Consider the following 247493-nt stretch of genomic DNA (forward strand, 5'->3'; position numbering starts at 1 on the left):
CTGGAAGAGTCCTGGAAGATGGAAAAAGCTGGAGTTTGATCACTTGGTTGAAACTAGAGCTGGAGAGAATGTTCCAACATATTAGATGTTCCAATCTTGACAAGGAATTCTTGAATGGGACATTTCAAAACAAAATCCAGAGTTGCATTTGGAAAATGGTTGTTTAAAACATCTCCAGACAAATATTTTATAATGCTAATCCTTTATGTTGCTTCTCTTGTTTGCCCAGATGTCCAAATGTAAAATCTTATAAATCTTTGCATGACGATTTCAAACATCATTGCTTGTGATGTTGCTAAAGCTACATCCAGCACTAGACACAGTAAGTCAGTAAGTCAGTTGTTGGCAACTAATATTAATTATATATATGTATATGTATGTATTTGTATAAATTTACACAAATATGAGCTGTCACTGTTGTGACTACAGCCTGTTGATGGCCTTGGGTTAGGCTGAAACAGGAAATAAGATTTGCCCCGTGTTTGGGGCCTAGCAAGGATATATATATGCGTGCTAATCGTTTCCAACTCTAGGGGCCGGTTCTCATCTCCGTTTCAAAGCTGAAGAGCCAGCACTTGTCCGAGGACATCTCAGTGATCATGTGGCTGGCATGACTAGACGCCAAAGGCGCACAGAACGCTGTTACCTTCCCACCGTGGTGGTCCCTATTTTTCTACTTGCATTTTTACGTGCTTTCGAACTGCTAGGTGGGCAGAAGCTGGGACGAGTAAGAGGCGCTCACTCTGTTACGCGGCACTCGGGATTTGACCCGCCATATATATACACAAAGTATTTGTTAAGTATTTTAGAATACCTTGCCAGCCCAAATACAGGCTAAACCTTATTGCCTGTATCAGCCTAACCTAAGGCCATCCACAGGCTGTAGTCACAACTGTGACAACTCATTATTTGTGTAAATTTTTTGGATTGCTAACAAAGAATTAAAGGGAGACTGATATGGCCATTTCAAACTCATTTGTTCTCATCAGTCAGCCATACCCTTCTGAGATCCAAAAGATTTACACAAATAATGAGTTGTCACAGTTGTGACTACAGCCTGTGGATGGCCTTAAGTTAGGCTGGTACAGGCAATAAGGTTTAGCACGTATTTGGGCTGGCAAGGTATTCTAAAATACTTAACAAATACTTAACACATATCTCCCTTGCCTCTCATTTAATTTTCATATATATATGAAAATTAAATGAACTGCAAGCACTGGTAATAAAAGTTAAGGATCAAAGTGCAACAAACAGCATGAAGATTAAATACAAAGAACTCAACTAATGACAAAAAAATGGAACAACCAGCCTCATAATTGACAATGAAGATGGTGAATAGGTTTCTCTAGGATCACATATGAACAGTAAGGTAACCAGCAATCACAAAATATGCCACAGGGTAGTATTTAGTACAGTAGCAATGAAAGTCTTACAAAAGATATTCAGATGCCAGATATAGCTGTACCTACAAAAATCAGAATGATAATAATCATTGGTTCAGGTTAAGTCCTTGCTTAGCAATGGCAATTGAGACCAGCAACTTTTTAACTAAGCAATGCAGCTGTGAAGTGTGATGTTGTGTGTCTGTGCTGACTTACAATAACAGTTGCAGCAGTTTCAGTCGCTGTCGTTAGGTGACTCCTATGTGGCTGCAGCATCCCACTGTCCTGTGACTGCCTTTTGTAACTTCATGTTGCCTTCCTCATTGTTGACTTTGCTTCTTGGATGCCTGCCTGCAGCAAAGATTGCACTGGTGATCACATGGCCACAGGATGCTGGGACCCTCGTAATTATGAGCCAGCTGCTAAGCACCCAAATTGACACTGTGACAGCTGTATCTATGATGAACAATGTCCCTTTGTTCAACTCCATTGTGACTTCGGATGGTTCCTAATTAAAGATTCCCTGTATTTCCTGTGACACTCTATAGAAGTAAAAAATGGAGTTGAAAGTTTTGAACTTTGATATTGAAGAGGTTCAAATTATTATACTTTGGACACATTAAGTGAAAACCTAGTTTCTGGAGAGGTCTACATTTGTGAGGAAAGTGAAGGGGAAAAGGATGACCAGAAGCAAGATGAATGGACTCAGTTACTATAGTGAAATACACTGTTGGAAGACCCTTACTTTACTTCATTATTCTAGGGTCTTGTGAATATGAATTACAGAGATTCAATCTGAATGGACACAGGTGATTTGACTCTTCAGATTGGAAGTTCAAATCAAATTGTCCAACCGTTTAAAATGCTTGAGCCAGACACCTCAAAATTAATTGGAAAAAATTCAGCAATCTAATATTTTGCGAGTGTGAAACACACTTAAAAGTCAGTTTGAAGGTCTAGTTCAGATTGGACCAAATTGTTGAATGGATTCAAATGTCTAAACTGTATTGGTTTTTTTTTAAATATTTGTATTTATTTATTAGACATATCCAATTTTTTTCTCTAGGAATTCAATAAATGTTATATTTTACCCTTTAACTTTCCCCCACAACAATATCCAGGTAGGTTGGGTTGAGTGTAGCGGAAGGAGGGAGATAACAGAGTGACTGGCTCAATGTCACCCAGGATGTAGCTAAAGAAAGACATAAGCCTGGATGACTCAGTTACAATTTAAAGCTTTCACCACTTGACCACATTGGTTCTCTGATGCAACTTTTCCAGAAAATTTTAAAATTCAGATTAGATCAAGATTTATTAATGTCCTGCTTCTGGTTTCCAATGTTCACTCTAACACACAGTTGCTATATGTCGACATCCAGCTCGAGAATCCATATAAAACTCCAGGTTTATTCCATTTCTGAAAATCTTACTGTTTATTGAATACACTGCATGGTAATGTCGAAACAAAACTAACTCTGAGGTTCCAACACCAAATCAAAGACTTAAACAATAATTTTCCCAACCAAACCCCCGAACATCTTACATAGTCCACATAAACAAATTCACTTTGTTATGGGAACCGTCTTCTTCAAACCCATACCCATTATGGTGTCCTTGAAAAGGTTTCAGGCTCTCATGGTCTTCAGTAGAATTGTAGAAGTTTCATTTCTCCATTTAACCCACTCAATAGTAACACCTCCCCCCTTACTCCAAAGGCAAGTTGAAATGCAAAGGCACGTAGCTGCCAAAGTTTCATCTCTGATGTTATGGAAATTAGCAATTTACTCAAAGTCAAGGAGATAACAACAGACAAGGAATGAAAACCAAAACAAAGTCAAAAATGACCATGTCGTACTGGATTTTAATATAATGCAAACACTAGCAACAAAAAACAATCCAACCAGGGTCTTGAACTTCAAAAGAGCTGACTTTAACAAACTTAGAGAGAACCTAGGAAAGATCCCATGGATGAAAATCCTAAAGGGGAAAACAACCCAAGAAGTGTGTGAAATTCTGAAAAATGTGGTCATAAAAGCCCAGAACAGCACAATACCACTGAAAAAGAAAAAGTAGAAATTCAAGAAGAAACCAGCATGGCTGCACAAAAATCTGTCTGACAAACTGAAAGACAAAAAGGACAAATACAAAAAATGGAAAGAGGGGCATGTAACTAAACCCGATTATCAGCAGACAGCCAGAACATGCAAAGATGAAGTCAGGAAAGCAAAGGCTCAGAACGAACAAAGACTTGCAACAGAAATCAAGGATAATAAAAAAAAGTTTCTTCCAATATATTAACAACAAGAAAAAAGTCAAGGAAACTGTAGGTCCACTAAAGAGAGAAAATGGCAAGAATATAACAGGCAACAGGGAGAAAGCAGAGTTGCTTAACTCATACTTTGCATCAGTCTTAACACAAAAAGAAACTATAGCACAACATACCAAAAAAATGCAAAAAATAAACTAGAAACAAACATTAAAATAAGCAAGAAAATGGTAAGAGAACACCTATCTGACTTTGACGAATATAAATCACCAGGACCCGAGAGATTACATGCCAGAATTCTGAAGGAGCTGGCAGGTGTTATCTCAGAACCATTGCACCATATCTTTCAAAAATCCTGGACCACCGGGGAAATACCTGAGGATTGGAAAAGGGCTGATGTGGTTCCCACCTTCAAAAAAAAAAAGGGGGGGGGGAACAGGCCCAGGAAACTACAGACCAATCAGTCTAACATCAATATCTGGGAGGATCCTGGAAAAGATAATAAAAAAAAATCTGTGAACAATTAGAAGCAAACAAAGTTATAACTAGTAGTCAGCATGGGTTTGTCAAAAACAGATCTTGCCAAACCAATCTTATTTCATTCTTCAATAAAGTGACTAAACTAGTTCTATGGACATATTATACTTAAACTTCAGTAAGGCATTTGATAAGGTAGACCACAACCTACTCCTTGGTAAGCTAGAAAAAGGTGGAATAGACAACATCACCATCAGATGGATTTGTAACTGGCTGTGCACTACATCAATGCACTACATCCACATGGAGAGAAGTAAGCAGTGGGGTACCACAAGGTTTTGTCTTAGGCCCAGTAGTCTTCAATATCTTCATAAATGACTTAGATGAGGGAATTGAAGAGGAACTAATCAAATTTGCAGATGACTCCAAGCTGGCAGGAGTAGCCAACACCCCAGAAGACAAACTCAAGATCCAAAAAGATCTTGACAAACTTGAACAATGGGCCCTATCCAACAAAATGAGCTTCAATGTGGAGATAAGCAAAGTGTTACATTTAGGCAGGAAAAATCAAAGGTACAAGTACAGATTGGACAACACCTAGCTTAAAAACAGTAATGGTGAGAGGGAACCTGGGAGTCTATTCTATTCTATTCTATTCTATTCTATTCTATTCTATTCTATTCTATTCTATTCTATTCTATTCTATTCTATTCTATTCTATTCTATTCTATTCTATTCTATTCTATTCTATTCTATTCTAAGCACTCAGAAGAATAGTCAAAATCCAGTCTGAACTTCCAAGATCCTGGTCAAAATTGTCAGTTAGTCCAGAGGTCAGAATTTTACAAGCAGCATTTACACAAACATCACATGAGCCAAAGGTCAGATAGCTGCTTCCAATGATGGACCAGGTACCTCTTAAATCAGACTGCAGCCAGCTGTCTCTAAAATTTACTCACTTGCTTGGCAAGGAGCCTCATAGAATATCTCTGTTCTGCACTTTTCTCTACTCCCTGAGTATGGGGGGATGGGAGGCATTACATCTTCATCTCCATTGGGTCAAGTGGTGCCTCTATTTGATTACCCTCAGGTGATTCATGGCTTTATGTCTCCTGTGGCTGACATTCCACAGGTCTTCCTGGAACAGTTTCTTCTCATACAGAGTCATTGTCTGATTCCTGGTCCATGACAGATTAATATACGTCTACTGATTTCTTCTTGTCACCTTTGTCCACCTGACCATACCTTCCCAGTTTAAGGTGTATTTACTCCCAGGCTGCATGAACTGTATTTTTTGAGCTGTCTAGACAGCAGCTTAGTTTGAAACTTCAGAGCTGTTACATGTCATAGCAGCACTGTAGGAGGATGCAGCTCCAGTGTTATAAACCAATTTCCATCCAGCTATAACTCACTGGCTGGTTTTGCAATCACAGAACTCACCCTTGAAAATGCCAATAAGTGGACCATACTAAAACACTTAAGTTTTTGATTTTACATTAGGACTGGAGGGATGGCCCAGGTGTTACTATGTACAGATGCCAAATACAGGGGAGACACTTGCTTCCTCTTGGCATGTAATACCCCAGAGCAATCTTTGAAGATACAGGAATTAATGTTGATGATAGTCTCAGCAAATGCTGGACGTGGTACAGCATCCAAATAACCTTAGCAGTGTTTGGAGTCCCCAGCTTTTCTCCTACAAACAATGCCAAGAATAATTGAAAATGACTTCAGCTCATTAGTGGTGAACCTTGTAGCCACCATGCCTGCCTTTCACATTATCCCTAAGTGTAGCTGGGCTTGCCAAAATCCCTACACTTCACACTCGGAGGAGAAAGGGCCTCTGATAAAACACTGCAGAGGCAGAAGAAATTTTCATTGACGCTTGTTTCCAGTTTTCTGAGCTGGAAATAGCTATCCATTCTCAAGTGCTCTTGGGCTTTTATGCAAACGGTTCTCCTTTCTGCCCTTCCAGCAATAAACAGATAATATGTGGTGGTGGTGGGGAATGAAACACACATTACGGGGACACGTATGTCTCCCATCATAGGTGCTGGTACTTACCTTTAAAGATTTAAGGTACTTACCTTTAAAGATTTAAGGGGCTGGTACTTACCTTTAAAGCCCTACATGGCTTAGGCCTGGGATATTTGCAGGACCGTCTGCTACCGGGGACGACTTCCCATCGCCCAGTGCGCTCACACAGAGAGGGCCTCCTCAGGGTGCCGTCGGCCAGACAATGTCGGCTGGCGACCCCCAGGGGGAGGGCCTTCTCTGTGGGAGCACCAGCCCTTTGGAATCAACTCCCCCTTGAGCTTCGGATGGCCCCAGACCTCCGGTCCTTTCGCCGCGACCTCAAAACTTTCTTCTTCCATCAGGCTGACCTGGATTGATGATGGGTTTTTAAATATGTTTTAATTTTTAACTGTGTAGTTAATTTATTTTGGGGCTGTTATTTAATTCTTTTTTTTTTTAATTTTTGTATTGTTGTTTTTTATTGTTGTAAGCCGCCCTGAGTCCTTCGGGAGATAGGGCGGCATATAAGTCCCAAAAATAAATAAATAAATAAATAAATAAATAGGAGCTGTGCTAGAAATAAAAAAGAGGCTATTATTTCTGTGAAAAAAAGAAAAGGAGAATATATATATATATATATATATATATATATATATATATATATATATATATATATATATATATATATATATATATATATATATATATATATCTCCAGAGATGACTTAAAATGAGCAATGGAAGTGAGCAACATGAACTCCAAGATAGTTAATAAACTTAGGGAGAGCTTTTATTACTCTAAAGTCAAGTTGGCCCCTGTATTGCTGGTCATTTCTAACAAGCTGAACCATTTTCAGATTTGATTCAGAAGACCCGTTCTGATTCCAACTCCTCTTTAGATTTGAGGATAGGGTCACCATAATTGAAAGATACTATATGACCATACGTCCACCAGTCTGGCCTTACCCCATTTCTTTTCTTAAACTAGGGCATGTTTGCAATTGGTTTACATATTTACAATTGAAAGAAAGATTTAAATTAGGTAAAAAGAGCTATGGATTTGATTTTGTGAAAAATGAATTGGAAATCCTACTGTCTGGTAGTGTTGAATATATTGTTACTAAGGTTTATTGAAATTGAACGTGGAGAATGGACATGTAAAGCATTGAATGATTCAGCGGGCAAAGAACTTTGGATATACTATAATGCTTGAACAATGGGAGAACATGCAGATGAAAGTCTAAAATTCACATTCAATTATAAGTTCAAAGAATTTTTTTATAAGATGATCTACTGTTGGTAACTAACACTGGACAAATTGTCAGGTATGTATAAAAGGTATCTCTGATGAATGTTGGAAAAGTAAATGTAAAGAAGGAACTTTTTACCATTTATGGTGGACATGTGACAAAGCAAAGAAATATTGGCGTAGGATTCATATCTTAATATAGAACAGAGGTGTCAAACTCAATTTCATTGAGGGCCGCATCAGCATTGCGGTTGCCCTCAGGGGGGCGGGTGGGTGTGGCCAGGGTGGGCGTGGCCTACTGGGTGGGCGTGGCTAGAGTGCGTATGGCCTACTGGGTGGGCGTGGCCAGCTCTACATCGTTCGCATCAAGGGTGCCTATGGGGGCCTGGGCAGGAGTGGGATAGATCTGAGGGTCTCTGGCAGAAGGAGGGTCTCTGGGCCAGGGCCAAGGCAGTGGGGGCCGTTCCCTCACTGTTTCCAGGATGGCTTCGCGGGCCGCATGAAACCACTTCGCAGGCCGGATCTGGCTCCCGGGCCTTGTGTTTGACATGTCTGATATAGAAGATTCTTAAAATGAATATAAAATAAAACCAGAGACTTTTCTTTTAGGTTTGAAGGATAAAGAAATAGAAATAAAATGGGACTTTGGTGTTATATATGTTTATGCGCAAAAATGGAAGGATACTTTAATTCTCATAATGGACAAATGGCTACAAAGGTTGATGGAGTTAGCAAAGATGGCAAAATTGTCTGCTTTGATTACAGAAAAGAACACAGTTTTGTTTCCGATTGGAAATCACTTTTGGACTTTGCGCTTGAGGCGGGGGAAAAAATGAAACGTCTGGTTTTGCTGATTAAATAGATTTGTTGTTATAGAAATGGCTAATATATATTATATAAAAGTAAAAAAGTTACGGTTTTGTATTGCTACCTTATTTTACTGCACCGAAAGCAGTCATAAGTCAGTGCTTTTCTTTTTCTTTCCCCCCCCCGACCTACACTTTTTTTCTCTTCCCTTTCCTCTCTTATTTTCTGCTTATTTTCATTTTCATTTGTACTTTTGTACCTTATGTTTTGATACACTAATACAATTTTTGAAATCGAAAGAAAAAGATTTGATTCAGAAGAGCTTATTTACTGCCACCAAAGATCTATCTGTAAAATAACCAGTACACAACAATTTTTCCAAAACCAGCCCCTAAAGCAGGGGTGTCAAACTCAATTTCATTGAGGGCCGCATCAGCATTGCGGTTGCCCTCAGGGGGCCGGGTGGGTATGGCCAGGGTGGGCGTGGCCTACTGGGTGGGCGTGGCCAGCTCTACATTGTTCGCATCAAGGGTGCCTATGGGGGCCTGGGCAGGAGTGGGACAGATCTGAGGGTCTCTGGCAGAAGGAGGGTCTCTGGGCCAAGGCAGTGGGGGCCGTTCCCTCACTGTTTCCAGGATGGCTTCGCGGGCCACATGAAACCACTTCGCGGGCCAGATCCAGCCCCCGGGCCTTGTGTTTGACATGTCTGCCCTAAAGTGTTAAGCAATTATTCTGGGTTATAGGAATGACCAACAACGAGGCATGAAAAATCCTTTTTTTAAAAAAAAAAATTAAATAGTACAAGATCTACAGGCCAATGCCCTCGTCTGGAAGGTTGTAAACATTTTTTGTGACCCATTTTTGCTGTAGTGACCATGTTCCTTTGTGGAAAAATAGAGGCTCTATAGCAGGGGTCTTCAGACATGCCCCTTTTATGACTTGTGGACTTCAAATCCCAGAATTCCTCAGTTGAAGTCCACAAGTCATAAAAGGGCCAGTTTGAAGACCCCTGCTTTAGTCAATCAGCACTTGGAGATGGACAATTTGAAACATCTGCAACAGTTTTTCATTATTAGATTCACCAGATATCAACTTATATTTAAAAGCATATAATTCAAACTAACACAATACAAAAAATGAGAAGAATCATAAAAACTATGCGCAATGGTCTTGAAAGCATACAGCAGTGGTGGCGAACCTATGGCACGCATGGCAGAGGTGGCACTCAGAGCCCTCTCTGTTGGCACGAACGCCAACACCACCAGCGTCCAGGTCCATCAGGCCACCACCACTGCCCAGAGCAGGAGCCCCACCCAGCACAAAGGAGGCGAAGCAGCCAACTAGCAAGCTCTAGCAGAGGTGGTAGAGCAGAGGTCACCAACCATTGTCGATTGATCGACTGGAAGAAAAGGGAGGGGGAAGCATTTTACATGCATGCATGCACGATGGCCCATTTTTGCGCCTCTGGGTTTTGCGTGCCAGAGGTGGCACTCAGAGGCGCCTCCCTGCTCCCCCTCCCCCCGAGGGCACCACAATGCTGATGCAGCCCTGGCACTTTGCAATAAATTAGTGGGTTTTAGGTTGCAGTTTGGGCACTCGGTCTCTAAAAGGTTCATCATCACTGGCATACAGAGAATCGCTATTACACTCATAACTTGTCAACTCAAGAAAAATTTCTGAGTGAAATAGTGATTCTCCACATTAGAAGACATATTGAATGAACACCATAAGTATCTGAAGGAACATTATGTATATCAATATTTAACATTTTTAATGTGTTAGATGAGCTTGCTTCTTTTTTGTTAATTTATCTAATCTAGATTGGACAGACAACGTTACTCATCATGCTCGCTTTCTCTGCATGGAAATAATGCCTTTATTTGCAAGACTTTATGGTCTTTATAAGGAAAGAATGATAACCCTTCCAAAGACATCTAGAGAAAACAGCCGTGACTAAGCAACCATAGGCTTAGTATGTATGCATTTATATTTCACATTTCTAAACAACCCGTCTCCCTCAAAGAGGGACTCTAAGTTATGTACAATAAAGCACTCATATATAAAAAAGTATATAAAAATTAAAATGTCAGAGTTAAAATTTATTTTTGTTTGTTTATTTTTGTGTTGCCTGCAATGTGCATAAAAAAGGAGAGGCCTTGATTGCTTCATCATGGCTTCCATCTTGATTTCTTCCTTCAGATGCCTTTGGAAGGGTTGTCATTCAATTGCACGGTCATCATCCTTTCTTTAATCCCACGCCCTTCACTGCAGATGTTCCCAAATCCTTCCTTTAGCAGACGAGCATTTAGTCTGGTTATCCCAGGCCTTGGAATCCAAGTCTCCTTCTGGGTTCAAATGCTCATCATGCATTACTCTTTCTTAATTTTGCAAGAATGTGAAACAGGACACAAAATCAGGATAACCTACTATAAAACCAGTTCTTTCAGTACAATCATGTTATCCCACCATCACATTCTTTCAAGTAATAAGACAAACTGGGGACTAGGAAGAAATGATTGATTTCTTTGCCTCCTCCTATATTTTTCTCCAATAGGACATCATTTTTAAAGAATAAGACTTGCCGAAGTCCTGCTGTTGTGACAAGTGTGCAGCAAATGGTGCAACCATCTCCATGCATCGTAAGGTTGTAATATAAAGCAAGCCAAAGGATTTGGGTACCCAAGGAAGATTTTCTTCTCTCTCTCTCTCTCTCTCTCTCTCTCTCTCTCTCTCTCTCTCTCTCTCTCTCTCTCTCTCTCTCTCTCTCTCTCTCTCTCTCTCTCTCTCTCTCTCTCTCTCTCTCTCTCTTTCTCAACAATGAAACATGTGCTGACCTTTCACATCACCCAAGGTCAGTTACCTGAAGGCATTTCCAAGTAGGCACTTTGAAACACTCCAGAATCAGCTCAGTTCCTTGAAGTTCCCATCTCTGCTTCATAGCTAAGTTAATTTATTTCTGGGTCTGCTGAAACATATCCAAAATTGAAGGGGGTGGGGGATGGGTGGAAATAAACCTTTCTGTTTGCAATACTGGAGTTCTGCAAACCAGAGAGGGGAATTTATTTTACTAGTAAAAGTATATGTACATGTACTATATGTAGATGCTTACGCATCTGTAGATTGTGGTGTTTAAAAGTTTGCATTTTTGATACTTCTGCATAAATTTGACATAAACATGATCTGTTCTCTGCCCAGGCCCTAAAATCAGATAAAGAGACTAATCAAACCAATGAGAACAACATTGTTTATTTATTTATTGAGGAAAATGAGCATTCATTTTCATCAGTCATTCGTATAGATATCCTAAAAGTTGCCACATTTAAAAACACACAAAGTGCTATTGTTATTCTTTAATTATATAAGCGATGGTCCACATGGTTTTTACTGTCTTTTGTGCAAGAGGGGATCTAGCATTATTCATATGAAATGAATTGATGCAAAAACACACACTTGAGCTTCCAATGTCCATGAAAAGTACTGGTGTTTAGGAGAGTGCTTTGGTATATTTTCTGAAGAGATTGACGGATATTTTGATGGGTTGTTGTTTTTTTCCTTTCTATTCTCACTGGTGAAATATTTTATTCATTTTGGCTAGCTGCCTTTAAATGACTTGCCACCTAATGTGAACAGGAAGTGAGATCTTTGTCACTCCAGCTGGATAATATGGGCTGTATCTGTATGGCCTCTGATGAAATCGGACGCTGCTGGAAGATTACTGTCTAATCTAACATTTTCCTGCTGTTTATCCAAACACCATCTGTATGGAGGAGGAGGAGGAGGAGGAGGAGGAGGAGGAGAATGATCATTTGTTCAAAGCAATAATTTCACTGTCATTCATCATTCATCCCAAATTTTACTGATTTAGCCAGGCAATGTCTTGCTTGTCAGATATTTAAAAGTGTTAGGAATAGGAAACAGAAATCTGGTAAACTCCAGATTCCATCCACTTTGCACTTGACCAAGCAAGTGTTAATCTACACCTCTTGCCAATCTGATTTTATTCTGTTTCTGTCTTATGCAGGTCATTATTTGTAAAGTTAACAATAAGTTCAATTTTGATTCCTGAAACAATTGAGGGGGCATTCATCAGAGTGACAGGGAAACCATTTGATTGCTACCCATGGGAGTTTTGATTATTTCCCCATCTTCCAAAAATAATCAAAATATCTTGTTTTTACTTTTTGTTATTCAAAAGGCCTTGTGAAGTAAAAGCAAGGTAAATCTGTAGTGTTAAGCCAACTTTATTATAAGCAAAGTTTGCACTGTAATACTAGCTCATTCAAACTGGAAATGTCACCATTAGTTCTTCTTTGTACACACAAAAACCAATAGGGTTGTGCTTGCCCTATAGATCAGCATTTTTTCAGAGAGGTTGAAAGAGGCTAATGTACTATTAATACATAAAGAGGGACAACTTTTAACAGAAATAACAGAATAATGGAGTTGGAGGGGACCTCGGAGGTCTTCTGATCCAATCCCTGCTTAGTCAGAAAACCATATACCATTTCAGACAAATAGTTGTCCAATCTCTTCTTCAAAACCTCCAGTGTTGGAGCATCCCCAACTTCTGGAGGCAAGTTGTTCCATTGACTAAACTGCCAGGATATTTTTCCTTAGTTCTAGGTTGCTTCTCTCCTTGATTAGTTTCCATCCATGGCTTCTTGTCCTGCCTTCAGGTACTTTGGAAAATAGCTTGACTCCCTCTTCTTTATGGTAGCCCCTTAGTTATTGGAACACTGTTATATCACTGCTAATCCTTCTTTTCATTAGATTAGATGTACCCATTGACTTTAGCAAAAAGAATTATAGGTCAAGAAAAGTGCTGAACATTAAAGAATACTTGGAGCAACATAATGAAAAATAAACTTTGTTGATTTTCTTATATGTGGAGAAGGCCTTGTCAATTTGAATTGGGCTTACCTATTCAAAGTTTTGGAAGATATGAAATTTAGAGATAACTTTATTAAATAGGTAATATCAATTTATATTTCACAGAAAGCACAAATAATTAATTTAAAAACTTTGTGAGATACAGAAAGGAACAAGACAGGGATGCTTTCTTATTCATTCTGGTTCTTGACATACTGAATAAAACAAGATGAGAGAATGATGGGATTAAATATTTAATAAAGAAATGTTTAAGTTAGGAATTGTGTACATAAGATGAACATATGAGTGCTAAAATGTATAAACATTTACTGAAATTTGAAACAGAAGGACAAGTGAAAGAACATATGATAAAGTAAGCTAAATGTTTTGGTTATAATATAGAGATAAAACAATGGGGAAATATGTGGCTAAAAGGACGAAAATTTTCACAATGTTATAATCTTAAAAACAACTTTTTAAAAATGATGTGATAAACGATGTAAGAAAAATTATCTGGATAGAAGGTATAAAGTTATTTGAAATTTATGTTGGAAATGAGAACAACAAGAAGGTCATTTACCATCCTTGGAGAACATGCAAAAAAGCTAGAAGACTTTGGGTTCAAATGCATACATGTGATTCACTGGATTTCAAAAATTAATATACAACTGAAACCAGATTTTTTTTCTCTTTGAATGGATAAACAGCTGGAAAAAGAAATCTGGTTTGTTTGTTTTTTTGCTTTTTAGAGTTCTCTTTTCTTTCTTCCTTTTGTCTTTTGTTCTTCTAATTCTATTATAGTATATTTTAAATTTTACTGTTGTTTTTTTAAAAACTTTCAATAAAATTATTATTTTTTAAAAAAAAAGCATTCTCCCAAAGTCTATATCACAGTCCTGTTAGGCTTTACTGTAACATAACAGTAAAGACCTAATCTGGCTCAAGATTAGTCCTGGGTATGATACATTATTCTCTGATCTCTTTCTTTGTTAGATCTCTGTCTTATGACTGTGATTAAAATTCGTTTTCTTTTTTCTCCTTAAGTGCCATTGGGGATGATTGTTCATAGTTCATATGGTGGCTGTTGATCCTCCTCCTCCTCCTCTGAATCTGGTGATGACCTATAAAGCCCTCATGACCTCTGGTGATGACCTATAAAGCCGTAAATGGCTTGGGTCCGGGTTATCTGAGGGAACACCTGCTGCCGGCATCAAGCTCCCTTCGTCCCGAGCGCTCCCACAGGGAGGGCCTTCTCAGGATACCGCCAGTTAAGGAATGCCGGCGGGTTATTCCCAGGGGAAGAGCGTTCTCTGTGGGCGCGCCGGCCCTATGGAACCAACTCCCCATGGAACTTAGGACTGCCCCTGACCTTCGCTCATTCCACAGGGACCTGAAAACTTGGCTCTTTGAGCTGTCTGGCCCAGGCTGAGGGGTTTTAATTTTTATTGGGTTTTAGTTTTAAATTTCAGGGACTCATTTAATTAATTGTCTTAATCTGATTTTAATTTTTGTATGTTTGTTTTAATCCTCCCTGTACACCGCCCTGAGTCCTCCGGGAATAGGGCGGTATATAAATTAAATAAAATAAATAAATGAATCAATGCAGCACAATCCCATTTCAGACGCTCATATGGGTATTTCTGCTCGAGTTTGATGGAGAACAAAATGGATCTATATAAACATGAAAGAGCTAGAAGGTGAGTCCAAATGTCTGGTAGGGAGGAGTTGTCTCTGGAAGGCCTTTATAAAACAAAGCAGGTCCTTTAAGTCAAAGTTATACCAGTTGGATGTGGTTGATAGCTAAATTAGTCTGTTTATTTTGGCACACGATTATAAGACTCCTGAATGTTTTGTGGATAAAGGCATTATCTCCACCCCCACTCTCAGAGCTTCAGTAGCCAAAACTTCCCATTTGACTTAAACTATACTGACATGTTCTTTCTGGGCCTGCAGAAATTGGATAATAGAGCCAGAAAATGAAATGATAGAGGAGGAGAGAATAGAGGTGGCTGGCATATAGGAAAAGACAAATTTATAAAATCATTCACCCAGCTCAGGAGTCTGGGCCAGTGTCAGAAATCAAAGGTAGAAGGAAAAAAAAGATTCTGCAACTGACTTTAAATCCACAGGAAACAAATATTAATGAACTAGACAACCCATGCCCCATTGGGTCATTGTTTCAGAGAGATTATTTTACCTAAGGTAAAGGTTCCCCCGCACATGCATGCTAGTCATTTCCGACTCTAGGGGCCGGTGCTCATCTTCATTTCAAAGCCAAAGAGCCAGCGCTTGTCTGAGGACGTCTCCGTGGTCATGTGGCCAGCATGACTAGATGCCAAAGGCGCACGGAACGCTGTTACCTTCCCATCGTAGTGGTCCCTATTTTCCACTTGCATTTTTACGTGCTTTCGAACTGCTAGGTTGGCAGAAGCTGGGACAAGTAACAGGCGCTCACTCTGTTATGCAGCACTCGGGATTTGACCCGCCAAACTGCCGACCATCTGATTGACAAGCTCAGCGTCCTAACCCACTGAGCCACCACGGCCCATTTTACCTAAACAGAGAAACAAAATGACCAAGGGTGGGCAAAAAAAGTAGAGGGAGCAGGAGTGACTTCTGACTTCCTGCAGGCCTCCCTATTGAGTTTTTTTTCTGGGATTCTGGGAGGGAGCACCAGAAATCCCTCTTCCCTTCCCTTCCCTTTCAGCAGGCAGGTAAATGGCTTCTACTGGGTGGAGCTGGGAAACTTACAGAACAGAAAAGTGAGGTTTTACACTTAGCAAGAAAAACCAAATCACAGGTATAGAACAGGTGGTACCTGGCTCAACAGCAGTGATTGTGAGAGGGATCTATGGACAATCATTTAAATATGAGCCAGCCGTGTGCTACAGCTGCCAAAAAAAAGCCAATACAGTCCTAGACTGCATGAACAGAGGGACAGTATCAAGCTCATGTGAAATGTTACTACCACTTTATACTGCTTTGGTAAGACCACATTTGGAATACTACATCCAGTTTTGGTCACCATGATACAAAAAAGATGCTGAGACTCTACAAAGAGTGCAGAGAAGAGCAACAAGGATGATTAGCAGGCTGGAGACTAAAACATATGATGAATGGTTGCAGGAACTGGGTATGTCTAGTCTAACAAAGAGAAGGACTCATGACATGATAGCAGTCTTCCGATATTTGAACAGCTGCCACAAAGAAGAGAGGGCCAACCTATTCTCCAAAGCACCAGAAGGCTGGACAAGAAGTAATGAATGGAAACTTATCAAGGAGATATCCTACCTAAAGCTAAGGAGAAATTTCCTGATAGTGAGAACAATTAACCAGTGGAATGGCTTGCCTCCAGAAGTTGTGGGTGCTCCATCACTGGAGGTTTTTAAGAAGAGATTGGGAAGCCATTTGTCAGGAATGGTATAGGGTCTCCTGCCTAAGCAGGGGATTGGACTAGAAGACCTCCAAGGTCCCTTCCAGCTCCATTATTCTGTATTTTGTAAGATCACATGACCACACAGCAGCACAGTGGCAGTCGGTAGCAATGAAGCAACCACAACTTTCCCAAATTAAAGGTTTTCTATAATAAATGAGTAGCGACGCGGTGGCTCAGTGGGTTAGGATGCTGAGCTTGTCGATCAGAAGGTCGGCAGTTTGGCAGGTCGAATCCTGAGTGCCGTGTAGCAGAGTGAGCGCCTGTTACTCGTCCCAGCTTCTGCCAACCTAGCAGTTCAAAAGCACGTAAAAATGCAAGTAGAAAAATAGGGACCACTCCGGTGGGAAGGTAACAGAGTTCCGTGCGCCTTTGGCGTCTAGTCATGCCGGCCACATGACCACGGAGACGTCCTTGGACAAGCGCTGGCTCTTTGGCTTTGAAACAGAGATGAGCACCGGCCCCTAGAGTTGGAAATGACTAGCACACATGTGCAGGGGAACCTTTACCTTTACCTATAATAAATGAAGGAAAGATTGACTTCTTTTTTGGTATTCTTTCTCAATTATCTAGTATGTATCAGCAATACTGTCTCTTGTTCCTTGTTCTTTTTTCTTTAAACATCTTAATCTCCCTTTCCATGTATGGCTCTAATCTGAATTGGATATTCTTATAGCATTATTTTGCTAGCATCTGAAATCATATCATTTGTACCATATCTGCACACTCTATGAAGTCTATTTTCTTTGCTACTGTTATGCAGACTGATCTCTTGCAATCTGTAGGGCACTGATTTTCAAAATTTGTTGGTATAGTTTGGTTAGAACCTTTACAGATTCTTTTTTCTGGCGCTTGCCATATTTCTGTAGTTATTCTATACATTTCTGTAACTTTCTGACTTAATAATGGCTAGAGTTTGGTTCTAACGTCCTTCTTTCTAGTAGATCTCAGTGTAAGTAGGAAATAATTTTTTAAGATAGTATGGATTTTGACATCTTTACTATATAAAATTTCAATAAACCGCTTCCATCTTCTTTGAATTAACGGTCTGTCCATTGTCATCCTTTAGCATACCATAGAATCTCCTTCTCAGTTCTGAAAAAAAATTGGAGGGCTTTTCTTGTTTTTCCATGTCTGTTTCCATCTTCAGTCTCTTTACTGATGTCAAATTGTAAAATACTGCTTCTTGTCCTTCTAACAGCTCGCCGAAATCCTTTGTCAAGTTTTTTCCTTGAGATCTTTGTCTTTCTTGGCTTTGGCAATTCCCCTCTTCTGGGCAGTTTCCACCTTTTTCTTCTGTTTCTTGGTCTTGACAGTCTCTTTTTAATTCATCCTTAAGAACTTCTTTGATTTCCTTCCATAGTTCATCTGGTTCCCTATCACGGAGATTCAGAACTTCAAAGTGGTTCCTGATGTTCTCTTTGAAGATGGTGGGTATATGGTCAAGATCACATCATGGAAACTGGTTGGGTTTGTTCTTCTGCTTTAACTTTGCCTCAAAACTTGCCTATGAGTAAGCTATGATCTATTCCATTGTTCCATAGTCTCACATCTTGCTATTATAACTGAGGTCTTGCACCTCCTTGTAACAATAATACAATTAGATTTCTGTACAGTCCATTTGGTGATACCCACATATATAAGTATCATTATGGTTTTTTGAAGACTGCATTAGCCATGAAGAAATCATTGGATTGACAGATACAGATAAGTCATTTCTGTTTCTTAGGCCATATAGTTGAATTGTCTTTTCCTCTTTATAACTTTTGCATTCACAAGCTTGCATGTTTCTCTGCTGAGTTTAGATGAACTTGACCTAAAGCAACTGGATACATCAATGGATGAAGTATCAGTTTGGATAATCAACATATTAAGTGTTGAAATCTAATTGATATTATTTGGCATTGACTATATTTTATTCAAGTATTATCTTTTTCTGCACATGCTGGATATGAAAGCAACACCATTTATGTTTTTTTGTTTTACATGCCGCGAGTAGTAAACAGTAGGATCTTCTGACTGAAAGTGCCCAATTTCAGTCTATTTCAATTTGCTGATGCTTATGATATCAATTCATTTCATCATTCATTGTGCTGAGCTTTCCCATGTTCATGTTTTATATGTTCCACATTCCCATTGTAATTCTGTCTTTGAAGATGTGGATTTTCCTTCTACATGGCAACATCAGTCAAAAGATTCCCAAAGGCTTTCACTTAGCCACACCATAAACATAATTACTCTAAAAACATCATTAACACTTTGAAAGGTTCTTACTGAGGATTACATTACTGTTAGTGGTGAAAAAACAAAATATAAATGAAGCAAAAAAATGAATTGATTGTAAATTTGATAGTGGCAGCTAGATTAGCGATGGTTAAATATTGGAGATGGAATTGGATTATTCAAGCTAATGAGCGGTATAATGAAATATGGAATATGGCAATAAATGATAAATTAACAACAGAAATTAAATTTTAAAAAGGGATGATTAAAGTAAATAATTATAATATGGGATTATTTTATAAAAACAGTCTTGGTGCAAGGCAAAGGGAATAGACCTGCTCAAGAATATATGCTGTTTTGGAGGGGATAAGGGCACAATAGAAATATATTGTATATTGTTAGTTGTTACATGAGAAGAAATATAGGTAATAAAAATGGTCTCCAGGGGGGTGGGTGCACTGTAGAATTTGTATTTTTTTATACTGTTTTTCATTTAGATTTATGTGTGTTATGTTTGTATTATTTGTATTTGAATAAAATAAAATAATTTTTTTAAAAAAACACTTCAAAAGATTCTTGGCTTTTCCTCAGTAGGATTTGAGTTCCATCCAACATGAAGGAGCCATCTTAATGGCATTATACCATCCATCTTTTAAAATATTTTCTATCCCGGTGATTTTCTTGGAAAAATACAGGAGTTGCTCACCATTGCCTTCTCCTTTACAATACAGGCAGTCCTCAACTTACGAACCCAATTGACCTCCCAATTTCTGCTGCTAAGTAAGACATTTGTTACGTGAATTTTGCCCCTTTTTATGGCCTTTCTTGCCATGGTTGTTAAGCGAGTCACTGCAGTTGTTAAGGGAGTAACATGGTTGTTCCATGAACCTGGCTTCCCCATTGGCCTTGCTTGTCAGAAGGTTGTCAAAAGGGATCACATGACCCTAAATATGAACCAGTTGCCAGGCATCCGAATTTTGATCATGTGACCCTGGGGATGCTGCAAGGATTGTGAGAAAAATGGTCATAAGTAACTTTTTTCAGTGCCATTGTAACTTCAAGCCATCACTAAACAAACAGTTGTAAGCTGAGGACTAACTGTGTAGATCAGGGGTAGGCAACCTTGGCTCTTTTATAACTTGTGGACTTCAACTCCCAGAATTCCTGAGCCAGCATGGCTCAGCATGGAAACCTCTCCATTTCTCCTCATCATGGCTGGCTCAGGAATTCTGGGAGTTGAAGTCCACAAGTCATAAAAGAGCCAAGGTTGCCTACCCCTGGTATAGATGATGCTTTTGCCATTGTCACTAAAGTGATCTTCATCTTCCTCCAGCATCTTCCTATATAGCTACTGCCTAACTAAGGTGCTCCTTTGCCTTACATGGGCAGCTGGCATGATCTTTATGGCTTGGTTGACCCCGCTGGCAGAGGATACCCTTGGCATACAGTATTGCCCACAGGCACACCGACGACAAGCCATTGATTGCATGTAGCTAAGTATTGTTCTTGCCATACCCTTCTTAATTACAAAAGCAACACCATTCCCTTTTTTGTTTTTCATATCCTGAGTAATAAACAGCATGCTCTTCTGTCTGAAAGTGATCAATTTCAGCCGATCTAAATTTGCTGATGACTAAGATATCAATGTGTATACTGTAATTGATTCATTTCACCTTTCACTGTGCTCAGCTGTTGCCTGTTCTTGCTTCTTATCTTCCTATATTAATTCTGTCTTTGCATCTTTCTATTGCCAGTAACGGCAACTAGATGTCCCAGAGGCTTTAATGTAGCCTCATCATAAATACCATTAATATTCTGAAATATCCCTAGCTCATGTTAGCATGTTGAGAGCCATCCAACCTGAGAGGCCCGTCATTTGATACTATATTGTCAATCATTTTTAAAATATTTTCTATCCTTGTGGTTTTCTTGGTAAAATATGGATGTGGTTTTTCCATTGCTTTCCCTTGTGCAGTATGAGATGGTCCCTGCTGTGGTCCAATATAAATGCCTGCTTACTTTAACTGGGCAACTAGGATGACCTTCATGGTTTGGGTGACCCTGCTGGGATTATTTATTCTTGGTATTTATTCCCAGTGCTTTTCACTTATCGGGCCCAGAGAGAACCCCCTGCCTCCCAGCATACACAAAGGACAGCACAGCAGGAGGCTGATGGTGCAGATCAGCAGAGGGGCTGGACAGCTCCGGGCGATGACTGCTCACTCAGGATAAGCCTAATGACTTAAGCTGTTGACAGCCCCAGGCATGGTCAGCCTGGTGGGAAGCCAGGATCTACACCCATTGTCACCTGCACTGGCAGGAAGCCCAGGTTTGAACTGATTGGATGCCATCCACCTGGGCAGGTACAAATAGACGCCAGGCTTCCCTGTTTCCCCAGTTCGTTCTGTTCAGAATAAACTCATCTTTACCCCAGCTCTGTGTCCGTCTCTATGTGAAGCACGCGACTTTACACTATCTATCTATCTATCTATCTATCTATCTATCTATCTATCTATCTATCTATCTATCTATCTATCTATCTATCATGTAGCCATTGGATACATGATCAATCATTAAAGGCTTGTGAGTAAAACCTTCAGTTATAAGAAGAAAAAAGAGGGCATAATACCTGAATAAACAATAGGAGTTGAGTGGGAATAAACAGCTCTCATAATTAATGAAAATAAGTAGTGAGGTTCCTTTTGGACGTGTATTGGGAATCAGGCTATTTATCATATTTACAAATGATCCTAAGCAGGAATTGTTATGTATGGGAATAAATAAAATACAAGCAGTGGCTCACTGTCACCATCAGGTGGCGCTGTACCGTGACAGGATTGGCGGATAAGCGCCCAGCGGGAAAATCATACAAAGGGATTGGCTACCTGTGTACCTAGCCAGGTATATAAGGGGGTACAGGTAGCCCCTATTGTTCAGTTCAGAGCTTTCCAATAAAGAGTGGCCATGCTGAAAATTGTCTGTTGCTTTGTCATGCGGTCGAGAACCCACAACACAATAGGAATATACAAACTTTCAGGCTAAGGAAGGATCTCATTTGGGCTATGGATACATTGGGGTGAGGACGAACAGGACAAACATTTAACATGAGATATTTCTCTTTGGGTATATAATTAATTCAAATTAAACTAAGCTGTTCATACAATCATAAATAATTATAATAGGGCAGCAACTTTTAGGGGCATTCTATGGATTGCTTTGGGCATCATTTTTTTTCATACCAGAATTGGGAATAAGTGTTTTCTAAATGCTAGCAAATTATTCAGGGTGGTAAAGCCTGAGCAGAAGATAAAAGGATCCCAAAAGAGTTCTCCAGAATGGAAATATGGGGAATAAAATAACAGATAAGATTCCAAACTGATGCAAACTCCCATCCACTTATCCATCCATCCATCCATCCATCCATTTAAAACATATGACTTTGGGTGGCTAACCAAGATAAACAAGACAAAAACATAAAAATCAAGAAATAACAAACATAGGAACCAAAGATAACTAAGGTGCAGGCTCAACCAAGCACACCAGGTCCTGGCTTGGCAGCAGAACTAATAGGGATGGTGCACATCTGTTCTTTGACAATAGGTGGGCTATCTGGGTGCCTGCCGTATGAGACATGATAAGACAAGCGCCTTGAATTTGCAAGCATCCTTTATCCTCCCTAAATTTGTCCATGTGGAGAAACCTTGAATGTGGTGGTTGCCCTGCAAGCTCTGAAAGAAGCAGTGATCTATCCCCAGAGAATGTTGTGGAGATGGAGATGCTGGTGGGTTTGCAATTCCAAACCATCCTGGAGGAAGTGGGCTATCTGGATTCTATTATGTTGGAATTCAGGTTGGGATTCATACAGATTTGGTTGCACTTGTGAATGATTTCAGGAGGGTTCGGGCCAGGGGAATGCATACATCCCAGCCCTCCTTGATCAGTCAGCAGTCTTCAATATCATCAATCATGGTGTCCTTCTGGACTGGCTTAGTGCACTGGTAGTAGGAAGTATTATGCTGCAGTGGTTCTCTTTCTTGCTCCAGGGCCAGTTCTATCTAACATGGGGGGGGGGGGCGGGAGTGGAAAGAAGTCTATCCCTGGATCCCTGCCTTGTGGGGATCTTCAGAGCCCTGCCCTCTCTCTACTTTTTTTCTAACATTTACATTATGTTGTAGGAGGATGCCGTCTGTCAGCATGGGGTGCAGCAGCACCAGCATGCTGCTGCTCTTTTGCATATCTCAGTCAGGAAGCTAAGGAAAAATCTACTAAATGTTCTCCAGAAATGAATGAACATTTCCTCATCACCTCACAATATATGAGGGTAGATCATGCATAGTCATGAAAAGCTGTTGAGAGAGGGTATCTGTTAATAGGAGAATGTTTGCTAAGCGTACCAAAAGTACAACATTCATCTGAGCTGCTAAATGACAAGGAACCCATTAGAAGAAATTAAGAAAGGATTTCCTGTCAAGCAGACACTAAAATCTCGTTTACGAAAACAAGTGGCTTGCAAAAAGGATATGTCTGCTCACAGGGGGGAAAAAACAACAACACTCCTTGCTTTGGGTTCTTCAAAGGTTGATTTGACTGAAGGGAAACAGATCTTTCTCTGGCTCTTCAACAAAATCCCCAAAGGTCCATTCCTTCAAAACACTCTTGAAAGTGAGCCCCATCCAGAGACGGATACAAGTCTCCTTGCCAGCAATTTCCAGCACAGACCGCATGCAAAAACGTTCATTTAAACTCGGTAAATGACAGGCCAGGAGTCAGAAGGGAACTCCCTCTGAGAGGCCAATTTTCAGCGTGTGTTTGAGTAAGCACACCTCACAGGAGCCTCAGGCTCCTTTCTATCAGCAGGTCTATATGAATCCAACAGGCCCCAATGGACACGGTGTCGGCCAGAAAATTCAGAAAGAAGCAATAGAGATTTCAGGTCAATGGAGCTATTGTGCTTAAGAAGAGGGGTTCGTCGCCTCAAGCAATTAATTCCAATATTTTAGTGCGAGGAGCCTTTTCCACACAATCTTCAAATAAACCTCTGTATCTCAGCACAGCAGTTGGAACCTGTTCTAACTCTAGTGTTGAAAGCGGGGCAGCGTCATTGTAAAGTCAGGTATTATTATTACTACCATATGAGGACGTTGCTCCAATCTATTGCTGTTTTGAGGGTGCCCTTTGCCACATCAGTGCCCTCTTTGATTGTGGAATAATAATAATAATAATAATAATAATAATAATAATAATAATAATAATAATAATAATAATAATAATAATAATAATAATAAAAAAAAATAATGATGATGATGATGATGATGATGATGATGATGATGATGATGATGATGATGATGATGATGGAAGGGATCTTGGAGGTCATCTAGTCCAACCCCCTGCTCAGGCAGGAAACCCTATACCATTTCAGACAAATGGCTGTCCAGTCTCTTCTTTAAAACTTCCAGTGCTGGAGCATTCACAACTTCTGGAGCAGGTTGTTCCACTGATTAAGTATTTTAACTGTCAGAAAATTTCTCCTTAGTTCTAGGTCCCTTCTCTCTTTGGTTAGTTTCCACCCGTTGCTTCATGTCCTGCCTTCAGGTGCTTTGGAGAATAGCTTGACTCCCTCTCCTTTGTGGCAGCCCCTGAGACATTGGAACACTGTTATCATGTCACCCCTCACCCTTCTCTTCATTAGACTAGACATACCCAATCCCAGCAACCGTTCCTTATATGGAGGCCAGTCCCCAGATCATCTTTGTTGTTCTTCTCTGTACTCTTTCTAGAGTCTCAACATCTTTTTTACATCATGGTGATCAAAACTGGATGCAGTATTCCAAGTGTGGCATTGTAAAGTGGTATTAACACGTGCTCTTGATTCTATCCCTCTGTTAAAGCAGCCTAGCACTGTGTTGGCTTTTTTGGCAGCTGCAGCATATTTAAGTGATTGTCCAAAATCCCTCTCACAGTTGCTACTATTAAGCAAGGTACCACCTATACCAGGGGCAGGCAACCTCGGCTCTTTTATGACTCATGGAATTCAACTCCCAGAATTCCTGAGTCAGCATAGCTATGCTGACTCAGGAATTCTGGGAGTTGAAGTCCATGAGTCATAAAAGAGCCGAGGTTGCCTACCCTTGACCTATACTATACCTGTGCATTTGGTTTTTCTTGCCAAAATGTAGAACCTTACTTTTTCACCACTGAATTTTATTTTGTTAGATAGCGTCCAATGTTCAAGTCTTAAGGCACACCTTTGTGTTGCTAAATACTGAAAGGACTCTCATCTAGATTTAAGAAACTTAAAGATTTGGGAACTTTAATTTAATTTAATTTAATTTAATAATTTGATTTCTATACCGCCCTTCTCCCGAAGGACTCAGGGCGGTGAACAGGGCAATACACAATAAAGATCAAATATAAAAATTAAAAAACCATTAAACATCATGCCCATAAAATCAATACATATTAAGTTAAAAACTAGTTTTAAAAACCCAACCCCATCCCGTCAGACCAGGCCAGCTTCGAAAAAGAATGTTTTAAGATCGCGCCGGAAGAAGCGAAGGTCGGGGGCCGTCCGGAGCTCAACCGGTAAGCGGTTCCAGAGGTCTGGCGCGCCCACAGAGAACGCTCTCCCCCTGGGGGTCACCAATCGGCATTCTTTGATCGGCGGCACCCTGAGGAGGCCCTCTCTGTGGGAGCGCACTGGACGGAGGGAAGTTGACGCCGGTCAACTTCATTTATTTCAGTCAGGTGAGTTAGAAACTGGCCTGACTCTAGCTGATGACCCTCTAATAGGCAAACTTTTAATATGCTTTTTTTTCTGTTTATCTTATGAGGGCCCCTATGCCCTCTGAGTTAAGTCCCACAGCGTTTTTCCTTTTTGGTGAGTTTGGCTCACCAAAGTCTCCTTATGTATACCATGAGTGTTATGTATATAGCAGATGTTTCCACAGGATTGAGCCACCGACACCACCAGGTGGCAGGGTACCCTGTCCGGATTGGCAGGGTGGTCCTTGGTGGGAAATCCAGATAAGGGGATTGGTCCCAGGTATACCTGGCTAGGTATATAAGAGGGGCTAATAGCCCTTTGTCTCCAGTCATGACAGGGACGCGGTGGCTGAGTGGGTTAGGACGCTGAGCTTGTCGATCAGAAGGTCGGCAGTTTGGCGGGTCGAATCCCGAGTGCCGTGTAACAGAGTGAGCGCCTGTTACTCGTCCCAGCTTCTGCCAACCTAGCAGTTCGAAAGCACGTAAAAATGCAAGTAGAAAAATAGGGACCACTACGGTGGGAAGGTAACAGTGTTCCGTGCGCCTTGGCCTCTAGTCATGCCGGCCACATGACCACGGAGAGGTCCTCGGACAAGCGCTGGCTCTTCGGCTTTGAAACAGAGATGAGCACCGGCCCCTAGAGTCGGAAACGACTAGCACGCATGTGCGGGGGAACCTTTACCTTTACCTTTATTCTCCTGTGAGCACGAAGTCCTATCAGAATTTAAACTATCTTCTATTTCTGGCACTATATCAGCAAGGTGTAGTGTGGAGCATTACTAGAGGATGTTTTCTGAGTTTTTGCATGGACGCAATGATTGCAGATTGAGAGATACGCCCACTGGACTTTTTCTTTCTCCATCTATGTACCATCAACGAGCGATCCTCTGGATATATTTGTAACATCGGCCCTGAGAGACTATTCGAGCGCAATATGATCTACCGTTATTCCGAAGCGGATTTGTATGCCCTTAGGGCGGTTCCTGCCTCATGGGCGCGACCTGTCGCCTGTTTCCATACTCCCCTTAATGACGGGTCCAAGCTTTGGGACTCCGAGAGGTGGTTGGGCTTGGACAGGGGCCTCGAGTTAAGACGCGCTAAGAGGCCCCTGATAAGATTCTTAGCCGGTTATTTTAAGAGGTTAGGGAGGGGGAGGAAGGGGAGGGTGGGGAAGGAATCTGTAACCGGCACTCAGTCTGGACCTGTTAGAGGTCCCGACGGGACGGGGTCGGGGGAGGTGGCTGCTGGCGCTGGGAATGTGGGGGTGGGGCATCGAATCCCCACGGCGATAGGGTATGGCAGCAGGTGTTTGCGCGGAGGGCCATATCAACATCTGGGATCGCGCCCCCGCTATCTCCGAGCGGTGGCGCGCTCCGACCCTCCGGTTAGCACCCTCTTACCCGGGGATGAGGGTGATCAGGCCCCTGAGCTCAGGTTGGTCTATTTTAACGCTAGATCCGTAGTTAACAAAGCTCCCCTCATCCGTGATCTGATCGAGGAGGAATGTGCGGATCTAGCGTGCATCACGGAGACTTGGTTGGGTTCGGAGGGAGGGGTGCCTCTCACCGAGTTATGCCCGCCAGGTTTCCGGGTGCTGCACCAGCCACGGGCTCAGGGCAGGGGTGGTGGGGTGGCAGTGGTTATTCGGGAGACTTTGTGTCCCCGGGAGGCCACCATTGTCCAGATGGCCGGGAGTGAATCCCTCCTCTTGAGATGTGGTCCTCGGGTTCAGTTGGGCTTGTTGCTCACATACCTGGCGCCCAGCTGTGTGGCAACAGCCCTGCCTGAGCTGCTCGACACCCTCTCAGGGTTGGCGGTGGAGTTCCCCAGGCTTATAGTCCTGGGTGACTTCAACCTGCCATCACTGGGGGGGTCGTCGGAGTTAGCTCGGGAGTTCATGGCTTCCATGACAGCCATGGGCCTGACCCAGGTTATTGAGGGCCCTACTCACGAGGGGGATCATACTCTCGACCTGGTGTTCCTGTCTGGACAGTGGTTGGATGATCTGGGAGGGGGTTCTCCGTCCATCACCCCTCTGTCATGGTCAGATCATCACCTCCTGAGGCTGGTTTTCCGTCATGCCATCCCCCGCCGCTGGGCGGCGGAACCGACCAGGTGGTTCCGCCCCAGGCGCCTAATGGACCCGGATCGGTTCCAGAGGGCGCTTGGGCCGATACCTATCACCCTTACCCACAGCCCAGTCGATGCTCTGGTGGAGGCCTGGGAAACGGCTGCCACCAGGGCACTCGACTGTGTTGTACCCATGCGACCTCTGACTCGGCGCAGATCCCGTTGGGCTCCATGGTTCTCTGTGGAGCTCCGGGAGATGAAGCGTCGGAGACGAGGTCTAGAGAGCGGTTGGAGATCCAGCCGATCCGAATCCGACCGATTGCAGTTAAGAACCTTCATAAGGTCTTATCTTGCGGCGATAAGGACGGCGAAGTCTAACTACTTTGCCGCCCTTATCGCGTCCGCAGATAATCGCCCGGCCGCCCTGTTTAGGGTGACTCGCTCCCTCCTTAACCAGGAGGTGAGGGAGGATCCCTTGCAGGGACGAGCCGAGGAGTTTAGTCATCATCTGACGGACAAAATCGCTCGGATCCGGACCGGCTTGGACTCTGACTGGGCAGAGTCTGATGTGGAGGAATCAGGCGGTCTTGAGCACGTTATCTGGACTGAGTTCGACCCTGTTTCCCCTGATGATGTGGACAGGATCATGGGGAGACTGAGCTCCACCACCTGTTTGTTGGATCCGTGCCCCTCCTGGCTAGCTTATGCGGCTCGGGAGGGAACAAGAGGCTGGTTCCATGCAGTGATAACTGCTTCTTTGAAGGAGGGTGTCTTCCCTGCCGCCTTGAAGGAGGCGGTGGTGAGACCCCTCCTCAAGAAGCCTGCTTTGGACCCGGCTGTTTTAAACAACTATCGTCCAGTCTCCAACCTTCGCTTCCTGGCGAAGGTTGTTGAGAGTGTGGTGGCGCATCAGCTCCCTCTGTTCCTGGAGGAAACTGATTATCTGGACCCGTACCAATCGGGCTTCAGGCCCGGACACAGCACGGAGACGGCATTGGTCGCGCTGGTGAATGATCTCTGGAGGGCTAGGGACAGGGGTTGCTCCTCTGTCCTGGTCCTATTAGATCTCTCAGCGGCTTTCGATACCATCGACCATGGTATCCTGCTGCGGCGTCTCAGGGGGTTGGGAGTGGGAGGCACCGTTCTACGGTGGTTCTCCTCCTACCTCCAGGGCCGCTCGCAGTCGGTGTTGACAGGAGGGCAGAGATCCGCCCCGAGGTCTCTCATTTGTGGAGTCCCTCAGGGGTCGGTTCTCTCGCCCCTCCTGTTCAACATCTACATGAAGCCGCTGGGGGAGATCATTCGTGGTTTTGGGGTGGGGTATCACCAGTACGCTGATGATACCCAACTTTTTCTTTCCACCCTGAACCAACCCAGTGATGCCCTCTCCGTGATGTCCCGGTGCCTGGAGGCGGTCCAGGTCTGGATGGGGAGAAACAGGCTTCGTCTCAATCCCGCCAAGACTGAGTGGCTGTGCATATCGGCGTCTCGGGTTAACCAAGTTATTCCACCTCTTATGATGGGGGGTGAGGTGTTACCCCCCGTTGATAGGGCTCGCAACTTGGGCGTCCTCCTGGATTCACGGCTCAATTTTGAAGATCACATAGGAGCCGTGACCAGGGGGGCTTTTGCACAGGTTCGCCTGGTGCGCCAGTTGCGTCCCTATCTGGACCGAGACGCCCTACGCACAGTCACTCATGCGCTTGTGACCTCCCGTTTGGACTACTGTAACGCTCTCTACATGGGGCTGCCCTTGAAGACCACTCGGAGGCTTCAACTGGTGCAGAATGCGGCCGCGCGAGTTGTAATGGGGGTTTCCCGATACTCCCATGTAACACCTCTACTCCGCGAGCTGCATTGGCTTCCGGTTGCCCTCCGGGTGAAATTCAAGGTGCTGGTTATCACCTATAAAGCCCTACATGGCCTGGGTCCGGGTTATTTGAGGGAACACCTGCTGCCGGCATCAAACGCCCTTCGCCCAGTGCGCTCCCACAGGGAGGGTCTGCTCAGGGTTCCGCCGGTGAGAGATTGCCGGCGGGTGACACCCAGGGATAGGGCCTTCTCAGTGGGAGCGCCTGCCCTCTGGAACCAGCTGCCAGTAGAGCTGAGGACTGCTCCCGACCTCCGATCATTCCGCCGGGGCCTGAAGACCTGGCTCTTTGAGCTCTCGGGCCCAGGCTGAGGGGAAAATTTTAACTGGGGTTTTAATGTACAGGGTGAATTTAATGCTTTTTAAATTGGTTTTAACTTTTGTATGTTTTGATTTTAATTCCCTGTAAACCGCCCTGAGTCCTCAGGGAAAGGGCGGTATACAAATGCAAATATTAAATTAAATTATTACATTAAATTATATGTATATAATCTATCATCTATCTACTGTATCTCTTCATGAATTAGTACTCCTGATCCTTTGTGCCCAGGGGCATTTTGTGGGAGAGGGGAAGTGTAAAAATGTCAAGATAGGACCACATGTTGACATGTGTGCAAAAGGGAAAGGCTTCAATCATGTAACTGTAAGCATCATTTTGACTAGGGGTTTTGTGTTTTTTTGACAATTTCTTCCACAGAAGATATTGTGGGACTCTTATACCTAGGCCATGTTCCTATTGATATTCCAATAGGGATTGGTATAGATTTTTGTTTTACCCTAACACAGGGATGTCAAACTCAATTTCACTGAGGGCCGCATCAGCATTGCGGTTGCCCTCAAGGGGCCGGGTGGGTATGGCCAGGGTGGGCGTGGCCTACTGGGTGGGCGTGGCTAGAGTGCATATGGCCTACTGGGTGGGCGTGGCCAGCTCTACATCGTTCGCATCAAGGGTGCCTATGGGGGCCTGGGCAGGAGTGGGATAGATCTGAGGGTCTCTGGCAGAAGGAGGTTCTCTGGGCCAGGGCCAAGGCAGTGGGGGCCGTTCCCTCACTGTTTCCAGGATGGCTTCGGGGGCCACATGAAACCACTTCGTGGGCCGGATCCGGCCCCCAGGCCTTGTGTTTGACATGTCTGCTCTAGTGGAATAGTGCTGAAAGGAATAATGGAAGTACATTACCCACTGGAGGTGCAGAAAACAAAACCCCCGACCTTCGCTCATTTTGCCGGGACTTGAAAACCTGGTTCTTAGAGCTGTTTGGCCCAGACTGAGGGGTTTTAATTTAATTTAATTTAATTGGGTTTTTAGTTTAACTTCAGGGACTATAATTTAATTAATAGTTTTAACTGATTTTAATTTTGTATGCTATGTATTTTAATTTTCCCTGTAAACGGCCCTGAGTCCTACGGGAATAGGGCGGTATATAAATTTAAATAATAAATAAATAAATAAATAATAAATACTAATCAGGGCAAGGAAAATAAAGAAAAGAGATGGATAGAGGGAACAGGCTGTTTATGAAAATCAGTATGTTAGCTGAGAAAAAAAGTGACAGAAGAGGCGAGGGAGAAGAGAAGAGAAGAGAAGAGAAGAGAAGAGAAGAGAAGAGAAGAGAAGAGAAGAGAAGAGAAGAGAAGGGAAGGGAAGGGAAGGGAAGGGAAGGGAGGGGAGGGGAGGGGAGGGGAGGGGAGGGGAGGGGAGGGGAGAGGAGAGGAGAGAGGGGAGGGGAGGGGAGGGGAGGGGAGGGGAGGGGAGGGGAGGGGAGGGGAGGGGAGGGGAGAGGAGAGGAGAGGAGAGGAGAGGGGAGAGGAGAGGAGAGGAGAGGGGAGGGGAGGGGAGAGGAGAGGAGAGAGGGGAGAGGAGAGGAGAGGAGAGGAGAGAAGAGAAGAGAAGAGAAGAGAAGAGAAGAGAAGAGAAGAGAAGAGAAGAGAAGAGAAGAGAAGAGAAGAGAAGAGAAGAGAAGAGAAGAGGAGGGGAGGGGAGAGGAGAGGAGAGGAGAGGGGAGAGGAGAGGGGAAGGGAGGGGAGAGGAGAGGAGAGGAGAGGAGAGAAGAGAAGAGAAGAGATTCTGAGTCACAGCATAGGAATGCAAAGGCTCTGGAAAGGAAATGTAAGACACAAGACAGCTTCCAAACTTCCTCCTTGTGTCAGCTGTATGCTTCTTCTATGCCACTTTCCATCCATATCTCCATGTTTGAGGGACATTTCTCACTAATTTTTAGGAGACCACCAACGTTATAAAAACAGAAGGAAAAAAACCCCAACAGAGGTAACAGAGGTTCTCCTTCACTTAACTCAGTGATGATTTACTTCCCTTGCTTTGTCCTGCATTTGCTTTCATTTTCATTTCATTCGTCAAAAGAAAGGAAAGCAATGCTACAGAAATTATTTCAAAAGAGGAAGTTTTCTCAAAGGTCCCGATGAATGGAACGTGCTGTTCTTGCATGTGTTTCATTGTGAGGGGGCCAAGCGCTGAACACGAACATTCTGTCTTTCATTTTACAAACATCTCCCCAGCAGTCTGGAGCCTCTCTGGCTTCCTAGACTGTTGTTAAGCCCAAGTGAAACCCTCAGGAATAAATTCCCCCCTCCTCCTTTGAGGTTTTTTTTGGGGGGGGGAGGCTAATGGTGCTTTTGCGACTGCTGAAGTGCAGAACTGTCTAAGAAGTTTGGAGAAATCATTCACCGAGTTTCAGTGTCCCCCAGTTGTGGTGGAGAATTTTTGAAAGCCATTTGTGTCTAGTTTCAACTTAGTCTAAGTACTAAAAAGGTAAAGGTTCCCCCGCACATGCGTGCTAGTCGTTTCCGACTCTAGGGGCCGGTGCTCATCTCCGTTTCAAAGCCGAAGAGCCAGCGCTTGTCCGAGGACGTCTCCGTGGTCATGTGGCCGGCATGACTAGACGCCAAAGGCGCACGGAACACTGTTACCTTCCCACCGTAGTGGTCCCTATTTTTCTACTTGCATTTTTACATGCTTTCGAACTGCTAGGTTGGCAGAAGCTGGGACGAGTAACAGGCGCTCACTCTGTTATGCGGCACTCGGGATTTGACCCGCCAAACTGCCGACCTTCTGATCGACAAGCTCAGCGTCCTAACCCACTGAGCCACCGCGTCTAAGTACTACCAGGACCCAATTAAATTTAAAGGTGCCAAGGTTGCATCACATTCCACAATCTGTCGCCTTTCATGCATAAATTGCATTTAAAACCTGTTAACGGATGGGATAGCTTGTTTTATTCATTATATTCATTTTCCTTCTAAGACGGTGGATACATTTCTGTAAAATTAGTCAGCAGACTGGCAGTTACCAACATTAGTAGGATCAGTGAAAGTTTGGAACAGGATTGTGGATCCTCTGCTTCTCTGTGAACCCTGAATATGTTTTGCCATGACATGATTAGCATAATGGAGAATCCGTTCTTTAATCTTACCCAGAATTTACTTGAAAACTATATTTATGCCAAGTTCAGCAGAAAGTCCCATAAATCCAGATCCTACATCTCTGTGTTGCTCATTACAGGCTGGAGTTTGGATTAATAACTTCCTTCATGGGTGTGTAATGCCAACTTGCCAAAAGAATGCAGACGCCGGGAGCCTGCATACAAAAGACCGACGACTTCATGGTAAATCAGACGGAAAATGCAGATCCACTGGCCAAAGTTTATTACTTCTCAGTTGGTGTCAGTCAATAAAATCTCAGAGCTGTCTGGAACAGTGAGCCAGGAAGATGCTAATGTCTTTTATGACAGAGGTCCCCAATCTTTTGGGCACCAGGGACTAGTTCCGTGGAGAGAGGTTTTTCTGCGGACTGGAGGGTGCATGGTTTTGTGTGCTGCCTGCATCCCGCTTGTTTGTTTGTGTGGACCAGTTGCTGGCATGCCCTGGCCCGGTACTGGTCCACGGACTGGGGGTTGGGGACCACTGTTCTATGATGATAAGGAACATTCAGACAAGGCCACATGATTTTACCTAACCTGGTATCAAGCCGGTGGTTGTGAAGAAGGGGATCTGCAGCCTAAATCTTGCCCCTTATCCTTACCATAGCTTATTTGCAGCTATAAATGACTGCAGTAAGTCCTTTAGGGACTGGTGGGCTTCACAGTAGGCGGGAGCCGAGAATCCAATCCCACCCAGTGGTTTTGCATAAATAAATAAATCATTGCAGAGAGAACAGGAGAACTTGCTTTGGGAAACAGCGTGCAGCCAACTCATCTGAGACAGTGTGTGTGTGTGTGTGTGAGAGAGAGAGAGAGAGAGAAAGAGAGAGAGAGGGTGTCATGTTACAGAGAAATCAGGAACAGTCACACTGCAATGTGCAATCAGTTGAGAATTACCTCTCTCTAATGGGGACCTATATGCACAGACTGTTGCCTATTCCACACAGGATCTGACCATCTGACCAAGAGGGTGGGAGGAGGAAGATCAGCAACAATAAAGGAAGCTTAAAAGGAAAAATATATATATGCAACAACAGCAACTTTGATCCAATTGTCTTCTCAAAAGAACTTTTGATTTTTACTCCCCCTCTTTGAGAAAACACACACACACACACACACATACATCCATTCCTTCCCCCACCAACTTGGTTCTACATCCATTTTTGTTTCGGCTTGCTACCTCTCCTTCTTCTCTTCAGTGGCTCTGGGGAGTCTTCTGAATGGTGGTGCCCTTTCCTGCATCTCGGATCACGGGCTTCTGGGAGGAAGATCCCTGTTTTATTTATTCAGTATTTATTTTTATTTATTGCCTCTCAGGCCAGGGAAGGAATGGTGGTAGAAGAGAAGAGCTGCAAAGGGGCCGCTCCTGGTAGCTTGGAGACCGGTTGCCTCACACATCCCAGGACGGGAGGAGATGGAGAAAGATGCTGTATGGTACCTCTGCTGCTGAGCTCGGGGCTGCCTGGAATCTCTTTACTTTCTTTGGTGCTGAGCCTCTTGCTGTACTTCAGGACATCAGATCTGCAGTCCAGGGTTTCGCATTTGGAGGTGGACAGATCCACTCCGCTCCCGGCTGCCTGCCTCTCCGCAGACCAAATGGAGACAGCTATTTTGGGAAGAATTGACCAACTGCTTGCTGAGGTCTGTGCTCTTTCATTTTCACATATGTATACTAAACTGCCTGTTGCCTCCGTACAAAGTCAGGCTTTCCCCCCCCCCCCCCCAGTGGGATGCTTTTAAACAAATGATGCATTGGATAAAAAGTGCTCAAAGTGGGAGAAATCTTCTGGTTCTCTCCTCTGGTGCTTGGGATTTCACGTCTGTTTTGACAGCCTGCCTGAGCTTCCCTAGACAGCTTGAAATTAGATTATCCCCTTTTATGTTGCTCCCCCTCTGAAATAGATCGGTACTTTGAGCAATACATTAGGAGGATAAAATAGAGTTACATTAACCCATTTCTATATATCCAACTGGAGCCTGGGCTTGTCTTCATGGAAGTCAGTTGCATATAGAATTTTCCTAAATTGCGGCTTAGTTCTTCGTAGGCTGAACCAGGGCTGGGAATATCTGCCAAATTGAAGTTGCCACTTAGCCTGGTGATCCTAAGTAACCTTAGATTAATTTCAACCTATCCTAATTCACAAGGGTGGTTCTGAGGCTAAACCTGAGTGGAGGCAAACAATAGACACCACTTTTAGGTGGAATAGAAATGTAATAAATGCATGATAAATAATACCTTGCAAGCTTAGGAACGTATCAGATTCTGGGCACCACTTTTATTTAAAAATGAAGATTCAGCACAAGTGACTTCATGTTGCAATTGATGCAACTTCACACCCGGTGACTGGAAGCTTTCAGAACCGATAGTAGCCAAATTGGAAATAGCCAGCAGCAGCACATGAAGTGTATAATTTGAAGACAATGTGATTCAATAAAATATCCAGCAAGACAATTGCTAGCAACAGAAGCCAAATGCAGCCTTGAGAGTGGATCAGATAAATGGGAAAACAAATGGGATTAGGCAGTTAGTAAGAGGCACCTCAGTTCCTTCTTGCTTGCTAGCCAGCTGTGAGAAGAGATTGCTCTGCTTTGCCATCCAGATTCCTTGTTTGCAGATGTTATTTTGGAAACTAATATGGGACACAAAGAAACAATGCCTTGGCAAGGCTTTCCTAAGAGGAAGAAGAACTCTTATTGCTAAGAACTTCATGGGGGGTGGTTGGTGGAGATTAACAATGAAATAAGAGATGATCTGTTTACAAAATCTCTGAGGAGGTGGGACAATGCATAAATAAGTGCCCTGCCAGAAATTGGCAGGACCACCTACAGAGCCCCAAAGATTGGCTACTCCAAGCCAATCACAGGAAAATTCCCACCACTCCACTCTGCCTTGGTAATGTCTGTTAGGTTTACTGATGGTTATGTACCATCATTTTCACCTCATCAATCACATGAGCAGATGAAGCCAGTTTACACATAGTTGGACCCTGAGTTCATTCATGGTCATAGAGCAGCGCCTCCTTTGGGTTTCAGGCAGAGTTCATTCTGAAGAACCTTTTTAGCTGGGCATGAATGAGTCCAAATATTTGGAGGGTCACTGTTTGGGTTGGAGATCAATATCATGATACCTGCAGGCAGCATGACTCCTCCAGATGGCATTCTTGGGGACTAAAATAAACAAAACAGCCTAAAGTGCACAAGATTGGCAAAGATTATAATATGGTGGTGTTCCCTCCTAAACCTTGGAATCAACTTTTTCTAAACCTCAAAGATTAGTTGGTATGGTAAGATAATGTATTTGTGCAAACCAGTCTTACAATGGCATACTCAACAGTTGCTTCTACAAAGGGGAGTTAGTTAGGAGTAAGGTTTCCCGCTCTGTTGAAAACAATTGTATAATTTGACCTAAATAGCTAGAACCTATAGGTTAGGATTGTTCAGTAATATTCTCCCCTGCTCTCCTGCTTTCTGACAAGCGTGTTATACTGGAATGCTGCCATGAAGTATTATGTGTAAAAATGTGGATGTAAATATTTCAGATCTATAAACACCAGAAAAAAAGAATCAGCTCTGTGGATTTTTTTTTCCTGTTCATCGTGGGTGGTGAGTGAGAACCCCTTAGATCACTTGACAATTGAAAGATGCTCTGTTATTACAGTATATTCTGATTTGTTGAATTCTTTCTTGGAGATATCTGATATCTGACAAATGCATTCATCCTGCATGCTAATTTTGAGTGGAAACTCTACAACTTGTAGCTCCTGAGAAAAGGATTCTTGCCATAAAATTTTGAGGCCATTCTTTTTTTTTTCTTGCTTAATGCCTGGTGATACGTTCCTGTGAAATGTTCCATGGATCATAAGTTTAGAATCCAGATGGTGTTGGTGCAGACTATATGGATGGATCTGTGCAAGACAATTGAGCTGATTACATTGTAATCTGGCCCAATGAACTACCACAGCAGTCTATGATATCATGACACACAAGGCAAAGGGTTTAGCACAACTATTATTTGGAGCAACTATCGGTCCATAGTCTAATTTTAGTCTGCTGGAACCTGTTTAGTCCAAATTCCTTAACTCCATATTTGGTACTCCAGAGCACATCTCAAATGCAGCTCTTAGGTAGAAACAGGGCTGACTAGAGCTAAAACCAGAATTAAGCTAATAATATCTCATTATTGGCTTAAATGTGTCACTTGTCACCTGGAGTGCTCTTCTCAAGAAATCCCTTAAGCTGAAGCTCCTTTTTTTATGGGCTTTCTCAGGCCATTTTGTGCAACCTTTATCAGGCTAAACTGAGTTGCAATATAATTTCACTCACTCACTCACTCAGTCAATCAACCAATCAACCAATCAGCCTTTATTATTTATTTATTTATTTATTTATTTATTTATTTATTTATTTATTTATTTATTTATTTATTTGGATTTATATACCGCCCCTCTCCGAAGGGACTCGGGGCGGTGTACAGGGCAATTAAAACACTATAAATAACACATAATGTATAAAAGTTAAAATAGAATTAAATCAAATAGCCCTAAACAATAAACACATTCTAAAATTTAAAATTTTTAAAATTTAAAAATCTAAAATCCCAATCTCTCAGTCCAGGCCGGCAAGTTCAAATAGCCAAGTCTTCAGGTCGCGGCGAAACGAGCGAAGGTCGGGAGCCATCCGGAGCTCAACCGGAAGCTGATTCCAGAGGGCAGGCGCGCCCACAGAGAATGCTCTCCCCCTGGGGGCCACCAGTCGACATTCCCTGACCGACGGCACCCTGAGGAGGCCCTCTCTGTGGGAGCACACAGGGCGATGGGAAGTTAACGCCGGCAAAAGGTGCTCCCGTAAATAACCCGGACCCATGCCATTTAGGGCTTTATAGGTCATCACCAGCACCTTGAATCTCACCCGGAAGACAACTGGAAGCCAATGCAGCTCGCGGAGCAGAGGTGTTACATGGGAGTATCGGGAGACCCCCATCACAACTCGCGCGGCCGCATTCTGCACCAGATGAGCAAATAAAACAAAGATCACACCTAAGCAAACTAAAAAAGAGAAACACATTCTAAAGTAGCTAAGAAAAATTGGAGGAGATGCTATGGCATATTGTACTGTACAAACAGCTGTTGGGAGGCATTAAACCTGGCCAAAGATAAATCCCTTCTGAATTTTGGAATTTAATGCCTCAAATTGGAACTGATTACTGGTTACCAAACACAAATCTTTTGATGCAAGTTTTTTTGGAAGCTGTTTACCCATGCTTTCTTCCTAGGGCTGATAGAGAGTGACTGACCCAAAGTCACCCAGCTGGCTTTCATACCTAAGGCAGGACTAGAACTCCTGGTCTCCCAGTTTTTAACCTGATGCCTTAACCCCTATAGATAATCCTTGATTTACAACCAGTTGCTTAATGACTACGTGAAATAACAATGGACCACCCTCCCAAAAGTTACTTATGACCTGCTTTCGAAGCCACACCCACACCCACAATCTCGTGATCACGTTTTGGGCACTTGGCAACTTGCTCACCTTTAGGGACATTTGCATCATCCTGCAGACTTGTGATCACAATTTTCAACATTTTCTGCTAGTTTCCAGCCAAAAAGGCTCATCGAGTAAAATGGATTAGCTTAATGACCACCGCATTCCCTTAATGACCTCTGCTTGTTTGCCTTATGACTGCTGCAAGTTACAATGGTAATTCCGGGTCCAATTATGGACATAAATTGAGGACTACCTGTACACCTGTCTGGTTCTTATAGCACTCTCTTTTGCCCTTGCTACAGTTACAAGGTAGATATTACAAACTTTCAAGGGCTCTTGACCTCTGTCCTTGCAGCACATAAGAGAGAGAATCAATAAGGCATCGTCTTTTATATTAAAGATTTTATATGAAATTGTTTTATTTTTCCATGTAGAGGCAGTTCCTGAACAAGCAGTTTCTATGCCAACTTTCTGCTTGCTGATAAATATTTTAATAATCTACATTGCTGCAAAGGTTCATTATTTAACATCAAGGCTGTGGCAGGGGATTGCTAGATCAAAGACAGAGAAGTGCATATTCGTGCTCATCTAATTTTGAACCTTTCCTTTCCTTTTTATGTAATTTGCTGACTAAGCGGTGTGGTGAATAACATTGGATTGAATTGTGCTTATGGTAGAAAAGTATTTCTCTTCTTATTTTGGGGAGTTGGAGAGGGAGTAGGGGAGGGTGTTCCTCCATGTCCTTACCATCTGCTCTTCGGTATCCACAAAGCATATGATGTAATAAAATATTGCCATTCAACTGATTATCATTATTTCTCATCCTCTAAGAACATGGATTCCCTGCCCCCCTTAATTAATCATGTATTTTTAGGAGGAACAAACAGATGGCAGGATTTGAAAGCAGAGCACATCTTCCCAAGCTGGTGCCTTCCAGATGTGTACAATGAAACTTCGAGTCATTACAGGCAGGGTGGCCACCCATCATCCTAGATAAGCCGTTGGAAGTCGCAATTCCACATAGCTGAAGGGTGCTGGGTGTGTCCCTGTGCGTGGGCAGACTAGTGAAAGAAGAGTGGCAATATTTAGATGCAAAATCACAGAAATGGAGACCAGGAGATTGGGCCCATCAACTGTGGTACAGTGTAAGATGTAGGTTAGGGTGAAAAATTCTGAGGTTATAAAATAGATTCTTATTTTAAATGAGAGAAGTTTGAGGATGCTCTTCTTCTTCTTCTTCTTCTTCTTCTTCTTCTTCTTCTTCTTCTTCTTCTTCTTCTTCTTCTTCTTCTCCTCCTCCTCCTCCTCCTCCTCCTCCTCCTCCTCCTCCTTCTCCTTCTCCTTCTTCTCTTTCTCCTTCTCCTTCTTCTTCTTCTTCTTCTTCTGCCATATCTGTCATCGGATGTTGGCAATCATGTTGGCGATCCTGTTTTTATCAGCAGCCGCACAAAAAAGTGCTGCCAAGTTTTGTCCAAACCAGTTAGGGTGAAAAATTCTGAGGTTATAAAATAGATTCTTATTTTAAATGAGAGAAGTTTGAGGATGCTCTTCTTCTTTCTTCTTCTTCTTCTTCTTCTTCTTCTTCTTCTTCTTCTTCTTCTTCTTCTTCTTCTTCTTCTTCTTCTTCTTCTTCTTCTTCTTCTTCTTCTTCTTCTTCTTCTTCTCCTCCTCCTCCTTTTCCTCCTCCTCCTCCTCCTCCTCCTCCTTCTCCTTCTTCTCTTTCTCCTTCTCCTTCTTCTTCTTCTTCTTCTGCCATATCTGTCATCGGATGTTGGCAATCATGTTGGCGATCCTGTTTTTATCAGCAGCCGCACAAAAAAAGTGCTGCCAAGTTTTGTCCAAACCAGTCCCTTAGATTTTGAAGCCATGATGTTCTTCTTCTGCCTGGACCTCATTTGCCTTCAATCTTTCCCTGGGGGATTAAATGGAGTATGCCGTATTTTTCTGGGTGTCACATCATGTGCCCAAAATATTCTAACTTTCATTTTTTAATTGTTTTGATGATTTCCTTTGGCTTTCCCAGGTGGCTTATCACCTCCTCATTTCTGATCTTGTCAACGAAGCTTATACGTAACAGCCGCCTGTAAATCCACATTTCAAATACTTCTAGTCTCTTCAGGTGGCCTTCTTGTATTTTTATAATACATCATCATCATCATCATCATCATCGTCATTATTATTATTATTATTATTATTATTATTATTATTATTATTATTATTATTATTATTAGCCATACAGTCAGCCAGAGTTTAAAGTACACTTGGCATTTTTGTCCATCTATCAAGTCCTTCTCAAGGACCTGGGATGTTGCTTAATAATATTAAAAGCATCATCACAGGATGTAAGCTCTTCCAATTTGAAGGTGCCTTTTGCAAGTGACCACTAATGATTGTGCAATGTCATACAGTCTATCACCATTGACCAGCTACCGTGTCTTCCATTGTGCCATTGATTTTTGCACAAAGCTTCTCCTGTTTCTACTGACTCCTATTATAGCTAGGCACTTGATTATCCAATCATAGGACAGGGAGTCAAATGCCTTCTTGAAATCAATCCAAGATATATTCAGGTTGCTCTCCCTTCTCTTGATGTTTTCCAAAATCATCTTGTCAAATCTTGTCTTCCTGACAGTTAGAACAACTAACCAGTGGAACAACCTGCCTCCAGAAGTGGTGAATGCTCCAACACTGGAAGTTTTTAAGAAGAGACTGGACAGCCATTTGTCTGAAATGGTATAGGGTTTCCTGCCTTAGCAGGGGGTTGGACTAGATGACCTCCAAGGTCCCTTCCAAATTATTATTATTATTATTATTATTATTATTATTATTATTATTATTATTATTATTATTATTATTATTATTATTATTATTATTATTATTATTATTATTATATAGGTGCTGATCTTTTGTTCCTCTGTTGCTTGGGCAGTTTATTATTATAATTTTCTAACATAAGTCTCTCCAGGTACAAGCTTAGTATATGAAGGATCAAACTGACCCAAAATCATATCCCTGGCTATCTATCTTTGTTTTAAGATACATTATCCTCTCAGACTCTGAGCCAACCTTCTTCTGAAGAAAAAGGGATATTAGCCTTGGATCTTTAGAGGTCCTGGCCACCAGTAGCTACCGAAACAAGCCCAAGAAGATATGGGATGGAGCCCCAAAGTTACAGGGACAAGGCCAAATGAAAAGTTGGCAAGAACAACAAGGGTGAAAAGATGTGTGAGAAATGCTAACCCAAAATAGAATAGCAAGAGCAAAATCTCGTGAAGTAGACAGAGATGTATATATTTATTAGATTTCTAATAAGGCATTGTGTAAAGCACTCCTCATATTTGGCCTTAGGAGGTAATGTGGGCTGAAAGAAAGTCACTCAGTGAGCTTTCAGGATGGAGCAGAACATGGGTCTCCACCTTCAAAATTGCACCTTCAAAATTATTCCATATTGGCATCTATTGGTCAGTAGTGATATTCCTGAGCCAAGGGTATTTAGCAACAGCTACCTATATATTAACTTGCACTTTTACAATGGGGTTACCATTGACAAGAATCCAGAAGCAGAAAGGATGCAAAATGTTAGATTGTTAACAGGTGTCCAATATGAAGAACATATTATGATTGTGTAGAAAGACCTGCTTTGGTCAAGAATCTGAGAAGTTACCTTGAGCTCTAACAGTTTCAGGGACAAATATCTGAGGAAATGACTCTCCTGTAATGGGTCTTGCCTAGATATTATGATGCAGAAGAGCTCTTTTATTGAGGTTATTGCAGAGTCTTCTTCTGGGCCACCCCCAGGCTATGGAACTCAACCCCTTAGCAGCTGCATTTGACCCACACTCTTCCCACCTTTAGAAAGATAGCCATACTCCCTCTTTCCACCAAGCTTTGAATTGTTAATTAACTTTAGGAGTGATTTTCATCTATATTTTAAAAATAATTACTTTATATTTTGTATTTTGATTGTTATGTTTGAAACAGAGTAACCAACTGAGCAAGCTGGTTATCTGACTTAGAAGCAATTTTTTAATGTTATCCATATTGATCAAAGGGGCAGAATTTTTCCCCCTATGCAAGCCTATGCCTTTCAATAAAATGTATTCGTCTGAAAAGCAGACCGCTTCTGATTTTCAGCTACCATAGACTAATATGCTTCTCTTCCTACAACGCACCAGCATTGCAGAATCTTGATAGGTTTTCAGAAATTGTGAGCTAAAGATTACCTTCAGTATGTATGGGAGCCTTATGTGTGTTCTTCACTCTCCAGGCAACTTTTCAACATCTTGCAGAAAATGCCCACCATTTCCTTTTTTTTGTGATGCATTGCAGGGGGTAATTAGCAATAGCAAATAAGCATTGTTTGATCACTATTATTTGCCTATCCAGTCAAAGATCTGCAGGAAGATCACAAAACATATAAGGCCAAAAGACATTGCCCCACATTAATGGAAAACATGGATTATTAAATTAGATCCTGATGTCATTGTGGTCGTTTCACTACAGTTACTGCAGTAGGTCAGAGCAGAATAATACAGAGAGTAGTGAATCCTTTCTGGAGGGACTGAGACTCTGGAAAAAATGAAGAAAAGAGCAACAAAGATGATTTAGGGGGCTGCAGGCTAAAACATATGAAGAATGATTGCAGGAATTGGGTATGTCTAGTCTAGTGAAAAGAAGGACTAGGGGAGACATTTATAGCAGTGTTCCAATATTTTTTTAATTAAATTTATTATTTAAAAACATTGGACACGGTGCAAACGGACTGACATACCTTCTTGTCTACAATATTCATATATATATATATATGTACACATAAAATACACTTAAATACACTTAAGATACAAATCAATTAAATATAATACAATACTTAGAACAATCAACCAATCTATAAGTTCTAATAGTTGAGGGACTGCCACATAATGGAGAGGATCAACTTATTTTCCAAAGCACCATAAAGCAAGACAATGGATGGAAACTAATCTAGGAGAGAAGCAACCTGGAACTAAGAAGAAATTTCCTAACATTGAGAACATTTATTTATTTATTTATTTATTTATTATCTATCTATCTATCTATCTATCTATCTATCTATCTATCTATCTATCTATCTATTTATTTATTTATTTATTTATGGGATTGGTATGCCGCCCTATCTCCCAAAGGACTCAGGGCGGCTAACAACGATAAAAACACAAAATACAAACATTAAAAGGTATTAAATCAAATTATCCCATAAATAGTCCGATTAAAAACACAATAAAACAAAATTAAGAAAACCTCCCTTCCATCAGTCCAGGTCGGCCTGTTGAAAAAGCCATGTTTTAAGGTCGCGACGAAAGGAACGGAGATCCGGGGCCATCCGGAGCTCCGAGGGGAGTTGATTCCAAAGGGCAGGTGCCCCCACAGAGAAGGCCCTCCCCCTGGGGGTCGCCAGTCGACATTGTCTGTCCGACGGCACCCTGAGGAGGCCCTCCCTGTGTGAGCACACAGGGTGATGGGCAGTCGTTCCTGGCAGCAGACGGTCCTGCAAATTAACCAGTGGAATAGCTTTGCCTTCAGAAGCTGTGGGCGCTCCATCACTGGAGATTTTTAAAAAGAGACTGGACAGCCACTTGTCTGGAATGGCATAGCGCCTCCTGCTTGAGCAGGGGTTTGGACTCGAAGACATCCAAGGTCCCTTCCACCTCTGATATCCTGTTATTCCCACAACAATCAGATGAAAGGCTGACACAGAGGAAGGAGACAAGTATGAAATGCAAAGGTAAAAGACACAGGGCAAGAAATGCAAAGTAATCAGAAAGAGAATGGAAACAACAGGATAGGAAATTACCAATGGGGATGGGTGGGTGAGAATGATGGATATCAGACTGGGACCGAGAAAAACACATGGATGGAGTCACTTGCCCCCAGCAGACTCTTAAACACTTTCTTTCTTCCAGGTTCTCAGTTCTTACACCATCACATTCTCATGAACAGCAGACGTGCCTCCTGATATTCTCTTAATTACTTTTACAGCTGCAAAGTTCACATTGTTCAACAAAACACAGTATTAAAAATGAGGTATTTAAGGGAGAGATAGCAACAAATAGCATAGTCCTTCCTTCCTTCCTTCCTTCCTTCCTTCCTTCCTTCCTTCCTTCCTTCCTTCCTTCCTTCCTTCCTTCCTTCCTTCCTTCTGACATCCTCAACATATGGCAGGCAAATATACTGTAAGTACATTTGAATCCCATTAATCTCCCTGATTATATTTTGGACTGAGCAATTCTCCGGCCATAGAAAGGACGATGACATTCTCAAGCTACATGAGTACATTTCTGTACTGTACGTTCATTCATATGTTTAGGGGTGGCTTGGAATATGGTAAAAAGGCAAGATGGTGGCCACAATAGTATGATTGAAATCTTCCCTTGGTTTTACATGAATCACATGTTCAACACATGTAAAGATCTGGTGCAGCTTTGATCACATTGTTGTAGTCACCCTTGTGTACTCTGCAAATGATGTATCCTACCCATTTTCTCAATGAAATGAACAATATAAAATATTTCTATTGTGTTTTCTTATAGCTGTGAAAATAGATGTGTGGGGTTTTTTTAATTCCCTTTCTTGTTAACTTTAGAATGCAGATATACTGACTATCAGATGCTTAGCATAGGGGAAAGGAAGTACATCATTAAGGCAAACCTCATTCATATATGACAATTGTTGCTCCAAATCATGGCAATGGCCATTGGTATAGATCCGTGATTCTTAGCTTCAGCAACTTTAAGACGTGTAGACTTTAACTCCCAGAATTACCCAGCCCATGCAAGTTGCTGAAGTTGAAAAACACTGATTTAGGTAGCTTTAAGTGCAATTAAAAGAATTCTTGGAGAATGTAGCTTCCACTGCTTCTAGCCATAATAACTAAAGAGTTTCAGACTTTGGATACTATGATTATTGGTCATCCACATACGGTAAATATATTATTAGAATGCCGACTGCCAGGATGGTGATAGAGGATTGCCAAGGCAGAATTATTACTTTTTGCTATGGAGAGATTTTGCTTGTCCTGTGCAATGTAGAAAGGACTTGATGTCACAGGGATTGAAGACTGGACATTGTCATCTCCATGGCTCCCTAGCACTTTGAAGTTGTTGGTCCCCCTTTTCTTAACTTTTAGGAAAGTGGTGAAAACAGTGCATTTTGCCATGGGTGCAGGACTTAAGATGGCAGTGCTGACCATATTTAGCTTGATGTTAGTCTTGTCTTTTTATCGTTTGATTTAACTAATTTCAAATGTTAATGTACGGTACTGTTTATTTCTTGTTCTGAATTTATGTGAATTGCCCCAGTTCTATGGAATGGGGCAGGTGCAAATCCCCTCATAAACAAATATATTTCTGATGTCACTTTCTGATTTTTCTATGAAATGTTAGGAAGTAAACCTGCTGTTCAGTTTGGGGCAGATAGTTTTTTTATTTATTTATTTACTTTCGAAAATACTTGACTACTTGGAACTTTCAACTGTGTCTTTTCTCCATAGCAAAACATACTGGCTACATCAGAGGTCTTCAAACTTGGCCCTTTTATGACTTGTGGACTTCAACTCCCAGAATTCCTCAGCCAGGCACGCTGGCTGAGGAATTCTGGGAGTTGAAGTCCACAAGTCATAAAAGGGCCACGTTTGAAGACCCCTGGCCTAGATATACAAATTCCTCCCTCTCTGCCTCATACAGAAACTTTCCTATTCCTATGCAGCACTCCTTGGAATGACCAGGTACGGCTATACAATTACGCATGGCTACGTGGTCATTTCAGGCAATGCTATGAAGGAGATACAGCCTCTGAGGAGAATGCTGTGATGCGGTAAGCAGAAAGGTGATTTTGAAATTAGAAAAAGGTAAAAAAAGTCAAGAACTAGGTTGAGGCAGGTATCAACACTTTGCTCCTGATGAAATTCCTTATACCATAGAACAGGGGTGTCAAACTCAATTTCATTGAGGGCCGCATCAGCATTGCGGTTGCCCTCAGGGGGGCGGGTGGGTGTGGCCAGGGTGGCCGTGGCCTACTGGGTGGGTGTGGCTAGAATGCGTATGGCCTATTGGGTGGGCGTGGCCAGCTCTACATCATTCGCATCAAGGGTGCCTATGGGGGCCTGGGCAGGAGTGGGACAGATCTGAGGGTCTCTGGCAGAAGGAGGGTCTCTGGGCCAGGGCCAAGGCAGTGGGGGCCGTTCCCTCACTGTTTCCAGGATGGCTTCACGGGCCACATGAAACGGCTTCGTGGGCCGGATCCGGCCCCCGGGCCTTGTGTTTGACATGTCTGCCATAGAAGAAGAAAAATCCAAGCTCACTCTCATCAAGATCCATAATGAAATTCTTTTACTTCCTTCAGAGAGATTACCTCCTTCATAGAAGGAAGCTTAGGGAGGATCTAGTTTCCCAAAGGATCTTGTTTCTCAACCAGACGAAGCAACCGGCCAGTTTTTCTGCCAACCCGGAATGTGTACTCAATGTTTTCCTGACAAATGTGTTTGCAGAGTAAGAACGCTATAGAAGGAGGTATTGAAAGGAGCCTGGCTTCCCATAAAGCAAAATTCCTTGGCCTTTATGGAAGGTTTGAGAAAAAGACAAACCAAGCCATTAACATTTAAGGCATTGGCCAAGTTTTCAAAGAGAAAGGGCAACTTTCTCTCAGAGTAGAGTGCAATTGGCTGGGATTTCCTACTGTGACACAAGAAAGAAAACATCTAAAATTTTGATGTTATTATCATTTAACATCTGTGCATGTTTGGACAAAAACCTGGGAATGGTTCAAACACTGCAAAAACTTTTGCAACTTTTAGCATTTTTGGCATGGTTTAGGGGCAGCGTAGTGAAAAGAGACAGAGAACGGTGCCTTTAGCAATGAATGCAGGCCTAAACACAGGTAGAGTCAGTGCTTTTATTGTAAAAGAAAAAGGTGCCGGAACTCACACATCTCATACAACCCGCCTTGCCTACCCTACAAGGTTCCATCCAAAAAAGGTGCCGGAACTCCGTTCTGAGCGTTCTATGACAAAAAAAAGCCCTGGGTAGAGTCATACTTTAATGCCTGGCCAATCACCAGTAAGGGCCACCTAACACTTTCAGAGTGCAGAAAGAGATGATGTCAATGTCACGGTTGTGATAGATGAGACCAGTAGAAATAACTCGTGACGTCACGTGAAGTTGCGCAACATATCGTGACTTTTTCCCCATTGCCGGCAATGGGCTGGGTGTGGTTTTGGCATGACGCATCCGGCCCACAGGCCAGGAGTGTAACATGCCTGCCTTAGTGTGTTACAAATCATAATCCCCAATTAACACCTTTGGCGGGCTCTCTAACGGTAGCTCCAGCCCGCCAAAAACTTAGCTACTTGACCTTGGTTCCCACAAGAAAGTTATTGTTTTGACTAAACGAGAAGAACGCATCTCCCCCCTCTCATTGCTATGGCAACTGAGAAACAAAGAAACATGGCTGTACTCAGAGCGTTTTGAAGGTTTGACAGTCATCTTCACCTCATTCCCAGTCTATCACAAATGTATTTTCCACCTTGCATCCAAAGGTATTAGATATTTTCTGTTTTTGAACCTGAGCCACTCTAAGTTCATCTTAAGGATGGTCTTGAATAATTCATTTCAATTTAGTTACAGCTGCAGTGGTGACTGGATGCAGGGTCTGGCGCGCGCGCGCACACACACACACACACACACACACTGACTGCTGTCCCGCTGCCTTTTTTAAAAAAAATATTCCAGTCAAGTCAATAATAACCTGCTAAATCAATGGACTTTACATAAGCAGGGATTTCTCCCTCTCTCTCTAAAGGCTCCTTGCTCCACTTGGTCCCCATCATTTGCAGCGGACACCCCTTCAGTTCCTGCCCAGATTAAAGGCTGCCAAGTTCTCCGTGGGACAGGCAGTGGCTACTTTCCTTCTTAAATATTCTTTCTATTCATCATTCATGAACAAGTGAACAACCAGTGGAACAACCTGCCTCTAGAAGTGGGGAATTCTCCAACACTGGAAGTTTTTAAGAAGAGACTGGACAGCCATTTGTCTGAAATGGTATAGGGTTTCCTGCCTGAGCAGGGGGTTGGACTAGATGATCTCCAAGGTCCCTTCCAACTACTACTTCTTCTTCTTCTTCTTCTTCTTCTTCTTCTTCTTCTTCTTCTTCTTCTTCTTCTTCTTCTTCTTCTTCTTCTTCTTCTTCTTCTTCTTCTTCATCATCATCATCATCATCATCATTATTATTATTATTATTATTATAAAACTTTTATTCATAAAACACTCAAATTGACTGGCACTAATGGTTGACACGGGCTGCTGCCAGCATCCTAGGTATCAACCAGGTATCTCCTTAAAATGTAAGATGTTCCGAGTAGCGCAGTTTTTTGTAGCTTTGCTGGAATTATTGCAGGAAGCTGCAATTTCTTGATGTGTTTTGCAAAGTTTTTGGACATAGTTCCCAGTGCCCCGATGACAATGGGTATCACTGTTATGCATTTCATCCATAATCACGCAGTTTCGATGGCTATTATTATTATTATTATTATTATTATTATTATTATTATTATTATTATTATTATTATTATTATTATTATTATTATTATTATTATTATTATTATTATTATTATTATTATGTCTCAACCTGAGAAGCTTGTGCTCCATTCAATCTCCCAGCAGGTACTTTTTCAGTTTCTGCCCAGTCCAGTTAAGACATGCTCCCCTTCTTGTCCCACTCCCTGCCCACAGTACTGCAAAGCTTCTCTCCTCTCCTCTTCTCTTCTCTCCTCTCCTCTCCTCTCCTCTCCTCTCCCCTATTTTTATTCATTTATTTTACATTTTTAAATTGCAATATTTACTATTTTTTATGTAACTGACTACCAATTCTTCCTTGCTGCAATGTTTTCTTGGACCTAATGATGAATATGGGAATGATAGAGCCTTGGTGGATCAGTGGGCTAATGCCTCCTTAAGTAACACCAGCTGCCTGCAATTAGTGCAGGTTCGAGTCCCACCAGGCTCAAGGTTGACTCAGCCTTCCATCCTTCCGAGGTAGGTAAATGAGGACCCAGATTGTTGGGGGCAATTAAGCTGACTTTGTAACAATGCCGCTGGGGGGCGAAAGCCCTAATAAGCAGGCATATACATAGAATGAAGGCTATTGCTAAGCACACTGGTTTGTGCTTTAAATTGTAAGCCGCCCTGAGTCTTCGGAGAAGGGCGGGATATAAATGGGATTAAAATAAAAATAAAAATAAATAAATGATAGAACAGCCTCTTCCCTCTTGCTTCGATTATGGTAACATCAAAACAAGGATGCTACAACACAAGGGAAAATGAACAAGAAAAGTTTGTGTCAGTGGAGATATTTGGGAAGGCAACCATCTGCGTACGCATACAGGAAAGCAATGAGATCTAATGTGGATAGGATAATTCTTAAAAAGAAATGATAGGTACTGGTAGAGCAGTCCATTTAGAAACTAACCAGCCAGGGTTTTCTTCCCTATAGGGGTATGAAAAGGCAAGAAGCAGGGAAACAACCAATCAGGTCATGCAATTATCATAGGCTGGATTGTGACACTAGTCCAGTCATATTTTTTTAATGTGATGTAAGAAAGACCTTGAGATATGGGAAATGCTGCCTAGAGAACAGTCAGATAAGAGAGGGCATAGCCCACAACTGCCGAATGGGTGTAGAAAGAATATCAGAATGGACAGTACAGCAGGAGGTGACTCTATGATTCAATGCTCCCATCTTTACAAGGAAAAAACTTTGCAAGGGATTTTGTGGTATTTACCCTCCAACAAAGCTAACGGGTAAAATGTATAGTTTGTAAGTTAGGTCAGATTTAATGCTGGTTCAAAATGAAATTTGCTGGGCTCTAACTGAGCGCTAAGTGACATCTTGGCATTCTCTTTGATTCTGTGCCACAACTTCTTTGCTTAGGGACTATTGGCCTCAGTAGAGAATATGGACTTTTGAAAAATTAAAGACTTTGCGTGTCTCACCATCATTATACAGTATCTAATACGATAGCAATAAATAGCGATATACCCCTTGCACCTTAATTTTCTTTATGTGGCAAAATTGCTGTAGACTTTTATCTTCAATCACTTCCATCTAACTTGCTCATTTTGTTTTGCACAAACATTTCCTGATCCCTCTAAAGCAGGGGTGTCAAACTCAATTTCATTGAGGGCCGCATCAGCATTGCGGTTGCCTTCAGGGGGCCGGGTGGGTATGGCCAGGGTGGGCGTGGCCTACTGGGTGGGCGTGGCTAGAGTGTGTACGGCTCTACATCGTTCACATCAAGGGTGCCTATGGGGGCCTGGGCAGGAGTGGGACAGATCTGAGGGTCTCTGGCGGGAGGAGGGTCTCTGGGCCAGGGCCAAGGCAGTGGGGGCCGTTCCCTCACTGTTTCCAGGATGGCTTCGCGGGCCACATGAAACTACTTCGCGGGCCGGATCCGGCCCCTGGGCCTTGTGTTTGACATGTCTGCTCTAAAGACTGCACAGTTTTTTTCCTTGCTGCCCTGTCTGCTTGAAAATATATTCCAGAATGTCTAAATGATATCAAATATTTTATTTGCTTCTTAAAGCCCACTTTTGTGAGAACTCTTTCTAGTGTTTACCCTTTTAGCATTTTTGTAGACAATTAGCCAAACATAGAAATTGGAATTTTTTTTTACCTCTTTCCCTCCACTTTACTGAACTATTCTCTTTGTGCCTGCCATGTTCTGGTACCATAATAAGTATATCATTGGGCTGAACTCTAAACATTAAATTCCACTTGTTAGAGCAGGGGTCTTCAAACTTGGCCCATTTGTGACTTGTGGACTTCAACTCCCAGAATTCCTCAGTATGCTGACTGAGGAATTCTGGGAGTTGAAGTCTCCAAGTCATAAAAGGGCCAAGTTTGAAGACCCCTGTGTTAGAGGATGACTTGTCCCATGCAAATCATGCCACGTATCCTCATCCCTGCACTCACCAGAACGAATAACATATTTTATTGAGATGGCAGATTCCTATGGCAAGATCTTAAATTAACACTAGAGAGGATAAAATGAACCAACTATATCTTTAAAATCCAGGTTGCAGATAGGACTGAGTGACATGCATGTCCTATTTATGGCCCACAGTGCTTAAGAAGATCCAAAGTCGAGAATTAGAATCTTTCATTGCCAATAGTCTTGAGGTAAACATGCAGGCTGGAAAAATCCTGGAACAGACCTGTATTTGCATCAACCTTTTGGTTAAAGGATGCCATATTATTGTATTGGGTTGACTATCTGGAACTTCATAGCATAGAGATGAAATCTAATCTAACGGGCTAGCTTACATAGTTTATACTTACTCTGTAGAACTTTAAGATTTCATGGACAAGAACAGTGGTGAGATTCAGCAGATTCGCACTGGTTCAGGAGAACCGGTAGCTAAATTTACCTGAATTCAGAGAACTGGCTGGCTTCTGAAAGTCCAGTCTAGACTTCGGAGGCCTCTCAGGCCTAGAACAGCTCACTGGAAGTGCATGGATACCACTTCTGGAAGTCCGTTCTAGGCTTCGGAGGCCCAGGCCTGCATCACATAATAGAACTGGTTGTTCAGGTATTTGAATCCCATCACTGGACAAGAACATGCAACATCAATCTCTATAACTGGGAAGTATGAAAGCTCCAGATTGTGATACCCAAGAAAAATGCTAAAAACTCTGTTGTTCTTACTTGTCTTTTAACAGAGCAGAGCCAGCCTGCTCTTTGGACCTCTATCCAGCAATTGATTTCAGAGACTTGGTGAGATAGTCACTTATCATCATGGTCCAATCCAAACCTAATAGGCCTAACTGTCAGAAAATTCATGTACTGTATGAAAATTAGGAGTAGATACAGTGGTGGGATTCAGCCAGTTTGCATCACTTTGGCAGAACCAGTAGCTAATTTTTTGTTGCCCAGGCCCAGAATGGACTTCTGGAAGCGGCATAGATATTTAGGAATCTTAAAGAATATCATTAAATCCATCAATTTTAAGGCTATATGTGTATTCAGAGGAGATGAATTGCTGGACTTCTGAGGGTTAATGAAATCCAGGTCACATATATTAGATCTTAAAAATAGATTAAGAAGGTTAAAGATAGCTCTTATTTCTAACTACCTTGGCTCTTCTCAGCAAGTTTGTGGATACAGGAAAGTGAATACCATGCCCAATGGATTGAAAATACGGGTGTTTTTTCTGAACCAAATCTGTGCTACATGGCAAAGGGGTTTAATTATCTTTAAAAGAATATCAGCAATAAAGTTTTATTTTTTGTTTTTCTCCTCAGCAAAAATGTGCTTCACTTTGCACTCTTACTCTTCAAATTTGTACAAACATTATGCCTAGGAATATATTTATTATAATTTGACTATCAGATATTCAAAATACTGACTAATGACCTGTATCACAATTGTAGACAATTAAATTCCTAATTTACAGGCAGCAAACTGGGGGAGTTTTCACATAAATGATTTCTTCCCTTAGTTTCTTGTACTCAACATTTATTGGCCTTAGTGGTAAAGGTGAGATGGACACAGTTTGAATAGAGCAATAACAGAGAGTCATAAATCAAAATTGCATAAAAATATTATTCCTATTTATTAGTGAAAGCTGGGGCATATGTATTTGGTGAAATAGTAATTCCCTCCCTCTTCCTTCTCTTTATCCTTGGAAGGAGGAAGGAACTAGGAAAGAGCTTGTCTAAGATGTTTACTTGTAGTCTTGATCTATGTACCTTGGTTATATAGGGCAGGAGTCCTCAACCCCCAGTCTGTGCACCAGTACCGGGCCACGGCATGCCAACAATCAGGCCACACAAACAAGCAAAGCCACATCTGCGAGATGCAGGCAGCACACAAAACCACACCCCCTCTGGTCCACGGAAAAACCTCTCTCCATGGAACCGATCCCTGGTTCCCCAAAGGTTGGGGACCTCTTTGAGAGGGTATCAAAGAGATGCATAACTAGTTGGGACCAGGAAAGTGTTAATGATGCTTTTGGTTGAAAGGGCTGCCCCAGTTGCATTTAAGAAGGTATTGGCATGCTCCATATGAAGATGCTTTGACTAGATCTGCAATATTCTATAGCCCTCACCTTCCCTTTCTACAGAAGGCTGTTGAAAAAATAGCATGGGTTCAGCTGAAAAATGGCCTAAAGGAAATGAATTAATTGAATCCTTTCCAATCAGGTTCCAGTCTTAGGCCTAGAACAAATCTAGCATTGGTGACTCTAGTAGTTCTAATGATGATCTCCTTACTCATGGCATACTAGAAAGGCAAATAGAGGCAAGAGGAGCCTTTAACCCAGCTTTGAGTAACGAGTCATTTGCAACCCTACAAAACCGTGGATTGCATCATTGTATATATGCATGCATTTATATACATGCATGCATAATGTATGTGTGTAATTTTTATTAAGAGTTTTGATTATTATAATAAAGTCTACAAACTAGAGAGACAGAGCGAATAGAAAGAAATAAAAAGTGCAATAAAAAAGAAAGGAGAGAGAAAGAAAAGTAAGAATATGATAAAGAAAAAGAAAAGAAATATAAAAAGAATGACTTCCAACCTTCATCACAGCAAATAGAAACAAATTTAGTGCCTTTTCACCCTTGGGTTACAAACATTTATCTCTTCATTCCATATGCCATACCCTATCTATAACAAATTCATGAAACTTTGTTATTTTCAGTTGTGGTGCCAGCAAAAAGATCATAAAGGTTTACCAGAAATAATACATCATGTTTTAACCTTGATAAAAGAAGCCAACTTTATGTTATTTCCTTTTACTTCTAACCTTCTTAAGTTCATTTATTTAGTCTTCGGTTCATTCAAATTTTGTTATAGGATTTGATTTATCTCATTTCTTCTTTACAGATACAGAGTTCTTTAAAGTTTTAATGAAACTCTTTTGTAAATGCAATAGGAAAAATTATCCAGATTATCTCTTAGTTTGTCATCTATATTTTTATTTTATATTTTAAAACTTCAGTCAGGTTTTGGTTTTGGTTTTTGGTAGATAGGTACAATGAAACATCCTCTTCTAAGTTATTTTCTTGGCCTGTCGAGTTACAAATCCACTTTCATTACCATTTGTATCTTTCAGATAAAATTTATTCTACATCTCTCATTTCTTCAATAATATATTTTGTATATCTTTAAAAGCATTGTACATCTTTATTGATACTGTTACTACTAATTTCTGATTTTATTCTTTAAAAGTCTTAAGTATTTTTATTTTTATAATGCTTTGCAACATTTTACAGGTTTGTAAATCTTTACCTAAAAATTTTAGCCTTTTCCAGTTTTTTAAATCATGAAATTGCTTATCTTTTATATATCTTTTAAAAATCAAAATAGACTCTATTTCCCATGAGAAACTGTTTGTTCTTTGTAATTAATCCAAAAACCTATTGTAGAAGTTTCAATATTCCATTTTTATCTGGATCCTTAGTCTGTTTACAACTTTCTAAAATTAAAATCATATTTAACCTTTTGCTGTGTATTTCAGAATCCTTAAATTTTTAAGCTTATTATTAACATGTTCTTTTATTAGAGATTGAAGGCAGACTTGCCTAGCCTTTTCAAGCTTGCAGTTCCAAAGGTTTTTAATAGTTCAGAAACAGTTAATGAGCAATTTTTTGAAAGTGATTAGAAAGTGAGGTTTGTGAACTGAGAGTCTTCTCAAAGTCTTCTCCATGGTTGCAAGTAAATAGCCAATCCTGTTTAATCCTGGTACTTAAGTCACTGTCCTGCAGTCTCCTTGAAAGGAGCAGCCATCCAGTGCACATATGGGTGATCTCCCTTCCTCTTCTTATCTGGACAGATTCTGTGGAACCAATCTATTTACTGGTTCCTTGCTTTTTGTCAGCTCTAATTTCACAGAGCCACCTTCAGTTTGCCATACCTTCATTATCTGTAATATAAAAGGTAAAGGTAAAGGTTCTCCCGCACATGTGTGCTAGTCGTTTCCAACTCTAGGGGCCGGTGCTCATCTCCGTTTCAAAGCCGAAGAGCCAGCGCTTGTCCGAGGACATCTCCGTGGTCATGTGGCCGGCATGACTAGACGCCAAAGGCGCATGGAACGCTGTTACCTTCCCACCGGAGTGGTCCCTATTTTTCTACTTGCATTTTTACATGCTTTCGAACTGCTAGGTTGGCAGAAGCTGGGACGAGTAACAGGCACTCACTCTGTTACGCAGAACTCGGGATTCGACCCGCCAAACTGCCAACCTTCTGATCGACAATAGTATAGACTATTGCTATTCTACATTGAGCTACCTTTCAAAATTAAATGAATGCTTCAGTTGGTTTCAAACATCAAATATTGTTTTTGACATTTACGTTTCTAAATGATTGATCTCTACGTACTTGTAATACTCCAGAACCAATATATCTAGCTTACTTGTCCAAAATGAATATTTTTGAACGGTAAAGATACCCAGCCCTCGAGAGATGAGATTGGAAGCAGCAGTGATATTTTCCTATGGTGGCCCCAACTTCACGAAATGGCATCACTCTAGAAGTTAGGCTAGGGCCATGTGTGGCATTTTTCTGACAATCCCATGACGATAGAGATATGCTGCAGAGCCCTTGGAAGCTGAAGCTGCCCAGTGTGTGGTTGACAATATCAGATGTGTATTATGATTGTGACTTTAATTATTGCTTGCATGTTATTATTATTATTCCTGCTTCTTGAATAGGCTGAATTTTTAAATTGTTTTTGTTTTCATGCTTTTTTAAAAATAAATAAATCTCCATGAATCATAACATGATTCTGGAAGTATGCAAGTCAAACCAATTAACAATAAATTATTATTTTAAAAAATCATCTGGACCACAACATTGGAAAATAGGACCAAAATCCATGTCTATGGAGATTCTCAATTGTCCAGGTCATGGTTGTCCCAAAGGTGCTTTTCAAAAGACAACTGGTTTTCTTGGATTTTTCATAACTGAAGAAGCTTCTTGGATAAGAAGCAAAATGTTTTCAAGGAACAATCCAAGAAAGTCCAGTTGCCTCTTGAAAAGCACCTTTGGGGCAACCTAAATCAGTATATGCAGTGCTTCATATAATTGCTCATGAAAATAAATCAGTTAAGTTCCCATTATAATGTGAAGTGGAACACATTTTTTTCATATCCCCAACAGAGTGGGGCTGAATTTTCCCAATTCCATGTTTTATTCGTGTTGGCCAAGTAGTGAAAAGAGGCTCTCAAATCTCATAAAATGATTGGGGGAAGGAAATTATGTGGTAAATTCTTGCAACCATTAGAGCCCACATGGATTATGCTGACTCGCTGCAGGAGGCCACCTTTTAGGTTATGATCTCATGGTGATCATAAATAAAGCAAGGTAAGATGTGCTTCAAAGCTTCCATAATTTCTCTCCAACTCTTCTAAGTGGGTAATAGTCCTTTTAGACAACACTGGCACACAATTGCTGTTCAGACCATACAGTAAAGATGCTGTGTAGCAATGCCATTAACTGAGTTTTATCTGCTTTCAGTCAAACAGATGTTGAGATTAGAATTGAAGGCTGTTGTCTGTTTTTGACCCAGGAACAGATGTCTCTTCCTCCTTGTAGTTCAGAGCTGATTACACACACACACACACACACTGTTTTCTAGCAAGCAGAAACCTTTGGCTTTGTGATTGTTAATGTTACCTTCCTCCTCATTCATTTTACAGAGGATAAACTTCAATTTGCCAAGACATCGGGAGACTAGAGATATCTACCAGAGATGCAACTGCCCAGCAGGTAGGAATCCTACATGGCGGTGGGGTGATGATGATAATGTTGATGATCATTGGATACAACCCAGGAGCAAACATGTATTTAATAATGTTGAGAAAATTATTTCTTCATTTGTTTGCATGAAATGTGTTACAACGTTTAGGACAGTGTCTCCTTGGCAACTTCCAATAACAGATAAAAATAGAACAATACAACATATATCAACTGGAAAAATTAGTAGTATATATCAATAGTCACTGACAATCTCAAACAGCAAAATAGAAATCAGCCAAGATTTTAGGCCTGTTGAATCTCTCACAAATGGGAGTACTCTTGAAACTCCCCAGAAAAGGCATTTCGTGATGTGTCCTTAGTTATAGCTATACTGATATCTCCCTCAGTCTTAAGAGTAGGGAAGTCTGCAGGGAGGGTCACAATAGTAGCTGTGACTGCACAATTGAAGCCCCATCTCTCTTTTTCACACATTGATAACTCATAAAGATTTGGGCTTACGTTCCAACTTGTCTTCCTAAAAAAATGTGGGAATAGTCTCAGTATATAGTTACTACTAACATAAAAAATCAAGTGCTGGATGAATAGTCTATTATAGGTCTTCCTTAACTCAGGCTAAATATTGTGATTCAGCTTGGAGACAATGCAATCATGGTTGAAGGAGTAGTAGGTTTAGGAGCCTAAAGGAATAATCTGGAGAGTACCTAGACAAGTTTAGAATCCAAATGGCATCTGTCCTACAAGTGAACAGCTGACTCCATTCTTTATAGAAACTTGGGGTTAAGAGAAAGGCATGCTTGTGATAGAAGTGACTTGTGGTATTTGTCTAACTTCTGTACAGTTGACTACCTAGAAGGCTAAAGAGAAGCTTGTCCATGTGTCTGTGACTGGACTCTGACAGCTGTTAGTTAAAAAAGCAGTGAAATGAAAGAAACCAAGGAGAATTTAAAAAGAACTAGAAGAAAGCTATACTATGATCCCCATTTCCCCAATTTTCCCATTCAGGAACTAAAGATCAAGCCACCAAACAGATCAAGTACTTTGAACTTCCTTAGTCTCTCCTGGATCTTTAGCTGTTCTTTAATACTACGTATATTTATACTGTAAGCTGCCTTGGAAATATAGCAAAAGGCTATAAATAAATAAATGAGTGAAATGAGTAAGTTTTGTGATTTTGTGATGCATGTGGAACATTTGGTATTGTACAAAGAATTTGGAACCCTAAAAATCTTAGAGTGATGAATCCTTTCTCCTCTTCCTCCTCCCAATAAGGATGTTATCAATCATGGGAAGATAAGGAGCATCCATTTAGACCAGTGTCTGGCTTCTAGAATTATCACCAGATACCAATAGGAAGCCTTGTAAGCAGGTCATAAGATTAAAAAATTCCTCCAGATCTACTAATTGGTACCTAGATCAGTGTTCCTCAACCTTGGCACTTTTAAAGATGTGTGGACCAACTCCCAGAATTCCCCAGCCAGTCTGCTGGCTGGGGAATTTTGAGAGTTGAAGTCCACACATCTTAAAGCTCTCAAGGTTGAGAAACAATGATCTCGAGGCACACCACCTTTAAATATCTCTCAACAAATAGTAAATGTAATTTTAAAAAAACCACCTCTAACAGAGCAAAGAGCTAGGAGTCAAGATTAACTACAAATGGGAAATTAAGCCTTATATCTGGAAAGAGAAGAAAAATGTATACCTAAGTAAATATTATGTTGGCTATCCAACCATGAAACGTAAATTGCTTAATGTCAATATTTCTCTTACATTTCTTGAAGTCCCAATATAGATTGAGTCTTGTTTCTATCTTAGCCAGGATTGTTGTTCTATAAAAATCACATTGACATTCTTTTGTTCTCATGTGTATAGTTTACTTTCATTCTGCATTCAGTACCTGCAGAAGTACTATATCCCATTACCAGTAGCTTTGATGTGCAAACTAGGTAATTGCCAGAAACAGCAAACATCAAGGGGTTCTAGACAAGAACTTTGCACAAAAAAGTTCTGGAATAAGCTCTGGTTCAAGAAGAGAGCCAACCAGTTTTGGGGAAGCACATAATAATTCAGAGCTCTTAACTGCTTCCAACCACTTGATTACTTCCAAACGTTTGACTACATACCAAGCCAGAAAAGTGGAAATACAAGGAACATTGGGGGAAAGTGCTGAAATAGTTGATTTTAAGGGCAATTAAATCTGAGTGCCTCTTGGACTAAAAATGGATTCTAATTAACCATTGCAAATTAGACTATAATAAATATAGCCATAGAAACAAAGCAGAGATAGGCAGGGAAACAATGATAAAGGAAAATGGAGCTTAAAGACAGGTGACATTTCTAAAATGGAAGTTATTAAAAGCACAATTGCAAACAATTCTAATTAAAAAATGGAGGACATTAGAAAAAAATCATCATTCATATTTGTGAAAATTAGAAGACAAATAATTATACACATGGGTTATTACTAAAGACAAGTATCTACAGGTATCCCTACTGTACTATAAGTTAAAGAAAATTTAGCTGGGGATGAGTTCAAAGCAACATCAGAATTGGGTAGAAAAATGAATAGCAAAGTGTGTTCATGTTGCAATTAAGAGGGGCATGAGAAAGGGTGATCATCAGCAAATTCTTGTCAAACTGGAGTGAGGTATCTCAAGGGATGCCCCAAGGTCAGTCAATCCGTCCTATGTTCATAATTTATTTTTATTAATGATTTTGATGAAGAAGTGATGGGAATACTTGCCAAGTTTGAAAATGAAGCAAAGTCTAGTGGAGTTTCTAATATCCAAGAAAATAGGAATGATCTTGGTAAGAATGCACTAAAGACAACAGAATGATTTTTAATAGAAGTAAATGTAAAAAACAAACTCAAATAAGAAGTATAATGTGGGCTAACAATATTTGTGAAAAAGGCTCAGAAATAGTAGATTGAGTATGTCAGGGTAGAGTGACTGCAAAACATGTTGATGTGATTTTAGGCTAAAATGCAATGTTAACATAATTAAAGCTTCCAAATCACAGACATTTTTATGGAGCCTTGATCTGACTGAATAGATTAATGATTCCTTAACTAAGGAATGTGGTGCTGTTTGTACATAAATGGTATATTACGCTTTCACACACACACACACACACACACACACACACACACACACACACACACACAACTACTACTGCATTTTTTTCAAAGAGAGGTCCCTGTTTGCAAAATTCCCAGCTTAATTATCATGGTATGTGGGAATGACTTTGGGAAACAGAAGGAAGAGCTGCAGACTAGACAACTGTTTGCAAAAGGTATCTCAGCCCACAAAAGGAGAAGGAGTATGGGGGAAAAATTCCCTAGTTTTCTGGAAGGTAAAAGTAAAGAAGTGGAGAAGGGCTACAATACTGCCCTACAATAAAGGTAGTTCTTGGATGAAATTCCTTTTGTGTGGACTATCCTGAAGGGCTGACACAGTTCAGTGGAATGATTATAGCTATGCTTTAGAGCTGGATATAATGGAAGTTTGAATAATTTAAATCTTATTCATGGTGATTATTAAAGGAGGGAAAGTCCATGGAAACATTTTACTCTTGATTTCCCCCCGCACCTGATCCCTCCAATGCCTGAGACACTTAAATGCTAGGTCCTCAATCAAATATATATAGTCTGCTGCCACCTTTATAAGTTTGAACTACAACTTCCAGGATGCCCAGCCTTTGGTCATGCAAGTTAGGAATTCAAAGAGTTGCACTCCCAACATATATGGAGGGCATCAAGAGAGCCTGTTTGGTGTAATGATTAAGGCTAGGAACAGAGAGGCCATGAGTTCTAGTCCCGTCATGGGCACAAAGTCAGCTGAGTGACCTTGGGCCTGTCACTTTCTCTCAACCCCTAGGAAGGAGGCAACAGCAAACCACTTTTGAAAAACCTTGCCAAGTAAACTGCAGGGATTTGTCCAGACAGTCTCTGAGAACTGGACATGATTGAATGGAAATAAAAATAAATTGTGGAAAGGCTACCCGAGATGAACTCTTGAATGTAGAAAGTATGGCCCTCGCAGGCTACCCTGAAGGTTTCTTATCCTATTAGAAGAGTCAACATTTTGTTTGGGAGACAAACAAGTTGAAAATAAATATTTATCATCCATTATGTTGCGCCATATGTTCCACAGTTTTTCAAGAGTTTTAGATTCTGGCGATTATACAGAAAAGCGGAAAGTACGCCAGTTCAACTCTGTAGACTTTTTGAAAGCAGGATGTAAACGCCTTGGGAGAAGCAGGAAAAGATCGCTTCTACCTAGGAATTGTATTGTGGTCTAAGAAAGGGCCAGATATATTGCTTGTACATTTAGACCCGGCTGAGAAAAGTGGGATGTGTAAGAATGTGAATATGGTGGGTGGTAGCTGTCACTTATCTCATCACTATAGATAAGAATATGCAGGCCAGGAATAAAAATGGGTTGTTTTTTCTGTGTTATTTATAGACATGATCAGGAAATCTATGTTTCCTTAAACCAGGGAAGTTCACGCTACTAATCTGTCTTGCCGATGGATAGTTACAGCCTGGGGAATTTTCTGTAGGGTCACTGAATGTTTAAAGGTCATTGTAAGTCTGAACAGGAAGTCTCTGTGCTGAGACCATGATAATCAGCCATGGTGGTCTTGGCTGTTGCTGCTGCCAAGCATCTTTGGCTACATTTGATGTTATTGTGAACCATTTCAGAGTCTGTAGTTCACTCAGCTCCAGGAGATCCAGGTCTCTCACATGTTGTGTGACATGCTGACCTCATTTCCAAAATGATATTTATCAGGTTATGTTTCCTCACAGATTTGGAAAAGTGGAAGATGTTGAATGCATGAATGAAATGCTTGAATGAAAGCATCATATTTAATGCAAAGTCCTCAGGCTTCTTAAAGACTAGCGCATTTATTGAGTAGTAACTCTTTGGGGCTAGAGTCCACTTTATCAGCTGAAGATGGGACGAATTTATTTTTGGACGCCATGTAGCTTATGCAACTAAAAGTTCATGACTATACTGTGTTTGTTTTTCTTTTTTAAAAAAACACCCTCCAGTGCTAAATATATCAAAGGAAAAGCAGGAATGGAATACAAACATGTCTTAATTTTGCATTGGGAAAGCATTCTAAGATTAACAAATCCTTGTTCTTCATGTGTCATTTATGAAAAAAAGACATCTGACAAATTCTGGAGAATGTAGTGGAAGAAATAATGATATACTCAGCATAAAACTGATTTATAGTCAAGGTCTTCTATTTGTGTCTTTACGTGGAAGGGATTTGTTTATTTTGAAAACTTAACATAAGTTTTGCTGGGTGAAATTCTACTCAGCCTGAGAATGAGGTTGCAATTGCAGGTAGTCCTCCACTTACAACAGTTCATTTAGTGACCATTTGAAGTTACAATGGCACTGAAAAAAGTGACTTATAACCTGTTTCACATTTATGACCATTGCAGCATCCCCCATGGTCATCTGATCAAAATTCAGATGCTTGGCAACTGACTCATATTTATGACGGTTGCACTGTCCCCGGCTCAGGCGATCCAATTTGTGACCTACTGACCAGCAAAGTCAATGGGGAAGCCAGGTTCACTTAACAACTGTGTTAGTAACTTGAAAACTGCAGTGAATCACTTAATAGCTGTGGCAAGGAAGGTCAGAAAATGGGGCAAAATTCATTTAACAAAATGTCTCACTTAGAAACAGAAATGTCGGGCTCCGTTGTAGTGGTAAGCTGAGGACTACCAGTATTCATCCAGTTATGTAATGCTAAAAATCAATTGTCCCTGCTATTTACATTAAGAATGAAAATGCCATTAATGCAATTATAGTTATCTTCTGTGATAAGTTGCTCATTTTTGTAGAACTAATATCTGGGAGGAAAAAAAGATTAACCAAATTCCTGTGTAGCAATTTTAATAGTTCAACCTCCAACCTTATCTCATTCTTGCTATGGAAAATTATTCCAAAGTTGTAAACAGCCAGGATTCATGGTGCTATAGAAATGCAAACAAATAAACTCCCCCCACAGTGCCAAGTCCCACTAAAACCTCAAGATCTCTCCTTCCCCAATTCACTGACCCTTGGTGGATCAGTGGGCTAATGCCTCCTTAAGTAACACCAGCTGCCTGCAATTAGTGCAGGTTCGCGTCCCACCAGGCTCAAGGTTGACTCAGCCTTCCATCCTTCCGAGGTAGGTAAAATGAGGACCCAGATTGTTGGGGGCAATTAAGCTGACTTTGTAATAATGCCGCTTGGGGTGTGTGTGAAAGCCCTAATAAGCAGGCATATACATAGAATGAAGGCTACTGCTAAGCTTGTAAGCCGCCCTGAGTCTTCGGAGAAGGGCGGGATATAAATGGAATTAAAATTAAAAAAAATATGTGCCTTTGACATCCTTATAAGTGTTCGTACATCCTGTGCCGAGTTTCAGGTTCAAAGGAAAAACTGTTCTGTGGAATCTATGGACTTGCATCTACCATCAATTTTTAAACCACATGCGTTTTTTTAAACCACAATGTTTAAACCACATGCATGTTTTTCACGTAATATAGAATCCATAAAATCCTCTGTGTGTGCGTGCGCGCGTGTGTTTGTGTGTACACATTCTCTCCCACACAAACACTTCTGCTGAATGCTACATTCCAGAAAGGGTCAAAGGCAAAAGGCTGATTAAAATTAATCGCTTGTAAAACAAGTTACCCCGATTTAAAGATGAAAATACCAACCGTTCTTCTTCATACAGACATGTAGACATATTGCCTTCTTGGCAGTAGTCACAGGAAAAGGGAAACAAATGAAAATTACAGAATGGAGATAGAAGAAGCTGCAGGGATAGTTGCGCTGAGAGAGAAAGAGGAAATAAATTGAACGGAGACGAGGGAAGGAGAAGAATTAACTGAATAAGTTTTTTTTTAATCCCATTTATATCCCGCCCTTCTCCGAAGACTCAGGGTGGCTTACAATTTAAAGCACAAATCAATGTGCTTAGCAATAGCCTTCATTCTATGTATATGCCTGCTTATTAGGGCTTTCGCCCCCCCCAGCGGCATTATTACAAAGTCAGCTTATTGGTGGAGCAGTGGGCTAATGCCTCCTTAAGTAACACCAGCTGCCTGCAATTAGTGCAGGTTCGAGTCCCACCAGGCTCAAGGTTGACTCAGCCTTCCATCCTTCCAAGGTAGCTAAAATGAGGACCCAGATTGTTGGGGGCAATAAGCTGACTTTGTAAGAATGCCGCTTGGGGTGTGTGTGAAAGCCCTAATAAGCAGGCATATACATAGAATGAAGGCTACTGCTAAGCTTGTAAGCCGCCCTGAGTCTTCGGAGAAGGGCGGGATATAAATGGAATTAAAATAAATAAAATAAAATAAAAAATATTGCCCCCAACAATCTGGGTCCTCATTTTACGTACCTCGGAAGGATGGAAGGCTGAGTCAACCTTGAGCCTGGTGGGATGTGAACCTGCACTAATTGCAGGCAGCTAGTGTTACTTAAGGAGGCATTAGCCCACTGCTCCACCAAGGCTCCACCAAGTGAAGGAAAAACAGGGAGACTATGCCAAGTTAATCCCAGTCCTGAGAACCAGTTTGTTGGAGTAGTTAAGGTGGTCAGGCTAGAAACTGGGACACCATTCTGAATTCTATTCACACTTTAGGTACAAAGTCATCTGGGTGACACTGAGCCAGACACTCTATCTCAGCCCTTGGAAGGAGGCAATGGTAAACCACTGCTGAAAAACCTTGACAATAAAACTGGAGGGACCTGTCCAGGCAATCTCCGAAAATTGGCCAGAACTGAACAGAAGAAATAATAAATAAACCTTATTCTTTTTTTTTCATGCGTTGCCCATCAGCAGTCACTGTCTTAACATTTAACCACACATAAAGAGTTACAACTCGAAGAACAACAGAACCTTCCAAGAAAACTCTAGAAAGGAATCTCTGCTTTTCGAACACCATTTAGACCTTTTGCCAGTTGTTTTTCAATATGGCGTATTCTACTTAGCAAATGCTCCCCATAATTCAGTCGAAAGCCTATGCCTATCAGCTAAAGAGGGACGCGGTGGCTCAGTGGGAGGGACGCGGTGGCTCAGTGGGTTAGGACGCTGAGCTTGTCGATCAGAAGGTCGGCAGTTTGGCGGGTCAAATCCCGAGTGCCGCGTAACAGAGTGAGCGCCTGTTACTCGTCCCAGCTTCTGCCAACCTAGCAGTTCGAAAGCACGTAAAAATGCAAGTAGAAAAATAGGAACCACTCTGGTGGGAAGGTAACAGCGTTCCGTGCGCCTTTGGCGTCTAGTCATGCCGGCCACATGACCACGGAGAAGTCCTCGGACAAGCGCTGGCTCTTCGGCTTTGAAACGGAGATGAGCACCGGCCCCTAGAGTTGGAAACGACTAGCACCCATGTGCGGGGGAACCTTTACCTTTACCTTTATCAGCTAAAAGTCATAAAGTGTTTGAGAAACTCCTGGAGTTTCAAAGTATGCACTTCATACATCATGTCTTTTCATCTCGTGGTTTGAATAAAACCTGATGTCAAATATTCTTAGAATAAAAGCCCTAAATCAAAAGCAGTTTGAATTATTCCAAAACATCACTTTCAGAAAAAAGTGGGGTGGATAGATGGAAAGAAACAGAATGAGAGCATATTGTATTTCACCCTTTCAATTATGTTTAAAAAACTTTTTAAGGACTTTTAATTCATTCACACTTTCCTGGCAAAGTAGATTCCAAAGGGGAAAAAAGGAAAACCGTGACATAATACAGGTGGTACTCTTAACTCTGCCAAGCATTTTTTTTTGAGAAATAAGAATATTATGGGAATTTTGAAAAGCTAAAGTTGAGGGAAACTTCAACTAGCCTACAATATACTAACTAATACAGACTAATACTAATACTAATACTAATACTAATACTAATACTAATACTAATACTAATACTAATACTAATACTAATACTAATACTAATACTAATACTAATACTAATACTAATACTAATACTAATACTAATACTAATACTAATACTAATACTAATACTAATAGGTTTTGTTTTAATTATTATTTTAATGTAATTTATCTTCTGCATTTGGGCACTAGGGTTTAATTTGTTTTCAATTTCTGTATTTGGGCATTTTGATATTTATGTCCCTGTTCACCGCCCTGAGTCCTTCGGGAGAAGGGCGGTATACAAATCAAATAAAATAAATAAAATAAATAAATAAAATACATATCTCTATATTAATTTAACAGAATTCTAGAATCTCCTTATCAAAGAGAGGTAGAAAAGTATCAGTTTAAATTCTACCAATTTAGAATTTCACCAACATATCTGTGTATTTGATTTGTTGAAATGAGTACTCTATTTTGGGAGCTGAAGAATCAGTCTCATTGACTGACTGACGTCACTGAAACGATGGAGACCATCACCTATTTAGCTTTCACACACAGTTGCATAGCTTTTCAAGAGAGTTTTTTCTCAGGAACATTCCCCTAGTGACCACACCAGGTTTAATGACAATCAGACAAAGCTTACGCTATCGGTATTTTGTGTATTCTCTAACTACAGTGCATGATTGACACTTACAGTATGTGCTATTCAGTATATCATCCTGGATAAAAATGTATCTGTGGGATAGCTAAGATTGCCACAGCAGTTTTAGTGATTTTAGCAATCATATAAATAGATTTTCTCCTGGTTGAGCTATTCTCCACCTGATCCTTCAGGTCTTGCAATGTTGCACCTGCCACCTTTATAATCGAGCCTGCCTTTAACATTTTCCAGCATTACAGACTTCTTCAGAGAACAAAGTCTTTGTGGAATGTGTCCAAAATATGATCAATTAAACCGGGTCATTTCTGACCTGAGTGAGAACTTTTGTTGATCCGTTTCTTTCTTGGCTGTCCATGGTATTCTCCAACACCAAACTTAAAAAGCATTAACATTCTTTCCATTTTCCTTCTTCAAAGTCCAAGTTTGACTTCCACAGCATGTCAAAAGGGAAAATAATTGGCTGGCATGATTCTGATCTGATTCTGGTTTTTGTACACATAGCTACATCATGGCGTTCCCAATGCTTTCATTGCTTCAAGTGCTAGTTGTATTTCGCGGGGGGCGGGCGGGGAGGCAGGGGGGCATTTAAAATTGATAACCTTAAAAAGCAGGAGCTATCCACTACTTCAACATCTGCAGTACCAGTTCTAAGATTGGCTACTGTACCTATTATTATTAATTTGTACTTAATCTTTTTTTTCCCATTTTCATTACTGAGCTTCCAGACCAGTTGCATTTTTTTTTGGGGGGGGGGGTTGTGGTGGTTATAGAACATTGTCCTTAGCCTCGTGCAAAGTGTTGGCATTTCTTCAATTTTAAAAACATGTTCATCTTCTCCCAGTCCAGCTTCCCTCAGTAATTATTTTGCATGCATGTTGAATAAATAGAGAGTATACAACTTTGTCTCATTTCTTTGCTGACCAGCAATCAATCTGTTTTTTCCCCCCAATATTTTATTAGTATTTTTTAACATAACATAAGTCATTCAGTAATTTGTAAACAGTATGTTGTCTGGGTAACATTTATAAAACAGTCCTTAACAATTAGTTTCTATAATCTATATTCCATATGTTAATTTCATTTGATTTCCCCTTTCCCCAAAGTATCTTTCTTTGCAAAACATTAGATTAAAACGATTCTCATTATTTTAATTAACAACAGTTAAGTATATAGTTTCAATAAGTCATTTTAGTTGCCTTATCATAAATCCTGTTACCGTGTTTATTTCAGTTTATTTCTCCCCCCAAATTCTAAATATTCTTATAAGTGGCAATCTTTTCAACATTTAGCTATATTTACATTGGTGGATTTAATCAATCTGTTTTACTGCGTTTCCTGCATACCATGGTTTCTTAACCCTTATATAGGTTTCACATAAGGAAAGGGAGATTTTATTATTTATTTATTTAAAACATTTGTATACCCGCCCATTTTATAATCTACTCTGGGCAACTCCCAATCCAAAGTTATTGTAAAACAGCATAAGAGTCATATTAGAACTATAAAACTTCTTCTCCTTTGCTTAAGTACATTCTATAGCTTGATGTGGCTGACACAATGAAAGGCCTTTCTATAATCAATGACGTGCACATTGACTTTTTTTAAAAAAATATTCTTTGGCTTCCTCAATTATCTAGCATCCATCAGCAGTAATATCTTTTGTTGTTTGCTCTTTTCAAAAATCCAGCTTGAACATCTGGTATCTTTCTTTCCATGCGAGGTTTTAATTTTCTAAGCATTATTTTATTTATAAGCATGTAAAATTAAGGCTATTGTACAATAGTTTGCACACTCTGTTAAGTTTCCTTTCTTTGGCATTGATATGTAAACCCGATTATTTCCAGTCCTTGACCACTGAGCTTTTCTCCAGATCTGTTGGCATAGTTAGTCTTTCATCTTGGAAATGAGTGCTGATCTAATTCCATCTTCTAGGACTAGAGGTTTATTTAATTTCTTTACTTATCAAATTTATGATCTTTCTTGAATCAATTAATCTGTGTCCATAGCCTCCTTTAACACACCAGTTCAAGGTCAGAAACTTCTTCTCATTTCAGAAATCTTTAGGAAGACTATCCTTGTTTTTCTACGATTGTTTCCATCTTCAATTGTAGTACTGCTCATTGTCTCTTCTCACAGCTTTCTGAAATTCTTTGTTCACTTTCTTCCTAAGACCTTTACTGTATCTCTCGTGGCTTCTTGACCCTCCTCAGCAATTATATTAGATTGGGTAATACAATACAGTTATGTGATGTCACCCTATAGGATGTAGCCAATAAGGTATGTTCATGTGACAATGTTGCAGAGGACAAGGAAATCCCAAAAAAATTGCAGACAAGGGCTCTGGAAGCAGGAGATGGTCAAAAAAGTGAACTTGATGGCCTCACTTTTTTATAGGTGTCATATGAGTCTTTAATCTTGTAGCCACGGACACTATCCTGAATGTTTTTCTCCCCTCTGGATGCACCTGTCTGGAAGTAAGTATTTTCACAAGTAGGTATTACTGAAAAAGTGGATATATGTGTATACAGTATGTATGTATGGATATATATGAGTGTGTGTGTGTGTGTGTGTGTGTGTGTGTTAACTGAAACTGCAGTTAAACCCAGATCTATCCAAGAAAATTGTTTTTCAAATTTTTGCATTTGTTCCTATTTATTTTCTTATAAATTGTTTGGGATGCTATAAAGGATTCAATAGCTTGTCTTTCATTAATATAAGACATGCTATTAAGTCCTTTATAGTATCCCAAGCAATTTAAATGAAAATAAATAGGAACAAATGCAAAAATTTGAAAAAGAAATTCCTTGGATAGATCTGGGTTCAACTGCACTTTCAGTTAACACATACACACACACACACACACACACACACACATACACACTCATATATATATGCCTACATACATGCTGTATACATATATACCCACATATTAATAACAGAACTGATAGGGGAATCATTCAATAATCATTCACAGGCCCTTAGAAATAAATGTGACAGTTTGTTCTTGCATCCATTTTTGTTTTCCTGAGGAAAGTTTTCCTCAACCTGCATATATCATTCCGAGTTACAGCAATGAACAACATGGCTTAGGAAGGGGCAATTCCAATAGCTGGCACTGTAAAAGGCAGTAACTTTTTTAGAACAGTTCTGTGAGTTAAACTAATCCTTGACCATAATTCTTTCTGGCTGAGTAAGAGCCTGCTTTTGGAAAGCCTGAGTCAAATGCAAGTTGCATGCACTAAATTGCTCTATAACCACTTAATAATAACAACAACATTTTCCTGGAAAGGGATTGAAAAACATGTGCCTCTTAGCCTTTCTGCCTGTCTTACTGGGTTTTCATTTCTAAAAAACCATAATTTTCATCTTTTAATGGAACCCAAAGTCAATTCAGAACAAAATGAATTTCCCATCTTTTTAACCAGCGTATGATCTCCCCCCCTCCCCCCCCCCGTGAATAGCAGTAGCCTCTAAAGATAGCCTCTAAAGCATAGGATGGTTCAGCAATTCATTCTAAAATGCATGTAATATCAAGTTTTGACCCTGGAATCTATGCAGGGATTTGCTACTGGATAAAACATGTGTACAGCAGCATCTTCAGAATCCTGCAGCACTGCAACATCACATACTAGTTAGCCTGTAAAAATATCATCTGAAAACACCCTAATCTTAATTTGTGAAGACAGACACCTGGTTGGTATTTGAAACCAAAGATAGGAGGAAATAAAAACTAAGATTGCCAACATTATTGCAATCAGCAGAAGCTATTAAACAAGGGGAACGGGGTATGTTTTGGGGGCATGGAGGCGAAATAGCTCTGAAGAGTCTATGAGTATATTGCAGAGGTAACACACATCTTATGCTAAGACACCAGAAACATTGCATAAGCAACATCCTAACCACAGCAACCTTACTCCACCCTGCTGACTGCAACATGAGCTGGGTGTTGGCAGGGTCATTTATCTAATGATTCCACCATCTGTCAAGAAAAGAAATGTTCTTCTGGAGAACATCTTCAGGCCCATTTTAGAGGCCTTCTTGGAAATCTCTTGCATTAATCTCTTCCTTATTTCTCAATATTTTTCCCCTTTGCTAGCATATATGGAAAGCAAATATCATGGCTACAGTGCCCAGAATTACTTTGTGAAGAAAAGCATGACCTCTGAATATTGATGCATAAAAATAGACATGTTTTGTTCATCTCCCTGGGACAATCATGGTGGAGATGTGTATTTTGAATATAAGCTTGCCTCCTGGAACTGAAGATGCTCCATTGCTGGAGGTGTTTAAGAAAAGACTGGAAAACCAATAAGGACTTCTGCCTTGGGCCAGGCGTTGGACTAGAACACCTGCAAGGTCCCTTTCAGCCCTATGATTCTATTTCTATCTTTACCCCTTATGAGTATTACCTGTTTCAAGAAGCTTTTGGTGACCAAGGATAATGCAATTGCTATGATGTAGAATGTTATCTTTGTGATTCACCGATTACTACATTCTCTGGTTGTTATGTATTGGGCTCAATGGTAACACCACGTGGTAAGCTGGAGCAGCTAACGGCTCTCCAGCAACCCAGACTTCAGGTCTCCAGTGCTACTATTGGCTGCCCTAGGTGGCAAATGGTTGCTTTAAACCTATTGGCTACTGCCTAGGGGCCAGGCTATAAATTGCTGCAAGCTGCAGCCCAATTCTCAGTTCAGATCCTGCAAGCAATAAACCATGAGCTTTGTTAAACTCACTTGCCTTGTCTTCTTTCCTGCGCGAAGAACTCACTACACAACACTGGTCATTTCCCAACCTTACCTGCAATAATTCAGATGCCTGGGAGAAAACAAACCTACGTGATGTTAATTATATTAAATGTCCTCTGGAGAACCTCTGCTGGTTAAAGAAGCAGCAGCACTTTCTTATATGTGATATATCACTAGAGAATGGGTCAATTGTTCAATGATAGATTCCATGATTTACTTGCCAAATTTTCTGCGATCTTGAGTTCAACCCAGAGCTTTTTAACATATAAATGAACGTGTACTCAGCCTGAAATTCAGCAAAGATATTGGCAGTCAGTGAACCAATAATCTGACACAAGGAGAGTTCTAATTAAAGTATCTTCTCTGTTTGGGTGGACAGTTGCATTTTCCACATACAGTTTAACTACATGAATTCTTCTACATTATAATGTGGTGGGTCCGACGCAAGGAAGAGATGCCAGCCAGAGTACGTGTTCAGCTCTTTATTGTAGGGGGGGTCCGTACTGGCAAACAAGGGCTACCTGGCCTCCTGGGGTTGGCCCTAGGTTTCCCGCCGAAACTGGGTTTCCCGCCAAACTGTCCAGGCCAATGCCCCCTAGTGGCCGCTGCTATGCAGATGCCTGCACCTGGATACATAACATACATGGCAGAAATAATCCATGATTATTAGGATCAGGAGAGAGGCAGTTTGGTATAGGGGTTAAGGCATCAGGCTAGAAAAAAGTGAGGCTGTGAGATCTGGTCCGCCTTAGGCAAAAAGCTAGCTGGGTGACATTGGGCCAGTCTTTCTCTCAGCCCCAGAAAGGAAGAAATGGCAAACCACATCTGAAAAAAAACCCTACAGGTTCTTGTCTTGGCAGTCTCTGGGATTCAGATGTTATTGAACAGAAGGTGGGGAAAAATAGGAAGAGGGCCTTGAAAAATTGTGCCAATATTAAATTGTAGGCCAGAGACATTTAAAAATTCCAAATACAAGATCAAATGAGGGTACAACATTAGTGGTTTTTTTTAAAAAATGATTTGAATTGCTGTGACCTCTAACAAATCTCGGATACTTAATGAAAGTCCAAAGAATTCCCTTCAAAAGAATTGGCCATATTACATTATTAAAGCCAAAGTAAAAGACGTAGTCTTTCATCATATGCATCAAGACATCTTTTTCAGATGCATGGTGGGGGAAAATGAAAACTGTAGGATCAGGAGATTGAATACTTCTTGGATGATGGCATGATCATCAGTTATTGCTGTTTTAAAATTCCAGCACTGGGAAGGGAGAAGAGTTAAGAATCTTTTCCTTCCTTTCTTCTTTACAGGCCCTTTAGAAGCTGTCTCCTTTTTCAGTCTCAATGTTCTATATTTTTTTTTATTGAAAAGTTTTACAGTACATTTTTTAAAAAGAAAAACTCCCGCCCTCCCCCTCCCCTCCCCCTTACCCTCCCTTACCCTACCCTCCCACCCACCCCGACTTCCCAGAGCTGAATACAGGGTATAAACTTTACAAACTTAAGCTAAAATATGCTAACAAGCTAAAAAAAAACCACATTAAATTATATCGCACTTTAACTCCCCTTAAAGATAACTATATTACTAAAATAACAAATAACTAATAATACATCATATAAAACCACTAATTATTCAAATGCTAAATGAAACTTTTTAGTCCCATATTTATTATGAATATATTCGATCCATCTTCTCCATTCCACAATGTATCTCTGTTGCGATTGTTCTTTCAAATATGCTGAAATCTTTGCCATTTCCGCCAGGTTGGAAACTTTCAAAGTCCACTCTTCTATAGTCGGCAGTTCCTCCTTCTTCCAATATTGCGCTACTAAAACTCTTGCTGCCGTAATTAGATTCAACATCAATTTAGTATCTATGACAGTAAAATCTGTAATAATACCCAACAAAAACAACTGTGGAGAAAACCTTAACTTTTTCTTAAATATCTGCTGCATGTTCCACCAAATTTTAATCCAAAAACCTTTAACTTTTTTTACAAGTCCACCATATATGATAATACGTTGCATCCTCACAACCACACATCCAACATTTAGGCTGGCAGTTCGGATACATACTTGCTAATTTTTTAGGGACTAAGTACCACCTATAAAACATTTTATAAAAATTCTCTCTTAAATTTTGAGCCTGTGTAAATTTTACGTTTCTGACCCAAATCTTTTCCCAAGTATCCATTGTTATAACCTCCTGAAAATTCTGGGCCCACTTTATCATACAATCTTTAACAAGTTCCATTTCTGAATCAATTTCTATCAATGCATTATATATCCTTCTTATATGTGCTTGACCTTGATCTCTAATTTGTTTTACCAAATTTCCATCGAAATACCAACTTTCTGATCTTCTTTCCATCTTGCTTCCATATGCATGTTCTATATTTCATGCATATTTATTTATTTATTATTTTTTTTATTTTAATTCCATTTATATCCCGCCCTTCTCCGAAGACTCAGGGCGGCTTACAAGCTTAGCAGTAGCCTTCATTCTATGTATATGCCTGCTTATTAGGGCTTTCACACACACCCCAAGCGGCATTATTACAAAGTCAGCTTAATTGCCCCCAACAATCTGGGTCCTCATTTTACCTACCTCGGAAGGATGGAAGGCTGAGTCAACCTTGAGCCTGGTGGGATGCGAACCTGCACTAATTGTAGGCAGCTGGTGTTACTTAAGGACGCATTAGCCCACATACTAATGTATGTGAAGTAATGATAAAAAATGGGGCATTCCTTTAGAGGGAAAGAAATATCAACTGATCCTTTAATTAGGAAATCTCTTTACTTCAATGTATGTAAAAAAAAAAAAAAAGCAAACACCAATGAGGTCTGGCCTGCTGGTAGAAAGAAAAAGACTGCAAATGAAGCATCCTGTTCATTTAACAACTGAACACCTTTTAGAATTCAGTTTGCATATATGATCATCTCTGTCACTGTGCCTGAAGACTTTACCCTCCAGTATGAGTGAACATATATTTAGTTATGAGTTTAGAACACCTTTTCCACCAAAGGTAATAGGACAAATCAAGAAGCAAAACTTTTAGAATGATACATTTTTAAACATTCCAAACTTTTCCCCCCCCCAGAATTGGGGGATCTCTAATTAAATGGTTATATGCCGTGGTGGGATTCAAATATATGAACAACCGGTTCTCTGTGTGGATGCTGCTTCCGGAAGTCCATTCTGGGCCTGGACAACAAAAAGCTAGCTACCGGTTCTGCCGAAGTGGTGCGAACTGGCTGAATCCCACCACTGGTTTTATGGAATGTATTTTAATTTCCTCGTTGTGTGATATTTTACAACAAGTTAGAAAATATTGATGTGAGACTTTCCGAGGCTGAATTTGGAGTCTTTGGTATGCATTTGTCTGCTTTACAGTATATAGGATTATTATTTTTTCCTTTTTGGTTTGGGAAAGGGTTGTTTTCCACTTGTTATTTGATTGAGTTTCATGAAGCTTAAACTATTCTGTACAGTTTCAAGCCACAGCAATGCATAAGCATACTGAAAGCCAGACTTAAGTGAGTTTTATAAGCCTTTCCTTGATTCAAAGTTTTATGAATCTGGAAACGTGGGGGAAAAAAGTCCCCAAACAAACTTTAAGAAGTAGTTAAAAATGTATCTTGGCCTTGCCTTCTCTAATGTTTATAGCACATTGGCTAATATTGAATACCTCAGAGGTCACCCACCCGTCTGTGCATTGTCCTTTATGCTTCCCAGAAAGTTTCTTTTTGGCTGGGGGAAGAGAAGGGGCCAAGTGCTCCAAAATTCCCACACAGAAGCCAGAGGTAGAATTTCTTTCACGTTGGAAGGAGTCAAAGTCAACAATGTTTTCCCACGTAAGCATGAAACGGCTCTTTCTAGAAGGAAGGCACCCATACCTCATCTTACGGTAATTGAGAGTTAGACTTAAGATACCTGTCATTCAACTCATGTCTCAGTCTGATAAAAGGTAATTCTGGTGCTATTTAAATACACAAACACAAGATTGATTGATTACGTCCCATTAAATTGTTTTTGATTCCTAGCAATCGCATACATAGGTTTTGCCCATGACATTCTTAACCTGTTCTTTTGGGTTTTCCCGCCATGAGCTCATCACATTTGTACCTGGTTCCATCCCCTTTGCTGCTGGTTGTTTTCTTTTCTGCTTCTTTCCACCTGTCCCAGCATTAGACCCAGTGTTACAGGTAGTCCTCAATTTACAACCTTTCGTTTAGTGCAGGGGTCTTCAAACTTGGTCCTTTTATGACTTGTGGACTTCAACTTCCAGAATTCCTCAGCCAGTGTGCCTGGCTGAGGAATTATGGGAGTTGAAGTCCACAAGTCATAAAAGGGCCATGTTTGAAGAACCCTGGTTTAGTGACCGTTTGAAGTCTGAAGAGTGACGTACGATGATTTTTCATTCTTACAACCACTGCAACATCTCCGTATTTATGACAGTTGTGGTGTCTCGGGCTCATGTGATCTTTTTTTGTAAACGTCTGACGAACAAAGTCAATAGGGGAGCCAGATTCACTAAACAACTGTGTAGCTAACTTAACAACTGCAGTCACTCACTTAACAGCAATGGCAAGAAAGGCCATAAAGTGGGGCAAAACTCACTTAACAACTGTCTTGCTTAACAACAGAAATTTTGGGCTCAGTTATGGCAATAATTGAGGGCCACCTGTATAGTTTGTAAATCAATTGAGTACTTGGTCTGAAGCAAGTTTTGCATTTTTTTTTATTTTTTTATTTTAATTCCATTTATATTTATTTATTTTATTTTATTTTAATTCCATTTATATCCCGCCCTTCTCCGAAGACTCAGGGCGGCTTACAAGCTTAGCAGTAGCCTTCATTCTATGTATATGCCTGCTTATTAGGGCTTTCACACACACCCCAAGCGGCATTATTACAAAGTCAGCTTAATTGCCCCCAACAATCTGGGTCCTCATTTTACCTACCTCGGAAGGATGGAAGGCTGAGTCAACCTTGAGCCTGGTGGGATGCGAACCTGCACTAATTGCAGGCAGCTGGTGTTACTTAAGGAGGCATTAGCCCACTGCTCCACCAAGGCTCATTTCCAAGCGATTAAATAAGAAGCGATGTTACAACATTCATCTTTCATCCTTACTTTGTAACCAAGATCCCATTTTAAAATTGAAAAACTCGTGGAAAGAGTGTTGTCACTCATGTCCAAGGAGGTTTACATCACAGGACATATTTGCATGAGAAAGAACACAATCATAAACGGCATGGCAGATCTTTTGCTATGTGTGTTCCAGAGATACAGGACCTTGTTTGGTAAGCAAACTTTGCCTGCTGACCTTCAGTAATAATGCAGCCTGTATGGTCTGAAAATGAAACGCCGCACATGCCATTCTTAAGTTACCAAAAGTGAGCTCACAAATGTAGCCTTCACCGGAATGGGGTGGCTTCTCACCAGCCTAAAATAAGGAGCAAATCTGTCAACTGCACAGTGGCTTAATCCGTGTGAACGCCATAATCTTGGTGGGTAGAACAGAATAGAAGAAAACTGTAGTAAAGGCTGTATGCAGTGTGTCAGAATCCATTTATATTTATTTATTTATTTATTTTAATTCCATTTATATCCCGCCCTTCTCCGAAGACTCAGGGCGGCTTACAAGCTTAGCAGTAGCCTTCATTCTATGTATATGCCTGCTTATTAGGGCTTTCATACACCCCCCAAGCGGCATTATTACAAAGTCAGCTTAATTGCCCCCAACAATCTCATTTTACCTACCTCGGAAGGATGGAAGGCTGAGTCAACCTTGAGCCTGGTGGGACTCGAACCTGCAATAATTGCAGGCAGCTGGTGTTACTTAAGGAGGCATTATCACATTTCATAAATGTATAGGTAGAACATTGTGCTTATTCTAGGGATTCTGCCATCTCTCCGAGGGGGGGGGAAGAGGATGGTTACTTAGATTGAAATAGGCGATCTTCAAACAACAGGGAAGGGGAGGGAGGAGGAGAGACGGATCTGGATCGCATCTTCATTTACAACTGAAAAAGGAAGAAGCAATAACAATAAAACCAAGGAGAGTTCCCTTTCCCACGGAAGGGCCTGACACCTAAGTAAATGATGGGAGCCTGACCAAATGGATGAGGGGAGGGGGCTGAAATGGGAATGCTTTATATAGGATTGAAATGTACCTTTGTTAGATTCCATCTTGTATTGCCACAATCGATTCCATCCTAGTAAACGTTTTCCTTTTGGACTAAACTTGCATCCAAGAGTTCTTATTTCCTAAGATGTGGATTGAGGTGGGTCCTGACACAGTGGTTCTGTATTATATAAAAAAAAACCTCTTATAGGTCTGGTCCTTTTTCACTGCAGGGAATATAGGTTAACCTGATATCTTCCCAGATTATGACATAAGAATTCACAGTTGTACAACAGTGAATTTTGCTGAACGTATAAGGACTAGAAGAGAAACCATTTGGTGTAGTGGTTAAAGCACTAGGTTAAAAACCAGGAATGTATGAGTTCTAGCCCTGCTTTAGGGACGAAGCCAGCTGGATGACCTTGGACCAGTCAATCACTCTCAGCCCTAGGAAGAAGGCAAGGGCAAACTGCTTCCGAAAATCTTGCATCGAAAGATTTGTGTTTGATACCCACAGTGAATCAAATTCCAAAATCTTGCCAAGAAAACTATAGAGACTAGTCCAGGCAGTTGCCAGGAGTCAACAATGACTCGAAGGCACACACACACACACACACACACACACACACACACACACACACGCAGAGGAAAGTGCATGGAAACAAGGCTGCGTACGTAAGCCTGCTACCTACATTTCTTATCCTTTATGCTAGCAGTTGGAGGTATGTACAAAAGCTGGGCTTGGGTTTCGTTTGAATCTAGAACATCTAGTAAAGTGGTTCCAGAATAAGTTCACTTGTATTCAAGTGAATGTAAGTACGGTACAGTTCCCCCTACATTTGCCAGCTGAACGCATCAAGGTCAGGAAGAGTTGAAGACTTGTGGAGTCTGCACTCATCCATTCTCTATCCTATTTCAAGCCCTCATCAATTCAAAGCAAATGGCCAGTGAAAACCACGGCCAGTGGGAATTCTGAGGATTGTTGCTATTACACATCTAAAGGATGGTAGACTGGAGAAGGTTGTGGCCATAGTTTAGAAAATTATGGGAAATATAAACAAAATAGTTGCTTTATAAAAATCAGTGTTTCTTAATTTGGCAGGGAAATGATGCAGTTGCATATAATTCTAGAACATTGTTGTAGTGGAGTTCTTAGATCCAGGTGATTTATCATCATTTGCTATGCAAACTGGAAAAGTGAATTTAGTCATGGCAAAAATATTTAACTATTGGAAAACATAACAAATTAGTGTTTCTTCAGTTGGGCAACTTTAAGATGTGTGGACTTCAACTCCCAGAATCCCAGAGTTGAGGTCCACACATCTTAAAGTTGCCCAGTTTGGGAAACATTGAATTAAACCGTCATCCGTGTTGAGAAACAGTGAAATAAACCATTATTTTCTTCATTGTTTCATTATTTGCTCTTTTTGTATCCCTTCCTGGGCCTCTGCTGGCTCTAGCATAAAACATAACAGGACAGACACTGGAGCTCCTGACCTCCCTGTTAAGATTAAAGGCTTGGATGCCAGTTTATCTCTTGGCTTGCCCTCCTGCTCTATAGGGAAGCAGAGGGATGGTTTGGATTCCTGGAGGCAAATTCCAGATTGGAGTGGTCTGACTATTCAGGGCAGAGACTGTGTTGGGAGGAAGTGTGATTTGTCCGTTGTTGGCATTCAGCCATCCAAAGAGCTCAGCAGGGTGGGAAACATGACACCTGTCCCTTGCAGTCATCGCAACCCTGCCTGCTCATCTTGCATAAAAGTCCTGTGGGCAAATGCAGAGTGGAAAAAAAATGACAGGAAAGAAAGGTTATAGTTTGTTTAAAAACAAGAAAGCTTCTCCAAGCTATTTGGGGGAGAATGCAGCCTCATCTCAATCTCGTGAGAGACATTTATACAGATGATCCTCAACGTACGACCACAACTGAGCCCAAACTTTTCATGGCAAAGCAAGGTGATTGTTAAAGGATTGTTTTACATCCTTTTTGGCCACTGTTAAGCATATCACTGTGGCTGTTAAATGGATCCTGCAGTCATTAAGCGAATCTGGCTTCCCCCATTGACTTTGCTTTTTGGAAGCCAACTGGGAGGGTCCCAAATGATGATCGCCTGTTCCCGGGACAGTACAACTGTCATAAATACATGTCAGTTGCCAAGTGTCCAAATTATAATCACGTGACCATGGGGACGCTGCAACGGTTGTAAGTGTGAAAAACGAGCATAAGTCACTTTTTTCACTGCCGTTGTAACTTCGGTCATACACGAATGGCTATAAGTCAAGGGCTTATTTGCATTTGAGTTTCTGTTTCTCCTTTTTTTCAGTAGAGCTTGGTATCCATTGGATGGATATCATTTTTAAGGAAATTTTGTTCTGGGGTAGTTCTTTTTTTTTTACCTTTTTTTTGGTCTGAGTTCTGCATTTTTATCAACAGACACCGGGTTAGAACTGGGAGTATTTGATCTGTATTCTTTTGTGTTTTGTGACAGGCCACATGGCATAGCAGAACAATGGATTGATAACTATGCCATATTTGGACGCTTTAAAGCAGGGGTGTCAAACTCAATTTCACTGAGGGCCGCATCAGCATTGCGGTTGCCCTCAGGGGGCCGGGTGGGTATGGCCAGGGTGGGTGTGGCCTAGTGGGTGGGCGTGGCTAGAGTGCATATGGCCTACTGGGTGGGCATGGCCAGCTCTACATCGTTTGCATCAAGGGTGCCTATGGGGGCCTGGGCAGGAGTGGGAGAGATCTGAGGGTCTTTGGCAGAAGGAGGGTCTCTGGACCAGGGCCAAGGCAGTGGGGGCCGTTCCCTCACTGTTTCCAGGATGGTTTCGCGGGCTGCATGAAACCACTTCGTGGGCCGGATCCGGCCCCCGGGCCTTGTGTTTGACATGTCTGCTTTAAAGAAAACCCCCACTATCCATTCATCCACAGGTGCTCCTTGAGTGTTATGAATATGAAAATATCCAACTGGTCTCTCCTACTTAGCTTTTTTCTGTCTCCTTGTTGCCCCCTTTGCCGGTTCAGTTCTCCAGGAAGGCCTCCCAGCTAACCCCAAACAGCTGAAGTTCTCGCTTATCTATGACCCAATAACAGAACAGATGCTCAAAAAAATCTTGAGGACAGTTGTGTGTGTGTGAACAGGTTTGTTCCTGCACATGTTTCCATCACAGTGAATCTAATTTACACACGGATAGACACGGAAGATGGGTTGGATGAGTGATTCCAAGTTATTTTTCCCAGCCTAGCATTTGAGTGTAGCACAGTGAGAAGTGGAGAAATTCACAGGGAAAACCATTCTAGCTTAATGGGTCATTACTACCTCATGGAAATAGCATTATTCCAACTATAAAAAATAGACTTTGTGTATAGCATTGAGAAATAGCACACAGTGTTACCCCTGATGGATGAATAAACTGCTCGGACTAGGTTAATATTTTTTGGATGATGTAGAACTTTTTTTACTTTCTTTTGAAAACAAGGCGGTGTTGGTCTGGACGATCTTTAGTCTGCACTGAAAAGCAATGCAGCATTTCACAATGTGCCGAGTTTGCAACTCAACCAACATTCTCTGAATGCCGTGTATTAGTCTTTACTAATCCCCTTCCTGTATAATAGAATGCTGTGTGTTCCACATATTTTGGTGCAGCCACATATTCATTTTCCCTGTAACAGGTGGCTATTATTAATAGCTGTCTTTGGGCTGATTCACAATCCATTTCTTTTATGACTGGAAGTCAAGACAAGTTGAAATTTTGAGCAGACCTGCATACGTTGCATGTGTATTGTAAAGGAAGAAGCATGGATCTGGCTGAAACTCAAAACCTTCTTCATTGCTTTAAAGAGAAGACTGTGGACACGGCTGGAGCAATTCACAAGACCGTTTCAACGAAAGCAAGCCCATCAAAAAATATCAATTCATATTCCTTTCAACATGTGGTTACATTGACTAGATTTTGGAGCAGGAACTGGAATATAATCCCTTTTCCAATTTGTGATGATTAAGTGTGATGGAAGAAGCCGGAATGTGATTTGATCAGATTACAATTGAACATCTCAGAGGAATATCCTACAGCATGAAGCAATTCCTTGACGATAAAGTCTTGGTACATCTCCATGCTGATGACTTTCAGGAGATGGGTTAGCTTCCTTCCAACACTGCTCTGTGCTCCCTTCTCGTATGTAATTAGATAATATGCTTACCCCAGTAGAACAGAATCTTAAATGTGTTCAGGAATCATTCAGATGCCTGTAGATTTCAGGGCATTAATTGGTGGGATGTCAGTTTATTTATTATATTTATACCCCACATTTCTGCTTTTAAGCATCTTTCAACAGTTGCACAAAATGCACAGTGTAAACTACTACAATTAAATCAATTCAGTTAAAATTAGAAATTAACTACAAATTAAAATCAGTATTGTTGGAAACCATGAACACTTAGAAACTTGGCAAAAAAATAAGTGCTTTTGCCATTTTTTTAAAGTACTGGGAGAGTGGGGCCAACAGCTTTCCCTAAACGAAGCTGGCCATAGCTTGAGAACTATTTAGAAGGCCTTGTTTTCAGGATCAAACAGCTGAGTTCCTGATACTACTACATCTTTGAAAGGGCTGTATGGTGCTAACTAGTGGGAATTCTTAGATCATTGTAGACCAATCTATTTGGGTAGGAGTTTAAAAGAAAAAAATATGTAAGAATTGTTGAACCACCACTGAGTTTTGAGTAGCATGGCACTTTAATGAGCGAGCAAGGCTACAATAAAAAAAACACCTAAATTTGATTTAACTGCAATTGAATTGTTTTAAAATTATTTTAAGATAATTTATATTGGTGCCTATATATTCATTTTTCTGTCACAATAAAAAAAATTATGGGTGGATGAGAGAAGCTTGAGGAATGACTCCAAAGTTTGGGGGACATTTTGGACTCTGACTTCAAGAAGCTGTTACAGCATTTGGAAGCCTGATGAACAACACCATACTTTAGATTTGTAAAAAAAAAGTGTGGTAAGTTTTAGTACTATTTGTGCAGGTACAGTGAGGGGAAAAATTATTTGTGCTGATTTTGTACATTTGCCCACTGACAAAGAAATGATCAGCCTATCATTTTAATGATACAATTATTTTAACAGTGAGAGACAGAATAACAACAAAAAATCCAGAAAAAACACATTTCAAAAAAGTTATAAATTGATTTGCATTTTAATGAGTGAAATAAGTATTTGACCCCTTCACAAAACATGACTTAGTACTTTGTCAGTGGGCAAACATACAAAATCAGCAGTGGATCGCATAATTTTCCCCTCACTGTATAGCCACCTGTTTATTTATATACTGCTCTCTCTCAATTAATTATAATTTCATATAACCAAATCTACTTGGCCCTGTAGTAAGAAAAAGGGTAAGAAAAAGGATCAAAATAAATATTTGCATTAAGCTTTTTTCAGCAAATTAGTTGTACTCCTTTAAAGTTTCATTGCCATGCAGCTTGGGGTGCTCCACTGTTTTGAACTAACACCACAACTGTATTCAATTCCTGCATGACACCTTGACAGATCCAGCTCAAAGGAAGGCTCCAAGATCACCAGCCACCAGGCTGATCTCAAGGCATTCCTAAACTTGCCGTAATGCTGTTATCACTGACCTCCTCATGCAGGATAAATGCAGAGTTCCACATTCTCAAACCTCTTTCCTCACCCAAATTTACCTCCTCCATTCCTACCTACAGAGAAAAAGGAAGGCCGCAAAGCTCCTGTCTCTGATACCGCTTGGCAGCTATTTCTCTAGGAAGCATTTCGTTGCTGGATTGAGAGTGGTTTATTTTCAGCTGCTGAGATCCATCTTTGCCCAGCTTTTATTGCAGCCTGATGATCTGCTGGGACCGGTAGCTAAAGGGTGTCCTCAAAGCCCCGATCAACAGGAAGAGCCATGACGTTGCCCTCTTCCTCCTGGATCATTTTTCTACCCAGCTGCCAGGACGCATCTTTAACCAGATCTCAGGCTATGTTAGATCAGTGGGGTGGGGTGGGGGGAGGAATGGTTGCAGAGAATGAAGAGCAGAGAATGTCACAGTGCCTGCTGGGTAAAATAACTAAGAAGGCAAAGATGGTTTGGAAACATCATCTGGTAAACACATAACACAGTCACCTCCATTCTTTCTCCTCTCTCCCCACTACCAAGCTTAGGAACATTCAATCCTATCTTTGATGGATGTCCAAGAAAATACTTCTTCCACATCCTAAACTTGTTAGCACCAGTTAATCATCTTAACCTTATTCCCCTCCAAATGCATGCTCCAGAGAGTTTCCCATCACTGACAGCCACTAAAGACCAGGCAATATTTCTCAAAATCAATTTGAGTTGACGGCTTGAAAGTAGCAGCGATTAATGATTAAGAAGATGTCCTGTAATAAGAGTAATCACTCCTTTCATCGGATAGATATTCCAAGTTCTATTGTTAAATAGGAAGAAGACCGTCACTATTACTGCCTGTGAAAAGCAGGGACCCCCCCCCCAGGGATCATATTTATTTATTTATTATTTTATTTTTATTTTTATTTTATTAGACTTATATACCGCCCTTCTCCCGTAGGACTCAGGGCACTTTGTTTTTTTACACAATCATAAATATGCATTTTTCAAAGAAGTAGAATTGTTATCTGGAATATAAACAGAATGGTATCTAGTTTTTACTCAAATTGTTGCTTCCTTGCAGTCCATCATTACACATCCTTTACTCCAGGTTCTCTTCTCATTGAGCGTGATTAAGCCAAGTGATCAGATTCCTAAGGGAGCATCTACATGCCAGGCACCCTGTGAAAAATAGGGCACAGAGAGAAAGGAATTAAAGTTTAACCAGTTTGGTCTAGTCTATGCTTTTTTCTTCTGTCTTTTCAATGAGTAGAATAGCATTAATAAATATGTTTGGATTGCGTTGGATCCAGTTGGTTTTTCTCCAACAAAACTGAAATAGCTGCTGTTTTCCTCTTTTTTTAGGATTGTGTGATTGAATGACATCAGTACCAGCCAGCATAATTATGGCAATGTAATAAAGTCAGCGTGTTACCCTCTTGCACAGGAATTATGATTATGTGGGAAACTGTTTGGGAAGGAAGTTATTGATGAGGCTGATGAAAAAGCACATTTTCAACTGCACAGTTTGGGAATAATTTGCCAATTGAGCTGGCCCTTTTCTCGTTCCCACCCTTTCTCAAAGGATACCCGCCTTTGTTCCTCTCTTATCTTCATTTTTTTCCTAACAAAAAAGGATTATATCAAACTGAGTGAAGTTTAGAAGGGACAGAAGTTGTGTGTGATTCTGATTTGACATTGCTTCAGGCAACATGTGTAGTGCAGAAGGGACCACCCATGCATCTCAAAAGGAACCTGCCCTTCCTTAAACATCACAATGGTGTGGGTTAAAAAAGGCCAGGTAGAGATGCCGTGGGACACCAGGAAAGCATGTGAAAAAAAGTTAGAAGCCATATGGGTTGCATGATGATCTAATGGACAAAGCTGATTCCCACCCCCTGTGGCTTCCTTCCTTCTAAGAGTGTGTGTTTGGCTTTTCCATGGGGTCATTGTTACAGCTGCCGGGAATTACAACCAGGTGGGGGGGCCTGATTAACTTGAAGGAAAACTTTTGATTCTGTTTCAAATATCCTTTATTAATTAAGGACTTTTTTTCTCAATGTTTCCAGGATGCCAAAGGAGTGTTACAATTAGCTAAGTGTAACCTTTGGTTCAAGAAGATTTTCTTTTGGTAATGGAAGATTTGCAGATGGTCTCTAAGGCATGTAAATATAATTAGGGAGCATTCTGAAACTTTGAAAGCTTCTTTGAAGTCCCCCTGCCTCCATGTAATGATGAGGCAAGCTGTGTTGTTTTTTTTCTTGTTCATTTTTAAGTGGCTTGCTTTTCCAACAGTGTAGGCCACTGCATAAGAAATACCTAAGAAGTGCCACAGATTAGATGTGCAACTGCTGCAGGCAGATTCAACCTTTCATGCATCCTCTTTTGTGGGGAGAAAAGAGGTGGTGATTCACAAAGGCAAGGAATAATAATAGCATAAGAAATTGTGAGACCTGAGTCTCTAAATATAATTCTGAGATTACCTCATATACAGGTAATTCTCAACTTACACCAGTTCATTAGTGTCTGTTAAAAGTTACAATGGCACTGAAAAAAAAGTGACTTATGACCATTTTTCACACCCATGGCCACGTGTTCAAAATTCAGATATATGGCAACTGGTTCAGATTTATGACGATGGCATGTCCCAGGATCATGTGATCAGCGTTTGGGATCTTCTCACAAGCAAAGTCAATGGGGAAACTGGATTCACTTTAACAACTTTGTTTCTAATTTATCAAGTGTGGTGATTCACTGTGATAAGAAAGGTCCTAAAATGGGGGCAAAACTCACTTAACAAATGTCTCATTTAACAACAGAAATTTTGGGCTACATTATGGTCATAAATTGAGGATTACCTGTAAAAACAGATTTTATTTTTTTAAAAAAAACGAAAGTTAAGAATTTAGGGTTCAGGAACCTGTAGCATTTTTAATATTACCAAATCAGAATTTCAAGTTCCAGTCAATCTCCTTATGGCTCATGTTGGGTTCTGCTATCAGGACTTATAGCTTGACAACATCTGGAAATCCAGAGGTTTTCTACGGCTGAATTCTTTTTCAGTATATAATTTAAATATCTTAAAGTTTAAGTGGGAAGGAAATCAAAAGAGCGCCAGTTGCGACCCTACCTGGACCGAGATGCCCTACGCACAGTCACTCATGCGCTCGTGACCTCCTGTTTAGACTACTGCAACGCTCTCTACATGGGGCTGCCCTTGAGGACCACTCGGAGGCTTCAACTGGTGCAGAATGCGGCCGCGCAAGTTGTGATGGGGGCTTCCCGATACTCCCATGTAACACCTCTACTCCGCGAGCTGCATTGGCTTCTGGTTGCCCTTCGGGTGAGATTCAAGGTGCTGGTGATGACCTATAAAGCCCTTAATGGCTTGGGTCTGGGTTATCTGAGGGAACACCTGCTGCTAGCATCAAGCTCCCTTCGTCCCGTGCGCTCCCACAGGGAGGGCCTTCTCAGGATACCGCCGGTTAAGGAATGCCGGCGGGTTATTCCTAGGGGAAGAGCGTTCTCTGTGGGCACGCCTGCCCTCTGGAATGATTTACCCGTGGAACTTAGGACCGCCCCCGATCTGCGTTCATTTTGCCGGGACCTGAAAACCTGGTTTTTCGATCTATCAGGCCTGGACTGAAGGGGTTTTAGCTTTTTTAAATATTGTCTTAATTGGGCTTAATTAGTTTAATGTATTTTAATTCTATATTATCTTTTATATTGTATTTTATGCTGCCCTGTAAACCGCCCTGAGTCCTTCGGGAATAGGGCGGTATAGAAATTTAAATAAATAAATAAATAAATAAATAAATAAATAAATAAATAAATAAATAAATAAATAAATAAATCCTCCACCTTCCTGTCATAATTGGGACAAAAGGTTCAAAATCACAACTTAGAATTGACTCTAGACCAGGCACGCTGGCTGAGGAATTCTGGGAGTTGAAGTCCACAAGTCATGAAAGGGCCAAGTTTGAAGACTCCTGACTTAGTATGAAACATTCAGACTTGGCTGCCTTGCAGGCAAGGAACAGATGTATTTTTCCACTAATTACAGAGCTTGGAAAGATGGCGGATGACCATTTTTGTCTGACTTTCAGTGGCGAGCTCAAGGCTTCGGGAGAAAATAAACTGCCCATTTGAAGGATGCAATTATAGCAGTCCTAAAATCATTTAAGTTGTTTAGTGGTTGTAGGAGAGAGAAATCATTTGGGTGGGAAGGAAGTGGGATTGGTTATGTAGGCAGAAGTGTCTTGTCTTAGACTAAACCAGCGGCTTTCAAACTTGACCCTTTTATGACTTGTGGACCTCAACTTCCAGAATTTGAAGACCCCTGCTCTAGACAAAAATTAAAATGCAACAATCTAATTGGACGAACATTCCTCCTAGTCTGAGCTTAAACCTGAAGTCTTCCTGATCAAATAAGGAAGAAAAAAACTCCCCCATCACCACCCTGAAAAGTTTATTATTTACTAATTTCAATGAACAAATGCTAAACAAGTGGAAACTGCAACTTAGCAGGGTGCCTAACTAAAGCCCTCCTCCACAGAGTGCAAGCTATGTACACTTTCATGGAACTCCTAAGTTTATAGATATTGAAATAAGATATTGGCATAGTTATGCTTGGCTTCTATTCCAGGGTGGATGCTCTTCAATACAGACAAAAAGGCAAGGAACAGATTTATTTTCCCACTAATTACAGAGCTTGGAAAGATGGTGGATGAGCACTTTTGTCTGACTTTTCAGTGGCGAGCTGAAGGTTTCAGGAGAAAATAAACTGCCCATTTGAAGGATGCAATTATAGCAATTCTAAAATCAGTTAAGTTGTTTAGTGGTTGTAGGAGAGAGAAATCATTTGGGTGGGGAGGAAGTGGCATTGGTTATGTAGACAGAAGTGTCTTGTCTTAGACTAAACCACGGCCTTTCAAACTTGGCCCTTTTATGACTTGTGGACTTCAACTCCCAGAATTCCTCAGCCAGCGTCCCAACGCTGGCTGAGGAATTCTGGGAATTGAAGCCCACAAGTCATAAAAGGGCCAAGTTTGAAGACCCCTGGACTAAGCAGTTTTTTTCCCATTGGGAAGTCTTTGTGTTTTTTTTATTGAAAAGTTTTACAATACATTTTATCTTTAACAATCCCTCCCCCCCTCCCTCCACCCAACCCTTCCTAACCCTCCCTAACCCTCCCCCCCTTCCCCCTTCCCCCCTCCCCGACTTCCCAGAGCTAAATACAAGGTATAAAGGTAAAAACAATCATAAACAACCATATGTTAACAACAATAAACTATTAAGTCTATCGCACTCTAGCTCATATGAAATGACTACAAGCAATACTAATATCACATTAAAAAAAACTTATACAAATGCTAAATGAAACTTTTTGGTCCCATATTTGTTCTGGATATAATCAATCCACTTTTTCCACTCCATAATATAACGTTGTTGCGAATGGTCTTTCAGATAAGCCGAAATCTTTGCCATTTCCGCCAGGTCAGAAACTTTTAGAGTCCATTCTTCTATAGTCGGCAGTTCCTCCTTCTTCCAATATTGACCTACTAAAAGTCTTGCTGCCGTAATTAAGTTCAGCATCAACTTGGTGTCCACAACAATATTATCTGTAATTATGCCCAATAAGAACAATTGCGGACAAAACTTTATCCTTTGCTTAAATATCTTCTGCATATCATTGGGAAGTCTTATAGAGCCGATCTTTGCTTTGTGCTAATAAAAAATATTGCTGTCACAAAAATGCAATGAATTCTCTGGGTTTTGAGGCTGTTTGCATATTAGAAGAGATTAAATAATAGAATGAGACTAATTAAACCAGGGCAGGAGAACAAGTAGACAAGGTCAGCATAAAGGTAGCACAGGAGTAAATTTGGAGTTACCAGCCTGTTCCGCTGATGCTATAAGCAACAAAGTAATAAAGGCTCTAAATCAGATGTGTCCAACCTTGGTAACTTTAAGACCTGTGGACTTCAACTCCCAGAATTCCTCATGCTTCCTGGAGAATTCTGGGAGTTGAAGTCCCCTCCAGCCCTTAAAGTTGTCAAGGTAGGACACCCCTGCTCTAATCAGCAAAGCTGTGCGATGCTTTAAGTTCAATTTCAAAAAAAGGGTGTTTTCCTCTTTCTTAAAGTAGTCTATCCAGTTTGGTGCTGTCAATGTTCTGCTATCTTTATTCATAGCCACAACAATAAATCCACATTTTTTTGTCTTGTACAATATTAATACAGGTAATTCTCTACTTATGACCATAATTGGGCCTGAAATTACAGTTGATAAGCAAACACCATGGTCATTAAGCAAATCCATTATCTGCAATAAGTTGTGGGTTTTTTTTGCCAGAAACTGGAAATAAACACCAGTTTTCTACAAAGCAATATTAGAAATTGCAGTTATGTGACCACAGGACACTGCAAACAATGATAAATGCGAGTTCATTGCCAAGCACCCAAAATGCAATCATGTGACCATGGGCAGGGAGTGGCCATTGGAACTTTGAATCCAGATCTTAAGGGGAGGTTTGTTGTAATTTTGAAAAGTTAGTAAGTGACCAGTCATAAGTCAAGGACTACCTGTGTTCACATTTTATAAGCATCGTTTATATAAATTACTGCTGTTATCTCTAATATGTACTTTTATACTAATTCCTTCCAATCTTCCAGTACACATTTTGTTTGCGATTTTTAAAAATTGATTATATTTTGAGTTGGATCCTGTGATTCCTGCCTACCAAAAGGGTCTCAACCTTTTGTTGTGAAAAGAAATCCAGCATATTTTTGTAATTTTTCAGAAAAATGCAAGTAGAAAAAATAGGGACCACTACGGTGGGAAGGTAACAGCATTCCGTGCGCCTTTGGCATCTAGTCATGCCGGCCACATGACCACGGAGGCATCCTCAGACAAGCGCTGGCTCTTTGGCTTTGAAATGGAGATGAGCACCGGCCCCTAGAGTCGGAAACGACTAGCACGCACGTGCGGGGGAACCTTTACCTTTAACTACAGTTTTAGGAAATGTAGCTTTCTTTTCCTTTAGACCAGGGGTGTCCAACCTTGGCAACTTTAAGACCTGTAGACTTCAACTACAGGGGATTTCTGGGAATTGATATCACAAGTCTTAAAGTTGCCAAGCTTGGACCCCCTGCTTTTGACTGTACCTTATAAAGAAATACGCAGCATTTTATACCTAGAAACATATACCTGATCATTGATACAAGCTGAATTTTCTTGCCATTGATTGATTATGTGTCATCAAGTTCTTTTTAGTTTCTATCAATCACACACATTTTTCTCCACAATGATCTATCCCTAACCTGATCCTTCAACTCTTCTAACTCTGTCCCCATCACCACTGTTAGTGTGTCCATCTACCTTGCTGCAATAGCCCTCTTCTTTATCCTTCTACCTTTCCCAACATTGCTTGGGATGTTCTCAAGGGATTTCCTGCCATAATTGGATTAATTTAAAATGTGTATATATTTTTGTTTTTAGGGTCAGGAAAGCATTGTATTGCATTTACTGTATTTAAAATAGTAGTTTTCTTCCCAAAGCAATGATTGGTCAATATTTCTGCTCTGATCCTTCCTTCCTTCCTTCATTCATTCCTTCCTTCCTTCCTTCCTTCCTTCCTTCCTTCCTTCCTTCCTTCCTTCCTTCCTTCCTTCCTTCCTCTCATCCATCCAATTTTGGCAGCCAATTTTGGTCACCATATTACTAAAAAGCTGTTGAGAGTTTGGAAAAAATTCAGAGAAGAGCAACTAAGATGGTCAAAGACCTGGAGACTAAACATACGAAGAACGGTTGCAGGGCTTGGGTTTGACTAGTCTAAAGAAAAGAAAAAATAGGAGAGACATGATAGCAGTATTCCAGTATTTGAGGGGCTGCCACAGGGCAGAGCAGGCCAGGTTGTTCACCAGAGCACCAGAGCGAAGGACAAGAAACAATGATCAAAGAGAGAAGCAACCTGGAACTACGGAGAAACTTCTTGACAGTGAGGACAATCAACCAGTGGAATAGCTTACTTCCAGAAGTCATGGGTGCTCCATTACTGGAGATTTTTAAGAGGAGACTGGACATTCACTTGTCTGAGATGGTGTAGGTTCTCCTGCTTGAGCAGGGGGATGGACTATAAGACCTCCAAGGTCCCTTCCAGCTCCTATTCTATTCTGTTCTGTTCTGTTCTGTTCTGTTCTGTTCTATCCAGCCAGCCTCTCAGCCAGCTATCCTTGGGAAGGTCTTAAGATCCTTTGGAAAAAGTGGGATACTTCAAGATCACATGTGTGGGAAATTCTATCTCACATGGGCATAACTAGGTATCTGAAATGTTTATTTCTTATGCCAGACAACTTCATAGAAATTCATCTGCCTTTTTTGAAAAAAAGGATCAAGTCAGGAGAAATCAGTCCCACCAATGGCTTCTCTGCTGTCCAAAAATGGCTACACATGAAAAATGCAGGGATCAGAGAACCTCTAGTTCCTCCTCTAACTCTATGTCTTGACTCTTCTTTTTCTAATTTTTTTTGAGTCACTGAAAGAAACAGTTCTTTCTTTGGAAGCAGGTCTTCATTCAAGCAGGAATATGGTCTAGTTGCTCACCATGCGGTCAGAAGATTGCAAGGATGAGCATGAACAGAACCAGTCTCTGCTGTGTTAACTATGGATTATTTTTAACTTTACCCTAAAGTGGTTTCAAGGCTGTAACATTCCTTCTAAAAACTTCTCCGTATAACCTGAAAAATGTCATGTAGCAGTAGCTGAATACATTTATTTAAGCTTAGGTTACAATCAGACGTGCCAAAATTGTACAACATAGCGCGATTCAATGTTTGCCAAAGACACTCACATTTAATAAAGTTAACATCATTGACACTTTATTCCTCTCATCGTTGCCCAAATTATCCAAATGATAGCTGTGTATAAATGATAGCAAGAAAATGAGGTGTTTCCTCTGTTCTCTCACAGTGGTCAAGAAATGGGGGGGCATACAAATGAGCTTAAACATACAAATATGAATCCAATCCACTCTTTTCTGTGAATTCCAGAGGTTTTTGATTTAAAGCTCTCTGATTGTGGTTCACCTCCAGTTCTGTAAGCTATAATGCAATGCAGATGTTGCTAGGGGGTGACTGAGTGACTGATGCAGTTAATTTCCACTTTTCCATTGAGATAGAAATTTGAAGTCTGGTGAATGAATTCACCATGTTCCATCAAATCTGGGAGAGAGAGAGAAAAAAATTAGAGGATCTTTGACCTTTTCATCATAAACTCATTAGTCTTTTTAATTAGGCTGTTACAGTTAAGTAGTTCCTGGAAATTGCATTCATGAGTTCTGGAGTAATGGTTCATTGTGGCCTATGGCTGAATTATTCAGCATGACATTTTTAACTGAAGTCATCTAGAGTTTAACCAGTATTTGGGGGAGAAATTGTCCCACTTTCATCCTATTAATTGATCAAAGTAACTATTGGTTGGCCATGGCAGATTGATAGAGAATCGGTGACTTTTGTGACATGTTACTTAGAACTGCAACAGTGTCCTTGGTGGAGCAGTGGGCTAATGCCTCCCTAAGTAACACCAGCTGCCTGCAATTAGTGCAGGTTCGCATCCCACCAGGCTCAAGGTTGACTCAGCCTTCCATCCTTCCCAGGTAGGTAAAATGAGGACCCAGATTGTTGGGGGCAATTAAGCTGACTTTGTAATAATGCCGCTTGGGGGGTGTATGAAAGCCCTAATAAGCAGGCATATACATAGAATGAAGGCTACTGCTAAGCTTGTAAGCCGCCCTGAGTCTTCGGAGAAGGGCGGGATATAAATGGAATTAAAAAATAATAAATAAATAAACATCTGCTAGGGCTTTTAGGAAAGTCAAAACTGGATGGAGAACACTTGGATATGGCAATGGAGGAAAGAAAGCTGTAATATGTATAGTGGGGCTGGCTGAAAGACTTTGCGGGAGCCTGCCTGAGGAGAAGGAAGCTTGGACAGCTGGTGCTGGTTTGGGGCACGGCAGGTGTGGATCGGGCTAAAGGAATAAAAAAAGGAAGAAATAAAGGAGGTGGGGGGTTGCTGTTGCTGTTGTCTCTCCCTGACCAGGTGAAGCCGAAGAGGGATTTGAGGTTTTAGCTGATCCCTTTCTTTGAAGGGACGCGGTGGCTCAGTGGGTTAGGACGCTGAGCTTGTCGATCAGAAGGTCGGCAGTTTGGCGGGTCGAATCCCGAGTGCCGCGTAACAGAGTGAGCGCCTGTTACTCGTCCCAGCTTCTGCCAACCTAGCAGTTCGAAAGCATGTAAAAATGCAAGTAGAAAAATAGGGACCACTACGGTGGGAAGGTAACAGCGCTCCGTGCACCTTTGGTGTCTAGTCATGCCGGCCACATGACCACGGAGATGTCCTCGGACAAGCGCTGGCTCTTCGGCTTTGAAACGGAGATGAGCACCGGCCCCTAGAGTCGGAAACGACTAGCACACATGTGCGGGGGAACCTTTACCTTTACCTTACCTTTCTTTGAAGGACAGAGTGAGAGAGAGTGAGAAGGTGGAATTTTATTGCTTTCTTTCGCAGGGGGGAAATCCTGAGTGGAGGGAAGAGAGAAAATGAGGAGAAAGTTGCTGGGGTTGCTAAATTCAGATTTTAACAATAACGGGCACTGTAAAATCATTGACTATTGGTGCTATGACTGCCTGGGGCTGTTAAACACCACCACACATTGACCTTCGGGGTTAGGGGCTGGTCATCTTTGTTCCTGAAAGCCCTCCTCCATTGATGACAAGAATCTGCCGCCTACTCACTTTGTGTGAGCTCCCGCTGGAAAATACACTTTATTAACACCTTGAGAGGATAGCTGCAGAGCACAATGGAGGGGAGGGCCTGGGCTTTGGTGGCCTCTGAGGGGATAACACTACATAGGCAACCAGACATTGTAACTGGCCCTAGTTTGAAAGGTTTTATTCAAGGTCTTCAAACTTCGCCCTTTTATGACTTGTGGACCAACTCCCAGAATTCCTCATCCAGCATGCCTGGCTGAGGAATTCTGGGAGTTGAAGTCCACAAGTCATAAAAGGACCAGGTTTGAAGACCCCTGGTTATATCATCAATGAAGGGAGCAGAGAAACATATTAAGCCAGGATTATTCATCTAAAAACACAGCCTTATGCACATTAACTTAGCTATCAATCTCACTGATCGAATGAGATTTACTCCTAAGTAAGTGGCTGATTGCCACTTAAAATTGGGCTCCCCAAACACCTCACCAATTCATCCAATAGCCAGCATGATGTGTGAAGCTTTTCAGGCAGTTGTACTCTATTTAATACAGAGCTCCTCTTTAAGCACAACTCTGAGAATATAAGTTACGAACTAAAGAGGGTATTGTTCAGAATTTTGTAAGAAGGCTTTATGTCTCATGGTTCTCACAAGTGGGTTGGAGAGGCAGAGACAGAATTCATTGGCGTAGGAGAATTCTGAAGACCTGGCTGCCTTTCAGATGCAGCATGCGATTCAGAAACCAGGAAGATTCCCCTGGAATCGAGGATCGACACAGGCCAACCTTATTTCTGATTAAAGTCCTGAGTAAATTCCCCAGTTACCATTATCCTTTTTAATACATTTCCCTCTTCCTGGAAAGCTGGAATTCAGAATGGCTTATTATACCATTGTAAAGTAAAAAAAATCCCTGGTTTTAGAATGAAAGCCATAATCCAGCAGTAGTTATTTAACTTAGTTCAGCAGGGAGAATAGGCTCACCAGTATTGGCAACTACCAAGTAGGAAACCTTTCATTGCCAACAGATCTCCTGTTTAAGAATATCTGCCCAATGCACTGCAGAGCTTTTTCTTAAGCTCATTTTTATGTTTTCCCCTCGCAGTTTTGAAGGAAAGTACAATAAAGCTCCCTTGCAGAGCAAACCTGCCTTTGCCTCCTAGAACAGGGGTCTTCAAACTTGACCCTTTTATGACTCATGGACTTCAACTCCCAGAATTCCTCAGCCAGCGTGCCTCCCCAAGCTTCCATCTATGAAGGAGGTAATCTCCGTGAAGGAAGTAAAAGAATTTCATTATGGATCTTGATGAGAGTGAACTTGGATTTTTCTCCTTCTGGTATAAGGAATCTCATCAGGAGCAAAGTGTTGATACCTGCCTCAGCCTAGTTCCTGACCTTTTTTACCTTTTTCTAATTTCAAAATCACCTAGTCTGCTTACCGCATCAGGGCATTCTCCTCAGAGGTTGTATCTGCTTCATAGCATTGCCTGAAATGACCACATAACCATGCGTAATTGTATAGCCGTACCTGGTCGTTCCAGGGAGTGCTGCATAGGAATAGGAAAGTTTCTGTATGAGGCAGAGAAGGAGGAATTTGTATATCTAGGCCAGGGGTCTTCAAACGTGGCCGTTTTATGACTTGTGGACTTCAACTCCCAGAATTCCTCAGCCAGCGTGCCTGGCTGAGGAATTCTGGGAGTTGAAGTCCACAAGCCATAAAAGGGCCACGTTTGAAGACCCCTGTCCTAGAAGAACACGAAACCTTAGCCCACATATCCTTCAATGCCCTTTCTATAATGACTTGCATCCCCACCTTCACGATTCCACTTGCTAATACACTTCTGAGGACTTCCTACTCTCAAGCCAGCTCTGTAGGGGAGTAGTAACATTTCTTTCAGCTGCTATTGCTTAAGGCAGGAAATTGTTCCTTTAATCCTTACAATCCCAGTTGAATATATGATTCAATTTACACCTTGCTAGTCCATGAGCCCCACATTTCATACATAGGCAAAGGTACATGCAAATACATATGTGCTTAGCATCTTGGTACTTAGCAAGCAAGCTTTTAAGAAATGTATTCATAAAGTAGTTTTAGAATCCTACTCTTCATTTTTAATATTTAGGATTTCTTTTTATTATTATTTTTTAAAGTAGAATCCTATTGTTCGTGCTTTTAGCATTATAGTGAACACTTTCTTTACTTTTATGGATTTTTAGAGGTGCTTATGCTTCTTTTTTTTTTGAAGGGATGCGGTGGCTCAGTGGGTTAGGACACTGAGATTGTCGATCAGAAGGTCGGCAGTTTGGTGGGTCGAATCCCGAGTGCCACGTAACAGAGTGAGCGCCTGTTACTCGTCCCAGCTTCTGCCAACCTAGCAGTTCGAAAGCACGTAAAAATGCAAGTAGAAAAATAGGGACCACTACAGTGGGAAGGTAACAGTGTTCCGTGCGCCTTTGGCGTCTAGTCATGCCGGCCACATGACCACGGAGACGTCCTCGGACAAGCGCTGGCTCTTCAGCTTTGAAACGGAGATGAGCACCAGCCCTAGAGTTGGAAACGACTAGCATGCATGTGCAGGGGAACCTTTACCTTTACCTTTTATGCTTTTTAGTTTGGACCTTCTAGTCTTTTATAAAAATCGTACAAGATGCCGTAATGATAAAACTTAGCAAAATGACATTTAAATAGCCACTTGCTATTTCCTTGGTTTGTCTTTGTTGCAGCTCAAGATTATTCCTTCTGCCCAGTACACTAACCAGGGTCTGGTTAATACCTGAATGGAAGTACAAGGCAATAGGCTGAAAAGTTGAAAGCAATGTTGGATGAATGTAGTGTAAGACCACTACTCTATTGTTGCAATAATAATAATAATAATAATAATAATAATAATAATAATAATAATAATAATAATAATAATAATAATAATAATAATAATAATAATCCCTACAATGATATGTGTGAGCTCAGCTTAAAGGATTTTAAGATCCATTGTATAAAATAGCTTCTCAAAACACCTGCACATTACAGTTGATGCAAAATATGGTGGACATTGATTTCTGGAGCCTACCTGCCTTAGTGTGTAATAGTTTGCACACTTTGGTCCATGCAATGGGTAAGTGGGTGCAGTCTGAAAGTAAGATGGTTCCGTTACATTGATTCCTGTCAGTAGTGACAGTTGGCTGCCTAGAAAGGGAAATCAGGATCCCCTCTACAGAAAAATATAAACCCGCCCCAAAAAGTTTTGCTTTGTTTTTATTTATTTCTTTGCATCCCACCTTTATTATTTTTGCAAATAACCTAAGGCAGCGAACATATCCAACACACTTTTCTCTTTCTATTTTCCCTAAAACAACAACTTGGGCTGAGAAAAAGTGCCCGGTCCAAAGTCATCCAGCTAGCTTTCATGACTAAGGTAGGATTTCCAATGGCAACACTGGAAAATCAGAACATGTTATGCATTTGCAGCTATTTGTTTCTACCATTCTGCGCTTGCCATCACGCTACAATTTAAGATGAGTTTGTAGTCTGATCTCGCCTCTTATGAATGAGGCTAATTTAATAATAATAATAATAATAATAATAATAATAATAATAATAATAATAATAATAATAATAATAATAATAATAATAATAATAATAATAATAGTTGGAAGGGACCTTGGAGGTCATCTAGTCCAACCCCCTGCTCAGGCAGGAAACCTTATACCATTTCAGGCAAATGGCTGTCCAGTCTCTTCTTAAAAACCTCCAGTGTTGGAGCATTCACCACCTCTGGAGGCAGGTTGTTCCACTGGATAATTGTTCTAACTGTCAGGAAGTTTCTCCTTAGTTCTAGGTTGCTTCTCTCCTTGACTAGTTTCCATCCATTGCATCTTGTCCTGCTTTAAAATATATATGAAAAGTACTGACATCCCTGAGTATCTGGTTCCATTATTACATCACGTCAGCATCCCATTTCCCTTCTTTGAAAAGAAACCAGAAAAAGGTACTCAGATCTATTTCCTACGAGCAATCTCTGCAGACATTTGAAGACAGCACATGAACCTGACGAAAGAAGTCCGACAGCTTAAGCGCCAGGTATTTTCCCACAAGCCGTCAAACCGTTTTGGTTGATGGCTCTTTTATGGACAGGTCTACTGTCCTAGGGGATTTTCAAAAGGCAGAGTCAGAGACACTTTAAGCAGAAGTTGCTGACTTCATGCCAACGAAATGTCTCAAGATTACAACACTAGACTTCTTCAGCCGATTTGGATATTGGCTATTGTCGTGCGGGCTGGGAAATTCTGGGAAATATATTTCCAACATACCTGGGGGGGGGACATTAGACTGAGAAAGGGTGGGATCAAAGATAAATGGTGGGTTTTTTTAGGCCAAGAATTAGAATAAAAACAGGAAAATTAGCCTGCAGCAAAACCACAAAATTATTTCTGTTTTCACACCTTCTAGACAGACTGACATATTAGGAGTATAGTTTCCATAAAGAATATTTAGGGGTTTTTCATTAGGCCTCTAACCTCAAATTTCTTGGGTTTGGCTGGAACAACTCTCTGGATTTTTTCGTAGTAAAAAGCCAAACTATTTTATGTATTTGACAGCAAAAAGAATACAATTTCACCAGACACAGCCAAGTCAATTCACTTCTTGGAAGGATTTAATCCTTGGTCTAAGCAAAATATTCCCTCCTTTTAGTTGTCACATAATTTTAATTTTAGTTGTCACTTTTGGGAGTGGGGGAGGACTTCCCACTTATTTCTCCTCCAATATCATGAACAAAGGAGGGAAAAGCTTATGTATCAAATAATATTATAAAGCATTACCGTTAATTATAGTGTATATTTTAACATTTCAATCAGGGATGGATTACTTTAATATTATTTCTTTATTTCCCCAGAATAATTCATCCCCTCATCAATCATCAGGTTTTTTTCCTGTGTTAAAGTGGTATGACCAAACAATATGAATTGCATAACTATAAATGTCACATATGGCCTGCTATGAGATCATCAGTTGGAGGGGGACAGGAAAGTCATTCTGGAAAGACTTTCTCCCAAAAGCAGATGGATACTGACAATTGAGCAAAATTACTCTTTTGTTTTAAAACATATTTGGTGCTAGCATAAGAAACTTCTTGGGATTTAGATCTATAGATTGTTCCATGCCAATTGTTGGACAAATCCAGCAAAATCATTACCTATTTTTGACCAGAGTTATTCAACTGTGAAGGAAGATGAACAAACAGGTATGGCAATGCTCAGGTGAGAGATTTGAAGACCTAATGCTGCAACCCTCTAAACAGTCCTTTTAACAACAGGGCTGATTGTTTTATAGCCAAAATGGACTCGTGTTTCAGAAGTCCGAAAAGGGAAGGGATACCCTCCCCCCCCAACCACCAATTCAGTCCAGTGGGTTAGTGGGACTGAATATACTGAATACAAATGGAATGTAGAATGGCAAATAAATATTACCTGGTTTAAACTTGAAACATCTCATTTCAGTTAAGCATGGATCAGTTTATGCATAAAGGGTAAAGGTAAAGGTTCCCCCGCACATGCGTGCTAGTCGTTTCCAACTCTAGGGGCCGGTGCTCATCTCCGTTTCAAAGCCGAAGAGCCAGCGCTTGTCCGAGGACATCTCCGTGGTCATGTGGCCGACATGACTAGACGCCAAAGGCGCACAGAACGCTGTTACCTTCCCACTGTAGTGGTCCCTATTTTTCTACTTGCATTTTTACGTGCTTTCGAACTGCTAGGTTGGCAGAAGCTGGGACGAGTAACAGGCGCTCACTCTGTTATGCGGCACTCGGGATTCGACCCGCCAAACTGCCGACCTTCTGATCGACAAGCTCAGCGTCCTAACCCACTGAGCCACCGCGTCCCTTGTAGTTTATGCATACATTTAATTTTTTAAAATTGTGGCACCCCATTTTAGTATTTTTACAAAACAGATTGCTGACAAACATTGATTGATGATATGTTATAAAGTTGGTGTTGACTTTTGGCAACCACATAGATTTTCTCCATGTTGATCTGCCCCAACATGGTCATTTGCTCTTCCAACACTGTACCCCATCACCATTATAACCAAACCCATCCACCTTGTTGGTTGTTCTCTTCTCTTAGTCTTCCATGTTAACAGATCTATCTATCTGTCTGTCTGTCTATCTATCTCTATATCTAACTATTTATAGATACAGATATAGATATAGATATAGATGATATAGATATAGATATAGATATAGATATAGATATAGATATAGATATAGATATAGATATAGATATAGATATAGATATAGATATAGATATAGATATAGATATAGATATAGATATAGATATAGATATAGATAGATATAATCAGGTATACAGCCATACATCTCATTTCATTCTGGCTTACCAAAATGTAGAAAATGAAAGAAATGATTATATAAGCAGCTCATTACGACAACATTTGTTAATATGAAGTTAATGCAATTACATTAGTATTGGTACATTTGTTGCTTCCTCACATTTATCTCAGTATCTTCCATTCACTTTAATGGATTAACAATATTGAGATGTTTGCTGAGTAAACTGGCCAATCTATTATTTTTGCTGTTTGTTGATTGATCCTTCATGGGTCCTGGAATTAAGACCAGTTCTCCACTAATAAGAAAGAGTTTAGACCCTCTCCCTTTAAGGTCTAACACTGTCTACTGCAGATAAGACACAAAGCCTCTGTGATTATTCAGGACAATTTAATTAGTTTTGGAGTGGGAAAAATAAATATAATTGAATGAGCAACTGGATGTTCAACTAGATTGATAGAAACTTTGGAGAGGAACCTCCAGAAAAATCAGAAGACTTGTAAAATATATGCATATTTGAATGATGCCAGAAATTGGGTGGGAAAACATGGAAAGACAATGGGCTGGACGTGCACATATTGAGTGTTTACTAGATAATGTTGATATCATAAGATAGATGGACATGTAGGATGTTAAATATGGTAGAGTGGATGTGTCTTGACTGCTAAGCTAAGTTACACAAGCAGGAGAAGCCAGCTGATTGTGTAAAGCTAACCAGGGGTGGACTTGATTAATATTTGGATGGAAACTATCAGGAAATATGTGTTAAGCTAGGCTGGGAAATTGAAAGAAACGTACTAGAAGGTGATAATGGTAAACTATTTTCATACTACAAGAAAGCCACTGTATATGGATGCATTTATGAAACTTTAAGCTAAGCTAAAAATGGGAAACATCTGCTTCACAAGATTTCCTGAATTATAATGCTGCTTAAGCAAATATGGCTAATGATACGGAATGCTAAGAGTTAAAAGTCAACAGCATTTGAAGGATCACCAGCTCCATATTTCTGGATTAGAATGGGAAATAAGGTTTTGCCCAAGGCTTCAGGACTGAACATAAATTGGGACACAAATCTCTCTTATCCATCTAAACTCTCCCCCACTTTTGCTCAATAATTCTGTGGGAGAGAGGCTGACCAAGCAAAGGGGAGAAGTCAAGGAAGGAATTAGTCTAGAGTCATTAAGTAGGCACGAGAAGGCAAGATCTGACACCTCCTCCCTTCTAACACTGTTGAACCTTATCTAGTGTAGCCCAGATGCAGACTGGGAAGATTGCTGTGAAATTAGGCATAAGCAATAAAGTAGTTAAGTGGACTTTTCTCGTCTGGATCGTGCTTGCTATGTTCATTGTTTTTACTATTCAACTAAGAAGTTGGACAGGGGTGGCATAGAGCCATAATTCAATTCCACATATTTATTCCATACACAATTTAGTGATTTTAATCCCAAGAACACATCACTAGAAATAGGGGTGGAAGGTATTTTGACTAAGCTACTTGATACAAGTAGCCTGAACAACTTCATCTGATCAGCAGTCCATATCTTGAGGAAGCTCTAAGTTATCCTTCCCTATGATTGGTTGGTTGGTTGGTTGGTTGGTTGGTTGGTTGGTTGTGTATCATCAAGTTGTTGTCCACTCTTAGCTACCACATTGATTTTATCCATGACAATTTGTTTCTAACTGGTTCTTCAAGTCTTCCAATGGTGTCTTCATTGCCACAATGACCGAATCCATCCACCTTATTGTTGCTCCTCCTCCTCTTTCTTTTCCATCTTTCCCAACATTAGAACACTCTCCAGAGAGTGAGATCTTCACATAATGTTTGGAACTAGAATTACTTGAGCCTTATCATCTGCACCTTAAATAAGAATTCTGGGTTGAGTTCTTTGATGACCTCATTGTTTGTTTTCTTGGTTATGTATGATATTCTTAGGGGTCCTCTCCAACACCAAATTTCAAAAGTGTCAATAGTCTTCCTATCCCATTTCTTCAAAGTTCAACTTTCACTTCCACAAAGTGCCACAGAGAATACCATAGCTTGCATGAATTCTTATTTTTATAGGCATGGAAATTTTATGGCATTTGAAAATCAAAAAGCCGTTGTCATTAATTTGCGGTGGCTCAGTGGGTTAGGACGCTAAGCTTGTCGATCTTTTCTTTCTCAACTTGGTATTTGCTGCCCTCTATTCTCCTGTGGAGGGACGCGGTGGCTCAGTGGGTTAGGACACTGAGCTTGTCGATCAGAAGGTTGGCAGTTTGGCGGGTCGAATCCCGAGTGCCGCGTTACAGAGTGAGCGCCTGTTACTCGTCCCAGCTTCTGCCAACCTAGCAGTTCGAAAGCACGTAAAAATGCAAGTAGAAAAATAGGGACCACTATGGTGGGAAGGTAACAGCGTTCCGTGCGCCTTTGGTGTCTAGTCATGCCGGCCACATGACCACGGAGACGTCCTCGGACTAGCGCTGGCTCTTCGGCTTTGAAACGGAGATGAGCACCGGCCCCTAGAGTTGGAAACGACTAGCCCGCATGTGCGGGGGAACCTTTACCTTTACCTATATTTAATTTTAGCCCTGGTTTTGTGTTCCTGGGAGTCTTCCAAGGCCATTCTTCTTTTGGCAAAAGAAGAAATATCTTCCCCACCTTCCCTTCCCCCCGCCAACCCCCTCCGCCCCCCGCCCCCCAGGCACTCATCATGAATCTGCCAGGTCTCCAAAGCCTATCTCCAGTTTCAAGTGCTGGAACAATCTGAACAGCAGAAACCACAAGTGATTGTGGGAGGCTTGCATGGTAAAGCAAGAGAACTGTCCGTCTTTTTGGTGATTCATATCTCAATCGTCCTTTTGCCTGTCCTCAATTGTTTGGGCCATTTAAGGTACAGTACTCTTCTGGAATACACCCCCTTTGAACACACTCATGCAAAACAAAATACTTTTTGTCAGATAGCTAAATTTGTTGGTCTAACCATCTTTGAAATCTGAGCATATCCTTAGCCCCAGGCCCAGCTTCATCCACATTAAGATGAAAGTTTGGCAGATGTTTTGACACAGACTAGTGATTTTTGAAGGGACGCGGTGGCTCAGTGGGTTAGGACGCTGAGCTTGTTGATCAGAAGGTCGGCAGTTTGGCGGGTCAAATCCCGAGTGCCGCGTAACAGAGTGAGCACCTGTTACTCGTCCCAGCTTCTGCCAACCTAGCAGTTCGAAAGCACGTAAAAATGCAAGTAGAAAAATAGGGACCACTACGGTGGGAAGGTAACAGCGTTCCGTGCGCCTTTGGTGTCTAGCCACATGACCACGGAGACGTCCTCGGACAAGCGCTGGCTCTTCGGCTTTGAAACAGAGATGAGCACCGGCCCCTAGAGTCGGAAACGACTAGCACGCATGTGCGGGGGAAACTTTACCTTTACCTTTTACCTTTAGTGATTTTTGATGAAAGGTAAGCAGGGAGAGTAACAAAGCTGGGAGAATTTACCAAACCCTGTCCTTACCAAGGGAGTGTTATTTACTAATATTATGTTTCTGCCATGATAAAGATTGCTACAGGGGGTACCAAATTTTATGTCAACACAGTTTTCTGATGGATCAGTAACTAATCAGAACATTTCAACTTGGTTATGATGAAGAGCCCTGGTAGTTAAGCATGCCACCAAAGGGTGTTAACTGATATTGTACTCCCCAAATTGTGAGGCTGCTGCTGATGTACAGGTAGTATTGCTGTAATAGATGATGAAGGAGTTCAGGCATACTTTGCTGGTCACATGAGTTTCCAAGGTGTTGGACAATCTGTAAGGAGCAGATAAGGTTTTGGAAGTCAGCCTAAAATTCCAGCATGATGTCATTTAGGAGGTATTGAATAGCTGGACAATGGATTGTCAATGGATTTGATGCTGAGAAGAGAAGAAGGAATTTAGAAGTGAAACAGGAAGCAGAATTACGTTCTAAAAATGTCTCCTGTTGCATTCTCAGGGCAAATTTACACCACAGTAAAAAGTACAGAGCAACATTTGAGAACATAGGCAGAAAAATTTAAAGATACCTTGTTTGCTTGTTTGTTTATAGGACTTGTGTGCTGCCCGTGCCGCCCTGTTACCTTTGCGCTGCTGATCATTGTTCAGTTCTTGCCCCATAAAGCACCAATACAGGCTTCCTCTAAACTAGCACGCTGCAGCTTGCTGCACTCCAGATGTACTGAGGTTGTTACTGCAAAAATTGCCAGTTTTGCTTTCTTTCAAAAAAGCTCTCAAAGAAGCCTAAGGATGTCTGGAAGCCTATCAACTGGGATTTTGTGATGACAGGATCAGCAGTGCCCTCTTAAAAAATGTCCCCAATTGACCTCCTTGTTATTTGCACAATACTTTGCCACAGCATATCTCTACAGCAAAGTATCGGGTGTATTCATAGATCTCTTCTGCACTGCAATCATTTTCATTTTACACAATCTCAGGAATTGTTTCAAGTAACCCGCCTGCATCTTAAACAGCTCCCTATCTTAAAATGCTTTACAGCACCCCCAGAGTCAATCGATGCACCCTCTCACTGACCAGGTAGAATACAACCCTACTTTCCACCAGTCACATTCTTATATGTGGTATTTTTTTCCAGCTTGAGAAATTATGAGTGTTTGTAATAGAGTTGTAAAGTTGCCAAGATACAGGTTGTCCTTGACTTACAACAGTTCATTTAGTGAACTGTTGTAAGTCCACAGAAACTCGATCCTCAACATGAACGGTTGCCTTTGGCAACCTGCACCTTCCCTTTTATAATTCAGCCAAGGCGTGGCTTCTTAATGCCATCTCCTTTGCCTTTGGAGCCGCCCCATTGCATTCCTCTGTCCTACTTGCTTCTCTTGCCTGCGCTTTCATGCATCCTGGATTTGTCCCAACTGTTCTTCATCACTGTCCAGCTCAGGCCCCCAGCACAGCTGTGTCTCAGCCTGAGCGCGAGTAGAGGGGCCAGGCTCCTCGTCTGACTGTAAGTCTTGGAACTCCTCAGAGACTTCCTCTGACTCTAATATCACTCCAGGCCCCTCCTCCTCATCTGATTCCTCAGACTCAGCTGCCGGATCTACTGGCTGGTGAGTTTTCACAGTTAGGAACTTTGCAGTATCCCCATGGTCACATGATCAAAATTCAGATGCTGGGCACCTGGTTCATATTTATGACCATTGCTGTTTCTCAAGGTCATGTGATCACCTTTTGTGATCTACTGACAAGCAAAGTCAATGAAGAAGCCAGATTCATTTAACAACCGGGTTACTAACTTACTGACTGCAATCATTCACTTAACAACTGAGGCAAGAAAGTTCATAAAATGTGGCAAAACCCGCTTAACAAATGTCTCACGTAACAACAGAAAATTTGGGCTCAATTATGGTTGTAAGTCGAGGACCTCCTGTACTCTCCCACGATCCATGTAAAAGCAGCTGTGAGATGTTGTTGTGAGGATTATGGGGCTTAATGTCCATGAGAGATTCTCAATCATCCAGTTCATGGTAGTCCCAAAGGAGCTTTTTCCAAAAGGCAAATGGACTTTCTTGGGTTTTGTATTGTTTTGGGGGTTTTTTTGGTTTTTTAGCCTCTAGCACAGGGGTGTCAAACTCACATTTCATTGAGGGCCGCATCAGCATTGCGGTTGCCCTCAAGGGGCCGGGTGGGTATGGCCAGGGTGGGCGTGGCCTACTGGGTGGGCGTGGCTAGAGTGCGTATGGCCTACTGGGTGGGCATGATCGTTCGCATCAAGGGTGCCTATGGGGGCCTGGGCAGGAGTGGGACAGATCTCAAGGCAGTGGGGGCCGTTCCCTCACTGTTTCCAGGATGGCTTCGTGGGCCACATGAAACCACTTCGCGGGCCGGATCCGGCCCCCGGGCCTTGTGTTTGACATGTCTGCTCTAGCAGGAGGAAAGGAAGGTTAGAACCTGAAAGGCAGGTTAAAATAAAGGGAAATAACTCTTCTTCAAGCCCCACAGAGCTGTAGTGCTTCTTCTAAAATGTGGCTCAGCCGTAAACTCTGAAATATCACAGATAAGCCATAAAAAATTAACTGAAGCCACTCCAAAAAGATGATGGCATAGAATAGAATAGAATAGAATAGAATAGAATAGAATAGAATAGAATAGAATAGAATAGAATAGAATAGAATAGAATAGAATAGAATAGAATAGAATAGAATAGAATAGAATAGAATAGAACTGGAAGGAGCCTTGGAGGTCTTCTAGTCCAGCCCCCTGCTCAAGCAGGAGAACCTGTCCTACACCATCTCACAGGTGAATGTCCAGTCTCTTCTTAAAAACCTCCAGGGATGGAGCGCCCACGATTTCTGGTGGCAAGCTGTTCCACTGGTTGATTGTCTTCACTGTCAGGAAGTTTCTCCTTAATTCCAGGTTGCTTCTCTCCTTGATCAGTTTCCAACCGTTGTTTCTCGTCCTTCCCTCTGGTGCTCTGGTGAACAACCTGACCCCCCCTTCTTTGTGGCAGCCCCATCATACAGGCAAGAAACTGATCTAAGTAGGAGTGGTACAAATACCACATGTGAATGTACCTTAGATTTCATCCTTTGCCTAGTTGATGGTGTAGAAGAGCATTTCTTTTTTTTTTTATTAAAAAGTTTTACAGTACATTTTATTTTTAACAAAACAAAACCCCTCCCAACCCCCTCCCCTCTCCCCAACCCTCCCCAACACCTACCTCCCTCCCCCTCCCCCCTCCCCAACTTCCCAGAGCTAAATACAGGGTATAAAAATACAAACAATCATGATCTACCTTATGCAAACAACAATAAACTATTAACTATTAAATAAACTATTAAACTTTTTAGTCCCATATTTATTCTGGATGTAATCAATCCATTTTTTCCACTCCACAATATATCTCTGTTGCGACTGGTCTTTCAAGTACGCTGAGATCTTTGCCATTTCCGCCAGGTTGGAAACCTTTAAAGTCCATTCTTCTATAGTCGGCAGTTCTTCCTTCTTCCAATATTGCCCTACTAAAAGTCTTGCTGCTGTAATTAAATTCAACATCAACTTAGTGTCCACAACAGTAGCATCTGTAATTATGCCCAACAAAAACAATTGCGGACAAAACTTTATCCTTTGCTTGAAGATCTTCTGCATATTCCACCAGATTTTAATCCAAAATGCTTTAACCTTTTTACAGGTCCACCATATATGAAAATACGTTGCATCTTCACCACCACACCTCCAACATTTAGGCTGGCAGTTCGGATACATACTTGCTAATTTTTTAGGATCTAAATGCCACCTATAAAACAAGAAGAGCATTTCTTAAACATATTAGTCTCAAGACCCTCTTGGCTTCTTATAAACACTTTATGACCTCAAAGAGCTTCAGTTTATGTAGGCTATAAAAGGTAAAGGTTTGCCCTGTCTAGTCGTGTCCAACTCTAGGGGCCGATGCTCATCTCTGTGTCTTGGCTGAGGGAACCAGCATTGAAGACCCTTCCATGGTCATGTGGCCAGCTGCCCACGTAGCAGTTCAAAAGCATGCAAACGCAAAGGGGTGGTAACAATGTTCCATGCACCTTTGATGTATAGCCATGCTAGCCACATGACCACGGAAATGGTCTATCAATACTTACTATATTAGAAATAACACTGAGACATTTTCAAATATGTACCGATTTTACTTTGCAAACCTATTAACAGTGAGCTGGGGACCAACAGGGCACCTCCAGACCACACTTTGATAACCGCTGGTGTAGACTGTTAGGTTTCTTATTGTGAGCTTGTGCTTCAACATCTTCCACAACATGCAGGACAGAGAGATCACTGCAACTGATTCAGGGTAAGAAGAGAAGAGATACTCTAAAGCAGGGGTAGGCAACCTTGGCTCTTTTTTGACTCATGGATTTCAACTCCCAGAATTCCTGAGCCAGTCTGTGGACTGTGTTTCTTTGCCTTGGACATTGACTTAGGTCTGTGAGAATAAAAAGGGTTGGTTTTCTCTTGCTGTTCCTGCCTGTTTCTTGGAAGAAGGGTTTCTCCTTGTTAGCATTGCTGGCTCAGGAATTATGGGAGTTGAAGTCCATGAGTCATAAAAGAGCCAAGGTTGCCTACCCCTACTCTAAAGAGTATCACAGCTCTGAATCACAAATTATTCTGTGATAGCACAATGGTTAGAATGCAGTATCGCAGGCTAACTCACTGCTCACTGCCAGGAGTTTGATTCTCACCAGCTCATGGTTGACTCAGTCTTCCATCCTTCCGAGGACAGTAAAATGAAGGCACAAATTGTTGGGGGCAAATATGCCGACTCTGTAAACTGCTTAGAGAGGGCTGTAAAACACAGTGAAGCGGTATATAAATCTAAGTGCTATCGCTATTTAACTGCTTCCAGTTAATTTATCCACATGTACTTATTTAGTATTGGCATAGTAAGAGACAGTTACCAAATACTATGCTGAGGGATGGTATCAGCCTTGCCAGGCAAAGCAGACAGGAAATATGATCAGATGAGCTAATTCTACTTTATTGTATTGTATTGTTGTTGTTGTTGTTAGTTGCAAAGTTGTGTCCAACCCATTGCGACCCCATGGACAACGTTCCTCCAGGCCTTCCTGTCCTCTACCATCTTCTGGAGTCCATTTAAGCTCATGCCTACTGCTTCAGTGACTCCATCCAGCCACCTCATTCTCTGTCGTCCCCTTCTTCTCTTGCCCTCAACCTTTCCCAGCATTAGGCTCTTCTCCAGTGAGTCCTTCCTTCTCATTAGGTGGCCAAAGTATTTGAGTTTCAACTTCAGGATCTGGCCTTCTAAAGAGTATTCAGGGTTAATCTCCTCTAGGAGTGACCAGTTTGATCGCCTTGCAGTCCAAGGGACTCGCAGGAGTCTTCTCCAGCACCACAGTTCAAAAGCCTCAATTCTTTGGTGCTCAACCTTTCTTATGGTCCAACCTTATTGGACCCAGATTGTTGGGGGCAATTAAGCTGACTTTGTAATAATGCCGCTTGGGGTGTGTGTGAAAGCCCTAATAAAGCAGGCATATACATAGAATGAAGGCTACTGCTAAGCTTGTAAGCCGCCCTGAGTCTTTGGAGAAGGGCGGGATATAAATGGAATTTTTTTTTAAAAAAAACACCTTATTCTAAGGCTATACCACAGGTCTGCAACCCGCGGCTCCGGAGCCGCATGCGGCTCTTTCAGCCGTCTCCTGCGGCTCCCAGTCCTCTGCCATGCGCAGACCAAAAAAAGAAAGTGGGACTAAAAAAGTTCAACCAATCAGTTCAAATATGCAGGGTAGGTGCATATCTCACCTTGGCTCCACTCTTCAGTCAAACCCTTTTCTGCGCATGCGCGCATGTACGCACATGCGCACACATTTTTTGCGGCTCCCAGTTTTTCCTTTTGTGAGGGAACCGGTTCCGAGTGGCTCTTTCACTGTTTCAGGTTGCTGACCCCTGGGCTATACTAACAGAATTGCAATTTCAAAAGTAGAAACTTCCTACAACCACTTTTAATTCTTTGAGCCATTGAAGCTGGTCTTTCCTACCTTTCCTTCTCTGACCATTAAGCCACCGAGGGTTCCTCCCTCTCTTGTCTGATTGTTTCCTTGGCGGTATCTTTTCCCCTCAACCCCCCCACCCAAAGGTCATCCACACATCCCATTACAGTTGGAGATCAGTCAACTTAAACCTTGTCTTACTAGCAGCATAACATAATTTGTCAACATCCAAAAAGGAAGAATCCCTTTGATCAGTAAGCAGAATTTACATGTAGAAAGAATCAGAGTGACTTGGGTATGTACCATGTGAGGGGAAATAAAATAGATTCTAATATCTGTATATCAGCAGCACTGCAATAAATGTGGGCAAACTCTATGGTTCCTATAGCGCAGGGGTATCAAACTCAATTTCATTGAGGGCCGCATCAGCATTGCGGTTGCCCTCAGGGGGCCGGGTGGGTGTGGCCTGGGTGGGCATGGCCTACTGGGTGGGCGTGGCTAGAGTGTGTATGGCCTACTGGGTGGGCGTGGCCAGGTCTACATCGTTCGCATCAAGGGTGCCTATAGGGGCCTGGGCAGGAGTGGGACAGATCTGAGGGTCTCTGGCAGAAGGAGGGTCTCTGAGCCAGGGCCAAGGCAGTGGGGGCCGTTCCCTCACTGTTTCCAGGATGGCTTCGCGGGCCACATGAAACCACTTCATGGGCCGGATCCAGCCCCCGGGCCTTGTGTTTGACATGTCTGCTATAGCACGTGAACATAATCGAACAGTATGTGGAATTTCTTTGTAGCTGCCTTGCAAAATGGGTGAAGGAGAGCAATCAACTGAGCGAGTGTTAAAGTCCTTCTCAGCTTGTATGTGTTAATACTGCTTAAATATGCCATTAGTTTAAATATGTAAGATTGGCTGCTCAGGAATTAGAATCTGGTCTTTTTGTCTTTTCACATAATTCAGATAGACGGCATTTCCTGCTGTACTGAAATGTTTTCTATTCTATTTTTCTGCATATGTCGGGTAAATCTGGATTGTTATAAATGACGATTGATTGATTGATATGTTGTGGAAGCTTTATTACATGAAACGATGGTGCTACTGAATTTGGAATATTAACTATGTCTGCATTTTTCTTTTCTTTCAGGACCCCCTGTAAGTACCAGCGCTTTTGACTCTGCTATGAAGAGCACATCTGTGGGTAAAGTGAATGGGCCCTGGGGCAAGGGAGAGAACAGTTTTTAAATGAGGAAGCAAAAACCCACAAATTAATAATTTGCTGCCATTTATTTTTTATTTTTTTTATTTTAATTCCATTTATATCCCGCCCTTCTCCGAAGACTCAGGGCGGCTTACAAGCTTAGCAGTAGCCTTCATTCTATGTATATGCCTGCTTATTAGGGCTTTCACACACACACCCCCAAGCGGCATTATTACAAAGTCAGCTTAATTGCCCCCAACAATCTGGGTCCTCATTTTACCTACCTCGGAAGGATGGAAGGCTGAGTCAACCTTGAGCCTGGTGGGACGCGAACCTGCACTGATTGCAGGCAGCTGGGGTTACTTAAGGAGGCATTAGCCCACTGCTCCACCAAGACTCACAAATGCGTTCTTGCCCTTTTCACATGGGTAGCAGCATATTGCATGATGGGAAGAAAAAATGCCTTTGACTTCTCTGAGCTCGGCTAGCACTGATGAGATGGTTCAAAACATCACTGAGAGTTCAGAAGCGAACATATTATACTTGTATAGTCAAAAGAAGAAACATTTGAGAATCTGCTGCCTCGACTTCATTATTGCCTAAGTATGTTGTGCCTGAGTTTTTCTAGTGCCAGTGCTGTCAATATGTAGTGATATTGAACGCTGGAGCGTTGGGATGAAGTATTCTGTTGTTAACCACGACAGTTTGTCAAACGTGGTAACCTATTCAGCCACTTTGTTCAGCTCCTTAATGCTAGTGGTAAATGTAAGCCTGGCAGGAGATGTTGCCATCAAGCATACAGGTAGTCCTTCATTTAATGACCATTCAAAGTTACAACTTAGGACCGTTTTTCACACTTAGGACCACAGCAGCATCCCCATGGCCACATGATCAAAATTCGGACTCTTAGCAACTGGCATGTATTTATGTCGGTGGCAGTGTCCAAGGGTCAAGTGATCCCCTTTTGCGAAGGCAGAACAAGAAGCAACGGATGGAAACTAATCAAGGAGAGAAGCAACCTAGAACTGAGGAGAAACTTCCTGACAGTTAGAACAATTAACCAGTGGAACAACCAGCCTCCAGAAGCTGCGAATGCTACAACACTGGAAGTTTTTAAGAAGAGACTGGACAGCCATTAGTCTGAAATGGTATAGGGTTTCCTGCCTGAGCAGGGGGTTGGACTAGATGACCTCCAAGGCCCCTTCCAACTTTACTATTATGATTATGACCTTCTGACAAGCAAAGTCAACGGGGAAGTCAGATTCGCTTAACAGCCGTGTTACTAACTTAACAATTGCCACGATTCATTTAACAACCATGGTGGGGAAAAAGTCATAAAATAGGGGCAAAGCTCAGTTAACAACTCTCTCGCTTAACAGCAGAAATTTTGGGCTCAATTTTGGTCGTAAGTCAAGGACTACCCGTACTGCTTCTAGGAGGACCTTCTCCTTTCTAATTTCATGTATTTGTCCGAGAAGGGCTTTCTGATTACCCTTCTCCATCATCATCTGCACCCATTAACAACAACTTCTCCTATTCTTTCCCAGTTGTGTTCTTTGATATATTCTTTTAAAAACAGCAGTGCCAGGAAATTGAGCTAAGGGCCTTTTGCATGCATCCTACTTGTGTTTTCTGCAGATAGTATCCTCTGGCAGAAATAATGAGGTTGCCCTCATTTACAGAGGTACATGAAAGAGGCGAATTCTGCAGGCTTGGCTTTCTTCCCCCCTCACAAACTTCATCAGCCACCAACATTGCTTGACTAGGAAAGATGCAAGGTCGGACAGGTGACCTGGACTGGCAGGCATGGCTAGGGATCTGTTCTATCTTTGGTTTTGTAGAAATGTTTCATATAGGTGCATTCAGGGGAGCCTGATAACAATAGAAAGTCAGGATTGCATGGGTAACGGGCTTAGCGCTATTTCAAAATAATGATGTTCAGAGTACGTTCTAAGCCTATGTAGCCAGAACTAGAGTCGTGAGGAGCTGGGAGAGTTGCTCCAGTAAGTGACACAGAAAGAGAGTTGATAGGCTGCCCCTGTTGTGTATTGTGGGTAGACCGTCAGACACAGATGACAGGACGCCGCGTTAGAACTCAGATTTATTGTGGTTGGAACAAGGAACTCTCCACAGCTCGGCTCTTTATATACAGTTGCCGGCTAGCCACTGGCCAATCCACATACTTCAAGGATCCCGCCAAAACGGCCGGACCAATACGATACTGTTGCTGGGTGAGGCTCAGCTGATGGCCAGCTGAGCTGTCAAGTTTAACAAATAACACTAACATATAACACTGAATATATAACAGCCCCCTTTCACCAAGTACCCTTCCTCTTGAGGGCCTGGCTTCGTATTTAATGTTGTTCTTGCTGAAGTCTGAGGTGGGGATGCTTAACTCTTGGTTTTCCAGGTTTTCAGAATTGGCTTTCAAGGGTCTGTCTTGGAATTAGTGAATGCAACTTTGAGTGTAGAGTTATTTTTATTATTGTTATTTTTATTAGGATTTTTCAGTAGGTCTCCTGCCTTGAACAGGGTGTTGGACTAGAAGACCTCCAAGGTCCCTTACAGCCCTATGACTCTATCTTCTATCTATCTTCTCACCACTGATCAGCTGCTATTCAAACAGAGGAATACGTCTAGAGATCCAGTTGCTAGAGGAACAGCCTGGTTTAAAAGTAGATCAGGCAGGGACCTCCCTAATTCACGGAATATAAGAAATGAAAGAGGTAATATAATACAACCCGACTTGCAAGAGTCAATTAAAATAGTTTTAGCCTTCCAGTGGAGTTGATTTCTTGGCCTGATTCACCAAGTGGGGCTGACATTGTGGGGCTGAGAATGAACCTCTCAAAATAAAATAATGAGTGGAGAATGACAGCATAGCAGCATCATGGGGATCTAGGATGAATGGCAGTCGGAGACCGACAGGAAATTAGAATAAGAAAAAATAGCAGCAGTGAGATAGGAATGGCAAAGGTAGGAAGGGAAACATTGATGCATCTATTGAAGAGACACAGCGAAAGCTAGGATGTTGAACTATATATCAGATGACTACTTGGTCAATAAACATATTCACGAGTTTTAAATCATGGATTTGAATAGTCCAGCTGGATTCTAGGAGTAACACTTTTCAGCCAACCTTTTGCCTTTGTATTACAATAGCAGTCAAATAAATAAAAGAAAGACTTCTATTGCCCTCGGTAATTTAGTAGATGGTAGCTGCAGGTTGTCTGGGGAAATATTAAATGAAGTGTAGTATTTTCTAAACAATACGATGATTTGATGCAAATGTGAGTTACTCCTAGGATAAAAATGAATTATAACATACCGGTTTGTGGGAAGAGAGTCTACTGGAAGTCTGGATGTTTTATTTTTGCCGGCTGTTTTATGTTGAGGGCTTTTGGCCGTAGCAAAATATTTGTTCCGCCACTTCTCCTCCCCTAAACCCTAGTATGAACACCAGGATATATCAAGCTGTCTGTACAGAATTAGATTAGCCATCAAACTAGCCTAGCATTTTCTGCTTGAACTGGGAATAGCTTGGCTAAGCCCACCTGGCAACATGGCTTCCTACAAATGCTCAACTAGAAATGCCAATGAACAGGCTTTTTGTGCCATTCTGGAAGTCCAAAATCCAACTCAGTAACTCTTTCACTATTCAGATCTATTGTTCTTTGTGCCATCATCTCCTTTGTTCTGTGTCTGTGTTTTGTTTTTCAGGGTCCTACAGGAAGACCTGGCCTTCCGGTAAATCCCCCCCCCCTTCTTTTTGCATTTTCCTTCTCTTTTCTTCCTTTCTTGACACCTGCAACCGATACTACAGGCTTACAGTACATGTTATAAATAGAGAGAAAGATTTAGGAGGAGGGTTTTTAAACTGAGTTGTAAAGAGGGCTAAGTTTTAGAAATTGGACTTCCTATCAGATAGTGATTTCCAGAATATGATGTTCTGCCATTGCGTTATCTGAGGATCATTCACTTCCTTTCAAAGAAATGACTTTCCTAAGAACTTATGTTGCTCAAGGTATTTCCTGCCCTGCCCCACTTCTGGTTTTGCTTCTCGGATCTAGCCCCACCATGGAAAGGGTGCACGCATGAAAAGAATATACATCTGAGAATATTTCAAGTCAGTCAACAGTTAGCCAAAGGATTTTAGATTCTCAGCATTTCCAGATTTAACTTGTGAATTATTGCAAGCCTGGTCAAATATTATTTTGGCTATGGAAATGATTTGCAGATTCTTTGGAACAAATCCCATCATGGGGGAATATAAACGTCATGATACAAGAATATAAATAAACCTCAGTGAACTAGGATGATCCATATGGAGAATAAATAAGTGACCAGGCAATATTTTAATTAGGACTACCTAAATAGATACAGATTTGGAGGCAGCCTTTTATAGTAGCTGCATTTCATCATGCCAAACATTACTTCCTCCCCTGCCTATTCCAAAGGAGATGAAGGGAGAAAAAAAGTGGCTTGAAGTACATAGAGACAAAACGTCAAAATACTAGAGAAGAATAGACATGGACTGAAATGGGCTACACTGTACTAGACAGCAAACAGATTAAATCTGTTTTGTCTAAGTGGTAAGGAGATGCCCATTAATTAGATGTTAAGTGGTCTGGGTTATTTTTAGGTCACAAAATTCCATGAAGAAAAAAGACCAAATATTAAGATGGGTTTAGCCCAAACCAAACCACAGAAAAACTGCTATGAGGCAAGAGGCCAGCCTTTCCATTCGGACATTAGCATCCTAGCAACCTGTCTATCATATTTATGGGAGTGTTAAGAATTAAAGAAGTTGCCTTGGATTGATCAGTCTTTGATTTATACCTGAGCCTCTAGTCTATTAGATACATTGGATTACAGCGGATCTCATCAATGTTCACTGGTCCCAATGGACGAGACTGATAGGAATTAGAATCGAACAATATCTGGAGGTTCACATATCCCCCATCTTTGAATTTTGCAGACATGGGAGCATGTTCAGTGGAAATCCAAATTTAGCGTCTTAGAGGAGTTTCCCGGTTCTGCACCTAAGTGCCCTTCCTTGTGTGAGGTACTTGGAGGTCAGACTGTTGGGAAATTATTTATTTATTTATTTTATTTTATTGGATTTGTATACCGCCCTTTCCCAAAGGACTCAGGGCGGTTTACAGGGAATTAAAACAAGAAATACTAAAGTTAAAAACAATTAAAAAGATTATAATAGTCCCTGAGAGAATAAAAACCCCAATTAAAATTAAAATTAAAATTAAAATTAAAATTAAAATTAAAATTAAAATTAAAATTAAAATTAAAATTAAAATAATTAAAATTAAAATTAAAATTAAAATAATTAAAATTAAAATTAAAATTAAAATTAAAATTAAAATTAAAATAATTAAAATTAAAATTAAAATTAAAATTAAAATTAAAATTAAAATTATTAAAATTTAAATTTAAATTTAAATTCTCAGCCTGGGCCAGAGAGCTCGAAGAGCCAGGTCTTCAGGTCCCGGCGGAATGAACGGAGGTCGGGGGCAGTCCTCAACTCCACGGGCAGCTGGTTCCAGAGGGCAGGCGCACCCACTGAGAAGGCCCTCCCTCTGGGCGTTACCCGCCGACAATCTTTTACCGGCGGCACCCTGAGAAGACCCTCCCTGTGGGAGCGCACTGGACGAAGGGAGCTTGATGCTGGCAGCAGGTGTTCCCTCAGATATCCTGGACCCAAGCCATTTAGGGGTTTATAGGTCATCACCAGCAAATTAGAGAGTTGAGTCCTTGTAATTTTTTTTTTCATTTTCTACCTGTGGCAGAAAGCCAATGTTGTTTCTTCAGAACACAACAGTACAAAAAACCAGATACATAAAAATCAGAAAAATTGTACAGAATCATTTTTTTTCCTGACTGCTTTCATGCTCTGCTAGCCTTCCATAGAGGAGCAAAGGAGCTATGCTTAGTTTCAGCAAAGGCAACTTCCACAGCCTCCTTATCATGTGGAACTGAGGGATATGAATATAGTAGATAGTAAGCAGGAAATGAAACCGCACATATGTAATAAAAGTCTTAAACAAAAATATCTATTTTTAGTTTTTATTAAAATGGGTGTGTCCTTAATTTTACCATAATCCCATACCTTAGTCTCTGTCTCATGTAAATATCAAATGACAATTTGCTGTATTGTTTATTGCCTAATGCAGGGGTCTTCAAACTTGGCCCTTTTATGACTTGTGGACTTTAACTTCCAGAATTCCTCAGCCAGGCATGCTGGCTGAGGAATTCTGGGAGTTGAAGTCCACAAGTCATAAAAAGGCCAACTTTGAAGACCCCTGGCCTATGCTTATTTATATTATCTCCTGTACTTTAGACTTTGTCTTCTCCAGAGTCAATAAATACAAGATAATTCTTTTTCCAGGCAGTAGAATCATTCAGCATTAAGCTCTTATGATGTTATGAATCTAGTGACCATAATAAATTTTACTATCACCAGGAATCAAAAGTATCCTCAGCTTCCTGAAGTAACTGTTCAGCTTCAAAAGATAAGATAAGGATAGTATGGTTCCATGGATAGTTTGATTCATATCTTTAGATAATATATATGATTTCTGAAGGCTAACCAGCAAGCAAACAACACAGACCCAGATTATATTTCCTAAAAACCTTCAGGGTGGAAAACAAAATATAGACCTTTTTTAACTTTGATTTTGTATACTATCTGGCTGTTTCAGTGATAAACTTTATAGAAACATGATAGATCACCAGACAGGAAATATTGAATTATTATTCTAGGAAATATGTACCACTTTACTGTAAGGTCATAAGTTTTACTCATAAATGAATGTATTTCTTGTCATCATGTTTATGATCACCCTTCTCTCATAAGAATGTATTGCTTATTCTTAATGCTCTAAGTAAGGATGCAGGTATCGTGCAATTCCATTTGAGCCCAGCATGTATATGACATGCAGAAATGAAATTGTCTCCTATCTCATCTCATTCATCACACCCTTCCTTCCTTCCTTCCTTCCTTCCTTCCTTCCTTCCTTCCTTCCTTCCTTCCTTCCTTCCTTCCTTCCTTCCTTCCTTTCCCTGGCATGTTTGTAAGTCTTATGGTTACAAAAATTTGCTTGATTGAATGTTGGCAGGGTTTCCTGAACAAAACCCATGTGGTTTGTTATATAAATATCTGGTCCACAATATTCCAGTCCAATTTCTAAATATTTAGATTTACTAGAAAGACTAAGAACAAGTCTGTAACCCTCTGACTTACGGATATATGTAGACAATGTGGGATAGGATTTTATCCAGATGTTTGGTGAATAAGCATCTTCCAATGTTGCAGAATGTGAATGCAATAATATGACTGAAAAAACATTGGATACTATTATTCGGATAATGATATTATTATTAAACATTATAATGTATTCAATAATGGTCCTGTTATTACAGGAAAATTAAATAATATATAAATTACAATAAAAAGAGAAAAACTGAAAAAATTCAGACCTCTGACACAAAAACTTGCATTGTTATACAAATAACTTTTCAGCTATACAGATGGCTTTACTGTGTTGGATCATGGCAGTTGATAAACAATTCAATGGTCTTCCAAACACATATTCTTATGGATAAAATCCAAAATCAACAGTGCAATTGTCTAAATGTTCATATTTAAATGAATTTGTGTCACTTTATCATTACATGTGGTCAATTGCCAATTATCTCCTGATTTTGTGTTAATTGTTAGGGAGACAAAGGAGCCATGGGAATCCGTGGACAGCCGGTAAGTCTTAAGTCACTTAAATTTATTTGTCATTACTGCTTCCAAACTTGCAGCTACTAAACTGATCTATAAATATGTGATATAAATTTTCAATTACTGGTGCTATGTCTACTCAGAAATAATCCCTAGTAAGTTCAATAAGCTTTCTCCAAGACTTCAAATATGCACAGAATGGTGGCTTAATTTGTTTTCATATTTATTTCACCTTAACTACAGATATATGTATTATTGCAAGTGAAATCTTTCTGTTACTCAAAAATACAATGATTCCCAGATAGATCATGAGCAGTACTAGTCTGAAACACTGGAGTTTTTAAAGAAGAGACTGGACAACCATTTGTCTGAAATGATATAGGACAGGCATGTCAAACCCGCGATGTCACGTGATGTTGCGTGACGTATCATGACTTTTTTTCCATTGCCGGCAATGGGGAGGGCGTGGTTTCATCGTGATGCATCCGGCCCACAGGCCGGCAATTTGACATGCCTGATGTAGGGTTTCCTGCTTCAGTAGGGGGTTGGACTAGAAGACCTCCAAGGTCCCTTCCAATTCTGTTATTCTGTTAGATTCATAACATGGACATTGAATCAGCATAGGTCACAGAAAGTCTTTCCAAATCTATTATTTTGTCGGAAGTTTTGTTTTAGTATCAGATTTGATACATGAATGAAGGCCTTTAGGCAGAGCTTTTTCCCCTTTTTTCAAGAATTGAGAAAAAGTGCATTAAAATAAGTACAGTAATCACTTTAGGCATGATTTTTGCTTAAGAAAGGGCATTGTTAGAATGGAACAAAACACCAATAGGAACATTGTACTGATAAACTTTTTAACAAACAATTAACATCTGTTCTATCCCCACATCACCTCCTAAAGAAGCTTCAACAATTTGTTCTTTAGCTGCTGCTTCTGTGCCAGTTTTTCTCAACCTCAGCCACTTTAAGATGGCTCTGCTGGCTGATGAATTCTGGGAGTTGGAAGTCCACCCGTCTTAAAGTGGCTGAGGTTGAGAAACACAGTTCTATGGTTTCTGCATGCTTTCCTTGATGAACATTACTGTCAGCCATCTTCCTGATTCTAATGCAGGGGTCTTCAAACTTGGCCCTTTTATGACTTGTGGGCTTCAACTCCCATCCTAGTTTTGCCATCCTGTTTTGCCATCCTAGTTTATTCCTAACAGTTATATTTTATCCTTTCATCTTCATCATGTTATGTGGACACATAGCACACTGTGATTCAAAACAGTCCTTGGACTGTCACTTTAATCTGAAGGACAACAATTACGTATACAAATGATCCCTTACAAGCATCCCTAAGCATTAAACATGCCCAGAAGAATCTTTCTCTTTTGTTGTATATGCAATTTCAGTTTTTTGACAGAATAATATTGATAACATTTCTATCAGTCAATTGCAAAAGGCCACACTGCTTAGATTCACATATATAAAAGGCAAAGGTAAAGGTTCCCCCACACATGCGTGCTAGTCCTTTCTGACTCTAGGGGCCGGTGCTCATCTCCGTTTCAAAGCCAAAGAGCCAGTGCTTATCCGAGGACGTCTCCGTGGTCATGTGGCCGGCATGACTAGACACCAAAGGTGCACGGAACGCTGTTACCTTCCCACCGGAGTGGTCCCTATTTTTCTACTTGCATTTTTACGTGCTTTCGAACTGCTAGGTTGGCAGAAGCTGGGACGAGTAACAGGTGCTCACTCTGTAATGCGGCACTCGGGATTTGACCCACCAAACTGCCGACCTTGTGATCGACAAGCTCAGCGTCCTAACCCACTGAGCCACCAGGTCCCTTTTTCACACATATATACTATGCTGATATATTATGACATGCTAGCTTCTTGTTCCTGGGAAGAACCTGATGTGTATGAAGGCCAATATCAGCTAAAAAAAACCCTGCCAATTGTGACTTCACACTGTTGTGAACAAACAACATAATATTAATAACATTAAGAGAACAGATTCACACACATATGCAGTCAAGTTACTTCTCACTTCTAACGTAAAAAGGACCTTTCAGAAACTATATTTCTTTTTCCCTATATAACTGGTTAATAAAAATTGTGAAAGTGAACATTAAAAAAGAATTTTTGAAGTTGATTTAAATGTAAGAAAGTCAAAATCAGGGTCACTTCACCATGCTTGTATGTGAACATTAAACCATGCATGTTTCAGTGTTTGTCTTTTCTTTTCCATTTTTCTTTTTGGCATGAGTGTGTATTTGTGCTTAGTGTGCCTTAACATTGACTCCTATGTTTTGTGTCTCTCTTTCTCTCCCCCTTCACCCTGTTGCATGTGGCTGCGACTGATATAATGGTGGCCCAGGGAGTCAAGGGTCAACTTGGAGAGAAGGTGAGTCAGCTTTTTCCAGTTAACCACTTCAGATGGGGGTTTGTCAATAGTTGTAGTCCATCACCACTAGACAGATTGCCATTATGATTTAAATTGCAGCACATGAGACAACTCCCAGGAGCTGAAAGAGATTGTCCGGAGAAGTAAACCTGGCCTTGGGCAACCATCCTAAGCTAGCCCAAATCCTGTAGACAAGCAAGCAAGAAATGATTATTGTTTGGTCAGGGCCAAGTCAAAGAAATCTGTCATCCCTGATCTTGATAAGCTAAGCATGATCAGACCAGTTTAACACATGAATGGGAGACCATCAGCAGAAAAGGTGGAGCTTCAATCATACCATCATGGTCACAAGCTTGATTTTTATTATTCTTATTCTTATATGCTGTAAACTTCCTTAGGCTGTAGGCTAGTTAGAAAAACATTCCAGAACAAAGTTGCCATTTGCATATCATTGCTATGTAAACTATATGGACTTGCCTCTAAAAGACTTTACCCTTTTATCAAAGACCATTATTAATGCAAAAGGCCATCTTATTTTACAAAAATTAATACATGCAAATAAAAAATAGACAGTTTGACAAGGTTTATATATATATATAGGGATGCAGTGGCTCAGTGGGTTAGGACGCTGAGCTTGTCGATCAGAAGGTCGGCAGTTTGGCGGTTCAAATCCCGAGTGCCGCATAACAGAGTGAGCACCTGTTACTCATCCCAGCTTCTGCCAACCTAGCAGTTCGAAAGCACGTAAAAATGCAAGTAGAAAAATAGGGACCACTACGGTGGGAAGGTAACAGTGTTCCGTGCGCCTTTGGCGTCTAGTCATGCCGGCCACATGACCACGGAGACGTCCTCGGATAAGCGCTGGCTCTTCGGCTTTGAAACGGAGATGAGCACCGGCCCCTAGAGTCGGAAACGACTAGCACGCATGTGCGGGGGAACCTTTACCTTTACCTTTACATTATATATATATATATATATATATATATATATATATATATATATATATATATATATATATGTGTGTGTGTGTGTGTGTGTGTGTGTGTGTGTGTGTGTGTGTGTGTGTGTTAAGTATTTGTCAAGGCTTTGTGAAAGCACCTTGCTAATTAACTCTTTCATTCCTGCTTTGGCCTGTCTCAAGGCTTATCCACAGGATATAGTCAACTATGACAGCTCATTATTTGTGCAAATTATTCAAATTGCTAATAAAGAATTTTGGGAGGCTGAGATGGCCATTTCGAACTCTTTATGTTCTTTATGTTCTCATCAGTCAGTCATACCCTTTATCTGAGCCTTGACAAATACTTAACATATATTTAGCCTTGTCTTCTAGCTAATAAAAAGAGAGAAAGAACCTGTGGCTCAGCAAGTTAAAACAACTGCCTAATATACAATCAGCCCAGGTTCGAATCTCAGATAAAGGGTATGACTGACTGATGAGAACATAAAGAGTTCGAAATGGCCATCTCAGCCTCCCAAAATTCTTTATTAGCAATTTGAATAATTTGCACAAATAATGAGCTGTCATAGTTGACTATATCCTGTGGATAAGCCTTGAGACAGGCCAAAGCAGGAATGAAAGAGTTAATTAGCAAGGTGCTTTCACAAAGCCTTGACAAATACTTAACATATATTTAGCCTTGCCTTCTAGCTAATAAAAAGAGAGAAAGAACCTGTGGCTCAGCAAGTTAAAACAACTGCCTAATATACAATCAGCCCAGGTTCGAATCTCAGATAAAGGGTATGACTGACTGATGAGAACATAAAGAGTTCGAAATGGCCATCTCAGCCTCCCAAAATTCTTTATTAGCAATTTGAATAATTTGCATATATACACAAAGATGGAATCCCACTAAGACCCATAGTAAGTTCTATAGGCTCACCACTACAAAACTTAGCTAAATACCTAGCAAAACAATTACAACCTCTAGCAGAAATGGCAGCTTCATATGTCCAAAACTCATACCACTTTATAGAATTAGTGAAAAATCTACAGATAGACCAAAAAGACTTGCTAGTCAGCTTCGATGTGGTATCACTATTCACCCAGGTGCCAGTCCAAGAAGCTTTATCAACAATAAGAAGCAAATACCAACCACCTAACCATATTATAGAACTAGCAGAACACTGCTTATCAAACACATACTTCATACACAGAGGCCCGAGATACAAACAAATAGAAGGCGCACCAATGGGATCCCCTCTATCACCAGTTATCGCCAACCTTTTCATGGAAGAATTTGAAACTAACGCTCTAGAAAAGACTACAAACAAACCAAAACTGTGGCTCAGATATGTGGATGACACCTTCGTGATCTGGCCCCACGGAAGAAAGGAGCTAGAAAACTTCCTAACACACCTGAATAGCCTACATCCCAAAATAAAATTCACCATGGAGATTGAAACAAACAACCAGTTACCTTTCCTGGATGTACTTATATACAAAAAACAAAACGGAACCCTAGGACACACAGTCTACCGAAAGAAAACACACACCAACCGTTACCTCAATGCGCAATCACATCATCACCCAGCACAAATAAATTCAGTAGCCAAAACACTAATAACAAGAACCAGACGCCTTGCAGATGAAACACATATACAAACAGAACTACACACCCTGACAGACATATTGACAGCAAACAAGTTCCAAAAAAACAAAATCACCAATATAATTCAGCAGCAGACTCCGAAACAGAAAAACATCCAAGAAGAAGAACAGAACAACGGACGAGCCATCTTGCCCTACATAAAAGGAACAACCGACAAAATCAGTAAAGTACTACGCAAACATAACATCAAAACCGCATTTAACACTGACAGAAAGATATCAACCATCCTGAGAAATCCCAAAGACAAAATAGAACTGGAAAACCAGGGCATATACCAAATCCCATGCGCCTCCTGTCCAGCAACATACATCGGACAGACTAACAGAAGAATAGAGGTACGTGTAGAAGAACATAAGAACTCAGTACAGAAGAAAGATCGCACATCTTCACTAGTACAACACATAAACACTACGGGACACAACATCAATTTTGAAGGTACAAAAACAATCGCCAAAATAGAACATCTCAATAGCAGAATAATCAGAGAAGCCATTGAAATAGAAAAACACCCAGACAGTATGAACAAGCGAGACGACACCTCCCGCCTACATGCCATTTGGAAACCAGCATTGATAGACAAACGAATTTCAGCAAACAAGGATTTAAAAAACCAACAAACAACCCCAAATGCCACCAGCCCCAGCAAGACTCATCCACACCCAGAACAAAAACTCTCCCACACAGAAGATAGAACAAGTCAAGCAAAAGTGCTATCACCCAAGCAGAAGAATGCACACACGAACCTGACTGACCCATACCAGAGATGCATGGCGGGTCCTCGAACTCGGAGCCAAGCCAAAGCTCTGGAGGCCACTACACAGCCCACTCCCCAAGACACCAAATCACAACACTCAGGATATTACGACACAACAAAAAACCCCACCCATTCAGAACACACCCCACCCAATCAGAAGACAGCCACGCCTCCAACCAATCGGAAGACAACCACACATCCACCCAATCAGAAGACAGCCACGCCTCCACTCAATCAGAAGACAACCACGCCTCCACCCAGTCGGAAGACACCCCCACCCAATCAGAAAGCAGCCACGCCTCCACCCAGTCGGAACACAGCCCCACCGGCAGTTGAAAGGAAAGGAACAGACAGACCACGCATTGCTCCTGAAAGCAGCAGGAGGAATACTCCGGCCTGATGATGACGGATGAGATTTCGTCGAAACGTCGCCACAACTTTCTGAAGATGAAAGGAACGCGGGAAGAAACCCGAGACTCTAGACCTACATATATATATATAGATAGATAGATAGATAGATAGATAGATAGATAGATAGATAGATAGATAGATAGATAGATATAGATATAGATATAGATATAGATATAGATATAGATATAGATATAGATATAGATATAGATATATATGTGTGTATATATATATATATATATATATATATATATATATATATATATATATATATATATATATGTATGTATATATATATATATATAGTTGAAAAAGCATTTTTCATTTTATATATATATATATATATATATATATATATATATATATAGTTTACATTTTATATATATATATATATAGTTGAAAAAGCCCAGAGATGATCTATATTGTTGAAAAAGCCCAGAGATGATCTAAAGTTTCAGAAATTTTGATTTGTTTACTATAATTTACACTAGCATGGCCAAAGCTTTGCACTGATAGTCAGGTAAACCCACTATTTGCAGCTGGCCTTATCTGATACTTTCTGGAACTGTTTTCAGTTTCATAACTAACAGCTGTGCTTGGAAAGTCCAGGAAAACGACACATGGAGATGTAGTTAACTCTACCAGCTGCATCCTAAACAGCCTCACCTCGGCACAATTGGTTGAGTAAGATTCACAGAATTCCAGATGCAAACTTTATATTTCATCTGCGAGGGAAGCCTCATGAACTAACTGAGGAAAGCAAATGAGAGAGGACCTTAAAATATTCTTTTCAATCCATGGTTGCCTTTCTGTCACACTTATGAAGAATAAATTGTGTATCTGCCCCTTCCCTATCAGAGCCAAAACATTTTGCAATGAATAGCAAAAGTGTCTTTCCTTCCATGAGGAGTAAGAACAAAGCAGTTGTTGGACATAAGGGACTTGATGACTTTCAGATCATACAAAGCACAATATGAAATTTATTCCCCAATTAGACTTCAAATAGACTTGCCTTTTTTACACAATCTGTTCAAATGAGGGGTGCTTGATCTCTTTCATCTCACCAATTAACTAACATAAACATGTCTCCTTCTGGGTTTGGGCACTCCCCTAATAGCTAAACAAAATGCAGCCTGTAAAGTCCACCCCTTGAAATAAAAATATCCTGAGATGAAGCTTTTTCCAGAATGGTCTACAAAAGTCCATTTAGTTAGAAAAACACAAGTGTTGTCCAACTCTTTTTCAAACTAGAACCATGTTATTTTGCTCCTTTCCAAATAGCTATGTCTACAAAAAGCTTGGCAGCCTATAGAGCAAGAGTCTCCAACCTTGGCAACTTTATGGAGTTATGGATTTCAACTCCCAGAATTCCCCAGCCAGCATACTGGGGAACTAGCTAGGAGTTGAAGTCCACAAGTCATAAAGTTGCCAAGGTTGGAGCCCCCTGCTAATAGAGTGCTTCCGTGTAAAGGATTTCTTATGAGAAGGAACATTTGTGTAATTTTTATTAGTGGAATGGGGATGGAGTGAGGGTCCACAATATGAAAAGTTCCCCATTAATCCTCTTGTGTTTTCCTCTCTCCCATCATTTTTTCCTACAATAATCAGTTCTGATAACAGAGAGAAAAGGCAGAGTAGTTGTTCCATGTATTGAGCAGGGAGATATTTGTTGGGAAGCATGTATACACTTGTCCTACGCCCACTGCACATGCATACCCTTTTGTCTCCTGTAATTTTGATTTCACAGCCGATGATGAACAGTTGTGGCCCTTTGATTCTGCATTAATTTAAAAGTGTTCAAGTAAGCCCTTGTCAACAGAGAAATGTGTGAGGGTTAGGGAGCCTAATTAGACACTAAGTAGGAGAGCAGATGTAAAGATAATGATCAATAGACCTTAATATGAAATAACTTTAGAACATTTGTGGGAGGCCCTCAACATGAAAAACATGTTGTGGAAGTTGTTATGTACTGGGCTTGTGGTGATAAACCACGTGCGTTGCTGGAGCCACTAACGGCTCTCCAGCAACCCAGACTAGCTGTCTCCGGTCCTGCAATTGGCTAGCCCCAGGCGGCAAGAGTGGGTTCAAACCTATTGGCTGCCGCCTAGGGGCTAGACCACAGGTCTGCAACCCGCGGCTCCAAAGCCACATGCGGCTCTTTCAGCCGTCCCCTGCGGCTCCCAGTCCTCTGCCATGTGCAGTCCCAAAAAAAAAGTGGGACTAAAAAAGTTCAACCAATCAATTCAAATATGCAGGGTAGGTGCATATCTCGCTTTGGCTCCACTCTTCAGTCAAACCCTGTTCTGCACATGCGCACATGTATGCGCATGCGCACACAGTTTTTTGTGGCTCCCAGTTTTTCCTTTTGTGAGGGAACCGGTTCCGAGTGGCTCTTTCACTGTTTCAGGTTGCTGACCCCTGGGCTAGACTATATATTGTGGCTGGTTGCAGCCCAATTTTCAGTACAGTTCCAGCAAGAATAAAGTATGAGTTATCCTGTACTCAGCCTCATGTCGTCATTCCTGCACCCAAGAGCCCACGACTTAACAGAAGTGATCTTTAAAAGTACTATGGGGAGAATGGGTAGTTTGGGTCTTTTCCTCCTGATACAATGCTGCTGCAGTTCACACCCTATAGAAATGGCATTTTTTTTAAAGGCCCCATTCTGTCAATGGAATCAAAAGTCTATATAGCATTTCTAAAAGATGTTTTATGCAGTCAAAATCAGACAGTATAAAGCGCTGTGTTCTCAGCCCAACAAAAACATTTTGAGTCCATGCACTTGTAGACAGAGACTGCATGACAAAATAATTTCCACAGCCTTTTATAGGTAGCTTGCTTCTTAATTACTCTTAAACCCTAGATTACACAAGGTAGCTTTGCAAAGGAGAAGAATGTTCGTTGGACCCAAGATAAATCTGGCATCCAATAATAGTTTTTATGGCCATGAGGTAACATTACTTTCCATTCCTGAGGAATTCAGAGTACTGTTTTGATCCAGTTTCAGGATAGATCCAAAATGGCTCCCTGTCTTGATTGGAAAAGGCCTGGGGACTTGCAGTTAAAACCTGCTTTTAATTACAATGAAGAATATGTGTGTGCATTGTTCTTTTTAATCCCCCTTTATATAAATGTTTCATTTTCTCTTATTATTTCTTTGGCCACAAGTTCCTTTCAGCCTTCTCCTCTCATTCTTTTGAATTTTTCACTCTAAATACTCACTTTGGCATTATTGCTTACCTTCACCATTGTCTCCTTGTTTTTTTCTGCCTCTTTTTTAATATTAATCTCTAACCTGCTTTTTTAATTTTCGTTTTGGTCTTCCTTTCTACATACACATTCTCTCTCTTTATCCCTGCAGGGAGCTCCAGGAGAGGCTGGCATGTCCATCATTGGTCCCCGTGGCCCTCCAGTAAGTTTCCATGTCTTCTGATTATTTCCTCTAAGTGTTTAAAGCAGTGTTTCTCAAACTTGACAACTTTAAGATGTGTGGACTTCAACTCCCAGTATTCCCCAGCCAGCCAGCCAGCCACCCCATGCTGGCTGAGGAATACTGGGAGTTGAAGTCCACACATCTTAAAGTTGTCAAGCTTGAGAAACACCGCTTTACAGGGTGTGGGATGAATCACAGAAAAGGGTTAGGGAATCCTAAGATCCTACTGGTATCTGTTCTCAAGTGACTGTATTACGATGTGGTTTCTGCCAGTGGCTAAGTTTGTTTTTATGCTGAAATTGCAGAATATATTGGTTAGAAAGTGTACCACCTCAGCATAAAAACCTCAAAAAATGATTTTATTAGCATTTTTCTCTCCTATGTTTACAAAGGAAGAACACATTCCCAGATCTAAACAGAGCAACCAACACCAATGGGGCAAATTATGCAATCTCAGCATTTCAGCAAAGCATAAATATAAGGGAAACCAGCCAACTGTTAATAGAGTAGAGAATTCAGAATCATCACAAGAGAAAATTGCACACGCATGCCTGAGGTAATTCTGTACACATTGAGAGGTACAGAGAAAATCCATTTCACAGTAGGAAATTTGGGACAAAGAAAGGTTGTGGGCTACTTTCCACTTGTCCATTTAATACAGAGAAAAGAAAGGTTTTACACTTAGGCAAGAAAAAACAAATATACAGGTACAGATTAGGTGAAACTTGGCTTAATAGGAATAACCATGAGAGGTGTCTTGGACTCCTAGTGGACAATCACTTAAATATGAACCAGCAGTGTGCTGCAGCTGCCCAAAAAGCCAATATACTCCTAAGTTGCATTAACATAGAATCAAGATCATGTGAAGTGTTATTATTGCTTTATAAGGCTCTGGTAAAACCACTCTTTAAATATTGCATCCAGTTTTGGTCACCACAATATAAAAAAGATGTTGAGACTCTGGAAGGAGTGCAGAGAAGATCAACAATGATGATTAGGGGACTGGAGGCTAAAACATATAAAGAATAGTTGCAGAGATTAGGTATCTCTAGTGAAACGGAATATGGGTGATATGCTAGCAGTGTTCCAATATTTGAGGGGCTGCCATAAATAAGGGGGTCAACCTATTTTTCAAGGCACAAAAAGGCAAGACAAGAAACAATGGATGGAAACTAATGAAGGAGAGAAGCAACTTAGAACTAAGGCAAAAATTTCCTGACAGCGAGAACAATAAACCAGTGGAACGGTTTGCCTTCAGACGTTGTGGGTGCTCCATCGCTGGAGGCTTTTAAGAAGAGACTGGACAGCTACTTGCCTGAAATGAGGTTGTCCTGCTTGAGCAGGGGGTTGGACTAGAAGACCTCCAAGGACCCTTCCAACTCTGTTATTCAGTTATTCTGCCTTCACATTCTTCCCAACACAATTCCTTTGTAGTACCCTGGCCACTTTGGGCCTGTTGTTTCTAGTCCATTCTTGGGCACCCTGTTGCATGTAACGATAAAACCACTTAATCTGAATGTGAGACCCATCCTAGAGAACATTTTACTAGGATAAGCCTACAGGAGTGCCAAATAGTTCAGAGCTGTGACTGAAAAAATCCTGCATTATGTCTGTAACAATTAATGGTCCTAGGAAGGACAAAGGGAAATGTTCTTTGTTCGATCTCAGAACCAACTGTAAAAAAATTATTTAGTTTAATGGCAGGCTGGTGATAAACATTAAGGAGCCTCTTGATAGCAAACAAAAGCAAGGAAGCTGGAATAATAGCACGCTTTGGACAGATGCACAATGGCAAATAGTTTCCAGACTGTTTTCTTGGAAGCAAAGTGAGGTGAACACTTGCAGACCCAGAGGTTTTCATCTAGTCAGTGTTATTTGCTTTTTCTTTTTCTTTTTTTTCTTGGCTTCAGCAGAGCAGCATGCTCAGCATGGCAGAAACAGACTTTCTCTGCAGTTTTGGCAGTTCCCACAATTCTATTATGGAGCACTTGAAGGAAACAGCATTTGAGGAAGGGAAAGCTCAAGGCTTCTGGGAATCTGAAATGCCTGAACTTTTCCTCTGCCTTTTTATTGTCTCCTGCTGGAGAAGATATCCAAGGCCAGGTTGCACCCTTTCCGGATTTCCTCCTGCATTCTTTTCTTAACCATATGAATGATTTTTTATATCCTCGGACAAGCGCTGGCTCTTTGGCTTTGAAACGGAGATGAGCACCGGCCCCTAGAGTTGGAAACGACTAGCACGCATGTGCGGGGGAACCTTTACCTTTACCTTTTATATTTATATATATATATAAAGGTAAAGGTAAAGGTTCCCCCGCACATGCGTGCTAGTCATATATCAACAGCTATTTTCATTTCTTTCTCATTTCAAAAGCTAGTTGATGCACAAGTTGTTGGATTTATTGCAGCTCATCTCCCTTTGGCATCCGGACAATAGCTCCAGATAGTTTTATATATTTATCACCAAAGCAAATGTGACCAAACGATTCTTTTTGTTGCCATTCTTGTCTAGAATGCTCCAGTCATCCTAGCATTCAGCATTTTTTTTAAGAAGAAGAAGAAGAACATTTAGGTCAATTTGAGAGTGTTTCTAAGGCGATTGAAATACTAACTTCATGGCTTGTTCGATGTTTTTTGTCGGTGGAAAAGTATGTTCCATGCAGCAATTTTAAAATATACAAGAAACGATTCTAAGATTCCTTGGAAGCTTAGGAAATATTCTTCAAGGAGGCATTTGGCAGACATGACTTCCAGAAAGAGATATATTACTTCCATCTTCTAACATCCAAGAGATTTGAAATAATGTGGTAAATTAAATGGCCATTCTTCTCCTATAAAATGCTTCAGAATCTTCTGTTGAGATGCATAGTCTGATACATCAACAAAATAAGGATTATCTAAGATAGGTTGAGAAAGAATTGCAATGGAGATCAACCTTGAATAATGGAAACAGCACCATTGAAACCCCACACTTTTATAGGTTCATATTATCCAAAAGGTGTGGGGCATTAATTATATTGCTACAACTGCCATCTTGTATTTTTTGACAACCCTTCTGACCGTGAGGCTCCTTTGATCATTAAAATGATTTTAACATAGTAGGATCTTTGTCATCATTTGCATTGTATCTTGGAGTTTCCAACTTCAAGAAATTTAACAACGCAACCATAAAGGGTCTCCTTCCCATCAAAATTAGTCTATACAATTTTGTAACTTGGGTATAGGTGTGAATTTATTCATCAAAGTAAAAGTCTTATTTTTGATAACATATTAAGAATTCATTTTAAGTACAATTAATATTTGACTTTACCACGTGAGTCATAATTTTTTATCTGAATGCAACTTCTATTAGATATAAATGGTTGTAGTATAAAAATAATAATTGAAACTAGGACAGGAGTACAATCCTACAGTGTGCTAAATTTTCAAAAGAGAAGATTTTACATTTCCTTTGTCTTAAACTTTCTCATGAAATCTTAGAATTGGAAGAAACTACTTTAAAGTCATCAATTCCAACTTCTTGCTTGGTACAGGAATCCCAAACAAAGCATTCCCAACAGATGATATATAGTCTGTCTATCAACTGTTAGAAGAAGTCATCTCACCATCTCTTTTGCTGATTGGTTCTGCTGTTGGACTACACACACCATTAAATAAGCTTTTCCTAACATCAACAAGATTCTGCTTTTAGGTGATGTAAGACCACCATGCCCTGCCTTGAACTTTGCAATAAAAGGAATCAGACTTTGATTTTTCTTCTAAGTGACACACCAAGTATTTTAAAAGTGCTGTTATATCCCATTTCAGTCATTCTTTCTCAAAGCTGAAGATATTCAGTTCCCTTAGTCTGTCTTTGTATACTTGATTTACTGTTCTCTGGTCATCTTCATTGCCCTTCTTTCCATTCTTAGTGTCTTTGTGTTTGGCTTAAAACCTGGTGCCCTGGACTGACCCAGTATTTAAGGTGGCATCATCTGCCCAATATAAATATAATGGAACATTGTTGTTGTTGTTAGCTGCGAAGTCGTGTCCGACCCATCGCGACCCTATGGACAATGTTCCTCCAGGCCTTCCTGTCCTCTACCATCTTCTGGAGACCATTTAAGCTCACGCCTACTGCTTCAGTGACTCCATCCAGCCACCTTTTTGTGGAACATTACCTTCCACAATTTCAAAACCATTCTTGCATTTATGCAGCCTAAATTATTTTGTCTTTTTTACAACCACATCACACTGCTGCTATACATTCAGTTATTCTAAGAGCTTTTCATTATCTTCACCTTTTCGTCTACATCACACATGAAAATGTTAATATGTACCAAGTTTAGGTGTGAACCTTATGGTGCCCCCCTACCTGATATCTCACCAAGTTTGAGGAAGGACCACTAATGAATACTTTTATTTTTAAGCCTCTGGATTGATATGTCATCTTATCCTTAATTGACTAGAAATTGGAAAATCATAGGGTGCTGCATTAAATGATGTGCAGAATATTGAGCAAGATGTATTACGTAGAGAGCATTTGTGCAACCTTAGTTGTTTTGTTTTGTTTTATGATTTATGACAAGAAGGGTTCTTAGTAACCATTGCTTTGCTTTGGTGTGCAAAGCATTTCTAACTTAAATCTCGCTGCTTTCATCAAGCAGCAATGAGCTTTTGGGGTCAACAGGCTTGATCTGGTTTTCTAGTGCTCTGACTCTGTTTTCAGTTTAAAACAGCTGTTTTGATCTTAGCAGAAGTGTTCCAGTATTGCTGCAAAGATTCTGGCTGTGTTCTGAACTTCTCAGGAGCTCACTTCAAACTCAGAATTTTTCTACATGCATTCATGTGTGCACACATACATACATACATTCCTCCACATTTTCCCACTCCCTTTCCAAGTAAGCATTATTATGCGAGTTACAGAAAAAAAAGTAATCAGTAATTATTTATTTATTTATTTATTTATTTATTTATTTATTTATTTATTTATTTATTTATTTATTTATTTATTCATTTATTCATTTATTCATTTATTCATTTATTCATTTATTCATTTATTTATTATTTTATTTATTAAATTTTTATACCGCCCTTCTCCCGAAGGACTCAGGGCAGTGTACAGGGCAATAAATATCAAAATATAAATACAAAAGTTAAAAAAGAGGTTAAAAAGAATTAAATAATTATGCCCAATATAATACAATAATTAAAACTATGTTAAAATTAAATCCAACCCTAAACCCATCAGACCAGGCCAGATTGTTCAAATAGATAAGTTTTTAGATCGCGCCGGAAGGAGCGAAGGTCAGGGGCCGTCCAGAGCTCAACCGGCAAGCGGTTCCATAGGTCTGGTGCACCCACAGAGAACGCCCTCCCCCTAGGGGCCACCAATCAACATTCTCTGATCAGAGGCACCCTGAGGAGGCCCACTCTGTGAGAGCGCACTGGACGGAGGGAAGTTGATGCCGGCAGCAGGTGCTGCCGTAGGTAATCCGGACCCATGCCATGTAGGGCTTTATAGGTCATTACCAGCACCTTGAATCTCACCCGGAGGGCAACTGGCAGCCAATGCAGCTCGCGGAGCAGAGGTGTAACATGGGAGTATTTATTTGGATTTATATACCGCCCCTCTCCGAAAGGACTCGGGGCGGTGTACAGGGCAATTAAAACACTATAAACAACACATAATGTATAAAAATTAAAATGAGATTAAATCAAATAGCCCTAAACAATAAACACATACTAAAATTTAAAATTTTTAAAATTTAAATCTAAAATCCCAGTCCCTCAGTCCAGGCCGGCAAGTTCAAATAGCCAAGTCTTCAGGTTGCGGCGAAACGAGAGAAGGTCGGGAGCCATCCGGAGCTCAACCGGAAGCTGATTCCAGAGGGCAGGCGCAACTCCTAAATCAGCAACTACTAAATCAGGGATCTTCAAACTTGGCCCTTTTATGACTTGTGGACTTCAACTCCTGGCTGAGGAATTCTGGGAGTTGAAGTCCATAAGTCATAAAAGGGCCAAGTTTGAAGACCCCTGTACTAAATGTTAGATGTTTCTGAATTAGGGTCAGATGCTGATTCTTTGAGATTCCTCCAGTTTATGAAGGCGGGGGGGGGGGAATGTCAGCTACATGGGTTAATAACATCTTGGAAGCACAATGCTTGGATGAGTTTGTCTCCCAACAGAAGTTAGGACTAATAAAATCTTCACTGCCATTATAGAATCATAGAATCCCAGGGTGGGGAGCAACTAGCAGAGTCCAGGTCCCCTGTCTTGTGCAGACATTTCAATTAAAGCATCCCAATCAGGTAGTTATCTAGTCTCTGAAGACATAATGGAAAGGAACCCACCATTTCTTGAGCTGACCTTCTGTTGTGACAAATTTTCAAGCTTTCAACTGAAAATGCTTCCCTGGAACCTATTCCATATATCTTGTATTCTGGCATGATACCGTTTTGAGTTTCGACTACATCATACCTTTTTAAAGTGTCTATCATTTGCTTTTGGAAAACATAATCTACATCTTTTCCATGGCTGGTAGCAGATGCCAACAATAATGGCCTCTGCTTTTATCCTTCCTCCATATGTTTTAATTCAGATCATTTCAACCATGCCATCAAGTCTATTCCTCTAAAGTGACCCCAGGCACTGCAAACTACGCCACAAGCACTGAATGAGCAAGCTTGAAGTTGTGACACACATGTAATTGATTCAGAAAGTTCAAACTAATTGGCTGGAGTTCAGAACAAGCCCTTCTGCCTGGGCCTCTTCATTTTCCTTCATTTGTGTAAAACAAGAAGAACATTGGAAGGAGAATTGAACATTAGACACAATACTGCATAGGTCTGCTTTTTTTTTCATTTCCTTCACATTGGTTCTTCATGGCTTACATTAAAGATGGCTGTTTATGTGTCAGTGACAAGAAGGTAAAGGACACAGCTTTGCATAGTGAAATATACACATACAGATGCAAATTTAGAAAATGATACAATTCTATTTGATTTATTTCACCCAGGAAGGAGACGACTCTGACTTGCTAACTTTGTGTGCACCCTATGGCATCTAACTGTGGTGCTAATTGCGATGGACATCTCTTGTAGCGCTTTACATTTATTCCAATAAAAGTTAAAAAAAAAAAACCTCCTGGGAGAAATCAGTATCAATCTCTTCCATACTGCTGTCAAGAAAACTGCATATCCATGTCTTTTCGGTCAACAGAATATGAACCTAACTCAGATAAGTCTTTGAACCAGATAGAAGATATTCTTTAGACAACCCTACATAAAAATAGGACAAGGGTCCAGGCGCATTTACAATGGGAAGGGGTTCTTCTTGCCCAGAAAAAGGATATAGAGGTGCTGGAATGCTAAGTAGCGTGCTTAGAGGTTGCCAGGCAGGCATCATCCTGGTAAATTAAAGCTTTGTGACTATGAATGAGAAAGCCCCTCCCCAATTTGGTATGAGCCAGCTGTGGCTTAAAGAAGTTTTTTCCTTCTCCCTATGCATTTTCCTTCCCTCCTTCAACTGACGATTGGCTCCCTTCTCCATCCCATAACCCTTATAAAACACTGAAACTTGGAGCTGATGTATACTTCCTGCTTCCTCCCCCTTGAGGGTCATGTGCTATCCTTTTGGGAGGGCAGGAAGAGATGACATTGTCCTCAGTCTTCCCCAGCCTGCACAGAAGGTAACCTCCACCTTCATTTTCTTTTCCACCTGAGAAGTAATCCCACCTATCTATTCACCCTCTGCTGTTAGAGAAGATGGCAAGGAAATAACAGGCAACAGGGAGAAAGCAGAGCTGCTTAACCCATACTTTGCATCAGTCTTCACACAAAAAGAAACTATAGCCCAACATACCAAACAAACCACTGCAAAAGACAAACGAGAAACAAAAATTAAAATAAGCAAGAAAATGATAAGAGAGTATAAGAGTATAAATCACCGGGACCTGACAGATTACATCCCAGAGTTCTGAAGGAGCTGGCAGATGTTATCTCATAAACATTGCACCACATCTTTCATAAATCCTGGAGCTTCGAGGAAGTACCTGAGGATTGGAAAAGGGCTGATGTGGTTCCCATCTTCAAGAAAGGGGGGGGGAACAGACCCAGGAAACTACAGACCAATCAGTTTAACATCAATACTTGGGAAGATCCTAGAAAAGATAATCAAAAAACAGATCTGCGAACAACTAGAAGCAAACAAATGTATAACTAGTAGCCAACTTGGGTTTGTCAAAAATAGACCCTGCCAAACCAATCTTATTTCATTCTTCGATAAAGTGACTAAACTAGTAGATCAGCAAAATGCTGTGGACATAGTATACTTAGATTTCAGTAAGGCATTTGATAAAATAGACCACAACCTACTCCTTGGTAAGCTAGAAAAAGGTGGAATAGACAACATCACCACCAGATGGATCTGTAGCTGCCTGGCAAACCAAACTCAACATGTAGTCCTCAATGGCTCTACATCCACATGGAGAAAAGTAAGCAGCGGATACCACAAGATTCCAACATAGGTCCAGTACTTTTCAATATTTTCATAAATGACTTAGATGAGGGAATAGAAGGAGAACTCATTTGCAGATGACACCAACCTGGCAGGAGTAGCCAACACCCCAGAAGACAAGCTCAGGATCCACAAAGATCTTGACAAACTTGAACAATGGGCCTTATCCAACAAAATGAGTTTCAGTGTGGTGAAAAGTAAAGTTTTACATTTAGGCAGGAAAAATCAAAGGTACAAGTACATATTGGACAAGACCTGGCTCAAAAACAGTAACTGTGAGAGGGACCTTGGAGTTCTAGTGGATGATCACTTGACTATGAGCCAACAATGTGCAGCAGCAACCAAAAAAGCTAATACAATCCTGGGTTGTATAAATAGAGGCATAGAATCAAGATCATGTGAAGTATTAGTACTGCTTTATGAAACCCCAGTAAGACCACACCTGGAATACTGCAGCCAGTTTTGGTCACCATACCATAAAAAAAATGTTGAGAGTTTGGAAAAAATTCAGAGAAGAACAACTAAGATGATCAAAGGCCTGGAGACTAAAACATACGAAGAACGGTTGCAGGACTTGGATTTGGCTAGCCTAAAGAAAAGAAGAAATAGGGGAGACATGATAGCAATATTCTAGTATCTGAGGGGCTGCCACAAAGAAGAGGGGGTCACATTATTCACCAAAGCACCAGAGGGCAGGACAAGAAACAATGGTTGGAAATTGATCAAAGAGAGAAGCAACCTGGAATTAAGGAGAAACTTCCTGACAGTGAGGACAATTAACCAGTGGAACAACTTGCCTCCAGAAATCATGGGCGCTCCATCTCTGGAGATTTTTAAGAAGAGGCTAGACAGTCACTTGTCTGAGATGGTATAGGTTCTCCTGCTTGAGCAGGGGGCCGGACTAGAAGACCTCAAAGGTCCCTTCCAGCTCTATTCTATTCTAGAACAGGGCAGTCTGATCCACCTGCCTCGTTTCATTCTTGCATACAAATGGTGCCATTCCAATTAGCTGGTGTGCACTCTGGAATGTGAGTTCCTTCTACTTCCTGCTCCCAGCATCCCTACTCTCTGATGACCATTTCATACAGGACTGGGCTACATATGTTCTATTGTTTTATTAAAACTGTGGGGGTTTTTTCCAAGTCCACACTAGATAGTCTTGAAAATACCTCTAATTAGAAAAGGGTTTCCTAATTGTTTGTTGGCTTCTTTGGCTTCACCCATTGATTTCGCCCAGAACTTGGTAAGTCCTGTGTGTCTGAATTAGCTTTGGCCAGGTTCTGCCTATCCCCTAGCTTAGGCCCTTTGATCATACCCAGAGACATCTACATTTTAGAATTAACAGATACTGTAGGCTGCTGGTGAACATCTGCACCAACAAATTTCATTCAACATTCATACATGCGGGGGAGACAATCTAAGTTTTGGATCACACCTCTCCAAATTCCTTGCCATTGGCTGTGTTTTCTAAGGCAAAAGGCAGTTGAAATCTAAAACCTCAACTAGAAGTCCTTAGGTGGCCTACTTCAGGATGCTGTATTTAAGATTTTGTGATGATGTGATAGAATCAGCAAGTGGCATTCAATGTGACAGACAGCAGCTTGTTTTGCTTTGTCCAATTAGTTGCTTCCATACTGATTGGGAAATACATGTTTTACCCACTTAGTTTGGCTCCAGGGAGTGTCTACAATCACATATGCCATGCTCAATTTCTGGAAGATCCATCATTTATTTGGCTTGAAATTATGCTTGAAACTGAACCACATGGATGAAAAGAAGGATTTCCATATTGCCAAAAGAGCATGGAAACAATTTCAGGAAAAGGAAATTAGCCACATTGGAAACACTATATATACATAGGTATGCCCATGACTTGGAAAAAGACACAAAGGCAAGGATATAATCACCAATAAAAACAGAAAATTGTTTAATGACCATGACCAAATATATATAAAAAATCGGAATGGCGGAAAAATTCACTCGATGAGAAAAGAAGGTATAGGATTTTCCTGTTTTATTTCGTGAATTCTGTCACCTTTGAAATAGTTTTGATTTGTACAATTTATTTTCAATATTTAGGAGTTAATCTGAAACAAGTGCAGCCATTTTCATCTGGTAAATGACAGAGCAGAGGGAATTTAAGCTCAATAGAAGTGAAATAGCAAGAAAAATGCTGCAGACGGATTTATTTCTTCAAATTTCTTGTTCTGTTTTGTTTCATTCAGGGACAACCTGGAACAAGAGGTTTTCCTGGGTTTCCAGTAAGTAAAGATCCTTAGTATAAATTGCTGAACAATTATTTATTGCACAGATTGGAAAATGGTCAAGTTGAAAATATACCATGTAAAATACATTGTTTGTTTTAATGTAATATTTTGATGTGTTCTAAGCTCTGACTGTTTGATTCAAAAGCAATAAATTGCACCATCTCTTTGAATCAAATCATACATCAAACTATAGCAGCTTGATGCATAAAATAGAATTTGTTATAGATTGCTTTAGTTCAATCTTTCAAAGAAGTTCATTTAACCAGATCCAACATTTGAAACAGATTTGCGGTGATTTGCATCCCCATATCCATTTTTTACAGTAAAGGTAACTAGCGACATTACTCTTGGAATTTCCTTCCACAATAATTCAATAAAATAAATTCTATAACCTCAAACCAGCTGCAAAAATGCATAAATCATTTGGCTTAACTTCCATTTCAGTCAGTGTTATGGATAAATGTTCGGTGGAATGACATCTCAGAACTAAAACTCTTAAATAGGAAAAAATATATATTTTAGAATGCACCTGCCTACCATCTAACACCATTTTATTGGCAAACTGAACAGAATGAAAAAAATGGCAGGGAAAGAAATGTAGGAATAATATAAATAAGAACCATTTCTTAACATCCTTGCCATTTTTTACTGCGTTCCAGGAGATAATTGGCCATAACTTATAACAATCCTAAACTAGTCTTCCTTTATGTACTTCTTTACTGACACGTAGTGCAATAACATACAGGTAGTCCTTGACTTACAAAAGTTTGTTTAGTGACCATTCAGAGTTACATTGGCACTGAAAAAAGTTACTTTTGACCATTTTTCACACAACTGTTGCAGCATCCTATGGTCATGTGAATAAAATTTGATTCATATTGAGTTAAAGTGCGATAGAATTTAATGTTTTATTTTTGTTGTTAGCATATTTTAGCTTAAGTTTGTAAGTTTATACCCTGTATTCAGCTCTGGAAAGTCGGGGAGGGGAGGGGAGGGTTGGGGGGAAGGGGGGGAATTTTAAAAATGTACTGTAGAACTTTTCAATAAAAAAAATTGATTCATATTTATGACGGTTGCCATGTGCCGGTGTCATGTGATCACCTTTTGAGACCTTCTAACAAGCAAGGTCAATGGGGAAGCCAGATTCACTTACAACTGTGTTACTAACTTAGCAACTGCAGTGATTCGCTTAACAACGGTGGCAAGAAAGTTTGTAAAGTGGGGCAAGACCCTCCTAAGAAACGTCTGACTTAGCAAGTCGAGGGCTGCCTATACTTTGTGGCCTCTCTATATCATGAGGTAATGACTCACCTTGTCCCTCGGTACCTTTCCTACAATCCTCGCTATATGTACCAACTGCACTGTCAAAATAGTACACTCATGCATATTTTAAATATTGACTTACTTTTTTTCCACTTTTTGATATAGTTATATCTCTGGTCCTAACATTGCACGATCAAGGCGGTGGGCTGTACTGACAAGACAAAAACATGCTATCAAAAGAAATCCTTGCTATTTAAATCAATTGATCTCTCTCTCTCTCTCTCAATCTCTCTGCCCACCCCTCAAACCCCTTTTCTCTCTCTTGTTTTTAGGGTCCAATTGGTTTGGATGGCAAACCAGTAAGTGAAGTCATTTTCTATCGTTCTTATCCTTTAGTCTTTGAGTCCTCCCTTTCCCATAATCTTCCCCCTCACGTTTCTGTCCAGAAGTTGTTTTAAATGCTTGTTTCAAAAATGATCAGGAGAATAAACTCAGATGGGTTAATAGACAAAGGGGCAACAGTGAGCAGAATACCATGAGATTTTCTCTGGGCTGGAAATTAACCTTTTGCAGCAATACTTAAATTTTCTTCTCTTCTCTTCTCTTCTCTTCTCTTCTCTTCTCTTCTCTTCTCTTCTCTTCTCTTCTCTTCTCTTCTCTTCTCTCCTCTCCTCCCTCCCCTCCTCTCCTCCAGCTGGTGAATAAACAGGACAAATCTGAAATAATGTCTGATCTTTATGTTCAAAAGGTTTATACTGAAACCTGCTTCTTTTTTTTATTTTGTTTCAGGGGCAACCTGGACAGAAAGGGGAAATGGTAATAAGATGTTTAATCAATTCTGCATGCTGCATTCTACTTATTAAGTTTCATGTTCATGGAAAAGGATAAATGGCAGGTTTTTGAGGATCCATCTTTATAGGGAATGTAGAAAGCTTGAAGCTCTCCAGATGGAATTAAAATACAGTCCCCAGCATGCCTAACTCTGGTGGGGATTGTTTAGAGCTGAAATTCAGATTTCCAGCCCAGGATTAGCTTTCCCTTTCTTTGGCGGATTAGAAAGACAGAATAGTTATTTGTGCTGAGAAATTTGTAAACTCTATCTTGGTCTTTATTAAACAGCTGTTGGTATACTGTTAGATTTGTTTAAAACAATCATATACTTTTTAAGAGCAATGCTATATGTGCAGAAAGAGGTTTGCTTCTGTGGAATAATGGGAAAGTATGACGTTTTTGAATGGGCAGAACTGTTGTTGTGGAATTAAAACAGAAAACTATACTTCACAAATGGATCCAACAGATTTCTGGAAATTCATTTCAAAATTTTGGGGAATGTTAAATGATTTCCCAAACTCTTCTCTGCTGAATTAGCTTTCTCTTAGCCAGGGTTGTTTGAAACATAAATATGTTACGATAATGTGGTTGCAGTATTACAAATGACCATGAGATGGTAGCGCAGACACCAAAACACCAACTCATGGCTCCCATCTAGTGGTGGTGTAGATTATATTCATTATAAACAAGGTGTGCCTAACAAAAACAGTCTACGACCACCTTCAAAAGCATAATCTCACATCTGTAATTTAAAGCAATACCAAAGATTGTTCTAAGGCCTCTTCTCTCTCCCCTTTATTGTCATCTAATGGTGTATATCTATGTGAAAGTGTAGTATTGGTTGTGAAGGAGCACAAAATTTAACACTGTTGTATCTGATTTTGAATGGCTTATTTATATTATCCTTTTATGTTGCAACCATGGAAAAAGGGAAATACATATCTAAATTAGCTCACAGTGTTTGTGCTTCTTTATTTGACTTTATTTTATTGTTCATGGTTTCATTTCCCAATCATAACAAACACTGTTCACCTGTGCTGTTTCTTGATATAGCCACTTTCTCAACTGAGATTGTATAGATCCAATGGAAACAGACTAAGTTTGGTAATGACCTCAATGCAGTACACTATAGACCTCAAGAATTTCATTGATCTCTTGAATTACACATATAAGTAAGGATTGTGGATTGGTATTTGAATGGCGATTATAACATTCAGAATGAACTGATGGTCTGATGAGTTGACTCTTCTCTTCAAAACATTTTGGAAAATTTTGTTGTGATATAGGCAGTATACCCAATTTTGAATTAAAGCATTTTCAAGCAATCTCTGGCCATTACTGGGCTGAAATAACCACGATGAAGGCAAATTTTATACTCCACCCCATGATGGCTAAGAAATGCTAGAAGGTGCTATGAGATCATAAGGAACTGTAATCAAGGCACCATATGAAATAATGAAATGACACGTTTTTGCCTTGGATTCAGCGTTTAATACTCGTACTGTAAACAACATCTCAAGCACTATATTATAAGAACAGTGTAGTGTGAATTCAGTCCGAATTTCCCAGATGGTTGATTTTATGACTGGGCTTAGGAACAGATGTTAATATGGGAAATCATAACACTTATTCAAATGGATTTTTAAATCATTGGAGTCTAAAAAAATATAAACAATACTGTGCATGTTGTTAACTGGTCATTTTTTCCACTGTGGGAATTATGTGAAAATCGCCTTATTGAATTACCATGTGCTTTACAGATAACTATAAACATAGATAACTATAAAAGTGTGTTTTTCACATATATCTCAAGAAGAATAGTACCGGTGTATGCATGTATGGGAGTAAGGTGAGAGAAAAGCTGGGAAATAAACAGGATGGAGCATTAAGCAATTGTTTGGACCACTTTCTTGATCCAGTTTTTTTTTTAAAATTAGAAATATAACTCAGAAATCCTAAAGGATTTTGAAAATAAACTGTCGGCAAAATTATTTATGTCAGTCACTAGAAACTACAAATAGTAATAGTCCAGAATATGCCTATCTTGCTTGCAGAGTCAGTGGGTGAATGGGTGTAGAATAATCAAGATGTGATTGAAGCCCTGCCCTGTTTTTTACATGCATGCCATTTTGAGTTTTTTAACCTCTTCTATGGACAATACAGCTTGTTTGAAAGCAAACATGCTTTTTGCATACGTGTTCCCTGTTCCAAACATTATCTCTATCTTGCTAATTCTGCTGCTACCTATGTGTATCTTGACCTATTCTAGACACATATCTCATTTCAGTGTGGGTAAATTTCTGATTTTGCTAGAACCATACACAGGATTTTTCCCCCTCTTCTCATCCAAATTAATGAAATAATCCTGCCCTACAAACTATTAAATGGTGCAAGCTTGCCATGGCCAGGTTCTCCTTGATTTGGCCCAAAGTAGATAGACTTCCAATTGATCTCTTCCATGGCTCAAAATAATTGTCATTTAGCTTCCGCTATTTTGCAAATGTGGTAGGTTTTCCCTTTATTTTTGTTCTGGACAGAGGCCAGTTTTTTAAAGTATCTGGAGAACCAATAGTGGTTTCCCCCCCCCCTTTTAATCCAAATATAGGGATGGATCTTCATAATGAACATGTATGGTGGTCCTCCAAATTATTTTGCAGCTCTAGACAGGAGTCAATGGCAGATTTTCTTTAACCATGAATCTTAGCCCATAAAGATCCTATAGACATTTCATAAAGTAGAAATAATGGATAACTTTAGCCTGAAGCTTTATGCAGAAGTAGGCTCATCTACACCAGAAAAATGGGTAAAATTACCTTGGATAAACATGGTTTTAAGCCTAGCCAAATCTACTTTAGTAGCTCTATTGTGAACCTACAAAATTTCAAAATTCCAAATGTACCCACCTTGCAAACACTTTGTGAAATCCCATTTAATATAGACTATCTGAAAGATTCTAAGTACGCTTGGATTTTAAAAAATGTAAGTATTAATAAGGGGACGCGGTGGCTCAGTGGGTTAGGACACTGAGCTTGTCGATCAGAAGGTTGGCAGTTTGGTGGGTCGAATCCCGAGTGCCGCGTAGCAGAGTGAGCGCCTGTTACTCGTCCCAGCTTCTGCCAACCTAGCAGTTCGAAAGCATGTCAAAATGCAAGTAGAAAAATAGGGACCACTCCGGTGGGAAGGTAACAGCGTTCCGTGTGCCTTTGGAGTCTAGTCATGCCGGCCACATGACCACAGAGATGTCCTCGGACAAGCGCTGGCTCTTCGGCTTTGAAACGGAGATGAGCACCGGCCCTTAGAGTCGGAAACGACTAGCACGTATGTGCGGGGGAACCTTTACCTTTACCTAAGTATTAATAATCTCAAAAGTGGATGCAATTCATCCCTCCTCTCTGTAATGCCAGTAGTTTGTATAACTTGTGCTACAATTTTTGTGCTAAAGTTCATTTCCCCGCTCACTCAATGTGACCTTGGTCTTACCAAGGTTCAAGGTCAACTAATAAGTACTTCTGCTAATACTAAGTTTTATAATCACAGTTTTGGTTATTGGCTATCACTAAAAAATATTAAACATCCTCTCTCTCTTTCCCCCCCTTCTCTCTCCCTCTCTCTCTCTCTCTCAATAGGGGATCCCAGGACAAAAAGGAGAAAAGGTAAAATTAACATAGAGTGTAAAAGTTGAGATCGTACTTGAATACAGATATTTTCAAAACTAAAACCTGAAATCTGGTTCTTCCTGTATGCCTGAATCAATAGTTCCACTATCCCTGGTTATTGCTTAATAAGAATATACCATAACCTGCCCTTTTAATCCATATGCATAGGTAAGAACAATTATTATAAAAATGAAATCTAACACTAAAAAGTGTACAGTTAAAGCAGGCAGCTACAAGAGATGACATATGAAAAGTGTACATTTTCAGTGGAGTGAATGGCTTCCAGTGAATTGGCAGGTAGTTTCATTGATGAATTTTGTAGCTCTGAAAATGTCCTTGCTCCAAGTAAGATAATATTATAATTGCAGGAAAAGGAATACATTACACGGGCAATCCTAGATCCATGGGTATATTTGATCCTGAATTAACTGTAATAAACAAAATTGGTCAATAGTTTTGACTCATGATATTCTGAAAAGTACAAGAACTTTCTGATACGAGGCCAGTGTCCAGGGTGGGTCAACCATCATTATCCCCACCAAGATGAAAGAACTCTTCACAACGATGCACCTGCTGTGGTCCTGTCTCTTTGACTCTATTTTGGTTACATGATTTAAAATATTTTCTTTTTTAATCCCTCTGTTTCTGCAGGGTCAATGCGGTGAATATCCACACAGGGTAAGCAAATTCTTCTGGGTTTTTGAACTGAACTCTGTATCTTATCCCATGTTAGGACGGTGTCCATGGTACTTCAAACAGATCATCTAGAAAGGTCCAACTTTTGTTCCTGTGTTTCTCTCACCCACCATCAATATTCTGTGGGTTGGGTCCTTTCTTGACCAAAGAAAGAAGAGTCTTTTTTAAAGGGACTTATCAAGGTCCTTCCATAATCTAATGCCACAAATTCTGCTATCAGAAAGGGGTGGAGAACAATATTGGGGAACGCTTCACCTCCTCGCCCATGGTTTCTTTTATTCAAATCATATTAAAATGGCAGTGGAACCCTACCAAAGCATCAGTCACAATAGAACATGGTCATTTAGCATAGCAGGTCTTCTGAAGTGAAGCAAAAATTCAGACATTGTCCAGCATTTTATTTATTTATGTATTTATTTATTTATTGGCATAGATTTAAGGAATATCTGACCCCCAACAACTCTGGGTCCTTTGCAGTATAAAATGCAGGAACAGTAAGATAAAAGAACAAAAGATATGATTCCACAAACAGGGGAAACAATAGCACAAAGTCTTCCAGGCTACCCCAGAGTCTGAGAGAACAGCCATGTTTTCAATGCCTTTTGTAACATCATCATGGTGGGAACCAGACGGACCTCTGGGGGTTGGGGGATGATGCTCCAGAGGGCAGATGTCATGTTATTTTGCCTTCTTTTAGGATGCTTAGATAAACTATAACTGTAACTAACAAGAGAAAGAGAGAGAGAGAGAGAGAGAGAGAGAGAGAGAGAGAGAGAGAGAGAGAGAGAGAGAGAGAGAGAGAGAGAGAGAGAGACGGAGAGCAAAAAAACAACATGACAAATACTAATGTGCTTAGAATTAAAATAGCCAAAGGTATTTCCATAGCATTAAAAATGGCTGGGGAAGAAAAAAGTTGAGAATTTACACAACACCATGTGCATCGTTACATGTGTGATCTTACATAGCAGTAATCTGCTGACAATACTGAAAAGGCTTTCAGGATTTAATGTTTTAATTTAATGTCAACAATGTGAACAAGTTACAATTTAGACAACAAGTTAATGTCTAAAAGGATTACGAAATTTGACTCAACTGAACTCGAGTTAAAATGTGTGACCCACTGGTTTGCAAAATGTACTCAGCATAACAAGGTTTCCATCAACAGCTAAATCTCTAAAATCCTCTAAAGGCAATAAAAAAACTACATTTCCATTTGTTGCATAAAATTTATCCTTACGATAAAAAGTGGACGATCAAGGAATAGGAGAAGAAAAGAAAGCTCAGGAGCCAAGAATTGTTTTTGCCTGTTCCAAATGTCTTAAGAAACTTTTGAATATGAATTTGATGTAATTGATGGTATTTTTAAAAAAATCTCTGGGGCCAATGGTGTAGCCCTAATCAATGCTAATTTACTGAGAATGCAATGCAAACTTAATCATTACCTCTTATTTGAATTCTTAACCATATGATATGTGTGAGATTTGTACACTGCCAATTTTATAATGACTCTTGCCAGATGACATCCCTAAAAACAAAATAAAACCATAACAGCGTACAATTATCATTAAACAGAAAAAAATAAATCAAATATTTAACAACACCAGCATTGCATGTGATGAGATTTAATTGTGTTTCTTGAAAGGCATCAAAGCAATATTTCAGTGCCAAAATCTCCACTAAGCAATTGTTTATGTGAAGCTGATTGGAGTTGAAAAGAAGAGTTATTCCTGTAGATTATCTGGACAATAAACAATAATACTCAAGAGAACTTCATGTTCCAAATCTCAGCTTGGAAGATTTCTGAAATGCATCAAATTTCAGCCAAAGTTTAAGTTTATCTACCTAATAGATGGTTCTTTAAAACATGGAGGATTAGCCCTGGCAGAAATCCTAACATGCATCCAGAGAAATTTCTCTTCTTAGAAAATATGTCTATGACATATTGATTGATGAGCTATACTGCTAGGAGAAAGGATTATCCCATGTGAACATTCAGAAATGTTGAACGCTGTATTGCTGTACCGTGAGGGCTCCAGAAATTCTAGGAGAATTAGGACCAGGTTGCAAAATCTAAATCTTAATCTAAGTCACAAGTTGTAAAAAGCCAGAGCAAGACCTTGGTAAATCAAGATGCTTTGCTGGCTAAAGTCCATCTTTTCCAGCATTCCATCATGACCGTCCTTAGCCCCAAACAGCCTCTAAGAAAGTTGTGAATCCAATAGTCCTGCAGCAACACATAATTCATGGCTTTTCACTTGCAAACAGGTTGGTTCCCTATCAATAGTTTTCCCAACATTTGCCACTTAGGCAATTGCATTTTTATTTTGTTATTCTTTATGACCTCAGGGTAGGGATGCAAAAATGAGGAGTTAATCTAAGCTATTCCTTCCGTTAACAGTGTAGTACATTTATCCTTCCTTGTAGCTGAAAGACTTGGAAATGTAGGGAAGGGAAACTTCTATTTGGAAACTTCTACATGTGACCACAGATAGGTTTAGATGTTTCTATAAGGTGAGGCCGTGGGACAATGTGCTAATCTGTGGTTTTGTGAGGTCTAAATTGGTGCTAAAACATTTTCAATAAATTGTCTTGCTGTTTTAGGTCTGGAAGTACAAGATACTTTCAGGAAAATAGCATCATTCTTTCAAAAAAACTCATGTAGTCCTTGATGTACAATCATGTGTTTAGTGACCATCTGAAGTTACAACAGCACTGAAAACTGGTTTTCACCCTTAGAACCATTCCAAACCGTTTGTGTCATGTGATTAAAATTTGGGTGCTAGGCAATCGGCATGTTTTTATGACAGTTGTAGTATCCCAAGGTCATGTGATCACCATTTGTAATCTTCCCAGTTGGCTTCCGACAAGCGAAATCAGTGGAGGAAGCCAGATTCACTTAATAGCCACCTGATTTGCCTAACAACTGCGGCAAAAAAGCTCATAAAATGGGGCAAAATTCACTTAACAACTGCCTTGCCTAGCTACAGAAATTTTGGGTTCAATTGTGATCATACGTCGAGGACTACCTGTAAGCCATTTCTCCATCTTTGGAAGCATTTAACAGATGTAACTATAGAATTGCTATCTGCTTCAGGGTGGAACCTTCCAAGCATAGAACTAATATCTTGGCTAAGGGACAGAGAAACTACTTATAGACAACCTAAATAGCAGCAAAAAAAGTGAAGTATTTTAGATATGTCTTGAGTTGAGCTATGCACTTGTAAAAAAAGAGTGCAAAGATTTCACAAAGCAGATAACACATGGCTATCTTAGGTTCTCTTTCTGGAACTTTTAAAAGGCAATATCATAGATTCGCAAATGTCTTCGTGTATTGCTTAAATTGCTTTGTTCTACTAGAGAAAGACTCCATTCTAGGTGAACATTTTTCACAAAATTCACTTAACTATACCAAATCAACAGGTCCATTGAATCACTTTGGTGCTGATCAAGTTTCTTGTCCCTCCTCAACTTTAATTATTTTAGACTTTTAAAAATTAAATTCAGAATTGAGAATTTTGCATAAATGAAAACAGCAGTCTTTAGCGTCATCTACTTAAATATTTTTTTAAAGAAAAAGCAATATATAAATACTTCTACTAATTTTTTAAAAACCCTATAATGCCTAAAGGAACTACATAGGGTTTTATTTTTTAGAAAGTAAAAAGTGTAGTTAGCTGTAATTCTTTGCTTTGTTGCATTAGGTCTACCTTCTCAGATTAAAAACCATGCTACAAAGCATTCAGATTACCAGATAAGAGCTGCAAAACTCTGTTCTCATCAGACAGCAACAAAGATGCATATATAAACCTCAGCTTCTTTGCTGGCATCCATAGTCATGAATGAGATTTGTAGTCCTGACCTGGGAGCCCTTTAAAAGACCATAAAAAGTTAGATGGGCTGGCTGGGAACAATTTCACTAGTTTACCTTCCTAATAGCCTTCACCTATTCACAAAATTCCAGATAACTAGGAAGGCAGCCCAGCTGATTGCCTTATCTTGAGTCTGCTGCTTCCAAAGTCAAAGTGGAAGGCATGTATCATGAGGTTCAAGAGTAGATCTAATCCAGCACAAACAATGTCTATTGCTTTTTGGAATACATTTGGAAAGACATCAAACATCAAGACTGAAATGATAATAGAGGCAGAAGCTTAAACACTTTCTGTTCAGGATTTGAAAATCCCTTTGAAAAACAGACTTGAGATCTGGACTTCTTCCAAGAGAAATTTGGAGCTACAGCTGGTGAAAAATTCTGGATGACAACAGTATGTAGATAATAAAACTTTCAAAGGCATCTGAAACAGAAGGGGGTAGGAAGCAAAAGCTGGCTGATTGACTGGCGTAGTGTATTTACTTAATAGAGCAATGGTAGTAGAGTATTATGTATTGGTTGGTGTCTGAACAATTTCTGAGTTCAGCGGTAAGTCCTCCTTGCACTGATTAAAATGAAAAGAGCTCCAAGCATGATCAGAAAATAAAAGAAGTAAAAATATAGGGCCACAAAGAGAAAAGTACCTGGCCATTTCAGCTTAGGACACTGTTGGTTAATGGAATTATTATTCAAGAAATCTCTCTCCATCCCAATGGTAAGAAAACAAAGAACATGGCTGAGAAAATTCAAAGCTTTTCAGGGAGTACGGCTACGCTTTAAACGGCTCATATTTTTGCTTTCTTTTGCTTTGGAGGTGAAATCCTAAAACGTGGGTCTTTAAACCTGGTCCTTTTATGACTTGTGGACTTCAACTCCCAGAATTCCTCAGCCAGCATGCCAAACTTGGCCCTTTTATGACTTGTGGACTTCAACTCCCAGAATTCCTCAGCCAGCATGCCAAACTTGGCCCTTTTATGACTTGTGGACTTCAACTCCCAGAATTCCTCAGCCAGCATGCTTGGCTGAGGGATTCTGGAAGTTAAAGTCCACAAGTCATAAAAGGGCCAAGTTTGAAGACCCCTGTCCTAAAACATAGGGATTGCAACAAGCATAATTTGAGAATTTGACTTAAAAAGCTAATCAGAAGGAAGGCTGTGTTGTTGCTTGTAACAGATTATTGCCAAAAATATTCTTAAATCCCTCCCAAAAGTTTTAAGTCATAAAAATATTTTTAATTTCATTTAATTTTCAGGTAATAATATTAAAAAAAAATCATTTATTGGGTTGCAAATTTTGGCGGAAGTTTTTCCTCATCTGGTGCACTCTAAATATGCTAGACTTTAATTTCCAAAATATATAGGCTACGATGACTAGACATTATGGGAGTTAAACACATTTGAAAGGCCATAATTTCCAATATCACAACTGATTTCTTAATAATCAATATTAGTCAAAAAGCAACAGTCTGCATGATACGGATTTTAATAGCAAATATATTTCTTGCCTTGAGAGAGAGAGAGAGAGAGAGAGAGAGAGAGAGGGGGGGGGGGAAATAATAATGAAGGAATGTTCAACTTCTCCTCTTATATAGTTTGAGTAATAGTTGTCTGAAGTCTGATTGCAGTATTAGTGGCAACCTTTAATGATATATGAATGGATGTTATTGGATGTTCCTCTCTTTACCGTCAGCAAAGTAAGAACTGGAAATTTAATGCTATCTTAATGATGAGGTGACCAAAACAGGTAAAAAAAAAATCCCACAACAGATACAAGCATAACATCTGGGTGGAGTTTTCAAACCAAACTGTTGTTTGAACTACCTAAAACCACATTGGTTTTATGATTTTGATGATACGATGAATTGAATTGACCCCATTGTGTATTTCCACTGTCCCCGCCCCCTAGGAATATCTAAGCACCACACTTGCAGCTCTGCGTTCCAATCACATCCTTGCATTGAAGGTTTGTGAGAAAGAAATTGTTTAACCTTTGCCAGTCCTGTTGCAAAAACAACAAAAAAGGATATTGCATGCCCTGAACAATGCCAAACATTTTGTAACATGTCTGTGGATAATCAGGGAGGTCATATTGTCAAAATGGACATCTAAATCCATGCCTTATAGACATACCTCCTTACCGAGGCTTTCGCTATAGACAAATGAGGCATTCTCTGCATTGTAACCAGCAATTTCTGATAATACCAGTAGGAATTTCAGGGTCATCAGTCCAGAGCAGCTGCTCCCAACTTTTGTTTTATGGCCTTACAGCATAACTAGAATTTTCTAGATCACCCTGTAAGCTGGAAATGCAGATGGTCAATGCAGGACGTCAAAATAAAAGTTAATTTATGTTAATTTTGGTTTTGGATTTTATTTGGTTTGATTTTCTCACCTGAATTTACATAAGATTGTGAGCAAGAATGGCAAAAAATCTTCTGAGATTTAAATGAGAATTCCAGAAAATGATCTGTTGTGGCCAGGGCTTTTTTTGTCATAGAACGCTCAGAACGGAGTTCCAGCACCTTTTTTGGATGGAACCTTGTAGGGTAGGCAAGGCGGGTTGTATGACATGTGTGAGTTCTGACACCTTTTTTTTTTTTACAAAAAAAGCACTGGTTGTGGCTATCTTGTGAGACTTTGATGTTTTATTTTGATATCTCTGTGAGAGACCAGCAACCACCTCAACTGTCCTGATTTCCTCCAAACTTTTATTTGGCATGAATTCAGTATTTTTGTACAAAGTAGAGGAGCTCCTGTCACACATCAGCCTTTCAGCACTGCTGTTTTTAAATTTTCTTACAAATGGCTTCTCAAAATTTGCCTTTCCCAGTAATGGCAGGCTTGTGAAACTGAGTGCCAAACACGAAATGGGAAAATTTTTAAAGTTATCTTCTCACCCACAAAGTTTTACTTCACACCTTTAGAAAATAAATATGCAGATATTCATATTTATAAATGAAAAATAAATAATTCTCCGGACAGAATCTCTTTTTACTGGAAACGATATAATCAAGCAAAGATTGAGACATAATGACAGTAAGAAGATCTTGGTCCAGTTTACATCCTTGAAACTAACAGCACTTCAAGGCCTCAGCAGCACCACAACTTGTGCTTAAATTTAGTGCCTTACATGTAACACATAATCATGCAAACTCCAGTTTGGCTTATTCACTTCATTTTATGAACTCCAAGGATCAATTTTGTTTCTGTTATTCACTTGTGAATCCCACTCTGGCCTTGGATCTGCTTCTAATTGTGGCCTTCTCAATCCAAAATTGCCCTTCCAATATATTACCACAACATGTTCTCTATTTTTAACCGGACTGCAGGCTGCAATATTGCAAAGACATTTCAGTTTGCAACAAGACTGGAACTTGACTTGCCCTGAAGAGCAAGTGACTTTAGACATGAGTAGAAATGTGTCTACAGCTGTTGTCATGGGAAACCTGCGGGCACACCTCTAAACCAAAAAATGATATTTTCAGGAATGGACTTGAGCCGTGACGAGATTTGATTCTTCTGGCATTTATATTGGTGAAAACAGGGTGACTTTCATTGTAGAAATGAAATCTTAATGTTAATAATTAGTACAATTATTGTAGTAGTACGTAATTTGGGACAGACCAGATGATGTCTTTGGATTGCTGGAGAGAGTAGAAAACCATGAAGTGGCTACTCCAGTAGCTCTTATCAAGTCTAGCAAGAGAAAAAGTGAAATAATTTGTTTAGCTGGGTTCCCAAGGGAAAAAAAAGCTTATAGGAATATTTTAAAAAGTCAGTTAACAAATAATTAACCTGCAGGGTATTAAATTTCACCCAAACAGTCAAATAATTCTATCTCAACTATGAACACCTAAAACCAGTCTTTTAACCCTTGGCAACTTAATCTTCCAAAGAGCTGGAGAGAAATAACAGCTGAAAAAGCAAATCTCTCCATTACAGAACTCATTGCCAGGGCCTAGAAGCACTGAACACGGTGGTGGGATTCAAATGCGTGAACAACCGGTTCTCTGTGTGGATGCCACTTCCGGAAGTCCATTCTGGTCCTGGGCAACAAAAAATTAGCTACCGGTTCTGCCGAACTGGTGCGAACCGGCTGAATCCCACCACTGACTGAACACATCTCTAAATTACTGGCTACAATGGCCAAAATGCATCAATTGTTTTCTTCTTGGCCAATGGAAAAGGAGTTTATGATGTAATGCTATTTTGCCAGCTTGTGCAAGAGCTCATGAACTACTAGCTCGTTCTGGAGGAAGTGGGTGGAGACTTTGAATTTTTAAAAGAGTAAATCTGGATCCAGTTAATGTGACTGCATCCTACCAGAACCTTTGGTAACTTTTGACTCATTAGTAGAATGGATTAATTGTGTTCTATAGGCAATAGGCCGTATGTGAATTTCATTTTATGTAACCTTTCAGGATCTGCTTCAAAAGTAATCTCTTCTATGGGTTAAAGTTTGAACCTTTGCTGAAAAGAGGTGCTTTGCATTGTCTTTCATTTCCTCCTCAGCTGCTAAAAAGAGAGGTTCATTCTCACTGATTAAACAGAAACATTTTTTATCTATATTTTGAGTGAATCGTTGTATTTAAGGGATTGCTATATGGATTGGATGGTGCAATTTTGCAGCTTCGTTCATGGAATTGATTGAGGTTTGAGGAATTATACTTGAGCCCTTTCCATGTTCTTTGCACCAATTCTGCCTATTTTATTTTTTTATGTTAAATTCCAAATGCTGGCACTTGGAGCTTGCCGTCCAAGGCTCCTGTTGCTTCGATCAATATCGTAAGAACATATTGACTACTAAGAAAAAGAGGCATATCTGATGAAAGAAAGCTCCAAAACTGTTAAGAAGGACATCTTTGTTAATAAGCAAAGAAAGTATTCTCTGAGTTTGTTTGCTTGCAGACATTCATTACCCAACTAGGTAACACCATCAGTCTGAATAAGGGTAGAGTTTGTACTCACTCACATTGCTGTTATCTACTTGGGTAGCAAAACATCTATAAACAACTAAGCTTGAAGAGCACCAAGAACTATGTAGTTCAATCTGAGTTACAGATGTTCTCTTCCAAAGAGAGGTATATATAATTAAAATAGGAAAGTACAGATAAAGTGGCCAGACACATCTTAAGAGCAGCAGTGTTCTTGCTAGACTTGAGAAAGAATTATGGAATCTATGTTGTACTGCAGCGTAACTTGGCTGAATGTACTGGTGAATTCATTATAAATTTTCCAGATTATGTGAGTAGAAATTAGAATACTCTAAATCAGGGATGTCCAACCTTGGCTACTTTAAGACTTGTGAAATTCATCTCCCAGAACTCCCGAGCCAGCATGGAACAGACATGGCTGGCTAGGGAATTCTGGGAGTTGAGGTCCACAAGTCCTAAAGTTGCCAAGGTTGGACACCTCCCCTCTAAATTGTGAAGAGTGAAGTTAAAATAATTTACAGCTGCTTCAGCAACATTCATGTTGTGGAAGTAAAATGGAAAATAGAAGCAGATTGGCTGAGAGGCTTGCTACGAGGTGCCCGATGACAATGCTTTTTCCATTACCCCTTCCTTGATATTGATGAACTCAGACTTGCTTTTATTCCTTCCTTTAGTTATTTTACTTTTTCCCCTGTTTCCATTTTCTTCCCTGGCTGCTCTGTTTGACTTTTGATGCCCTACTGACATCTTTTGCCTTGTGACCTTTGGCCTTTCCCTGTGACCTTCTGGCTCGGTCTTCAGCTGTTGCCTCTTCTCAATTCAGTGCGACTGGCTCCGCCCCCAGTCATAAAGAGACGCACCTTCCAGGTATCCTCCGCCTTTTCCTCCTACTCCTGGTCTGTTCATTTCCGAAACGGGTAATTAATCAGCTTCCCGTCTTCCCTAGGAGAGGGTTTCATTAAAACTAGAAAAAGCAAAGATTCAGTCATGTCCCCCATCTCACAAGATGGACAGATCAGGTTTTAATGCATTTGCACGCTTAGTTTAGCAGCTAAGCATGAACACGTTTGGTGCTTACTGGTCTTGAAGGGGTTGTAAGACCACATGAGGTCTTAGAAGAAAGAATATCACAGAGGAAGAATATAATGCATTTTTTTTTAAAAAAAGAAAGATTTAATTTGATTGTATTGGAACTGATCTGTTTTACAACACAGACTACTAAACAAACATAGTTCACTATCCATAGTTCAGTCAGTTATACAAAGTATATTTGATCAGCTTTTTAGATCAACATTCTGCAGAGATAGGAAAATGGGAAGAACACGACTACTGCTTCTATATATGCTTGGAGATGCAAGTACATAGCCTAAAATAACCATGGCTTTCCAGTGACTGTTCAATAGATGTTTAGAGCTGCATGTCCCATTAATTATTCAAATGACTATTCCAGACGGGTGTCCTTGCATTCAGTCCTTAGACCTAATTAAGTGGGAACCAAATTGCAGCCTTAAACTATTTATTGTGGGGAACGTTACTCTAATAGGATAGCGGATAACACAATTATTTCACAAAAGTATAAACAAATTTCATACTTGCCCACGTCTACTGAACCATCACTGACTTTAGAGACAATTGTAATAATAGCAGAATTGGGTCTTGCAGAGATTTCATATGTGGACGTCTAATAAGTCATGTACCATCTCAGCTGCCCAGGAATAGCATTCTTTGGTAGATAGAAGTCTCCATAGCAGAATGCACTTCATCCTCATCATTGAGGATAATGTTCTACGTGCTTTGGTAGATGTAGGTTCAACTCAGCCAGAGGGCTTGTATAAGCAAGATGCCCATTCATGCAAAGCCTCTTGTTACAGTAACATTATGACATGCTTATGGGTAACGATGGTCAGGACTGGCCTTCCAGGACCCATCTGGAATCCCACTGGATGAAGGAATAAGTCAGAAACTAAACACCACCCTCACTAGTCCTCATAGGCTATTTTTAGCCATTGATTGGAGCTATATTAAAAAAATGTTTGGCTCCATTGCACGTGAATTTAATATGCTGTTTGGCCCCGTTGAAGATGGCCTCATGTCAGCATTTTGCCATGGCATAAAATACCGCATGATCAAAAGATGGAATTCAAAGGACACAGTAGGAGTATCGCCTCTTAGTTTCCCAAGTAGATTTTGCCACTAAGATGCTTCAAATGCATACCTACAAAAAAATTTCATTCTCCTTCTCTTTTCTTCACTTTTGATCCTCTGGAAGGATCCTTTCCTCTTCAAAAAGAACAATCCATGTGATGTGGATTTTAGCACTAGATATAGCAAAAATCCAAATTAAGGTATCACACTTTATTGGATGGTGTTTGATATTTGCCCTCGGCTTCCCATCCATCCTATTGTAATGGAAGCTTTTAAAAAAATGTGGGAATGCACCACCAGCCCTATCCACAGTTACTCTTTGCCTGTGTTTTGGAAACCCCCTTCAGAGACTTTCTAACAAGACCTTGCTTCGCTTTACCTGTGTTCCTTGGCTTAGGTTGTTATTTGTGCCCCCATGTTATTTAGCTGTGTTTATAGTAATGTTCTTCTCAATGAACCTCAGGGTGAACAAGGACAGGCAGGCATCCAAGGGCCTCCAGGGCTACCTGGGCCCCCAGGACCACCCGGGACTCCAGGACCAACTGGCCCAGCTGTAAGTGTCTTACATGTCTATCTGGATCTCCCCCTCTCCAAGAACCTCTGAATTACCTTTTACCTCTGTGTCTGACTAGTTTCTGAGGATGCATCAAAGCCCTTTGATATCATCTGGAAGTTTTTAAGAAGAGATTGGGCAACCATTTGTCCGATAGGGTCTCCTACTTGAGCAGGAGGTTGGACTAGAAGACCTCCAAAGCCCCTTCCAACTCTGCTATACTGTTATGCTGTTATTCTGCTGTGAGATGGCTGCACAAGACTGCCAATTTCCTTGCTCCTATCTATTGAAAGGACAGGGTGAGGTAACTGTTGTGTAGTGAGTTCTTTTGAGGCAGGATGTGAGACGAGAGGTTTCAAACAGGAACATTGCTTTATTGAGGCAAACAGGAACAGAACTGAATCAGAGGCTTCTGCGCAGCTACTTATACGGTTGGCCACTAGGCGGCAACCAATAGGTTTAAAGGAATCCATTCCCACCCCAAATCATCCAATGATCTTCTTGGAGACAACAAGTCTGGCTTAGTCAGCGACCGTTACACAGACACACCAATTGAGCAACCTTAAGCAGCGTTCAAAAGACACCTGAAAACAGTTCAAATAAAATCCCAATACATTACAGTAGCCGCTCTCTGATTTGAACTCATTTCACTCCCAAGCCAACTGTTAAGTTAAGAAACTCTTCAAATCTCTTCGATGGTCTGCTCAAATTTACAGTACCTGTGGTATCTCAGAAAGATTTGTTTTTTGTGTGTTCCCATAGGGGAAAACCGGAGAACCTGGCAAGGATGGAAAGGTAGCCATTTAATCTTTTTTTCTTGCATTTGAGTGCATAAAAATTATTTTCTCAGAGCCTGAGAAGAATATGGGATGCATGTTGAATTTCAGGAGTTGCATGGATTAAGAGATGAATTCCACTGCAAAGTTTATTCATCAGACAAAAATCATATTCTAGGTTAGATTAGATTAGATTTATTGAATTTATATGCCGCCCTTCTCCCTAAGGACTCAGGGAGTCTTAAATGTTTCTCACAACAAAAAATTTAAGAAACATGGAATACAAAATTTAAAAAAGAATTAGATACATGACAATTTAACTCAATAAAAGCCAAATTTAAAAATAAAGTCAGTCCAGACCCGCTTGTTGGAATAACCAAGTCTTCAGGTCACGGTGGAAAGACCGAAGGTCAGGGGCCGTCCGCAGCTCCGGAGGCAGTTCATTCCAGAGGGACGGCGTGCCCACAGAGAAGGCTCTCCCCCTGGTGGTCACCAGACAGCATTGCCTGGCCGATGGCACCCTGAGGAGGCCAACACTGTGGGAGCAAACCGGGCGATGGGAGGTTGATAATGGCAGCAGGTGGTCTCGCAAGTACCCCGGGCCTAAGCCATGTAGGGCTTTAAAGGTTATTATCAGCACCTTGAATAGCACCCGGAGGGTAACCGGAAGGCAATGCAGCTCGCGGAGGAATGGTGTAACATGGGAGTATCGAGATACTCCCATAAGCACCCGCACAGCCGCATTTTGCACCAGCTGAAGCCTATGGGTGCACTTCAAGGGCAGCCCCATGTAAAGAGCATTGCAGTAATCCAGGCGAGAAGTGACGAGGGCATGGGTAACCGTGCATAGGGCATCTCAGTCCAGAAAGGGGCGCAACTGGCGCACTAGGCAAACCTGTGCAAAGGCCCCCCTGGTCACGGCCGTTAGATGACCAGGACATCACATCAAGGGCATCACTGGGTTGGCTAGGGGTGGAGACGAACAGCTGGGTATCATCCGCATATTGGTGATACCTCACCCCAAAGCCACGGATTATTTCACCCAGCGGCTTCATATAGATGTTAAACAGGAGGGGGGAGAGAACCAACCCCTGAGGCACCCCACAAGTGAGGGGCCTCATGGTAGATCTCTGTCCCCCTGCTGATACAAACTGCGAACGGCCCGAGAGGTAGGAGGAGAACCACTGTAAAACAGTGCCTCCCACTCCCAACCCCTCGAGCCGTCGCAGCAAGTTACCATGGTCGATGGTATCAAAAGCCGCTGAGAGGTCAAGTAGGACCAGGACAGAGGAGCAGCCCCTGTCCTGGGCCCGCCAGAGATCATCAACCAGTGTGACCAATGCCGTTTCTGTGCTGTAGCCGGGCCTGAAACCGGACTGGTACGGGTCAAGGACTCCCTGTAATAAACCAGGGCTCTGGTGCAACCTGAGGCAGTTTACTGTCTTCCGTGTTCCAATCTGAAAAGTACAGGGAGGAAAATGATAGAGGAGCAGCAAAGAAATCCCACAGCTGGAATGAATAATTACAAAGGGTATAGGGATTGCTAAAGAATAGAGATTCAAATGCATCCTTGAAATCTGACCAAGTAGATTCAAATCCATCTCTCCAATGAAAAGCATTTCATTAAACTTCATTAATTCAGCCAATGCAAACCATGGTGATGTGTAAGTACAACTAAAGGAAAGGCAGATCTTATCCCAGATCTAAGGTCCTTTACCCATTTTTCCTACTTCAATGATCTCATGTTCCTTTATCTTCAGGGTTTGCCAGGACTTCCTGGACCAAAGGTGAGTAAAATACCTTGAAATAAATATTAGATCTTAGCAGAGTCTTCTGAAATTTCAGTGCTTTGTACATGAAAATTGCAATAGACAAAACATGGCTAGAAATCCAGTTGCCAAGACTAGATCAGACCTAACTGTAAAGTGCTTCTCAGCAGAGCAAGGAAAATGTTTGCAATTAAAAAATTTTTTTTAAAAAAAATCCAGTTCTAAAATTAACCAGCTGTATGAACATTCCCCTGTGTCTTAGACTTTAATTTTCCTGATTCCCAAACATATGATCTTAGAAACTGGGCTGTGGATTATTTGTACACTGGATCCAGTTCTTAATGATATTTAATTGTGTGAAATGAATTGACTAAAACACATTTTGAAAAACATAACTGACTTTCAATATTCAAACATGTGGAGAGAAGTTTAATAAGATACCAGGTAGCGAGCTTACACAGAAGTCTTTTGTTAGGACACAGAGAAATTGGCCATCAAAATCTAACTATTCTTTTGTTTGCTTGTTTCCATATATTTCTCCTTCTGCTACATGGCACCATCTTTCCCATCTAAGGACAATTCTTCTTAGCAACCAAATTCATGTGGATCTTAAAGGGTAAAATGGCCCTTAAGTATAAATATCATAGTTATTTTCTTAAGACATGAATACTCTCTGGTGGTCTAATTCTCAGCTAATTCAGTATCTTATTCAGAATCTTGATTTGTGTTCATTTTCTTTTTACAAAAATGTTTTGGTTCGAGTCTCCAGATAGCTCTATTCACTCATTTTTCTTCTTCTTTTGACTTGAATTTATAGGGTGACCCTGGACCTCAAGGATACCATGGAAGGAAGGTATGAACAATATAAAAATTGAATTAGAAAGTAGGCATATTTTAAATTCATTAAAGTGATCCAGAGCCACCTCGGAATATGATACACCATTCTTCATCTTATGCATAGATATCTAAGCATTTTCCTAGCCATACTTAACTTCTTACTGTGAGCATCTTTGACTAAGAGTGGCAAGGGCCTAGAACTGTAGGAATTAGAATTACAGATAACATAGTCCTACAAAGACTGGTTTTATATCCCATTAAAAGCATTTGCACCCACAGTAAATCAAGAAGCTCATTTAGCTGTTAATTCTTCTCAATTCTTTCATAGCATATTGGTAGTTATTTTTCTGCTTCATTTACTATGAACAATTTTATTTTGATGGTTGACTTTTATTATACTGTAAGTTCAAGTGAATTTATCACATAGATTGTGGCAGGAGCTCATACTAAAGTCATGTTGCAATAATTCTGAAATCCAGCTATTAAATTTACTGTTCGGCTCCTAGGGCTAAATTCTAAAATTTTATGATGAGTGTTGTTTTAAGGGGGGGAATTTAATTACAGTAATAATGGTACAGAACTCTGAATACTAGTCTATACCATATTGCTATTCTACACTTATAGAGTGTAGAATAATTTAATCTGGAGACTGTTGTTATCAAGACTCCTTCTTTTGAGTTAACACCCTGTTGTTGTTATTTTACAGATATAAATATGAGATTTATACTATAGGACTGGGCTGCATACATCTGTATGACCATTAAAGATACAGAAAATTCTAGGGTCATATAGATTTTGTAGCCTGTATTTGGTAGTCTAGAAACTAATCAAAATATGACAGAGGGTGGATTTCTGTAAGGTGTAAAGCCAGCATGTAACTGAGGAGAAGAATAGAATAGAATAGAATAGAATAGAATAGAATAGAATAGAATAGAATAGAATAGAATAGAATAGAATAGAATAGAATAGAATAGAATAGAATAGAATAGAATAGAATAGAATAGAATAGAATAGAATAGAATCTGGAAGGGACCTTGGAGGTCTTCCAGTCCAGCCCCCTGCTCGAGCAGGAGAACCTATACCATTTCAGACAAATAACTATCTAGTCTCTTCTTAAAAATCTCCAGTGATGGAGTGCCCACAATTTCTGGAGGCAAGCTGTTCCACTGGTTAATTGTCCTGACTGTTGGGAAGTTTCTCCTTAATTCCAGGTTGCTTCTCCCTTTGATCAGTTTCCAACCATTGTTTCTTGTCCTGCCTGCCCTCTGGTGCTTTGGAGAATAACTTGATGCCCTCTTCTTTGTGGCAGCCCCTCAAATACTGGAATACTGCTAATCATGTCACTCCTGTTTCTTCTTTTCTTCAGACTAAAGAGACAAATTCATTTCAGGCAATGAAAGGATAGAATGCTAATAAAAGAGAGCAATTCAATGGATAATTGTATAAACAGGAATTAATACTCTTAGCAGTCCGCAGTTATGCATATTGTGTAAGTTTGTATACATTATTTGGCTAAAATATTAACACTTGGCAGACTTCTCTTGAAATCTGCATAAATCAAAGAGCTGGCTTTCTGGAAAGAGGTGAAAATCATAGTCTCTATGGCCCAGATCCATCTTTTCACATCTGTGTGCACTATTTATGGCCTCTTTTCCAATGACAATGATGTTTTCTTCATTAGCTGACTATGCAATACTTAGTGGCTTCACAGCTCTCAGGAGAATTAAGCAAGTCACTGATCTGCGGTTGTGTGGGTGTGCATCAGTGAAAGAGCTGTCTTCTTACAGTATAGGAAGCAATTCATAGGTCTGAATTTGTAATCAGTAGAAGAAGATATTTATTTTGACCTATAAGAAGAAAGTCCTAGGATGTCTTTCTTATTTTATTACATTAGATTTATACGCCACTTTTCATTCAGAATCTCAAGGCAGCAAACACAATGGTTTCTCCTTCCTTTTCCCCCCACAACAACAACAACAACAACAACCCTGTGAGGCCTGAGATAGAGTGACTGGCTCACCCAATGAGCTTTAACCATTGAATTTAATTTTGTTAGATAGGGCCCCGGGTTCAAATCTGTTGAGATCCTTCTGGATCTTGAATCTATCTTCTAGAGTGTTGGCTATTCCTGCCAGCTTGGTGTCATTGCAGATTTGGTAAATTCCCCTTGTATTCCCTTATGTAGTTCCATTGAGGGCTACACACAGAGTGTGGCTGCTCACTCAGTTACGAGTCCATCTGGTGGCGATGCTGCCTAACACACATTTTTTCTATCTGATCAAGAAATAGATTGTGGTCTAACTTTATCAAATGCCTTGCTGAAGTCCAAGTAAATTATGTCCACAGCATTTCTCTGGTCTGATTAATTTAGTCACTTTGTCCACAAAAGAATGCAATAAGATTTGATTGGCATGATCTGTTTTTAACAAACCCATGTTGACTTCTGATTACACAACTTATATTGGCTTTCTATTATTGAGAGAAAAGAATGATTGGAAGGTTGGGGTTGATCCTCACTGAGAAGGAGGTTCTTTCAGAACAGGGAAAGGAAAGTTACTTTGGGAAGGACGACTTCCCAATGTCAAATGCAAACGTATCTCTTCTAGTGGTCTATTGTGTGCATCGTTCCGAAACCAGAAGGTAACTTTGCTTTAAAAGAGGTTTATAAGGAACATATAAAACCTACTCAAGCAAGACCATTTCCTCCCTGCTGCGTTTTGCATTAACATGCTCATACAAAGTGGGGGGGAACTAATGCTTCCTGTGCAAGATTACAGCATAACCTGAAGATTCAGATAGTAAGGCTGACAAGTATTCATTTGAAAAGGAGGGATCCATAACCAGTTTGGCGACTGAGAGCGTAGCTTGACTATGCTTTCTAAGCATTGTTCAATTCTTCTTCGTTATCGTTGTTGCTGCTGTTATTGTTCGTTGCACAGTCAGCCAGGTGTTTAAACTGGATTTGGCAATTTTATCTACCTACTGAGTCCTTTTCAAGAACCTGGGGTAGGGAGATGTTGTTTGATGGTGTTGAGGGTATTGTCACAGGATGTAAGCTGTTCCAAGTAAACCTGCCTTTTGCAATTGACTGGTGGTGATTTTGTCAATGCTGATGATGTTCAAGTGGTGCTCCAGTTGTTTTGGGATTGCAACCAAGGCGCCTACTTCTATTGGGACTGTCTTTGTTTTCTTTTGCCACAGTCATTCTATTTCTATTTGCAGGCCTTTGTATTTTGTGGTGTTCTCCTGTTTTTCCTCTTTTATTTCGCTGTCTCCAAGTACTGCCACGTACATTATCCAGACTTTTTTGTCTTTCTTATAGACCAGGGGTGTCAAACCCGCAACATCACATGACATGTTGTGATGTATCGTGACTTTTTTGCCATTGCTGACAATGGGGTGGGCACGGTTTTGCTATGATGCATCCAGTCCATGGGCTGGCAGTTTGACACCCCTGTTATAGACAATGGTTAAGTCTGGGGTGATATATGGCAGATGATGATGATGATGATGATGATGATGATGATGATGATGATGATATTGTTATTGTTGCTGTTGTTACATTTTCTTGCATCTTTTGTTTAGGGTGAAGTGGGTGAGACAGGCCTACCAGGAACACCTGGACTTCCAGGATCTGCTGGCCCTAAGGTAATTATCACATTGCACTAACAAATATTCATCTTCTGAACTGAAAAGAGAATCATTTTGGCATGTAAAATAGAATGGTCTCATGATGAGGCCATATATTGCAAGGGAAGAAAAGAATCCAGGTAGGCACTTCCAGTATGAGAAGTAGCAATGTATGGATAGAGTGTCTTCCCGTCAGGTAGAATCTCTGTTCATCAGGATCCTCCCTTGTCTGCAGATACTCTAGGCAAGTGTTTCTCAACCTTGTAACTTTAAGATATGTGGACTTCAACTCCCAGAATTTCACAGCCAGCAGGGCTGGCTACGGAATTCTGGGAGTTGAAGTTCACATATCTTAAAGCTACAAGGTTAAGAAAAAATGCTCTACATCAGGGGTCTTCAAACTTGGCCCTTTTATGACTTGTGGACTTCAACTCCCAGAATTCCTCAGCCAGCATGCCTGGCTGAGGAATTCTGGGAGTTGAAATCCATAAGTCATAAAAAGGCCAAGTTTGAAGACCCCTGCTCTAGATATTTAATCCAGGATATATAATGAAGGTATATGTCAATCCCGGAAGAAGGGGTGTTTGTATTAACCCTTCTAAAAACACCTCTCTCTACAGTATATATGCAGATCTCCAGTGTCAAAAATAGCCACAGAAAGGTTTTTTATCCAATAATATTGTCACTAGATACACTATGTAAGTGATAGCAAAACTGTTTCTTCCTTTGTATATACAGAAATACCACCACTTTCTGATGCTTCGTAAGAAATGAATAATTCAATCCTTTGTGTTCCTTTTGTACAAATTCAATTCTGTCCAATGTCTTCTATAACCTGTGATGCTCAAAAAAAATTCCTTTTTGCTTTTCCTAGGATATAATTTTTAAGATTTGTCCTTGCATTCAAGTAAAACAAGAGGCATTCCAAAATATAAAGAAAAGGAATAATTGAAATTAATCTTCATATAAGACAAGGAAGTGTAAATTATTTGTTTTTATTTATTCTTTTTATTTATTTTATTATTTCTATAGCCACCCAACTCTACCATCGAATAAATAAATAGCGCAAAATAATTCAGATAGTTTAAAAAATGTGGACCAAATGAAATTTTTCACTTCTCTTTTTCATATATATGTATTATTATTATCAGGGCTTTTTTTGTCATAGAACGCTCAGAACGGAGTTCCAGCACCTTTTTGGGATGGAACCTTGTAGGGTAGGCAAGGCATGTGTATGACATGTGTGAGTTCCGGCACCTTTTTCTTTTACAAAAAAAGCACTGATTATTATAATTTATGTAAAGTAGGGCTATGGAGGCTCCAAAATTGACTCAGAAGGGCTATTGATCTCATGGGAGCAACAATTTTCTGATATTCATTCATTCAGCCTACTGTTTTTTCAACTTTCACAAGAAACTGAAATAAAAGATGCTTCTTGTTGCTTTTATTTAGATTTGTTAGATTTAATCCCATCTTTCATTTAGGAACTCAAGAGATCATACATGGTGCTTTTTTCTTCTTCTTCTTCTTCTTCTTCTTCTTCTTCTTCTTCTTCTTCTTCTTCTTCTTCTTCTTCTTCTTCTTCTCCTCCTCCTCCTCCTCCTCCTCCTCCTCCTCCTCTTCCTCCTCCTCCCTCCTCACCCCCAAAAAGCAACCATATATAATAGGTGAGATTGAGGGAAAGAACATCTGTCCTTGGGAGCATCTGTGGTTGAGCAGGACTACCACCTGAGCCTTCCTGACACCAAACAACGTCTTAGTCAAGATACCACACTGGCTGTCTGCATGAATAGCCACATTAATTTCAAAAGGCAGCAAATGACTCAGTTGCTTGTGATGTGTCTGGTTCACTCTGATGACACTTCCAACTTAAAAAAAAAGTCTGTTCCCAAACTTTTCATAGAATTATAGAATCATAAGGCTGGAAAGGACCTTGGAGGGCTTCTAGTTCAACCTCCTACTCATCCAGACAAATGGTTGTCCAATCTTTTCCTGCGAACCTCCAGCAAGGGAGTACCCACAACTCTGGCAGACAAGCCGTTCTGTCCATTAATTATTCATTCTCAATGTCAGGAAATTCCTCCTTATTTCCAGGTTGGATCTCTCTTTAATGAGCTTCCACTCATTGCTTCTTGTCCTGCCCTTTGGTGCTTTGGAGCAGGGGACTTCAAACTTGACAACTTTAAGACTTGTGGACTTCAACTCCCAGAATTCCTCAGCCAGCCAGGGCTGGCTGAGGAATTCTGGGAGTTGAAGTCCACAAGTCTTAAAGTTGCCAAGTTTGAAGACCCCTGCTTTGGAGAATAAATTGACCCCCTCTGTTCTCTGACAGCCCTTCAAGGATTGGAAGTCAGCTGTCATGTCACCCCTAATCCTTTTCTTCAACCGGCTAGGCATACAGTACCTAGTTCAACATCCCTAGTTTCAAGAATAAACCTCTTTCACTTTGCACCCATTTGATGTGGCAGCTGAGTTGGTTTGGTTTCCTCTTTATTTATCCATCTCTGTTTCTGAATGTTTTGCTTCTGCTTTTCCCCTTGCACAGGGGAGAAAAGGCAGACAGTAGCCTGAAGGTAGGCATGGAAATAGTTTGGGGTCAACTTGACGCAGGACACTTTGTTACTTAAAATAATACATTGTCATGAAAACCACAGCCCTAGGCAGCCTTATTTAGTGGCAAAGACAACTGTCTTGTGTTGCCATTCGATTAATTGCAAGCAGACATCCCATGTCTTATTTCCACCATGCACAAAGGCCTGCTCAGCGAAATCTACCTTGAAGGACTCCTTGGAATTTGACTCTTGGCAATGGCCTCTACTTTGACCACTCAGATTGGCTGATGATTTTTTGTCTTCCTGCACTTTGAGGGAATGGATTGAGGGCTTTTTCCCCCCAGAAAATCTGGCTAGCTGACACACATCAAATCTATCTGGGGTCAAGAGGTCCTGACGTTGAGGTTTGGCGTGCTCCTTTCTCTTCTTTGACTACTTAGGACTCTTTGAAAAGCTAGCCTGATTTCATGCCCATATGTTATTTATTCAGCTGAAATCTATATTGAGCCCGTACAATTTAAATATATTACTGTCTTTTTTTTAAAAAAAGCATCTTACCCTTTTGGCTAACATTCACAAAAGGTAAAGCAAAAATTGCCTGGCTAGAGTTAAAATGCCTGGTTCTCATATATCATAAATGCAAATGTGAGCGTTTTGATCTAAAAATGGAAATGGATGCTTTTTTGTTTTTCTTCCCTGCTCCCATCAGGATCTGCTTAGATCAACATTAGTTATATGATACACATATTGCAGTTAAAGTCAGCAATAATTGATCTAAAACAGTCTTCCTTGATTTATCTCCTAATTTTCATGAGCAATCAAAACATGTATAGTCAGTTAACAATACAGTCTTCTCCAAGTTGATGTCCTCCAGATGTCCTGGACAATAAATCCCATAATCCTTTACAAGCAGGGCTGGGAATTGTAGTTTAACATTTTGCCAGGCCACCAGATTTGACAAGGCAATATTAGTAAGGAAGAAAGCCCACCATATGCAACATTCAGAGCAACTTATTAGGAAATTTGAATTTTTACACATCAATTAGATTCTAAACTAAAAGAGTAACTGCCTTCATTCTAAAACTGGAGAGCAAATATACAGATTTGTAAAGGAAATAGTAGGTAATTGAACCATACAAAGCTTTGAAGGGTGTTTTGCTCTGAGCGGAGCACCTGTTTGAAGCTACTCCATGAAGCAACACAGCACAGGCCTTCTAAATTGAACTAGCGGAGGCAAGGACAAGAGAGACGACGTCTTCGGTTCAAAGGTTTATTAACATAGCCCGGACGAAGACAGAACGATTACAACAGCCTTATATAGGCAACGGTAAAACAAGTCGACGAATCAGGGGCGGGTGTTTTCCCGCCGAGGGACCCTGTGCCAATAATCAGCTGGCAGCTTTTGACATTTCCCCAGTGATAACGCATGCGCGTTGGGCTGGGGAAATCCTGTCAGCTGGCTGCCCGAGCAGCCGGGGTCGGAATACTCCAGCCGGCATTTTGACAGCTAGCGCCTGTCAGAATATGCGGTCTAGGCGCATGCGCCATTTTGACAGCTCCGCGGCTGCCGCCGCTTTGACAGTCCGCGGCTTCTGCTGTTTGACAGCTCGCGGACTGGGGCGCATGCGCGGCTTTTGACAGCTGTCAGAGCGGCCGCGTGGAGCGGTTTTGACAGCTCGGGGAGCGCGACTGCGCGTGCGCGTTTCCTTTGACAGCTGTCAGTGCGGCCACGTGGAGTGTCCTGTGACAGCTGTCATTTGTGGAATACGCTGCATAAATAATAAGGGAAAGCTATCCCAGTGCTTGCTTCAGATCATTCAATTCACATATTTTTTGTGATACAGTGACCAAAATTGGCTGCAGTATTCCAGGTCTGGTCTTACTAGGGCTTTATAAAGCGGTACCAATACTTCCTCTGATTTTGATTCTATGCCTCTGTTTATTCAACCCAGGATTGTATTAGCTTTTTTGGTTGCTGCTGCACACTGCTGGCTCACAGTCAAGTGATCATCCACTAGGACTCCAAAGTCCCTCTCACAGTTACTGTTTTTAAGCCAGGTCTTGCCCAATCTACATTTGTTCCTTTGGTTTTTCTTGCCCAAGTATAAGACTTTGCTTTTCTCCACTCGGTAAGACAATTAGCACAAGCCTCAACAGCTTGAAGAGCCATCAAAGTAAAGCTTCATGAAGGCCTGCTTGGGTGAACAAGCATGCTAAATTTCTCTGTTGATTTCATTAGTAAACAGCTTTTCTCCAGTCAAGATTTCCAGGCATGTTTGCTGCCTTGTGGGAAAAGGGGGATGTGATGGAGGGCATCGCAGATAAGCAATGATAACTACACGCTAAGAAGCATCCACATGCTGCCACTGCTGATGGAAAACAGAACTGCAAACACTTGTTTTCCCCAGTCAAGAACCATATCACATCAGACTTCTATAAAAGACAATACAATAGCTACTCAACTGAAGATAAGTAACTCTAAAAAAAAATAGAGTTCAGTAGTACTGCCTTTATCTGAAATTTTGTGTATTATACCATTGAGACAAGATATCATCAAGAAGTTAAAGAAATGTTTATGGGCATCTTCAAAGATTCCAACCAATTGTACAGTAAATGATGGAAGACTGAATATAAGGGCTTGGAGTGGTGTGACAGGCGATGCAGCGATTTGCGTAAGGAATGATACAAGAAGCAAAAGGGAAAACATTACACTTGCAATAATTTTCGGATTTTGTTTAAAAACCAACAAATTGTTTTCATTTGCAAGCGAAGGATGTGACTTCTGTAGATCAGCTAGATGCTGCCACCTGCTGTCCAACAGCCACATTCCAGTCATTTATAGGTTTTCCTTGGCCCCTTATTTTTATGCAAATAATTTGGCAGATTGTGTCACAATGTCCACGTGGCCAGAAAGATTGCAAGGATTTTGCAAGGATGGATTCCTTGTGGGGGTTCCCCCCCCCGTCAAACTCTCTTTTATTATTTTTTATTTTATTTTTTTATTTTAATTCCATTTATATCCCGCCCTTCTCCGAAGACTCAGGGCGGCTTACAAGCTTAGCAGTAGCCTTCATTCTATGTATATGCCTGCTTATTAGGGCTTTCACACACACCCCAAGCGGCATTATTACAAAGTCAGCTTAATTGCCCCCAACAATCTGGGTCCTCATTTTACCTACCTCGGAAGGATGGAAGGCTGAGTCAACCTTGAGCCTGTTGGGATGCGAACCTGCACTAATTGCAGGCAGCTGGTGTTACTTAAGGAGGCATTAGCCCACTGCTCCACCAAGGCTCCAATTGCATCTAATGATCCAACTCCTTAAAATTCAACAATGCTGTCTTCACTGAATGGATGGGAATCTCTCTTTTTTTTGTCCAGAACTTTGCTTCAATGTTTTTGAGATTGTTGTTCCTGCTGATTTGGAGGGTGGATTGCTTCAGGAGTGGATTATTAAACCCACCAAACATCACATTTGATGGCATGTTTTAAGATCCTTTTAGATATTTTCAAATGCCATCTACCTTAACCTACAGCTCCGGGACTCTTTCACAAACATATTGATAGAAGAAAAGATAGAAGGGCCAACCCATCCAACATATTTTAGTGTTGAATTCCATATCTACCTGCAAGTTACCTATTAGTTTCCAAGAGCAGCTGAACAAAAGACATGCAAGCTATCTACTACAGGTTTCTGGAGAATTTGACTCTATAAGCCAGGGGTGTCAAACTCAATTTCATTGAGGGCCGCCATTAGCATTGCGGTTGCCCTCAGGGGGCCGAGTGGGTGTGGCCAGGGTGGGTGTGGCCTACTGGGTGGGTGTGGCTAGAGTGCGTATGGCCTACTGGGTGGGCGTGGCCAGCTCTACATCGTTCGCATCAAGGGTGCCTATGGGGGCCTGGGCAGGAGTGGGACAGATCTGAGGGTCTCTGGCAAAAGGAGGGTCTCTGGGCCAGGGCCAAGGCAGTGGGGGCCGTTCCCTCACTGTTTCCAGGATGGCTTCGCGGGCCACATGAAACCACTTCGCGGGCCGGATCCGGCCCTCGGGCCTTGTGTTTGACATGTCTGCTATAAGCCCAGCTAGTTTGGTAAATTTGAAGACATATAGCTTCTTAATGCAGGCTTTACAGTGAGCTAGCAATCAGAAGGTACCACTTGTCACATGGTAAAAAAGTGTCGCAACCCTCATAAAAGATTTAAGTTTAAAAAAAGATGCCAACAGGAGGTGTTCTGCTCTTGGGCAAATTCTGAACTTTCAAATGAGGTCTTCTACTGCCCTCTGGTGGTTTAGCAGAATACATTATCTGTCCATATCATATTTCAAATTTGCAATTGATTTATGTTAGTTTCATCTTTGGGTAATGACCTTTGGCATTGTGCATGTTGCTACTTGTTGCAAAGATAAACACTTTGCTTCTTTGTTTTGCAAAGGCAGTTTTGTTCTTCCTAACTGCTGCTCTTAATCTTTATGATTGCCATTCATCTGATTTGCCCCAATTGTTTTTGGTTATAGTGTTGTCACTGCCACCTAGCTGTCTTGTGTTTTTATTGATGACCCTATAACACTATCCCTGAATGTGGCAGTTGTGTGTAAATAAAATCGTGTGTGGCCACTGAATTAAAAATGCAAATGAAGTTAGATATGATTAAGGCTAAAAATAATAATGCTGGTCATTATTGCACTAAACTCAGGGTGATGGGGTGGTTTTTTTCCCCACTTTTATCTCAAATCTGGTTGTAGAAATATAAGCAATGTATGATTATTCCCATAGTTAAAATACAGAACAGCCTAGCCAAACAGCCCCATACTCCTGTCCCTTGCATTTTTCAGCTAGGGGAAGGACTAATATATTTTTCAATCTTTCAACTTGAAGACGTGTGTGGACTTCAACTCCCAGAATTCCCCAGCTGGCTGAGGAGTTCTGGGAGTTGAAGTCCACACACCTTCAAGCTGCCAAGACTGAAAAACACTGGGCTAGCAGTAAATGATACTGTGCAGTCGAGAAGGGAATTGGCACTGGGATATCATTTCTGCCAGTTCCCATTTCATATATGTTGCCAAGTTCTACTCTAACAATGAAAAATATTAGGTGTTATTGACTTCCATCAGCTTTAAATCATTCCACACCAGTTTCCATATGTTGAGGTGTTTGCATTGAGTCATTCCCATAACACAACTGAGTCAATTTCCTTCATAAAGCTGTAAAGAAAAAGTGAGCTGGAAAATGCTGAATTTAAAGTAATCTTTTTATGGTTCAGAGTAGTTATCATTAAAGTATTACAGATTTTTCTCTGTTCTCTCAATTGTTCTTGCCAGCTTTAAAATAGGTAGACTTCAACTCCCAGAATTCCCCTGGGCCATTCCTTCCACTGAAGTCCTCCCTTCTTAAAGTTGCCAAGTTTGAAAAAAAACTGTGGTTTAAATCACTGGATGTGATTTAATTTCCCTAACCAAGTGACATTTCCGTAATATTCTTTTTGTTCTGCATATAATATCATTCCAGAGATATGGTTTATCTGCCATGTAATTTGGAATGCTTGTTTCAATAGCCCCCAAAGCAATATAGGTACTTTGGAAATAAAATAATATAACATTTGCTCTTTGCAAACTGTAGTCAATGTTGGAGGGGGCTAATTTCAGCCAATTGAATGCCATGCAAAAGGACCACCGTTCTCTGAGCCTCTTGCCATTACGATGACTTTTTATTCTTGACTTTCAAAGCTTTTCAGAATCCTATGCAACAGTTTTCTTTTAATGATCACTAATTAACTCTGGGAACTTTACATTTTCTCCCCACGTTCTTCCTTGCTCTTTATCTTCTTTATTTTGTTTTCCTCTTCCAGGGGGAGAGGGGAATGCCAGGGCTGCCAGGAAAACAAGGAGTTCAGGTATTCTGCAAAGGAATGGAGTCTGATTTATCCAGCTACTCTAACCCATACCTTTCAACTGTTCTCCTACATTTTGCATATGACTCCAACCTAGTGTGTGTATATGTCTCTTTTATACATATATATGTTGCACCTGTTGCACAGAAAGAGTTGCACCACTCTGCAACTCTTTAAACCAGCTAGATCTTCTCCCAAAACCATTGCAGTTAGAGCAGAGAGCAGGACAAAATGGAACATCAGGGCTGTCCAGCCTTGGCAACTTTAAGATTTGTGAACTTCAACTCCCCAAATTCCCCAGCGAGCAGGGAGAATTCTGGAAATTGAAGCCCACAAGTCTTAAAGTTGCCAAGGTTGAACAGCCCTATGCTACATAATCAAGTGCTATGTCTGTCGCAGGCCTAAATCCTCTGCATTTCTTTTATGGAATCAGATCCAAATCACTGCAAATCACAAAGTTCAGTTTAGCAGAGGAAAAACAAAGAAAAAATGTTGAACAAACGGCATGTTCATTCCTTCATTTCCATTGTAGAAATAAGGAAAAGAAAATTAACATATGTTCATATATGGTATGCATTGAAATCACTATGTAATTCATTAATGCGACCACAAAATAGTCAGAGATTTGTTGGGCTATTATATATTATTACATTGTAGAAGTGAACAACATTTGATGCAAGTTCTAATATTTTATTACTTTTCAGAGATAAGAATTGCATTGAAGTTTATGCTTTGATTTAAATCCATGTTTGGCTTAGGTTTAACTATGTATATATCAGGCACACAAGAAATGCACATTTTCTAAAACATTCAAACTGGAAAAAAATTAAATTTATCTATTTGACAAAGGACTGACATGCCATTTCTTCAATTAAAACTATCATCCAAAATTTGTTGTTCTATCTAGCATCCTCTTCGTCCTTCTAGCCCATAGGTACTAACCCTTACTTACATCTGATTCATTTCTTACTATTTCTTTCATCTGTTTATGACATAGAATCCCTGATTTCCATCTTCTGTCCTTGTGTTTTTTAGCCTTGTCCCTGATTTCTGTTTCAGAAAGTTGAGAGGTATGATCCTTCTCCCATCTTCTTCTATCTCCATCTGCCTGTTTCATTCCTCTTGTGGTTTGCAAGCTCCTCTCAATTATCTTCTGATTGGGCTCTTCAAGAAGCCATTATCTTTGTTGTTCATCTTTTGCATGAAAGCCTCCAGACATGTTATCCCAGTTCTAACCATAATCGTCTTTATCTATTCCTATTTCTCTCCTTATACCTACTCTTGTTATTCTTACTGAATAGCCTGACACAGGGTTTTTCAAACTTAGCAACTTTAAGATGTACGGACTTCGATTCCCAGAATTCCCCACTCACCATGTTAGCTGGGGAATTCTGGGACTTAAAGTCCACAAATCTTAATATTTCCAAGTTTGAAGATCACTGGCCTAACAGAACTAAACATATTACTAATTTGCAGAATATGCAGCTCTTTCACCAATATAGCCATACAATATTTTGCACTTCTGTATGCCCTCATTTTGTCTCATCTATTTGGCTTTCTTAGTTGTTTTCGCTTACTACTTAGTATCATTTCCAGGAAGATTTTTTTTAATTCATGAGGCTGATTTCCTATTTTCCTACTTTCTTCTCTTGAAGCTGTTTCCCCCTGGGGGATGCAGTCAAATGTGACTGCCTGAAGTGGACAGGAGATTTGCCCCAAAGATGAATAAAATAATGTAATCAGTTTTAGCATTGCTTCTCATGTTGAGAAATATACCTAAGAGCAGTAGAGAAGAGCCTGCTCGTATATGATTCATTTCCTTGCCATGTCCTTTGTAAGCACCTTCCAAATAGATTGAATTATTTTATTCTAAATATTCAGAGTTGTCCTCTGGCCCTGATATATATAATGTATATTTTTATCATTATCATCTAGTTTTAGGTGTATCATTACAGAGGTTTGATTGCATGGCTGTGGCCATGATCATGACTTTTGAGAGAGTAGTGAAATTTATTTTTTTTATTTTTTTTATTTTAATTCCATTTATATCCCGCCCTTCTCCGAAGACTCAGGGCGGCTTACAAGCTTAGCAGTAGCCTTCATTCTATGTATATGCCTGCTTATTAGGGCTTTCACACACACCCCAAGCGGCATTATTACAAAGTCAGCTTAACTGGCCCCAACAATCTGGGTCCTCATTTTACCTACCTCGGAAGGATGGAAGGCTGAGTCAACCTTGAGCCTGTTGGGATGCGAACCTGCACTAATTGCAGGCAGCTGGTGTTACTTAAGGAGGCATTAGCCCACTGCTCCACCAAGGCTCTGCTGCCATTACAATAGGTAGTATGATATAAAAGGAAGAACTATGTATTTTTACAAATGCTTTAGCTCAGGATTGTCCAATCATGTCAGTTTTAATACTTTACACTTCAACTCCCAGAATTCTCCATTCAGCCATGCTGGCTAGGGATTCTGGGAATTTATTTATTTATTTATTTATTTATTTATTTATTTATTTATTTATTTATTTATTTATTTATTTATTTATTTATTTATTTATTGATTTATATACCGCCCTTCTCCCGAAGGACTCAGGGCGGTGTACAGGGCAATAAAATAAGTATAAGAAGCTTAGACTCCCTATTCCATAAGAATCCTGGTTAGAACTGGGCTTGACAATGTTCTTGTCAGGATAATCCCCAAGAGTTTCTTCTGGTAGATGAGCACCTATATAAGTTTGTTTAATAGCAGGCTGTAGCATTTTTATACGGAAAAAGAGAAAGGGAAATTGGTTCTGGTTTTTTCTATATCCAACTCGTTAAATGTGACTTGAGGGGGCATTTGCAAAAATGCCCCTCAGATCTACAACAATATTATAAAAAAAATAGTAAGTTCGGGTGCCCCATGTACTCCTCATGACTTCCATACACAAATCTAAATATTAATCCAAAGTCACCTGTCAACTTTTTTATTCTTCCAGATTTCATTTTATTTTCTAAAAGGTTGTTGATCCAGTTACAGCTGGGTAAAATTTTGTGTTCGTGAATTTCTGTGTGAGATTTAGTGGAATTTTTAAATAGATGTAAACAAGAAACTGAAAGAAATCTGAAATGGCCTTGGACACAAAGTTTTTGACACAAAAAGTCAATTACTCAGGAAGAAAAGAGCCATCCCCTTTTTCTCAGTATATTTTTCTTTTTCTTTTTTCTTTTTTTCCTAATGCAGGGTGAACCCGGGAATCCAGGAGCAAAGGTACTGCACTTAAAAATAATAATAATAATCTGTGCTAAATTTATTCAGCCACATTTTTATTTTAGTCTCTTAAGTAGATCGGGTATTATAATAAACAGTATGTGATTAAAAAAATATGTTGGATGTCAAATATATCGGGTATCAAATGGGGTAGTTGGCTTCTTCTGTTTGCTGAGGAACAGGTGTCTCCAAACCTGGCGACTTTAAGAGTTGTGGACCAGCTCCCAGAATTCTGTAAGTTGAAGTCCACAAGTCTTAAAGTAACTAGGCTTGGAGACCCCTGCTACGGAGAGACAAAAAGGAGAGATTTATTTCCAAACTAAACTTACTACACCCTTGTTCACTACTCATGCATGTTGTTCCACGTTGGAATCTTTAGTGCCAGGAAGCACCATTAACTTACCATAGAATCTTCCTTAGAGGAATAAGAGTGATTGTCGTGTGGTGATTCATTTTTGAATCAAGAAATCCACAGTTCATTCATTGGCCTTATAATCTGAGCCAAACCACCATCTCTTAGCTCAGGAGTCTTCAAAGTTGGCAACTTTAAGACTTGTGGACTATAACTCTCAGAATTCCTCAGCCAGCTCTGGCTGGTTGTGGAATTCTAGGAGTTGAAATCCACAAGTCTTAAAGTCGCCAAGTTTGAAGACTCCTGTCTTAGCTCTTCTCTTCCTCTCCAATGTACATTAGAGAGATACTAACAGTAGCCATCTTCTAAAGATAATGTGTGTGAATTGCTCGGACTGCTTCAAAGCATTATGCAAATATTATTGTTGTTGCTATACTTATCAATAGTTTTTTGAATCATATTTTTATGTTGGTGCTCTTATTATTTATATCAGTAGGATGCTTGGGTGGAGTGTTGGGTAGAAAGACATTTATGCACATATACCCATCATATAAAAGGGAAAGCAACCTTAAGTGAAATAGAGAAAAGGAATATGTTGCCTGGTACAAAATGGATTAAAAATTTATCATTTGTGAGAAGTGGGAATTGGGGTGGTCTTGGAATTGCTACATTACCTTTCATTATTCCTACATAAAACCTATATTGTTGTGTGTCTTTCTTTTTCCTTACAAAAAATATTAAAAAGGGAGAACGTGGAATTTCTGGGAAGATGGGCCCCCCAGGTTTGCCTGGAAAAAGGGGGTACAGGGTAGGAAAAGATACAAAGCTTGGATTTTGTTTGCCTGCATTGTCCTTTTCAACAACCCACAATTCTGATCCGAGTGCTGTGAGCTAAATTTTCCAAACTGGAAAGACATTTCCATTGCTTACATGGCTGAAATGTAACTCAAAAGTCAAGGCCCACAAAACTATGTTATTTTTGATCAATTTGGTTTTTAATTGAAAGTATGAAATAAACATCTCAGCATGCCGAAAGCTTAATAGCAGTGTTAGAATGTAGCATGGTTTTTGCATGGATTTAGACCTTTCTATGTTCTGTGTTCTTTTATTCTGGGAAGGAAAAATTATAAGATCTTTCCACAAGAATGTGTGCCAGATTGATTCATTCTGGGATGGAACACCAAATACCAAATTTTGTTACTCTACTCAAGGTTTCAAATGTTTTATTTATGCACATTTAAAAAAATCATTTCCAATTATATATGATAATGTAATCCAGAAGCATGTCTTTCAAAATCTTCAGGAACTCCTAGAAACAAGAGGATGGATGGCCTTTAGTAGCCAAATAATATCCTCTGTGCAATGAAAAACTACTCTAGGCCCTTCCCCTCTGCACCCCAGAAATTAAATTATTTTCTAGTAGTTAGACCTAAGACAGGGATGAGGCATTCATAGGAGCTCAGTGAATGATTTTTGTCAGATAATGGCAGTGCCTTAATTTTAGTATCTACTGAGGCTTATTAGTCGCTACTCTCCAGTGTTAATCTATTACGTTGTGAAGATAAGTTAATGTACTTTTCCTCAACATTATTAAGGAATGATAATGAACTGGTATGTTACACTAATTGAAAGAAAATACGTAAAATACATTAAAAAAGGATGGGAGAAAAAAAAAAGCTTCTAACATTGGTCTAAGGCAGGGGTCTTCAGATTTTATGACTTGTGGACTTCAACTCCCAGCATGCTGGCTGAGGAAGAATAAAAAAAATATAACTTTATTACGGTCATAGACCAGCAATAGACGTCACTTTTTACAATATATTAAAAAATAGTACTGACATTAATAATAAATAATAACATCCCTGTTAAGAAAATACATGTCCTCAAAATGTTAGGGTCACTCCCTAGTTTATGTGAGTGGGAAGCCGATAATTTTGTGAGTAAATATAATATTCCAAAAATTGTTAAGAGATATCTCCAAAAAATTGGCACAAGTTGACAACTACAATTCTGTAACCAATTTTTTTCTCATGGACATTGCAGCAACACAGAATTTTGCCACTGTATGCATGGTAGAAGGGTTTGAGTCCTGGAGGAGAAAGCCTACATAAAAATTGTCTGCCCTCCCTGGCAATCTCTCTAATAAGGAGAGAATGTATGCTGACCTATAACCTCGGTATAACTCACAGTACAATAAAACATGTGAGATACCTTTGACTTCTCCTTTACTACATATACATACCTGTTATGCTATTGGTGTTCTCTTAGACCTGCCCTGGAGGAGTGCTAAGGGGAGAATGTTAAATCTGGCTCTGAAGAAAGCTATCCTTTGTTTTGGGAAGGTCAGATCATTTAGATATCTTGCCAATTCCCACACAACCTGTTTGATTCTATTCCCAACTGTGGAGATGCAACCTATTTAGTTCTTCTTGGAACTCCATGTCTTTCATTCTATTGATTATTACTTGCTTTGCTTGGTCAAAGCCTAGGGACATTAAGAATACTGAGGAAGGCCCAAGAGCCCAACTTGTGATCTATTGCCTGTTTCCAGGGGGAGGAGACGTTGTCAGTCAACACTAGCGGGGACAGTCCCTCTGGAAAGAAATGCATTTTAAGCCAATGAATGATCATCATCATCATCATTTGCACACTGGCTGAGGAATTCTGGTAGTTGAAGGCCACAAGTCATAAAAGGGCCAAGTTTGAAGACCCCTGGTCTAAGGATGCAATATTAGGAGCCTCTCAAATATTGTGGGGTGTATCATTTCTAAAGAGCTGGTGCTGTTATGTAGATATTCCAACTATGAATGATTTTAAGATAATCCCAAACATTCATTCCACCTAGAGCTCAGGCTAGATGTAATCCTAATTCTAACACTCAAATGTTGATCACGTGTCCATGGGAAGGCTCCAACAGTCGTAAGTGTTATGACTGGTTGTGTGTCACTTTTGTTAGTGCTCTCATAACTTCAAACACTTACTTATCAAATTTATTTATTTATTTATTTATTTATTTATATTTAAATTTATATACCGCCCTATTCCCGTAGGACTCAGGGCGGTTTACAGGGAAAATTAAAACTTAAAATACATCATATACAATTAAAAATGATTAAAACTAAGATTAAATTAATCCCTGAACTTAACTAAAACCCCATTAATTAAAAATTAAAACCCCTCAGTCTGGGCCAGACAACTCAAAAAACTAAGTTTTCAAGTCCCTACGAAATGAGCGAAGGTCGGGGGCGGTCCTAAGATCCGTGGGAAGTTGGTTCCAAAGGGCCGGCGCGCCCACAGAGACCGCCCTTCCCCTGGGGATAACCCGCCGGCATTCCTTAACCGGCGGTACCCTAAGAAGGCCCTCCCTGTGGGAGCTCACAGGACGATGGGAAGTTGATGCCGGCAGCAGGTGTTCCCTTAGATAATCCGGACCCAAGCCATTTAGAGCTTTATAGGTCATTACCAGCACCTTGAATCTTGAATGGCTGTAAGTGGAGGACTACCTGTATATAATCTGCATCATTTGTGCAATGACATCATGTCGAATGGAACATCACCTTCCTCCCCTCCCACCACAGATGCCCAGGCTTTCCAGGCAAAAAGACCATAGTTTGCGTGAGACATCCAGGTTGGATTTTGAAAATCTGGACCTTCTTCTGGATGAAAGCTTGTAAGACGCATAAGGAAATTATGAAGAGGATGCTATATTATGCCATTTTTCCAATCCCCATTACAAGATCACTGTAAGATCACCCCATTACTGGTATTTCTTCAACAGGGCGAGAAAGGGAAATCTGGTGATCCAGGACCTTCTGGAACCACAGGGCAAAAGGTTTGTTTTGTTATCTAAGTGGGAAACAGAACAGTGACATGTTTTGTTTTATTGCAAGCTCAAAAGCATATGAATTGCTGATTTCTTCCGGGCATCACACATATAAAAATTGGACCTGTAATGAGTGAGACTAAATTTACTCCAGGTTCAAGACTCCATGTTTAAACTATAAATACAATCCTACTTTATGTGTGTATTTTCTCCCATTCTCTCTCTCTTCTCTCTGTCTCGGTCTCTCTCAGTCTCGATCTCTGTCTCTGTCTCTGTCTGTCTGTCTCTCTGTCTGTTTCTGTCTCTGTCTGTCTGTCTGTCTGTCACTCTGTCTCTGTCACTCTGTCTCTGTTTGTCTTTCTTGTCTCTGTCTCTCTGTTTCTCTGTCTGTCTCTCTTTCTCTGTGTCTCTGTGTCTCTCTCCGTGTGTCTCTGTCTTTCTCTGCCTCTGTCTCTGTCTCTCTGTCTCTCTCCATATATATTTATGTATATAATTTGTGTGTTTGTGTGTGTTTCATTTAAAAATCCAGCAAGAAAAAAATCCCAGTTTCCAAGCAGCACCATTCAAAAGTCTCCTATATCCAATCCACTGAAGATGTTTAAACTTCACAAAACTGTTTCCCCACCATCAACATTTCCCGTTATATTAATCTTGGGAAAGTTCTTCTGAAATATCCAGTATGTTATATACTGTATATTATGGGGTTGTTTTGGTTTATCACAGAACAGGCACTCCAACAGTTAAGTCTGGCTTGAATATCTTTGACGTTAATGATCCGTTAAGTAAGGTCACCTTTCCCAAGTTGCTACCAACTTGATACAGGCAGTCCTCGACTTACAACCATTTGTTTAGTGACCACTCAAAGTTACAACAGCATGAAAAAAGTAAGTTACAATCGTTTTTTGCAGTTATGACCGGTTCAGCAACCCCACGGTCACGTGATCAAAATTTGGACGCTTGGCAACTGGCAGTGTCCCCGGGGTCATGTGATCACATTTTGTGACCTTCTGACAAGCAGAGGCAATGGGGAAGCCTGATTCTCTTAACAACTGTGACACTAACTTCACAACTGCAGTGACTGGCTTAACAACTGTGGGCAGAAAGGTCACAAAATGTGACAAAAGTCCCTTGACAGCTGTCTTTTGGGGCTCAATTGTGGTCATAAGTCGAGGATTAGCTGCATTCTCCAAATGTGTTGATACTTCCAGAGTTCCCAGAGTTGCAATTCCATCATTTCTGCGAGCAACAGACTGCCTTCGCATATGGAAAATAGGATTTAATAATATTAATCATTGCTCATTTTATTAAATTATCTTAAGGGTGAAAAAGGAGATTCTAGCAATGCTCTTGGAGGAGGCAAAGGAGAACCAGGATCTCCAGGACCCCCAGGATTGCCAGGACCTCCAGGACCAAAGGTGATACATGTAATGAAAAAATGTTCAGAAGTGGGCTATAAATGACTGTACAATACTGTACATTGGATATATGCAGTAGTTTACATAGTCCATTGGATAGTTTTTCCTGTTGAGAGAGAGAGGGAGATTCTCATCAAATAGTACTTGCCAGTGAAAGTTGGACCATAAGAAAGGCTGAGCGCCAAAGAATTGAGGCCTTTGAACTATGGTGCTGGAGAAGACTCCTGCGAGTCCCTTGGACTGCAAGGCGATCAAACCGGTCAGTCCTAGAGGAGATCAACCCTGACTGCTCTTTAGAAGGCCAGATCCTGAAGCTAAAACTCAAATACTTTGGCCACCTAATGAGAAGGAAGGACTCACTGGAGAAGAGCCTAATGCTGGGAAAGATTGAGGGCAAGAGAAGAAGGGGACGACAGAGAATGAGGTGGCTGGATGGAGTCACTGAAGCAGTAGGCGTGAGCTTAAATGGACTCCAGAAGATGGTAGAGGACAGGAAGGCCTGGAGGAACGTTGTCCATGGGGTCATGATGGGTCAGACACGACTTTGCAACTAACAACAACAACAGTACTTGCCAAACAAATCGAAAACCACTCTTTAGTTTCTTCAAAGTATAAAATTCCCTACGTCTCTTATTCTGCTTGCTTCACTTCAGAGCAGGGGTCTCCAACCTTGGCAACTTTAAGACTCATGGATGTCAACTTCCAGAATTCCTCAGCCAGCAACGCCTCAGAGCACAGAATGGGACAACCTGCCATGGCCAACTTGCCATGGGACAACTCACCCATGGGACAATTCAACAATTCTATTTAATTATTTAAAATAATTTAAAAATACTTTAATTTTTGTCATTCACATTTCATTCTCTCCCTCCTTTGGCATCCTTTCTTTAATAATTCCATTCCATTGTTCCTTTTATATTAGCGTAACTCTTGTTCCACAGCAAGTTGTACTGTGGCGAGTTGGCTGTGGCAAGTTATCCCGCAATGAGTTGGCTGTGACGAGTTGGCTGTGGCAAGTTGCCACAGTGATTTGTCCTAGACCCACCCAGAGGAAGTGTCTTCCAAGAGTGTAGACACACCTCCAGAAGAACAGCTAAATGAAGCAAAACCATTGTGAGTGAATATCTTCAACCAATGAGCTGTTCAGGGGAATAAATGTCACCCCTTTGTAGTCAGTGAATTAATGAGTTGATCAGCTACTATGAAACACACACACACACACACAAAAGATCTATAGCAACATGCAGTTCATGTTCATATGGACTTACATGATGATATACTGTATGCAGAGAGACTTAAGGCAATTCCATGCGAGATGTTTCCATCCCACAATCTCTCAAAAATACATTTATAAATTGACCCGCAATCATCTTCCCTAATTCTAAGCTCAGAACACAGCATGTAGAGCACGGGTGTCAAATTTGCCACATCACGTGACATGTTGCAACGTATCGTGACTTTTTTGCATTGCTGGAGCTAGGGTGGGCGTGGCCTCTGTATGATGCAACCAGCCCATGGGCTGGCAGTTTGACACCTCTGATGTAGAGAGTCCATAGTCCAATCAGTGCTTTCCAATTGTCCCCCAAGTAGCCAATAGGAAAGTAGAAGGAACACAATCCAATCAGTCTGCTCCATCATGATGACATATGAATGCATTATATTTTAAAGCAACGTAACTCCAAAGACCTATGACAATCTGTAGTTAAAATCAGATCACATTACAGCAATTCAATTATTATATAAATTTATATATCAATAATAAAAGTAAAATTAATATACAGTGAGTAGGCCTCCGGCAAACAGATGTCAGCTCTCACATGCCAGCTATTGGATGCAAAATAGACAAAATTCTTATCTTGCTGAAAAGGGGTAACACTGAACCTTTTGTAATTTTTGGAAAATCTTTTCAACTTGAGATTACCATCACTTTACATTTTTGTATTAAAACATAGTTCTTCCATGCTGGCTCAGGAATTCTGGGAGTTGAAGTCCACAAATCTTAAAGAGCCCACTGCTTCCCACCTCTGCCCTATATAAACAGAAAATATTAAATTCTTCTAAATATTAAAGGTAAAGGTAAAGGTTCCCCCGCACATGCGTGCTAGTCGTTTCCGACTCTAGGGGCCGGTGCTCATCTCCGTTTCAAAGCCGGAGAGCCAGCGCTTGTCCGAGGACGTCTCCGTGGTCATGTGGCCGGCATGACTAGATGCCAAAGGTGCACGGAGCGCTGTTACCTTCCCACCGTAGTGGTCCCTATTTTTCTACTTGCATTTTTACGTGCTTTCAAACTGCTAGGTTGGCAGAAGCTGGGACGAGTAACAGGAGCTCACTCTGCTACACGGCACTCGGGATTTGACCCACCAAACAGCCGACCTTCTGATCGACAAGCTCAGTGTCCTAACCCACTGAGCCACCACGTCCCTTTTCTAAATATTACCAAGGACTAAACTGCCATTCTTGTATTATATGTGCTGAATTCATTGTATCACAGTCTATAAAATCCAACCAAATGCACTTCGGCCAAGCAGGATTTATAAACCCAGCTGCTCAAGAGTTTTGTAACTTTCCTCTCAGAATAGATTTCCATGGACACACATACTTTATTAGTAGTATTAGTCCAGAACTCCAGTTCCTAACCATGTATACCTTCTTTTAGGGCCTCAAAGGTGAACCAGGAAAGAGTGAAATGGTAGACTACAATGGTAATATCAATGAAGCTTTGCAGGTAAGAAAGTAGCAGATATACTATAGAAACCAGATTGTCATGGAAATGCTTCTGTGAACCTTTTTATCAATTGTTGCAATTTGCTGTTGATTGATTGATTATATGCCGTCAAGTCATTTTGTACTCCTAGCAACCACATAGATATTCTCTATGGTGATGTGTACTTACCTGTTGTTTGAGGTCCCCAATGATGATTGGGGGACTGGAGGCTAAAACATATAGGGAACGGTTGCTGGAATTGGGTATGCGTGGTTTAATGAAGAGAAGGGTGTGGGGTGACATGATAGCAGTGTTCCAATATCTCAGGGGCCGCCACAAAGAAGAGGCAGTCAAGCTATTCTCCAAAGCACCTGAAAGCAGGACAAGAAGCAACGGATGGAAACTAGTCAAGGAGAGAAGCAACCTAAAACTAAGGAGAAACTTCCTGATAGTTAGAACAATTAACCAGTGGAACAACCTGCCTCCAGAAGCGGTGAATGTTCCAACACTGGAAGTTTTTAAGAAGAGACTGGCCAGCCATTTGTCTGAAATGGTATAGTGTTTCCTGCCTGAGCAGGGGGTTGGACTAGATGACCTCCAAGGTCCCTTCCAACTTCTTCTTCTTCTTCTTCTTCTTCTTCTGATGATGATGATGATGATGATGATGATGATGTACTCATTGCCAATGTAAACGAGTCCATCCACCTTGTTGCTGGTTGTCGTCTTCTTCTATTTGCTTTATCTTTTCCCTTTGCCTTCTCTTTCCTAGTCTTCTTCCTCTTTCCAATAACCCTTTTTCTCTTTCCTATAGTACTTTTCTCTTCCCATAATCCTTTCTTCCTCTTCTTCCTCTTTCCTATAGTCCTTTTCCTCTTTCCTCTTTGCTTATATTCAGAGAGAGTTACATACAAATTGCGCTATAGCATATGATTAGATCACATACTTCATTTATTCTATGCTATTCTTCATTTTTCTAGACACGTAGATGAAGATGGTAGTGTCGAATCTATGGATCTATTCTATACTATTGTTACAGAGTGATTGGCACCAGCTAATTGTATTAGTTCTCGTATTATTCCAACGTAAAACCTAATCCTCTGAAATAGGTATTGGAAGGCACAGATGGAAAGATACCTGTGCATTAAATGGCAGGTTGATTGTCTGAAAAAAAATTATTACCTGAAAGTATTTGAATCATATCTTGCCTATTGCACTGTAGCATCGATGATAGACGTAATATATAACACTTAACTGTTCTTTCATTCAGGAGATACGAACATTGGCTCTCATGGTGAGTTAATCTTCTTTTCCATAAGTTGTGGTTCTTAATAAAAAAAGTCAGTTAAATAGGAGGACAGGCCTAGAAATACTGACAAATGTATTATACAGGGGTCTTCAAACTTGGCCCTTTTATGACTTGTGGACTTCAGCTCCCAGAATTCCTCAGCCACCATGCCTGGCTGACGAATTCTGGGAGTTGAAGTCCACAAGTCATAAAAGGGCCAAGTTTGAAGACCCCTGGTATTATAGAATGCCAGACATGGATAAATGGGTTAGATCTGTAATTATGGGTTAGATCTGTATAAGATTTCATTTTTCTTCATCTCAGGATTTTATCCCAGCACAAGAAGCTGGGAGAAGTATCTATTGATAGCTATTTTCTTGCCTCTCAGTGGGATATAGCACTGCCACTATATAGTCCTATATAGTTCTGTGGCATCTAGTTAACAAAAAGGTATATGCAGGATCTGTCCTCCTATTAGAGGGCACAAAGCATCAGTTTTTGGTTCTGTATTCATCTTACGTTGTGACTGTCTTGGAGTGCAAAGAGGCAGCCCAGGAAGAAATAGTTTGTGGGTGACAAGGAGGAAATGACAGGTCCTCTTTACAGTTCAGCTGGCAATCTTCATATACATAGCTTTCTCCCATAATTCATTAATACACTAGCCCAGGGGTAGGCAACTTTGGCTCTTTTATGACTCGTGGACTTCAACTCCCAGAATTCCTGAGCCAACATGGCTCAGCTTGAAACCTCTCTCTTTCCCCTCAGCATGGCTGGCTCAGGAATTCTGGGAGTTGAAGTCCACGAGTCATAAAAGAACCAAGGTCGCCTACCCCTGCACTAGCCAATGAGAGCAGAGGAGGAAATCACATGTATATCCTGAATCCCCCCCGCCCCCCACTTGCCACCTTATAGATATGATGGATGACAGTTTCCATAATTCTCAGCCAATCTGACCAACATTAGCACAGTGGAAATGTCAGGTTCTTCCTCCTATATTTTACAGGTGCATTCCATACTTAATTGGGACTGGTAGATAAATTAATTTTGGCACTCTATTCATTTGCCAGGATAATTAGGGTATTGAAGAGTGATCAATAGTCAGAAGTCTGAAAGCCATTCCGTAAAATATCTTTTTTTCCCCACTGGACTTTGATTTTTTTTTTGTCTATGCTAAAGAGCTTGAAAGAAATTGATTATATATACACCATACTCGATATATAGATATAGATATAGATATAGATATAGATATAGATATAGATATAGATATAGATATAGATATAGATATAGATATAGATATAGATATAGATATAGATATAGATATAGATATAGATATAGGTACCCATAGCCATACACATATTATTCCAAATAATATTATTTTAAAAAAAGAAAGGGAAATAAATAATTATATTTCTATACTGTCAACTAATGAGGGTATTTTTTTTTCCCTTTCAGGGGCCTCCTGGTCTTCCAGGCACCGCAGGACCACCAGGACAGCCTGGGCAGAAGGTAACTCCGTCATTATTTCTTAACAGTCAGTCCTTTCCATCTCCTTCATTAAAATTAAATGAATATGATGAAAATTAAAAAGAAGCAGAGGAATATACTGTTCTTCTCTGTCAGTACAAAAGGTGGACAATCCTAATCTAGAGATGGATCCCCCTGTAAAATGCACTCCAACGAAAACACTGTGAGAGCTTTTGTGGTGCAAATGGAATTGTCAACTTGCTAACAGGAGATTTCCCAATGCAGCAGATGTTACTTTTTTGTCCTGCTGACCTCCCATCTTCTTTTATTTTATTATTTATTCGTATGATTTATATCACTGTCTATCTCACAGAAATCTGTGGATATTCTAAAAGAGCCTTGGTGGAGCAGTGGGCTAATGCCTCCTTAAGTAACACCAGCTGCCTGCAATTAGTGCAGGTTCGAGTCCCACCAGGCTCAAGGTTGACTCAGCCTTCCATCCTTCCGAGGTCGGTAAAATGAGGACCCAGATTGTTGGGGGCAATAAGCTGACTTTGTAATAATGCCACTGGGGGGGGCAAAAGCCCTAATAAGCAGGCATATACATAGAATGAAGGCTATTGCTAAGCACATTGATTTGTGCTTTAGATTGTAAGCCGCCCTGAGTCTTCGGAGAAGGGCGGGATATAAATGGAATTAATTAATTAATTAATTAAATAAATAAATAAATAAATAAATAAATAAAAGATTAGATTGGATGACCACAGCACACAACAGGGAAAGAAGAAGGGGATAAAATGTGTGTGCCTCATTTTCCTATGCAACACATGTTTAGGTTATAGCTGACACAATCGTATCCTGCTAACAATATAAATTCAAGGACAACTTAGAGACCCAAAGAACAAGCGTTATTTTCACTCTTGGAACCTGACAAATTTAGGTTATAATTCAACTTTTAGTGCTAATTGATCCACAAGTTTTTGAACGTAATTGTTCCCGCTTTATTTGCCAAGTTTCACGTAACGTATTTTCTAAAAGTATTTGTTCTATCTTCACAACTCTTCTGCAAATTTCTAAGGTTCATAAAAAGAAAATTTTTAAAAAAATATCCTTCCCTTTTTCCCCTCAGGGTGAAATTGGTTTGCCAGGTCCCCCGGGACATAATGGAGAAAAGGTAAGGAGCTAGACATGAAAAATGGGTACTATATGACTGTATACAACATTACATTCTCGAAGAAGTGTCTCTGCTCTCTGAAGCTGGAGCTGCTACACAACGGCATTCTTGAGTTTAACCCTTTGCATAAATGAAAAATACTGTCTACACAGAATATAATAATAATAATAATAATAATAATAATAATAATAATAATAATAATAATAATAATAATAATAATAATAATAATAATAATAATAATATGATATAATAATAATAATTTAATTTCTATACCGCCCTTCTCCCTTCAGAGCAGTGTACAGGGCAATAAATACAATAAAAATACAGTATACAAAAGTTAAGATAAAATTAAATATTAAAGCCCAATTACAATAAAAATTAATTAAAATTAATATTAAAATACCCCAAACCCATCAGACCAGGCTGGCTTGTTCAAATAAATAAGTTTTTAGGTCACGGCGGAAGGAGCAAAGGTCAGGAGCCATCCGGAGCTCAACCGGTAAACGGTTCCAAAGGTCTGGCACGCCCACAGAGAACGCCCTCCCCCTGGGGGTCGCCAGCCGACACTCTCTGACCGACGGCACCCTGAGGAGGCCCTCTCTGTGGGAGCGCACTGGACGAAGGGAAGTTGATGCCGGCAGCAGGTGCTCCTGTAAATAATCCGGACCCATGCCATTTAGGGCTTTATAGGTCATCACCAGCACCTTGAATCTCACCCGGAGGGCAACCGGAGGCCAATGCAGCTCGCGGAGAAGAGGTGTTACATGGGAGTATCAGGAAACCCCAACAGAGTTGGAAGAGACCTTGGTTATGTGGTCTACATAAAGAAATGCCTTGGTGCTGTAAACTCTTAAGGGCAAAAAGTGGTTTGTAAATCTCAGATTAAACAATAGGATCCAACCCTGCCAGCTGGAGTCAGGTGCAACATGTAATGTCATGTTGAAAGTGGCCCCTGAGATATCTCTTCACCCTAGTCCAGAGGTCCCCAACTTTTTGGGCACTAGGGACTGGTTACGTGGAGAGAGGTTTTTCCACTGACCAGAAGGGATGTGATTTTGTGTGCTGCCTGCATCCTGCAGATGGGGCTTTGTTTGTGCTGCCTAATTGCTGGCATGTCCCGGCCCGGTACCGGTCCACGGACTGGGGGTTGGGGACCCCTGCCCTAGTCGCACCAAACTGAAGTTATATTCAAGGGAACTAATGGAATCATTGAGACTTTTCCAAACAGAATGCAGCATATATGGAGGTATCCACAAACTTGAATTTGAGATTGTGGAAGCCACTATTGTCTGGATCAACATATGAGTGTCTGGGTTTGATGAAGTTCACAATTTGGGCCAAGCTACACAATGTCATGTTTCACCCCTCAAAATCCTTGGCGAGGCCACTGACAAAACAGCAAATCCTCCAAGCCTACAATGAGGTGTTCGAGGGCCCCATAGTGACAGATAGGACTAAAAAACACCTGACGTTTCTTTTCTTATCAAATCTTCAAAGATGTTGCTACAAATAGAAAGCTTGTGTGTTTTCCTTGCTTGGATGCAAATTAAAAAGAAGCAGAGGGATCTATCAGTCAGGAATTGACTCCAGTTAAGAAAGAGCTCCTGGCCATCACTGTGTTAAATGAGAGGCTGTTAAAAACACATCAAGAAATTAACTTTTTCACAGAGGACCCCGTGTGCCTCAATAGAATCATTAAATCATATTATCCTCTGATTCTAACAATCATTAGGTAATGGTAAAGGTTCCCCCGCACATTCGTGCTAGTCGTTTCCGACTCTAGGGGCCGGTGCTCATCTCCGTTTCAAAGCCGAAGAGCCAGCGCTTGTCCGAGGACGTCTCCGTGGTCATGTGGCCGGCATGACTAGACCCAAAGGCGCACGGAACACTGTTACCTTCCCACTGTAGTGGTCCCTATTTTTCTACTTGCATTTTTACGTGCTTTCGAACTGCTAGGTTGGCAGAAGCTGGGACGAGTAACAGGCGCTCACTCTGCTACGCGGCACTCGGGATTCGACCCGCCAAACTGCCGACCTTCCGATCAACAAGCTCAGCGTCCTAACCCACTGAGCCACCGCGTCCCTAACAATCATTAAAGAGGAACAAAAGTACATGGGGGGTGGTATGCAATAGCTATGCTCATATACAAATATTCCCATTTGAAAGAAACAAGCAATTAGAGTTTCTCATTGCATAATTCCACGTTAAATCTTTCTTCCACTATAGGGTCTTGATGGCCTAAATGGAGCTAAAGGTGACCAAGGGATGCCTGGACCTCCTGGTCTCATCGGTCCAAGTGGACGTCCAGGTTTTACAGTAAGCACACCAAATGATTTTTCTAAAAAAAAAATTGCCATTGCCATCAAGAAAGACAACTAGTATAAATTATTTAGGAGATAAGAACAATACGCCTTGAGGTTTCCTCCTCAGCTGAAGTTCCAATAGCCAATTAAGTCCACTCAGCACATTTGCAAGTGGATTCCTTTGAATCAAGATCTGCCAAGACCAAAGACTCCAAAGACCCATTCCTCTACAGAGCTTCATGCTTGACCAAGAGACTTCTTATGACTGTCAGCTTTGCAAGTTATGAGCAACAAGTGCAAAACAGTCATTGAGAAGGAACAAAAAGTAGACGGGGGGTGGGGGGTGGTATGCAAGCATATCCCTGAGGTCAAATTGGTTTAGACCAGGCATGTCAAACTGCCGGCCCATGGGCCGGATGCATCACGACGAAACCGCGCCCTCCCCATTGCCGGCAATGAATTGAATTGAATTTATTATTTTATAATGGGGAAAAAGTTGCGATACGTCACGCGATGTCATGTGACGTCGCGAGTTTGACATGCCTGGTTTAGACAGTGATTTAGTGGAAGTGATTTAGACAGTGGTTTAGACAGATCATAGAATTTCTTTTCAAGACTGCAGATTTGGTGCTTCCATTGTATTGTATTGTATTGTATTGTGTTGTGTTGTATTGTATTGTATTGTATTGTATTGTATTGTATTGTATTGTATTGTATTGTATTGTATTGTATTGTATTGTATTGTATTTTATTACAGTTTAAAATCATTGCATAAATTAGAATGCTAGTTTATTATAGTAACCAGTGAAGCATTTAATGGTATTCTAGAAATATCCTAGTGATTGCATGTTGATTTATGTCTTCCTGATGTCTTTGTCTGAACCTTTAGCCATCTTGAAATTTCACTACTATAAAAACTTGGCATGGATGCTCTTTTTTATTACAATATTGTTGTATTTACAGGGAGGGAAGGGAGAACCTGGAGAAAAAGGAGATACTGGGGCTTCAGTAAGTGATCCAACCACATTATGTTTTAAAACATTAGACAAACTCCTCCTTTCTCTAACTATAGCTCATTTTTCTACGTCCCTTCTTCCCAAGTACTATTTTCAAAATGATAGATTTAATTTCTACATAATAATTTTTGAGGAAGGGTCAGTTTATTGCTTTTGTTTACTGAGCATGAAAGTGAATTATTATGACAATGACATTTGCTTTTCTATTTGGCTTTTAGGTAACTGGTCCACCAGGGCCTCAAGGTCCCCCTGGAAACCCAGTAAGTCTTTTCTACAATGTGAACTATAAATATTTTTTTCCTTTTCTAAAGTATTTCCTAATAACATCTCTTTATTGTGGCAAAATCCTCCACCAAATACATTGACCTAAACCGGGGGTCTTCAAACTTGGCCCTTTTATGACTTGTGGACTTCAACTCCCAGAATTCCTCAGCCAGCATGCCTGGCTGAGGAATTCTGGGAGTTGAACTCCACAAGTCATAAAAGGGCCATGTTTGAAGACCCTTGACCTAAACCAAATCTGGCTTTTGAAGGAGCAATAATTGGTAATTAGCTGGGTGGTACTGTGGTTAGAATGCCGTATTGCAGGCTAACTCTGCCCACTGCCAGGAGTTCAATTCTGACCAGCTCAAGGTTGATTCAGCCTTCCATTATTTCAGGATTGGTAAAATGAGGACCTGGATTGTTGGGGACAATATGCTGACTCTGTAAACCACTTAGAGAGAGCTGTAAAGCATTGTGAAGCAGTATATGTCCAAATGCTATAGCTATTGCTAATCACTAGAAGTACAATTGTCTCAAGTTGGTCTATCCATTGTAGCTTTTAACAAGGGGGATAACCAGATCTTCAGTATCTTCCTGAATGTCATCACAGTGGGAGCCATCTGGATCATTCTAGAAAACAGCAGTATCATTCTAGAAAACAGGAACCATGATAGAGAAACCACATTTTCTTGGTCCTGCTTAATCATTAGGACCTAAAGTGAACTTCCTCTTCCTGATTGCAGCAGAGAAGCAGAAGTAACCAAAGATTTGTGTTCCCTCAAGTAGCCAGGCCCTATGCCATGAGGGCATTTATAGATGATAACTAGAAACTTGAACTGCAATCAGAAACTAACTGGTAGCCAATGCAACCCATAGAACAGGGGGGACACATGGACATAATGAGGCCATGCTGATCATTGCTTACACCACTACAAGATTAAGAAGCATTAGTGGGAGTCCGGTTTATGAGCATGGAGAATATTCAAAAAAAGGAGGGGCAGTGACCAAAATGTTTAGCTCCACAAATTTCTAGAGTACACATTGGATATAGTGGAATGTAGTCCAAAAGTTATATCTAATAATTATGTAGATAAGTGCTTTAGGCTGGGAAGAATTTTACCTGTAGGCGAGCCAACAATAAAGAAACTTCTCTGAAGTAACTTCTTATGCCATTCTTGATTCCTTGGGTCCTATGGGAATTACAGAATTACAGAAATCATAATGAACATTCCCTGTTTTATTGGATATATTTAGATGCTTTAAAGTGATTTGTCAAGAGGGTCAACCGACAAAAGCACTGCATATATTAATTATTGGAACCATACAGTTAGTTTCCATCAAGAATGGGTATGCAAGCAAACGTAATCCAGATATTTCCTCCACATTATGACTCAAAATGTTAGCTAGCCAGTACAGGAAGTCTTTGTATAAAGGCCACTTGTTCAATAGTCCTTTGAATTTACAAAGGCACTGAATATGTGGTACTGGCCCTTGTAGTTATAGCCATCACAGTGCCCCTGTAGCCACACAATCATGATCTGGGGGCATGGGAACTAGCCCACATCTCTGTCCATTGCAGTATCCTGTGGTCACCTAATTGTAATTTGCAATCTTCTCTGCTAGCTTCCCACAAGCAAAGTTAATGGGGAAGCCAACAGGAAATTGGAGGTCACAGTCATATTAAGTTTTTGCTTAATGACCCACACAGTCCTCACTTAATGGCAATCAAGACTATGAGAATTGTCATTGCTGAGAGGCATGGTCACGTGACATCATACTCAACAACCACCATATAGTGATGGATTTTCTGGCCCCAATTATTGTTATTAAATGAGGACTACCTGTAGAAGAGAGTTTCTAAAGCTGTGAGTAATGTGGGCATATCCTCAGGGTAATGGAATGATTTATAATTGCTTGCTTGTGAATCAAAGATCCCATTTGGGACTGCCACTGCCAAGACACTTGTGTAAAGCAACTGAGTCTGGGGGTTTTGTGAAAATAATGCCATTATTTGGTAGGGGAAACGGGTAATTGGGCCAAACAATAGTAGAGAAAATCTGGGTGTCTTTGTACTGATAGAATTATAGGTTGAAGGAAAAATATATATAACATTTTTTAAAATTCCAACTATAGGGTCTTCAAGGCCTACCGGGACCTAAGGTAAGAAGAACAAATAATCAAATTGAACTCAAGTACGCATCCTAGATAAAATACTTTGTGTGCTGTTCTAAAAGAAAAATTATGGCTTTGCATATTTTGGAACAGGAGTAAAGAACCTGTGACTGATTAAAAGTATTTATCCTTATTTCTTGCCTAAGGTTTTTGAGGGTTGATTTTTTTCGCAAATATTTGTTATATCCCTGTAAAGGATGTGTAACATTGTAAAACAGCTAAACCCTCTTAGATCTATTATGTGCCAATCCCCTATATTAGCATAATAGGAGGAGGAGGAGGTCATTTTATAGAGTCCTATTTTTCGTAATCTTCATCTGCTGGAGCACGGGCAATTACATTCCAATAAAGGGCCCTTTTTAATTCCTAAAAGTTCAATTTCTCCAACATGTACATTTCAGATGTATTTCCACTTTTTTGTTCTTTGAATGAACATTCATTCAGGAGAAAAAAGTCTAATAGTTGCACAATGTCATTTGATTTCTAGTGCTAGAATCCAAAAACAACCCAGAGTTTGGGAATTATCAAATAGGCTGATCTGACTAACATCCAGCCTGTTTTATACTAAGAATGTTGACCTGTACCATCACTTGTTTTTCTACGTGCATTCACACCCATCGTGTTATCCCCCTTCCAAGTATGCATCATTATGGAAAATATAGAAAAACAATAGGAAAATATAAGAGGTATGTAAAGACATGAAAAACAAATTAAATGAAAATCTAGTCAGTGTTTCTCAACCCTAGCAAATTTAAGCTGCATGGACTTCAGCTCCCAGAATTCCCCAGCCTAGCTGGCTGGGGAATTCTGGGAGTTGAAGTCCATGCAACTTAAATTTATGAAGGTTGAGAAATGCTGATCTAGTTTATATCAAGAGCATTTGCTCTCAATGCCTTTCTATTGTGCAAATCATCAGTTTTGGACCCCATCTGTATTCCGTTCATATGCCAGCTTTTGTTCTTTAAACTTCTGTTTTTCTGAGGGTTTCATTGACTCATGATTGTTTCAATCACCTCTTCTTTTTGACCCATTTATTCTTCTCACTATACAAACAAACCATCTTTTCCTTTTATAGTAGGTTCGCTCAACATCCATTCATTTTTTTAAAAAAAAAGTTTTACAATACATTTTTAAAAACATAAACTCCCTCCCTCTCCCTCCCCTACCCTTTACCCTCCCTTACCCTCCCCCCCCCCCCGACTTCCCAGAGCTGAATACAGGGTATAGACTTTACAAACTTAAACTAAAATATGCTAACAAACTAAAAAAAACACATTAAATTTTATCGCACTTTAACTCCCCTAAAACATAACTAAATTACTAACAAATAATGAATAACTAATAATACATCATGTAACACTAATACTTATTCAAATACTAAATGAAACTTTTTAGTTCCATATTTATTCTGAATATATTCAATCCATCTTCTCCATTCCACAATGTATCTCTGTTGCGTTTGTTCTTTCAAATATGCTGAAATCTTTGCCATTTCCGCCAGGTTTAAAACTTTCAAAGTCCACTCTTCTATAGTAGGCAGTTCCTCCTTCTTCCAATATTGCGCTACTAAAAGTCTTGCTGCTGTAATTAAATTCAACATCAATTTAGTATCTGTAACAGTACAATCTGTAATAATACCCAACAGAAATAGCTGTGGAGAAAACCTTATCTTTTTCTTAAATATCTTCTGCATATTCCACCAAATTTTAATCCAAAAAGCTTTAACTTTTTTACAAGTCCACCATATATGATAATACATTGCATCCTCACAACCACACATCCAACATTTGGGCTGACAGTTCGGATACATACTTGCTAATTTTTTAGGGTCTAAATGCCATCTATAAAACATTTTATAAAAATTCTCTCTTAAATTTTGAGCCTGTGTAAATTTTACATTTCTAACCCAAATCTTTTCCCAAGTATCCATTGTTATAACCTCCTGAAAATTCTGGGCCCGCTTTATCATACAATCTTTAACAAGTTCCGTTTCTGAATCAATTTCGATCAGTGCATTATATATCCTTCTTATATGTGCTTGACCTTGATCTCTAATTTGTTTTACCAAATTTCCATCAGTTATCGAGATACCAACTTTCTGATCTTCTTTCCATCTTGCTTGTAGCTGCCCATACTGAAACCAAGTTTGTACTATCTTTTCTTCTTTTAAAATATTATATGGCTTTAATTGCCGTACATTCCTTTCTATCCTTAAAATTTCCTTATATGTAATCACATCATGTTTAAATCCCACATTTATAACATCCATTCATTTTTTACACTGTCTTCTGGATTTACCACAGAAGCTTCTCAAGTATTCTGTTCCTACTACATTCAACATTTATATTTCCTCTGACAGATCCAACTCTCACCTCCATATGCAAAATTGGCAGAAACACAATCATTTCTATTTCTCCTTTCCTGTTCATTTCTTTTCACAAATGTTTATTGCTCACAGTGAATGATATACTCTCCTCCACCTTTAAATCAGCATTTATATTTCCTCAAATTTCTCTAGATTTTCTTATCTCTGATTAACTTCCTATCTGATTAACTTCCTATCAAGATAAATAGCTCTAGCTTTTTTTCCATGTATAGATCATGTCCTATCCTTCATTCCATTTCTCTTTTCAAACAAAAATATGTAGGGCTGTACAGACTCCTCACTGCAACATACAATCTGTGCAATATTCACTGTAATTTGTGCTGGCACTATCAAAATATGTAAGTAGATATACAGCCACAATTAATACATTCCTATCACTTCTAAGATCAAAATACCACAAACATACATCTATAAACACATTTAAAAAGCAAGGGGAAATCACCCATCCTTATCTTCCTACCTGCTAATTTTGAACCATTTAGTAAGCAGTCCATTTATTGTCATGAACAATTTATTGCAATCATAGACTATTCTTTACTTATTCAGTAATCAACAATCAGATCCATACATGCCAGATTCCATAATTTATTTATAATGTATTTATAATTCAGAATTACTTCTCCAGATACACAATAAGCATATCCCAATGTGATTCATTTTTAACTTTTATACTTTTTTCAATAAGATTTCAGCCAAACTCTTTCCTGGTCAATAAACAAATATTTCTGTACCTTTTGCATTCACTTTTGCTCCTTTTGTTTCTATTTAAAGGAGCAATATTAGCATTTTTCCAATCTAAAGGCACAGAGACAGCCTTCAGATCTACTTTATTTAAATTAAAAAATCCATTAGATAAACAAACGGCATCCCTATTTTAACCTAGCTGCAAATATTCTGTCCACATCTACCTGCATTCTTACCATTTTTAATGTTCTCATACTGTTTACTTTTTTTCTTGCACATTTGCCTTTACAGCATTCATTTCAATTCTACTGGCATCACTACAATTCCTGTACAAATCCCTGAAATTCTTCATCCTGTCTTTTCCGTGTCTTCCCTTCCATCCCAAATTGTTTTATTACTTTTCTTTTTCATTCCACTTGTTTTCCTGGAGGTTCCTTCTTCGCCTTTCTTCAGCCATTTCAAGCAATTTCTTTCCAATCCCATTAAAGTGATGCTGCATCTCCTCTTGCTCGTAATCCTATCTGTTCTTTGCTCTCTCTGTCTACATTCCTTGCAACTTTCTTTTTTCAGCGTACTGTACACATTATAGAGCACAGGTAGTCCTTGAGTTACGACCTTTTGTTTAGGGACTGATCAAAGCTGCAACGGCATTGAAAACGGTGACTTATGAGCGTTTTTCTCACTTGCAACATTGCACTATCCCTGTGGTCATCTGATCAAAATTCAGACGCTTGGCAACGGGCGTGTATCTACGACGGTTGCAGTGTCCCAGGGTCCCGCGATCCCCCTTTTACAACCTTCTGACAAGCCAAGTCAATGGGGAGCACAGATGCACTTAACAGCCACGTTAGTAACCGCAGTCATTCACTTAAGAACGGTGGCAAGAAAAGTCATAAAGCGGGGCAAAGTGACTTAAAACTGTCTTGCTTAGCAATGGAAAATTTGGGCTTAGTTTTTGCTCGTAAGCTGAAGACTACCGGTATCTTTCTTTATTTCTCATTCTTCCTTTCTTTTTTTCTTTTTGTAGCAATCATTCTTTTGTGCACCTTTTTTCTCATCCACTATCTTTTCACACCAACGTCCCACAAAGCATCCTTGTCCAGAGGTCCCAGGAGTGTCACTCCACTCTCTGCATTTCAGACAGTTTCTGCATTTTCCTTTATGTCAGAGGTGGGAAACGACCACCCCTTTACCACCTGTGGACTTCACTCCCAGAATTCCTGAGCCAGCCATGGCTGGCTCAAGAATTCTTGTTAAGGAATTTGCTGTGCAGAGGTCTCCTTCTGCTACCAAAGAGTTGCACAGACAAGGAAGGGTACTGAGAGCAGTAAGAGTCACACAGAAACCACAAGATACACTGAGTTGTAAAAGCAAAAATTAGTTTACTTTTGAGGTGGTATAAAAACAAAAATGCACAGTCAAAAATAAACAGTCCAAGTAGCAATCCAAAATACAAAGTCTTCTTACCGGTCCAGAGGTCAATACACAGTTCAGGTAACAGAGCAAAAACAGTAACAGTAGAGAGCAGTGAATTCAGAGAGAGAAAGAAGCTACGTTACTAGCTCCCTCTTATGGCCATGAGAACACTTACACACCCATTGGCCAATTAACCTCTTAAAAACATAACATCATGGTTAATATATTTTCAACCCAACATTGTAGGCTAACACCATATGCCTCACAATTCTGAGAGTTGAAGTCCACAGGTGGTAAAGGGGCCATCATTCCCCATCCCTGCTTCATGTTCCTTTCCCATTCATTTTCTTTGGAAATTAAGTCGCCTTTTCATACAGGAGTTTGAAAGTTCTCTTTCTCCAGTCCTCAGCAAAGTTAGCAAAATGTCATCTCGTCATTGCTATATAAATGCTTTCGGGGTGTCACCAAGTGCTTTTCTCTCCAATTAACTGCTGTTTAGAAACCTACTGGAGAAGAAATAGCTTTCTTCTGATATATTTTTTTTCTTTTAGGGAGAAGCAGGGATTGATGGAATAAAAGGTGAAAAGGGTATCCAAGGAGAAAAAGGAGATCGAGGTCCTTTGGGGTTGCCTGTAAGTATCTAGAAAGTAAAGGAAACCATAGCAAGACATGACAATGAATTACAATTACTCAGGAAAGAGAATGCTTCAGATATCGCCCAGAAAAATCAGAGGAAATTCCTCCAGCAAATTATCGCTTGGGTAATGTGGACATCAAGGAAAGTGCCTCAGGGGATTTTAACATTGTTTTATTCCTAATCATGGAAAAAGCTTTCAGGTGCGAGTTCAGGCGCTGAGATATGCAAGAATTACAAGAAATAACTCACAGAATTTATTTATTGACAAAAATGGGAGAGGAGGGGGAAGACTGGCAACAAGGTACAGGAACTACCTGGTATAGTTTTCTTCCCGAGTTCAGGAACCGATATTTAGGTTCGATTTCTTATTTAAGTAAGAAAAATCTTAGCCAGGAATATTCCATTTCCTGTATCTGACATATGGATTAATTCACAACTGCATACAGCTCATTTCCCCCCACACGCAACTTTTTATACTTTGCTCCCAACAAAGAGGCTCTCCCTGGATTCTCTTGCAAGCCCAGATGGTATAGTGGTTTGCTGTGGGTAGTCCTCAGTTACCAACAACAATTGGGACTGAAATTCCTATCATTGAGTGATGCGGTTGAAAAGCACAGCGTCCCATGACCACGTTGCTCAGCGGTAGCAGTTCTAACATTTCCTGCTTGCCATCGATAAGCAAATCCCACATGGCCATTAAGCAAGGGCACCACAGGGTCATCCTTTGAGATTTCCTGCCGGCTTCCCCACTGACTTTGCTTGTAGGAAGCTGGAATAGAAGGTTGCAAATAGTGTCCAGGTGATTTTAGGAAGCTGTGACATCACAATTGCAAGCCGGGCGCAAAGCACTCAGATCAAAATCACATGATCACTTGGGGTGCTGCAACAACTGAACCTTCACGGAACTGTCATAAGTATCACTCATTCAGTGCTATTGCAAGTTTGAACGGGTGATGAATGAGTGATGTTTAAGTGAGGACAACTTGTATCAGTGAACTTAACCACTGCATGTTGGTGGCTGCTGTAGACAACACTACAGCAGCCACCAACCTGTAGACAACAGGCAGTTAGAGCTGCGATATCCACTTTTTTTCCCCCCATCACGAGGCCACATCATCAAGAGCTAGTAGGGAAGGACAGACAGTAGGAAGATACTGAACAATTTTCTTTATTGAGATTGTGGCTTTGTAGCAGTAGAAACTTGAAAACTGGAGAAATTTGAAAACCAGCAGCACTAGTACTAGTCTCTCTGCCAAAGCTGTTATTTTCACACTTCTGAAGGCATGGGAATGCCTCTTCCTTGCCTGTCAGTGGCAATGGTAATATATTTTTGAAGAAGGAAAGTTGAGAGCAGAATAACAGAACAGCAAAGTTGGAAGGGACCTTGGAGGTCTTCTAGTCATGCCCCTGCTCAAGCAGGAAACCAATGAACTAGAAAGAATTAGAGAATTAGAATTAGGTGAATTAGAAAATGAATGAGAGTAAAAGGTAAAGGTAAAGGTTCCCCCGCACATGCGTGCTAGTCGTTTCCAACTCTAGGGGCCGGTGCTCATCTCCGTTTCAAAGCCGAAGAGCCAGCGCTTGTCCGAGGACGTCTCCGTGGTCATGTGGCCGGCATGACTAGATGCCAAAGGCGCACGGAACGCTGTTACCTTCCCACCGTAGTGGTCCCTATTTTTCTACTTGCATTTTTACGTGCTTTCGAACTGCTAGGTTGGCAGAAGCTGGGACGAGTAACAGGCGCTTACTCTGTTACGCGGCACTCGGGATTCGACCCGCCAAGCTGCCGACCTTCTGATCGACAAGCTCAGCGTCCTAACCCACTGATTGCAAAACAAATCTAGAGGTGGAAATACAAATGTTATTGTTTTACGAAGAAACGAGGCACTAAAAATTGGACAAGGGAACACTTTTCAGCATATATTTTCCTACATGCACACGTGTATGTATGTAGACACCTTGCTCTTAATGAGTATTTATTTTAAGGACCAGTTCAGATTGTAATATTAGAATTTCTATGTTCTGGTCTTGACCCAGTCTACTTGTACTCCTAAGTGGGAATTTGTAGCACAAATATTTATTCCTCCAGTTCAATTAAATTCAAAATGGAAGCTTGATGTGATACCAAATCTGATGTAGATTAATATTAGCTGTTTTATGGAACGCTGTTTCCCACTTGCTAGGTATCTCTTACTGCCTGGTGGAACTGATGTATTTTTCTGGAAATCTTAATGTGCTAAGCTGTGTATCTGGTGTAGGGAAAAAGTATTGTTCTTCTTTGATTGAAGGCAATTGAAAATGGAAACAAAGGACCTTTGGTGGCTTGGAACCCAAATGTTAATAATTTTCCTTTGGGGGAAAAGGAAAGTCATGTTTAAAGAAGATGAGGAGTAATCATATCCATAGCATTAAATATTTTGCTGAATTCTTGCACCATTCAGAGAAAAAGGAAAAGAAAAGCCTTCCTTTTTGCTGGCAATGGCAATTTTCTGAATGGAACAATAATTGGTCCACCATTAGCTTTTCTTCCTTTTCATTCTTAAAAATAGAAATATCAGTAGCTATTGCACAATTTCAGGTCCTCTATTCCAGTATTGTGTAGGATTAGCTTACTTGGGCTCCAGAATTCCAGATGACCACTAGACGCTTCAAAGAGTTAGCATTTTATTTATTTATTTATTTGGCTTGTTTATTTATTTATACAGCCAGCCATCTTTCAGCCAACTGGGCAGCTCCTAATGATCATTTTATTGTCCCAAAGACTGAAGTTTTACAGCACAGCTATAGCAGATCTAGAATTTCAATCTCAAGAAAAACAAAATTAATTATCTGTGAAAGGATAATTTATTCAGAAGTAAACATGGTGACATACTTTCCTCTTTTATAACTTGGGAAAGCTTTGGAAGTAAGGAAAAGATTTGCTTTGCAGAACTTACAACCAGAAAAACAATTGAGGTAAAGGAGAACCACTGAATATTGGGAAATAAAGGTAAAGGAATCCCTGTGGATTTTACTCTGCTAGCTGTTGCCAACCGTAGGGGTGTGTGTGCTCATCTCTGTTTCAAGGCCATTGAGTCAGCACTGTCTGAAGACATTTACATGGCCATGTGGCCAGCATATTGTCATGGAGTGCAATTACCTTCGACCGAAGGGGTACCTATTGATCTACTTGCATTTGCATGCTTTCAAACTGGTGGTTGGCAGTAGCTGGGGCAAGGATGGGAGCTCACCCCATCACTTGGCTCTTGGGTCTCAAACCTGGGCTGCTGGCTTTCCAGCCAAGAAGCCCAGCATGTTAACTGCTGAGCCACTGCACCGCCAGATGATAAATACATAGATAGGCAGACAGACAGACCTTCTCACCCAAATTCTTTTCCCTTACGGGTTATTAAAGCATGGTGATAAAAATTTGGTTTGAATTTTTCACTAAAATTCACATTGAAAACCTATGAAATTTGAACCAGAAGCAAACATGTTTAAAAAGCTTTATCCCTCTTTACTCCCAACATTCTAAAAATCTGCAGTGTTGCTTTACTTTTATCTCCAAGGAATTCTAAGAAAACCATATGGCAACAGAATGTTGTTTTCGCATGCCTGCCTATTGAAAAGAATCTGATAGTTTCTTTCCACACCCATTAAAAAAGGCAGTGTACAATAAATAAATCTTACAGTAAAAACAATAATAGAGAAAAACAGAAGTATTCAAAAACTCAAGCTAAGGGGGAAAAATCTAGAAACAGGTAGATTGAAAATGTACCATGTTATTGTAGAAAAATCTATAAATGGGAAAACAGCACAAAAAAACATCTCATCTGAAGACCAATGGGGAAGAGAGATGGTAACAACAAACGACATAAAGAGCTTTATATAAGAATTATGTGCGCGCACACACACACACACATGCACGCACCCATATAACCACTTCCACTTGACCTGAAAATGGATGCATGGCATTGTATAATAGAAGCATCCTATTTTTTTTAATCTGGGATTATTTTGCTCCTTCTAACATTCACCTGCTGTCAATTAAGGTTGATTACTGCTGGTTGATCTAACACCAATGTATTTCTAAAGGCATTTGGCCCCAGAGATAGTACAAAGTTGAAGTTGTCCTACTTTTCAGGTTTGAGATCAGGTCAATTTCACTTCTCCTAGCAACTAGTGATGCTCTGATGACTTAATAATGTCTCCAGGAAGAACAATGTCATTTGAGATTTATGATTCACAACAACAACTAGTGCATACTGAATGATTAACCAGTCCTTTTGATCCTTCTATGCAAAAGCTAATGTTCAAGCTAATGTATGTATCATTTCATAGAATAGCTTGCTTCCCTGGCTGCAGATATTTGGAATGAAAAAAGTCCTTTATTCAAAAGTCGCTTTCCTAAGTTAAGTCCCAGTAGTTTTAGTACCACTTTTCCTATGGAAAACTTAGGGATTTGTGGATAAATATCAACTGAAATTTTATTGAAAATAACTTTTATTTCTTAAGAAGTTCAGTTTGAAAGCTGTCTTAAATTCTCTATTTTTATTAATTTCCCAAATCTCTGAATGTAAGAAAAGGAGAAAAATGTATTTGTTGTACATCCTCAATTTGGGTTTTATTATTCTTAGACTTTATTACTTCAGTTTTATAAGAAATTAGATTCCTAATGTTGACCTAACTTGCCTATGATTATAGCCCATAATTCTAGTGATTAAATTACATTATCCAGGTATTTTTACTTTGAAGCTTAATAGCCACTTTTAGTCTCTCCTTTAAAAAATGATGTATGCCATAAATTTATAAGTAACTAAGGATATTAAAATATTACTATAACCTCCATGACACTTCAGATCTACTATTAGTTAGTTGCGTTCTATTATTGTGTTTTACTCTTTGATTCTTTCATGTTTCATGTTTTTTGTTGTTTTCAAACATGCTTTAAAAAAGCAGAGTTGCACTGCCCAGTAATACGAAGCACACTGAACTGTGTTGCCCCTCACAATTTTCAATGGGACTCAGTTTAATGCATCTGAATGAAAGTGGCCCATTATGAGACATTATTTGGTATTTAGATATATCTGAAGTTATAAAGATTTCCAGCACAAAAAAAGGCAACACCAAAAATTTGCCTCCTGAAATTTTAACCTCTAGTCGCATTTTTTTTCCATCGTGTTTTTTGGTTTTATTTTCCAATTATGAAGGTAACCCTTTTATTCAATTATCAAACTAAGTTCATATAGCATTTTCATCACTTTGTGGCCTGAGCTGCTTTCCACAGCACTGTAGCATTTAATGGGTCAAAGGTCACAATTTTAACCGGTGCCTGGAGAGAAGAAAACAACTGGTATTGTTCAAATCCAGAATTCATTAGTCTCTCCCTCAAAATAGAACGTACACTGGTAGTCCTCATCTTACGACCACAATTGAACCTAACATTTCTGTTGCTAAGCGAGACAGTTGTTAAGAGTTTTGCCCTATTTTACAATCTTTCTTGCCACCGTTGTTAAGTGAATCTGCAGTTGTTAAGTTAATGACACGAGTGTTAAGTGGCTGGCCCGTTGACTTTGCTTGTCAGAAGCTAACTGTGAAGCTCATAAATATGAACCAGTGGCCAAGCTTCTGAATTTTGATCACATGACCCTTGTGATGCTGCAACAGTCGTAAGTGTAAAAAAAAGGTGGTTGTAAGTTGATAACTACCTGTACTAGTTTTCTATTACACGTTTGATATCAACCTGGATTGCCAATAAATATGATCAGAATCTTGGGCAAGTGATGGAGAAAGTAGTGACAAACAAGATTCCCTGTTTGCTAAATATTTTCCTTTCCATGTCCTAGTATTAAAGATATAAAGCCAAAACCGGTATATGCATTTATATCCCCCTTCTTCCGAGAGAAGGAAGCCCTTTAAGCATTCATACAATCATCAGATTGAATAGGAAATCCAAGGTCACGTTGTCTGTCTGTGAATGACACAAGAGGAGTGGCTTAAAAATATACTCCAATGAGTAGTGACATGGACACTCGTACTTTCAATGCAGACCAAGCAAGACTACCAGTAACCCTGCTTTTATTGTAAACCCTCTTCTGAAGCTGATAATGCCAACAGTCCTACGCAGCTCTCCTCCCGAGAGAGGCACAGTTACAATTTTATGCTCTTGAGTAGGGACTGCAGAGTGTTTTAACCCTCTCCTGTCACTTAAATTAACCACTAGAGTGCAGCTATAATGTCATGGATGTAATGTTTTATGAAGCCCATTGCAATCACTGTGGGATTCCTCTGAGCCTACACTCACCCATCCAAAACAAATAATTTCATTTTCTTTTAATATATATATATATATATATATATGTCCAAGAAAATTCACTCTGGAACACTTTTGGTGACCACAGGGATGTGTCTTTTTTTGCTCAGGGTGAGAAAGCAAAGCTTAGGGAATGTTTTGTTCCGTTGCCTGCTGAAGCATTTATCAAAGCCTGCACCCTCGCAGCCCTGCTCAAGTTACCAGCTTACATTACATTCAGTGTCTGCTTTTTTTTTTTTTTGTCGTTGTTGGTTTGTTGTAAGTGCCATCACCTGTCCTTGAGAGCTAAGTTTTGTTTTATGGTTAGCACATGTTTGTCTCTGGTCACGGCTTCACTCACCTCTTGTTTCCCCTCCTCACCCCTTCCTTCTTGCCTTTTGTTTTGTTAACCCCTCCTTGTCTGTCCAGGGCGCTTCAGGTTTGGACGGCAGGCCTGGCCCACCGGTGAGTGTCATTTCTCCGATTCCCTACGTCCCTGTTCCCTGATGCTCTGATTTGTCTCCTCTGTCCTGCCATAATCATATTTGTATCACTGTCTTTCCCACCACAGAACAAAACTAGAATAGAAGAAGGGAAGTCACCGCCTGTTGATGCTCAACAATAGTATAGTACAGTTTCCCATCCTAACCTGAGTCCACAAAGGTCCAAGGATTGGGGATAATCGGCCTCTTTCTTCATCTGTGTCATTATATTGTGCAAAATATCTATGGTGATTCTCAGTCATCCAGGTCATGGCTGTCCCAACGGTGCTTTTTTCAAAAGGCAGCTGGACTTTCTTTGTTTTTCCTTGAAGACGTTTTGCTTCTCATCCAAAGAGGCTTCTTCAGTTCTGAAGTCAGAGCTGAAGAAGTTTCTTGGATGAAACGCAACACATCTTCAAGGAAAAACAAAGAAAGTCCAGCTGCCTTTAAAAAAAAAAAAACCTTTGGGACATTGTGTAAAATACAAGTGAAACCTTTGCATGTAGTCATTGTACTGTACCTCTGTTGTCACATTGTCAGTTGTCTGTTGTCTTCTTTTTTCCTCTACCCATTAAAATCTTGCTTAAAGCATCTCCACCCATTTGTCTGAGCCAAGAGAATGCACTGAATATGAAGTTGTACGAATGAAAGCAATTCTGTTGCTCTTTCATTTCAAGCTTCTTCTTGATGATCTCCTTAAAGCCTTGGTGTTCTTTATAGATAGATAGGGCTCTTGGAAGTAAAACCACAACCATCTTGCTTTGCCAGATGTGAAATCTGAATGTCCTACCTCGGCAAGTGACCTCAGTTTCATATATATCTAAATTGGGCAATGGTTTTGAGTTTTAATCAGTGAATCTCATGTAAATGATGGGTGGGTGGCTTAACAATGGTTGCTGTTTCAGGACTTTGGGCTTCTAATCTGTGTTTAGCCAGGTTCACACAACCAGTTATTCTCTACTGTTATTCATGCCCCACTTGCTCCCAGAAGATATGAAAATTATGTGAGCTGAAGAAAAATCAACACTGCTGGGGGAAAAATATGGGTTTCCTTGCTTCATCTTTCTTCCTTTACCCATTAAATGTTATGAAAGTAATATAATATTACCTTGTTTATGCAAAAGGTGGTAAAATGCAGGTTATGCATGAGGAAGTAGAGATTGTACATAGTTAAAATATATTGGAATTATTGACTATGTTGATGTGGTTAACTGTCTCAAAATACCTGACTTGAATTAAAAATTCTTTTTTTATTATCAATCAGAAGTTCAATCCAATAGATTAATCCATTTTCTTCCCCAAAGGATTTCCGGGTTCTTAGAAATGGACAATTATTTCTGTCAGGTTTCATACCAGTTCACCCAAGTCCCTATAATCTCATTTTTTTAAATTATGAAATACTTGTATATAACTGATGAACTATATACCAGTCTTTTACAACTGAATGCATTTGTTCTTTTTTTAATGCAAGGACTTTGCTATTCTATTCTATTCTATTCTATTCTATTCTATTCTATTCTATTCTATTCTATTCTATTCTATTCTATTCTATTCTATTCTATTCTATTCTATTCTATTCTATTCTATTATTTTTTCTTTAATGATTCTACTCCACCATTTCTTTTATATAAGTTTGTCCCATGGTGAGTTGCTCTGTAGCAAGTTGGCCATGGTGAGCTGTCTCATAGCTAGTTGCTGCACTGAGTTGGCTGTGGCAAATTGGCCGTGCCGACTTGTCCTAGACCCGAACAGGAGGCTCAGAAGAGACTCCCTAGCTTCTGTAGCTGTTGAAGGAGGCAAGTGGTGGGGAGAGAAATGTACTTTTAGACTTGCAGTGTTCTATTAATATACCTTTACCACAAAGTAGAAGTAGCTCTTTTGTCATGTTTCCTGTCTGGGCTATCTAGTAAGGCCAATATCCATCTTGCAAGTCTGAAAGTACATTTCTTTAGACTCAGTGCATCTCAACTCTCTTTCAAGACATCCCTTCCTTGTCAGAGTCTGTCCTGTACATCTATGAGTGTTATCAAGAAAAAGAAAAATTCCACTAAAGTGAAAAATTATTTATTTCAACAGAGGAACCTTTTTTAAAACATTTTCAGCAAAATGAGAGAAAACAAACAGTAGTTAATAAGAAGCTTTGGTTTATCAGGAAAGTGTTTAAACAGCCATTCTTCCCAACTGCAACTTGAAGTGGTACAACCAGGGAAAATGTCATTATTCTGATTTTACAAACTGATCCAGAAGATCAATCAAATTGATTTCTCTGTTGATTAACCTACCAAAATCCAATTTAATTTTAAGAATGCTTGACTCTGTTGAGCTACCAACACAGTGTTCCCATAGGGCTGGGGTAGGCAACCTTGGCTCTTTTATGACTCGTGGACTTCAACTCCCAAAATTCCTGAGCCAGTGGCTCAGGAATTCTGGGAGTTGAAGTCCACGAATCATAAAAGAGCCAAGGTTTCCTACCCCTGCCATAGGGTGTTCCCTCTTTCCTGCTCTAGTGAAATGATACATAAGTAGTGGTGAATATAAGACATGAACATGAATGGGTCCTCCTTATGTTGCTGGTTCTGTTAATATAATTGCATTATGCTTTTGGTATGCTTATCAATCTGCAAGATGAATTTCTTAGGGGGGAAAAAGGGTTAAGATTTTGCTTGTCTATCACCCAACTCAGTTTCTCATAAAATGGTTAAAGCTATCGTTGGTTGACAGCTTTTAGCTTTGTTGGCAATCGAAGCTGAATGTTTCATCTCATTCACTAAAGACTTGTCACTTTCTACCTATACTTTTAATCCCTCAAGACAAGAATCCCACTTTTATACATAATGTAAAACTGCTATCTTCCTCAACTCTTAACAGTTGTAGTGTTTTAACTTAAGTGAATAGCTTCCGTCCTTCTTCTTTCTGCTGAGAAACCGTCATCTTGTCTTGCTTGAAATATGTTTGAATAATGGGGCTTCATGTATTTATTTTTACCCAAAAAAATTCAGGGTACTCCAGGACCAGGGGGAGTCCCAGGACCAGCAGGACCGAAAGGAGAGAGGGTGAGGAATATTTTGTAAAACATATAACTTTAAATAGGACACTAATGTCATGCTTAAAATAATGATCCTGTATAATCCTTACAATCACCAGAATTGACTAGGAATGGGAATGTTAATTTAGTATCCTCTGTTGCCATTTCAGAGATGCCTTCAAGTTGTGATTTTAAAAAAAACCCTAATAAATCAAGATGGCGGTCACAGTGATCTAATCGAAACTCCCCTCACTTTTAGGCATGTCACACATACAAAGAACTGGAGCTTTGATTGCATCATCACAGCTGTCATCTTGAATTTGGGGGCCAAACCCTTAGCCACTCCAATCCCCTTCTCTGTTTACTGAATAAGGATTGGAAGATGCTATCTCCAAGCTCATAGTGGGTGGCAAGGTGTGATATAATGAAAACAGAAATAACAAAGTAAGGACAGCAGGCAATCCGGATTTTTGAACCCATCAATCAGCAGCTGATATTCACTGTTGTGTTTCCTTTCCGCTACAATGCAGGGTGTGTTCTGAGGCAATGTATGCAGTCAGTACTCAGAGGAGGAATTAATAAATTGAAACTTAATCCAGATAAGGACAGAGGTGCTCAAGAAATGGTGTTTTAGTCTATGCGACCTTGAATATTGCATCTCAAACAGATTTATCATGTATGAATAATTTGGGGCCCAGTTTAATCGTTTTGAGGAAAGCTGTGGTCAGAATTATTACACCAGCATGCTGATGATAACCTAGCTGCATTTTTCAACCCTGGGCGGCCCAGGTGAAGTTGTTAATGTACTGACCCAGACAGGCTGTTTGGGTCTGGATGGGGTAGAACTGTAGATGACTAGGCAGAGCCCAAGAGCGGGGTCAAATTCCTCATCAGTTTGGAGTCACTGCGCTCCACTCATGAATTCCATTGACTCTTAACTAGCACCAATTTGCCTTGAATTTTCCAGAAAAATAGACAGAATAGAATAGAGCTGGAAGGGACTTTGGAGGTCTTCTAGTCCAGCCCCCTGCTCAAACAGGAGAACCTATACCATTTCAGATAGCATGGAATAAACCCATAGTCCTTTTGAACTCTCTCCTGGCTCCTGGTTTATAATGCCTGACAAGAACAGACTTCAGCTCAATCCTGACAAGACTGAGTGTCTGATTGTTTGGCCTCCCTGGGTCACGGACATTTTTATCATTGGTATTGGATGGGGTAGCCCTTCCCCATTTGAAACTGGTGCACAACTTGGGGGGTCCTTTTGGATGTCACTTGTGCTCAAAGAGCAGGTCGCTCATGTGGCCAGAGGTCTTTTGCACAAGTTCATCTTGTGCAGGGGTCTTCAAACTTGGCCCTTTTATGACTTGTGGACTTCAACTCCCAGAATTCCTCAGCCAGGCACACTGACTGAGGAATTCTGGGAGTTGAAGTCCACAAGTCATAAAAGGGCCACGTTTGAAGACCCCTGATCTTGTGCATCAATTGAACCCTTTCTCTTAACAGAGAAGCTCCTCAATTACATTGAGGTCAACACATGATTAAATTCTTTCAGGGGTCTTCAAAACTGTTGGTTTTAAGCATAGCTGGTGGGGAATTCTGGGAGTTGAACACAAGTCTTAAAGTTGCCAAAATTGGAGACCCCTGGACTATTGCAATGCATTGGACAAAGGACAGCTCTTCAGTACCAAGCTGCAACTTGCTTCAAACTGCAGTGTCACTTCTGTTACAAAGCTATATTGGTTACCAGTTGGCTTCTGAGTACAGATGAAAGATCTGTACTTGTTTGTTTTAAATACTGTTGCTTTATATATTGTTGCTCTTATTATGGTATATTTTACCATGTCTCGGTAAACTGCCTTGAACTGGGAGCACAAGCAAGGTAGAAATATGTTTCTAGAACCAAACTGGAGATATGCTTTTGTGTTACAATCAAAAGGAGGTTATTTCTGTACATAAGCAGGGACAAAGGGAGAAGGTAGGATTTACTGTCAGGATTGGTTGGTCTGCAGTCCAAACAGTAAGGACATCTGACTCACAGCTGTATTGTGCAGCAACAGCAAATGTATATAAAGGAGATGGAAGGAAGCTTCTGACCAAGAACTAAAAGTGGTTCTTTATATGTTTTTGTAAAATTTATCTATATGTAAAATTTATTAGCCACCCTTTTTACCACAAGGCAACTCTGGGCAGGATTCACTATTAAAAAATAAAACTGTGCAAAACCTAATGATATAAATAAAGGTAAAGGTAAAGGTTCCCCCGCACATGCGTGCTAGTCGTTTCCGACTCTAGGGGCTGGTGCTCATCAATGAGCTAAAAGATGGGGAGGGAGTAGAATAAGAAATGGAGGGGGTGGGAGCTGCTGTTAATCTATCAACCATGCCCAATGGGAAACCCCTCCGCTGGACCCCAGGCCAAGTGGCAGAACCAGATCTTTACATTCTTGCGGAAGGTCAGGAGGGTTGGAAATCACTCGGGGGAAGCGGGGAGAATGTTTCAAAGGGCACGTGCAATGGAAGAAAAGGCTTTACTCTTGGACCCCACCAGCCAGAATACTCTGGCCAGTGGGACCCACAGCCGGCCTCCTCTGTTGAGATGAGTGGGTGGACCAACCCCAGTGGGATTAGACAGTCCTTAAGTGTCAGAATAATAATTTAACAGCTAAACAGCTTATGTAAAGATGTAATGGAATGTGGATGATGCAATGATAGGAATGACTCAGCAGGGTCTGTGTCCCTTTAAGAGTAAGCAGGGACTGTAAGAGTCTGAGTATAAAAGGGGAGGTTTTTTTGCTGGAGTCTTTCTCTCTCTCGTCCGTTTGACTGCTGTAATTGCTGTGTATTGGAGTTTGCTGAATGACCACATGTATGTATTCTGTTTCTAGTGTTATATTTGTAGATATTGTAATATAAACCACCATTTTTCACTACAAACCACTGTTTACTGTATTTACTCCTGGGTTATCTCAGTGCAATAAGATGGTGCATGCTCTGACATTAAGGTCAGGGGTCCCAAACCTCCAGGCCCCGGCCTACTACCGGGTCTTGAGCGATTCAGAACTGGGCTGGAGGGAGGAAGAGGGGATGGTTCTGCATGAGCAGCAGGTGAGCATGTGCATGCACACTCCATTTCTGTGATTGATGGGCAAACATGCCCACTGCTCACAGAAATGGAGTTGTGTGCATGTTCATTTTTGCCCGCTGCTTATGCGGAACCATCCCTTCTCCTCCCCAGCCAGTCCACAAAGCCAGAAAGGTTGGCAAACTCTGCTCTAGGTAACCTGGACCTAGGCCATGAAGGGCTTTAAAGGTGATTACCAACACCTTGAATTACACCCGAAAGCAAACTGGCAGCCAGTTCAGCTGGTATTACATGAACCAACCTTGGGGCCCCAAAGCTACCCATGCATCTGTACTCTGCATCCGTTGTAGCTTCCAAATACTCTTCAAGGGTAGCCCCATGTAGAGTGTGTTGCAGTAGTCTAACTGCGAGATGACTAGGGCTTGAATGACTGAATGCAGGGAATCCTGATCCAGGAGAGGTTATGACTGGTGCAAAACTGGAAGCTGTGTAAAGCAGGGGTCCCCAACCCCCAGTCCATGGACCAGTACCGGGCCGCAGGATGCCAGCAACTGTCTACACAAACAAGGAAAGCACCATCCGCAGGATGCAGGCAGCAAAGGAAACCACACCCCCTCTGGTGTGTGGAAAAACCTCTCTCCACATAACTGGTCCCTTGTGCCCTTAAGGTTGGGGGCCTTTGGTGTAAAAGCTCTCCTAGCCATGACTGCCACCTGCTCTTTGAGCAGGTGTTCCAAGTCCAAGAGAACACTCAAGTTGTGGGCCACTTCCATCTGGGGTAGTATCACCCCAGCCAGAACTAAAGATGTCTATGTCCCAGATCTTGGGGCTCCATGTGCCCAAAGCCATTTGGCTTGCCAAAGTTCAGTCAAAATCTGTTGTCCCCCCACCATTCAGCCCCCCCCCAGTCTCCAGGCACCATAAGAGGAAAGCAAGTCTATGACTCCCCATTATTAAAAATTTGTTTATCAAAAGTTGAACACTCGCTGATGAAGAGACAACAGTACTCTCCGTCTATAGTACTTCTGCAAAATCCACAACTATTTCAGTCTTCCTAATTCTCTTACAGGGAAATAAGGGAGATTCTGGTTCTACAGGACCAATAGGACCAGCAGGCCTTCCCGTAAGTATAGAGCCAATATTCCTCTCTGAAGATTTTTCATTTTGTGTCAGTTGCATCCTACTCGGATGTCTTTTTTGAACATGCTAGAGCAGGATGCAGGCTGAGGAATTCTGGGAGTTGAAGTCCACACAGCTTAATGTTGCCAAGGTTGAAAAACATTATACCAGTGGTGGGATTCAGCCAGTTCACACCAGTTTGGCAGAACCGGTAGCTAATTTTTTGTTGCCCAGGCCCAGAATGGACTTCCGGAAGCGGCATCCACACAGAGAACCGGTTGTTCACATATTTGAATCCCACCACTGCACTATACTAGAAACCTTTAAATGCTCTCCCTATAAGCAAAAGCAATAACAATGTTCTACTTTGTTGCTTATAAATTGTAAGGCTCAAAAATGAACATTATATTTGCCAATCTACCTTTATTTAAATTCAGGGATGGGGAAAATGTTCATGCAGATAAATCCACAGGGTGCAAATCAAAATTAGGGAAGGATCCCTTTTGGAGTTCTAGTGCAGATACCTGGAAAAATATAGATTATAAGAGGGTACATTTTCTGGACCTCCACAACAATTACAGTTTGGAGGCAAATGGACTATGAGCCTAATTCTGCATATCTTGAAATGACGTAAGTTTTTCAAAGTTGTAAAAATATATTTTAGGGCTTTCAAGGACCATCAGGTGAAAAAGGAAATCGGGTAAGTCTTCAATTAAGCTTGTTTATATAATTTGGTCTTTAAAAATGTTGGAATGATTAATTTGTATGACATAGAATAGATAGCATTCTAATAAGAAGCTGCATAGGTTTTCGTGATTTTTGACAACAGTATTGTTTGGTTAAAACAAATGTTTGGAATAAGTTTCATGAATGCATTGCTTAAACTTAAAATTAACTTGCAACAAATATTTGGTGACTAGACATATAACATGCCTTGATTCATCTTGATCCCGTTGACATCACATATTTAATCATTCTGATTATGTTCCATAATTTCTTCTAGATATAAATACAGCCTTTAATATTAGGATGGCTCCATACTAAGTAACCTAGCAACACCCTGATATTTTTTTAGTTGGTTTTAAATTTGTATAGAATTTGAAAACACAACATCCAGTCTTTGTTAACTAAGGCTTGGACTTTGTTCCAACTAATTGGTTGATTAGTGAGACTTTTGGTAGAATCAGATAAACCTCCGTCCAGTTGGTTGATGAATCTGGAAAGGAAAAACATGTTTAATTGGAATAAGCGACTGCGAGAAATTAGACTTGTTTTAGCTATGGTTCATAATACAAGGGGGGGAAAATGCAAGGACATTTACTAATGAGCAAAAATCCGAAGTCTCATATAAGTAGCCTGTGTGGGTGGTGTGTTTACAAACAAAGTAGATAGAAAGGTTTGAATTATTAGACCAAACATCTACCATGCAGAAATAGTCAGTCTTTAATACTGAAAACATGTCCCTAGTCTTTTTCACATGTTAATGTAAAAAAAAGTTGCTAAAAAGCCTGGTGCTTAGTATACATTCATTTTTATTTTTATTTATTTTTTTTAAAAAGGCAATCTGTAGCTTCTCAGAAATGCAGACATCCTATAAATGTAGGAGTAGCCTAATTCTGCGCTCATTATGCTGGACCCAGTTCAGTATTTGTGAAAACTGCGTGAAAAGCTGCTGGAAAAAAATGCCTCATCGTTCACGTCCCTTAATTTGTCTTTGATGCTCTCTCCTCTTCTGCACGGTGGTTTCCTTTCAGTCCTACTGGGAGGAAAGCAACCAGAAAGAACCAGCAGATCCATTCTAATTCTTACCCCCAAATTGCCTCACTTGCGATCTAGGCATTTCTTTCCTGCAGTTCCAGTCTATTGTTACCTCTGAAGGATCTGGTTAATCTCTTAACCCAACACAATTGAAATGGTGTGGTCCACATAATAAATGTTAAGGAGAGCACAATGTTCCTGGAGCAAACCAACTGAAAAAATATCAATGCTAAAGCTATCAGTTCAAGTGGAATTTGTTGACCAATTTGTTCTTTTTCTTCTACTTGTCTACTTGTGTGTTTGCGCGTGTGTCTTTTCCTTGCTTCCACAGGTCCACCTTTGTCCCCCTTATCCCTTCCTGCTCTTCTGCCTTTTCTCCTGAGTCCTTCCTCTTCCTGCGCAACCCATGCTGCATTTCCTCCTGGATTATCCTTCCTCCATGCCAGCGTTTGATCCTGGGTGACCTCTCCTTTCCCATCCAATTTTTTTTTTCCTCCTGCCAGCTTATCGTTTCAATCCCATTTATTTCACCCCTCCGAAATTAAAAACAAGAGTGGGAAAATCTACTCCAGCCTAATTTTATGTTGTCATCTAATCCTTATACCAAATACTAAATGAAATTTCCTTCCTGGCAATCCCACTTACATTTTATATCCACAAGCACGAGTATCATTCTCTTACTAAATATTGGTCCTTGGCTTGATGTTGGCTCTGTTCAAAATAGACTGACCTCCGAGACATTGAAGATGATTTTTCAGCTTTATACAGGAAGTTGGCATCAGGCCCACAATCTATTTTTATCCCATTGAGGTTCAACTTTAAGAAGTTAAATAGGACACCACAGATTTAAATTGCTTTGCTTAACTTACCTCTCCTGTGAAATCAAAATCACACTAAGTCCTGGCTGCCTATCAAGTTTAAAAAGCGATATTTTGAGCTTTTTAAAATAACAGTTCAGCATTCCCGTTAGTTTGTATTCTTTTCAGGAAGCAAGTCAATTTTAAAAATGCCTTTCACCTTTCTTCTTGAAAAGACTTTATTTTTTTAAAAAAAAATATAGGGCTAAATATTAGCAGTTGATCTGTCCAATTATAATCAATCCATATCGAATATGCAAAAATCAGATTGTGGGGTGTGGTTCATGGCTCAGTTAAAGGACTACCCATCCTTCTGCCAGCAGCAAATTATACCTTCATACTGTAGTATTTGTTGTCCCCATTGCTAGTCTCCACTATGTCAAGAAAACGCTGGTAAAAGTAGTGTTGTTCTTTTCAGTATGCAGGATATGTTAATGGATTCTCTTCCCCCAAGAAGCTAACCAGCTGATGAGAAAGGATCCACCAAAAACTACCCTTAATTTGAGATGAAGTTGGGATAGCACATGGGGCTGGAGCAAGGGTAGGCAACCTTGGCTCTTTTATGACTTGTGGACTTCAACTCCCAGAATTCCTAAGTCAGCCTGGCTGGTTCAGGAATTCTGGGTATTGAAGTCCACAAGTCATAAAAGAGCCAAGGTTGCCTACCCCTTGGCTGGAGAGACCTGGGAGGTCTTTTAGTCCGACCCCCTGCCCAAGCAGGAGACTCAAGGCAAGCAAGTTGCCGGGGCATATCTGTATATGTTTGATACATGGGAGGGAATGCCCACTGGCAGCAGTATTGTGTGATTGCTGCTCACTCCCTTTCATTCTCATGTATAGAATTTCAGAGAATCCGGCTGGATCTATATACGTCCTGGGCAAAAAAAGGCATCTAGAAATATATCCTTAGGGTTGGTTTTTGCTTATTACTGACCACCAGGGGGAAAAAAAAAAAGACCAATGACTTCCATGAAATAAAACCATTTATTATCTCCTTGGGTCTTCTTGAGATCAGAACTTCCCACCAAAACATAAGAGAGCAACCACTGAAAAAGCACTGGGATCAAGTGTTCTCTGCCACATGACTTTCGAACATCTTGGCCTCACTCTCACAGTCTGACGGGTGAACACGGGAGGGGAAAAAAATCCATTTCCTTCTCCTAGTCTGAAATTTTAAAAGTGGCTTAAAATGCATTCCTCTCAACGCAAAAGTAACGTTCCTCGACTGGCCGTGCAGAACAGTTTTCCCGCAAAAGCTTAAAGAACCAAAGCCTCTGGAATGCTTATTTTGATCATGTCGTATTTTGTTTCTATAACTCGAATGTGGATTAGATGGTCCGTTTATGTATGTTTTTTTTTAATAAACTATTATTCACAGGGGGAAAGGGGCAAGAAAGGCTCTAGGGGGCCTAAAGGGGATAAGGGAGACCAAGGAGCACCTGGATTAGACGCACCCTGTCCATTGGTACGTTCCGTTTTATCAAATGTATTGTTTTAAAATAAGCCACAGGGGGGAAAAAAGAAGGAGAAAACGAACTAGTAGTTTGCCTATGGAGAATCTCAATTATCCACGGTCACGGTTGTCCCAAAGGTGCTTTTTCAAAAAGTAACTGGACTTTCTTGGGGTTTTTTCCTTGAAAATATTTCACTTGGATGAGTGGGGGAAATAAAGTCAAGGTGAGGGGCGGGAAATAAAGTCAAGTTGCCTTTTGAAAAAGCACTTTTTGGGGCACTAGTAATTGATTACATTGCAAGACTGATTTTATTCATCTGTACTGTTGGGTATGGAAAGAAATATAAATTGGGCTTTGGAAGCACCTGATTTCTGAAAAAGTAGAAAACCTTAGGCTTCCTTACTTGCTTCTTTAAACATTAAGGCCAATTTCATCTGCACATCACCGTTTTGAGTGTCTTAGCTACGCTAGGTGAATTGTGCTGCACAACAGCATCACGGCCCAATAGGAAAGTTGTGCACTGCAGTTAGAACTGCAATATGTCAAGTCATCGCTCGATGTTGGTAGTTAACGGGTGAACACAACTCAAATCGCAATCTACAATGCCTTCTTTTTTTCCCCCATGATTGGTTAATAAATGATGTAATGGAAAATAATAATTTGTGGTTGATAATGATGCAAGGCACTCGGTTTATGGTCCCAGCAGAAAACTGATCATGGTAACGAAGAAAAGGCGAACATTCCTAATATGAAACTATTTTATTAATGGCCTTTTTAAACCCCCAGCTTCCATTTAAAGCTTTTGAGGATTAATTTCATAAAATGGACCATTTTGTAGAAATGTTTACAATTAATGCTTTACCTTTATTAAGTAAATTAATAAATGTATAACAAATATAATTAATTAATTAAAATTAATTCTTTATCCAGAAGGAAGGCTATCTTCTAACTTTTTACAATTGAGGAATATTTTCTGATTATTCCAAAAAAACAAAAAAAATGGTTTATCTTTTTTTCACCATGATGTACAAATGTTCTGGGGCTATAAGCTGAGTGTGTTTAGTTCATAACTGTTTACAGAGTTTCTCCACCCAGAAAATGCAGATCATCTACACTGACTAAAGTAATTCTAGTGGTTGATTTCATGAACAGGGACTCCGAGGTTTTAAAGGCGAGAAGGGTGAGCCGGGGTTACCAGGGCTGGACGGGCTGGATGCCCCTTGCCCATTGGTATGGTGTTACCTTCCCTTTCCTGCATGTTCTAGATTGTGTTGGTTCACCTGCTCTTGCAAGTCCCTTTCCTTTCCTTTCTAGCTGCTTTCCAGATCATTGATGCTCAGGGTGCTTCCAGGCAGATGTTTTGCTTCTCCACACACCCCCATAGTCCCTTTTCAAACTGGGATAAAAGCTAGAAGGGGGGAAAGTTATAGGAAAATCAGGCAAAGATTCGAATGGAAGGTGACAGTACCAAAATCTCCACTATGGCTGGAGCACAGTTACAAATACACCGCAAACAATTACAAAACTTTGTAGTACAAAGCCCTTGGGCACTAGAAGCACCCAAGCATAATGCATGACTGCTTTGAAAATGAGCTTAGTTGCTACTACTATTTTTCTTACCCTACAGGAGTTCATCCTGGATTTAAAAAGCTTCATACTTGCTTTACTTCTTCCTTAACTTTACTCTCATAACATTTCTTCTTTATTCACCTAAAACCTTTGCCTGCACCCAAAACACCTGTCTGATCCAGATGTTGGGAAGAGAGTTCTTTGAAAACCCGCTATCCAAAGTCCACAAATTTGATCATTTGCACCATTTGTTCCTGCCCTTATTTATTGGAGGCAGTCCTTTTTCTTTTTCTAGTTAAGGATCTCCCTTTAGAGGTGAGAATATAAAATTATTTTGTAAAAAAAAATATACCTATGCTATCTTTAATTCATATGCTGTAAGTAAGATCTAGGACCACACTCACATAAAATAAACAAAATATAATTAAACATAATAAATGTCATTTGTGTTTAGCTTATCTTGCTTTTAAATAATCTCCAGGTGTTCTGATAGGACTGTTGGCCCTTTCTGTACCAACCTTTTCTAAATTACGTTGGAGCAGTTTGCTTCATTTGGGAATAATATCCCGACAGTACTTTGCAATATTTATTTGGGGGTGAGCACAGGGTTAAATTTGTTTTCATGAAAATAAGAAACCTTGAAGGGACAGAAACACACAATAGAATTTGTTATAGAAAAAAATGCCAAGTTTCTTTTCCTATCTTATTTTGAGTATTGTTTTGTAAAACCATACAGGATTGGGTAATTCCACCTTTCTTTAATTTCAAAGGGGACAAATTTAAACCCCTAATCATCCATGTCAGTTTTTAAAATACACAAATTAATTGAAGACACCACTGCAACACCATTGGATAACTATTGAACAACATATGGAATATGAAATGGATCAGGTTAGCTTGAAATATTACTGAGAATCTGGTAAGAATTTCATCAAGGAACCTGAATTAAAATATCAAATTCTAGTTACAGTATTTAAATACCTAACAATTTATTCATTTTTGCTCATTCTGCATATACTCTAAACAATTAATGTTTGCTTTGGGGGCAATTTGGAAATTATATACTGTATGTACATTTGCATGTATCTCACTGAATATTTTGGCTGTCACAGTGAAACTTCAAAAATGTTCAGAACATCTAATTTCAATAAGAATTAAAATAGTGCAGTCTGATATTCTTAGGACTAATTCCAATTACTTTGTTGCCAAAACTCTCTGTAGGATAATCTTCATTTATTGGTGATATTTTGTGAAAGACATACATATCTGATATCCATCCTTCTTGTAGGTCCAGGAATACATTTTGTAAATAAGAATGATACAGTTTTCTTGTTTGCATTCTTAAATTAATATGCTTTCTGACTCAAGCATGCCAGATACTTAACATTTGCTTTGCATTCTGTGCAAATTTAGGGTTTATGCTTTTTCAACTTGAGATACCTAATCTTTCCTTTTTACTAGTTTGTGTTTCCATTCCCAGCGTTTGCAAAAAAAATATACTTTTGTGACCATATCCTGCTGTTGATCCCTGAGTTGTAACTCCTGTCACACTCTCTCTAACTTTGGGGTTTATGTGCAACGCACTATATAATTCATCCTCATCAATGGGATCATTGTACCAATGGAATCTGTTTCCACTTCTTGTTAACAGAACCTTAGCTCTTGAATTTTACAGCTATAAATATTAGGAGACAGCATTATAGACTTTGATTTAGAAAGCACAAGATTATATAAAGGCCAAAATTGTTACTTAGGCTATTTCCATGCAAGGATTCTGCACCAGCTCTGGACCTCTGTGACCCCAGGATGTCAGCAATGTTTGGGATCGGAGTCAAATTTATTTCAGATTCAAATACAATTTATTTGAAACTGTCATACAGCAGCCTTCCCCCCCCCCCTCCTGAAAATCCTGTAAGTATATGGAGAATGTGGACAGACTAGTTCCCCTAAGTGGAAACTCTTAGTACAACATATATCCTGGCATTTTTTAATGGAGAATGGGAACTTGAGAGTTTTGCAACTCTCCCTCACAAAACCGGTGTTTTATTTGAGAAGGAAGGGAACATAAACAAATAAATTAATACAACACCAAGGTTGTGGTGGGGTCCACATATCCACTACCCTTTCAGGTACCACTGAGCTACATTTTCCTTCTGCATTGAGTTATACAGGTAATCCTCAACTTAAGACTACAGTTGAGCCCAAAATTTATTTTGCTGAGTGAGACAGTTGTTAAGTGAGTTTTGTCCCATTTTATAACTCTTCTTGCCACAGTTGTTAAGTAAATCACTGCAGTTGTTAAGTTAGTAACACGATTGTTAAATGAATCTGGCTTCCTCACTGACTTTGCTTGTCAGAAGGTCACAAAAGGTGATCACATGACCCAGAGACACTGCAACTGCCATAAATATGAGTCAGTTGCCAAGCAACCAAATTTTGATCACGTGATCGTGGGGATGCTGCAGCAGTCTTAAGTGTAAAAAATGGTCATAAATCACTTTTTTCAGGGCTGTTGTAACTTCAAATGGTCACTAAATGAATGGTCGTAAGTCGAGGACAACCTGTACTCCGAAGCCTAACAAAGATCATTTGAAGGGGAAAGGCTTGATTGATCTTACTCAACCAGCAGTAGCTCCATCCTGGAAGTGACCTTCACAATCATCACAGGAGTTAGCAGGAAGCCTTTCTGATTTTGAAGGACCTCTACTTCGTGTACCAGTAGATGATAGTGAAAGTCTTAAAGTCAACTAGATGATGGGGAGATTGGACATATATATTTTGCAATATAGAACTTGGCATCACTTTGGCGTCCAGTGTGTCTGTAGACTCTCTGAGCAAGACGTATTTCATTAGGTTAATTTACTCAGTTATTTTACATGCGGTACAGCAGGGGTCCCCAACCTGTGGGCCAGGGCCCACTACTGGGCCGTGGCCTCTTGGCCACTGGGCCACATGAATGCTGGCCAGTGCGTGTACTCCCCCCACTCATGTTAGTCCTGCCTTGAGTGTCACGCAGGTGCTAGCCCCGCCCCAAGCATTGCGCATGCACTCGCATCGCCCCCATTTGCATCGCGCACACACGGCCCCATGCCTGCCCCTTCCTTTCCCGCCAGGCCGCCAACCTAGAATGGTTGGGGACCTCTGCTGTACAGATTCTACATTTATAAAATGTTGCCTGTTTTAGTCTCTTCCTCTCCTTCTGTACCCTGATTATATAATTCTCTCTTGTAGGGGGAAGATGGGTTGCCAATTCAAGGATGCTGGAATAAGGTAAAAGAATCCTCAAAGTATGGCATGTTATGATACTGGTCTTACTGCATGTTGTGAGTACAGTAACAAATTATAACATATTATTACTATAGAACATGATAGTTGTATAGTAACATATCTTCCCGTTTAATACAATATGTATATGACAGTTACATTAGATATTACATGATGATTCAGGCAAAATGGTACAGAGATCCTCCTGAGATGCTACTAAGCCCTTCAAAGGAAGTTGATTAGCTCTAATGTCTTCTCAGAGGTTGTTTGCCTCTAACTCACAAAAATGGCTGTTTAGTGTTTCTTCTTCAAAACAGAAGTGATTCCTCACAAACGGATTCCAGAGCTTGGGTTTATAATTCGACATCTTTAACTTTTAGAGATTTCTCCATGAATCCAATTATGTATGTTGAAATACTACTCAAATGTACCAAAAATTTACAAGATTATATCATGTGGGTCAATGACCCCTAAATGACCTCCAACCGGATGGGTAATACTAACATAGTTTTATATGTTTTTCTTTTGCAGTGAATATTCTAACCATGGACTGGCCTGTGTGTCTGTGTGTATGTTTGTGCATAGAATATTTATTTTTATACATCGTTCTTTTTCGAAAGTGCCGACAGATATGCATAAAAAGCTGCATATTTTTGTACATAAAATGCTCCAATTCTGCTTTATAGCTGTCTGCCAGTTGCTTGTACAATTATATATATGTTGATAACTGTGCTTCTTGCATTGTGGAATACAGCTGCTATATTTGCATGATATTTGTGCACTCAAAGTAAGTGCTACAGCTTAATAAGCTATTGGATAAGGATGACAGAAAGAACCATTCCATGTACATAGAAAGACAAAAAAAAATAATGAGTGCAAGGACATATTAAAATACTATGTTTATTATTAAAAGGAAATGAAATGAAATAGCATTTGTAAATAAATTCTATATTGGTATTTTAATGTACAAAATGAAAACAATGTAGTAAGAGGTAACAGTGGCAATTCATCTTCTCTTTCACTACACGCAAAGGGTAGAAGCACAACATTGTTCAAAACTGAAAATAACAAAGCAGTTGTATGTATACCCCCTAAAAAGGTAGCTAATGTTTTTAATGAGTGAAGACCAAGTTGATTTTTTCCCCCATCAGATTCTGGTCATTGACCAGAAGCACCATTTTTGATGCAAAATTATGGAGACCTAAATGTCGTTCTGATCATTTAGCAAACAATGGGAATTTCTAGCATTTGTATATAGCTTTTCAAGAAATTCAGAAGCTACACAGAATGAGTCTTCAGAGGCAAAGACTATCAGGAGTGACCCTGGTTCTGTGCTCCCTCCTCCACAAATTCATTAGACCCACTTTTCCAATATCCTTGTGCCACTAGGTCCATTTAATGCTCTGATGAAGGAAATTTTTAAGGGCAACAATGCAGAAAAAATGAAGCTAAAAGAGACCCTTTTTTTCAGAGCTAGAGATTTTTGTAAGAAAATGGAAGGGGATTGATAAAGAGTTTGTGCAGGATACACTGCTGTTCTCCCTGCCTCATAATCTCAGCACCAAGCTAAACAGAATTTGGAAGACTGTAATAATGGGTTATGATTACCATTATTAGGAGCTGTGGTAGCACAATGGTTAAAAAGCAGTATTGCAGGCTGACTCTGCCCACTGCCAGGAGTTCAATCCTGACCGGCTCAAGGTTGACTCAGCTTTTCATCCTTCCGAGATCAGTAAAATGAGAACCCAGATTGTTGGGGGAAATGTGCCAACTCTGTAAACCACTTATAGAGGGCGGTAAAGCACTATGAAGTGGTATATAAGTACTATTGGTATTGCTATTATTTAAAATGCATTCACACAGATTTGAGTGGAGGGAAATTTTGTATTGCATGTGCGCATTTCAATCCCCACAGCTGTAAGTCATGAAAGATCAGGACTGTAGAAGAAACAGAAATAACACAGTATCATTTTCTTTGACTCACATAAAACTTTCTAAAACTACCATTTCTCGGGCCCATTCACTTCTTTTTCTTCTAGGCAGCTAGTAGCTTGAGAAAAGGCTATTAGCAAAAATGTTCCCAGAGGAGTGCTATTAGTCCCATGAACCACAAGTTGGGTGGCAAATAAATTTGACAAACAAGTAAATAAATAAATAAATAATAAATATTACTATGTTTTAGGGCCTCTATGATCATTATAAGAACTTTGATTGCCATATTGTAGCTATGTCTTCTATCTAAATGAATAGTCTGCACCAGTATTGCTTAAACATTTTTAATCTCAGCATCCTTCCCAGCTTTAAAAATTATGGAGGGTCCCAAAAATGCTTTTGGTTGCATGGGTTATATTTAACCAATGTTTATTATATTAAAAATTACAATTGGTGTATTTGCTGCCACTCTCACTTCTTATATTTGTTTGATGGGATTTTAACATGGTATTTTTCAACAAAGGCTGGCAAATAATATTGCTTTTCCAGACCCCTGAGAGGCTCTTGGGGAAGCTCCAGAGCTCCCCGGATGACACTTTCAGAAGCCCTGGTCTATATTCTGTTAGACTGGATGTGGGTAGTAGATGCTGGGTTTTTGTGTTGTTGCTTTTTCTAGTCTTGGGCATGATATATTCCCTCCTTCCAAGTTACTATCACACTTCTTTATACTGAATTTTGATAAACTAACAGAGTTGGTTGTATTGAGGTTTTCTATATTATATTTCTAGAACACAAGCAGCAAATTCTGGCAGCCATCACAAAGTACAACAGTGTGTAGCAAGATTTAAATAAGTCAATATGCATATAGGTAGTCCTTGATATACAACCATTCATTTAGTCATCATTCAGTTACAACAGCATTGAAAAAAGTGATCTAGAACTGGTTTTCACACTTACGACCATTGCAGCAGCCCCACGGTCACATGACCAAACTCGGGGCGCTTGGCAACTCGCATGCATTTATGATGGTTGCAGTGTCCCGTGTTCATGTGATTGTCATCTGTGACCTCCCCCAGCTGACTTCCAACAAGTCAATGGGGGAAGCCAGATTCACTTCATGACGGCGTGATTCACCTATCAGCTGTGGTGATTCACTTAACTACTGTGGTAAAAAGGTCGTAAAATGAGGCACAACTCACTTAACAACTGCCTTGCTTAGCAAGGAAATTTGGGCCTCAATTCTGGTCATAAGTTGAAGACTACCTGTACTGCATCTTACTGCCCACCTCAAATAGATATTTACCACTCATGACGGAGATTCATTTGACACAAGATGCCCGGTACTTATGGTGCCACTTACTGATTTGAGAAATGAACTGTAGGAAAATTTCAAATATGCCAGTGGTAAGTGACAGTTATTTTTTTAAAGTATGGTACAGATGAAAATGGCAACTAGAATTGGGTGCTAGCAGCGTAAGCCAAATGCTAAACTTGCAGCTAGAAAGGGCAATTACGGATCACACTGCAGCATAGATAAGTAATTCTAAGGGAGGTTTTTGCCCAGTATTTATGCAAATTGAAGCAGCACTTTTATTACATTCTACGAGACATTTCTATGTAAAATAATTACATCTGTCCCTTAAAGGGTCAAACTCCTTGGCTGATAGCAAAATAATGAGACAAGTAAGAGAGTGCAGATAACTTGTGGAAGGTCTGCGGTGATGACCGAAGAACCTCTTGCTCACAAGATTTGCTGAAGATGTTGCATTACCGCCAACGAGCACCGAAATGTTCTTGAGTCATGCACATCGGAGTTTTGTTCCTGAACGGCAGGCCTGGTGAGGCTACAGAAGATGGACTCAGTGTGCGGGTTTTTGCTCTCTCCTTTCAGAGTCAGCACAAAGTCGATCAGGAAGAAATTGGCTTCTGTTTCCTACTTTTTCCTTTTCAGTTTGGTCTGTTATCGTGATGGAAGCCTTCGGCGAAGATCTCAGCCACGTTGTCTAACATGGTGTGAAATGTATTAGGACATAGGCAACAGTTCTATGACTGCTGGATTTTTTTTTAAAGGACTTTCCGTTGGTCTAGATGATAAACTTGAATCTAGATTTTGAATAGCCCAGTGAAAATACAACCGGTTCAACCAGTTCATCATTTTCTGCTTGCCAGTTGATGAACATTCATGTACTCTATTCAGATTTGATGATTCCCTCCTCAATACTTTCACAGATTCTCTTCAAAAGCAAATGGATTATTTTCTTCCAGAAAGTTATTTCTTTTCAGTGTAGTAGAAGATCATTTTCATTTTAGCACTGTTTTGATTGTTTTAGTACTTTTTGGACTTGTATTTTTTGTATTAGAAACATATGGCTTGATGTTTGTCCTGATAATATATTATATAGATTTTTTTTTCAACACAACTGTTCCAGTACTAAAACTTAGAGATTACTGCTTTTGTAATCTGGTCTATGGGGAAAACATAGCCAAAAAAGTATAACCCTTCGCCTTTGATTCTATTACTGAAGATTTTTAGTAAATTATTTTTATATAGTTCTGCAGAAACAGAAACCATTTGCAATACAGTTGCAATATTGTACTTATCCCTTGGTTTGTATGCATCAAATTTAAAAGGAATGAGATGAGATATTCTGACTTCTGGAATGTCTTCTATTGTGAAGACATGCACAAACAACCCATTTTGTTTCTCTGATTTTTTTAAAAAAAATTCTGTTAGTTGGATTTATAATACTTAGTGAAATTTCAGTCCAACCATACAATCCAGCATCTTCTTGAACAACAACTTGCTGGCACAGAGTAGTCTTCCAAATTTTTGAAATTGATACATAAATGAACTCTATAGGCCTACTGAAGGATTGGCAAATCTCTGGATTAATAACTTTGAACATTGACGATAAATGAAATAGAAATGCTTATTGGATCTAACATCCTTTCCTTGAATAATAATTAAGACAAAGGCTTTCTTACTTTCTGATATAGTTCCCTCCAAATTCTTAAAATTCTATTTCTGAATATTGGAGGGAATTTATAAGATATTCATTGAGGATCCTAAGGGTAATGGCATTCTCTTAATGAATGGAAACACAGATTCAATCCAATGCATCCTTTTGTGATTCATTTTCAAAGTACAAGATTTTGAACTTGTACTATTCTATTTATAGTGAAGCTGTAGAAGAGTTTTAAAATAGGGGGAATAAATTGTAAAAATTAGTTTACTGTAAAACCTAATTGTTACTCGGTACCACCAAGTTGTCACTTTTGTAGCTTTATCTTAGAGCCAAATCAATAATAAATCAAAATGATCCAAGATTTTTAATGCTATTTTTCATTCATGTGTAGTATCAAATTACATCTAATTCCTAAACATACTGATCACTAAGCAACGCATAGTTATAATTAAATGACATCAAAATCAATAGTTTGAGCATGGATATATTGCACCAGCCATAATTCAGAACTTTTGTCAGGTACTACAGTGAGGACATTTATGCAGTGTTGTAGTCAGTTCTCCATAGAGATCCAAAACAAACTCTTCAGTTGCAGAGAAGCTGCTGTCTCACACAAAGCAAGCAAAACTGATGTTGTATTTACAAAAATGGAATTGATGCAAGATTTAGATTTCTCATTGTGTTTCTGTAGATTTGTTTATTTGCATCTGTGTGCAGGGGAAAAAAATGTGACCAGAACTGCAGGGCAGTGTGCCTTTTTTTTAATTAAGTATATATACGAGTTCACTTGTGTTAAGTTAGCAATGACCTATCTTATTATTCATTATGTAGTATAAGATTTCTCTTTTTCTTAAGCTATACTTTTAGTCATTTCACTTTAAGGCTTTCTCCAATGCATGGATACTGTAACTGTTCCTAATTCTATTGTTTCTATATAATGGTTTTCTTGCCTCCCAAATTACTGTATAATGTTGGTGCTTTTTTTTTTTTGAGAGACTAATGTTCAGTTGACAATTTATTTTCCACAAACTATCCTGGGGACCAAACAGCCATAGATTCCCTAACTAACTAGTTCTAACAATGTAGGTCCAGCCTCCCACAATCTGGTGTGCTCCAGTTGACATACTTCAAGGTCTATCATCCTTAGCCAGCACAGCCAAGGGGAACTGAAATCTAACACCTCTGGAAAACACCAGACTGAAGAAAGCTAATAAAGCTACAAGGATGCATAATAGATGTAATGCAGTGCAGCTGATGCTATATAAATAAGAGGATGCATATTCAAGTGTAGATATAATTGTATATTTTTCAATTACATGTGCATCCCATGGAAGTGATTCCTCTCCCCTCTCTTTTCATTTTAGTTGTTGGCTATCATTGTGTACAACTATGGCTAAACTGAAGGCATAATTTATAGGGTTTTTTTTAAAAAAAAAAGTTTAGGGACCAGGAGAGATAAAGAAATTCAAGCAGAAGGCGGGCTTGGAATCTATTGTTATTGAGAAGAATGAGTGGCTAGTGCTAATTCAAAGCTTCGAAATGGTAGCTGAAATGGAAAACTTCCATGCTGCCTTTTTTGTCTAATCCATCCAAAAGTTGACAATATCTAGACTTTTTAATATGTGTTCATGAGGGATGCTGATGGCCCAGCATTTTCTACCACATTGGTCATATTGCCTGGGAGTTTAGCATGCCTCAATTTAAATTTTAGCAACACTTGGCAAATCCAGATTGTTTACTGCTGTCCAAAGTAAATCATTTGTGCTTCAGAGCAATATGTACCACTGGAAATAGGCAATGGGGGTCTATCAGCATCTCAACATACTGGTTGTTGGCTTCATGAAACATCACCTTCATTTTGGTTGGAAACACAGTAGTGGACTAGATGAACTTTCTTAATATGTCTGATTCGTCTGTTCATTGTGCAGTACTGGAACTGTTTTACAAAAACAATTAGTGAATTTCAATGAAGTTTTAGGGCATTTTGATTGCTTGCATATTGAAGTTAGGCTGCAGTATTTCAAATCTAAATAAGGAAAGTCTAGCTCAACTTCAGACCTTATTACATGGAACTGGACACAGAGTTACACTGTAGTTGCTACATGCGGTAATTTTCTTGTTGTTGGTTATCATGTAATTAAAAAATTAGACATTAATGGAAATTATAAGGAAAAGCCATAAAACCCGTAAATACCTCTTCCATCATGCAAAATTCTCAGTGAGCACATTAAGCAATGCAAGATAGTGCTGAAAAAAATCATGCCCATTTATCTGAAAATATCTTGCTTCAACCTGTTTCTTATTTCTCTGGTGAATGTGCCATTATTTCTTGTGTTACTTTTGCTGCTTAGCCACACATATTTTTCAATAAATCCATATATTTTCACAATATATATCTAACCCCTGCCCACATACACACACAAACACACACACACACACACACACACACACACACACCAACAAATTTCCCAAAGAATAATTTTCTGAATGCAGTTCCAAAAAGAGAAATGAAATCTTGCCTGCTAAATGATTTTGAACAATGAAATTGATGTGAATCTACTGCTTCTTATCTTACCCACTCAAGGACGGTTTTATCTCTCAGGCTACTTCTCTTTATCAGAAAAATGAAATTGAATCTGGAAGTATTTTTCCAACTATTCAAACTTTTCTGCGATTATGAGAAACATTACATTACCTCCCATTACAGCAGTGTGAACTCTTAAACAAACATTAGCAAATTATTTTCCTTTATCAGAACAATAGTTGGCATGCAAAAATACTTGGCCCAATTTCTATAGGTAAAAATCATAAAAAGAGAAATTGACTTGATCCAAATGTTAATTCGTTACCCAATACTCACTTATTAAATATGTCTCCAAACTGAAGCACATGTGTAGGAAATCTATGACATGATTTTCAGGTCTAAATTTCCCAATGTGCATATTTAATGTGAAGAAAATACATAATGTCAGTGATTTATATAACTGAAAATCACTCACAAAAAGTATGCGTGCTAAGGAAAGTATTAATTCACCTTTGTGATTCATATATGAATAAATAAAATGCATACAAATGCCTAGGAGATTTCATGTAAATCTTTTCCTGCAAGTTCATGGTTGTGGAAATGGGCATGGTAAAATGACTCGAAAATAGGAATTTGAGAAAACCCAAAGGCACTGAAAAATCTTTTGAATAGGCTGTATTACATTGGAAGTCTGCATTACCTGAACTAAGGTGTACTGAAGATTGCCCATTCCAGTCAATCTGCCTTGTTTCTTTGCTTTTTCATTCCATGTTCACCATCCCATAAGAAATAAAATCATTCTGACAAGCATAAAATGCAAATATTAATTTGGATTTAATTTTATGGGAAATGCTACAGTGTCCTGGGAATGCAAATCAATACATCATTATTATTTTTACAGATAATAGGTAGCAATGATAAGTTGGGAAAAACATATATATAACCTCTTAATAATCAATGGCTTCTTGAAATAAGTTCAGAATGACAATTTTATATAAGACAGAAACAGTGTTTATTTATGGATAGGTAATTGGACATCAGGTACATAATTTCTGCAGAATAAGACTTCTGGAAGCATTTTTTGTTGATGTTATTTCTGCTTTGTTAACTTACAGGACATATTTTGCCTTTTTATCTAATGATAGTTGATGTACAAATCCTTAGGCAACTTCATCAAAGCTGATTTATAAATGAGTGTTGATGGGGCATTGTTTTTACATTTTGTTGTGAAGATATCAAGTAACCAGAGTTTGAAATCTCTGTGTTTGTACATACTTTTGCTGAACCTTCCATTTTGTTAAATAACTACTTTGTTAAATATGCATAAATATTTCAAGATATTTTAAAATGCTTTTGAAAACTGTTCCTATTCCTATTCTCTTTAAAATAGCTATCAGTACGTATATATTTCATTACGTTATTTCCCATAAATCATTACTGAAGCTAATACAGTGTACTATTATATTATCATGTTTCTTCAGATAGATTATCTTCATATAGTACAAAAGCATCCAGTTTTGTGCATCTTTAAGCAAAATAATTCTGACTGTAGAATTTAATTACTATTACATACACATATGACACTATTTTAAAAACATGGATCCTTTTCAAACAGAAATCCATTGAACTGAGGATGCGTTTTCTCCTTTCTCAAAGTTTTACAAAACTGGAACTGTAGTCAAATCTAACAGATATTCAGTTGACCAGTAATGACTATATTGTATCATGAATTATGGGACAACTATTTGACTCCATTCCAAGAAAATACCAATATTCTCTCTGTATTAATTTTGGAATGAGATAGTTTGGCCTTAGCCGTATGCATTTCTGTACTGTTTATGATGTAAATATTTCCCTTTTTAAAATGATGTTTACTTTTTATTATTTCATCTGCCAGTTTAAATGCAGCCACTATTAAAAAAAAATAAAGTGTGGATTCTCTTCCAAAACACTCCCTCTCAAGTTTTCTTTCATGTATCTTTTTTACCTTATAAAGTAATTGCTTTTTACTGTTCTAGCTTCAGCTGCATTGAAATTTTCCAATGAAACATAATACTTCCCAAGCAATGGGTGGTGTACAGTAGGCTTACGTGGAAATATTATCTATAATTCTACAGAAATGTTTTATGACAGCTTCTCCTAGTGTCTTATATGAACCTCAACCAAACCCAATTCTGCTCTACTTTTGGACATAAGTCCTGTCACTTGTTACACCCAATTTCATTAAGCCCACATTTGTTGAGATTATACCAAACACTTTAGCCCAAGGGCATCCAACCATGGCAATTTAAAGACTTGTGGACTTCAACTCCCAGAATTCCCCAGCCAGCCCTACTGGCTGGGGAATTCTAGGAGCTGAAGTCCACAAATCTTAAAGTTGCCAAGGTTGGGAGGCCACTGCTTTAGCCTTTAAATAAGAGATGGGGTCAGGTTCACTGGCCCAGAGCAGAATTTCCCTTGCATTAACGCATCTAAAATACAGATGCACCGTGGGAGAATCCCAGGCTGCCTTTGGGCTCCCCCTTTCTATCTTTATTAGCCTGCTTGACTTTCCTTCCTTCAGTCCATCTCTCTACGCCAGGGGTCTTCAACCTTGGCAACTTTAAGACTTGTGGACTTCAACTCTCAGAATTCCTCAGCCAGCTTTGTTGAGGACCCCTACTCTACACCCATCGTCCTTATCCAGTCTACCATTTACCGTGGAGAGGATGCAATATCCCCTTGTACACTAGGGGCAGGCTAAAGCGGAAAAGGCAGCGAGACATTGAAGAGTTGGTCCACCCACAAAAACTAAAAAAGGGGCCATCCAGTTTTTAGCAAGTGGCTTTGCCCGCTGGCCCCATTGGTAAGAAAAGCACTCACGTAGTACTAGAACCGAGTGGATTGCGACGAGAGGGTTGTGCAAAACATTGGGGTGATCGTCACGTTTCCATGAGTGCTTCTGGTTTTGGGGTCCTATTTAGGTTTCTGGGCCCTATTGAGAAGAAGAAAAGATCGATTCTGGTCTTCATTTTCTAACTGATAGAAGAATCTAGAGATAAGAATGCCTTCTTAAATGAACAGTGCAAAGAAATAGAAGAAAACAATAGAATAGGGAGGACCAGAGATCTTTTCAAGAAAATTGGAGAGATGAAGGGAACGTTCAATGCAAAAATGGGCATGATAAAGGACCAAAACGGCAGGGACCTAACAGAGGCAGAAGAGATTAAGAAGAGGTGGCAAAATTACACAGAAGAACTATACAAGAATGAGCTTGTTACTATAGTCATCTGTTAAATTAGGTTTCACTTAGCCATCATACTGCAATGTGAAAGCACAGAAAGGAATGGGAAATGTTTGTAAATATTGAAAGCTGATTCTTTGAAGCAATATTTCTAAACCTTGGCAATTTGACGTGTAGATTTCAACTCCCAGAATTTCTCTGAATGCATTTCCCCAGGCAGGGGAATTCTGGGAATTGAAGTCCACATATCATGGAGTTGTCAAGGTTAGGAAACATTGCTTTAAGTAACCTTTCCAAGTATTAATTTTCATTTTTCTTCATAAAAATGCAAAGATGAAACAAAGTTGCATTCCAGCTTCAAATAAGCAGGGATCAAATATGAGCAGATTGGGGTAAAGAGAGCACGTATTAATTATACGCACACTTTTTCATCAGTGCATACCAGGCATGTTTTACTTTTGTTGTAAAATAACACACTACTGTAGTGCAATGTTTCATAATATTCTCCATCATTTACCTACAGTATATATTTACCTATCATATATTTATAAGGACCATTGAAAGGTAAAAATACTATTCTTTTGGGATTGCTATTAATTTCACTTAGACCTGAGTAGAAATCCTAGTGATATTGGCTTTGTAATGCTTGCATTTGAATTAATATAGACATACTTATAATCTGGCATAAGAATTTAAGTCTTGGAATGATAACAATGAGTTCCAGGATTTATGTGTTTCTCTGCAACAGTAGATTACTTTACTCACTTATTCTCTCTTAGCCCAGTCTACCTTGTAGAGTTGTTGGGGGGGGATAAAAAGAATGCATTATTTACGCTATTTTGTACACCTATTACAGAAGATAGGATATAAAACTAATCAAATGAAAAAAAATAGCACCAGCAATCACTGTACGTGGTAAGGACCTATCTTGGAAGAATTTGGTATTTACTACTGGCAAATATAGCAAATAGAATAATTCAGAAATGAACGTAAGCTGTAGAAACCAATCACAGAAAGAATGGTTTTCAGATTTCAGTCTTACAGTCAGTGCACTAATACGATGATATAATTTGTTTTTTATTTGATTTGTATTTCCTAACCCAACATTCTTGCTCTGTTCTTCAAATCAAATTCATGGGGAAAAAGAAGCAGTCATAAAATGCAAATATGGCAAGTGGGAAGTGCTGGAGACAACACCATAGTAAATGTATTTGTGAAGGTGATTCCAGAAGAAATCGAATTAAGAACCACAGAGGCCACATTTCCTTGCCATGCTGTAATGCATTTCTACATTCATTAGAAAACTGCACTGCAGGGTGCAAGGCTCATACAAAAGCCAAGGACTTTTGCCCGCATTTGCATACCTTGTCATATGGGGTGATCTCAACATGACAAGGGCAATACCAATGACATATCAATGTCAACTGATGTTCCCAGTAGAAGTGTCATTAAATTGACACTCATACACATTTATTTTTAAAAATATTGTGAGTTGTGAAGGCAAAAATGTTGAAGTTTACCTCTTGGCCCTTTTATGACTTGTGGACCTCAACTCCCAGAATTCCTCAGCCAACGTGCCTGGCTGAGGAATTCTGGGAGTTGAAGTCCACAAGTCATAAAAGGGCCAAGTTTGAAGACCCCCTGGTCAAAATGATATAACTTTAAAAAAGATGTAGTTCGGTTCATTTATAATTTCAGTAGCTTCTCAACATAAGCCAACCTCGTTGGCTTTCTCTGTTGGCTACAATGAAAGAGGGTGCTGAAATTGTTTCCATTTACCTCTCATTAGAATACACCTATTCTTGAATTCTTTAAGGACTCTTTTGGGTGAATTCTGCTCCTGAATTCGGCACTGTCAGTTCTCTATGATCAAGAACACAATGAAAACACTTCTCCCCAATTTAATTGTTGTAGCTATGAAACTAAGAAACTTTAAATAAAGTTTAAAGTTTTTTTTTTTAAAAAAATCTCAAATTATGAAAAGTGAAGAGTCTTCTGAAATAGCAATCAGCAACAGAGGCACCATAGGGAACCTTTCTTTCTTTTCTTTAGAAATGGTTTTACAATGCCTTACAGTACTATTCTCTCTCGATTCATATTTTTCCTTATGATTTTCTATGAACAGCTTTATAACTCTTATTCATTATTACAATCCATATTCAAATGGCACGTTATTAATATTAATAATTGTGATGAATATAGAGCAGTAACTATACACTATACATTAAAATGTTTTAGTAAAGAAAAATGTATTGAAAATGACTGCATGAATTATGTATATAACATCCAAATATTTAACTGAGTAAACAACTGAATACATAGCCAGTCATTATCTACTAAAAACCTAGACATTAATAAAAAAATAGTTTATTACAACAAATTACCAACTGGGCATTTAAAAGGTTTACAAAATAACCAAGTAGTAACCAAATTAACATGGATGTAGAAATAAAACTGCATCATCCATTTGTAGGAAAATTGTATTACTAGATATTTTACAACCTGGAAAAAAAACCTATGATGAAAATGGCTGGAACTAGCCCACATCCAATATACTCCTTTAGCAGCAAAATTAGAATTAATTTTCTATTAACATTGCACTGGAAATCACCTGAATAAATAACAGCTAATTTGGGGTTCAAATCAGATCAAATCTAGATACCAGAAGCTTTGCAGTATATATACATCAAATGAATCAAAATATTAGCTCATTTTATGAAACCACACGTTATTCATATACAAACCTTCAATTTATCCACATTGTTGATTTCTTTATTTATTAAGTTTGTCTGATAAACTGTAAACAGTAAACTGTTAGTTGTCGTCATCATAATCATCTAATAGTTCTATAATTATTTGGCAACAGTTACCTCCACAGATAGATCACAATTTAGAGATAGTATCAGATAGTTAAGTTAAACTTTTATTGAAAGTAAGCTTTCCATAAAAAAAGGAATGTACATTCAAAAATGTAATAATATATTAAGTGAATTAACTACTGCACATGCTAACTGTATTCATTACCTTGCACTCATTTCAGAAATTTGTAGTTACATTCCTGAATTTAAATTCTCTCAACCCTACTTGCCATTTCTTTCTTGTGGCAGACTAATTCAGATAGCCATTGAATTGCAACTATAACTTAATTATAGAAGTGAGATTTTAACTGGTAAGCATGCTACAATCCCTTAAGAGCAGCAACACAAAAGCAGTTATTGAGACTATGATAAAATGGTAACAGAAATATGAAGCTGAATCTAATGTATTTTCCAATGTGTTATTGTGATTAATCTTTCAAATTAAACAGCTTTGCCAACGATATTGTTATCGATTGCAGATATTAGAATTCAAAGCTGAGTATCTCGATTGCTAATATAAGGGAGGCATGTGCCATGCTTGAATAAAGGGCAATGACCAAAGGGAGATTTATTTTTATTTATTTATTTTTATTTTATTAGACTTATATACCGCCCTTCTCCCATAGGACTCAGGGCGGTTCACAAGGTTTTTTTAAAAACAATACAAGAAGTTACAAAAATTAAAAACAATTAAAATGATTACACTAACCTTGAACTAAAAAACCCCAATTACAATTAAAATACAATTAAAACCCCAGTTAATACTCTCAGTCCAGGCCAGAAAGCTCGAAGAGCCAGGTCTTCAGGTTCCGGCGGAATGAGCGAAGGTCAGGGGCAGTCCTAAGCTCTACAGGCAGCTGGTTCCAGAGGGCAGGCGCACCCACAGAGAAGGCCCTCCCCCTGGGTATTGACCGCCGGCAATCTTTTACCGGCGGTACCCTGAGAAGACCCTCCCTGTGGGAGCGCACAGGACGAAGGGAGCTTGATGCCGGCAGCAGGTGTTCCCTCAGATATCCCGGACCCAAGCCATTAAGGGCTTTATAGGTCATCACCAGCACCTTGAATTGCAACTGTCCACTGTCCTTGAATTCCCAGTGTCTTGTGCTTGTTTGCAGGTCAGCAAAGGTGACATACAGTTAGAGGGGCCTCCAAAATGCTTTACAAAAGGCAACTGTACTTTCTTGGTGTGTTTTTTTCTTGAAAATGTTTCGCTTCTCAGCCAAGAGATTTCTTCAGTTCTTGCTCTTTTCAGAATCGAAGAAGCTTCTTGGATGAGAAAACGTTTTCAAGAGAGAGAAAAAGCCAAGCAAGACCAGTTGCCTTTGAAAAGCACCTTTGGGACAACTATGATCTAGATCAGGGGTAGGCAACCTCGGCTCTTTTATGACTCATGGACTTCAACTCCCTGAATTCCTGAGTCGCTGACTCAGGAATTCTGGGAGTTGAAGTCCATGAGTCATAAAAGAGCCGAGGTTGCCTACCCCTGATCTAGATGATTAAGAATCTCCATAGGAAGAGGCAATACATACCAGCCTTGCCTAAAATTTGTCCAGATTTTTTAAATCAAAATCTATATCAACCCAAATATTCCAAGTTTCATTTCAACCTGGCTTACTATTTTGCCCTTGCTGTGCTATTTCTATTAAAACCACAGGCCACATTACTTTCCAATACTAAATTTACAGGGATAGGCATTTTCATCCCATAACCCCTTTGATAATAACATTCTAAGACCACTTAGATTTGTTTTATTTGAATTATTTATTCTCAGACAGATACAAACCTTGCAAAATTTCGCTATAGTTCATAAAATTTGGCAGGTACATTACTGGTGAGTTAATGTCAGAATATGACTCATTGTTCTATTATTTACCTTACATTATTTTATGTTTGTTATTTTATGCCAATTGGTCAATTACTATAATAAAGAATATCTCTCTTATTTGTCTAATTCATGGTCATTTGATCATTGAATGTTGTTCTCAATTCCTTTGCTATTAACTGCCCAAGTATATCTTAGATACACATGTCAAAATGCAAATTTCTCTTATATTTGTTACTGAAAACCTTGCACCAAACAAATATGCATCAAGTGAGATATTGAACTAGTAGAAAAAGCAGTTTGGGGTATGGCATCAAATTTTGTAACCCAAAATGGCATTAAAATTTGTAACACAAAACGTGTTTATACATTTTAGAGCCTTGTTCTTAAGCACTAAATTACTCAAACTTGACTTCTTTCTTGACTCATATTCTATGAAGAGGGAAAGCATTTCCTATAACTGAATTTCCACGTGATGCTTACTACAGCAGAGGAGCGATATAACACATGACAGCACTACAAATTTTATTAACGTTTTTTGTTATTTATTATTTTATTTTATTTACAGGCTGGCCAACTCCCAAATGACTCAGGTTTACAAGAACCAATATACATCTATAACAGGGGTCGGCAACCCGAAAAAGGAAAAGAGCCACTGGGAACCGGTTCCATCACACATAAAAAAAAGTGGGAGCCGCGTGCGTGCATCCATGCACGCGCATGCGCAAAAAATGTTTCTTGAGCATGCGCGGACGCGCGCGGTTGCCTTTTTTTATGTGTGATGGAACCGGTTCCCGGTTGCGCGATGGCGACGGCCCGTCTGCAAAGCTGCCGAAAGCGGCAGCTTTGCAGACGGGCCGCGGCAGCTTTCGCAACAAGCGGGGCCGCTACCCATTCCGAGAGGTGTGCGCGCACCTCCCCAAACCTGCCGACATTTGGGGAGGTTTGGGGAGGTGCACGCACACCTCCCCAAACCTCCCCAAATGTCGGCAGGTCTCCGTACCTCCGCACGAACGGGCAGCGGCCCCGCTTGTTGCGAAAGCTGCCACGGCCCGTCTGCAAAGCTGCCGCTTTCTCCTGAATGGCTGTGTTCTGTACCAGCCTGCTACCGGCCTTGCAGAAAAGGCAACCCCTTTACAGATGGCAAGAGGCTGGAATACGTCTGCCAAATTTATTACAAAAACAAACAAGACACGAACCAAGATACCAGAGCTTTGAAACACTATCTGAGCGGTTGCTTTCAGCAAACCAGCCCTCCCCACACAAGTCCTTTATAAAGAGTTCAGGGCGTGGCTTCTCTCTCCCTCCTTCCGAGAAGCCCCATTGCCTTCCTCTGTTTACTCCTACTTGACTGCCTCCTGCGTCGGGCATCCTTGAACAGGGCCAGCTGTGGGTCATCTTCATCCACGCTGTCAGGCTCACACAGCTGGGTCTCCACCAGGTGGGAGGGGCCTGGCTGGGGGCTCTGCGGAGCCTCAAAGCCATCATCAGCAAGTTCTTCAACACCCCCCTCCTCCCCCTCATCTAAGTCATCCGACCCAACTGCCGAACCCACAGGCTGACCCTGAATCACAACAGGCTGACTCCATGGCGCTGCCTTGGACCTGGCCCCCGGACACCCGCGCGCCCTGAGTGGCAGCTGCGCCTCGGCCGCTTCCTCACTGGCCTCCCTCCATTCCCAGACTCGCGGTGGGGACGAGTGCAATCCAGCGGCGACACCCCCGGTCGGGCCCCGGTGGCGGAGGAGGCAGTGGCAGCGGTGGAGGTGGCCGCAGCACCGGCAGCCTTCCTAGCAGCGGCGGCGACAGAGACAGAGGCGGCGGAGGAGGAGGCGGCGGCAGCGGCGGCTGCAGAGGCAGCTTCCTGGCGGTCTTCTTCCTCTCGGCTTCCTGCCTCTCCGCCCGCGGTGCAAGCTCGGACGTTACGGGGCTGGCCGGCCCGGACTGGGTCGGGCGAGTCGATCACCTCCTCTTCCTCCTTTCCCTCCTCCTCCTCCTCCTTCTCCCGCTCCCTCTCCTCTCCAGGGTGACCCTCCTGAATGTCTTTCCCGACAGTCCGCTTCACCCCGCTTGGTTTTGCAACTTGAAAAAGGACGCCTTGCTTGGGGGAGGGAAGGAGGCAAAGGCTCCGGCCGGGCAACGCAGAAACGCTTCCTGAGCTGTGCCGGAGACCGCCGAGAAGGCTTGAAAGCTCGCCGGAATCCCATCGCCCTCTCCCGGGGAATCACCCCGAATCCGAGGTGGGGAGAGGGAAAACGCGGGAGCGGGGAAGGCGAGGCGGAGGGGAGGAAGGCAGGAAGGAGGGCAGGCGGGGGGCAGGGCAGGGGAGAGAAGCGGAAAGCAACCAGCCGAGAGAGCAGGCGGTGGCGGCCGTAGGAGCGGCGGCGGCAGCAGCAGCCAAGCGGGAGGAGTCCTGATCCCTTGCTTCTGCTTTTCCCCCCCAGCCCGGGAAGCCTCCTTCTCCCCCACCCTATCCCTCCCCCCGAGCCCGGACCCCCTCCTCTCCTGGCCTTTTCCCCAGCGCGCACCTCCCCAAACGTCGGCAGGTCTCCGGACGGCGGCAGCTTGGGAGAGGTGCGTGCGCACTCTCCAAACCGCCATCCCGTTTGCACAGCTGCCGTGAACACGGCAGGTCTCCGGACATGACGGCGGCGGCTTGGAGAGGTGCGCGCGCACCTCCGCCCTTTGAAAAGGTGCGCGCGCACCTCTCGGAATGGGCGGTGCCACTCTTCGGGCGGCTGGGAGTCACAGGAGACGGCTCAAAGAGCCGCATGCGGCTCCGGAGCCGCGGGTTGCCGACCCTTGATCTATAAGATCTATAAGGGTTCAAAACAAGACCAAAACAAAGCAAAAGGAGGCTCCACAATCACCCTCTCCCCAAAATAGCCAGAATTTTAATAATTTCCTAAATTACAGCAGGATGGGAGCACATCGCTCTTGGGGGAGGGTGTGTCATTCCAGAGGCTTATGTTGCACAGTAACTTGCATGTGTTAAAAAAGTTTATCCTAGAGCTGTGGATCTTTCACCAGCATCCAGTCTTGTTTTTAGTGTTACAAAGATCCTTTCCCTTTTGGATAAGTTGGATGGAGAGCTAACAAAACGGTAAATGAGTAAGAGCAGAAAGGGATTTAACCAGAATATGTTCAAGCAGTTTTTGGCAGGGAGAAATCTTCCATATTTCCAGACCTTTGGCACAAATTGACTGTGGTGAATGCAATTTTTTTTTCATATAAAGCAAGAAAAGCCTGTAGCTTCAGTCTAGCATGCGTTTTAAATCTTCTGCTGAATCACCAGACTTCCAGTATTAATTCCTATCTCTATGGCAGATCAACACTAAGTATATGGGACCAAATACTACTACTTTCCTAAAATGTTGCTAGTAGTGAAGAAGCTACTTTTGTTTTCTGCTTCTTTCTTGTCATGTTGCTTATAAATAAACCATAAATATAGGTTCACAAGAAGCCTCTGTGAACAGGCCAGATTCTATAAGACAAACCATCCTTTTCCAACCAGTTTTTGCTTTTAAAACTATTCAGATTGTTAACTGAAAAGGGTTTAACAAAAACAATCTTCAATTAAGAAAAGCAAAACATGGTTGATTATAATTGTGCAGTCCAATTTATTATTTTGATTGCTAGAAGCCCAGATAACCTATATTTCTATTCTGGTATAGCTAACTGTTAAAACCTAAGACATGATTCTCTTGTGGTTATTCTAAAGTTGTCTTCTCACAATTATTTTTTCTATTTGATGGAATTAATAACATTGTTATATTTTAAACATTTTGACATTTCAAATCTGCTCAACTCTAGGATGACACTGAGCAGCTTACAATAAACATAGAAATCAAATTTCAGATGTAAAAAACTGAAATTGATTTTTTGAGAACTTATTATAAGTTGTTGGTCAATGAACTATCATTTCTCTCCTACTAGTTGTACATTAATACAATTGTGTTTTCAATAGTTTGTAAAACATGGAATAGAATAAAACTGTGTTAACTCTTCAAGAGGATTACAGTCTGCTAAAATATACGCAAAAAGGCTTGTATGCAGACAAGAAAAGTCAACTTCCGAAGCAAAAAGACTTCAATTATCAAAAGCAGGTCTTCATCTGTGCTCCAAAGCACTATGGAACACCTAAGATTTGCCTAGTTCTAATAAGAATGTCCAATAAGGAATTGTTGTAACAGAGATTAAAGTGCATGTCTGTAGCTATCTGTTGTGTACTGGGTTCGTTGTGCAGGAATGAAGACGAGGCAAGTGAGTTCAGCAAAGATCATGGTTTATTGCTTGCAGGATCTGAACTAGAGAACAGGGCTGCAGATGCAACCTATTGCCGCCCTAGGGGCAGCCAATAGCAGCGCTGGAGACTGGTTGTCTGAGGAGCTGGGAGCCGTTAGCTAGCTCCCTGCTCTAGCAGCCTACCAGCCGTTACCACGTGGTGTTAACAAGCAAGCCCAATACATTACACCCCTCCCCCGTTAGAAGAACACTATAGCAACAATAGAAGGTAATTACAGCAATACACTTTACAAAGACTTAACACGTGTGAATAGGTTCCACTTAGCAGCACAATAAAGTACTTACAACATTATAGCTCCATTGACCATTACAATCTTGTAGGTCAGCATTAATACAAGGGTACATACATTATAGTTTTATTATTACAGAACAAAATCTTTCAGATAAGCAGGAAGTTTGCGTGGCCTTGTGGAACGCCTGGGGGACCCAGGCACGTCCTGGCCTACCAGCTTGCCCGCCGGGCTGGGTAGACCAGTGTCTCTTAGTTCAAGTGATTCAGAGTGGCTCGGTGCTCTCTGGCTGGCCTTTCCAGGTTGGCCCACCCCAGAGTCAGTTTGTTCAGCAGAGTTAGCACAGCGGCTGTAGCCATCAGGTTGGCTTTCTCTGTCAGGGGACCCATGTTGCACGTCTGGGCTCCCTTCCTCTACGGCCAACTCCTCGTTGCTTGGGCTGTGTGAGCCTTCAGATTCTATGCATGGGCCGGCTTGGCTGCCGGTTTGTGGACCTCGGTAAGGACTTGTGACAAAGTCCTCGCTTTGTGGCCGTTCTGGGAAACGCTTTCTAAGCTGATTGATGTGGCACCGGACAACTCACCCGCCCTCCAGCCCCACTTCGTAAGAGGGGGCCTGACATTTTAATTTTTCCAGGTACCCACAAATTCCCAGGCCCATAGTTCCTGGCCCACACCCCATTGCCCACTTGCAGCCCCCTCGGGGGTTTGGGGTGCAAAGCTTCTGCTGCCACCCTATCTGGATGCAACCTGTCCAGTTTCACGATCAGTCGCCTCCCCCAGCAGAGCTCTGCTGGGCTTTTCCCTGTAGCCATGCGGGGCGTGGAATGCTGGCAAAGTAAAAAAATCTGCCAATCTGTGATGCCAGTCACTATACGCTTCAGTGACTCTTTTGTGGTCCTGACCATGCGTTCGGCTTGACCATTAGAAGAAGGGTGAAACGGGGCTGACGTTGCGTGCCTGATGAAGTTAGCTCTCAGGAATGCCTGAAATTCTGCCGCTGTAAATTGGGCTCAATTGTCGGATACTATGACATCTGGCAGCCCATGTGTGGCAAAGTTTCCTAAGCACCTGGATGGTCCTAACAATAGTCATATTAGCAACTGGAATTACTTCAAGCCATTTATAGTGGCTGTCAACCATTATAAGGAAGAGCTCTCCCTGAAAGGGCAGAGCGAAGTCTATATGAATTCTAGACCAGGGAGTGTGAGTCTCCTCCCACCTGTAAACTGGAGCGTGCGGCATTTCAGGCCTTGATTGCTGGCATGTGTAACATCCATGCACCTGGGCTTCAATGGCCTTGTCTAAACCTGGCCACCATAAGTAGCTTCTAGTTAAAGCTTTCATATGGACAATACCCGGATGACCTTCATGCAGTGATTCTAAGACCCTGTCTCTTAGTGAGGTGGGGACTATGACCCTGTTCCCCCATAGGATACAACCCTTGTGAGCTGATAGCTTGTGTCTTCTAGTAAAATAACTCTGAAATTCAGGGCCTGGGGTCTTATCTGGCCACCCTGTGTGCACCCAAGAAAGCACTCTACTTAGTGTCTTATCAGCTGTTGTTTCTGCAGCTATGTCCCCAGCGTGGAAGGGAAACTCTGGCAAGTCTTGAATGGACAATATGCGGGCTGCTGGGGCTGGATCTGGTTCAATTTGTGGCAGTGGAAGCCTACTCAGGCCGTCTGCATGGCCCATTTCTTTGCCGGGTTTGTGAATCAGCTTAAAAGTGTATGCTGATAAAAAAATAGACCATCTCAGCATTCTAGGGGATAATATATGGGGTCTGTTTGTCTGTGGTGAATAACCCCAGTAGCAGTTTGTGGTCTGTGAAGACCGTGATGTCCCTGCCATATAAGTAGTCATGGAATTTTTTAACTCCAGCTACCATGGCCAATGCCTCTTTGTCAATTTGAGCATAGTTACACTCTGCAGAAGACAGTGTCCTTGAATAAAATGCAATGGGAACCTGTGTTCCATCTTTCTCTAAGTGACTCAAGACTGCACCCACCCCGTATGGGGATGCATCACATGCTAAACAGACTGGTTTAGACTCCCTGAAATGAGTGATAGTGGAACTGACCGACAGAAGTGCCTTCAGGTCCTGAAAACTTTTTTCGCGAATGTTGGTCCACTTCCAAGAAGCTTTTTTATCTAAGAGCCTGTGAAGTGGCTCTGCCACTGCGGCCTTGTTAGGAAGGAACATGTGGTAGAAGTTAAGGAGGGCCAAGAATGCTTACAGCTCTCCTTTTGTTTTAGGGCTATGTGCCATATGAATGGCCTTTACTTTGGACTCAGCTGGGTGAATGTCATTTGCATCAATGCAAAACCCCAAAAATTCAGTTGAGGGAACCCCAATAATGCATTTGCTCTTTTTTAGTTTGAGGCCTGCTTCACGCAGCCTCTGCAGGATAGTTCTAAGCCTCCTTGCTAGTACTTCTGTGGATTCTCCGGCCATAAGCACGTTGTCAAAATAGGGGAAAACCCCTGGAATGCCTTTGAGTGTGCGTTCCATGATTCCCTGAAAAATGCCCAGGGCTATACTGACCCCAAATTGCAAGCGCTTTACTCTAAAAGCCCCCCTGTGGGTCACAATTGTCTGTGCTGCGGCCGTGGCCTCATCAACAGGTAGCTGCTGATAGGCCTGCACCAAATCTAATTTCGCAAAACTGGTGCCACCCTGCAAAGATGCCAGGATGTGGCTCACCACTGGGACTGGGTATGCGTGCTGTTTAAGGGCCCGGTTAATTGTGCATTTGTAGTCTGCACATATTCTGACTTCCCCGTTGGCTTTAAGTGGTGTTACAATAGGAGTTTCCCACTCCCTACCATCTACTGGTTGCAAAATGCCCTGTTCCACAAGCTTGTCTATTTAGATTTAGATTTAGATTTTATTAGATTTATATACCACTCTTTTCCCGTAGGACTCAGGGCGGTTTACAAGGTATTTAAAACATCAATATAATACAAAAATTAAGAAACAATTAAAAATAATTAAATTCAATCCCTGAAGTAAAAATATAAAAACCCCAATTAAAAACTCTCAGCCTGGGCCAGAAAGCTCAAAGAAACCGTCTCTCACACCAGCGGGGAGGTTGATGACCAGTTCAGGGCCGCCCTCTCACCACGGTCCAGTCCCGGGTTTGTTCCGGAGTGTCGAGAGGAAGTCACGGGAGCAGGGAAATATCAAGCCGTCCAAACCCTGCTCCAGCCTCCAACCGGCATCAAGTGCAATCAAAATGCAATCGCGGCCGATCTTCGGGCCGCCAGCACCATGAGCAGTAGCCGCAGTTCTTCAGGCCGTCAGGGCACTCACCCATTAGTCCTAGGCAACAAATATTCCACGGCCAATTTTCGGGCCGCCAGGTCTCTGTCATCTTCCAGGAGGAAAAACAAACCTCCCCACAGCCAAACATGCTAGAAACAGCGCCCGCCAGCTGACTCCGGCGCCAGCTGACCTGCGGCCATTTTGCAGGCCAGAAGGCTGAGACATTCAAGAAGCATTCAAGAGACAGAGGCCTCCGCGCGGCTGAAAAACGGCATCCGCCAGCTGATATCGGGCACCAGATGGTCCGCAGCTGATTTTGAGGCCGCCGAAGCTGCTGCTGCCTTACGGAGTTCCACATAGTCAGAATAATCAAAAACTATCAGAAACGGCGCCCAACAGCTGATCTCGGGCGCCAATCAGCGGCAAAATACAAACCGCTCAGTTACTGCTGCAGCTGCTGCCCTCCGGGGGGGGAAAAGGCTCCACACCGCAAAAGCGGCGCTCGCCTGATGTTTCCAAGCCCCCCCATCCAAATGCAACCTCGGCTGGGCTACAGGTGAGCTTCCCAACTTCCCATTGTGCAAGCTCGTCGCAGAGCTCACAGAACACCGCCTGTGGTCGCCGCCATGTTGGGCAAAAAAATAAAAAAATAAAATAAAATTTCCACGTCTATTTTGTGCTTGAGGGCAAAGGGGACCCTGAGAGGCTTAATCCTGACGGGAACCACGTTTGGGTCTAGTTTGACTGCTATAGGCAGGCCCGTGTAAGTTCCTAGAGCTGAATCAAATACGTCTGCGAAGTCCTCGCAAAGTGACACTAGACTCGCGACTTGTGTCCGGTTGATACCGGTTACTTGGATGCCTAGTGCATCAAACCAATCGAGCCCAATTAGGCTCATTCTGACCCCCTACTACAACATCCAGGTGCCCTGAAAACCCCTTGAATTTAACAGCCAAGGTGGCTTCACCCTTGACTACGACTTTTACGTTCTGAAAATCTGTTAAATGTCAGAGGGCCTCAGCTTGGCCCATCTCCTACTGCGACTGCACACGAAATTAAATGTGTCCAGAGAAATAATGGAAACGGCGGAGCCAGTGTCCAGTTCCATCTTACAGGGGACCACCTGAAGTCTGTACTTGGGTTTAAGGGGGCGTCAGGCCCCGGTACGGCAGACACTTCTACGGCTTGAGCAAAACCCCATGCTGAATGGCCCCAGGGCCCCAGTACCTCTCCTGGTCAGATCTTCTGACTGGCAATTCGATGGCCGGTCCCTCTGGCGACCTCTACAAATGGATGCGATGTGCCCAGTTTTTTCACAGGCCCAGCACATGGCTATCCGGAACCTGCAGTCCGAGGGTTGGTGGCAGCCGCCACAACCTGGACATCTAGGCAAGAGATCTGCCTTGTAAGAAGTCTCTTGCTGCTAGCTGCTGCGGAGCTGTTGTTCGGGTTGTCTGTGCAACTTGCCGACTTTGGCGTCTTCTTCGGAGTCCTCGGTGAGTTCTGCATCCTCGTGGTGGACAGCTTCTTCGTGTTGTGTCGTTCTTACTTCAAACCTATTGGTTGCTCCACCGGCAGCTTCGTCCACCATGACTTCGCTCTAGGTATCGGTGAACGACAGGACTTCTCTTGCAAAAGGTTTCTGCCGCAGCCCTCTATTGCGGAGGCCGCAGACAAGCCGGTTTCGAAGTCGCTCTTTGACGTCTGAAAATTGACTCAGGCTGTTGTATTCGTTGTTCGAAGGCGTAGTGCCATGCAATCACCGACATCTTTGGTTGGAAGTGTTCTCTGAGCATCTTCAGTTCGGCGTAGGAGACAGGTTCCAACAGCATGGGCGCAAACAGGTTTTCCGTCAGATCGAATGTTGCTGGGCCACACACACACAAAGCAGCGTGGCAGCCTTCAGTCCGTCCTCTGCGACCTGATTCACCCCAAGGTAGTTCTCAACCTGGGACAGGTACGAGGGCCATCCTTCTGGTTGCTTGATGTCAAATTCTTGCAGCCTTCCAACCTTGGGCATTCTGCTGATCTTCGCAGGTGGATCTCAGCGTCTTCGACTCCTGCCTCTCCGTTGCCCAGGGACTGGTCCTCTGAGCACGTGGTTGCTAGCATGGCTTAGCTAGCCAATCGTAGGGGGGGAAATTTGCTTTTCCCACCAGGCGTGTGCTGCCTCTCCCCTAGTGACTTTCAGCTTTGAGGGAGAAGCAGGATCCCACCTTCATTGCCAGTGTTGTGTACTGGGTTCGTTGCACAGGAATGAAGACGAGGCGAGTGAGTTCAGCAAAGATCATGATTTATTGCTTGCAGGATCTGAACTAGAGAACAGGGCTGCAGATGCAGCAATTTACACCCTGGCCCCTAGGCAGCAGCCAATAGGTTTGAAGCAACCTATTGCCCAGCCATTACCGCGTGGTGTTAACAAGCAAGCCCAATACTTACACTATCACAGTAAAAAGACAAAACTTAGAAATCTGCTGGAACTAAAAAACGTTCCTGTAACTAACCCCAAAGGGTACACTCCTTAATTTAATATGGACCTTTGTGTTCTTTGCACACAAGTTAACCCAAGAATTTGAATTATTTTAGAACGAATATCACTCCAACCCGTAGTTTACAAATATTCAGAAATGAGGTTGAAAGAAAAAAATATTTTTTCCCCACACTTGCAATAAATCAGAACGAGTAAAGTTGTTTT

The 247493-nt window shown here is 40.4% G+C and overlaps 1 protein-coding gene across 1 annotated transcript; it reads left to right on the forward strand.

The window, feature by feature from the left end:
- Window positions 1-34023: 34023 nt before the first annotated feature.
- COL13A1 (collagen type XIII alpha 1 chain) lies at window positions 34024-225279 on the forward strand (the record flags this gene model as incomplete). The annotated part of the gene is made up of 39 exons (XM_081329311.1): window positions 34024-34499; window positions 57073-57142; window positions 110895-110902; window positions 114669-114695; window positions 118684-118719; window positions 121052-121078; window positions 128214-128264; window positions 139007-139042; window positions 140644-140670; window positions 141101-141127; window positions 144769-144795; window positions 145450-145476; window positions 155097-155162; window positions 156904-156993; window positions 157756-157788; window positions 159530-159556; window positions 160356-160391; window positions 163961-164023; window positions 172401-172445; window positions 175668-175694; window positions 176792-176854; window positions 179825-179878; window positions 181189-181284; window positions 183941-184009; window positions 185256-185279; window positions 186726-186779; window positions 187867-187911; window positions 190138-190227; window positions 191178-191222; window positions 191449-191490; window positions 193628-193654; window positions 198704-198784; window positions 205490-205525; window positions 208542-208595; window positions 212721-212774; window positions 213435-213470; window positions 217992-218069; window positions 221640-221678; window positions 225250-225279. Exons 1-39 carry the CDS (start codon window positions 34188-34190, stop codon window positions 225277-225279), a joined length of 2079 nt encoding a protein of 692 aa, XP_081185437.1. The 5' UTR covers window positions 34024-34187.
- Window positions 225280-247493: the final 22214 nt, after the last annotated feature.

Source organism: Vipera berus, assembly GCF_964194415.1.
Source record: "Vipera berus genome assembly, chromosome: 5".
NCBI classification, from domain to species: Eukaryota; Metazoa; Chordata; class Lepidosauria; order Squamata; family Viperidae; genus Vipera; species Vipera berus.